This window comes from Anopheles funestus, chromosome 2RL, assembly GCF_943734845.2.
Source record: "Anopheles funestus chromosome 2RL, idAnoFuneDA-416_04, whole genome shotgun sequence".
Taxonomy (NCBI): Eukaryota; Metazoa; Arthropoda; class Insecta; order Diptera; family Culicidae; genus Anopheles; species Anopheles funestus.
The window spans coordinates 18,961,361-19,193,224 of record NC_064598.1 but is presented as its reverse complement, the minus strand read 5'-3'; the positions used below and the strand labels follow the sequence as shown (position 1 = coordinate 19,193,224).

At 42.8% G+C, this 231,864-nt stretch overlaps 3 protein-coding genes and 1 long non-coding RNA gene across 7 annotated transcripts; 2 read left to right on the top strand and 2 right to left on the bottom strand.

Annotated features, from left to right (window-relative positions):
• Positions 1 to 3,454: 3,454 nt before the first annotated feature.
• On the bottom strand, positions 3,455 to 5,744 carry LOC125763060 (hexamerin-1.1-like). The gene has a single exon (XM_049425838.1). The coding sequence runs from the start codon at positions 5,663 to 5,665 to the stop codon at positions 3,530 to 3,532; it is 2,136 nt and encodes a 711-aa protein (XP_049281795.1). The 5' UTR covers positions 5,666 to 5,744; the 3' UTR covers positions 3,455 to 3,529.
• Positions 5,745 to 6,801: 1,057 nt separating this feature from the next.
• LOC125763100 (uncharacterized) lies at positions 6,802 to 205,411 on the bottom strand. 4 transcript variants are annotated; one of them, XM_049425928.1, is made up of 10 exons: positions 204,858 to 205,411; positions 203,064 to 203,650; positions 124,819 to 125,023; positions 81,541 to 81,577; positions 38,272 to 38,338; positions 25,930 to 26,030; positions 20,190 to 20,281; positions 19,773 to 19,883; positions 9,596 to 9,865; positions 6,802 to 9,191 (listed from the first exon to the last, which is right to left on the bottom strand). In XM_049425928.1, exons 5-10 carry the CDS (start codon positions 38,295 to 38,297, stop codon positions 8,766 to 8,768), a joined length of 1,026 nt encoding a protein of 341 aa, XP_049281885.1. In that variant the 5' UTR covers positions 38,298 to 38,338; positions 81,541 to 81,577; positions 124,819 to 125,023; positions 203,064 to 203,650; positions 204,858 to 205,411; the 3' UTR covers positions 6,802 to 8,765. The 4 variants fall into 4 exon arrangements, with proteins under 4 accessions (XP_049281885.1, XP_049281883.1, XP_049281882.1 ...); XM_049425926.1 differs by lacking the exon at positions 124,819 to 125,023 and having other exon boundaries at positions 203,023 to 203,650; XM_049425925.1 differs by lacking the exon at positions 124,819 to 125,023.
• Positions 22,333 to 24,593, top strand: LOC125763059 (hexamerin-1.1-like). The gene has a single exon (XM_049425837.1). The coding sequence runs from the start codon at positions 22,363 to 22,365 to the stop codon at positions 24,499 to 24,501; it is 2,139 nt and encodes a 712-aa protein (XP_049281794.1). The 5' UTR covers positions 22,333 to 22,362; the 3' UTR covers positions 24,502 to 24,593.
• LOC125763153 (uncharacterized) lies at positions 41,783 to 167,195 on the top strand. Its single transcript, XR_007418308.1, has 3 exons — positions 41,783 to 41,847; positions 81,427 to 81,478; positions 165,070 to 167,195. It is a non-coding gene; the product is annotated as an uncharacterized LOC125763153 (long non-coding RNA).
• Positions 205,412 to 231,864: the final 26,453 nt, after the last annotated feature.

Here is a 231,864-nt window from a genome sequence, read left to right as displayed (position 1 = left end):
AAGAACAAGAACAAGAACAAGAACAAGAACAAGAACAAGAACAAGAACAAGAACAATCAGATTGATACAGCGATATGCCGCGTTTTTCGACAAGCATATTAGAAGAAATACTATTTAACTCATTTCGTTTGTCGATAACCTATTGCACTTGAACAAATAAAACAAAGTAAAGCACCTTAAAAGGGTTAGCAGAACGAAGCATTAAATTTTGAATTTTCTCTGAATAGACAAGGAATTCGATGGCTTTGCTGCATAGTTGTGCAACTATTTTTGATTGTTGTGTGTTGGTTGTGCCAAATATAATTTTCAATAAAATTGTATAATAATTATAAGAAGGAAGTCACTTTCCACCAATCATCTGCTAGGAAGGTATCATGTCTGGTCAAGATGTATTTATTTTTTTAATTTTCACCGATGAAGGCGCCCGGTACTTATTAGATAGGATCAACATATTCTTGAACAGTTTAGAAGAAATACAATCAAGCACACCCATACACCCACAAACGAAGTTTAATGGGTATTCAAACCTATTGTACGGAAAGCATTAGAAGAAAATCCTTATTAATCCATTCTTGAAAATAATTATAAACCATTGTTCATGTACATTTCATCAGTGTTCATATGCTTCATTGTTAGAGTAGTTGTTGAAAACACAAATTGTATGGTGCTTTGGCCAGCTGGTTTGTGTGATTAAAACCACAGTCAGCTCATACCCAACTGTACTTCGGACATACCTCAGCCAGCTGACCTACTAACCACCTACAGCCACCTCTCACCCACCTGGGACCTGACCGCAATGATTCGTCATTTAATCGGATAAAATGTCAATGCAAATATCAACCTATTCATAGTTAAATCCTACTTAAATTATTGATTCCAATTGATTCCCATACCAAACGAGGGGGGGCGGGATCCAAAAACACAGCTTAACCTCGTACGGGGCACGCACACACCTACGATCGCTTGATCGCTCTTGCTCCCCGGTGGCCCACGCTGTCACCGTTTTGCATACGCACACGCAGCATACGTGTGAAGTGAAGCGAAATGATTATTATCGGTCACCGGATCGAATGGATGCACAAACAATCGAACCACGGAGTCAACGGTTGCAATATTGAGCAGTGTGTCGATCCTTCCAAAATGTACTCTGGCTAATGCTAACCACAGCCCGGTGGCCAGTGTGGTGCAAACCACTCTCGCCGCCTGCCGAGGCCAATCGATGCGTCTAACGCAACTCTCAGACACCAAATCCCAGTGTCAAACGTCAAGCCACTCGTTGAGAATCGTTTTTTTTTGTTCGCTACTCACTGCCTAAAACCATCACCTCCCAACCCCCTTATTACCGATCCCCCTTAGCGTGTGTCTGTGTGTGACCGGATTGTTCATCTAATTATGATTAGATTTCTATCATTCCATCGAACACACACCGGTCACCGGTAGCACGGCCGACAGCCGATTGCAAGCGAAATTCGATAACATTTCTAGCTGGCCGTGTGTGCCACGGCTTCAGCCAGCTTCGGCCCCGTGGACCGGAGATGGGAAAAGTGGTGCCACGGCTTCAGCATGAATTATGCAAATCATGAATTAAATCCACCGCACACACACGGAAACCCCAGCTCGATTGCTTTGGATTTGTGGGAATCGTACGAGCGAAACGCTTAAAATGCTCATTCAACATTAAAGTGCGTATGCTAAAGAGTAACCACCGGCCAGCATATATACCGCCAGCAGGGCCATACCTACTGACCCACCGGGGAGATTCCTAACGCGAGATTGGCTAACGTGCAACTAGAAGCGACTTTTGGTTGACAGGCGAACCGAGGAACGGAGTGGGAGTTGTTTTGTTTTTTTTCACCTCAATCCCCATCGATGGCGTGACCTAGTAGAGTACCGGCAAATCATCGAGAGGTTAAAATAACCGACATAAATTGATAAAACTGTTCCTACCCTAGGGCAGGATGGGGTTGATATCGTGCTGCAACAATTACTATCCGAATCAATTACTAAACACCACCGTGGTTGGGACGGAAGGGACCCTGCTGTCAACGTCCGGTGAGGTTTCCCACCAACCGGCCAGCCAGCCAGCTGGAACACACGGGAGTTTGATAAATCGTTTCATATGGACATTGAATGCAACCAAACGCTAGTCAAACGAATGAAAAAAAGCGTTTTTGCAACAACAAAAAAAAAAACATTGATGCACCCGTACCCGATAGAGTGATCGTACATCGGGATAAGTTGTCGAGTGGTTGCAAGTGAATGCAATGATTAATGGAGATTGAACGTGTGGGCATTGTTCGGTGTGAGTGCATCATGTGTAAATCAATTTGTTCAACTATGCATATGATCAACAGCACTATTAAAACCGATGGGATGTTGTACTATCGGTGATGAAATGGATTTGTATTCTGGCAGGAGAAATGGGCCGGGGATTGAAGATGGGAGCTCGGGGTTGGTTGACATCCTCTTGCATCTGTATAAAAAGCACTTTTTTACGAAACGAATTAAATATAGACTAGCTGATTTAATTGCAAATAATTGTATACTTTCAAAACAATGCTACTTTATGGAGCTGTTGCCTAGGACCTGATGATTCTTCCAGTAATCAAAACACTTGTCTTGTATTTCGATTAAGTACAAGAAACTCTTGGACGCATTTCATGTGTAACTATTACTTTGTTCCTGTTCTCATTAATTAAGGCATCGATTAGACGAGCAGACAACAATCATTCATACATGTCTTTAGTAGATATGATGGACCTAACATGAATATCTCCTTGGTTATGGAACCATTTTCACAAGGAATATATATTTGAATTGATGAATTTACAATAACATTTTAGGTCTGAAGGCTGCTACAAATGCTATGGTACTGGCAATCAAGTCGTTAAAAAATTGAGGCAACTTTTCTACTTAAATAAGTTTTCACAATAATTTAGCTTTGCGAGAAGATTTGGGAGAATTTGTACTGAATGAGTTAAACAATGATCTTCGGTATGTCAGTACAGTATCAAGAGACGGTTCATAGCATATATGTATGTAACTTTTAAGAAGAACTAAAACGAAAAGGAAATTGAATCCCAAGCTGGAAAAAATATTGTTCAGATAGTGAACTCACGACGACACATAATGAGTTTTTCCAAGTGACGATACGTCGCTTGGTTCAGCTAAGCGTACGGTTGGGAGAGAGAATTCTTCCGGGCTATTCCCGCTTTCATGCTCGGGCGCATAGAAAAATGAGTTTTGCGAATGGTAAATTGCAATTAGTTTTTAAATCTTTTCTCTTACAACGTACTATTCCGTCCGCTTGCTAATGGTCGCGTTTTTTGTAAGTGCACATGAGCACACATTGCATTCTAGTGTGTACTTATTAAAAGATTGTTCATACCTCTCAACTTACCTGAAGGTATTGCCCACCCATACAACCGCACAAAAGGAACAAGTTTTAAAAAGATTAATATTTCATTCACTGTATTTCAAAAACCTTCAGTTCGGAATTTGTAAACTTCCAACATCCCAGCCATGCACCCTAGACAACAACCGAGTTCACTTCCGTTTCACTCTTGTGGTAGATCATCGCATCGTAGTACACCATGTTCGGGGTGAACCAGGTTGCTTCGTTGATCTTGCGGTTGAACGGATAGCCGAACGGAAGCGAATCGATGTAGCGCGCACCGGAACCGACACCGCACGACACCGTGTAATCGTAGCCGGTGAAACGTTCCACCTCTGGCGCATGGTAAGGGACGACCATGAAGAAGAACTGGAACGGCATACCACCCTTCTTGCCCTTGGGCAACATCAACCGCGCGGGGAATCCACAGTGTGCCTCGGACATGTCGAGCGGGAACTTGTAGTCACCGTTGTACGCCTGCATCACCTGCTTGTACAGATCGAAGTACGTGGTACGATCCTTCACGAACCAGCTAAAGTCCTGCGAGTTGCGCGTGATAGCGTTCTCGCCCGCCACCAGATCAACCAGGAAGTGATCGAGCTGGAAGAAGTTCTCGCGGTTTGCGTTCACACTGTACACATTGCCGTACTGGTCGTATTTCGGACCAATGAAAACTAGCACGACCGCCTTCTGGGGCTTTTCCGACACAACGTTCAGCTTGAAGGAGAACGGCAAATGGTTCAGACGGGGCATACGTGCATACAGGACAAAGTCTTCACCCTGATAGTGTGCCATCTTGCCGAACTTCTTCATCTCGCCCGCCTTCATGGTGGTGTCGTCGAACACCTCCACATCGACCGCATTCGTAATGTCCGCATCGAAGTTATCGAAGTACGTCACCAGCTTGTCCATCTCGACCGTTTCCACCTTCACGCCGGGGAAGTTGATCTCGTCGTACTTGTAGCCGGGCAGGGTGTCAAGATAGCGATAGTAGAACCCAATCACACGCTTGAAGAACTGATAGAACACCGGATCACGCATGGCCGTCTCGTACTTCTCCAGCACGCTCGGTACCGCACGGAACTCGTTGAACATCTCGAACGAACCGCCAAGGAAGAATTTGGCCACCTTCTCCAGATAGCCGTAGAAACGCGTGTTAACACTGTCTCCGTTCGATTGGATCAAGTTGCCGAGATACTCCACACCGGTCGGGGTGGTGATGTTGACGTACGTTCCATCGGGAAGAATGATGAAACCATAATCGATCGCTTCCATAATGCGACGCTCGTAATCGGTGATCTCCTCAATCACATCGTGCTTCTCCGTGTAGCCGTTGTGATAGTTCTCACGGGCCGGGAACGGAACACCGTTGTAGTAGCGCAGATACGGATAGTATCCCGTAACGATTGGTTCATACCACGAGAAGGTCGGAATCGTACCCAGATCGTTCGACAAACGTTCCAGATAGTAGCGGGCAAGGAACTGCTGGTGCTGATATAGATAGAACTCACCTCGGCGATCCTTGTACAGTCCGTACTCCTTACCTCCCATCCAGGTCGGATAGTCAGCGTGGAAGTAGTAATAGTACGAGTTCAGCCCAATGTCCTCCATGTAGTAGCTGACGCGCTGCTCCGGATTGCTGTGCACGTAGTATCCAGTGTAATTGCTCGGGATGTACGCACTGTACACACCGTCAGCCTTCTTCATACGATAGAAGCCCTGCATCTTATACCGCTGTGCCTTGCTGATGACGACATCGTTGAAGAAGTAGTACGGATAGATTTCGTACGGTGCCGGCAGCACAATACCCTGCATATCCTCACGATGCAACACGGCAACGGTGACGGCATACACGAACATGCCTTCGTTCACGTGGAACCGGGCCCATACCATCGTCTTGTAGAACGTATCCCAATCCTTGGCGTAGTAGAACAGATGGAACAGTGCGACAGCCTGCTCACGGTGATACTCATTGTACAGCGCGAAGATTTCCTCCATCGGCAACATGCCGTACTTGTAGAAGCGTAGGAACTCCTCCACGACCTGTGGCTTGGTAAAGTGCTCCTTGTACGTCGCCAGATCGAAGGATTTCTGTTCCTCCCACAGGTGTGTGTGCAGCTCGGGCTGATGCACATGCTGGAAGATCTCCAGCATAGCCTTCTGCTTAGCCAGGAATGGCTTATCAGCGTACTTCACCTCCTTCGTCATGTAGTAGCCGCTGGCGGTACAAGCCAGCAGGCACAGCACGGTGATCGCTACGAACGATCGCATCGTGTTCGTGTCGTTGCTCAGATGCCCTACTGCCAGAAGTTCGTGCAGCTGCTTTCGAACTGACTGCCGATCTGGGGCCTGCATGGTTCCTTATATAGGTAAACCCATCTCAATCACAATCGCAGTCAGTTGAGTCAGTTGGCAACGATCAGCAGTGGCCTGCTGACCTTATGCTGCCGAATGCGGTAAGTCGTTATCAGTATCGGCAGATTTCGGGGATGGTTTGCATTTGTTCAGTGACCTTCAGGTGCACGCCATGAAGATTGATGCAATTAAAGCGATTGCGCTGGCTTGGTGCAAGAATGCGATAAGCGCGTGAAGGTCATACTTCAGGACGCTCGGCAGACATTGAGGCTCTGGTCTTGATAGTGACTATATTTATTACTTTGTTGTAATTTAAGAAGAAAACACCATACTACTTACCTCACACAAATGTTTTCGGATAGCATTACACAGAACTAACAGAATAGAAGGGACATATTTTATTAATAATAATATTTATTCTCTTAACTTTTGCATTTTTTTGTTGTTCGTACGATCATACGATCTGCAGAACTTCGTCCAGATCGCGTACACAATTATCTCTGCTTGGCATTTATTGTGGCATGTAAGGGATGAAACAAAACAAGTTCTTTTGTCTCCCCTTTTTCTTCCGAACAGATCGGAGCACTGAACTGATTTCGTTTGCTTGTCACCGGTGTTCTTCTGCTAATGTGTGCGCTCCTCATGTACAACTGTTACGTTCACAACTCTACATACGGTTCTCAGATATTGTTGACTGTTTCATTGTTACGTGTTACTTTTGTAATGCAACATTTCTTACGAACTTACTTCAAATGCCCTGAATTTTACGTTTACCTTCATGTCTTACTTTTATTTCCATTCTTCTAAAGGGGGTTTTGTGTGTTTGTGTAAGTGTTAATTATTCTTTTTATTTTGTTTCTTTTTTCGTACTTCCGGTCTTTTTTTCTGAGTTATCGGTCGATTTCTGACCGCACTATTGTTACACAGTGTGTGAAGCGATTGATGTCCAATGTCCTATAACTAGCGTTTTTTTTGTTCTTTTGCTTTTAAGTTTACGTTTGACACCGAAGAGAGTGTGCCGAGATGTTTTTTTTTCTTCCTTTCATTCTTCCTTTCATTCTTCTGTTCATTTGCGATACACTTTGTGCTGGCAATACTATCCTGCCTCTCGTCGACAGATGATCCTTACATAGGAAGGATTGTGATGCGATCAAGCTTGCACATGCATCGTACAAATTGACGTGAAGTGTCAATCGCTTTAGTGAAGGGAAAGATGGGAAGATATAAAATGGGTTGATAATGAAAACTCATAGTTAAAGACATTTAAAAGAAGAAGAAGAATAAGAAGAAGAAGAATAAGAGTAACAAAAAGATGGGAAAGAAAAGAAAACAATCATACAATATAATAGTCTAATAGAACGTACAATGTCTTTGTATTGCGAGTCATCCGTTAGGTTTTCTGTTTTCGTTTGTTGTTCATTTTATATTTTCCTCTCGCCCGGTTGTTTGTTTTTTTTTTGTTTGGTGTACAGCGGAGGCTTATTTAGTATGCTGTTAGATTTTGGGTTTTGGTTTTGTATCGATTAGTTCCAGTACATTCATGTTAGTAACAGATAATAATACTTACATTTGTCTACGCGCCTCAGCTAACAAGTTTCACTTACTTACAAGAAAGAGAGATTTTCCATCTTAGTTCGGAGGTATCTCTCTACCGCATCATCTCCTTACCAGTATAAGGATGCATCCTTATATTACCTAGAACTCATTCACTACAAACTAACGCTCCGGTCGTCACTAGCGCTCCCTGTTTCATGCTGAACTTCTTTTTTTTTGCTGCTGCAATTGAACCAAAAGTTAACCTGCAGCACTACTAGCCGGACAAAAGCAAGCCTTAGTACTTTCTCCATGTTTCTTTTATCTTCTTTTTTTCTTCCTCTCTTTTTTTGTATTGAGCATTGCTATCATAACACACATTCCTTTACTTGAGTGATGGAAGGTGTAATGTGAGTGTTTCTTTTTGTGTTTGCGATCTTTTTTTTTACATGTACAATCAGCGTTACAAAACTACCCCATATACAAGTTTTCGAAATTTTTCGGAACAGGGAAAGGACTAATATGTTTTGTTTGTTTTTTGTTTTGTTTTAAAGTCAAACGATTAATAGCTGTCCGCTGGGAGAAAGCAAGCGGACCAACATACTGCACACACCTTTGCTTTTCAACGGAAGATCTTGTTGTAACATTTTGCTGCATTTTGTTACCTTTTTTGAGTTCCTTTTTTCGGTTTCTTCTTCGAGCGGTTTTGAGTTTGTTTCTGTCTCTATATGTGAAGATATTCCTATTTTGGAAAGTAGGAAAACATCATCACATCACCTATAGAGTTTGAAAGCGATTTTCCTATGGTTTGGGATGTAAAAAAGAAATTTAGCTCCTCTCGTCAGCTTCGGAACGGTTTCAATCTTTGACCATTTGGTGTAGATGTTGCGGTAAATACGGAACCCTTGCCCATGCCAATTGCTCACCCTCAATGTACACCCCCAGTATGGCGCTCATGCTGCTCGGAGTCGTCAGTTTTGTTTTCTCTTCGCGACAAGTAGTTTGTGGAGTGAAAAAAGCTCAATTACATATACAATTTACACATACAGCTTACGCTCAGTTTAAAGTTCGCCAACCCAATATTAGCAGCCATTTTAAGCCCAATGTGAGTGGGTTATTGTTCTCTCCATTCTCTCCATTCTTCCATGTGAGTGGGTGTTTCTTTTTGTGTGTGTCGTGAAGCGAAAGAACAAGGGAAATATCAAACAAACAATAACTAAAACGCAATCACCTACGACGCACTTCTGGCGGCCAGGAGGAGCAGAAGGATATTCGCTCACATACACGCACACACACACTGAGTATCAAGATCATTCCTATTATTTGTATTATTATTATTACGTTGGCTTTTGTGTTATGTAATATTTTTTTTCCATCACACCCTTATGCCTCCCTCTCCCACTCTCTCCTTTTCTCTTGTCTTTATCTTCCTGTTTTTGGTGATGGGCGCTTTTCATATTTACAGCTTCTGCGCAGTCACCAATCACAACCCGGATGAACGATCCGTCAGCTGTCCGTTCCAGTGTAGCATGGTACTGACCGCCCGCAGACCGACCAGTAGCGCTAGCAGCACCGTTGAAGGACCGACCAGTCCTACAGCACCCCCAGTGAGGGGTGAATTGTCTGGGTCACCGTTGTTTTTTCGCCGATTGTTTGAACCATCCAGACCGAGCAGGTTCGGCGAGATGGTCGTCACGAGATCGCTGACCAGGATACGCTGCTGTGCGCTTTTGGTGTAGATGTGCAGGATCGAGATCTCGCACATGACCGTGAGGCTGGTGTGGAACGGTGGCATCGATTGGTAGATGTCTTGCAGTACCTGACTGTGCGGGAACATCTCGAGCGAGGAGAAGGTGGGCGTCCCTTCGTACGAACGGTACGTGATGCGTTGATACGGTGATCGATGAATCTAATCGAACCGGAAGAAAGACATGGGGATAAGAATCGATAGTTAGATGGATGATGGAGAAAACAAAAATTACAAATGCCAAAAACACACTGTGCTTGGAGAAAAAAAGAAAGACCATAATATACTCCGTAGCAAACTCGTTTCAACTGTTGAACATTGGACAAAAAAGGAACAAATGGTAGCTGTCCTTGTGCTTTGTGAATCACTGTGAGACTATCGCTTACGATACGCTGATTGCTAACATCCAAATAAACATACGCACACGATGGTGTCCGCTTGCTTCCGTTGCGAACATCCGAGTGGATCAAACTTCAATTTATGGTCAGCAAATAATGCTTCGATCCGTATCGAGAAACGGCACAGGATATCGATTGAACCACGCTCGTCCTCTCCCATTCACTTACCCGCTTCGTGTTGATGTACCAGGTAATGTTGGCAGCCGGAAAGGACGTCCCCACGGTACAGACGGCCCGGAAATTGTCCAGCGTGGTGATGTGCGTTTTGTCCACCTGCATCAGTGGGTCCTCCTTGGGCAGTTCGACCACCTGCATGCGTGCCTGCCGTATATCGGTATGGAAGAGCGGTGCATCCTCGGATACCTCGCACTGGAACTGACCGGTTAGATCACGGGTAACGCCCCGCAGCGTTACCGACGTTGCATCCGATTGTGTGCCCTATTGCATTTATGCGCGTGTGCGCAACAGATGGATAAATGGAAGCAAGGAAAAATGAATTTAAGAGTTGATTTGTATTCTTTTCGAGGATTGAAATGGAAGTATGATAGTGAAGCGTTATTGCTTTGTGTTTGATATCAGATATTATGGGAAGTTATAGACGAGAATTTGCATCACATCTTACGCTAAATTTGATTCCGGATAGCAATAGAATGATTATATGCTTCGATCCTAAAAAGGATTTTTTGGTTTTGTTTCTGGAATTTATACCAATTCTCCTTGGTTTTATTTACCCAAAACTGAATATTTCATCCTGATTTAAAGGTCATCTTGACATAAAAAGCTCCAGTAACTGGAAGTAAAGATATTCTTTGAATTGCAAAAAACTCCACCGAATACAGAAGGTTTGGATAGAAGTATTTTTTGATCATCCAAAATGCCTTAGGATATCATGATGTACTCAGCCAGAGAAGACTGGATAACAACGATAAGAACTATCTACAGCAATTATGAGCTTAAGCTACTCTGCTATAATAGTTCTGTATTTCATTCTTTTGTTTTTCCACATGTTACTTTAAATTGTTTTGTTTAGCATACATCTAGAAAAGTTTTTCAACTTTTTCCACAATTATTTTTAATCTTGTTTCCTGTTGTTAAACAAATTGATCCCTATTAAAGTTCCCATGTCCACACGCATAGAAAAAAACTACAACGAAAAACTACAATCTGACACACACTCACACACAAAAAAACCTCGAAGTGAAAGCAATGGAAAACATGAACTTTTACCAAACACTACATTATCTTCCATCCGTGCAAAAACCACTGTTCCGCACACACCACAGCGTTGCTTTTCGCGAGCAAATTTGGCCACACTTTACCGAAAAATTACCTCTCTCCTTAGAACAGCCCTTCTTTCCTTTTTGGGGGGGTAAACACATCCGGCAGCAAGTGTACATCAACTTTCATCAAACTACTACCACCACTAGGACAAGTTCGTACAACATAACTAAGGGAAAAAAACCCCACACAGAAAAAAAGAAAAACCCACGGAAAATCCCTGTGTGCACAAAAAGGATGCCAAAAGTTATTCGTTTTACTCAGCCGGGAGAAAATTAGCTGCGCTCCATACCGACGCTGGTCCGAAAAGTGGTGAACGGTTCGTACAATAGCGGAACTAAACTACACTTCTAGCACTTCTCTGCACAAACCTCCCCCCAGCCACCGTGGGGTCAGCCTGTTTTCCCACCGAACATTCAACCGCGGGCCAAGCTTCTAAGGAAGCAATTCAACTTTTTTACACTCATTTCCGCCGTTTTTATCTTTAATTATCATGGTGCTTTATGGGAGGGTTTATCACTAGCTTCCTGGTGGTCGGAGCGTGTGCTTCCCGGCCCCCCGGGGTCGACTAATTATCGTGTCGAGCTGGTTGAGGATGAAAAAACTCGGTGGAAAAGGAAGAAGTAAACCTCATCCACCGAAGTCCAACGAATGGCAAAACGCGGGTGCGAAATGCAACACCAATCGTTAGCTGATCACAAAAGCAGAAAGTACGCAGCAAAAAAAAAGCAGAAGCTTTTACAGCAAAGAACGATTCGAGTTGGAAGAAAAAAGTGTGCAATTGTGAGTGGAATTCTTCCCCAGCAGGTGGTGGCCAGTGGGTTCGTGAAATCGTTTTATAACATCATCCGTTAACCGATGACTAGTGGAGTTCCGGCTGGTAGGACCGGATGAGTCCCGGACTCAACCATCGCTAGTTGTCTGCCTGCGGCCGGTCGACAATTGTGGCTGCTCGCGCAAAATTAGGCTCTCCATTATCACGCAAGCTGTTTTATGACCGGAACAAGATCTACTACAATGGATTGCTTCAACGCGGGCTAACAGTGACTCCAAGTGTGGCAAAAGGATTTTAATAATCCTTTCCCTCTTGTTCGCTAGTCTCCGGACACTCGAACCCTGTTTGTGTAAAATCCACTTCTTTCATCTGTCGGTTCATCAGCAAATGAAAGATCAAACCCATCTGGGCTGGGTCTGATCACTTTAGCCCACCGGGTGAAGGGGGAGTGTAGTAACCCTCCAGTAGTACCGGTGTGCAGCACCGGAAGCAAAGGAACCGCAGAGGGAAACGACAGATAACGAAAAGATGGAAATAATTTCTCTCATTATGTTTATGAATTCTACAGCAGTTAGACGTAATTACTTCCATCCTGGCCCGATAAGGAGTGCCTCGACCATATTTGCTAGCCGTGTTTGCCGGAAGCAATCGTAAAGATGAGAGGAGCATAGTGTTCATTCTTTCTAGTTTTTTTTTTCTTTGTTTGTCATTCACCCATCTCCCTTCTGGCATCGCGAACGGATCATCTGTTGATGCCGGTGTAGAGAGCAACACTAGCAGCTGCCCCGGCTGTGGTGGGTGGTTATACGCCAAGGGGTATACATTTGGGTTCACAAGTAACGAAGGTCTTGTTATGAGACAATGATGATATTTTGTAGGAAATCGTGACCGAAACCAATTGCCAACCACTCGATGGGAGTTATTTTTGCTACCACCCATTGTTATTGCGGTAGAAGCGGGTAAAGAAAGTTTTATAATGAGCTCACTTTACTCAGCACGATAGTGTAAAATTGTCTGCTTTCGTGCTTTCGAGTTATGTAGTGTCACTCAGAGAGAGGAAAAAAATGAAATGATTTTGAAAGTTTCATTGTTGATATCGCACAATTTTTGAGTGGAATTACTGGTTAGGGATCATTTAACTATAACGCAACACTTATAGCAAGGGCAACTTTTTGTTGTTTCACAAAATATAATTACATATTATTATATGTTGTCACGTAACATTTATGAGAAATATTTAAAATTGTATGAAATGAATGTGAATCGTTCGCAGTTGATCTCTCTATGTCACACACACACGCCGGCCATTTCTGGCTTACTAGTTTTTTTAGAAAGTAAAATAAATAGAACAAATAAATACTTATACTGAAATACTAAATAATTACCAATGGAGACGCCTAGTACTTTTGAATACATGTTTTTTTATTGGTGGGTTAGAACGGCCAGGCCGTATTAAGACTTATTTTATCCACGTAGCCGGATAGTCAGCACTAGCAGCGGGAGGGGGGTGCGGGGGGGGGAGGGGGGTGATACAGTTCAGATGGGATTTGCCGCCCCTATTAATCTCTTTTTTATTTATTTATAGGTTATTTCTTCAATTTTTTTGAATTCAAAATGAATAATATTTTTTTTTTTGCTCGGTTAGAACGGCCTGGCCGTATCAAGACTTATTTACCATGTAGCAGGATAGTCAGTCCATGCTACGGGGGGAACGGATCGGATGGTATTTGAAACCGATCCTGCCTTGTGGACGGGCGCCGTTTTTCACAGGCACCACCGGCCCGCCCCAAAATGAATATTGTGTTGAAGTAAAATTAAGCTCAGCATTTGTTTTTTAAAATAAAAATTAAATTATTACATATAAAAAGACATATTTCGTAATTATCTGCACGAACCACACGCCGAGCTGAAGCGCATTGAAACGAATCTGAATTATATCATAATTGTATATCAAGCCTGAAAATGGGTGTCAAAAGCCACACATCCATATCATCCACACCCATCACTCTGGAAACCATTTCTAGTACATCCGGTGCGAAACATAATGGCCTTCGTTTCTTTTTCCACCCGCTTTTCCTCTCCCCCTTCCCGCACTGGCGCGACGTTTGCACCAACCGATCCGCTCTGGCCGTGGTTTTCATCGAGCAATTTGAATGAATGTCCATTATCTATTCCAATAAAGCCGTAAGAGAGAAGCTAAGCTAACAACAATAAAACAAAATAAAAAGGCTGTATAAAAAAAAGAACTATCTTTAACGTGGCTTTTGGTAAAGCTAGTGCGCAGATACCCGGGGAAGCGTTTTCCTGGCTCCCCCTTTTACCTGGCTGCACAGCGCAAATGTATGAACTGTAAAATGGAGCCTTTTCACCCTGAACCACACATATGATGGGGGTGGGTCTGGGGGAGGGTTGTTCACATGACGGATGTTAATTAAAAAGCACTTTGTGTTATTCTACCATGGCCCACATTCGTAGCGTTCCTTCTCGCGGGGATTAGTCCCTGGCAGCACGGTTGGAATGTTGAACGTCCTACCTTCCGTCCATCACCTTTCCCGCTTCCCTTCATTCACAGCCCATGTGTTTATCTCATGGCGCTTTCACCCGAACGAACAGCGAGTCCATTTTTCTTCCATAACAGACAAATGGCACTCAATGAGTACAATACAGTGTCGAAGCGCTTTTTATCCGGCCACCTATCAGGACGATTTTATTCCACTCCCCTCCCTCTCTCTCTTCCTTTTCTGGGTGTATCACACCCATCTTGGCACTGTTTCACCGGTGCTCATAAGCGGGATGAGGGTTGGGTTATATCGCGCGCACACATTGACTGCACCAAGCACGACACAAAAGAATCACTCTTGAAAGCATTCCCCTTGGCCTTAAACCTCGGATGTGCTCACCTCATCGCAATTTACCTACCGACCTGGTCCTGGCAGAGAGGACGTTTCGGCCCGTGAATAGATAAACCCTCCGGACAGCATCACTCATGCCAAGATCTCTTCCCCGAAGCGGACGCGTCCTCTAGTGAGTGGGTCTGTGTGTGTGTGTGTTTGAGGCCGTGGGGCAAAAGAGAGTAGTAAAGTATGTAATAATTCCCGGCCTTCACGCGAGACCCCCTTTCTCACCTCCCCTCCCCCTAACAATCCCAACCCCGTAAGGGTCGTGAACAACGGCAATAGAGCCCTCGCACCTCGCACCAACCTAACACAGCCTAGTGAAGACGGACCGAAGGATTAGCTCACTCGGCTCACCGGTGAAGCACATGTACTGAAACAATAGGCCCTCGGGTTCGCCATGGTCCCCAAAAAGGTGTGCAGAAGAAAATGAAGCAATAGACGAAGTAGAAGAGGGAGATGGTGGAGGGGGAGGAGGAGCTGGGGTGAAGGTCCGAGTTCCGGCCGGTACTATAGTGATTCTTTTTTTTTTTTTCGTTTGGTGTGTTGGAGCTTTTCTTTTTACATCATCCACTCTGCCATTTTACGATAGTGAAAAGCAATTACTTCTTGCTTGGGACCGGAGCATTGTTGGCCGGGTAGGCCGCAAGGTTTCGGAAGTGGTTTAGCGAATGAATGGGAAAATTCTCTCCCCCCTTCCAATCCCTTTGTCCCCTCTTTTCTAGCCGTGTGGTGGCCACCTCTTTCCACGAGTGACACGAGTTCCGCCCGCAGGATATGGTCGCCCCAGTCGCCCATTGGAGGACCTTTCATTTTCATCGCCCTTTGTCTTTCATTATGATTGGGTGCTGCTGCTGCTGCTGGGATGGTGCGTTCTGAGTCGGTATAGTGAGCGATTGCCATTTCGTGCAGTGAGGTCAATTTTTACTAAAGCAATTTGGAACAAATTTATATCCTCTTTTGATGGTGTAAGTTTCAGTGTTTTTCTTTTCGCTGTGGGCAAAACTTGGCTAACATCTTTATCGTAAATAAATGTTGTCATATAACTAAATTCGATACGACATTGGAGGTAAACTCAGCTCAACTACTACTTGTAAATGAATGATTTTAATCTCAAACCCATCCTTGCGCACAAGACCATTTTAATAAAGCCGAAAATTAATAACATTGAACACAACCCGTCCTGGTAAACATGTTCAGTTTTCCCGGTATGCAAGGACACAGGTAAAGGTCGAAATTAATGGTTTCTTAACAATGTATCCTAATTTAAGCAGTGTACAGCTGTGTTGAAACCGAGATGCGTTCGCTTTAGATAAGCAAACTCCAATTAGTTTGCTTACATCATTCCACCTTTGCAAAGGACAACCGGTCTCGACCGTCACTCGTTTCCATTTCGGAAACAGAGTAAACCGGGCACTTTCGGGCACACAACGGTGGTGAGATATTGTCGACAATTTTTGGCATCTTCATTCACGCTTCAGCGTGCTTTTGAGCGGTGTTTCAGGTGCTTCATAATTTAGTCTGACATGCTCTCGGGACGGATAGGACCAACGCACACATGGCCACCGTAACTAACCGAAGCTGTTGTAAAATTAATACACCAACGCACCAACTGTCACTGTCAGCGAAAGTGTCTCCCAAATTAGGGTCACGGCTGAAGGATGACGTTCGCGGCAAACGGTTTTTAATAAGCGCCAGGGTTTTGTCGCCCTCTTCCACGGTGTACCGGTGAGGTTTCGCGCACACGTAACGATGTTTTGATTGGCTTGCAAGCTCATGTTAATTTGAACACATGGTAAGCCGAAAAAAATGCCCAAAGTGTGGTTTGTTTTAATAACCACAAAAGGCACAAAACGAACGACACTGTGTAACACTGTCGAGGCATTTGTTACGGAAGGATCTTCCTTTTTTTTATTTTACCCCTCTAAGGGTTTCAGCAACTTCAACAACTGCTCACCAACACATGGCAGACAATTTGTGGGGAACGGTACGGAAAAACATGCTCTCCGGTCCATCGTCTGTTTACACTGATTTGTACCACCTTGGGTGCCTTTAAGGGTGTGGCGAATGTAAATCTTAAAGCCAACATACCGCATTAGCCCCACCATACGGATCGTGTAAGGAGGGCGGAAAAGGAAAGGGACGGTGTAAAACAATAAAGTTGCGGCTGCTTTTAGTATTGCCGTTGATTACTTTCCACCCATAAAGTGTGAGACAAAAGATATGGTGGTAAATACGGCAGCATGCGAACTAGTGATAGGCATTCGGAATCGGAACTACATGGTTCCGATTCCGTGATCGCAATCGGTTCTGATTCCGACTCCGATTTCGGAATCGTTTCAGGTTGCGGAATCGATTCCGGATCCGATTCCGACTCCAAATCCGACTCCGATTCTGAATCCGATTCCGACTCCAAATCCGATTCCAATTCTGAATCCGAATCCGATTCCGGTTCCGATTCCGAATCCGACTCCGGTTCCGGTTCCGAATCCGAATCCAAATCCGAAACCGAAACCGAATCCGAATCCGAATCCGAATCCGATTCCGATTTCGAAGCCGATACTGATTCCGATTCCGAATCCGATTTCGAATCCGATTCCGAATCTGATTCCGAATCCCAATCCGATTCCGAATCCTATTCCGATTCCGAATCCGATTCCGATTCCGAATCCGATTCCGGTTCCGATTCCGATTCCGAAACCGATTCCGATTCCGAATCCAATTCCGGTTCTGAATCCGATTCCGGTTCCTACAACGGATCCGATTCCGGCGTTCAATTCCCAACCTACTATCCGGAATCGATTCCGGAAAATTTGCAGCGCTCCGGAATCGATTCCGACCAAAGCAGCATTTTGCCCATCACTAATGCGAACCCATTCCCAACCAGCGCACGGGTTTCGATGCTGTTGTCTTTGCTCTGGCAACGGTAAGAGCAACAACTCTCCGGACCATCAAATCGAACCCTGGTGGTGATGTAGATTTTTGGGGAGGAACACAAAGGAAGGTATGACAGTAAGAAATTTCTATATCCCTTGGAAGGGGTTTTGTGCCCGGATCTGAATCCTTTGACGTACGTGCTGGCAAAACACTCATCATTGCATTCAAGTACCATTGTTTCAGAGGAGGGAGCGTTTGATAATTGTACAATGACACTACACGCTGACACCGATCTATGTTACTTCCCTCCCCATTACCGATGACAATGTGGTGAGGTGTGAACGGTGCACTTTAACCTTTTCGAATGTTGAAACTGCATCTAGTCAAATGGAGCAATTCTGTAGGGTTTTTGGATTTCCGAAAGGAGTAATAAAGTGTTTAATATTAAAGAAAGATCGTTCGCTTTAGTACGCTTCTTGAGAACAGTACAAACTCCAAGTTGTTGGGCGCTTGTACCGTCACCGCCATGCAATTCGAATCACTTCGTCTGTGCTTGACATAAAGCAATTTAATAGCGCTTAATGCATCGAAAAATTTAGTCCAAAAATTTCCAGCTCTCTCAAGGTATGAAGTTGCAAGCAATCGTACCTGAACATACGAAACTGTAAACCAACAATCTTGAAACCTTTGGCACCAATCGGCTATAATAACACGTATGATCTGAGGGCGGGGACCAATCACGGTGCAAAGAATTTCCGGTGCAAATGTGTCACGACAACTTTCCCGTCACAGCATTGTAGCAAACGGAAGGGTTTGCCACCGGGTTTGGCATATGTTTCCATTTCCGTGACACTTGCAAGGTATTGCCCCGTGACTCCCACATCGAACGCATTCGCACTGAGGGATATGGTAGTGTAACTCGTTTTGTGGTAAGATTTTTAACACGAAGAAAGTTATTGCCGGGCTTGGGAGAAACATTCTTTCACTCCCTTCTGGGGGGGGGGGGGGGAACTGAAAACCTGAAATCGACTGTGGAGGTATTGAATGTTACCACCACAGTTGCCACAAAACCACAGAAACCTCGCACACGATCGCACAGATGTTTTATCGAATGTGGAAAACCATTCTGTTGAATTCTTCCCACCCAAACTCAAGCATCCAAACAGACTTTGACGACCGCGGAAACGATTTCTCTCAAATCTGGTTTTGCAAGCATAAAACCCCATAATAACCTTCCACTTCTCGAACTCGTGTTTCGGCAAACATTTTGGGGGGGGACGCACGTTTGTCGCTGACGGTTGCACGGGATGGTTTTTGGGGAAGGAAATCAAAGAAAATTATGTGCCCCAGGTGAAGCGGGCCATTCGAGTTCCGTTTGTCGGAGGATGGCAAAGTGGGAGAAAATTTCCCAAAATCGACAGAATTATATAGCCGCAGGCTCGGAGAATTATTTGCAACAGTCGTAAATGTTTCACGCCATTCAACTCTTCCCATATGTTGAACCAATGTGTTTGTGTGTGTGTGTGTTGATTTATTTTTTATCTTATTTCCGGCTAAACTATTCACCAACCACATCTTCTGTGTGACTGGAACCGAATGGATGTGAAGCGAATCAACAGGATTTTCGGGTTTGGTGAGCTTTCATTCGCCATCAACGGAACGCTTTTACGGAAAGTGTGCGTTCGATGTCGGCCAAGCAGAACTTATGCTTTTACGCCCCCCTTCTGGCCCTTGGCCGCCCACCTCCCCGAATCGACCGGAGACATTGACTGTACAACGCTGTAATCCGGCTACGAATGTGAAGCGGAAACCATACAAGTGACAATAATCCTTCGGGCTATTGGAAACTGGTTTTTGGCGTACAAAACACACACACTCACACGCACGCACTTACACCCCAGAACAAAGCATGGTACACCTTGCAAGGCAAGATTTTGCTGCCGGCAGGAACATGTACGAAGCTGTTGTGATGGGCTTACATTAATTTTGTTTCCTTCCATGATGGGAAGCTGTATTGCTTCCCCCTCATAATGCTCCTTCCCCAAAGCCTCCCCACACACACACACACACACACGTGAAAAAAGGTGCGTTCATTAGAGTAAAACGAATGCCATACATCTTCATCGGTACTTGTTCTACTTTTCTTGCAAAGTTCAGTAGTTATTGATGGTGAGATTTTATTTTAATTAAGCGCAACACTCCCCGTCCGTAGCACGGCACCATGTAACGAATTGTAAGCCTTTTTCGGAACGTAACGACCACCCATCTACTAATGGTGCCTTTGGTTTCTATGTTTTCGAACACTTCTAAAGCCAGCTTAGTCTGTGCGATGTTAGTAAAAACGGCGCGAGTGTGACGAGTGTTCTTTTTGCAGCATTAATTTTGCTGTGGAGCTAACTTTTCTAAGCAAACACAAAAACACACGAACACGAATGCGGATTATGTTCAGTTTTGTTGGTCGTTGTACGGATTCGTCTTACATTAATTGCTTGGTAAGACAAAACATCATTCCACTACTTACATCCACCGTAATGCCTGACACCGGGAAGGTACGGGCCGGGGGTGATTCCTTCGGGACGAAACGATAGAACTCTTCGCCTTCAAAGTACCATCGAACGGAGTAAAGTGTTGCCTGTAAGTGATGAGATGAGATTGAAATAATCATAATTATTACCAGTGAATCCGATTGCGATCAAAGAAAGGAACGAAATGGCTTTTTTTGGTTTTGGGATATTCCTTTGATTTTGACAAAGAATCAGTATTTAAGGCAAACATGGCAGTTGGAAAGGAAATGTTGACAGATTATATCACAAATTTACTAATTTTTTTATTTTTCAGCTGAAATCTTCTGTTTTCTATTTCATCTGCATTTGTTTGCTTTAAATATTGATTCACTGGCCACTTTTATTAGTTTTGCACCGTAAGACCATTGACTCACCTTTTCCAATTCGAATTGACAAGATAAGGTCGCCGCATTGCCCATTATGACCGCCTCCGGGACGAATATTTTTAGATCTTTCAGGCTACAAACTGTAACGAGAGAAACAAGAACGGAAAAATTGCACATTCACTAATCAGTTTGCGAAATTTTTGTTTTGCTGCTAAAACGAAGTCGTTGAACTTGAGTTTTGGGGCCAAAACCGTTCCACGCGACGGGAGTGTTATAACTGATAAGCCGTACTGTGCGTTGGCCACTTGGTACGTATGTACGATGCTAATATTCGTTATCACATTCCCCTGACGCGATGATTCGCTTAGACGCAAACACTGCAACTGCAGCTGGGTACGATGAACTATTAAACCAACAAAAAAAAAAAACGAGATGCCGGACAGTGTGCGACAGAGAGCGAAATGGAGTTGGTAATGGAGAACTTTCCAGAAAGTATGACCATGCCGAGTGGACTTTGCCGAAGAAGTGTAAGTTTTCCCGGGGACACTACGCTGCAAGACGCAATCGGTCGGATGCAAATGGCCAGAATCACCCCCAGCTGACCTTCTCGTAAGACAGTCTCAAGTAGTCTCAAGCCATACGTATCCGTTCCGTCGGAAATTACTCGAAACCTTGCGAAAGTCGAAAGTGTGATCCCATAACTTCCTGTTTCAGTTCTCTATCTCTCTACTGAACGGGTGGCAACTCTTTACGGAGTGTGTGTGTGTGTTTAGGTCGATTAGCATTTACCCAGGCAAAAGCAAACGATTGCTCGTTCCCGTGTCCTTTCATCGTAGCGCTTCTATTTATCCTTCCAAGGCATGCAAATACATGCTGCTGCTGCTGCTGCCCATGATATGGCCATATGGCATTCATCGTCTTGGAACCCATAATTCATCTCCCACCCGGGGGTTTGACGACGACGGTACCATTCGGCTGGACCGGCATCAAAACCGGTAAATGGTGACCGAAACACCGGTGTGTTACTGGGGAGACCACTTCCGGGAACGGCATTAGCCAGACTTAAGACTTTAAGGAACTCTCGCCGGGCGAACGAGTGATGGTACGAAATTGTTTCAGCTTATTGTTTCTTGGGAGTGATGAAACTTTTGAACTGTACGCTCTGTGAGTCTCGGACGTGCAAGAGTCGTCCCACACCCGAGGAACACCGTGACTTGGGTTTGGAAACGTTCAATTGAATGTGGGATAGTGTTTCACAAATCAAAAACTTTCACACTATCCGGCCAACCTCAAAAAGACAATCTCGAATTGATTGTTTCTGCAATTATTGTATGCTGCTTTGATCCTCGGGGATGGGACGAGTGAATGCAACCGCATGCAGTATGTTTCATTGTGCCAATGAAAGTGTTGCATTTAATTTATGCGTTGCCAAGCGAAGTAGTGGCATCGAAGGTGTGCAATCGCTGCAGGGAATTTATGTTCATTTTTGCACTCACTGTGCAAAAAGGTTCGGGATTGAAGAATGTGGAAGAAGCGGAAACTAAGATCACTGGTCTATCTTTCCTAGAGCTTTGGTACGTTATGGGTTTCGGTAGAAAATCGATAATAGTTCCAGAAGATGTACACCAAAGTGTGTGAGTGTTGAAGTGCTTGGTGGTGAGGTGTTCCCTCTACTAATCGCATGAAAGGATCGGAACCATTATAAGGCAAGCAGAGTGTGGATGGATATTTGCTTAAAAGACACGATGGTACCATCAATGGAATGGAATTGAATAATGATGGTTTTCCATCCTGACATAAAGTCAGTCCGAAGCCTCTTAAGATCCATTAATGCACGATAAAACATGCAATGAATAAGTGCAGATTCAATCGTTAGAATCGACAAAAAGGGATAACGTCATATATCACCGATAAATGGGTGAACACATATGAAACATAAAGCTACACTTTGCCTATTGTGCTCTATCTACCTTTAAATTTCGCAAAGTTTAAATAACAAAAATGTGCCATTATCAGCCACGTACCGGATACGGGGAATGTGCCTATGTGGTAGTTAACATTAGCACCTGTTTTCGTTCTCGAAACACCGACAGCGGGCACCTTCACGATTATCAGGGCCAGCCTCACCAGGGCAGGACCACCACTGATATGAAATGTTGCATCGGATGGGTATAAAAAGCGACGTATCGCTTCACTCCACTGCATCACTCGCTCAGCCGACATGAAGGGGATCAGCGTGGTAGCATTGGTCAGCCTGGCGGCATTAGCCGCAGGGTACGTCGTAGTACCGGAGGATAAAGTAACCTACGCCGACAAGGATTTTCTGCTGAAGCAGAAACAAATGCTGGAAGTGTTCCAGCATGTGCACCAGCATGAAGTTCACACCGAGCTGTGGGAAGTGTCGAAAGCGTACGACATCGCGAAGCACTACGACCAGTACAGCAACGTGGAAGCGGTGAAGGAGTTCGTAACGCTCTACAAGCATGGTTTGCTACCGTTCGACGAGATCTTCAGCGTGTTTGACGATCACCATCGGGAGCAGGCGATCGCACTGTTCCATGTGTTCTACTACGCGAAGGATTGGGAAACGTTCTACAAGTCGGTCGTTTGGGCCCGGTTCCACGTAAACGAAGGTATGTTCGTGTACGCCGTCACCGTTGCCGTGTTGCACCGTAAGGATTTGGCGGGCTTGGAGTTGCCGGCACCGTACGAAATCTATCCGTACTACTTCTTCAACACCGAGGTTGTCCAGAAGGCGGCTCAGTACAAGATGCAGGGCTTTAGCGGTGTGAAGAAGGTGGACGATGTGTACACCGTTGTCATCCCGACGAACTACACGGGCTGGTATGTGCACACGAACGTTGACCAGAAGGTGTCGTACTTCACTGAGGATATTGGGCTGAACACGTACTATTACTACTTCCACGCGGACTATCCATTCTGGATGGGAGGCAAGGAGTTCGGACTGTACAAGGATCGTCGCGGTGAGTTCTACCTGTACAAGCATCAGCAGCTGCTCGCTCGTTACTATCTCGAACGTCTGTCCAACGATCTTGGTACGATCCCGGAGTTCTCGTGGTACAAACCGATCGTTACCGGATACTATCCGAACATGCACTACTACAATGGCGTTAGCTTCCCGTCTCGGGATAACTACTACGAGGTGTACACACCGGAACACTATCAGGATATTGAGGAGGTCGTTGAGTATGAGCATCGCATCCGTGAGGCGATCGATCTCGGCTACATTGTGTTGCCTGACGGACGTCACGTTGATCTCACCAAGCCTGAGTCGGTGGAGTACCTCGGCAATCTGGTACAGGCCAACCCGGACAGTGTGAATAGCCGGTTCTACAAGTACGTCGGATGGTTCGCTCGCATTCTGCTCGGAGGATCGGTTGAGCATTTTGAAAACCACAAAGTGCTGCCGGGAGTTCTGGAGCACTACGAGACGTCACTGCGTGACCCAATGTTCTACCAGCTGTACAAGCGTCTCATCCAGTGGTACTGGGAGTTCAAGGATCATCTGAAGCCGTACACGAAGGAGGAGTTGACTTTCCCGGAGCTACAATTTGAAGTAGTGGCGGTGGACAAACTGGTGACGTACTTTGATCGTTCCGATGCTGACATTACGAACGCCGTTGATGTGGAGGTGTTTGACGACACCACCATGAAGGCGGGTGAGCTGAAGAAGTTCGGCAAGATCGCACACTATCAAGGTGAGGATTTCGTCATTAAGGCACGTCAGTGGCGCTTGAACCACATGCCATTCAGCGTGGAGTACCACGTTACCGCCGACAAGGATGTGAAGGGTGTGGTGCGTATGTACATCGGTCCCAAGTACGACCAGTACGGCCATGTGTACGGAGTGAACGAGAACCGTGAAAACTTTGTCCTGCTGGATACGTTCGAGTTTGAGTTCAAGTCGGGATTGAATATATTTGTGCGCGAGTCGACACAGTTCCCGATGTACGTGCAGGATCGCACGCCGTACTTCGAGCTGTACAAGTGGGTGATGGATGCGTACAATGGTGAGCGTCAGTTCCCGCTCGATATGACCGAGGCCCACTGTGGTTTCCCGTCGCGCCTGATGCTGCCGAAGGGCAAGAAGGGCGGTATGCCGTTCCAGCTGTACTTCATCGTTTCGCCATACCATGCACCGACTGTTCCGCACCACGAAGGATACGACTACACGCTAAACTGTGGTGTCGGTTCTGGGGCGCGCTTCATCGATTCGCTGCCGTTCGGCTATCCGTTCGATCGTCCAATCGATGAGAAGGTTTGGTTCACGCCCAACATGTACTACCTGGACACGACGATCTACCACAAGAAGGAGGCAGAGATCAATGCCGTCCATTAGGGTGGAGCGATGCTATCCGAAACACGATCTACTGCATGTTTTCATACAGCGTCAGAGTAAAAGATAAATAAAATGAATTAAAATTTACCAAATACTCGTTGAAATTATGTTCCCGAGCACATAACATTTAAAGTGAAATTTAAAATCTTTTCAACGTGCTCGAGAATGTTTTATTTAACTTCATTAATCCACCAGGCAGGCGTTTCCGTGTCTATGCAAAGAGTGTGATACAATGTTTGCCTAACCATATCGCACCAAAGTTACACACAAACGTCGGCAAACTGGAAATGGCTGTGCCGTGGGAAAACAAAACACATCACCCAACAGGCAGCAGCAGCAGCACGTTGATGGTAACTGAGCATTTTTGTAACGTTTCTTGGCAAATTTTTGCAACGGCTCAGCAAACTTAATCCGTGCTACGAGGAAGAGCAGCAAACCACACGCACTCAACCGGCACAGTCTGGGTCGACAATTTCAATTAAAAGTAATGAATCTGAGCTTGTTTCGCACGCGATGTAGTGAGCGTCCCCATCGCATACGGCACATTAGAGTTTACTCTTTACTGTCTGTTGAGATAGAAGGAAAAATATGTTAAAAATTTAACATCTTTGTGAAGCGTACACGTTGAGCAAACTTGCCACTTCCTCGTGCCTCCTACGTGGGTTGAGTTGGAACACTAGTATGTCGGTTTTTATTAACATCCTTTTTATAAGCGACAAGGCTTAAAAAAGCTTACTTTTCTTATTTTTTTCACATCTTTTCTCTCGTTGAATTTAGCGAACTTTGGAGAAAATCTAAATGATGGTTACGACGTTTAGTCTTCAACCGAAAAACCCCGTCGTTTCGTATTCCATCCGGACATGAATCTTGTAGCAGCAAGAACTGTCAATAAAACAATTTCACCCTTGTAAACCAAGGTGACCTAGTAGATCGTCCAGAAAAAGATGTTCATAATCTATCAAACTCTAAAAACAAAATTGTTTTCAGCCTCATTTTCTGATCTTATACCCAACATACCCACCCTTCCCTAACCCATCGGGTCATCAGGTCAAGTGTCGTGCCCGTGCACTAATCGTACCACCGGTTAGCAACAAATTATCCATCATTATCGTATCATAATCATTTACACTACACGCCATTATGCTTCACGCTAGGCGAACACTTCACAAAGTCTCGCCGTGTCACTCGCCATAATTGGTGACGTTATTTACTCCACGTGATTGTCCATGCTTCATATATTGTCTTCTTTATGTGTGTGTTTTTTCTGTATTCATTTTCCAAGCACAGCTTGTTGATTGAAATCTCTCTAATGCAGGGAAGGAAAATTCATGTCTGACAGGTAGTGAACTAGGTCGAACAGCGGACATTATTACATGCTACCACCATCTGCATAGTTTGAAAAAAAAAAAACAGAATAATCTTACTTACCATTTGAAATCATTTCTGTTAATGCGATAAAACAGAGCAAAAGCGAACTAAACCATCCGTAGCCAAGTTTCCTGCGCTTCGACATTGTGTATTGAAGATTCCTGCAAAAGAAGAAAATAAAGTGATTAAATCATTGAAGAAATTGTTAAGTAATTATAAAATTGTTTGAAAATTTTATATATTTTTCTAATGGAAAATATTTGAAGACACTTTAAAAATGGTGCTCGTGACTGTCTCAGACCCTGTTCGTTGGATGTAAACGCCTGTTGGTATGCAATCAGTATACAATGAAGCAACCAAGCTTATACTTAACTGAATGTACTTAATTTTTTTTATTGGTTTAAATTAATAATTACCAAAAATAAAATTTTCTTAATATATTCACATTCAACTAACTGACTGACGCGTCCCAGACAAGACAATCAACCTTACAAAGTTTTTTGACCAGTTTTTTTCCGCCAACCTCATCAATCGGTGCTAATTTTACGTCCACATAAAACATTTTGATACCAAAAAAGAAGAAAACTAAACCATTACAAGACAAGGATGAAAAATTCTAAATAAAATCTACCGTCCAAACACCGACGACAAACGCAACCACTTCCGAAACGACAACTGGACAGACTTGCTGTTGGCACATCAAGTAAAAACTATACCTTCCACAACAAATCATCTCGGCTTTTGTTCCACACTGCTTTTCTTAAACACAAGGATAAATTGTGCAAAAAAAAAAAATAAACACACACACAGATACAACTCATCCGAAGAGGAAGAACCATCACTGGAAACCAACCGTAGCAAAAGGAAGGTGAAAAGTTTCGAACGGAATAATTTGATGATAACCTTCCGGTTGGAAAAAAGTGAAATTATGCAAATTTATTCCTGTACAACTGCGGTAGTACTAGAAGCTATCCTCCAAACCCCCGCTAAACCCATCATCGGGCACACTTCCTCAAGCACCGCAACACAGCAAGAGTTTTTCCGGCTGGCTGTTCCGAAGGTACCAGAGTGGCCAGAACCGAGCAGAAGTAACATCCATCCGTTTGTTCTCAGGCAAGTTTTTTTTGCCCTCCTCCCCATCCCTCTATTTTAAACCAACGTCAGAGCGTCATCAGCGTCATTGCTCCTTGAGCATGGGACGATGTAAATGCGTAAGGTGCAGCAGCCGAACCGAAAGTGAGGCAAAGAGTTGCTTCCTTCGTTCGTTCGTTCGTACGGAGCACGACGGTGAGATGTGAGGCAAGATGCGGCAAAAGGGGATTTTTAGTGAGATAAAGTTTTTCTCTTGTACAACAAGTCATGATTTTACCACCACAACACTCGTCCCTCTGTAGCGGGGGTTTTCCGTTCGGTTGGTCTTGGGCAAGTACATCTCATTCGTCTTCCATTGCTAACCACCGAAAAGCACTCGTTTTGGCCAACGTCAACGGGTGTATGTGTGTGTGTATCTGTTGCCATGTTGAACGTCATCTCGTCATTGCAGAAAAGCTGTTTAATCAGCGTTTTAAGCACAAAAGTTGTGTAAATGAGATTCTCAAAAAGCTGGAAATGATTGATGTTTGTTTTCGGTTCAACTTTTCCAACGTGTTCCAGTGGTACCTACGTGTTTTGTTTCATTTTGTGTGGCTGTGTGTGTGTCTTTCCTTTTTGCAGTTCAAAATTTGTGATGGCGCTTTATCTAGGCATTGGTTGGTTTCTCTCTGCCCGGGGGCATTTTAAACGGGTTCACTTACCCGTGGGTAAGTGCTTCAGTGAAATCAGTCCCATGAAACATGACGTACCCGATTGATGGCGTGAAAAAAGATGTTCTACCTTACTGGCTTTACGTCTAGCAGATAGTAAATGTGCCGGAAAGAAAGGTGAAGAACATTTGCTCTACGATAAAAGTTACTAACAATATGGTGAGGAAAAATAAATTTTTTTCGCACACGTTGGCTGCTCTTTTCCGGACTATAAAATCGATGCAATTTGTAGACTTTTTATTCGTAAAACAAATTAAAATGAGTTCCAAATCTACTTTCTACAAAATCACCGTACAACATTTAATAATCTCACATTTCGATCATTTCACGCCGATTCAAAGCTGATGGTTCACTTTTTTTAAGCAAAAATTTCACATTCAGCTTTGAAGGTACATTTCCATTAACATTAATGGTCGAGTGCCACTTGCTGGACACAATGCGCGCTATTTAATCGAAATTGTAGATGTAGCTGGTAGTAGAAAAGAGGAGAACAACAACAGCCAATAATAAAAAAAACGAAACGATCCAACAACGCACAATAATAGCCCTGAACGGGCACCGCAACACAGAGTGGCAGAGTGTGAATACCAAAACATTCGACTGATCTTATGCTACGTTGAAATACCATCCGTTCCATCCATTCCATCGAAAATTCGGTGCTTCGTAAAATGGTGAGATGGCCCCCTTCGCCCCTCTCTAGCACGACAATTCCAACTTCCCCATCTCATGGTGCGCAAGTATGGCGTGTGGCCGGTTTCGATGGCTAGAAGAACATTTTAAATTGTTTACATTACCATTAAATCTAAATTACGTACAATTTATTGTTTTCAAGTGTTTCGCCTGATAGCGCCTGGTTTGGGTCCTGTGGTGGTTGGGACGGGGTTTGTACAGTATGGTTTTATGAAACTGTCCAACCTTAACGAAACTGGTTTTTGCATTCTAGCCGTGACAATGCGGGAAGTGGATTTGGGGGTTGGGAAGGAACGACAGAAATGGCTAGCGAGCGAATGCGAAACGGGAATGATTTAATGCGACTGTCAAAATTTACATACGACAGGTGATCGCTTCGAAGGAAATTGAAATGCCACCGGTGCGTTTTGCATCGGTTGTTTAGGTTTCAATTTTCAATATGAGATAGTTTTTGTTTCCAGCTTTCCAGCTGCAATAGGTTGTAATCATTTTTTGCCAGTTGTTTGTTAAAGATATGAAATTAATGCGAAAGCTCTGTTTACATTAGGCCAAGGTTTTCTTCAAGTGAACTTTTTTTAAACGCATTAATTCTGATATTGGATGGCATTTAACTTACATGAATTTCAAGTGTCAAATGTCTTGGAAAATGACATTTTCCCAATCTTTTCCTTGACACATTTCCTTAAAAGATCTTATGAAATTTTATTTATATTGTTAGAAACTGTTGGAAGAGTTTGTGAGTGTTAATGTTATTAATTCTCTCTCTCTCTCTCTCAATCTCTCTTTCTCTTTCTCTCTCTCTCTTTCTCTTTGCTTTTAAGGTCACGCCGGCCATTTCTGACTTACTAGACTTAAAAAAAGCAAATTAAATAGAGCAAACAATAACTTATACCGAAATACTAAATAATTACCCATGGAGACGCCTAGTACTTTTGAAAAATGTTGTTTTTTGTTTGGTTAGTACCCGCGTCACAGTATCTCATAACAAGGCATAACATAGTTTTAATTACAACGATTTTCAATAAGAAACTTCAACGTTTTGTTTATCTTTAAGGAACTTTACTTATACAATTATTTATACTGTAATACTAAATAATTACCGATGGAGACGCCTAGTCCGTTTGAAAAATTGCTTGGTTTAGAACGGCTAGGCAGTATTAAGATTTATTTTTACCACATAGCCAGATAGTAGCCAGATAAGGAACTTTAAATTTCTTCTCTTTGGTACGTCCCAGTTTAACACACGTCTTTACGTTCTAGAGGAACTGAGCTTTAAATTCACTTACATTCGTGCTACATCTAAGGGTTGTTTCAAGCCTGAATCAAAGTCTTCAAAATCGATTGAAGTATTCACTTCACCAAGTTTAACTAACTCATCTCCTATCGCCGACAATCTTCAATCTATTTTGATCACTAAGTATAGATAATTTCGTCCGTTTTTACAAGGATGCTTCACGTAGAATTTAGACACTATTTTCTAATCCATCACTGATGGATATCCTACCAGCAACGGGCTGTACCGCTTCCAGTGGCAAAACAAAAATAGCCCATCTCATCTCCACTTTGTAGTTAGTCAGTCCTTCCGGATAGTTGACAGATTTGGCAACACTGCATCATTCGCATCGGTTGAAGAGATCCACCAAAACGAAAGGAAGCATCACCAGCACCACCAGTGAAGGCTGAACTGGCTCCATGCACGATGTAGACAAAAGCTTACGCCTAAGCTAAATAGACACGTTGAGTGCCACTACTTGGCACGGTTGAAAGCACTCGCCGTGAAAACCTGTCCAGCCCACTTAATTGCCAGCGGGAAAACAAAGAACCCGATGTTTCCGGACCGAAGCGTCAAGCAGAGGGGCAGACGAAAAATTGCAACGGAACTAAGCGATGGCCGTTGTGTCGCCCTTTTTGTTGTTGTGTATTGTTGAGCACCACCAGGACACCTTTCCACCGTTCGGGTTCTCTCTCCACTGCCTTCCACTGGATGGGAATGGATGGAATTTTTCGGCAGTACCGTGCACCATAAATGCAATCGGTACAAGAAAAGGAAGATTTAATGTTTCGATAGGATTAACTACGTTTTTGCACTTTCTACCCCTCCCTCAGTCCGGTGTGCGGTTCGCTTCACTGTCCACGCGAAAGAAACACTAGACGAGTTGATCCTTTCATAGAGCGATTTACTCTGTTTTCCGACTTTTTATGTTCCTCTTATTTTTTTCTTTCCTTCCCCTTTCTGTGAGCGAATATTCCATTTATTCATCGTTTCATCCTTCGTGCGGCAACTTACGCCAAAGCTTCCGAACTCATGGGTGCATCAGTTGAAACAAAGCAAAGAAGAAAAAAAGCTAGTCCTCTCCACCATCCACCATTGCCAGCCAGCAAGCTGGTGCAGGAAACGGACCCCATTCATTTATTGTTATCCTTTCGCTATGCGCTTGCTGGCTGCTGTTTTGTGTTTTTATTTTATTGTGTAAGTTTCGCTACCACGTACTGATCATGTCGCTTTCGACAGTGAAAAATTGTTTTTCGGCATATCGAAGCCCAAACCCCAGCGGGCAACAGTGGGCGAAACAGCTGCTTCGTGGTGGTTAAAAAAATATCACCACGTATTGGAAGTTGATATCAAATCATTGTAAATTGTGTATTTTGTTGGCATGATTGACTCAAAGTGGGTGTTTATTTTTTGTTTTTTTATTTTTGTGTAAAGAAGTCCAAACGATTCCGATTGATCTTCAACATTAAATGGAATGTGTATGTGTTAGAATGGACAAAAGTATAAAGTTAGATGTGGCCACCATCAATTGCCCTTTCCTTAATGCTATTGTTGTATATCCGTTTTGCTGTGCACCACGACAACAAGCGATTATTGCACTTTTCATCTCACTGCTCGAATTTTCGAACAAGGGAACTAAGCGAGAGATGCTTTCGAGTGTACAAACACATTTTTCTTCTCTCCCGTTTTTTTTTTGCCTGACCACTGCTGCTGATGCACCGTTTTTGGGGGGAAGCAATTTTTTCTCCAAACGACCGCCCGTGTTACCATGCTTGTGTGTTGGTGTAATATTTTCACCAAGTAAAGGCAAGTTTTGTTATATTACACTTTGCATCAGCTCACTCTTTGGCCAGTGAGCTCTTTTGTCTGGTGGCGAAAACTGGTGCGATGTACGGCGAGCAGCGAGATGAAGGCACCCGTTTGCTATTATTTACGTTTTTATTTATTTTACGCCATATTTTTATCCCACCTCGAACGTGGGAGGGTGAAGGCTATATATGGCTGACTGGGTAGAGATCCAGTCGATGGTCTTTGCATCGAGTGCACCGGCAGGCAATCGGGAGATATATTTTCCAACACCAAAGTACCAACAAAAACAGGGTGCCATAACCTACCGAACTGTACTGGTTCATTGGCTTCTGCTTTGCGAGTAAAGGGAAGGTGTAGGTTGGTACCGTCATTCATTTGCTGACCAAAAACCATTCCTCCGATTTTGGGTTGCGATCTTCACAAACCGTACGTGGCGTATATACGCTGAAGTGGTGAGATGGACACAATACATGGACTCTTGTTTATCTTCCGAGTGCTTTTGTTTTCGCGCACCGCAAGCACTGAAGTTGTGTGGCAACAAATCTGTCAATCAAACACTGTTTCTATAGGGTTATTTGTTAAGAAAGAATTGTTAATATGTATCGTCAGGTTCATTCGTAACATTTTTTTATCGATAACGAATGATTTATTTGTTAAGGTATCGTTTACAGTTTTGTTTATTTTATCCTTTGTAATACACTTTTTTCCTTTCTCTCTCTCCCTCTCTCTCTTTCTCTTATTGGCTTTTAACGATCTCTGTCTAATAAGCCAGAAACACGCCGGCCATTTCTGGCTTAATAGATTTTTTATTAAAAAAAGGCTAATTAAATATAGCAAATAATTACTTAAACTAAAATACTAAATAATTACCGATGGAGACGCCCAGTACTTTTGAAAAATGTTTTATTTTTTTGCTTGATTAGAACGGCCAGGCCGTATTAAGATATATTTTTACCACTTAGCCCCACTTTATTCCTTAAACTGTTAAATTAATTCTGTATGAACTGCACTAGTTAATTAAAAAAAGAATACCGCTTTAAAGAGCCCGGAAAAGATTATTTAGCATACCTGCACACTATTCGATTTCCCGTTTATCGAATTTCAATAAAAATAATTAAAATTGTTGAGAAATACCCTTCAGCTGGCAAATCCATTGACTGACACAGCCACAAGCTTATCCGATTTCAAACCGAACTTTCATGCGAATGGAAATACGCGTCATACAGCCATTTTCATTTATTTCCTTGTTTTAACATTTTTCAAAATTCTGCGTGCGTGTATGGGTGAGAGAGATTTTTGTCGTTTTTTGGATGAAAAAGGGAGAATTGGTTTTGTGTGGATGTGTGCCATCAATGTCAGGCCATACTGATTGATTTCGTTCACGAAAGCTCTCACAGGCTAATGATGAGATGTCATTTGGGATTACGGTAATCTGGGTGGGATTATTAAAAATCAATTCCACGCTTCTCTTGAGACACACCAAAACACAAACAGAAGCGTTGAATGTGTGGGAATGTGTGTGCTTGTGATGACGCTTTATAGGGAATTTTCTTTATTCTTCAATTATTTATTTTTCCCCCATTGCTACCGCATAATCTGATGATGGATGGCAAGCATTTACTAGCTTGACGGCTGAAGAGATCAAAGAGTGTGCAAAGTTATTGAGCTTATTTGTTTCAATATCTTTTTTTTACTATTGCAAAAAATACACTTAAATAAGTACATGGTACAATAAGTTTGGTACACTTTGAAAAAGCTCTCCAGTGTTCCAGTTGCACACCATAATTGAGTTTTCTCGGGGCGGATATTCGAACTTAAAACTGCACTTCCGGTGCTTTCGAAACCGTTCGTAACCGTTTGTTTGGTTTTTAGCTAACGGGTCACACAACGACGGACGTCCAGCTGCCACCCACCGCCCCCTGAAAACGGACGTACGTGCGCCGGAAGTACGCTCACGACGTCAGAAAACCAAACTGCCTTCGTAAGCTCCTAATAACGCCATAATTAGCTCAAGCTTTTCCCCCACCATTCCCAGCCCCATTGACCGATCACGAACGACGGATGATTGCGGGTATTTTTCTGCCTCCGTAGCTTTATTTTATTTTCAAACCGGCGATTTATTATCATTCCTATCAGCCACATGGCCTCGTTTCACCCGCTCGATCGCATGGATACGCTAGCTGATGCCGTGACTGTCGTCGTTCCCATTTGTACTATGATGCCCAAGCAGTGCAGTACTGAAACGATGAACCGAGAGGATGAACATTTTGCACAGTCCATCGCACACCGACTTTCCACAATGTTTCCGATCAGTGCGGAACACCATAATGGCGCGTTATGCGCGTGACGGCCAATAACACGTCCAGCGGTGAATGGCCAACTATTTAATGGTGTCGTATAAAATGGAGAAGGATCAAAAAGATGAATGATTTGTCGTTCATTGCTAGTGAAGCATACATTTATGTAGGTTGAAATATGTTTACCCAAAAATTTTCAATATTTTATGGAAGTTTTTAGTAAACAATTTTCACTAATCGAAGTTTACCTCCATTTTGTTTTAATACTTCTTAAACCCGTCCTTTAACCGTTTCATAATCTTATTTCCGGGAAAACAACAACCCGGATAGGGCCTAATGGCGATAAATTACATTGACCCACCCGAAACTCGAATACGTCAAAAACTCACAAAAGCGACCCAGTTTGCAATTTTTTGACCCATTTCTGCTTAACAATACCATTCGAAATGTGAGAAACATTTCGCACAGCCACCAAGTGTACGATACAAAAGACTACAGATCGTCACATATAAAGCGTTCCGCTGTGTGAGGGGATTAGGATTCCATTGCTTAGAACACATCATTTGCCTGGGCGATTTAAACGCAGCAGCATTCGTGAGGGGGCACTCATCCGGAACAGAACGGAAGTGAAACTTTCGACTGCCGTCTGCCCGAAGAGTCGCGTGGACGAGAAGACCACAATCGGGTACAGGACGATTTATTCGTCCAAACCCCCCTTTGCACGAACCTTAATGGTTAGCAGGAAACGGGATGAAAGCACTTGGCCAGCACAATCGGTTGGTGAGGTTCCGCTTTTTGAACGGTTTTATAAAGCAACAGCACACTTCCGGCTGTTACAGGTGGGAAGAATCAACAAATGAAACCTGCCAGTGTGTGTGTGTGTGTGTGTGTGGTGGAATGATTGTTTTGCTAAAGTTGCATGATATCGCAAAAGGAGTACATAATGGAACGCTTGCAAATGGGAAATAAATTATTTGTTTTTGAAAAATCTTGACAATGATTTAACATTTTATACACATTTTAAAACCTTATATGAGAATAAAACAATATCAAAATTAGCAAAAATTTTAACTATTCCAGACGAAGATACTTTAAAATCAGTGCTTCTTAAGCAGAAATTTAGAATTGCCAAGTAATGATAAAATGGCGGACTTTAAGAGAAGATTAAGCGATTTTTGGCTGTAGTTCTGCCAGTACTTTGACTAGAAAGCAAGCAGAAGTTAAAAAAAAAATTGAAAGCTCTTGTCAAGTGTAACTGTAAAATTTCAAAAAGATGACTTTAGTATAATGTCAAAAAAAATCTACACAACAAGCAATAGTTAAATAATGCTTCAATTTTGAATTTGAGTTGAAAGCAATTATCTTACTTGTGTAATTTCATCTTGTACGAATAATTCAAACACAAGATTTATTCATTACCGGGCCATATTTAAAGTAGAAACGCCTGCCGTTAAACGGAAGACGAATGGGCATAATTTCGTAAAGGAAGTCATTCAGAGCACTATTGAAAATTTATTTCTAAACATACGCACACCTCATCCTTTTGCCTCCGCCCAGGAGCTGAAATATGCTCCCGTAAGCGTTATTACGATCTTTCGAATAGATTTAAATTACCCACTGCAAACTCATCACATTTGCCTTCCATTCTCCTTGTGCTTCTTGCCCCATCCTTTATGCAATCTAACCAACGTAACCATATTCTTCACCAAACAAATCTGCCTGATTTTCCATACAATTTGCTCCTTACCAGCAGCAAAACTTTCCACGGAACGGTAGGAAAAGAAAATGTGAGCTTGAGAGAGAGAAAAAGCAAGCGAGAGAAAGTGATACGACTGGGATGAAAAGAAAAAAAGCCGCCCATTCAGCAGTGGGACAAATAAAATTTCACCATAAATTAGGATGAGCTGTACGACAAAATAAATATCTGGCCCATCGGGGCCCCCAGAAACTCGCCACCGTATCACCGTTTCGTCTGGCGCGTGGAAAATGAATGGGCACAACGAGTTGCATGCCGAAGCGTCGAGGGAAATGACAATGTGGGCATTTTTCATGTCTTCACCCAAGTGCCACACCCTTTGCCCATCATCCTCTGTCAGACCATTTTACGGTAGGCTTACCTTCAATCATGGCCCGAAACGCATGGTGGTACGGTACGAAGCGGCAGGTTTTTCCATCGTATCGAAATCAGGAGCGAATGATACCGGGTGGGGTTTCACACTGAAGCGCCCTTCAAATAGAAAAATCTGAGCTAGCAATTTTACATCTTCTTTTGTGTGTGACCTCTTTTTCTTTCCTTCCTCCGCCCCGTGCCTTCCAGGGTTCGTTCTTTTCCCTTTTTTTTTTGGTGTTCCATTTCTTCTACTGTACCATTCACCCATGGCTGAATAAATTTGCAATCTTTCAAAATGAGATAACGCTTGTTACGCGTGCCCGTGGTCGAAGTGTATATAAATAAATGATTACTTAATATTCAAGAGTCATTCTCGTCGCCTTCCGTCCTTGGTGGGGTGTTTTTCTTTTTCGTACTTTTTTTTTATTAGCATGGGACAATATGGCCACTTTTAGGTAGATTGTACGAACGCACCGCCCATCCATCAGCTGTTGTGACTTTGCTGACACTCACTTTACTCTTTCCCATGACTGTAAAATTGAGTTTGTTCAATGGGCTGAGGCGAGCATATTCATGAAGGTGGGTAAGGGTTTTTCCTTCTTTTTTTTTTGGTCTCTCGCTCTCCATATTTTGGTGTTGAATTATTGGGAGTAATTTTGATATTTGCCTTTTTCGAGTGGATAAACGTATCCTGTCCTTGCTTTTTTTAATTCTAACTGTTGCTTAACACTAGAATTATCAAGCGTTTTAAGCGTTTTTCGTCCCTATTTAATTTTTAAACAATTTCGAAGAGTTGGAATTTATTTTATTGTTTATTGGAGATCTTTCTAAAGCATATATATTTGTAAAATTCTATGGTTTGTAAATCCTATGGTTCTACTACCATTGGATTGTTTAACGCCAAAAAATACATAATGTGATGAAAATGAAGCGCTAGTGTTAAAGGTGCATTGTACTAACTATTGTGTGGATATATTTGGATATAAAATTGATTCCACCCTTTTCTTGATATTAAAAAATATATTAAAAATCGTAACTGTTTCGTTTGAGTTAAATAAAAACTTTAAAAAAAATTCATTCGAGGAATTCGTAATAGTAATATTTGTGTAAAAACGACGCTTCAGAGCAATTTTCTGTTTGTGTTTTAAAAATGATAGGTATGACAATCAAATTTAAGTTATTAACATATTTTTCTACAATTTTTTTCTACGGAAAATTGGTTCCGGAATATTTATTAACCATAAAGAAAAAACAAAAAATAGCAGCAAATTTTCACCTATTTTGAAATCAATCAATAGTACAGTTTGAAAAAAAAATTTTTTTTTTTGACTCTACAATCCACTCGGATGAGTTTCATCCTTTCATCAAAGAAAACACAAACAGCTTACCGTGCTTTGCCGAGCAGTTTTGCAGAAAGTTTCATTACAAAACCCCTTTTGTCTTTTGTCGAAATCCGTACCATTGCGCAACCACTATCGGATCGATGGGTGAAGTAACAGAACAAGTAAGCAAAAAACAAAAACTGGAAGTAAAACATACTTCAAAGCGCCGATTCGTTTTTGCATATAATGCACCTTGAATCGTTTCAGCTACTTACCAACCTGGTCGGGAAAACGGAAGTAGAGCACACACACACACACACACATAGAAAAAAGAGGAAAAGACATTCAGCAAATAGATTCATGGCAAACAAACCACTGAAACGGAGAAAGTGGTGTTGGGACGCCAATCGCTCGATTCATTTACACTCGCTTCGATATTTCTGCTTTCCTCCTATCAGCCGGAAGCTCATTTCGAAGGCGCGTAAACAGCATCGGAAGTGCTCGCAATGGCACTCCTGCTCAATGGCGCTTCGAACTTGTTTTATTTTTCCCCACTGTTCCGGGGTGGGCTATATTTTTTTCGTTCGTTGTTTTGCCAAACCAAACTTTCCAATCGTTCGTACTTTCCCGAATCAAAGTTTTTCAAAAAGTAATCAACTCACTCTCGTTCATGCGTCGTTTCCCCCCAGCTATTTCGGGTGAATGAAGTTCGTCCCAAAAAAAAAGAAAAGTTTTTTTTTGTTGTATTCGTTTCCAATGCCGTAGCGGAGTTTTCCCGGATTTGTTCCACCTTTCAATTCCACGCACCCACCGTTCAAATCGTTTCATCGAGTCACCTGCTGAGAGGCTGGTGGAGGCCAGTGCCGATCGGAAATGGTTTCGATTCGCGAATCAAAGTTTCACGCTTTTCCACTGGTCGGACGATTTCCCATCAAGCAGTGGCAAAAGCAAACGGCAGTGTGAGGGTGATACGCTTTACTAAATGCACTTCCCACACTAGCAGCCAACGGGAAAAACTGCTTCAATATGCAGATTTAAACGAATAAAATGTGATAGATTAAAATGAGGATGAATTCTAATAAGCTTTGGACGGTCTTACATTTTTCCTTCCATAGCCTTCGGCATTCCTTCTCCTATCGGGCGTGTTGTGGATGGGAAAGCATTATCTGCAAAGAAATGGTAAGGGAGAAAAAAAGAAAAGCACAAAAGTGAAAACCGAATTCGACTTACTTTGGATGAGGTGAGTTTACAAAACGATTAGAACATCGAACCTGCCGTGTGCGGGGAAGAGGAAAAAGAAAAACTCCTCCTTCCGGTGTGTGCAACGATAAGGAAACTGTCGCTGTGACAAAAGCTAACTTTTTACTTAACCTTTGATGAATCGATACGTGGTGAGAAATGTGTATGACGCAAAAGAAAAACGCGTTGGTGATGAATTTGAAATTTAGATAAGCCGCACGTGGCATCGATATGCTAAATACTTTCGACAAAAAAAATACGCATTTGTTTCGGGAAGTTGAATAAGTTGAAAATAAGGAAACGAATCGAAGTTGTTCAATGAAAATAAAATACAGAAGAGAAACTTTTTCAATAATGTTTTATTTTTTGTTAGAAAACAAATAAAACCGAAATCAAAAATTTCTTTGTAAGAACAAGCGATGATATTGTAAAATTTAATAAATAAAATAAAATGTTTCGTACAACCTAACAAAGCCAATGGTATGGTTCAAGCTGTTCCCTACTTTTGGCGGCTTGTTCTACGTCGAACTGTACGCTTCATTTAAATTTGCGCTGGTGTACCAGATCAACCGTAACCTATATCCGGCAGCAATATGTCTACCATGGCTAGCGTAAATGCAGCCAATTTTCCATCGAGTTGAGTGAAATCTAATCTCGCTAATGAGGAAATATGACAGGCTTATGACGCACACCTCCCCCTATGGTCCCATTGATCCCCCTCGGTCAGCCGATTCCCATTCATGAAACCCATAATGCTCACCCCGATAAGTACGTAGTGGAATACGTCCGAAAAGTGGCCCTTCAGTAGCATTTACCCGGTCCGAGTTTGCCGAGGCTTATCGGATTGAAAATCAAGTTCAGATCAAGCCCAGATCAAGGCAGTCCGGTATCAGCGCCCACATCACCATGCCCCAAAAGTATCATTATTTTTATTTATCAAACCCACCAACGTCTCTATTGTTCGTTTGGGTGGAATTTGGACGTTGCCCTTTGCAGCTTACTGGTCAGCAAGAAAGGGGGAGGAGGGGAGGTGGGAGCAAGGGAATGTGTTTTGTGATGGAGGACGATATTGGACCGGATTATCGCGCAACTTGCGGGTGGCATCGGTTGTACGCAATCCGCGCAGACCCGTATCGATCGGTCGCCAGTGAACGTTTTCGTTAAATATCTCCATTTGCCTGCACCAAACCCCACCCGGCACAAAAGGACCAACCACACTTTCGCACGACTGTCAATCGATAGTAAGCGAACCGTATCTAATGAAGCTTTCAGCAGCAGCGCCAACAGCTCATATGTCGGCAGACAGTGCCCATCGCATGTACGGCAAACTGGATCCACACACAGAGCCACACAGAGCAAAACTTGGTTAGCAGATTTGAGATAGCACCGAACGTCGTGATACGTCGCAGTGTGTACGCTGTGTACGTTTATTCATTCATTTAGTGAATTGAAAAACATTTATTTGCTTGCAAAAAAAAACCTCTCGCGAAACAAAAAAACAAAACACACGCAAATAGAATCGGGAAGGAGAAATACCTGAATTGGCTTGGGCAGAAAATAAGCGTTTTTAGTCTGCCATCGATGCAGCAGAAAACCTAAACACAAATAAAACCGAAGGTCAGAACACTGCCGAGGGTCTGTCGGGTTCAAGGATCGACACCAGTGCTGTTTCGGTTTCTCATTCCGTGGTGTGCTGTTGATCGGGAAAACCTCGGGGCCCCAAAAAATGGAAAGCCGGAAAAAAAACGTAGTCCAAAGAGCAAAATGAAATAAATTAATCGAATGTGTTTCCCCCGGGCCCGGTACGCACCGTGGTACACCCAAACAGCACAACTCCCGCTCGATGACAGATCGAATCGGAATCGGCTCGGTTCATTTGATGGACCAGTCCGCAACAGTCCAATGCTCTGTTCGGACGCTCGCGCGTGAGGGTGGGATTCCGACGACATTAGTCTTCCTGAGAGCCAAATGGGATGGATAAAGGGAATAAAAAATTACCCACAGAACTGTACGACCGTACCACGGTCAAGCTATCGTTCGAAAAGCGCCGGTGGAACGTTCCGATTGGCCTCGTACCGTTGTACGCACCGTTCGATTTTGAGGGCAACCAATGCAATGGTGGCGGTTCGTGCAGGGGGGAAACGTATCCGTTGCGGTCGTCCATAGCTGGAGCCAGTTTTCGTAATAGTTATAACTTATCGACAGATTGATAAATGTTCACCCTGACGGGTACAACCTCGACGGTTCGACACTTAAAGGGAGGAGCATTGGACGGTAAGCCTGGCCAAAAGTTAACGTAGTAGTGAAAGCTTCGTTAGTGTTGGTTTTTTTTCCTTCTTTCATTCTTTCGTTGATGTTGTTGTGTGTTAGCAAACGTACAATCAACTACTTTACTACGTTTTTCATTTTATTTTTTTTGTTACTTCCTTACTCCTGTTGACGATGGTGATCATGCCGATGATGATGATGATGATGATGATGTTTGATGATGACGATACACGTTCTCCGGGGGGTTTGGGGTGTTGAAAGACGAAATGCTTATTCATCATTTTTGCCACAAATAAACTTACGCACCGGCCGGATACTGGATGGTGTGGCGAGCAAAGCACAACACCGCAAAACACGCACGCAACGATCGGGAAAAAGCTCACGTAATGAAATGACTTTCCATCCACTCGATACCTTTTTGGGTACTCACAACGATGGTGAGAAAGGACGGGAGAAAGGTGACGGTTTTTTTGTTGGGTTGTCGTTGATTAAAAGAACTTTACCCGTGTGCAGGAAAGAGAGAGGATGGGAGGGAGAGGTGAAAAAACTAGGCAATTGTCGATGCCTCAAACGTAACACATACACACATCGGTGATTTATGGCGAGAGTAGATCGATCGTACCGAACATTGTTCCTTGTGGTGATAGAGTGCGGATTGGATGCGTTTGACAAATTTGCTGATTGAAGGGCACCTGGAAGCGACATGTTTCGTTGTATATCACCACCCAAAAAAGGGATGAACTGTAAAACAGTATCATAAAGTTGTTGAGTAACTATACTTTATTATCATATATGCTATAGACAAATGGACTGATGAATGAATGAAGCAAATTTTTTTCCATTGAATCTTACGTTTAATTAGCCTTTTATCAAAATTCGTTTAAGCCCTATCAAAAAAGCAAATCACTTAAAAGGTTTTCTCTTAAAAATTCTCTTCAAGGCATCTGAGTGCCTTTGGGAGAATTGGATATTTTCGGTAGAACGTTATCCTTGATCAATTAAAGACACATTTTTACTAAAACCTTCAGCTGCCCTTTCTGACAATCGCCTACAGTTCATTGAACTCTACTAACAATTTCTCATATAATATTATATCTTTTCCAGGTCCTTACTGCTTGGCTCGAACAATGCTGGATGCATCTCTAGATGGGAACTCGTTTAAAAAAAGGTAAGTCCTAAGATTTTTTAATAATACGTTGTGCGCTTTGTGGAATAATTTGTCTCTTTTGGTACGCAATAGCTAATCAATCACATTTTGCAAAGGAAAAATAGTACCTAAAATTTATTCAGTTTTGAATTCCAAAGACATTATTTCAAAAAATTTATTGTTAAATAAGACAATTTAAAGTATTATGAATCCAATGTTATCCAAACATTTACCAAGCAAAAAAAGAATCTAGAAACAAATTTCAACGATATCAAAAGATATTTTTACTCCTCTTCGAAGCACAAAATTTGGTTAAAAGATTGAAGATGTTCTAAACTTTGTCCATAAAGTTTGAGATTTTTTTTTCAAATTCAAAAGATCGTGCTTCAAACCTTCTTATACTTCACCTCACTTGGAGAAAACTTTCAAGTAATAGCTCCACACTTCTTCCCTGTGAAAGACATTCTTGACAAATCAAGCCACTCAAAGAAAACACCTTGTCCGGAAAAAAACCAAACAAAGAAGCCCTTAAGTGGATGTTCAACTGTCCCTGCACTCATAATTGATCAAAGAAAGATTCTTGTTCCAAGAAAACCTTTTCCCCCCGTTCGAAGCACGGGCCAGACACTGGGAGACGTCCCAACCGCTACGGGGACACTCAAACAGTGAGGGATAATAAAACTGGACACAGCATATGCACATTTACTGCTACACACTCCGTACACGAGGCCTGTGCTGTGTTACGACTTACGATTGCCTTGGGAATGGCTTTCCCTGCGGCCAACCACAAGCGGGCGGTTCACATTGTGTGGTCTAGAAAGAGCGGTTGCTACATTTGCTGGAACACCAGCCAGTGTGCTCTGCTATAGCCGAAACGATGTGACTGACCTTAAGCAAACACTCGCATACAGACACACACACACACGCGCACTCACTGTGTTTCATCTGTAACACAAGCAAAAGGGATGAAGATTCGCAGAGTAATTATTGCACCAACTGAAACCAAGGGTTGATGTTGGCTGCTTCTGCTTCGGGTGCTGCTGCTGCTACTATCTTGAATGCTATGCTGAACGTATGCAATAAAACCCATGCTCAAACGGACCCACGGCCTGCCGTCCGTGCCGGTGTCACAATTGTGTACCAACACTAGCGTACGCGAGGATGGGTGGGGAGTTTGCTCTTTTTACGATGGTCTCAAATAAACAAGTTATTAAACAATTTTCGTGTTATTAATAGTAGTGGCTGGAGCTTGCGCACCGCAGCAAAACCCCAAACATCTTTATGAGGCCACATAAAAGTGCCATAAAATTAGGATACCCTACCGTTTTCTTCCCAGCTGTGTGTGTGCGTACATGTTCGTAAATATTAACAACATTAAGGGAACGTTTTTGTCCCATGGTTTTTTTTTCCTTTTTTTTCCTTTTGTTTCGGAATTTTCGTGTAACGTTTTGTTTTTCTTCCTCTTGATTTCGGGGGCTTCCTGCGGAATGACAAAACGATAAAACTCCATTAAACGCAATCACTAATGTGGCGCAACATTTGATTGCGGTAGCGTAATTAACATGGCGCTTCTGGATGCTAATTTGTTTCTTCCAACTGCATCGTACCGTGGTTTGGGTTTCGTTTAATCAAAACACAAATTTAGCTTCATTTTATAGCAAGCGTTTATCACGTGTGCATGCACGTGTATCTGTGTGTTTGAGAAATAAATCAAAATTGCTTTCTACCGTTGGTGAATCTCAAGCCGATGCCCGCCAGGGATTTTGTCAACCATTGCTTACCCAAAAAAAACACACACAAACAAAAAGTTTGTACAAACACAAGAAAACACCATCAACCAGGGTGCCAGGGCAAGAATTGACGAACGTTACCATGACGAAAGAAAAACATACACACCCAAAAACACACGTTATTGCTGCTGTCATCTTCCCGCCTCACTGTGTTTTCCCAGTTTTGGCGGTGTGCTTTTTTTGTCGGTCCCTTTCTCTCTCGCTCTCTCTCCTTCACGGTGTTCAGTGTTTTGTTTTGTTTCGGCGCTTTTTTCCTCCCATTCCGTGGCATGGCGGCAACACAACATCCGATCCATAAACAGAGTCTAAAATCATTTTTATGTTCACGCATAATGGCACCTACCCTAAACCAATATCTCCAGGAAGTAAAGGACCGCCAGAAGCGTTGTGCGAAGGGAAAACATGCGATGCACACACAAAAAAAGGAAGGGAAAGTCAACCGAAAGGAGGCAGCAAAAAAAGAGAGCAGTCAATCCTTGGAGCTCTCAAGCAAAGGCTCCTCGCTGGCGCCAGAAATAAAGTGGTGATGAAATATATATGTATGTGTACGACGATGAGGGCAGGCAGAAGGCCGGCCAGTGTAATAACGGATGGTGGAATACGGCGAAACAAATCTGGCGGCAGATAAGTGAGTGTAGAATTTGGGTGATTTTTTTTTGTTTTTCGTTTTCAGTTCCATCTTGTGTTTTTTTGTTGCTTTCTATCTCACTTTTTCTCCTTTACATCATTTTTTTCTGTATATCATTCCACATCAAAACCGCACAAGAAATCGGACCAAAAATCAACAATATTGAACGTCATGTGTTATATTTTCATAAGTGAGGATGGAATACGGTACGGTTGTCTTTTTGTCACACTGCTGATAATGTTTGATATTTTTTTCCGTTTCCGAGCCACACGATTACGCGGTCGATTCGATGAGCTTTTTTCGCGTGGTGTCGCCGTGGAAAATTGTATTGATTCATGCAATGGAGACGCCTGGTGTTTGACGACAAATTCACGTGTTACGTATAAAAATAGTTTATCCAATGGTTTTTGGGAGCATATTTTACCTTTCGAAATTGGAAGAATCGTTTTTGCTGTTGTTCTAAGAAGTTTAAGAAGCGTTGTTCATCGTTCAAAAATACAATACGAAGTAACCGGATGACCTTTCGGTTCAGTAGAATAAGCACGACATTGTTGAATTTTCCCTTGGTTTGTCAAAAATTGGTAAGAAAAACCATAAAAATAACAATCAGACTTTCCTTTCCTGGTAAAGTGAAGCAATGAAGGTGAATCTATCAAGTTTATTCTTTCCCACCCTCAAAGGAAAGAAGCTTAAACGTGGGGAAAACACTTAAAAGCTTTTCACACGGTGTATTGATCCGTGGAAGAGCCGTTTCTAGCTGAATCGCTAGTCTGGCCGCCCAAGATGACGGTTCAGGCTGGGTGTTGATTGTATGTAACCGAGCGTACTGACCTACGGGCGTATTTTCTTTACACGGAATTTTCACACTTGATTTGATTTCCAAGAATCGAACATTCGGATTTTGCTGTATATTCTGAAGAATTGGATCGATGATAAAACAATGCTATTTAAACATTGTGTACATGAAGTCATGTTTGTTATTCAGAAAAATGAGATTATTAAATATTAACTTAAAAATTACAATAAACAATGACAGTATAAGAAGAAATTAAATAGTATGAAAGCGAAAAAAGGTCAATGGAGTACTGATTTAAGCAGTAATTTCCTTTGTACCGTACAAAACTAAATTTAAATTCCACGTTAATTACATCATAGCCATGCAAAGAAACAAACAAAACGCTCATTTAATTTCTAACCTTTCCCGCTAATGCACGAATCTTGGGCTGATAAACCTTCAACAACAACACCCTTTAACATTTCACATCACGGCCTCAAAGCGTAACTCGAATTCCATTGTCTTTTGGTACGCACAACCGACATACATCACCAACATTGTAATCAAATCAGGGCCTCCAATCATGGCACCGCCCCGGAACCATCCCATTTGTACCGGTTACGTAGACGGATAAGTTTGCCGGCAGTGTCTCCGGTGTGGCTCATATATCTAATGATCTAACATGTGTACCAATCGACAATGAACAACAAGTTCATCCATCAGCAAACAATGGGTTTTCGGCGTAGTCAACACAGTAGTCAGACCACGTGTACGGCTTTTCCTGCCTCATGCCGTAGAATTGTCATCGTGATGTCAGCCAAAATGTGTACCACACGCACACACACACCCTGTCAGCATTTGTTTGGGGCGTGTAGAGTGGCTGCACGGGACAAATGGAATGGAGTTTCCCTCGTTACGATTGCCTATCCGTGCCAAGTACTGCTCACGCAGTAAGCCTTCGGATGAAATTGTTATTACTACATTTTGGAAGTAGACACATTGTCTGCGTATCAGAATCGTTTTCTATCGCCGAACCCAAATCAACCGTAAGCGTAACGCGCGTGTGTACGTACGAAAAAGCCAACAATCAAATTTTGGGTTGGGTTTTTGGGGTACAAAATGTTGAAACACCCCCAGAAAGTAACTGCATGATGAATAAGCTAAATGATTCTTATAAGGTTTTAACGAAATGAATAATTATTTCTGCAAATAAATAAGTAATACTAAATAATATTAAATACGGCACCAGTCCAAACCACAGTAACGGGTTTCAAATCCCCCCGTAACAAGGACTGACAATCCGGCTAAATGGGTAAAATAAGTTTTCATACGGCCTGGCCATTCTAACCAAGCAATAAAAAAACATTTTCTAAAAGTACTAGGCGTCTCCATCGGTAATTATTTAGTATTTCAGTATAAGTAATTATATAAGTAAAGTGTGCTCCTTAAAGATAAACAGAAGGTTGAAGTTTCTTATTGAAAATCGTTGTAATTAAAACTATGTTAGGCCTTGTTATGAGATACTGTCACGCGGCAACTAAATGAGCAAAAAACAAGATTTAAGATAACAAGAACAAGAGCCGTCTCCATCGGTAATTATTTAGTATTTCAGTAGAAGTAATTGTTTGCTCTATTTACTTTGCTTTTTTTTAAGTCTAGTAAGCCAGAAATGGCCAGCATGTCCTCAGAGGTCATTACGCCAAGAAGAAGAAGAAGGAGAAGAATAAATAACAAATAATTTAAATATGCAATATGTTAAATCGACTTCATTGAAAACTTGTTTAGTGAGGTTCTTTAGGGAAAAAGAGATTTATTTAATTAAATAGGTTTCAATCACCCTTCGACCATTAGAAAATTCTTGCTAAGATAAGCTTTTATGTATAACTTGTAATTCATTTACATTCGATCAATATTAAACTATGATCAGTTGCATCATGTAAAGGAACAATCTTTTTGAAAATAGTAGTAAATAGAGTGATATTTTCCAACTGTTATCCTTTGTTAACACTATCAATACACATTTCGATGCATTTCATTTGCACTAAATCCACTCTAAAGCCTTCCGAAGGAATCCAAGAACAGTCGACCTCCATCACACACCAGCACACGGTCCAATCACTGTCAGTTGATGGGTTTTCTATTACACTTCCGGACGTTATGTGGGTTACACCGTGACTACTACCCCGAGAAGTCATTTTTTTTTTTTTTTTTTTTTGGAAGCCACACTTCCAAAACCGAAACACCCAATCATTCAACTTCATTGTTTTACGCTAAAATCTTCACTCCATCTTACCGTGAGTTACTACCGTGGGGAGAATAGACCACACCACACACCCCATACAAGCTTTTAAAGAGCCACAAAATAAAATCAAATCGGCCACCGGGGAACACTAGAACCGAAAACATCTTCGGGCATGTACCAGCCGAAGGACTTTACTGTGATGCAAGGACTGACTGAGGCGCTTTTCGACATGGTTTCCCATTGGCACGGCGTGAGTTGGGGGACTAAGATTTATACACCATCACGTGAGAAGCCACCCCCCAAGCGGATCAAGCCACCGAATACTGGCAGGGCCGCGTGCAATCTGTGCACACCGAATAGACAGCGGAGCAGAGACCGTGTAGGCCTTCACTACGAAAGGTCTCGAAGGAGCCATACTTTCTTTTTAAGGATGTTGGCATTTTTAGCAAAACCAAAAACATTGGCTGGCCTTGTGTGCCAGCTTTTTGTTTTTTGGATGATCCGAGAGAAGGCAGGAGGAATGGATGAATTCCGCATCTTCGTAGGCTTGATGGTTTTCCCGGCCAGCATGATGATGATGATGAGAGTGATGAGAATGATGATGCGGGTGATTGTGATGGTTCCATCAGTTAAAGCAGGGTCGTGGCTCGAAACCTCGGTGAGAAGGGTAATAAATTTTACAATCCTTTTGGGATTTTAGTGTAATTTGTTTTTACACTTGTGGTGGTACCGGGCGCTCCCGTTTCAGTAGATTTCTATAAACTAGGAAGTGTCCTTGAAGGAATGTTTTAAGAGATGGAAAAGAATTGTCTTTTGTTTTGCAAAATAATAACAAAAATCTAGTTTAGTCTGTTTGCAGTTTTTATATTGTCGTTTAAATTAATTGTTTATTTTAAATTAAAAATTCTAATATCGAAACAAATAAAATGGCCGCTAACCATATCCAAAGCGACAAGAATTATATTTGTGTTCTTTCCATACGAACGCGTTTGTCGCTGTTCAAAATAAACACTGTAAAAACAATATTAAAACAAAAAATTTACACCACAGATAAATGAATTTAGTAACAATTTACAGGTGTGCTTGTCTACCGGAAGAACATAACACCTGTACAAAAACGCAATGCAAATAACAAATTTATTATGGGTTAGTAAGTTTTGGTGATGGGTAGAGGAAGAAAAACAACGAAACCATCCATTGAATACCAATGTATTGAATTTGAAACTATTTATTAAATATTCTTCTCTCTTGTTTTGGTATAACCGGTAACCCACCCCCGGGATTTAAACGGACCAATATTCATATGTATTCGTTGTGCAAATTTTCACCACCCGCCCGTGTTAGATCGATTTGAATGTAAATCCATGGCTATGATTTATTCCTGCATCATCTATTTGCTTTTATTCTCTCTCTCCGGCTCCGTATCTTTTTGTTTCATTTACTGTGATGCTACCAGCCACCTTGCTCCGTCACCTCTTCGGAGTTTAGAGGGACGACGGTTTCATCAACTCTTCTGATGGATATTTGCAGCACAGTGCACCACAGACTCTGCAGGCGGAAATAAAGTGAAATCAACAACAGCGAAACAAACAAGCAAAACGCAAAAACAAAACGCACACACACAAAAAAAACGTAATACCAATTCCATCCATCGTTCCAGACGCAATGGCAAATGCTTCATCAGATTGGCATCGACACTGCTGCAAATAACTGTATTTCGTAGCATAGTTTACCGATCGGCCATTGTCCCAGGCACCCGGGTCCTTTTGTGCCGTGGACCCATGTATGGCCCGTAGGCGGCTGAAGTACTGCCGTGCGACAAAAGGGAAGCAGGGCTCGGGGAGAAAAATCAATTTGTCATCAAACAAATTCAATTCCCGCTCTGAACTGGGACAGAATTCAAATAAATGCATCACTTCGTGCGGACATGCCGGGCCATTCGCACACTCTCGAGTGGTGCCTCACACTCTCGGGTAGGGGTTGGTGGGGGGTTGTTTGATTTTTATGACGCTTCATGGTGAAAGTATTTAAAATCGATTTATCGCAAACGAATGTCACGAATGTGTTCTACAAAATCTTAATTACCGAACTGTCCAAAGCGGCACTTGTGTGTGTTTGGAGTGTGTTTTTGCTTTTTTCACTTGATTTCTTTTTTTAATTTGTTTTTAGTTTTCTCAACTTCACACAAATTATTCAACTGTTTGAAAATGAAAATTTGAACCGCTATGTGTAATATTTGTTTGCCTATTTTGAATTTTATATTACTTTTTAATTGTCATTTTCTAATATGTTATCTAACTGGCATTTTGTCTACCCGGTCCATCGTTAAAGAATGCTCTTTTTGAATATTCAATAACTAACATTATGACTATTGAAACTATTGAACATTTAAGGAGCTTTGGTATATTCATTATTATTATCCTGATGAATCTACGATCGATCGTTGAGGGATCGATTGAATTCTTTTCGATCTAAGTTTAGTACATGGCGTTTAAGTTACTGAGTTGAATTCCTGAGTTGACTTGAATTGAATGAACCAACGAAGAATATATAGTTCTAAAGCACATTAAGTCACTCATATTCTGTCTTTCGTATTCTGATAATCAATCATATCAATCGATTGAGTATTCATCTTCGTCCACAGATCAAAAATAGTTTTAAGTTAAGCTGTTAGGGAAGTCAATTTCCAAGGTCTCAACAAATATTTGATTTCTCCAAAAATTTCTGTCAAAGAATCGGTATTAATTATGTATATTAAAAAAAATATCAACATTTTACTCACAAAAAAATCCTTACATATGTGATTAAAATCAGATTAAACATTGGCTACTGAATAAATCGTTTCGATTGCCACAAAAAATGGAAGTGATTCTATTAATCAACTGATAACGACATTTTCCCTGAGTGAGTGAATTTATAAGCACTACATAACACACTCATCAATTGCTTCATCCATTTCGCTTTCGATTATGGCAAGCAAACTTACCCAACTGAACTTTTGCTTTCCAGGAAGTAAAGCTTCGTTTAAACAAAAAACACCCCTAACCCGAAAGCGCTCTCAATCCGATGGGAAAAGTTCCATCCTGTGCACCGTCAACTACGAAATTATCCAATATCTTTGCTCGTTAATTTATCAACTGATTGCACCTCATCCAACTACGAACTTACCGAGCGAGTGGTGAGATGGTTTTGACGACGGTAGTTTTGCTTTTGATTTCTGTTTCGTCCTTAGCACAAACCAATCCGCTTCAAATGCACCGAGTTGATACAGATGCCTCGAGGTGGAGGTTATCAGTTCTAGGAGCTTGGAGTTTTTCCACCCTTTCCCCATCATATCGTTCGTGTATGAAATATAAGTACAAAGTACGATGCGCATATTTTCCCAACCCACCAAACCCTTACCCTAGACGCTTTCCCACCGGGGATCTGTCCGGGGCGAATCGTGACCAGCGTGGTAAAACAGGGAATCGTTCGAGGACGCGGGTGTAAACATGGCTCCCTATCCGCGTAAACCATCGACTCAAATAACGATGATGAACGGATTTCTTGACGGTACGCGACAACGATGGCCACCCCTAGTGCGGACGGATAAATTTGTCGAAATTCACAGGGACAACGATTTTCCGGCTGTGGCGTACACTAAAGAATCAAGGAAGTGGAAAAGTTGCAACGTTGTTTCGCGTTGGCTATATTTTCCTTCGTTTGCTTCGAAAGTATTTTTTGTTTTGTTTTTTGTTTTTTGTTCTGCATGTTTTGCTTTTTCTATCCCTCTTTCACTCATGTTGTGTACTCTAATAGTTGTGCACTCGAATAGCCGGTAACGTAAACTATTGCCATGGTTGACGCTAAAGCACGAATCCCCGTGACGGTACCACACGTCGCCCTCCTCCAACTCAAGCCAACTTGAAATCGGTTTTGAAGATGAAGAAAAATGAAGCCCAACGAAACTCTCCGGGGAGCAACAATAACAATTCGTGACGAACGACCTCTCCGGAGAAAAGTGGACGTACGTGTGTACGCAAACTCCTGACGGTGACTTACTGCTGGAGCGCAGGGCGAAAAACAACACCCGTGACCGCGGGAGGGGGATAGGAAAATGGGGCAAAGGAAATGGTGAGAAAAATAAACTCCCAACTTCCCCCGTCCAGTGCACAGAATGTGTATTTATGATTTCTCGGCTAGTTTATGCTGCCACGAAATGGAAGTGCCCTTCGTTACCCTAGACGAGCGCGCTAATTCCCCGATCTTATCTCGTAAAATATGATGGGCACAATATGTTGGGCTTGTATGCTTTTATATTTGGCGTTGTTTGTTGTGTGTGCTGTTCGAATTTTTGCTCGTGCTTGACTTGTTAGTGGCTTTTAGTACGATGCTTGTTAGTTCCCCGGTACACAAACAGCATACCTCAGTGGGTGGCAAGTGGTATGTAGGAAAACAAGGGTACAACGTGACGATAACTTATGGATGAATGCAAGAAAAGAGAAACTGTCCCTTACCGATAGTAGCTCGATTTACAAACCTACTAACTTCTATTTTATTTGAAGTTATTTATATTAGACTTAGTTTATTGCCCGTCAACCATCAGATAGGGTATGTATGGACACCCTCATACAGCAGCATGCTTCACATAAATTTGAGGAATATCTTTCGTAAAGGTATGGAGCTTTTGCTATTATCTGCACAATATTCTTAAAGCTTTAAAATAAATCTAAATTAGATTAAATCTTTTATTATAAACTAATTGTGAGTAAGGAAATGAAAGTAAATCAATATGATTCATCATCTGAACAAAGAGATAACAAAATTATTTACAATAGAACACAAACAATATATATACTTTATAACTAGTCATAAACTATTAATATGGAGCTTTAGTTGCGTTAAATAATAATGGTAGTTCGCGATTTTTTTAAATGTTTTATATTACTATTTTGTTTAAAATATTTGTTTTATTCTATTTTAAAATAACCATCATGTGACAAAAAGATTGTGACTTAAGATTAATATTGTTCGATCATTTTCAATTCTAGTTAGAATTCATTTGAAAGTAATATTCAAAAAGAACATATTCAAAAGTTGTGCTGCACGTAAAAAATTGGGTTTGAAATTGAATCGATTTAAGAAAAAAACAAAAAAAAACAACAAAGTTTGCTAGTTCATCTCGCTGTTCTAGTAAGTTAAAAGAAAAACTTCCTATCAAAAAGAGAGAGAGAGAGCAAAACGAAAAATCTAACAATACCCTAAGGATGGCCGAATTTCCCTCATCACACGTACCTAACACCGAAGCAGCATCTTCGCCACCAAACCATTTCCAGAAGCGACAGATGAACGACCACTGATAAGCGAATACCATCCATTCCGTCCCCATGGGGGGAGTGGTGCCTTTCTATGAGGCCTACTTAGAACGAAGATCCGCCAAAAACGCAAAAATATGTTCCACCGAAACGGACAAAGACGAACTAGCAATCGTACGCCTGACACCAACCGTCTCTCAATTCCCCGAGCAATAGTACCGGGGCCATCCCATCCCAGACCATTGGCAACGATCCCCATCGTCGAAGTACACAAACTACTTCACTTCCGAGTCGCACAAGGCACAAAAGTTTATTAGATATTAGAAAAGTTTGCCACCCCTTAACGTCGACAACCGGGACGACCCGTGTTGGTCGGTTGCTGCTACAGTTCGACAAACGATCCGATGGTCCGATGTGTCGACGAGTGACGAACACGAGATTTACTTCACCCGCGGTACAACCGTTGTCCATGCCTTCACCAGTCCTCCCCCTCCGCCCCCTCCTTAAGCGATATTACAAAAGCTAAAGCGAGATACAAAAAAGGCAGGGAAAGCCCCTTTTGTTACGAGGGAAAGTTTTTCACCTACCCGAGGTAGAAGTGGTAGCACAAAACCCCCAAACGGGGGAAAGGAAAATGTGCGAAAGAAGTGAGCATAGAAAACAGGGCGCGATATCGTTATCACTGGCAATAATTATGCTAAGCGCGGATGAAAGTTCTTTACTCGAAGCAGCTTTTTCCCTTCTTTTATTTGCTTTTCTTTTCGAGACTTTTTTTTCTAGTGTCTTTTGTCTTTTTTGTTGTTGTTAGATAGTTAGTTTGTTTGTTCGCGTATGTTGACTTGCAGAGGGTTTGCGCTTATATTCCCCCCTCAACCGTACCGGGAGATAGCCATTAATTAGCTTCGCCCGGGTGTGCCGGGAAAACAAATGATTATTCTCTTTGAAGATGGTTATTTCTTTGGCGAATTGGCACAGCTACGTTCGTGTGCTTTCCAGCTGGTACTGTTTGCTGCACATTTCCTGTGAGTGTTGTTAAAATGAAGCATTTTATTCAACTTTGTTTTATGTACTTTATTTCTTTTTAACAATTGCTAGCTTTTACTGAAGCTAGTACATTTCTTGTAATTTTGATAATGAACTATCCGTAAAAGAAGCGAAAAACAGTCTCAAATTCCATAAAAAGCTTTAAAACTAATTTTTAAAACCCCAATAGAATAACTATAGTAAGAAACCGTTAAAGTCCAGATCAATTTTTATGCATTCGACACACAAAAAAAAATACCCACAAAATGACAAAGTTGAGAAAACAACTGAATCTTAGCTGAAAATCACGAACAGACACCTAAGCAAACATGCATCTACGTGAGCAAAGTACGCAAAGGAACGAATTGCATGATGTACTTTTGCAGCATTATCGTCACGATTCATTTTTACCTTACCACCCAACCACAGTTCCCAAGCGATCGGGTCCCATTTTGTTGGCAACCTTTCAGGCTGCGAATGGAAATTGAACGAATTCGGCACCGAAAATGCAAATGAATGGCGAAAAAACCGTTGGCAGTGTGTACTCGAAGGAGATGGGGAGGGAAAACAAATATTTTCATTAATTTCGGATCGTTATTCTGCAGCGTTCGCGTGAGCACTTTCCGTTAATTTCAAATGGGATTTGGTCATCGAAGCGACACCAAGCCAACGAAACCATTGGACCGGTTTGGAGGTGGTGTGTGTTTCCTGTTTTTCCCCTCCCCCAGGGGCCTTTGTGTACCGTCTTCGATTCATTTCCTCTCGGTCAGTGGTATGGAATTGTCTGTCCGTACTCCATTAGCCGAATGAGTGAGAGAAATATAAAAGGGCAAAAGCGGAGTAGCGGAAGATGAACAGCAAAAAAAATCCCCTCAGTGTGCGCTTATTTTTCTTTGGTTTTAATTTTCCACCATTGCGGGACGGTGCAGCGGGCCGTAAATTTTGTCAGCAAACGAGCTTTGTCTGTTTTTTTATAAAGGAATTTCGTCTTCTTGTGATGCCATCGTGTGCTGAAAGCTTACCGCTGCTAGATGTGATCTAAGTACGTGAGAAGAATGCATATTACCGTGTAGTTTCAGGAGAATCCTGAAGAAATTCTACTAGTGCGGAAACATCAGTTAAAGTTAAATTCAATCTATAAGGTAACATAATTTAAAGAATAAAATTGTATTCAAAAAAAAAATAATAACAAAAAAATAGTTCCTCACAACGAGCTTTAGTTCCCATAGTGCACAAAACCCCTGGTCTGTCCCCCTTTCCAAACCAAATGTCCCCCAAAAAGACGACACAGTGCTACATTGTGCCAAAATCGCATTCGGGACGATGCAAACTTATGGGAATCATAATTTTGTCCATTTGGAAAGCTGGGAGACAATTATAGGAGATAAATTTTCATTTCACCCCACGTATACGCCGCCAGTTATCCGCCAAGGATAAGGAAGAAGCAATAAAAATCGGTCAGTACCCCTCCCGCCAGTTTGGCGATGAGAAGAAATTATTGAAGACTATTTAGCTTTGTTCATGGCTATTGTAAGGGAAGGAGAGAGGGAGAGAGAGAGAAAAAGAGAAAAAAGGACAGAAAAACACAATGTGCTTTTCGAAGCGGTTTTACTGTCCCTATTTTTTGGAAAACGGCTCAACGGTTTAAGGTAAGTTGTGTCGCTGCTTCTTTACAGCCGAATTAGAATTAATGATGCCTAGGGTACAAATGGTACGAGTGTGGGCCGATCGGTCTCACTTGAGCTAGGATTCGTCGGCTACGGTTACAGTGGTTGATACGGGTGGATTTGCTGTGAAGTGAAGATTGATTGTGGCACAAGTGCGTTGTGGTAAAGTGGAAGCTTTAGCTGAAGTAAGATCCATTTGCTACTAGCAAAGTTAATAATGCACAATTTACATTACCAGAAGCGTTATATTTTAAAGTATCTTATACTAAGTAATTTTGATTTTTTCATGTTGAAAAACTTTCGAAACAATTCCTCCTTCATCTAGTTTGTTTTGGAGCTGATGGAGAAGGCTTCTGCAAAAGTACTTTGCATTTCTCATGGTACGATTGATTCAACTGCAAGACGGGCTTGATTTCAATTATCTTGTGAAGAGAATTTAAACTATGCTGATTTTCATTCTACCGCAAGTGTCACAGATTTGCACAATGTATGCAGAGCCACAAAAAAAGCTTTACAAACTACGAAGGAAAAAGTGGCAAAAAAAACTACGCACATACATACACACCCACAAATTGTTGAAGAAGAATAAACAAAAAAAAGCGAACCATTTTCCTGAAAAGCCTGTCACAAGCTTTCGCTCGGACGAGGTATATAATCCACCCGAAGTTTTCTCATTCAATTTTGCCCGCTGATCCTTTTCATAGTGTAAAGTTTTCTTTCTTGGAATATATTTTCCTCCCGGTTTCCCCCTAGTGCTTTCCACCACCACCACCCGGGTTTTCCGCAACGTCATCGTCTGGAACGAGATTTAATCCTCACCCTCATTGGAATGGCTCATGAAGTTAATCTCATTCAACTGTTCCTGCTTCACTGTCGTACCGGAGCTCAGATTTCTGCACCATCACGCGTCAGCGTTGCAATGTTACTCACTATATTTTCTCTTCCCGGCCTTCTTTGCCTGCCATTCGCCCGTATGCACCAGGATGTGCCACGAGACACGATCGTCATGTTTGTTTTTGGTTTTGGTCTTGGTAACGACCGGCCACCCTGTGCCCCCATCGACCGTTGTCCAGTGAAATGCACTCTTCATGGTGATTGCAACTAGCTCCACAGTGTCCGGGAATGAAAAGTGCCCGGTAAAGGACCCCCCACCCCGTTGGGCAAGTTTCATTCCGCTGGCGAAATAAAAAAAAACGGACGAAACTATGCAGCTATAACTCACATCCTCCCGCATCATAAAAATAATAATCACAATAATCCTCTTTCAGAGGATGTCACAGGGAAAAAGGGAATGAAAGAACGAAGGAGAGAGAGAGAGAGAGAGAGAAAACCCAACATACTGGGGACCCCAACTGGCACCCCCATGGTAGTACCAGACCCGGCTTTAATACAAACTAAACGAGGAAAATAAAAGAAGGGCAGCAAGCATAAAAATAACACATTCCTTTCAGGCCAAATTGCGGAGGATGTACCCGGCTTGCTTGGCAATTGTAGAATCTCAGCCAAAGGCCACTTTGACCCCGGGACAACACCCTCCGCCCGATCACTCACACTTTTCCCTGCCATACCCCCGTGTAGTTCGACAAGAGCGAAGGGAAAACCAGTGCAAATGGGGGGAAGAACGGGATTTATCGTGTAGAACGAAAACGTGCGCCTGCCACACAAAGACGGAAGCGAGTGCAATGGCTTTGAAGCCGAAAGCAGTTTTCCTTTGCTGTGCAAGTGTGCTTTCAGCATCCATTTTTTTGTTGTCCTTCGTTTCTTAGTTTGAAGATGGTCTATAAAAAACTTTTCTCATGATTCGAGGCCACACCAAGAATGCTGTTTTCTTTTTCTCTCCCCCGACATTTCCTCCCCAAAAAAAACACCTCCTCTCAAGGTTTCAGCCCTTGCTGGGAAAGATGTTAGCATTATTTTCTTTGCCTTTTTTTCTCTCTCTCTCTCACACTATTTTGGTTGCTTTGGCATACCCCCGGCAAGGTGTAGTGTCGGTGCTTGAAAATGCGGACGGAGTGCATAATTGAAGGTGCAGGTTTGTAACCAAGCCCACAGCACTGTCAGAAAGCAAGAAAGCGGAAAATGCAACAAAAAAAGAAATAATAATATCAACGTTTGCTAAACCGCGACACCTCGATCGGTGCCACTTGGGTAGTTGGTGAGTGGTTTGTAGCAACAGTGCACCTTTTGCTCGGAAAGTGCTTTGATTCACACGGAAAGAAGTGTACTGTTTCATGCTCCAAGAAAATAGACACGGCCAAACACCTAAGACAGCATCGGCTGTGGTTCAAACGGGCGAGAAGAGCAAATAGTTCTTAATGCTATCTTTTTTTTCTGATTTTGCATTTTTCTGTGCTTTCAGTTTGTTGGGTCATTTTATGAAATGAAAGCATTGAGATTGAGTTCTGGTTGTCTAAGATGGACATCAAGGGTTTTTAACGTCTTTCTTTTTAATAAAATTAGTACTAGGAATTGAGTTAAATTTCCATTAAATTCTAAGAGACCTTCTGAAAGGTCAGAATAACTGTTCGGTTATTGGAAAATAATATTAGTTAGTCTAGAAGGTAAATGAGTCCATATAATCAAGGTTTCCTCATATGAGAATACCTGGAGCACTCATTACCTAGTCAGGCTATCTATATGTGAATCTGTGAGTCTTCGGTGCGGATTGGAACAGGTTTGGGTGCTCAACGTCATCTGAAGAGTCGTCTCATTAACAGTTACTCGAGCTTTATGCGAACCAGGGACTTCACTAGGGCCCTGTCAGTAGCTAGTGATGATTTGAAAATAAGACATCTGACTACCTTAACTAAGCGAGGTGCAGATATATTTTATTTCAGATGCATATAAGCGCCATTACAAAGAAATAATATTGTTGATGTCTCTCTCTATTTCTCTTGTTGACTTTAAGGTCCCGTCGGCCATTTCTGGCTTACTATATATTTTTAAAATGGCAAAGTAAATAGAGCAAACAATTACTTTTAATAAAATACTAAATAATTACCGATGGAGGCGCCCAGTACTTTTGAAAAATATTGTTTTCTGCTTGGTTAGTTGCCGCGTGACAGTATCTCATAGCAAGGCATAATACAGTTTTAATTACAACGATTTACAATAAGAATCTTCAACCTTTTGTTTATCTTTAAGGAACTATACTTATACAATTACTTACACTAAATACTTAATAATTCCCGATGGAGACGCCTAGTAATTTTGAAAAAAAAAATATTTTTTGCTTGGTTAGAACGGCCAGGCCGTATTAAGACTTATTTTTACCGCGTAGCCGGATAGTCTGTCCTTGCTATTGGGGGACGCTACGGATGAGATTTGATCCCCCGTCCTGGCATGTGGACCGGCGCCATTTATCACGTACACCACCATGGGCCGCCCCACTTCTCAAGAAAATATCAAGAAATATAAGGCAAACAAGATACACTTTTCGACAATTGTGGGGAAATTTTCAAATGAATGTTGTTTCTGAAAAAAAAAACTCCAGCTACAAAATGTTGATCCGTTCCAAGGTAATGTGAGGACGTAAGTAAAATAGTGTTTTAACTCTTGATTTACCAAGAGTACAAAAACAGAAGGTAATACTCTTAACATTTACGATGTTGTCAAAAGTAAATACCGTGTGTGGACATTACCTTCAGTTTTTTAAGAAATAGAACAGTTTTCGGGAAACAATTTTAATCGCTATGATTAACTGCGGCAGTCCCAACAGAACTTGCTATGAGATTCTTGCAAATTGCAAGCATTTGCAAAAAACCTGGAAAGCGCAGTGTATGTAGTTATAGCGACACCGTGAGTGTTTTCATTAGTTACCGTAGCTGCAAAAGCAAATAATTTGGCAACGAACTCACGCTTGCAAATGTAATTTTGTGATTTGAGTGCTTTGCAAAATTTTGCGCTTGCAAAATACACCGTTGCCAGGTGCCTTTAGAGTTTACTCAGCTATCGCTGCAGTTTTTATCAACAGACAAGTCGAACCTAGTGCAGTTGATCTTCAGTACGTGTAACCGTGTAACCCTCTTTCATCGATTTTAGTGCAAGATGAAAATATCCGCTGCTAAGACTACCATCCTTTCAGCAACGGGAAATAAACGAATGCATGATGCAACTGCAACTAAAAACACCCGCGCGAAACGACCTACACGGTGGGTCAATTCCAAACAACCGTTGCATCTATTTGCCGGACACAAACACCCCTACTCGGTAAGGTATTTTCCCTGAGCACCGCCGTAGATAGATTTTGAACGCAACGGAACAAAACCAGTTGCCTAAACAGCGTGAGATCGTTGTGCAGAAAATTCCACGGATTTCATCCGGAACGCTCACCTGTTACGATGCGCTGAATGACACGGTAAGGTGGGTTGTATTTTACTATTTTAGTAAGTGAAAATGTTGCCGACCGAGGGAGGTAGTGCACACCAGGTGAACGTGAACGCTGCTGTGACTGTTATTGTTGACGAAGAGTTGGCGATCCGGCGATGGCCGTTCCATCGCTCCGGCTCACACCAGTTGCTTGGTAATGATGTTGTTTCAGCAGTACCGGAGTTTTTGCCACTGTTGTGTTTTTCTTCAATTTTCAAGCCCTTTCGCTGGGGGTTGCCGGTTGTGGCCGGTTCCTAGATTTACATTGTGACTTTCCTACCGTCTACTATAGCTGCATGAGGTAGAAAACGAAACGACGGACGTTACCGTCTTTGTTATGCCGCTCGCAGTGTACGTTTTGAAACTGTAAAATAGGATTACATTTTAATCCCCTGCACTATGCGGGTTTGCGATAATCTGCTGTTTTGCGATGGCCCACGCAGACACACACACAAAACAGTAGGGCTTTACTAGCAGCACTAGCACAACAGCGCCCAGCACTTTGTTGACGCTCGGAAGAAGGATGGCGTATTTTGCCAAACGAGACAAGAACGCGAGACAAGAAAACAGAGAAATAACGAACCCACCCGAAATGAAAGTCTCGAATTCTCGAACGATTGGGACGTTCTCAACAGCGTCGATCCACAACGCAAGCTTAGCTAGACGGGCAGAGATCCTTTTCTTAGCCCGTTTGCCCAGTTACAACCTGCCGCTGGAGGTTTTTTTTTGCTTTTTTAATGAAACCGGACTTTAATTACGCTGAAAGGAAAGCCGTCTGTTAGTTAAGTCTCTCTCTCTGTCTCTCGTCCCTTTTTTACTACATCCACCTCACGAGGGAGAGAAAGGCACCCTGCGCTCATGGTTGGCGTTCGAAAGACGAAGTAAATCTATGGCTTCCGGTGGATGAATCTTCATTTTCGCATGTTAATGAACGCCTTTCGATCGGTTTGATGAAATGTAGCCTCGCCACTCACTCGCTACACGGATACCAACGAGGAAAGTCTTCTGTGAATGGAGAAATTAAAAACATCCCCCCCCCCCCACGGACCGGGTGGTCCCGTACCACCCAGGCACCATTCTTTGTCCGGTTCATCACCATCCCGCTGTGTCTCGGCTGGCGGCCCCGTGGCATTGGACGAGTCTCGTTTCGCTCGTGGCACAGACTTTGTTGAAAGGTGTATTTTTGTTGAATTGCAAATCCACACCGGTAAATTATGGCGTCCGTTAAGTAATTTAATGCCACCGGTTTTTTTTTCTGTGCTGGGAAGCACACACACACACACACCCACACAGGTGGATGGGAAATTTATTGTACACCGTCAACATAAAGACCGCCTGCTGTCTTCGGTTAGAGCGCACGGAATGTGATCCGCACTTTAATCAGATGTTTACGTTAGTGGTTTAATAGAATTTTCACACCTTTTAACTAACTATTCAATTGATCAATCGTTTAAAAAGTTGTTTTAGAGGTTTGAAATTATGCTACCCTCTTTCTGAAAAATTTTTCGTTTATTCAATTCTTCTCAAAATGATTAATTTCCACTAAAGTTTCAAGTATTTTCAAGTTTAGTTTCAACGTACCATAATTCATTATTACCGATTTATCATCATCAATTGTTAAATGGAACACTATTCTATTCACTTTCCCCAAAAAAAATATTTATTACATCTAATTTGCCTATCGCCACCTTTTTGCAACAAAACTTTTGCCCGAACTCCGCAGTATAGGAAAATTATATAAAATGCTCCATAAATTCATGTCTTCTGTACCATATTCGTTTTTTTTTTTGGTGGCTGCACTTTCAAACAATGCAAAAACTTGTCCGAGTCGTACACACGAGCCCGACTTCCATGCAGTTAAGTCATGTATGTGCGAGTCGACAATACGTGCCCGGCCCTCGGTGGTACCAGTTAAAAGCCCCACTTCAACAGGCTCATCATCCGAAAATGGTACTCGTGAAAACTATCGTCCGTTTTCATTACTGTGCCCGAGGTCAGTGGCAGTGGTGAACACCTTCCAAGGCACGGGAAACTTCTCGCTCTCAGCGCAGGAGAACTTACTTTCTTCATCGTGCAAAAGTTGCTAGAACTTTTGCTCCTAAGTCGACTACTTTTCTCTCCCACCCTTCCCCCCGCGCCATCAGCAAAGCTTTTGTTCTAACAAAACTCGGGAACTGGACCCGAGTGTGCAAACGAGTGGACCGTACCCACTTACCGTACGGCAAGTACAGCAGAAGCGGCCTCATGTACGGTACGCTTCTTTACCATCAGCACTGAAAAAACGGACACGCTGATGAACGAGGTTGTGATATATGTACGCGGCATCCGTACACAGGATGCGCCGTTTTGCTGGTACCTCGTTGCACAATAGGCCTGTAAATTTCACTTAATTACGTTGTTATATACAAATTAATTAAGTTATTCATCTTGCACTTTTTAGCCACGGGTTTTTGTTGCTACTTGCCTCACACGGTAGCGCGAAATGCTGCATCTTCAAAAACGGTTCTTCTATCGTCCAGAGGTTCGCCACTTGCCAGTGTTGACTCTATGGTAGCTGTTGGTGGTTTGGTACTTTACTAGAAGTTGCACTAGAAAGGACCATCGTTCTGAATGGAAAGAACAGCTGCCTTTTCAGAGTTACCTCGGTAATAGGATCTCTATTGCCCCAGTTGGAGTATACTCTTCCATGTGCTTCGAGTGAAGTTGAATGCAATTACACGAACATATCTAGATTTAAATCTTTGCTGCCTCGATGATTTAAAAGAGTTTTTTATCTGATTTGTTTAGCAGCTTTTCACATCAATTTTCACCACGTCCAAAAGCTTACAGCACCTTCCGCCTTTGCACACTAATCAATCACTTATCTTTTCAGAGTGAAAATCGTTTTGTTTAAACCCGCGCAACACAATCAAAACCATTCCATAGTTCTTGCCCGGCATTGGTGCTCCTGACAAATTAATTCGCTTCCGGCAAATGTACTGCAAAGGCACACGCAAGTGGGTCACATCCGGTGTGCGCGAAACACACAAAAGAACACCACTTATTTTCCTTATGCTGTCGGCCCCCTCCCGGTGGTTCCCCGGTTGTTCCGTTGCACCGTGCTCATTAATGTGTGCCATGCATGTTTGTGTTGGGGTCCCGTCCAATGCAACAATTCCGTACGCCCGCCGGTGGAACAAAATCAAGTCGCAATATCCCACCCAAGTGGGGTATTGGAAGGCATCCGCAACGCAAATGCAACATTCCACATCTTGCCTGGTGGGTGCAAGTTCTTTGCACGTTTCGCTACACCCTTATGTACTGGGGTGGAAGGTTTCGACGACGATGATGATGGCCTCCACATTGTCGTCAAACGGTTCCCAGGCCCCTTTCGCCTTTCCATCGACTTTTTTTTTCGTTGAAGTGCCTTTGTTTGCCCGTCGGCACCGTGCAACAGTTTTTGCCCTTCCGACGGCTGCCGCGAAGAAAGATGAGAATGCTTCTGATTCATTATTAAAAGTGCATTATGCAGGCCGGCAAGTGTACTTCTTTGCTTGTGCGCTTTGTGTCTGTGTGTATACATATGTGGGTTCGGCGCGTGTACAAACTTCAGGACAAAGCTTGTCAACTCCCTTACCATGCTGTTGCAGGCATGCCGCAATATCATCCCGTGTTCTATTGCGTTGCGAATGAAATCCCTTGCACGACGCACGGCCCAACACCACCCAGGACGGTCGGTGCATCCCGATGGGGTTCCTCCACCGTTCATCAGCGCGCCAACTGGCTGATGCTGGCGACAACTTGACGCACACTCGAGGCCACCCAAGATAGTCACACCGGGTAAAGGAGCCGACCTCTTCGCTGTCGGGGGGATTGTGCTCTTTTAGCATTCTTTCACATAAGGGGAAACCGGAGTTGGCGCCCGTGGTGAAACGTTACTAACACTCCAGCATCAGCAGCAGCAGCTCACCTCATTCTTAGTAGCAGGCGTTTAAAGCTCACTTGGAGTGAGCTGCTTTATGCTGGTGAGGACGACATGTGTGTAGAAGCGGATTGTAAAACGAACCTGCACGAACTGAAGTAGCTGATGAGACTGAACCGTCTGAAACCATGTCGGTAGACGGTGAAACCCGTAAGGGGCCAATCAGATCTAACCCCTTCGACGGTCCCCGTGACGGGGTTTGGGTTTTGGCGTGGTTTTAGCCGCTTACGGTTGAAAGGTCACCGTACTTAAGTGATCAAAGACAAGACAAGGATGGGTTTAAACTCATTTGCCCCATTTGTGTTGGTAGCAGCTGGTGTAACTTGCCAAACGAACACGGGACGCAATGGATTCAATTTGTCGCTTATGCTCTTTTGATGAGGTACATACCTAGTTGACAAATTTTGAGCAACACGACACCCTGCAGCAACGACGACGCACAGCAATTGCGCGCGATAAGGAATCGGTGGCGGGTTGTAAATCTTTCACTAGTTTTTGGATGTACCAAATTGCTGATTCATTCAAACAGAAAGTTTTACGAGTGTCTTTCGCAATATGGGTTTCTTGTTACTGGTGCGAGCTGTTCAAATATTAAACAACGTTACGACACGAGACAGATGCTCTTTCCAAGATTTCTAATTGTCCTAGGACACACTTCATGCCTTTGTGAATTAAATTTGAAAGGAAATAAATACCTTTCACTGCTTCAAAAAGCTTCAAAAAATGATTGATAATTTATTGTTTGAAAACTACAACAAAAAGAATGATGTTGTAAACAATCTCAATCAGTTTTTTAGAATTCAATATTACGCTGCACGATATTGCAACGGAAACACGCTATTAATGTACTCAGTTTTAAAGTCGCATAAAAATGCAAACGACCGAAACGGCCCTATAGGACACACTCGCGAGATGACTCACTGTTCATGGGGTTGAACTGCTGCGTGTTTTTTTTTCTCTCCTTCTCCTTCGTTCATTTGGCTTCTTGCATTAGGGAGGATGTAACTTATTTCCAGTGACAGCAATAAATAACGAAACAGCGCGCAGGAACTGCCAAACTGCTGCAGCCCGTTCGCGCATTTGCATAGCACAACCGGAGCGAATGTTGTATCATCACTGGACAAGAGTTGTGGTAAAACCAGACAACAAACCAAAAAAAAAACCAAGGAAAATAATTGCACCCGATTGGATACTGAAGCACCGAGTCGAGGCCATTGGGCTGTCGAATTGCTGAAGAAACTGGGAACAAGGCAAACAAATGGCAGTCCCAGGGCAGTCGAATGCCTCAATTTCGAATTATGATGCGGATTTTATGCACTCGTTACTGCATGTTAGAAAAAGATATTTAATAAATGCAGCCTTTGCAGTGTTTCGTACGGACAGTTTGGCTGAAAAAAATAAATCTCTTCTCATGCGACTGCGAGGCGCAAATAAGACACGTGTTCATGAATCGCAAAGGAAGAGGATATGAGATATAAGTTGTATTTCGAACTGCAAAAAAAAGCTTTGCAGAGGCAAACGCCGTAGTGAGAGTCCCCGGGGTGAATGCAGTCAGTTGTGTACATGCAAAAAAAACCCCCACCCGTTGGGGGTTGTCCTTACGATGAGTTGATTTCATTCTATTCATATACAACGTTTGTGTTTTAACTTTTTATTTTCCCCCCCCCCCCCCCCGTACCGTCCTTCCATGGTTCTGTGTGAGCTCGCGAGATTTTTCCATCTCAGCGGTAGGTTTGTCCACTCGTGGTACAGCATTCTGACATTTGCTGAGGGTCGCCACCACCAAAGACATCACAGCGGGGCACTACTGTGTGCCTGCAACCGGGGACGACACTCGTGTGTGTGTGTTTGTTATGTTTTATGACTTCATTTTTGCATATCACTATCTGATGTCTATGATACGATTGCCACGTCCATTGTGTAGCACTTGTAACGGAAAACATGACTGCATCGTTTTGTGCTACAAAAAACAAAAACGATATCAGGATATTAAAATGGATATAAAGAATTTTAACTATCGTTGTCCAGCACAAACAATCCGATGATGTAATGGTTATGATTAACTTTCTTTGGCCTGTTTTTTTTTGTGCCACTAACAATGAACAAAGGACTACACTTACGAAAGGGACCGTAACTTCATAAAAAAGTAACAACTCCACAAAATCTCGCTATCCAATGTTGATCTCAATTATTTGGTCCTGACCATGCAGGATTTATAAACGAAACGACACAACCAAAACAACTTCTAATCTTGGCATTACTTTGACAAACAGAAGAAAAAAAAACTTTCACCAATCCCTTTTGTCCACTCCACTTCAGCTCATCCACGTAGCGCAGAGGTGGACAGTACTGCCATTAATGTTCCAAGCCTAATTCCATTTGACATATTGAAGGGAAAGGTTTTGCTTGCTAGAGGTATCAGACCACATCTAATATTCCGATCACATCCGAGATCGATCCGTTTTTTTTGAGGGCAAATAAACCAAACGCAAACTTCAAACTAGGCCTCTGCAAAGTAAAACGGACTTTGCACTTTTGTGGACATTTGTTCGGGTTGCGGCAATGGGTGGTTACGGGTTACATTGCGAAAACTTTTCCTCCCCTCACACCCCGCCCCTCGTTTTGGGGTCTCCTTTCCCTTTTACCATCACCTTTGCTCACGTACGTAAGAAACATTGTTAGTGATTCTTGAGATCCTACGAGATCCTCGGGTACGTCCGCCGGCCTAAATTGCCCCATTGTGGCAGGTTGATTTTCCAGCTCAACTGACCACCATACCGTGTGCACGGAATGAACTGACTTTCTCTCCTGCTCTCTATGACCCCATTCCCCGTAAGTCAGCATTCTCGCCAACCAAAAATGAATCCGTTGTAATTGTCTCCTAGTTCGAGCGTTCGATGGGAATTCCTTCATCTACTACGTCGTAAGACTTGGGTTGCAGCTTCTTATACGCCCCGGCACAGCGGCATATTGCTACCCAGTACCGAAAACACCGAATTTGTATACCAAACACGTACGGGCGTGATGGTAGAATGAGTACAACAATGATCTCTTCGAACAAATTCTACCGGACAAAAGGCAACTTTATCAGTTCGGCTGAGGCATCTCCTTCTGCACAAGTGCTTTCGAGCATGTGATCTTGTGGGGGGGAAGAGGGGGTAAGGGAAGCCGAAGGAAAAAGAATGGAATTAGTTTAGTCCTATTGTTTGCATTTCTTGTATACAGTGAATTTGAATTCCACCACCCATTGAGTGTACCGACTCAATAGAATTCTGATTTTATTAGTTTGCTTGTGAAATCATAATACATGTACACGCTGACGATCAATCAGTGCCTTTTATCCTTTTTTTGTCTCGAAGAAAAGATGTGTGTGTGTGTGGAAAGGATGCTTTTATGGCGCAAAGATTGATTTTAAAAGGAAAAAAATTAATAAGTTTTTTAAAATTGTTAGATATGACGGGTTTAACATGTGAATTGCATAACTCTAGGCGTTTTTCGTAAACGGGAGAAAAGGTTGAAGAAAAAACAACTTTTTAAAATAATTTGATTAGCTATAAAAATGTGGAAATTTGAGAATCTCGTTCTACCTACTGGAAGTTAAATCTTGAATAAGCTAGTTCTGACTTCATTCGGCACCGGATTGAATCCCTTCAGCAACTGCTTTGCAATTGCATCCAGTGCTTCGTACGAGAGACATCACCGTAGCATCATCACAAATGCCTCCCGGGTCATATCATCTTCAATCTCGAATCGAAATCGTGACAATCCACATGGGTACTGTTCGAGCGAAACACCTTTTCTATCTACGGTTGCCGCACATCCCGCGGTATAGCGCAAATACATGTGTAAAACGGCATCCACTTAATCAGTTGGCAATCGCGCTATTCACACTTTCTGCAAGGATCTTCAGCCATCTTCATTCGGTGGGCCAGATTTAATCAGACGATAACTAGTTTTACTGCTGTTCCCGGCGATGTCATTTCTCACTCATCACTACTATAGGTGGTGATCATGTGCAGAAACGTGTGCAGCACACGAGTGAACAACAGCCGGTGCCAGAGCGGTTTTTTGGGCGAGGGAAGGGGTGGTAGCAATAAAAATTCCGTTTCCGCCTCGGTAAGAGCTGTAGAAAATGTAATAAAGCCATTATCGATTCCTGGTATCTATTTTTTTTTTTGTGAATGTGTGTGTGTGCGCGGGCGCGCGTCTGTTTTCGCTGTTATGTTGCCATCGAGCGCGCCATCTTGCCTAACGCGCGCGGGTACCGGCGTTCCGATCCCGAATGATACCAGATGATAATGGTTTTGGCAACACTTTCGAACATCCGGACGCAAACGTTCACTCCGATCGTGCCGGGCCGTGCACTACATAATATGTTGAAGGGAACGGGTTTTTTTTCCTTTTTCTTTCTTTTTGGCTCTTCATTTTCTCCTACTCAAACGCTACGCCACGGTACACGATAGGGGTGGCTAGTCGTGTCGTTTTCACCAGCAGCAAACGATACAGCACCACTCACGTAGTCACTTATCAGAAGAGAGACATTTATTTGATCTTTATAGGATTTCGATACTGGTGCACGATACGGTGAATGTCCCGAAGCCGTGTAGCTTTCTTACATTTAGTCGTGAATGGGACACACGCCATACCGCGCTTTGGGTTTTTTTGGTGGGATGGAACAAATCTATCGAAACATGAAGAAGAATGTGTTAAAAATGGTACGTTACGGATGATTGGTACAAGGATTTTATATCGATGGAATGATAAAGTTTACTGTACGGCAAAAAGAGTTGCGCCGCATTGTTCAGCATAATATGCTAATGAACGTAACGAAATGGTATTGCTATGAAAATGAGTCCATGAAGCACAACATCATAACTGGAATAAAAAATTAGTTGAAACTAGAAAAAAGTGCAACTTTTATTCCGTGTAAAATCAACAGATTAAAAACAGGAATTTGAAAAGAACTATGTAAAAATAATTAAAACATTGACAGCTGCTGGAAGCACTTTGACAGTAGTTTTCCGAATATGTCTAAGTGGAAATATAAATTCTATGAAAATAGAAAAAAAGGTAATCGTCATATTTCAACAGAAAACTAATTTTCATATCACTTTCAACTTTACTACAACTTTCAATCAATCTCGTAGACAGTTCTGGGAACATTGCCGTAGTTCCGTAGGTTTTCATATTTCGCTCCTTTACGACTCGTTTTCGGAAAATACTTTGAATCGATTCCTAGTATAAGATGATTCACTAGCATTCAATTTTTGAAGGAAATTGTATGATGAACTTTTCACAGAAGTACCATTTTTATACTCAAAATTCTTTTCTGATTTTCACTAGCATCATCTAAATAATATCAACTTGATTAGGAATTTCGACTTTTTTTTTTTCTTGCACTATCTAAACGGTGTAATGAAATTTCAACATTTTTAAAACAATTTTCATCACTTTCCCGACACTATGCTTTCCGATGTATATCTACTACCGAAATGCAAAAGATAAACGCATCTAATCTATTAAACGCAAAACTCAGTGGAACTCAAATAAAACATCCCATCAAACGTATCCTAAAGGACCGTAAAGCAGTAGTTTTATGCACTTCTTTATGGGGGTTGGTTTTTTTTTTGTTAGCTCCACGCGCTGCAACTGCACAAACGGGGAATGGGTGACGACATGCTTTTCGCCCTGCAGCGAAAGCGCCCTTCCAACCAGCATGGTTTGCGCACGGTATATCTTTAGCTGACCCATATTTATTGGCATTAGGTACATCCGGCGAGAATTGCAAACGATCAATTTGGGATTTTCCTTCCTTCTTTCCCTTCTCCCCCGCGCCAATTTTCCACCACCAGGAATATGTCACTTATTTTCCGGGGGGACGTTTCGTGCCGTGTAATATGTGAACTCTTTTGCTGAATCGCCCCAAAAGTTCGAGTAGATGGCGCTGTGGTGCATCTTTTCGCCATCTTCCCCATTCCATCTCCTTATTTTGCCATTATTATCCTTGGTGAAAACGATTCTTTTCCATTATTGTTCACACAAAAATGCTTCACACAAAATGTACCGAACGATTGCAAAACTAGTGAAACGGCAAGGAGAAAAACCTGCAGCCGAGTTTATCCATCCCGTGATGGTTGGTGAGATCTGCTTCGGTTCGGTTTGCGTTTTCGTACTGGAATGAAGATAAATCTTTAAAATTTATACCACACACGACAAATTGTTTTCCAACCCCTCGGTACCCGTACATCCTTCGTCTGTTTGTTGTGTTTTGTCGGTGTCTCTGTGTGTGGGTTGGATGGACCTTTCGTGAAGCCTTGTACTGGCCACCAAAGCTGGCTTCTGCAGTGGTCCAAATCTTTGCACTACTTTCCTTGCCATCGTACCATTTTCTTGTACCACACAAACACCCACTCGCGCCTCACCCTCACCGTACATTAGTCGCGGGTAACCGGTCTACTGAACCGAAAAATCCGCCACAACAATGCCACAGGCAGCGAAGCGTAACGGTTCCTCGCTTATGTTTCACTGTTGCTTTTCCACTTATATTTTTTCTCCCCCAATCTTTAGCTGACTTTCGACATTTACTTTTTTTGTTGCAGTTGTTGTTGTTGTTGCTTATGCGTCCCCTCGTTTTGGCCTTTACTGGCTTCCCTTTTGCTGGTTCGTTTCACTCGCACCTCGTCGCACCTTCCTCGCTGAGGCATTCGAGAGCTCCACGTTACTCAGTGGCATTCGCTTGATAGTGGGAGCACTGGTGGCCCACTTCATTCACTACTGGTTGCTGTCCATTTTGCTTCCCATCCCTTTCCATTTTCGGCAAGGAAACATTTGCAGGATCATCAACATTAACGTGCCTCGTCGAGGACCCGTCGTACCCGTCTGAACTTTCCACGACCTCACGGTGGACCTCTGTTACGTGGAAAAAGCTACTTTTTTGCGGTAGCTTTTTCCAGAAATGGAATAAGGGAAAACACACACACAGACCAACAGCAACAATAACAACAAAATGGGAATAAGAAAATGTCGCACGCTGAGTGAAGTGGAAAATGTTTTTCCTACCCTATTCCATTAAAGTTTCGCTATGGGTGGAATATGGCTGTTCCGGGCGAAAGGACATCATCCCTCGCGGTCGCGGTGGAAAGGTTGCTGCCATTTCGTTTCTGGATGGTTGATTTGATAGGAAAGAAGTATGTCTCCCCTTAGTGGTATTCCCCATCCCCAACAAAAAAAAAAAGACCTTGAAAGACGTATTGGTGGTGACGATGTAGCTACTTGCACGCTGTTGCGCTGTTACCTGCCAAATGGAACTAAGGGAAAAGGGCACCGTTAAAGTGAAGCTTCGTAAATCCGCTGGTAAGATGTCCATTCGTATTCTTCAAGCTGTCAAGGCCCGCACACAACACAACGCGTGCCCATTACTTGCTTTCCCTCTGTTCCTTTCCCTTTCTCTCTATCAGCTTTTCTAAGTCGAACCGGAATTGGGAGGGGAAAAAGAAAACAAAACACCCCGTAAGATGTGGTGCTACCTCGGTGTGACGGAAGTTATGAGATTTGGCAGAACACTCCCATTTTGAGGGAAAGAAAAGCCATCCAAAAATGCACTTGTAAATTGCACATTTCATAATGTGCTTTTTTTTCCTCTTCGCTCGGAGTTTGTTAGTTGCTTCCATTCCATCTTGTGCAACCGTCCGTATCCGACGGTACAGGGTGCAATTATTGTTGTTCCTTTACCGAATGGCACAAAACTAAATTCCACATCATATTGCCTTGCCGTAACAACAAAACATATCCAGGACACTCGTGAGTAGAAGCAATTGCTACCAGGCATCTTTGCGCAAAGGGGGACAGAGAAAGCCCTTTTTCCAGACCACGAGAAGAAAGCGATTGCCATTTGCTTCACTCGCCCCGGCGTTCATCGACGTAAGTATCGTAACATTAATTTCTGACACTGACAGTTAATATGTTGGCTGGCTGACGCGGAGGGAGTTTTCGTTCTGATTTCGATTAAATTTCCTCAATAATTTCCCTTCCAGTCAGGGCAAGCGTTGGACACCGTTGGACAACGTTGGTTTTTTTTGTGGCATTGCTTGGCAACAGGCAAAATAACAACATAATCGTGGCTAGTCGTTTGATTGATGTGGTTCCAGGATTTGGGAAATTACATTCACCCCATAACCAGATGGAGTATGGAATGAGTTATTGAAAGCTTCAAGTGAGTTATGTAGTGAGTGACGTGGGTGCCTATTTTATGTTTTATCGCTTATGGTAGCAAATAAAATTATTGATAAAACAATTTAAATGATAAAAGAAAACCTAATAACTCATTCTAAATAGTGTTGAGCTTATTTAATATAATAAAAAAAATTAATAGCTTATCTTCTGTGAAGTACTCAACAGTTGAATGATGAAAGAAATCATGAGTTGAGTCCCAAAAGATTCAAATGAATTCTAAAAAAATTATCTCTACGGAGTTATGATTTTACTCAATTTTTATGTGTTTGGCTTCGGAAGAATTACTATTCTGATGCAGACAAAATATCCTCACATTTATCTCGAATTTCAAGTAATAGGTAAATAAGCTCAGACAAGTCCTAAAATACCAAACCAAGATCTCTTGATGTTCCTCAGCAGATGGAATAATCATTCAAGTACTGCCACTTCAAACATTATTGTGAACTCTTCCACAAATTCGTCCATTTCAGTTATTACATATTGCGCCATATAAGAAGGCACTTTTCGCATATCTGCCTCGCAACAAACAAAAGAAAACATCGATTTTCTTTTCATGAAACCAAATTTATATATTTTTCCTTCCATCACACAAGTTAAGGCGGCACTGTAAAGCGGCCCACTGTTAAGACCAGACAAGTACACCATAGATAAATGGCATCATTTCCTTTGCCGTCCAAAAACCGTTTACCAATCATTCGTCTTCGGGTTTTGCACCCGTCGGATCTTTAGATAGGCGAATGCTTTTACTGACCATTTCAAGCGAAAATGCAAGTAAAACGAGTAAAACGAGAGCTTTTCAATTCATTTCTTCAAATTGTTCTACAAATTCCCATACTCCACCATGCCCATAGCCCAAAAGTGAAAATAAGCAGCCAGAATATGGTTCCCTCTGCTCTAAAAGTGTGTGTATGTGTTTGCGGAGTGGTTTTGACCGTTGTAAACAATTTCCTGGCCTTTTGTTCTGGTTCGTGTGTAGTGTAGCGCCCGATTACTCACCACTTTTCCAAAAACCACCCTCCGATACTCTATTGTGCACCATTAGCCATTTGCAAAGAGCTTGCAACAGAACGGACAACTCACCCTGGGTTGGTTGATGCACAGCATAGTTGAGTATTTTTTCTTTATTTCTCTCTGTCCCTCTCTCCTTTCACTTGTACAATCACCGATTCCGATAAATACTATCCCCGTTACAAGGATAGGGTGTCCGACATCATGGCGTCTTCGGGCGTCCGGGGTCCAGGAACGGTTCGCTAGAGCCGGACGAGGTAAGCATTTCAGCAAATGAATTCCAATACCATATTGAATGAAAATATTTAAATTAATCCGTTAGCAACATACATCCCAGAGAGCTACTCGCACTCGGATACTGCACTGCAGTTCTAATGGTGCTGGCATCCAGGCACAATAGCAAATTGTGGATGGGATAAAAGTGGCGGTGAACAGTGGCACACCAGCAGCATGGATCACATGTTGCGATGTGATCCACTTTTGCACTACGGCACCGGATTGGCCGTCGTTTGTGAGAAATCCTGCAGGCCAACTACTACACTGGTTGGCAAACGAGAGCGTGTGTGTGTGGCTGTAAATTGCAGCTCGTATCCATTGCACAAAAGGTCAAATCCCGTGGCCCAACCCCAATGAGCGACGGGAATGTTGGTTTGGCTGGTCATGTTTTGCTTTTTGCACACGCAAGAGACTCCGTAATTGATATGAATTGTTTGCATAGATGCAACGGGTTACACGTTTGCTAATTTGAAGAATTTAAATTGATTACTTAACAGTGGCGAATCAGACGGAATGGAACGAATGGGATGGAAATGTTTAAATAATAGACACTAGAGGATAAAAATAAAAGAGCGGAGAAAAAGGTCACTTTATGCTATGTCGAAGTAAGTTGCATCTAACAAATGTATTGCTTACACATGAAGAAAAAAATTATCTTTATTAAGTAATTTTTAACGCTCGATTTGAATTATTAAAAAATCCTTTTATTCACAATTAATTAATGTACTAATTTATCTAATAAATACACTGAATTTATTTTCCTTTTTTGTTGAGTTTCATTACACAATTCAATCATGTACTTTTGCTTTAAAGTGCCTAAAAGCTCGTACTGTTTTTCCCGCCCTATACCAACACGTAGCTTTAATGTGGCTAAATAACATCGCTGTCCCGAAAAACTCCGAACAAAATGAAGAAACAGCTCGTGGCAGTTGTAACCTGAAACTTATTCGATTTCCGCACAGCTCCGCCCCTTCCTCGCCTAAGGTACGAAACTTCTCGATTACAATCCCTCACTGGAATCCACCGTCCTAGATCACCCGTTGGGCTTTTATTCGAAATGGAAACGAAGCTCGTAAATTCCGTGGCGCCTCGACGAAAACCTCGACCACGGGTTTGTATGCACCGAAGATTGGCAAGGTGGCACGAGGGAGAAGAAAGACTATAAGAGGCAGAGGCGTAAAACATATCCGAAAATATCCAACATTGGTGGAAATTTTTGCCGAGACGCCGCTGTTAAGGACGCTTACTGGGGGAAGCTTACGGAACCAACCCCCCAAAAACGGAAGTGTAATGCAAGAACAAATCGCGAAAGGCAGCATCCTGAAATCGTTACCATTGCCGGTGGCGAATGATAATGATACACCCTGTGCCGGACCGGCGAAAGGAAGGTTCCGTACAACGGGGGTTTTTGCTGCTTCCGGTTCTAGGAGGATGAGGATCAAATTTCCGCGTAATCACGCCACAGACCATTCGACACACTGTCCACCAAGTAGTAGTGCGTCGTACCGGGCGGGTGAAGTGAATGATTTTTAATCCACCAACCGCGAACGCGATGCAAAGTAGCACAATTTGGACAGGTGAGCAGGGATTTTTTTCTTTTCTTGGGGTGTTGAAAAATTATACACCGTCCTCCCTGTCCACGGGGTGGCAAGGAATAAATATGCTTCGTTGGGGTATTAAAAGTTTGAATCGAAACAAATTTTTAGACATTAGCATTAATTGTGACACTTTTCCCAATAAAGCAGCAAACATCCGTTATGGCTTCGTTCCAAGATTAAAATAATTTTTAAATATTTCTTTAAAAACTTATTTATTTTATCATTGAGTATAACTAAATGTTTAACTAAATAATTTTATGTTTTATTTATTTTTTGATGAATGACGTAAATATTCACCACATAACATATTTCTAGCAGGTAAAATGAAGTTATACATTTTATGAAGTTTATGAACTCCATAAGGCCAAAAGTGGCTGCGGAACTAAACAGAGAAATCACATAAACTTTCAAGTTTGGTTTTTGCATCTACTATACTTAAACTTACTAATGAAAAAAAAAAGAAAATTAGATGGAAAACAGATGCACTTCTTCCACCATATCTTTACCCTCTTTGCCAAACGAGAGTAAAAACTAAAAGGGAAAAAAAGAGAAAATATTGCTACGTTCAACACATTCAGCACCTTAACGATTTGGGAATGGATTGTTGAAGAAAAGATTTAAATTTAGATTCCACTGACTACCGTGAATGACGGTCGCTAGTTTTCAAAAAACTCCCTCGCTACCCCCCGGGTAAGATGGAATGTATAATTTATCATGGAAATCATTTGCGCACCGGGCGAATGGCTCTTCTCAAGGAATTCGGTTGGGCAGGAAATAAAACAGGGGAAGCGATGAACGAAACAGAAAAGAACGGCATTTTGTTGTGGTATGTAAAACTGCTTTAGTCACGGGTACGGGAAATAAAGTATGGAAAACTTTCAGGTAACAGCAATGGAAGGTGTTAAGTTACAGAAATGTTCCCGTGAAGCTTCAACCTTTCCTCTTTCGGTCAGAAACAAAGTAAAGAATTGACAGGGGGGAAATAGTTTTCGTGGAAAACAGGAAGAAAAAGACCGTTTTCGTTTATATAAAGGATAAAATATAAACACTCTTTTCTAAGAAAGGCTAATTCTTCGAACTGAGCGCTGGAAGTGATGTTTTGAGGTCTTTGGAAAACGTGTCAAATAAACAAAAGGCTGATGGCACTCAAAATAAATTAAGTGTAGGCTAAGGGTGTTGGTGAAAAAATTGAGCATTCGTTGAAGTTTTAGTTATTGAAAGTTATTGAACAACACTTAGACTTGGAAAATTCATTCAAAATGAAATATTTATTCATTTTATTAAAAAGAATTTTTTGTTGATATTCAAATGAATAACTTATTTTTGTAGAGTAGACCTTGTAAAAACCATGCGAGCCAAAATATTAGCTAAAACACCAACATGACATGATTTCGAACAATGTGCGCACATCTTCATGCATCAAAAATAGTTATCCAACAAATATGGTGAAACATATCCCAAAAGCCTCACAGCGTTATCGCAATTATACGCGTACGGTGATAAGCTTTTAGATAAAACACGCTACATACTACATGAATGTGAATCGTGCACGTGTTTGTCTATTTGCTGATCACTTATCCGAATGTCACCGTATCTTCGAATGCGCGGCTAAGAGTTAGACTAACGAACAAAACGACCAGCGCCGAAGCTAAGAAAGATAACAAACAAATAAAAGAATGAAATCAGTCTTCGCGTGTAACGGAGCGGTTCATTTACCACGCAAATTGGGCCACCCCGGGTGGGTTTGGTTGGTGGAAACGAGGGAGGAAAAAAAAAGGGAAAACAACCCTCACCCATCGCATCGAATGGAATGAAATCACAAACAGTAAAGACGCTGATGCCCAATGAAATAAAAGATATGACAACGACAGACCATTCGAAGCAAATGATACCCTTGGTGCCACCGCCCGTACCGCCCCACCGCTGGGATTCACGAGACTGCAGGCTGAAACCGAACCGTGCCCGTTACAAGCGACCAGGCGCCTCCATCGAAAAGAAAAAAACGTCGGACCGAACTGCAGGGTGAATAGTACAGCCGCACCCAGTGTGATGTGCTCCGTTGCATCCTTTCTGGGAATACGTGGAGAGGGAAGAATAAAAAAATAGTCTCTCTCTCGTTCTCTCGTTCCCTCGTTTCCTCACCACCAGAAACACTCCCTTGACGATGGTTGCGATGGCAGTTTCGGAAACCATGGATACCACGGATATTCTGTACTTCTCCTATGAATGTGTAAGCGATACATAAAGAGAGAGAAAGAGAGAGATAAAGACAGGAATGGTTCGGTTGTAGGATTGTGAGGTAAACTATTTTTCCTATACCATTGTAGGGATTCTGTTTACTCAGGATAAAATTCGCCTGCTCACAGTCACTAGTCAGGCTGTCAGCAATTGGAGCCAACCCACCCGGCGGGCAAACGAACATAAACTCTACCACCGACCGATACGGGGTTTGGACAGCAGCAGGGATGTAAGGTGAAGGGAAGGGAAAACCGAGGGAAAGGAACGTTGGCTCCATTCAACCGCAGGCGAATTGCCAATTAGTGGTTGCTTTCCGGTCCCGTATTTTTATTTATGTTCAAACGTTCGTTTACTCTTGTTTCAGATGTTTTTCGTTTTATTATTCATATTTTTGTGTTGTTGGCCTTTGTGATCGGGGATGGGTTTTTTTTCGTTTTGTTTTATTTTTCCTTTTCCCAACCCATCTCAAGGCGTTTCCGACAGTTGGGTCCAACCCCCAAAAAAAAACCTCGCTAGCCGCAACACGTTCCGCAGGGTTTGGGAAAATTTGTTTTTCGCTCGAAAGGACCCACCAATTTCTTTCGCAAATCATTCGTGTGGTCATTTGCGACGAAAACGGTAGGATTGGGATCATGCCGAAGCATCCGTCTCTATACGTCACTCTGGTGCCACATGCAGTACACCTCCTGCGCTGGTTGGCAGTGTGTAGGACGAAAACAATATTGAATTACTCACGTACTCCGTTCCATTTCGTCGCTTTGTCTTCCCGCTCCCCCGTGGACATGAAACAAGAGCGGAAACATTCCGGAAATAAGTGGAAGGATTCCTCTGTTCGTTCGTACACTTTGTCTTTGAAGCGCGCGTTTGTCACCAAGGCCGAGAATATGAGTCCAAATGTCCGAACACACGATGTGCGTCAAGAAATCCCGAGGGAATATGTTCACCCGGCACAAACCGGGAATCACGGACGCTTCCCTATGCCCCGCCCCCCAAAAACCGAAGCGTCTTCGCCAACGGTGGCGCACTACATTAGTCACGGACAAACGGTGAATCGTATAAATAAACAATGTTATAAATGATGGTACTATAATGACAGGAAGCGTTTCCAGCGGGCACCATTTGCAGTCGTTGCCGGCCAAGAATGGTGGGCGCACAGTGCAAAATGGGGGATTGTTGGGGTTAGGATTTCGGAGTGACGCTCCGAGGCATCGTCACTGTGGTTTGGCATCCGGAGACGGGTTTTGCACGAGAACTTGAGCTAAGCAAATATAGCATCATCTTGCTGTCAGTTACACCGATCCATCTACGGTCGCTCCTGTTCGGTGCACTGATCCTCCGTCGACGAGAGAGGATGCTCGTTACACAAAAGAAGCTTCCGTTTCGGTTCCGTTTTTATGGAAATTTTTCTTGACAGAATTCTGATCCGATAAATCTTGCCTGCAATGTTGCTATAGTAACGATTTGATGCGGTTTTGTGAGTGAGAAATAAGTTGTTTCGTGCATTAATGTATTTTCTGGCTTTAAACAATTAATTTTTAAGTTTCATATCGTAAATTTTAGAGTTTTTTGTTTTAAAAGTGATATCCTTTAAGATTAAATAAGAAGACATTTTCAACCAGATTTTAACTTGCATTTTGTGCTATAAAATTACTTAACTGTTAAAATTTTATCCCATCCAGAATGACTCCCCGTAGCAAGGACTGATTCTCCGGCTACGTGGTAAAATTAATTCTTAATATGGCCGTTCTAATCAAGTAGAATTTTTGTTTTCAAAAGTACTAGGCGCCTCCACCGGTAATTATTTAGAATTTCCGTATAAGTAATTATTTGCTCTATTTACTTTGCCTTAATAGTCTAGTTTTGCCTTAATAGTCTAGTCTTAAAAAATGTCTAGTAAGCCAGAAATGGTCGGCGTTTCCTTAGAGGTCGTTGAAGCCAATAAGAGAGAAAGAGAGGCATCGATGTAAAAAATAAACTAATATAAAAATAACGTCTATTTAATTCCCTTTAGTTCACCCTCAACTTTATTGTAAATTGAAGGAAAATATAAAAAAATGTTTAAAAGAAATTTTTTATCCTACGGTCATATTCTTAAAAAAATATTAACCATAACGAAAACCCATTAAATGTTAATCGCACACAATTATAAAGAACACACAAATCAACATGCAAATCAAACCATCGGTCATAGGCCTGTCAAACGACCAATCAAACGTATGAACGTCTACAGGAATGGAACGCTTTAACCGTCAACCGATTTTGATGGATCGCGCATCAGTGTTCCGGTTTGTGTTTTAGTTGGATTATCATGTCATATTTTTCAAAATGCCACCAACATCTCTTGCCAACCGGCATGCGAAATGGCCACTTTCAAGCTGGTCCAAAAACCCGAATGAATATGGATAGCAATAAAAGCTTCACGGCTATTCAACGTTCAACGGTTTGAGTTTTTGCTGTTCTTTACTTTTGACTCTATCGCCCGAAAAACTAAAGCCGACCTTCAAGTGTCACGGAAAATGGGGAAGCTGTTTATTGTTGTTGTTGTTGTTGTCGTCATCCTTCCAACAGAGCCACGCGCTCGTCAAATGCACGCATTTATGAATGATTCATCTGTTTGGTTATATTTTAGTATTCATATCCTGACGAGTTTTCGGGGTGTATATTTACTTTTTTTCTTTCCCTTCTCTTGTGCTGTCGCCTTCTCGAATACTGATGAACTCATCTTTACGAAGTTTTATGCTCGTCCTAGCCGCGAAAAACCACACGCACTAACTGAGATTCATTTGATCGATTCCGAGCCGTTCGTTGAGTGACCGGGCGCGAGCAGAATATATAACTACACATTACACCGCTCACTAGTTCCTGCATTACGAGGCGAGAAAAACAAACTATAAGCTTGGTTTACCATTTAGAGATAAAAACTTCACCATATACACGCACGAAGCGTACGAGATTTTCCTTCTTCAAAATGGTTCACTAATCGTACTGAGCACAGCGTGGGGTCCAGCTGTGAGTATGTGACTTTTCCCGCCAGACAGCTGTCAGAACCCCATTCGACAGGCCATTTTCAAACCGTTCCTTTTTCCCTTTTTCCGCTTCCCATTCTCTTCACCTGATGATTTCTGCTGCCCCATTAAGGTGTCAACAAACGCACAGAAAACACCTCCTAACGAGGGATTATGGATCAGTTTTCCTCCCTACTAGCGTTCCCTGTCTCTAGCACCAAAACTTCAACCAGCATGCTGCTGCTAGGGATGGGTCAAGCAAAAATGCGCAACTGCAAGGCCCTGCAAGGTGAAATAAATGCTTCCCTAGAAGACACCCTTCACCGGATAGATGAGCAAACGAACGATAGAAAAAAAAGACCAAACAAATAAAAACCATATGACGAATCTTATCCCCATAAACAGCAACCGATTTTCTTCGTTTACCGAACCCCATGGCTCGACCTTTTTGGAGATGAAATTGTAAACACACACACACACAAGCGCAGGTTCAGTTCGTAAAACCATTTCCTTTTAAGTCGACTTATGTCGTTTACATTAACGACAATCCGTTGGTCGACAGGGATACGGAGACACTGGCATCGACAGCCAGCGAATGTCCATGGTAACTGTGGGGAGGGGGGGGGGCGAGGTTTGAGTTTTGTAGCGTATTCTCCAATCCCTCCCATAAGCATACATTATTTCCAGACCTTCAGCGGGTGGGTAATCATTCTTCCTGCCCTTTCTCCGCTGCTGTCTGGTGTTGGCAGTTGTAAGAAGAATTGTTTACCATTTTCGTTTCACCAATGTTTCCATGTCTGTGTGTGTTTGTGTGCGGTAAGCGAATTCAGTCGAAACCTGCGTCTTAAGTGGATGAAGCCAAATAATTCTAACCCCCGTAAGCATTTTACTGCAAAACTCAACACCCCAAAAACCGAACTGAACAGATACTTCTTTTTTCTTATATGTAATGAGCATTTTTGTTTCTTCGTTTTATGTCTATTTCGGTGGCACTACCACACACTACGGACTGTTACGGAGCCGGAAACGAGAAATGCGTTCCGCCTCGTATGGTTTCTACCGAATTGTGGCCCCCTCTCGGACTTTTTTTAAGGGCACTGATGTGAGCTAATGTCTGACACTGGCATCGGCAAGAGGATAATGAAGAGGCGTAATTATCTCATAATCCAATTAGCAGCCGTTAAGATTTCGGTTCCGTAACCGTACGTGCAGCCGATGGTCGATCCTTGGCCGAGATGTGGCTGAGATGATAAATCGTTACTCATATGGACGTTAAGTCGCTACACGATGGAATCTGTGTAGGTTTTCTGGGCCATCAGTTTGTGTTCTTGTTATATTTTTTGTTTTTGTTTCTTTTGTCTTTGCTGTGCCTTGTTGTAGACATCCTCTCTACATCTTTGTTTAGTTTAGGTGAATGAATTATGACACACACAAAAACATGAGTTACAAATTGAATCTTGAATCATGCTGTTTTTTTTTCTCTTTCCCTTTCCAGGAAGGACTAATGATGCAGTTTGTGATGTGATGAAATGTCTCATGTCTTTAAGGTAAGTTACTTTTTCTTTACATAAGGTTAAAAATCGCATTACCGGTCTTTGCACTTACTTACCCTAGCAAAGATCGTCGTTCATCACACGATGCAAAATCTGTAATTAAGAAGGAAAAAAAGAGAAAAAACGATTTGTTAGAAATTAATTTTAAACACATCTTTACGAACTCGTTTTTTGATAAATGCTACTACATTCGCACCATACATACAGATCCCGGGGAACGATCTTGCTATGTAGAAAGCCTCCATAATTCATTGCCCAAAATGTTCCATCTCTGTGCTCCCGCACAGGATAAATATGAAGAAAAAAAGATGGAAAATGATGCATCACAGCGATCGGAATCACCACGCCACGGTTGATTTGTGGGAAGAGTTTTAATGCTTCACAAGCGATTAGCTCGATAAAAGTTTCCTTGTCGATAAAGCGGGCCAAGTTTATGGGTAAACGCATCCACCATCCGGAACAGGAACTTTCACCTCCCCCAACGATCACTGTACGCCATTGACCGCTTCCTCCGTTGGGTTGTCTGTGTGTTTGGGCACACCTCAGCGCATACCGCTTATCAATCTGCGACGATCGTTCATACCGACGTTACGTACAAACGTTTGAGTAAGAAGAAGCGAGCAAAAAAAAAACTCAGCCCCTGCTGCGGGAAAGTTTAAGCGCTAAATTCCAGCCCGTTCCGTTTCATACCAATGGCCGGTAGCATAAAATTCTCCCCCTCCGTCCCTTCACCGTTCCACACTCCACTCCAAAGGGTTTTTGGACGAGTTTTTGGCAACTTTTCTCTTGTTGATCATGGTTGTGTTTTCGTCTCGGCCCCACATGAACCACCGCATTCCTTGGTGGAAGCTTAAACAACACGACCATTTTACTCGATTTAAGGTCCAAAAATTTGGAATTCGTTTTGCACGACTGTCGGTTTTCCCTTTTTTCCATCCTCGCACTACACTTTACCTTCAACGAGCATTTGCGCTCTCTTCAAGCTGTGGTGATGTACGCCGGACATCTCACAGTATCACGAAGAGTTTTCCTCGTTCTGCTATTTTTTTTCTTCTTTGGGTGACACAGAATCCAAAAGTGTGGCCACCTAAATGAACGAAAAAACAACGCAAAAAGCAAACGACACCCCATTCGAGTGGCGTGGTTTGAGTTCTCGTCGCTCTCGGTGGATTAAATCCGATGGCCGGGTATGCAAGCGGGAAACGTTCTGGCAAAAGGGGTGATTTAAGCGCAGTGGAAAATTTTCGCATTAATTTTCAAATTAAATTAATTAAATTTAATCTCTTATCTTGTCAGTAATGCATTTTGCACGAGTTGTGAGTTCTTTGGCTTTTTTTTTTGTTGTTTGCTGGTGTTGGAGGAAAACTGCTTTTGCTTGTAACATTTTTCTTACCGTTCCTGTTCATCCCTTGCAGGCCTTCCCCAGTTTTGCCCCGTAGTTTACCGTTCCATTTCCCACCGATTGACCACTAAAGTTTTCGCTCCTTTGCTGTAATGGTTCTGGCCCCCCCGGGGGGAAAAAACGGGAAGCTGAAGGTGGTGTGAAGTGTGAAACTTTTTGCCCAAAATCAAGTTAGGATCACATTCCTCCACTTGCTAAGTGTTGTCCATGGTGAGTTTCCTTGTACGCCATAGCTTTTTAGAAACGGAATATAAACAACATAAATAGATAGGCACAAACTTTGGCTGAACTTGAAGCAGAAACGAATAGTTTGTTTCCCGGGGCACGTTCTCGCACTTTAAGACGTTCCAACCAGCTCTTCCTCCACAAAAAGGAACACTTTATTATTGACATGAAAGTACACACTATGCTTCATTGCTAATCGTTCAAAAAAGGATGGTTTTTCTTGTCTTTTCCACCACCCCCAGAAAAAATGAAGCAAACGAAGGCACGCTCAACACTGACAGCTTAATCTTGTTGGTCATCGCTGTCGGTTGCTGTAAACATCTTCGAGCCATGGGGAGACAATTTTCGGCCACTCGGCCAAGTCCATTAAGCTTGCTCTTGTAGTGGCAAAAGTTCTGGAGTGCAGTTGGCGAAAAACGCAATGCACAAACAAACCTCCAAACATCCTCCTCCCCACAGAGAGAACCGGGTTTTTGGGGCGAGTCCCTTGCAGAAACAGGGAATAATCTTAAATTAATTTTTGCACAACACAACCAACCGAAAACTTCCATGTTGAACTTTGTCTCAAAACACTTCTTCCACAGCACTGTTGGAGGCCTTGGAAGTTGGAGAAGATGTTGTCCAGAATGTGGGCAAACTGGATGAAACACCGCAGAGTGTTAGGTTGTAAATTTGATGCGATATAAATTTAGAGGAAATGAGAACTCTCCAAATCTTGGGCGAAGAATTGCAACAAGACCCGAAAGTACGACACCGGAGAAACATGCTGCTTGTTATAGATAACATTGAGTCTGATGCTCCATATTCGTCAGCTGTGTGCCAAACGGTACAAAGGCGTTGGTGTGTAGAAAAGGGAGCAAAACACTGTTAGTGTGTATCACTTTGAGCTTCAACTTTTAATTCCAAACCCTAGTGAAAAGTCCATTAATTTTGTTTTTCACTCCCTCAAGCTGGATGAGCTAGAACTCCAAGGAGAAGACGAGGGAGTTATGAAAGCAGAGACTCTTGGTGCTGTCACAGAAAGGTTCAAGTTTTCTTCAAGCGATATGTTTTTAAAAGAAGTGTCCACACACACACATGACTCCGGCAATGCACTCAAGTGTGCTCAAGTGGGTGCAGTTTTCTAACAGTGAAAAGTGTGAGTGTAGACATATGTACACGGAAGAATGGCACGTGTTCCGTTTCCTGTTTTGATACGTTATTAAAAGGGAACGTATGGGAATTGTGAAACCGGTATTTAGTGAGAGGAAATATTATGTCTAGTTAAGATTTTGTGCTCTTTGAAATCCTTGGAGAATGGATTCTACTTCTAATTTTCAACAAATCTTTCGATAATTTTTAGATAAACACAAACTTCACAATTTCTGCAATCAGTGACTTCGAAAGTCGAAATCACTTCACCCGGCACTTGGGTTCCACTCTTTGTGACTTCTTCCGCGCCTGACCAATTAATGGTGAAATCAGTGATTTATATCACCCCAGACACCGATGAGCTGAGCGAGCGGGAAAACTTTGTACCGCATTTAGATAATTGTTTGATTTATCTTGTAATGTTCACGATCCTCGATTCACCAAACAAAGAAGAAAAAAAAACGGACTGTCTTCAAAACTTTTGCCATCGTTAGCAAAACTCAAGGCACACCAGAAATTACCATTCACCAAAGATTCAAGGCCAGTTTCGACTTCTGCTTCAATCTACGCACACAATTTATAGTCGTGTGCGTGTATGTGGCTTATGTGGGATCTTTAGTTAAAATAAAGCGTAACTCGCGCGTTACGAGCAACCATTACACATAAAAGCAACGTCTATTACCACATTGTGAAGATGTTCCATGTCCATTCCAACCATTCCCGGTAACCGGTCACACGGTGCGTTGTCTGCGCCGGGCTGTACACATTTCCGTTTTTTCCCATTACTCGAGGGTTCTTCATAAACTTGTCAGCGTGTGGCCCCAACCATTGTAAGGCGGGGGGACCATACACGTACACGGAACAGTCTCTCTACTCTCCCATTCAATAACCCATCATTTTGTTTTCCCTGCGTATATATATATATTTCCTTTCGCCCTTTACGACCCTTCCTTAATGCTCCCATTTGGGCTATTTGTGCCGAAAACAACAATGTCAACCACCATCGGCCGGTTTTTGCTTTAGCACTCTAGGTCGCTTGGGTAATGAGGCAAGTTTTACGAAGCTGCACACCAATAATGGTTTCCCATTTGATGTGGAGCACCCACCCACAGTTTCGTTTGTTGCGCCACCAACATTGGTACATGGGTTTTACTGGTGCTTTGTGCGATTGTTCGAATATTCCATTCTTCCTTCCATGCTTGCAGCTGTAAAGCACACAGTTTTGACAGGAAACAAATCCCTTTGGGAAGTACTGAAGGACGGTAAAAATCTTGCAGCTTAGTCGCTGTATGATTCACCTTTTCACCGGCCCCTGGTAAGATTATGTAGATCGTATGTGAAATCTTTATTTTAACGGAAGAAATTGCATAATCCAAAGTATGAATCTTCACATCTCAACATTCAGAAGGTAAGACTTGGGATGGTTTTATCGGAAATTGAATTACGTTTTCTCGTAGGCTTGACTCTAAAAACTCGACTGGAGCTACAATTTGTTCCACTAACTCCAATATATTATGTGATCGTGTAGAAAACATTGCTCGTATTGAAAAGCTCTTGGAAGGAAACGGATTTGTTTATTTGCTGTAAATGTAAATAGGTACAATAATAAAATTTGTACATAACCTAGAATAATTACATTACATTTTTTGTGCTTCCATTACCATCACGATTTTAAACTGTTTACTGTCTTCGAACATACGCGTAATTTTAACATAACAATTTCTATTCCACACAAGCGCACGTGGATAATGCGATTGTTCCTTGCGCTCCCTTCGACCACCTTCTTCCACTAAATTCAACTCAAAAAACCAAAAACCGAAAAGAAAAACATACGTTCCCATAATGCGCAACCATAACATATGATAGCAGGCAACGGTGTATGGAGAAATTCGGAAAACGACCGTCGTCGTCGTTGTCGTCTTAGCGGTTGTGGAAATGTGCGTTTTTTTTTCTTCCAGCGCATGAAATCCCACCGAAAAATACAAACATTTATGATCGTAAAATTAGCTTACTTAACAGATAATATTCTCTTACTGCGGATTTACTCATGCGTTCCCGGGAGCAATTGGAGCATGGAAGTCCACAGGTCCGTAATCTTCATGGGAAGTAAAGTGGAAGGGAGAGGTAGGTGCCTAAGCCACTGTTCAGTGTACCAACACAACACCGTGACCATCTAAACATCGCAAAAGATCCCATCGTGTGGTTGGTGGGTCCCGCGTAACGGAAATGGCCATTGAAGCGATTTCTTCCTACCAAGTACGCTTCACACACATACAATGCCTAGACATTTGATAGTATTTGGTGCATAAAAATTTCATACCTTTTTGCATCCCCTCATCCCCACCCCACCCCACATGGAACAGACATTCAGCCGGAATATGGGTGCGAATTTGGGAACTGTGTTACCTTGTTCTAATAAACCTCCTGTTGGGGATTTGGTAGTCGTTTCTTTACTGTTTTTGGGGAGTTTTTTCTTTCTTCTTCTTGGTCTTTGTGCTTCCCTCCTAACCATTCGCCATCGTTCGGAAAAAAGGAACACCATGCAATAGTGTCAATGATAGTGAACCAACCTATTTTCATCCAACCCACCAACAAAAACCCATTCATTTCCATCTACACACACACACACACCCACGATTGTGTGCGAACGCCGGTTGCACAGAAAGCAGAACAGGTGCTCGACATTGTCTTCAACATGAACATTTTGTGCCGTTTGCTGTTCATATTTTGCAACACCGCAAACGATAGGCATCGTAAATAAACAATAACATCAACGGTGAAACGGTCTCTGGTCTCGTTCCCTTTATGGGTGGCTTTTTCGGGGGAGGGGGAGGAGGAGGGGGGGGTGAGTTTTGGGGAAAAGCACACTCACACCCACACATACAGGGAGAGGTATATTACCGGTACCCGGGGGTGGCATAGGCTCGTTCAACTAAACGATAAAGAGAGCAGTACTGCAGAACAATCCATGCGCTACAAACAATAGGGGCAACATGTGAGCCTCTGTGTAAGCGGTGTACAGTGATATGGTGCTGTATGATGGGTTTTTTTGTAAAATGAACAGTGAAATGGATCCTTTTCTGGCAGGCGTAAGTTTTATGAATTGTCTATAGAATGATAATTTGTACATAATGTTCTAGGAAAACTTTCAAACAGAGCAACTTGCTTATTTAAACCGATTTCATAGATACACAAACACAAATGGTTTTCATATTTTGCTGCTACCAACAATGTGTATCGTACTGTATTTCCAGGCACCACATCCAGTAAACCATCCACATACCTGAGGGCAAAACATTGCAATCAGGGCGACAAGAAACGATGGAACACAAACCGTCCGCCCACCGTTCGGCGATGTTGAGATGATAATATAGTGGCACTACGTGTGCTCGTGAGGCTGTTGGCTGCTAAGCTTCATTTTTATTATTATCCTTTCCGATACACATATACCGAACGCAAAGACACTCATTCACGGCGAAAGATCTTACGATGTACGATAGCGTAAACCTGGCGCTTCTGTTGCTGTTTGCTGCTCCAAGAGGCATGAATGATACAGTACCATCCAGTGGTTCCCAGTGCGAAAATGTTCCCACCACCAACCCTCCTCCCCCTTCAATGCACGCTTTTGCACCACGTTATATGGTTACGGAAAATGTCGCACGGAGACTAGTTTATGCTGTTGCGATAATGCCTGCATCAGCTTTTCGGTCAGTGAAAATGACCGAATCGTACGTGCGTTCGGTGCCACTTTTACGCATCCGGACTACTACTGCTGGATGCTCCGTTTAGACCCGAAGTACCCGATATCCGTGGGTGTTTCGGTACCATGTTTGGAGAGGTCCGTTTTTCCACACCCCGGGTCCGATAAGTACGGGGAGCGATACCAATTTTATCACCTTCGTATGAATGTGTTACGGTGATCTGTTTCATTACTGTGATACAAACAAAACCATTTGCCCGTTACCAGAAACCATCGTAAGCGATAGGCCATCCCCCTCCTTTATGCGGACACATGACGTACATGCTCGTTAATTTGATTAAATAATCGATAAGCTTCGATCAGTACTGCATACCGTAGAGAACATGGTCCTTCTGGGAGCTGTAAAACGAATTTGCCCTCGTTTTTTTGGGGGAAAATCAGAAAGATTTTCCGATTTTATTTTGTGATAATTTTACTGTTTCTTATAAGATTGTACCTAGAAATATGTACCTGGAAACAATATTTAAATAATATAACTCTTAAGGTAGGAAAGTGTCTCTTAAACACAGCTAAATTGATTACTGTTTAATAGTATCGATATTTCTTCTTTGCAAACACACAAAGATCATGAATCATGCCATGAAGAATCCATTCGTACACCTTCCTTCCTTCGTTGGTACAGCAAATAATTAACCGCTTTAATTTACTTCACCTCAAAGCGTACATTCGGCTGTCCAGGGCTGGGCATCATTTGCAGTAATCCGAGCGCATTAACTAATTTCGCTAATCGAATCAATAGCTTCGTCCGATGGTAATTAAAAGCCACACATAGCCATTCCTTTGGAGGACACAGCCACACAGCCACCTTCACCAGTGTGTTGAAACAGGTCCACTAGCATATATATGCACAACGACTTGGTCCCAGTGTGTTCTTGTATCTTGAGTCCAACGTTAGTCCACCTTCCGTAAACATACACCCCACTGTCCTGTTCGTTTGTGTTCCGCTGCCTAGCGTTTTCTATAATCTTATTAATTATGCGCTCTGCCTTCATCCCTTAGGCGTGGGGTGGACACGTCGATCAGTGGTGTTCCGAAATTGGCAATGCAGCAAAACACACGGTCAAACTTACAGAGCTTCTTCGATCGGTTGCGGGTCGGTTTTGTATGGGGGGTTTGAGGGGTTTGCTTTAAGAACAAGCTCAACTTCCTTCCAACCGACTTCAAGCTGCTAAGCCATGGGTTCACAAACACACGGATCCCCAACGGCTAATCTGCAATTCTAATTACCACTTTCCCTAACCAGATGGCATGATGGGAAGTGTTTAGAATTTTAGCTTACTGTATACACGTTCGATAAACTCTAATGGCTATCGTATTACAATGCAAATGTAAACATGATCTTTCCTTTCGTATTGGAAAGGATACGGGGACTATCTGAATAGCTGTGAAGTTATAGCTCTTTTATTATAAATTATCATTTAATTAACTATCAAACCACAACTTACTATATGAGATGGAAATAAGTGAAAATTTGGAAAGCAGATTTTTTTTCGTTAAAAACCCAATTATGTAACTTTTAGCAAGGTATTGCCGGTGTCATAACGGAAGGCATGATTATCGTCTCAATTGTTTTTAAACTAAATTGACAAACTTATACGATTTAATACACTTTTATGAAGGTATACAGTATCCTTGAGCATGGACTCAGTAAGACTTTATTCTTATGGTTTTGCTAATAGTGAGCATAATTATCGATACATTAATATCCAATTTAGTGCTAAACTTCATGCGGAGCAAATGGTTCTTCTAATTGCTCAGATTCTTCAAGTGTGTAGCTTCCATTATCAAAATTACTCAAGCTTAAATTGAATTAAAAGTGAAGAAAGATAATTCCATCTTCGTTTAACCAAGCATATAAAAGGATTACGAAGGAGAAAAAAAAATCATGCCTCGATACAGTTTTGAAACAGCTGATCACTTACTATATCGTTAATCCCTATCCCGTCCGTAACGTTCCGAATTAAGCTTTCCTAATTGATTGTTAAAGTAGTTTATAAACCACTTTTTCTAGTCTAACCACTTCCACTCACATACGAACTCACACTCACATAAATGTTTGTGATTGAATGGTAGACTTGAAGCAGACCAAACCACAATCCCAAACAAAATAAATGCTTCTCATCATTCGCCAGCTCTAAACACTGCCGAATGTTACCCACTTTAAACGAACTTCTCTGCAGTAAAAAAAAAAAGATCTACCAAAATCCAAGTCAAACAAAAACATGGCAGCAAAATCACCACAGCATCATACTGTTTTGGATGGAACAAAACATATCAACTCTTTGCTTCTGGGTATGAACGCTCTTTTGCCCGTCCTGACGCTTTGTACCAGAGCCGTAAGAACGCCTTGGTAAATGTACCGATGCTTTGGTGGAGGAGGAAAAAAATCGTCTTCCATTTGCTTGGGAATTTCTCACCATATATGAGTGTGTTTGTGGGTACACGACTGTGTGCACAAGGTGTGCAAATAAAACATACCACCAAAAAGAACACCGGAATGTTGATTTTGCACCGACCGAGATCCTTCATCCCACTGCAATCGTGGCCATTGGATTGACTCCCAGACGCTCCCGTGATAGTGGTAGTCCTGCGGCAAACAATGAAGAATCAACCACTAGACGTGCTACCTATAGTGTCTAACCAAGCAAGAACTTGACGCCTGTGGGGGGGAAGCTGGTAGATGATGCTACGAAAACAAAAAGAACACCGTTCCATCACACCCAAACACACAGTCGAGAATGAACCAGCAATACACGCACTTTCCCAAACCGTATCCAGAAATACTCACTTGCTTGATGTGCTTTTTTTGCTTTTTGGTCCATGTCTATCAGCCGTGTTGTGTTCTATCAACCCTAGCTCCTTACCCGACCAATAGAAACAAGCCGTATAGCACGGGCGTCTCATTCAGGAACGACAATCTCCTGAAGACGATCGTACGCCCGACCACTCAAACAGGAATTTCCGCAAAGGTGAAGAAATGGCCACCGGGAAACGTGTACGTCCTTCAAACGGTACTTGAGGAATGTTTTCTTCTCGAGTCGAATGTTCTGCCTAGGCCAGTGATCAAAACACGACGGCTGAAGAATGACCGACGACAAATCGCTTTTGGTTGCAGCACGTACCACGTCATAGTTCAACTATTTCTTTCTTTTTCTTTGCGTCACATCATTGCGCTCGGTACTGTCACAATGAAGTGTGGAAAAGGTTTTGCACACCGACGCTACACAACATTGCAGTGTTCTCGTTCATGTTCGACAAGCGTAACGGAAGTATTGATGGAAACATCAAAAAGCTCATTGAACTCTGCTTGAAATGAAGTTCTTTTACACATCAGACATTTTACACATCATTTTGTCAAAGTTCAGCAATACTAATGAAAAGAGATATACATTTCAAATCCAAAAAAATGAAGATATAATACTGAAGTTAGAAATGGATATTTGAATGACTATTTTAATTCCTGATGGACGACCTAAAAGGACTTTGAAAACTTGGTCGTTCGGTGTCATTCGAATGACATGACCAACTCATTGGAGCTTGGCGAATCTAATTCGCTCCACAGCGACATGACAGCGGGCTCATCGTATAACCCTTAGAGCTTGTCTATATAGCAGCTCCAGGATTGTCCTTCCACACAAAAGGAGTCAAAAATCTTTCAGAGTATCGTTCTCATAAACGCGGCTAAGAGAGTTTAGTCAGTTTTGAAGAAAGTCCATTTTTTAGAGGTGTTTTTGAGGACTGGTACTATAGAAATTCTTAACAATCCTGAAATACCGGTTGAAAACCAACACCCTGGCGTGCATCTTGTTGTTCTCGGTGCTGATTTTTAACCCAAGATACTTTAAACCTGTGTAACTCAACATTTGTTAGCTGGGCCGATCTGCTGATAGTGGATTCTTTAATAATAATCCGCTAATTTATAAAAAAAAACAACTTTTGATAAAAAAAACCTACAAAATTATATAAAGACCTAACGCATCTTTAAAAAAACCCTTGTTAAATATAAAAAATCCTAAGGTTAAGCTTTTTATTTACCATGTTTGGCCCTTTTTCCACCCAGTCCCATCTCTCGCGCGTACCTCTGCAGCAAACAAAGCTTAACCTTTTCGGCACTAAAATGGATTTATTTCGTTTCGTCCTAATGGTGTCATGAACTGTGATTTGTCCCCGCGTCTGTAACAGTGAAAAAAATAAAAATACACCACCAGTTCGGTTCGCTTACTTAGGCTGTAGATTCAAAACCTAATTTTCTTAACAATCCGCTGCCAACATGATAGGTAACCCCATTAATGTTTGGGGTCTTCGTGGCCTGCCGTCCACCGTTCAACGTACCCCAAACTTCAGTAATTCATTTGAGGTCTTCCTCCCAACCCGTCTCTTCCCCTCTTCCCGTTTCCAGCCCCGTTTTTGTTCGTTTGTCATCCGACTGGAACGAGCGCATGGCTACAACGGATGGCACGTACCTTCTGCTCCTTAGTGGACAATTTTTATGTTTCGTTTGATGTCATTATTCAAACTGTGCTCTCTTTACAAGGAATGCTGCCGGGGGGAATAGAGAGATAGAGAAGTAAAAAAAAACAACCCAAAAAGTGGCACCGATCATACTGCCCAAAATCATAGAACCACTCGAGGTGGAAAGATAAGAACATCCGATATGCAACCCGCCCAGCAGCATCAACCTTCATCCGCATCGGGGTCAGATAAATAAGGCTTGGTTCACTTTCTACCCGCGGAAAGCCGAACGAAGCCGGAGGAGAGCGAAAAAAAAAGACGAAACAAAACAAACGGAAGTCCTTTTTCCGAAAGGGACTAATGTTGAAATAGGTTCATTTAAATACGACTCAACAACGAATCTGGGCGGAAGGTAAGAAAACAGAAGCAACAACAACAAACGACACAAAAAAGAACTCACTGAACCTTACTGAACTAGCAAGATCATCAGGCATCGGTTGCCTTCTTTCTTAGCCACTTCTTCTAGCTTATTTTATCATTCTTCAGTTGATTACCTACTAATTTCCGTCCTTAGTAGATGCTTTCGTCAGGCATCCGACTAAAGAGCCCCTCCACTGACCATCTGGTTCACGTTTCGCGCAAGGCCGTGAAGAGAAGCGTCGTCACATTTACTGTCAGCGCTTCCCACGCACTCTCAGCGCTTCCCCAGTGCTCACCGCCGGTCGGTGACGAATTACCATTTGACATTGTCAGGCAATGCGGGGCCAAGATTTTCATTTTCATTGCACCCCGGGATAACGGTAAACCCCGGCCACGAAAGGTTTTGTTGGCGTGTCCGCGAGTCTGTTTACCCAGCGACACAATAATGAGGATGTCCTTTCTTCGGGCGTTGATCTACCATTACGGAACCATTACCGGGTAGTGTGGAGCCATGTGGATAGCGGATTGAATTCAGCGGAAAACCCCGTTTCGTTTACCCAAAAATCAAAAAACAAAAGTCCGGGTCTCGAATAAACAAAAACCCAGATTGGTCACGCATACCCGACGGCGTACACACACCCTTGAGAGTAAAAAACCCCATACTTCAGCCAAAAAAAAAAAGGATGGACAGAATTTTCCTTTGTCCGGCGCCAAACAACAGTCAAGGTGAGGGTGTGGAATCGAAACACCCACTCTGGCACAACCCTTCGGCAAACGCTTTTTGGGGGGGTGAAATATTGAAAAAAGGAGGGTACACTTCCTTTTGTTTGGATTGCCTTCTTGATCCTTTCTCATTATTTATTTAAATGCGAAGGAAACGAATCGGCCCGGTGGATTCATCGGGCCTCTCGATTCTCACGCTCGTGCCGGAAGTGTGATGGGGGTATGATGGGGGTGGAGGTTCAAACACCCCATACAACAGCCCACCAAGAGATGCCGCTAAGCTAAACAAATCCTCTCCGGAACAAAGAGCGAAGGATTGAGATGGGTTTTTTTTCCTCTTCAGTTACCACCAACTACCATCGATAGACTACCGTTTGGAAAGGGATTTTCAATCGGCGGAATTGTTTCTGAAACCATTTTTTTGTCCCTCTTCTCACCGTTAACCTTTACGGTTAACACACGATCCCGTGCTGCGGCATGATAAAACGATTATAAAATTCTTTTTTTTCTCCCTTCTTTGGTAAACCGGCTCTGAACGTGGAAAAACCAAAATTAAACAAAAATAAAGCATCAACAACATTGCGTTGGTTATTGTGTAATATCAGTCGTATCATAGTGCTCGATTGGACACGTTAAAGCAAACAGCGAGTAACAAAAAAAAAAATGCTTGTATTGTACAACATACCTTCATTTCCCCTTTCCAGCCTCCGGCCTGGGAGAAAAAACGATCATTGGAACCATATAATCAGCTAGCATCATTACACAATCACCTCTATTATCTGCATTCCGTAGGCGCGTGTGTCCTGCCCTGAATTACTACTGTACTCCAACAATAATTATACGATTTCTCCTCCCCCCCCCCCCCCCCACATCATCTCCGGTACCCGGTACATCGAATCAAGCGGAAATAAAATTGAGCAACAACAAAAAACTCCCCCACCCAGATATCAACGTGTCCTCGATAAGCATCGGGTGTATTGAAACAGCACCCACGTGCGAGATTGGCCAGGGTTGGAAGGGAAAGGGTGCCAAACCATTCTCCACGTTCTGACATGTGACACAATTGCCTGGTATAACTGTTGCAGAACAGAAAATTACATCGAAACGGGTGCTATCGTGCGACTGATTGCCTTTTTATTCAATTTACATCGGCATGTGTCTCGATTGCTATTTTTTTCGTTTTTGCTTCCAAGTCGACATTTTTTATTTACATTTTCCAATAAGTTAAGTAGAAAGAATTTAAAGTGGAAAACCCATTTTAAGCGACACACTCCGATAGGCGTGTGCGGGTACTATTTACCACCTTATTTATGTGATAATGAAAGTGTGCTCGAAAGCGATGGAAAATCTTTTGAATCGAAATAAATATTACTTTGAATAATGGTGAACTCTCCGTCTGGGAAAGGAAACGATTGCCACCGCTCGCCCGTACATTTGAAGCGGACTGATTTTTGTTCCGCGGTTTACTCGTGGATCAGCGAAAAACGGGAAGCTTATGGCAACACTTTTACGCTGCCTCCAAAAATGCCCACTACAGCTCAGCCAAGCTCAAGTTTATGGCCTACTGGCCAACGTATCTACGTAGCCGCCAGATACCGGTGGCGGAGAGCCATAAAGTTGAACAATAAATATGAATTATGCCACAACCTGGGTGGACGTGAAATTTAATTTGAATAAATGACTTCCACGGACACTGGACATGGTTCTTTTTTTCTCATTTTTGGCTCGGTTAGGATGCATGTGCCCAAGGCACATTTTCGGGGCGACAACAATCTGCCCAAATCTGCACATGCTTTCATGGCCCGAGCATGAAGTAGCGAAACCTCCGCAAAATGTGGAGAACAACTTTTGTTCGCTTGTAGTGCGAAGCAACCAATTCGAACGCGTTCGAGTACACGAGTGGATCACTTTAGCTACCCGTGGTGGTTGCAAAACTTTCACTTCGTCCTCCAACCACCCAGCCCGGGGAAAGCACAGACGAATCCGTACGGCACATGTCAATCATGGATCGCGTTTTGCCACTCTGTACGTCGCCACCATGTCTGTCGGTCGGCTGGAAAAGCTGTCGAGAGCAACGCGCTTTATTGCAAGTAAATTATGCCCTTTTATTCCTTTATGGCCGCAAGGGACCGTAAAACATATTCTATTAAGTTTGCCCATAAAGCCACGCTGTTAAAGCGATTTCGTACGAGCCAAAAAACCCCCGCCTCTCCCCGAGAATGTGGTTCGTCCGTGGTACGGTTGAAGCGATGCGCGGATTTTGTTCACACAGAGTGGGGAGAGAGAAAAAAAGATGTTTTTTCCCCCTCGCGAATCGTGGCTCTAAACTCACACAGGATAAATTGAAACAAAGAAATACAAACGAGAAAAACAAAGAAACAACATTGCAAAGCTAAATAGATAATTGTAGCGGTGAACATTTATGCTTTCTGAAATGAATGATGAAATGTTTTCAATTATGTTAAAACAATTCCATGCGAGCGTGCTTAAAAGCTGGCTTACGATTTGGGCTTATGCAGCGATAAAAGCGAGCTTGGCTACGCGTCAACTGTCAACCACCGTTAAGCCAGCGGCTCATCCGCCGGATGATCCGGATGATCAAACGAGCAGCGGCTTACCCACAGGGAGGGGAGAGGGCATAAAAGGGCACACAGATTTATTATAACAGCTCAGAACAGCTCGAAACTCAACACGCCAAAAGGACCTTCAAAAGGTGACGAGCTTTTCTTCTTGTCCACCATTCACCACCCACCCACCCATCATTGAGCATTGTTCCTTTTAGGGGTGAGAATTTCCCCTAACCAGCTAACGATCACCTAGCCAACAGCTGGGTGTTTGCTTTGCTTTTGGGCAGGTATTTGTCACCCCTTTTAAGACGCCCTGGTGGACGCCACCCCCCGTAAAAACCATTGACAGCGGCTGTCGCCTTCGGTCATAATTATCGCTGCAAATTGATCTGACTTTCCATCGGCTTTTTCAATCAAAATGTATCAAATTCTGTGAAGGCGTCGTTAAGCTTTCTTACCTTAGACCACTCATAGCACATCACAGGAAAAGCGGACGAACAATCTTATACCGTTGTACCGTTCCGAACGAAGCCACTTTGAACTTTAGCTCTGTTGTTCTTTTTTGGTTTTTAATAAATTTAAACCAAAGTTCCGGTGTCCCATGCTGTCGTTGCTCATTTCAATCCATTCGCCTTACGAGCGGTGAAGGTTAGGGTTTTTCCAGAACGGACGAAACCCTTCGCCAAGAGCATCAATCTTTCGGTTTCAATAACCCGACGAGACGAAAAGGCGTGGGAGGGCGTGTGTCACAAGCAGAAGCATTTTCCCTATTTGCGACGATGGTTCCGAACTATGTACGACCCGTCGTCCATGGAGTCCAAGGGGTTAAGAAAAGGTTACGCGGAAAGAAGGAAGCAAACGCTGCTGATGGTCTCCGGTCTCGTAAAACATATGTATGAAAGGCTTTTAAGGGATTTGTCTTTACGAGAGCCCAGTCAACTTCATCAGTTCCCCTGGTGAGACGATGCCCAAAAGTTGATTGCCACCAAGAAGAGAGAAAAAAAGAAACGCGTTGGTTCTAGTGCGTTCAGACAACCTTTTTCTGCTTTGCCCTTTGGTACCTTCGATGTTCTTTTCAGACTTTCCTTCTTCTGGAGCATGCTCCCCGGTCCGGACGGCAAGTAGCTGTCAGATTGAAGGTAGTTTCAATTGAATCCGACGGTTTGGGCTTAAACAAACACACACCCACACACATGCGTACCCACGTGTTGGGGGAAAAAATTGGAACTGACTTACCGAGAAACCCCACATCCATCCAGCTCACCAAATTTGAGCACATTTTGCAAGGCGAAAACGTTACGACACTAATAACATGATGCCTTATGATCCCGTCAGCCGTCCCGGTCTGTGTCCTTTTTAAGCCACTCAACACAACAGGATAAACGGGACCGACCGAGAGCGAAAATGTGAAGAAATAAAAACATTCTCATTTCCCGGAACTACGCCGGTATTTAAGGTGACAGCGCCTTTGTGCCGCACCCGTAACCCCGGGATTGAAGGTGTAATGTGATTAAAGCTTTTCAAATAAAACATGCCCCCCACCATCCTTCCTTCCTCCACCCACCATCACCAATGTTCCGGTGTCTTACAGGCTAAGAAAAGAACGTCCTCCATTCTCAAGGAGCTCTCCCAGAACAGCTTTGACTTAAATGTTGCCCTGTGGCACCTGAAGCGCACCGCTCGAGTGAAAATGATTGGCATTTTCCATCACGTCGTTCCTCCAGGTCCCTCTCTTTCACTCTCCCTCTACCTCTCTCTCTTCAACGCATCCTGTTCTGTTTGTTTCCATTTCTAGCTTCAGCGCGCCAAACGCGTTTTGAACAAATTTCCGGAACGTACAAAAAAAACCGGCCCAAGCGGTGGCACGGAATTATGTTGTTTCGTTCGCATTTCGGTGTTTTGTTTGCCGTGTTCGGCTTTTTGGTGTGGAAATCATAAAGCATTCCTCGCAAGCACATTCTAATTCTTCCGCCGGAATGCTTCTCATAAAATGCTGCCGTGCATGGCATGGAAGCAATGGAAGCTAATATGGTACCGTAAACTGATCGCGTGATGGGTTTTTCTTGTGCTTTCTTGTTTTTTTTTGCTTTTGTTTCCATTTTGGGTGTAAGCTTTCGCAGCACAAATCTGCGCTGCTTGTTGTGGCAGGTTTCATTTACATGGAACACCTCGGGAGACGCTCATTAGGCGCGTGGGGACTTGGGTTTGGCTTTAAGATTAGACAATATTTTCTGAAGCGTACAATTTTTAGAATCTTGCAGGGCAAACTGTTCGGTTGGGAAAAAATCGGTACATTTTTATTTATTTGAACTTTAATTCGTCTTTAACTAGCTGTTTAGTATAAAAATTTAAGACCAATGATTGTATATTAAAGTTCGGTAAATCTATCTCTGCCATACCAATATTTTGACAATCTACTTCTAGACCTACTGGTATCCAAATTTAAAAAGCTTGTTCTACCTACTAGTTAGCTCGAATCCTATCTCAATACCAGATCATACAGAGTTCCTGTGTGATCTCGTCTTTCCAATTCCTTTGAAGACTCCTGTGGGATTTCTCAAAGGAGAGTTCTTGGTCCGCTTTTATGTTTGTTATTTGTTACCGATCGTCATCTTCTTCATTCAAATTCCCTCAAAATCTCTCTTTCCATGTCCATGTAGATCATGTATATAAAAAACCCCCAATTCTTTTGGTCTGATAGTCCAATTTCCAAAATCTCTTCTGCCTTAAGGATTTATACCGTTGATGGGGGCGCTTTTTCTTGGACTATGTTGTCTTTCTCTAGATCATGCAATATTGCAAATCTTCATCCTTCTAAAAGAAACTCAATATTATATTGAATACATATCATTAAAGCAGTTCAAATATCTTCAAACTTTAAATGATCAAGATAACACTTAGTGAACCCTCGACCTTCAAATAAAATTCTAATATATCGTAACATGCCATCGTAAATGGTATTTATAAGACACTAAGAACAATTTCCCTCGAACAAACATTTATTGCCGTTTTTTTAAGTTAATGATCATCCTCTCCGCTTAAGCCTTTTATCTCATCAAAACACACCCACACGAACAGAGAGAACAAAAATTAATATACAATCTTTTAGCGTGTCTTGCGAAAAGCTTTCACCAAATGGTACGAACATTTTCGTTCACCCATTTTCACCCGGTGGTCCCGTATCGACCCTCGAACTTTTCGCAAAAAAACCTTCGCAAGCACAAAAGTGAACGATGTTTCTCAGATGTACAGTGGGATTTAGCGTTTTATCCGCCAATCTCCCAACACCAGCACGCGAGCTTTGCTTCCTTCACAGCCACACCTTCAACCTTTCATCTCTCATTGTTTATGCATCGTGCTAGTTCGTTTACAAGAAAATACTTTCGAGCATGAAGCTGCCACCATCCACGCTGGCCATATTACTGCAACACAACCGGAGCTATTCCGGTGCACTATCTCTCAAATCGTTGGAAACTCTATCCCTACGGTTTGATCTCTTCTACATGAAGCCACCGGGTTTCCTACGGTACCACATTTTCCACCGACCTTCGACCAACTGTCAACATGATCGGGTGCAATGGAAACGAGGTTGCATTGCATTGCACCCCTTCTCCCCACAGCTACCCTCCTACTCCCACTGAAAACACTCACCCATTTGTGCACCTGAAGTGAACGTTTTTTTTGTGTCCTCTGAATTTTCCCCCTCGTAGTTCGCAACCGAAAACAATCCGGGCTGCATCACGAACTCACCTGAAGTGTTGTGCTGTTGTGCTTTTGCTATATTATCCCACCGGTCGGAAACTAAATCAGATCCGTTTGGCTTTGCCGTTTTCTTTACACAGAGTCAGGCAAAGAAACTTTACCAAAAACACCTTCTTTTTTTTTGCTTTCCCCACCCCGGTACAGCGCATTTCCCATTTCGCCTGGAATTCCTCTTTTGTTGAGCGTCATTTAATATTCCTACCTTAGTGTGTTTGCTGGTGGGCTGGTGAAGTTGTAGCTTTGGCGCTTTCTACACACACACGCGCGCTACGTATGTGCGCGTGAACCAATTTCCAGATAAAGAAGAAGGATCCGCATCGGTACGGTAAGAGTATAGAGCTGATACGATGATACTATTAACCGTGAGAAGGTCGAGACAAGGGGCGTCTCTTTCATCGTTGCAGAAGGTGAAGGTGAGATTATGTACATAAGAATATTCTTTCTTACGGTTTCCGTCTTAAGCCCAAGTGACTCCTTCGCTTCCGGTGTAGCTTACACAGGAAACGGCCAAAACAAAACCAACCTGGAAGGCGTACCAACTCACCATTTCCAAGTGAAACAGTTTTGCAAACGGGGTAAAAGAACCAGAAGAAACTTGCATTGTTTGACGGAAGTTCGCTTCTTCTAGTAAGCATTACGGGGCGGCCCGGTGGTGCATGTGATAAACGGCGCCAGTCCACACGGCCGGACCGGGTTCAAATCCCATCCGGACCGTCCCCCCGTAGCAAGGACTGACTATCCGGCTACGTGGTAAAATAAGTCTAGTAAGCCAGAAATGGCCGGCGTGACCTGTAAGGTCGTTAAGCCAAGAAGAAGAAGAAGAAGTAAGCATTCCACAGCAATGGCACACAACGTCGTCCTGGCCTGGTGCCGTGGAGTAAGATTTTCGGTACGGTTCTTCACATTCACGCGGGTGTCACGTACCGCCCACAATGGCCGCGGAAATGCGGAAGCTTTCCGGCAAAAAGCGCAACTCGGGCAGAATAATTTTACAACCTGTGCAGTCGCTACTTCCTGTTGCAGACGCTGAAGTGCTCACACTCATTATGAGGTCATATCCAGTGCTCAGTTGCTCAGTGCAAACGAAGGGATTGTGGCTGACATGTTCCGTCGCTGTTGTTGCGCTACAACAATGCAATTCCAAAAGGTGTTCCTTCACACTATATTGCAGCTAGCTTTTTTTGTTGTTGGTGGTGTAGAATCAAAAACAAAAAACACTCCAATTCCAACGAGAGAAAATGCTAATAAAGTTGCTTTGTTATACTAATACAATTCAACTGTCTCGTCGCCGTGGATTGATGTAACTTTGGTGCATTAATTTTCCCACAAACAGAGGGAGAGAGAGAGAGAGGGAGAGGGAGAGCGAGGAAGAGTTCATCCTGTCCGTCAACTTATCACGACGGTAGAGTTTTCCGTCTGTAAATCGCATCGGTTCTTCTGCTAGCGGGAGAAAATTGCTTTTTCGCTTATCACCGAAAACCAACATGAAATGTATACAACAAAAAAGAGAAGAAGAAAAACACACCAAACATTTGCCGAATGTTTCATTAGATAAAAGCATCAGCAGCAGCGCGTGATTCGTTCCGTGATCCGTACTCCACCGTGCAGAAACTTTTCCATTTTCTTCCCCAGAAAAGCGTACCTGATCGCGAACGGACGTTGGACAGCAAACTGACGAGTGCACTGTCGTCGTCCGCCTGGTTCTACGAACTCCACGCAAAACACTCCACTAAAACCTAATCGCTCATGAAACGCATCCATATCGTGGTAGCTGTCGTCACATTACTTCTCCTACAATTAACGGCTCACCGAGAAGCTTAATCCTTCAACCCGGCCATCTATGGGTGGTGAGCAGACAACAGCTTAACAACGGTCATCCATTCGGCGGACAGAACCATCTCCCAACAGCAACAGAAAAAAACCCACCCTCATCCACTCACCCCAAAATGGTGGCGAACGTTTCTCTCAGCTCCGTTGGTATTTCGTGAAGCAATTTCCGAACGAGACCCCGATAGCCGATCGGGGTCATTATTTTCACAACCGAAACTAATACCTCTCATTTTCGCTAAATAAGTTCCCATAAACAAAAGGCGATGTAATCTCATAATGCCAATTAATGTCTTCTCTATTTATCTTCCAACGTCGGCGGGAACGTTTGGCGCTGGTGATGGGAAGGAAGGAAAAACTTCCTACCCGATGGTTGTTGCACTGGTTTGGCTGCGGTCACCAGAGGCCTTCCCGTGACACACAGTCAATGGTTTTTGGGGAGGAAAGAGCAGAATACGGCACGATACATTTGCTGATGAACAGACCGCCGTCGTACCGCCAGAACACAAAATCCCCAGGTTTGTACGAGTTTGGAGCGAAAGCGAACCGAAACTAACCAGCACGTCAATCCTTCGCGGACGTTTCAAGGAGACCCACGAAACATTTGTTAAGGAGTGGTTTTCGGCTTTCACTTCTATTTTCCCTCTTCCCACGCCAATTTCCCGACACAAAACTAATCTAGTGAATCGTCTTGCGGGCACGAAAAGCGAATTCTCTCACAAGAACTTCTTCTTACCGCAGGTCCCCTGTTGCTCTGTTCTGCCTGCCCTGCCTTTGTCAGCCCTTTTTCCCAACCACCCATGCATGTTGTGTTGGGTAAGAAAAAGGGGTTTTTGGAGCAAAAGTTGGACAACGGTTTAATCCGACCGCCCACCTCATCACGTGCTTTCGTTCGTTTGCTTCGGCATACCATCAAACAGGAAAGTTTATCATGTTTCCCCCCGATTTCTGTTCGTCTATGTCGAGGTCAATCGTCCATGCCCGATACCAATCGGATCGGTAGCAATTGTGTCGTCCTTTTTTTTTCTTCATCTTTTCGATACTCTTTTATTGGAACCTACTGCTCGGGGGGACCCAGAGTTTAGGCGGCCAGGAATTGAAGCAAACAAATCGTTGACAGAGAACACTTCATGGTACTGCTCCCAAAGGGGTTTTGATAGCAAACGCATTCGCTATCCAAATGTTACTATTGCCAAAGCAAAACAACACGAAATAACCACTTTAGCCGGTGTTTTGGGGAGAGGGGTGGGGGGGGGGGGGTTGTAAGAATATCCGAAAACCGATTTCGGGTTTTCCACTAGAACAGGGATTTTTTACTTCTACAATATCTAAAATCATCAAATAATTTCTTTATAGCAACGTTTTCAATAAAATCTTATCTTTATGCGCTCATCTTAATACGGTTTAACTTCGGTACACTGGATGAAGTTCGGTTAGCAAATACGCGTCAAGCGCGATATCCATCCGACCGGAAAACCGTCCATCCCGGGCATCCAGCGAACACCGGGAGATGCATTTTGCTTTTGGGGTTGCAACCCGGGTCTTCTACGACCGTGTACACTCGAAAGCTGCTTCTGGGCTGGGTTATTGACAGACAGCGTGACTGTTTCTTCTATCGCTACGGGTGGCAAACGATGTAACGGACATCACCACACATAAAAATGCTTATCCTAGTGGGTAAAGTGTAATCTCGATTGCAAAAATGGATGGTGAATGAAAGGGCCCACCTCCATGGACCGGATGGGACTAACCACCGTGCTGTAACGGAGGGAGGCAGAAGTGTGTGTGTACGGTTTTATCATGTTTGCTACGAATCGACGTGAACATGAAGGGTTGAACAAATTCGCTACAAATAAAGACAAGTCATAAAGAAGCAAAAAACGACCACCACCATCCTAACCTATCCACTAGGAAGGTCCTGGGAAGAAGCTCGAGAATGAAGGTGCCGGTCGGGAGAACCGTTTTGTATCTTCTGTCAAGGGTGCACAAAACGTATCCATTCACTGACCGTCGGATGGACCATTGCTACGACAAGCACTCTGTGTTTGGTGCTGCTACTTCTGCTCCTGATCGCTATTATCAATAGTGCCGCTGGGCAATCAGGAAGCCGTCTCTCTTTCTTTTGCGCGTCCGAATAAAGCGAGGAAAATAGAAAGGAGGATAAGAAAAAAAAAACACAGCAGCAGCAAAACACTTGCATCAATCGGGAAAATGCCAACCACACTCTGGCCGGTTTCTGGTTGGCAGGAAAAGGAAGGGGCGCACCTTTGAGTGAGCGAGCGCCAACGACGACAACTACTGCGATAGCGCGCCCTTTTTAAAAAGCTAAACCTTCGGTAGCGTTTTCTAACAACCGTTTTCAAACGTTTTCAAACCCGTCTCATCGTTTCATCAACCGTTGCCAAGGTGATTGACGTTGAAGGTAAGGAGGGAAAATGGAATGGACACCCCGTTGCCCTCTTTCTATCCATTTCACCATACTCAGACGTTTCACTTCGTTCACGCCTGAGTTTCAGCCTGAGTTTTGCAACAACTGTTTTAGTTTGACTTGTTTTGTCTTCCTTTTTTTTGTTTTTGGTTTGCCATTTTTACAAAAACCCGGTTTCGCTAGCCTTTAACCACCATGTGCTTTTTTGTGTTGTTGTTTTGTTTTAGTTTTTTTTTAGCAACTCTATCTGTGTTTTCATACTGTTTCCTTTTTTGTTTTTTGTTGTTCTTTTTCTTCTATTCTCGTTTCGTCGACTAAACGCTCCCAATCGTCCACTCAGGACGATATTGCTGTCATTTTCAAAAATTCAACCATTAGCTACCCGATTTTCCGTTTTTCCCGACGCTAACCCCCTAGGGAGGGAACCCTTTCTTTCCTCCCGTTCCCATTTACCCCACGTTCCGGTGCTTGACAGGACGGCAAAAAGTTCGAAACGAGAAGGAAACACATCAGTTTCCGGGGAAGAATGTCGAACGTGTCTAGTAGTTGATTGGCCACACCGGGCCTTCCTTTTTTTTGGACCGGTGTGTGGTGTGGTTGGGTGGAATTGAACACGCTGATGAAACAAAACCGACAGACAAACGGTTTAAAGTGCTAGTTAAGGTGTTATTGGTGCGAGCTTGGTGGCAATTTTTAAAACAATTCTGGATTTTCCAAAATTATTTCTTATTTTCAGTTGAAGATGATGTTGGAAATCTATATAGTCTAATGCAAATTTCTTAAATTACAAACAGATAGAATAAAGAACAAATTAATCGAAGGTAACGGCGCCAATAAAGCACTGCTCTAGGAGGATAGGATATAATTCACCTTTCCCACGACATGGTACCGATCGTTTGCAAATTCATCCATATTCTCAATATCATCGATTGCATGTACATGGTGGTGCCATCTGCTGCCAGCAAAACTTGTGGCAAAGTGGTCAAAAGCTTCCTCATAGAAACGTGACATTCTGTCGTATCGACTGTAGACACAACAACAAAACAAAAAAACCAACCCAGTTCCGGAGCATGGCACAAAAGGTACAAGAGAGGTACAAGAAGTAGATACAAGATTATCGGAAAATCAGAGACAATCGTAGTACCTTCGTGGGGTCAAACCATTTGTACGGCCACGATTGGATTGACAGGCCCAGGCAGACGAACAGAACGACAGACAGGCCGAGACAGACACACCGAACCAGTGCCAGCAGATGCAGCACTGACCGTGTTGGACAGAAGGCTGGCATGTTTTTTTGGGAATGGAATGAAAATGATCTAATCGAAGCGAATGTTTGAATGGTTTGTGGATGTAGCATTTCATCGACGATACGTTGGCGTACTTAAGAATTTACGGACGGTAGATTTGAAACAATAAATGAGGAATAATTATTATTGCATTTCTAGAACAATGAGCAGGAATGTTCATTTGGTTTACATTTCATCGACCGAAGATAAACTTTCAACCAAATATGTTTTAATGGAGGTGCATATTTCTGGAGATGCAGGTATTCCAATGAAAATTAATATTAATATATGTATGTACTTGAGAAATCTTATAGCAATAGTTCGAAGATTGATTTGAGATTGAGGAGATTGAAGATATTTCATTAAAATTGTAGTGCCGATTGATTGATTGATTTTGTATAGGAAACGTTAAAGGAAAATAATCAGTTGAAAATAAATAAATTAAATTAAAATAGATTTTATTGGTTATAACGAACCATTGCCAACTTCATAGACACATGGTTCCTGCAGAGTTTTCCAGTTAAAATAGCAATTTAGAAGCAGTTTTTGAACTGTTTAGGAATGTATTTAAGTAGATGTTAAATCCTTCCAACTTTCTCAAACTTTTGCATTGATTTTTCTGCTTAAATCTTTCCTAAAGTATCTTCCTGATTACATGTTTCCTGATGCAATCTTTCCTGAATTAGTGGAGAAAATATTTTCAACAAAATCGTTTCTAACAAGCAAAACTTTCACAACTCGCAGAATTCTAGATCTACCTCAAAACATTATCAAATTACCATCATGAAAAGCTCTAGAGGGGTAATGTTGTGAAGAAAACTACTCAAAGATTTTGTTGGTCTCCTATAAGGAAAGATGCCACAAATTAGTCTTTATTTCCCAGTCGTATTTACACGAGAGAGGTCTGAAAGCGTACCTTTCGCCTTTATTCCGCCTCCTGTCACAGTGTTCCGTCTTAGGCTCAAGTACGACGATCGCTTATCCCTGATTTTCTGTAAAATTTGATACTTCATCTATTATTACAGATATTTACAACAGCTTCTTGATATTCTTACAATCTTCTTGATATTCTACTTCCAATCAAAATTAATTTAGAAACGTTTGTAAAACATTGTACTTGAATTTATTGTCGGAAAAAACCCTGTAGAAACCATCAATTTCTAGTTCTACATGTTCCACTTCAACTTGAAATAAATCCAGAAATGCCTGTACAACATAATAATTGAATTTTCGTACCTTGTAATGGTGAATAATGTGTAGCTCGGTACAAACCTTTTTTCTACCCAGCTACTTTTAAGTGCTCGAGTATACGGAAAAGCAACTTATCGAAGGGAAGGAAAACCCAATGTACAAATAAAATCATACACTCAAAGGCTTCAAAAACTCAACTGAAACTCCAAAAACACAAAATTCCCACATCTTGAAACTATGTCTAACCACCTTCAAAATTTTAACTAACCCGTAAACCAAACACTCACCTTTCATTGGGTCAATTTTTGAACTCCGGAAACCACACTGATGCACAATTCGATGCACACTCTTTAATCAAACCGCAACAGTTCCGACCGGCAAAAAGCATTACTCCCTCCGCCACCCTTCCTAACGTTTCAGAAATTCCAACATGGAAATTGCCTTTTTTCCTCTTCCCCAAACCACAATCACAAGCGTGGACTGTTTGATGCCGCTCAACAGGAATGTAACTAGATTCATTATATCAATCCCATTTTAGTGCAAAAACCATAAGTCATGCTATTTTAATCATGAAAGTAATTAAGACATACCACACACTCTCTGCACACTGGGAGTAAACATTTCCCTTCCTGACGTTCGGCAGAGCACATGGCATATCCGTCTGCATTAAAAAAAAGAAGCATTTTCCTATCCATTTTCTCTTCCGTTGCCAGTTCGAAACCAAGCCGCCCAGGTATTGGCAGTGAATGGCGCTTGCCATAATCTCCACCCCAGCTCCTACCCAAGCATGATGGGGTGAAAACATAAAAGAACTTCGTCTCACTGCGCCTACCGTTTACTCTCGTGTACGGTGACACTTCAACGGCACTTTTCATCATGATCATCAGTGTGTGGCGCTTTGGCCACAAGAAAGACACAAATCCAGCAATGAAAGGAGAATATTTCTCGTCTGCCTTTTTCACTCTTTTGAATCCAGCACATAAGTCAGTATTTATCCCCCTTTCCCACCCACCCTTCGTATAGGATGCATTCGTATGCACTTGCTAGAATCAATTGCAACAGAAACGGTCGTAAGGCCGTGTGGTACGGGTTTCAGGCAAGTTTGTGTTGAATAATTTGTACGGAAAATGTACGCTAACGGGATCGGCGTATGAAAACACTTCCCGACTTCATTCCGGTATTCGCCCCATTCCGATGCCTCCTTCGTTAAGGTGCACCCGTACATTCTACGGCCTCCCAACGACGGGTGAAGAATCAAGCAGAAACAGGAAACTCCGAATGGAACAGTTGACTTCCGTTCTACTACTAATTGCTTGCCGAGTATGGTGAGCCGTACCGGGCCGTGGTTGTGACGACCGTCTTCGGCAACCTGCTGGTACTGCTGTGATCCAATCCTGGCCTACACTACACCATTTATGCACCACAGTCAACACCGTATCTGCTGGTGAATGGGAAGCGTTTGAGAAGAAAAAAAACGAAAAACCCCGAGAAAAATGCAACCGCCGCTTTTTGTTTGTTGCGTAAGCTTTAATACTTTTCCCATCCTCCACACTCTCCTTATTGAGCATATTTTCTATTCAAAAATTCTTCCTCTATTCGATTCATTTCGTTCGCAAATAAAGGAAAGAATACACCCAGGTCTAGCAGCGTGCGAAAAAAAGCAAAATCCCCCCCGTACATCATAATAAAATGGAACGAACGATCCAGCTTTGCCAGTTTAATTCACTCGGGCGACGTCAATTATGGAGATTATAATTGCTAGTCAACCATCAAAGTCCGGGAGAAGTGCCAATCCCGTTTTAATTGCTACCAATCACCAATCCAACCAACCATCGATGGCCGACCCACGACCTAGGACACAAAAAAAAGGGAAACCAACAATCGTTCAGGAATGCACCGGATCACACACACACACAGGCACACCTTTCAACCCCTCTCGAGCGGAAATGGGCAAAAGAAAACTGCCATAAAATGGGAGCACAAAAAGATTCACCTCCAAACATCAACAGGCCAGTACGTCTTGCCGTGTGAATTCCCATCCCGAGTTTATCGTCCTGTGCCATTCGTTGTTGAACTCTTTCATTGGTTCTCCCCTTTTTTATCTGTGTGTGTGTGTCTTTGTGTGTGTGTCATACCTCGCTCATCCACAAGAAGGTGACACAACGATGCCGTTAATGTTAGTCCCTCCAGTCGAATCCTCGCAACAACATCAACAAAAAAAACACCCTTTTTTGCCGATAGAAATGGCGTGAAGGCGTCGATTCATCCGATTCATGACTTATCGGTAGGGCGATGTGTAATGCAGGATGCAGAAAGATTGGCAATAAAAAAAATCAATGAATAAATTTTCATAAATATTTTCCATTATCGAGGATAATAAAAGTTTGCGCGCGCGGTTTCGCACACGCTGCCGGCTTTGCTGCGCGCTTCCGTACGGTTCCGATGCTCGTCTTTGGTGGTTCCGGATGAGGTGTTTTTTTTGTTTTGCTTCTTTGACTTCTTCCATTTGCGTTACACATTTTTGCTTATGCAGTAGAAGAAGAAAAAAAAACCCTTTTTTTTAGTTATTTTCCTATCCATTCCGCCATAGAGATGTTATGCTACGATCATTATGCATAGTGAAGTCTCGCTTCTTTGCATCACCATGTACAACCCCAGCTGTATGGCATCGGTGGTTTTCCCGGTGCCGGTAACATTAGTCTTTTTTTATCCTTCCGCATAGATCCATACGGGGGCCGGTGGAATCCAATCACAATATCTACCTAGTACCGGACCGGGTACTGTCCAACAGTACAGCAAGTCCGGATAGCGTTTGGCTTTGATTTTGTTTTTGCTACGGTTCTCTACATTCCCTCCGGTAGATTTATATCCGAGGCCATTTAGATCGAAAATTGCTAACATGCCTTTCCGCCGTGCCAAGCGAACCAAACCACCGGCCTTAGACACCGGGAATATGATGGGCCACAGGCCGAGCTTTACCCGTACCGGAGTACGATCACCTTCAATCTAAGGAATTGGCCTCCGGAGTGGCTCCGATTTGGCTCCGGTACTATGGCCGCCGCCCGCTGGTAAGAAAAACTTTCAGAATTTATGTAGATTTCGTTTCGGGAAAGAAACTTGCCGCTACTGCCACTTTTCTTTTCAATCTCTCGCTCTGTGTGAGTGGGGGCGTGTGAGTGAAAATCTGAGAAACGCATGGACCATTTCCAACCGAAAGGCCAGTATCGAATGGACGCAATTCCATCGTGCTGGATGGATATATAAGTATACACAGAAACAGACGTGTGTTTTTTTATCACAAAATTGTTATCTCTTCGTTGGGGGGGTTGCTTATGCTCATGAATTTTCTAAAGTGCCTTTTTAACGACTGCCCAAGGGCTTGGTTGGTTTCATACTATACCCTGTAAGAGATGGTCGTAAGATATAATATATCTGATTACTTAACCGGAAATATAACAACAACGAGATAGAAGAGAGCAACAGCAACAAAAAAAAACACGCACCGAGAACATGGGACCGGACATTAGGCGGAACAAAATGCCGTTAAAAGCACTCCCCCATGGCGGAAATTGGAACGAATAAAGTTTTAATTTAAAGCTTAAGCAAAACTGTGACCTTGTCATACAGAATTTGTGGAAAAAGTTGCTGGTGGAATGGAAATAAGCGTGAAGATGGAGGTAGCACGACAACAAACGGCAATATGGAGCATGATTGTTTTGTTGCGGTGCTCCAATCCAGTTATTAATTGACCCTACCCCACAGTGCGATATGAGGTGCCTCCTATTTGCAATCGGGTTTTAATCATCAGTTCATCTCGCATTCAAACGAATCAGAATCGCCTTAAGCAATTCTCCAATAATGTGTACATCCATTAGACAGCAAGCGTTTCGAGCAAAAAGCCTCGACCGTGCACAAGGATGTAACACTTCAGCAGAAAGCGTTCAACACCGCAAATTTCTGCTGAAGCTACGCCACCGGCCGATCTGACGTTCGTCGATTCACACATTTTCACATCTCGTACGAGAAAACTCAATCTACTCAAGCATTTCCCCCCGCCCTAGTGCTGTGGCCATTTTCCTCTGCACACAACGAACGTATCCAATTGCGTCCAGAAGTCTCCCTCCCGGACGCCGAGCGTAACATTGGATACACTTGTCCGGAGTTTGCTTTTCATTCAGCCTCCGTATCCGTAGCTGCTGGAATGCTGATTCTTTCCTATGTCTCGCATATCCCCCCTTGAAAAACCCGGCCTTATTCCCCCCCACCCTGGAGGGCTTATGTCAAATGCCCCAACCGGGAGGACATCTTCATCACCATCGTTCGGAAAGTATGCGGCCAACCAGTAAAGTGGTGCACCCAGTATCAAGTCAGCAACTCAGCCTCAGTATGTAAGTGTGTACAAATATTTAACTTAGATCAGCATTTCCAATAGTTTATGCGGGCCATTTATTTCGACAGTAATGGTTCTAGTTTTTGAAATATTCCGGTTCTCCGTTGCTACCATGCCCGGCCGGACAGATTGAACAAGGCTTTCATTCCCGTTATCGGTCGCTTCCAATCAGTGGCATCAGTCTAACGAGAAAATGGGCGCAAGCAGTTCGCCCTCTCTGCCCCTTCGGGGGTGTACCACTGCTGCTGACATCCATTTTGGCCAGGGCAACGGCGGCTCGATGCAGCCGTACTTGTCTGGCTTCGCTTAAGTACTCGCCTACGTCCGATGCTATTTTCTCGCGTCCCTCCTCCCTTCAGAAAGATGCGATTGCCGTTAAACGTACGCATCCACACACCATCTGCCAAAAGCGTAATGCCGACGTGAGTCTCCGTTTGTACCATAAGCTGTGGCGTGGGCAATAAACAGAACTTCTCGGCTACCCTACAAACCGTTCCGTTCCGGTCCCGGTGTGAAGGCGTCCGAGATGCTCCACTTTCGCAAGTGCTCCAGTTTTCTCAAACATATTGATTGCTGACTGTTGGGAGATAAATTGCGCAAGATATTCATTGGCAATGCAAACATTCCGATTCCGTCGTCTACTGAACGGCACGAAGTACAGCTTCCGATGCTTCTCTGATGTTGCGGCCACCGATTGGAATGAATGTGTGTATGTGTGCGTACGTGCGTACCAACGATTATACGAACCATTTGCGTTGCCTTGCATCGATGGTTTCCATGCTTCATGGAACGAACGAACGATGGCCACTGGTTAATGTTAAGGGTAAGCTAGAAAGTTGGTAATTTAGCGATTAAAATATATTGGTACATCATGTACGTTTTTGGTGGAGGGGTGAAATATCGCGTTTATGCTATTCTTGCGTAAAATTTGAACTTCGTTTCAAGGAAATAGGTTCAGTTGATAGTTTTGCTGGGAAATTGTGCATAACGTAAAAATTACATCAATGATTTATTGTCCTTTTACGTGATCAGACTCTTAAACATGGTCTGGAATAAAATACAATTAAAAAAAACTATTTTATTTTGATTGTATTGATTAAAATACAATCAATTTTATGTGAAGTATTTAAGTGTAAAGCAAAACTTTATTAAAAGAGCTTTTATTTGGTTTCGAATAATTTTTTTTTTCCGATATACCTCTAGAAGCATCAGAAGAGATTTAAAGAACATTTAAACGTTTCAATAAATAAAAATCGCAACATTTCTCATACGAATTTCCCGTCTCTAAATCTCAAACATATTAGCGCAAATCACTTCCGTATCGAACGTTTCGACTGTTTATGTCTCGACTGCGTTCGGGGGGAAAAAATTTACTACAACCGAGTGGTATGACCGAACATTGGTACTACTCCAAAAGGCCGACGGAAAGCACTTGAACCACAAGCCGGATATCGGACACGATAAACAATCGTTCGGTCCCCGACACAGCGAGACGACCAAACCGGGCACGACAGTTTGAATTTTTCATCCAATTTTATTAAAGTACTTTCCTGTATAATTTAGCGTCTGCAGACATGGAAGAAGATGCCAGCACCACGACCACCGTCGGTTTGTTGTCGTCTGGTTGTCTATTGGCAGTGGATCAAGACATTGCTTTTCGCCTTTTTCGAGTATCGAGAAAGAACTGCCGAAAGGCACTTGTACCACTGTGCACCACAACACAAAATCCCCCCCCAAAATGTTTTGCTGCCAATGTGCAACACAGCGACGCAACGATGCACTAACCAAAATTTCCAAAGCAATGGTCACGAACGAGCAGTGAACGTTCGTATAATTTACAAAGTGTGTTATTTATGTATGACCAGAAATTAGGTGACGAAATTCAATCCCAGCGTACATCGCACTAGGAAGATTTAGCAAACGTGAGAATTGGTTTTTGGCAGCACTGCCAGACATTTGTTTTTGTAGCGTTATGGATTAACCAAAGGGTGTCGTTAATATTGCACCAGAGAATGTAATATTTTCTCACTAAAGTGAGGAATCGCAGGGAAATACATTTTTGCTAGCTGATGAATGTTTCAGTTTCAGAGATTGGAAGCAAACCAAAATTAGAAATTCCTTATATACAATGAAAGTAAGACAGCCCATTACATACATTTGCAACAAACCAAACAAACCCTGGGAGCCAAAGTTCAATTGCAAACGACACACTTCAAATCTCAGAATAACCTCAACCTACTAGGTAATAAAATTAAAATCCCCACTATCTGCACTTTCTAAGACACAACGCCAAAAAGGAAACGAACGAACGTAAACGAATATAAAACTGACTTGCTTGCCTCACAGCAACCAGCCAACCTGATCTTTGAACTTTCACCGGAAGCAATCAACAAAACCTCGAAAGCCCGGTAAGCCTTACAGATGCTGTGTGTACGGTGTACGTTCCCCGACCATTATCGACTATCGGCTAAAATGGTAAAATGGGAACGATCGAACGAAATCGCACAATAACCGACGACGACCGGCACCCGGGGAATGAATGCGAAACGCTCGCAAACGCAAACCAAGTCAGCCGAACCTTGCAAGACCCGGAAAAACGGAATAATGAAAAGGAAAAGCATTTGTTTTGTGTGTAATTAACAGCGCTTTTAATGCTTCATTTACTTTAATGATTTCATTCTCCCTCCGCCTTCAGCGAGCTCTCCCCATCGTTCGGGGTTTTTCTGTACTGATTGTCGAGTCGATCACGAGCCAGCAGGTGACTGTATGGGTGGGTAAAAACGGAAAAATGGGGTATGAAAGACCAAGGATCTGGTATCTATCGACCGAACAGCAGGTTCGATGAGTGCACTTCCCTAATTCTCAGAACTTTCAAGAACGCTTCCGATTTTATCGTTGTCGATTACTCTTGGGTACAAGGGGGGAAAAATAGGGAAAAAGATTTTCTTTCACAAACTAAACCCTTTCGGTTGGGATCTTTCTTAAAGCAAGATGCTTAGGGCGTACACTTCTAAGCCCTCCAGACATGATGAGGCGAAATTTTAATTAATAATAATAAGTGTGCTTTATGCTGCCCTGTACGTAGACACAAAACCGCCTAAAGGTATGCAATCAGAACGCATTCGAAGTGTAACAACTTTTCAGTTCGCTTTATAGCCATTTAAAATTAATTCTTATTACAAATCTCGCACGTTTGTTCTACGTTAGTAACAATGTTGCTCGATTTCAATGTGCTGTTCTTGTACCATTCTTTACCAATCATCAATCACCATCAACTGAAAGCAAATCGATACCAACGGGCAAAGATGCAAAGCGCATCCACCGTTGACCTCAATCAGTAACGAGTCGTCTCGGCAATCGGGCCAGCCAAAGCGGTTTTGCTCTTTTCACCGTACATGACAGGTTGACAAATCGCTTATGATTGATACCACCGGAACGGTGGCCCACAAGAAGCCTTATCGCTGCTGATTGATCTAAATCATTCACCCAAATCCGGACATCGGCCCTGGATGACGGAACGTCGCCTGACAAAGCGGTAAATGGACAGTGTCGTGGCGGAGTGTAGCCCACGTAATCGTTGCAATTCGATGACAAAGAACCAAAGAATAGGATACCTTCACTGTCCGAAGGGGATTTGTGCAGTTGTGAGCGGAATGGATAAAGAGACACCTCCCAAATCCTCTACGTGTCTTGGAATTTATACCAAGCTTTTTTTTTTCGACCCGTCTTCCTTTGGATGGAATTTGGTTCGCACATCTGTTCCCTTGGCTGGGTCGATTAGTTTCGGTGTGCGGTTGAGTGCCAAGTAAGACGGATCCAGTTCCGTCCGTTTATTTCCATCCCATGGGTCCAATTTCCAGTGTCTTGTATTTCCGGGGAACCAAAGCAGACAACTAAAAACCGCTTTCTTCGAGCTTTTATTTGTCAAGCGTCGGTTTGAAAGATGGAATTAGTCTATTGGTAGCGTTGCTGGTGAAGATATGCTTACTTCCAGCAACAACAACAACATTTTCGACTAGATTTTCATCAACGGCGGGAAAAAAGAGAAGAAGAAAAAACTCTTCTTGGTGAAAATGTTTTTTTCCCTCGTTTTAAGGCGAGTCCGCGTGAATGAAGAAACCGACTACCCACCGTAAACTGTTCACGCACAAACGATCTGCTAACGATCCTATCTTTACAACTGACATCCCGGGTTTGACCCCCACGACACTACCTTACTACACCGGCAGCTGCGAAATGAATCCGGAATCGTTTTCCGTAAAATGCCGCATCCTGCATCCGTATCGTCATAAATATTTGTCAAAATTAAGCTGACTGTCAAATTGAATTGTTTCGTAAGCGACATCTCGACTGAAATCCCAAAATGTGACGGCAGTGCGGTGAGGTAGCAGGCAACATCTCGCGCCCAATGATCATTGCTCGTTTCGATGTTCGGTGTACACGCGTTGCTAAGCGTACACACAAACACACCCAAAGAAGGACATTTCCCCCCAAGGAAACCCAGCGAAAGACAACTGGCATTAGCGGTGAATGGTTGTTCCATAGCAAGATCACATTTTTGCCCCTCGCTCTCCTCTCCTCCGTCGGCAGCTTGACAACCGTTTCCTACCAACCCCCAACCTCCACCAAATCAGACGGAAATGGACAGGCCGAAACTTACCGGCTACCAGACTGTTGGAAACGCGAACAGTGAACGAATATTTTTAGCGAATGAAATGACTAACAGCCCCCGTCCCCGGAATGGGAAAATTTAATTTAACAAATTAATGAATCAGAATTGGAACTCTTAAAAAGTTCCTCCTTCCTTGCCGGAGCTACACGGGATGAAAGTGGAAAGCGAGGAAAGAGTGGAAAGCTGGTGAGAGATAGATTTTCGTTCGTTTTTTCTTTCGTATTTCCTTTTGCTGACTTCCCAAACGCGAACATTCAGCGCGAATGTTTTGAAAAGTATCTCATCGCTCCCTAGAGTTCCCAGCCATTATCAGCACAAAACCAGGCTGGCAGGGCATGGGGGATTCCCGTTTTAGGTTAGTTAGAAAATGGAAAATGGAGAGTTTCATAATATTTTGAATGTTGATTAGTCACTTCAGTTCCCGGGAACGTCGTCTAAGTGGTGCCCAGATTGATTGATATTTAAACGAGTTTCGAGAAACGGCAAAATGAATATCACGTTTCATGACCGGGTATCGAGTATTTCTGGCCAGTCTGAATAGGGGGGTGGGGAGAAAGGGGGGGGATGAAAACGTGACAGTATTGGGGAAAGGAGCGAGAACAAGTAGAATTTATTGTGAAAATTATTTGTCCGGAGTTTATTTCATTTTCAACATTACTGGATTTACGGAGAGCTGACAAATGTTTTCGAGTGAATTTTTGTTCAGTTCACATACAAGTTTGACACATCAAACACGTGTATGAAAATTGTCTCCTTTTTATTCCTCAAATTTGTTCAAATAATTGATACATCATGCTGGGAATTGCGAAAGTGTTATTGTACGAGTCAACCGCATAATCAAAATATGACCTTATACTTTTATTGGGAATTTATATAGTCCGAATCTTCCTACGATCACTAGCGATCAGCTCGGTACGTGGCATTATATGACTTTTTTCTGGGTTTCTTTTTACTTAGAATTTGTCTCGAAGTATAACAATTTTAATGGACTCTCCATTCTTCCTATTTATTGGCATGAAGCTTTACACCAAAAAACACTTAAATCAATAAAACATATCACCGAAACATAACATTTTTTATTGGTAAAAAAACATCCCAATTGAAGTTTATTTTCCAACAAACCTAGTTCAAATTCTATTTATTTGAATACATTCTCTCGCGGGCATTGCATACAACATGACATCACTTACGAATGACACATTTTTGTCTCCCATATTCTTTCGACTCTCCACTATCAGCGAATTACAGCGAACAGCCCATCAAAATGCCTTCTCGAAATTGTGTTCCATTTGAGGGGTTTCTGTTTTTGGGCGTGTGTCGTAGGGTCATGAAATCACTCACACGTACCAACCAACACCATCACACCACCTTTTGCCGGTTGATTAATGTATCGATATCTAAACGTTCCACAAACCCCGGTCACCATTTTACCATTACACCCTCAGGCTCAGAACCATCGGATGCCGACTGCAGGTCCGCCACATTTCAGGCTTGAGGTTTGAACTTTTTCCCCAATCTGAACCTTTTGCGCTACTAGGAACGTCCCAGCGCCGGTACCGAAAAGTTGACGGCCGGGACCGCCGCTGCTGTTAGGAAAGTTTTTCGCCCAGCTTCAAGTGAGTCTGTTGATGCGTTTGGCCGGTACTGGGTGCTTTTTCTATCGGGCGCGAATCGCTGATTTGACGCTGCCAACTCTTGCCGAGTCGATGTAGCATTGATGCGAAGGGTTGTTGGAGACCTAATTGGACAAAGTTTTTGCCCCCCGTACCCTAGTTAAATGTTGATGTCGCCGGTTTGAAGGGATGGTTTTTTGTTGCCGTTACTTCGTTCGCTACGAAACTGTTACATGCCATTGACTGTAGGATGCAGGCAAGTTTGAAGGATTATTCCGTAACGCCATTTAATGTCAAAAGTTCAGGTAGGCGGTGATGAAGATGTTTGGTATCGATTAGTTTCAAATAAAACTGTGAGGCCTTCAGAGAATTTCATACATAACTTTAAATTACATAACTTTCATTACTTTAGCTAAAGCATTACAAGTTAACTGGCTTTTGGTTCCCACGTGTTTATGTGTGACAGTTGACATGTTGTTTATTTTTGGAATGATTATTAATATTTTCCTTGAACTAATTTGCAGAAACATCAACTTTCTGCTTTTAAAGGATTATCTCTCTCTCTCTCTCTCTCTCTCTCTCTCTTTTTCTCACTCTTTCTATCTCTCTCTTTCTCTCTCTCTCTCTCTCTCTTGTTGGCTTTAACGACTTCTAAGGTCACGCCAGCCATTTCTGGCTTACTAGACAGATTTTTTTAAAAGGCAAAGTAAATAGAACAAACAATCACTTATACTAAAATACTAAATAATTACCGATGGAGACGCCTAGTACTTTTGAAAAAAAATAATTTGTTTTTCCCAGGTTAGACGGCCTGGTACGGCCAGGTTAGAACGGCCTGGCCGTATTAAGACTTAGTTTTACCGCATAGCCAGATAGTTGCAAACAATTCATTTCCCACGTTCGATTTTGAAAGAACTGCACCATGTACACGAAAAAGTGTTTTGTGAAAAGCGCCTCTCTGTGTCATTTATATTTTAAACTCTGAACACTAGCATTAGGCACCTTCCAGATTCTACAGATGTTACAGGCGTATTTAAATATTACACGCATCACAACAAGCGCTATGCATGAGAACAACGACATGTGCCATTGCGAGAGGCCACAACAGTTAATCAATTAACCATACTTGGTAACAGTGCATTTCCTCAACCAAATCACGCGATAGTTTTCCATGCTCCAGAAAGGAAGTTTTCGGGAATAATCTATGAGCATTACATCTGTCTAGTTCTGCAGCGCTTCGAACAGTTTTCCTACGATTCCGCGAGTTTTTGTAGCGACAAGACTCGAAATGTCAGCTATAACATTTTCTCCCTAACTAGACGAGTTGCAGTCTAGTTGTAGAAGTAAGTCTCCACAGTAGAATAATTTAAACGTAGTTAATTTTAAATATTATTAACTCTAATATTAATTTGAGTGAAAGAAGAATACGTTCGGTGGGCAAAGATAACAAGGAAGAAGGAAGCAAGCTTGAACGTTTCAACTTCAACTGTCAGACAGTTTATTTCGCGTTGTTTAATGCTAATTCTACATTTAAACAAATATTTGTAAAGCTGTCTTTTTATAGCATTTGTTTGTGCAGCTTCAACAAAAACCTTATCAGAAACAGGTTGAAAAATATACACGTATGAAAGAAAAAAAAACAAAACCGACCACACGATGTACCATACATTACATTTCATGACACGCTTCAGCAAACACGACTTACAGCAACCCATTCGACTCGGTTTTGATAGCCTGCTCGCAACCGTTCCTTTCTATTTTCAAGAACGTCCTGCTGCGCGTCTGCCAACACCAAACAATGACACACACACACACACATACACACATGCCATCACACCACACGTCAGTAAACGAAAAACGAAATCACAGTCGTAACTTTCCCCCATTGCGTAATGAAACCAATGTGTGGAAAAGCTCTTTATGATCGAAATGTATGACGCTGTCAAAAATTCAATCCTGACGCTGACAATCATCGGTATCATGGGTCCGTTTTTCCGGTCTTCCCATCGTGTGTTGCGTTCCGTACGATCGTTCATAGCCTCGTTCAGCGTGGCGCTACATGGATGGTTCACATTTTAATCGAAACTTATGAGAACCGGTCAATGGATTCGAGAGCTTTTTTTTTGTGCTGTTGTTTTTGTTTTTCCTCCCCTCGATGGGTTCATCCCTGTACGCACGTACATCTCATACGTCGGAAAGGCAGAAAGAAAAAACCGAAAATTCAATCCGATCGCTTTTGCGAGAGCTATTTTTCGCCCGGTTTTGAAAGAAAAACGCGACACGGTAAGTAAGCGACAGCGTTTCAAGCGACCTTAAAAATAAACCTTCCCTATACGCGTGACGATGTTTGTTGGGCGTCAGATATGGTGCCTCTCTTAGCGACAGTGATTGCAGATTTGTTTTTTTTTGTTCTGACATTCTACTATCTTCAGCCAGGAACGCCTTCCGGGGCCTGAAATCTGGCACCAATTTCACACCGCACAATATGTGACGGAGTGACGGCAAATGAAATTGAATTTCATGCTTTCACAATCTTACCCGCTCGTGAAAGGTCGACAAGCGGTGCAGGCTGATCAGACAACCTGTCCCAACCACGGAGAGGATGGTTGCGTGTTTTTGCTTGCCGGGGGATTTTTTTTTGTTCTTACGCAAATGATGCGCACGATAACGGGGTTTTGGTGGTTTGATTAGATTGAATAAATCGCGACACCTTATCGCAGTGACAAACACCGTTCAAATGTTTTACGCGTCGAAAACAATACAGATACATAATGGTTAAGAATGGTTCCGATTATGGTAGGAAGCTGGAGGCTGCAGGAGCGATATTAAAAGAGGTAACGAGTTTATTATCACACCATTTTGGAAAGATGTTACATTATTTTATGAATTTCTACTAATAAAAATGAAGTTTTATTGATGAAAGCGATAATTCGAAAGGAACTTATTTTCCCCTGTTTTTTTCTACAAGGAGTCTTTAATTATTTTCCATCAAGAAAGATTATTTAGACACTTCTCTTCTTCTTGGCTTAACGACCTTACAGGTCACGCCGGCCATTTCTGGCTTACTAGACTTATTTTACCACGTAGCCGGATAGTCAGTCCTTGCTACGGGGGAACGGTCCGGATGGGATTTGAACCCGGTCCGGCCGTGTGGACTGGCGCCGTTTATCACATGCACCACCGGACCGACCGCGTTTAGACACTAAATACAAGAAATACCAGATGTTTTAAGCTTATTTTATTGAAGGCTACTGCAGAAATAACTGCTCCCATACGTACAAGGGCATGTTGGAAATCAATCACTGTTCAGATCTTCACCATACAACAAATTTAAGAGAAGACAATTACCAACGTCACATGTCAGTTGATGGTGGTTGGAAAAGTCTCAGGGCCCTTTGCTTCCACCGAAGATCTGCATTAAGAACATAGTTTAGCATGTCTACTCTTCAATTTAGCACCATGGAGGGTCATCCTCGACTCGGAGATGGAAACTTCAAGCATCCTGGCATGCACTGAAGACATAGACATTAATGATTTTCGGATCTCTTTTCGGAGCAGATGACTCAAAAACCCCGACATACGCAGGGGTAAAAGACAGGTGACCGCACTTTTGAAGTCGTCCAAAATTATATCTATCTTGGGTCAAAGCACTGACAACAATTGATGTGGAGATAAACGCTAGGATACGGACTACCAACTTTCTCCAGCCTGAGTAAACTTCTCCACTCAAAACATCTGTCATGAAGATGGAAGCTGCGATGACATAGAACCGGAATAGCTCCAGTACTTGAAGACGTCTCTGAGACACGGACGCTGTCCAAAACTGGAGAATTAATCTTAGTCTCGCTTGAGAACAAGATGACCGGAAGGCTGTTTGACCACGTATGTGTGGAAGGACAATGGAAGAGTCCCTAATGTCCCTAAAACGATCTCTATGAGTTGTTCAATGAGGCCACAACCATACAGCGATCAAGACTCTCCAGACTCCGGTAGGCTGATCATGTCATTAAAATGACACTGAACGATCCAATCGCTAACGTCCTTTTAGGTCGTCCACATAAATGGAAGACGTGTTGCGTGCCCAGTTTCAGCTGACAAATTAAAGGAAACCATACCAGTAAAAAAGAGCGATTTTTCGCATAAACAGCGAAAGAAAATTTTTCGCATAAACAGCGAAAGAAGATTTTTCGCATAAACACTGAGTATTCGCACATAAAACGGCATGTAGAACTGAGTTCACAGTAATACGTTGGCGCTTGTAGAATCGTCCAGATAATTTTACAAGGCAATTAGTTAGTTGGTTATCAATTCTGCTGCTCTTTCGTCATTAGCATGAGGAAAAATAGGAACATCTACCATTAGGTAGGAATTTAACTCAGTCGTCAAAAAGCGCTTGGTACTGCATTTCACACAACACGCCTACGTCATACCAATGAAAATACCAAACTGCCAAAAACTAAAGCCCGATACAAACCGTTGCATGCATAGTTCACTGCAAGATCGTCTGGTGCCACTTACCTTAGTACCTTCCTTCACGTCATACTTAGCCCTTCCCCCCTCACCAACCCTAGGGGTTCCTATCATAAAAGTAAACCGAAGGAAAAATAATGATAACCGCTTACTTGCCGGTATGGATGTTTTTCGTTTTGATGTGTCAAAGCAGCACCGTGCTCGAACGGTCCCAAAGCTGTTAGTAATAGGGAAGCTCAACTTTACACCATCGTACCCTATCTATGTTCCGAAGTGTTATAGTAACGACAACAAAACGGGACAACAAAAGGTTACTTCCTTGATGCACGGTAAGCGCAATGTAACGGCAATTGTAGGGATGGTTGGGCAATGTGTTTGAGCGCCTCGATACAGTACATATCGTACCCTTCGCAGATCGTTTGCTACAAGGGTGACCCTTACACTGGAACCCCTCTTTGCACATCCCGACACTGGACGAAAAAGCGTTTTGTTAGTAATAGGAAATGATTTCTAGCATTCTCCCTAGTTCCCCATTTTGCACCAGCCCCGTACTGTGGCTGCTAGCTCGTTTCACTTCCGTCAATGTGCTGACGTTCGAAACGAAGTATCATCGGAAACTGACATTACTATTAGGTCGGTCTTTTCCCGCTACTGCATGTGGGGAGGGGGGAAAGCCATGCAATGGCAAGCTTTAAAGTACAACTAAACGATCACTTTGCGCTGCTGGGGCATTTGGCCCCTTTGTCAATTTCCAGACGAGTACGTCCGTCCGGTGGCTACGAACCCCGTGTACGGAAAGGTTCAAAATAAGAGAACTGAAGTAACGGTTGAGGCACAAGACAGCACAACGACATGTCTACGACACCCATTGATGAGCCATATAAAAGTTCCTAACCCCTTTTTGGGGCACACAAACGGCTAACGGTTGACGTTGTTGTGCGCGAATGTTGTTCAGCCTCTTGGGCGTGGGATTAGAGCTTAGTCGGTTCTAGCTCTAAATCGATCCATGTACTTGTATCCGCTCGTTTTGCTGCTGACGGAACGTGCTTTTACAACTTCGTCCCAAGCGCCAAACCGAACCCGGCGGCTAAAAAAATAAGTTGCAGCACTGTGTAAGCGGAAGCGATTTCAAGTCGTACCAGAACATAACAGTTTATCCGGTGTCTTTGTCAAGCTGGTACTTTCCCGCTAGTGTGTCCCGTCGACCAAAAACCTTCCGAAGCGTGCAACAATGTCCATGTCCCTGCTTCAATGTACCGGGCTTGGATGGATATTGATTCCGGGTTTTTGGTACGCAACCATCCCTTAAAAGTGGTCATTTGGGTTTCTGTGTACATGGGCACCCTTTCGCGTACTCTACCGGATACGAGCACAAATACGAGATCCGTGCCATGCCGCCGGGGGTTGAGTGTTTGATGTTTCGCACAATCTTTGCGTAGGCATTCGTTTGCCTTCAGTTTTGCAAATTTGAAGATTCGATGATGATTCTTGGGGAATTGTCAACAACGCATTTACAAGTTTTTGCACGCCTGTTACACAAACGAACCGTACGAAAGTCCGTACCGTCTTGTTGGTGTGTTTCACTTTGTCTAGTGGCAACTAGACTCCCTAAATCCGTTTCAAGTACTGCGTGCTCATTCAGAACAAATATGACATCCGGACTTTTTTTTTGGTTTTTGGAAGAAGTCTCAATGTGACTCGTTTATGGACAATGTTAACATTTCGGAAGCGTTATCTGTTTAGTACTTTTCTGAACTAATGAAACAATGTCGTTTATTTGAAGTACATCGTGCGATTGAGTGTTTTTCAAATAGACAAATCTTATCCAAATCTGTGTATTGACTGATGGTGCTCAATCAAAAAAGTACAAGACATAAAATGGTTTTTGCAATCCCCAAAAGATCCCCAAAAGACACTTCAACAACGCATAGAACAGTGGAAAATCAAGACAAGGAAAAATATCACCCAACGCCCTAACGGTCGCGAGGAACAACAAATAGTATTATTTATACAACTCACTAACACTTCATTAGTCTTCCCTGTTTTTGGCGGTACTTTTATTTTTCATTTGCACGAAAACCCCAGCAAAGACACCGAACGACACGGGAAGATTTACATCCTTCCCCGGTGTATAAGGACATTCATGGCACGAACCATGGCAGTGTCGAAGGGCAGTTCGAATCGGGCACTCCGTCTTTACCGTCTGCTTTGTTCACCGAGTGTTGCCCACTGCTCCTGTACGAATGGTGGGATCTTTATTTTTTTCAATTTTCTGCAAATTTATTTCCTCCCTAGCGGTACAAAGGCCACGGTGCTATACTTTACACCGGGGGCCCAGCATCACCATTTGCCAAACGATCGGCGAAAGGCTCTTTCCCACTTTTTGGGGTAATGCGGGTGTTGCACGGAACCACGAAAAAGACACGCGACAAAGCGTGCGCGCGTTTGTTGGGTGGTGAATAAATTTTACCTCTCGACCGTTCCCGGAGTCCGGGAAAATCGTACTCAGCCACCTCCCCGTCCCGGGGGTGGGACATCTGGGCTGGAATGGGCTCACAAATTGAAATCCTTCGAGAACAATTTTTACTCACTCACCTACCGTCGTAAGAAAAACGCCACAGAAACTGGCTGCCAACATTCCAACAACGGCTGAGGCACCGATTCTGGCTGGCAACCGTGCGAATACATTGCTCTTCCAGCCGAACGCGTCGCCCAAAGGCGAATGAACCATTCCTTTTTTTTTGTAAGCCCATGAGGTCATATTTCTCGTCTAGGCAGCACCACCGGCAGCAGTTTTCTTCAATTTCTTGCAAACCCAACTACTCCCTTCCTACCACCTGGCCGGTTTTGTAGCCACCCGTTCAGAAGAATTGTTCTCGAACGTTAGAACGAGCGCTCGTGATGCAGAAGAAGCAACCATTTGCGAACCATAAAGGTGCAAATATTCGGCACGTGATCAAGCAGAAGGATTTCAAATAGCATTCCGATTCGAATTTGATTCCGACGTGCACAAACCTTGTTACCGACCGAGGGCTTCTTCCAGTGCCAGCTAGGATCAAGCTGGTGTCCTGTTACCAGAAAACGCCCAGTGCTTTCCCGTGGGTGGAAAATGGTGACTATTTTTGCAGCTGCTGTCCTTGGTGCACAATAGTGATGAAAATTTCTCGTGGCAAAGTGTTTGGCTAATGCCGTTGACGAGTATCCCATCTGTTCTGCTTACCTGGAAAGAGAGATACAAATAGGTTAAATAAGGGAATGTTGAGTAAATGTAAGGTATTGCAGCTTATTGAGCAAATTACACTTCATTGAAATTATAAAATAACTTTTGAATTGACCTTTAAACATGAAACTCGCTTATTTGTAACAAAACACCAGGCGCCTCCATCACTCTATGCGATGGAGACGCCTAGCCCGTTTTAAATTTGTTGCTATATGTAATTATTTTCTACTTCATTAATTTAAAATGGATCATCATAACAATGCAAAATGCAAAATTTAAAATTTTATTTTATTTTATTAAGCAATAAAAACAGTTGAAAGACAAACACTACACCCATTCAAGATTGACCGCTTCGCGTCATAGATCATGACACTTTGAGGGAATAACATTATCCTTCTTTTCAACATAACCATATCCCGTCTCGTAGCAATATCGAACCTTCAAACGGTAAAAGGCATCCACTTTGAAAGTGCAAGTACCACTAACTCACTCCACTCTCCAAAGTCCGTCTGGTTTATATAGCTCCGTTCCGCTTCGGCTATGGTGTAACGGATTGTAAGTCAAGTGCAGAAGAAAGTCAAACTGAGTGGAAAGTGGTAAAACCACTCGGAAGAAATTGTAATTTCATTTCGAGATTTATTCATTCCTGCCCGTAGAAAGCTACGGGTTGACCCTGGCCGGTATGCTTGAAAAATGCGTAGCACTAGCCAATGGGGACGTTACCGACGAACCGCCTCCTTTGGCACTGTAAAAGTGCACCAAGACGACGATGATAATAGATTAATGGCAAAGTGCAAGATACTGCAGTAATTCATGGTTTTCCACTTTTCTCGCACCATTTGCAAAGACGGCACTGATTCGTGCTCGTAAGAAAATGCCCAATGCAATTTTTCCACCCCACAGCGTAACAAGACTTTTACGGTGCATTTCCATTTCCATTCCAACCTTTGGTACCCCCATCACAGCTGCAGCACACATGTGCTTCGGAATACAAAATGTCTACGTTGCTGAAGGGGCGTAAAGTAGCAAACTGGCACTGCCAACATTCCACTTGCTTTGAACCGACCACTCTTTCTTCTTCAAAACTACGAAATAACGATGGCGATCTACAACAGCTTCTGTCAGAGCCGAAAGCAATGGCTCCGGTCCTCCAGAACGTGTGAAATAATGGGATCAAACCCAACAGACTACACCCTTAGCCTGGTATTAGTGTATATGTGTGTGTAGGTGAGCAACAGCGAGAGAAAGAGAGAGAGGGAATCCTTTTTTTTCCTTTCCCGTCCTATTTCATGATTACAACCAAGCAGACAGCAGACATTCAACATACATGCTTGATGACTTTTTCGGTTCCTTGAAGTATTCGCACTTCACCATAACCCCTTTTCATCCGGTTTTATCACCACATCCACAGCTTTAAAACACACACACACACAACCGTGCGAAAACGGGGTGAGAGATGGAACAAGATTTTCAAACCGTTTCGCTTCGTTTGGTGTGAAATGCGGACTGACATAATCCCCGACAAATTGGAAGACGCTACAGATGCTTTTGCTCCGCACTCCGGCTCTCTCCAGTCCCCGTTCCACGTTGGTAAACCACGTTGGTCCGCTACAACTCCAACAAACCCCCATTTTCCCCCATCGTTTTCCACATTTGCTCGACACCGCTTCTTACACGGCCAGCGAAAAGCTGACGGCACATACCCGTCACTCGGTTTCCAACGCAATCCTAACCGACGGTCTGAAAGTTTGATAACTTCTTCCCACTTTGATGCGCACAGCTGAGCGAGTAAAGCTTATCGGCTACGGGGCACGTCACAGGAAATGGATGATGTTTTAGAGGAGTTTTTTTTTTGTTTGTTTCGTAACCAGCAGCTGTTTGAAAACTGTGAAGATTTACATCATAATACATTTAAAGTAACGACACGAATGCACAGATTAAGCAACAAATAAGGGTATTTAGTTGCTTTGTACATTACTTGTTCTGTTTGTGTGGATGGACTAATGATTAAACCTATTTCATATGTTTCTTCCTCATTGTTAAAAACGAAATACTTTAAATCTTCCCTGTTTAATGATCATTTATAAAGTTTTTTTTTTCTTTTTTTTTAATTGAACAACGTTTTTATTGATGGAATTGTTTATTTATTCAAAGTATAAGTCCTTTGTCTCACTTGAGTTTATTCTTATATTCTGGACGTTTTTTCAATCAAACATTGCTTCAAACAATTTAACTGGGTTCCACACCAGTCCCTCGAAATAGTTTGACCATTCGGAAGCAGCTCATAATATACGACATCCTACAGTTCCCACCACATACAAAGTTTCTGCTAGTAAGTATTGTTGAAAACCAAAAGACAATTCTTAACCACATTTTTCTTCAGATTGAAAATAGAAATAACGCATTACTTTTTTGGCTAAAACTGTTTCACAAGTTTCCTAAAAAATTCCCTAATATCTTAATGGAAATGGATACATCTTAGCAAAATGCTACAAATTTACTTCCAGACCTAATACTAGACGAGTAAATCCCGAAACATAAAAACACAACCAACAACAAACATCCGCAAGACATGTGTACAAGGAAAAGCATTTTTCTCTATGCTTTAAATAAACGCCTGGCTTCTTTCATCCATCCACAAAACCGTGTTACAAACGCAAATAGTTATGTTTCGAGCTGGTAGTTCCATCATGCATTTTTCAGTCCAAAAAAGAAAAACCCCGAAAATGGTTTGAGTAACATCAGCAACAAAAATGTCCATCAAACCCGTTGGCTACACCAAGTGTCCTCATGTGTGTGCGTGTGTGTGTTTGTTGTATGATGGGGTGGAGGGATGAAAATACCAACGTTCACCGTTCGCTGGTACGATACCACAAGCGCCCACCGTAGAAAAGGCAAATTCACCACACACACACAGCGCTACAAAATGAGGAAGATATTTTTTGGCGGGGGATACACAAATATTTCGAAAATGACAAAAGCATGAATTTGTCATCACGAGCAAAATAACGAGCGTGTGCGAAAGGAGAAAAGTCGAATGTGATGCTAGCTGCTCAGGTACTATATACCGAGATACAGCAATAACGGAAACCACCGGCATCATGCGACTTGGCGAAAATGGGGGGGGGGGGGGGGGGGTTCCTCACTTTCCTCCTTTTCCGGCACCAACTCCGGTTGTCTCCGGTTGGCGCTTCTTATCACTCTTATCCACCTGTCCAATCGAGAACGTTTCCTACTCGCAACCCTCATTCGTTGGAGCGAAATATGTGCTTTCTACCGTCCCAACAGGCAGCGGTCCCATTGTTGTTGACCTTTTTTTACTTCTTTCGTACACACACACACGCGGCTTCTCGTACGCCCTCAAGCCCTGTTACCCATGTGCATTCCTTAGTGGGATGGGCCACCTGAACGCCCGCGGTGCCTTACGATCCTTACCATGCTGCTACGACCACATTGCTTCAAAAAGCTCGATCCACGATGCACGCCAGCATACCATCGAACATCTCTATCGCTGTTCGCATTCTCCGTGTGCGCGAACCTTACGTGGCAGAAAAATGACACACCTTTTGCTCGGTTGCTTTTGGCATACATCTCACAGCGAACGGTTAGATCCTTCCCAGATCGATCCACTACACTGACGAAGGGTGGATAGGCGAACCGTAGGCCACCAGAACCTGGAAGGCAAACCCAGCCCGAAAGCATATGTTGACAACTCGCGCCCGTGTGTCCGTGCATCTCGTGGGTACATTTTTATCGACAGAATATGAATATGCTGCTCAAGTGATATTTCCTTTCCACAGGCGCTAGAAAAAGGCGATCACATAACCCGGTCCCCAATATGGCAGCACGTACTGTTGCGTGGAAATACCTCCGCATCGTACAAGCGTTAAAGCGAAACGATATCCTACTCTAGCCCTTTGGGGTAATTCGTTCCAGTTACAGCAAATGTCTTAAAATCGTTATCACACGTGATCACGAACCATCCCGCACCACAAGATGTCTTTAAAATGATATTTCCCTCACAACTCTTTCGTCTCTGATCAGTTGACAGTTTTGTAATAAATTCCGTTTCAGCAAAAAATTCCACTTCAAAATTCCTTCCTGCGAAACAAAAATCCCAAATCAGCCACTATAGTTACACCTCGGGAACGGGAGTAACAAAGTCATAGCAACATCATTATTATTATCACTATATTCCTGCATGTCATACAGCTTCCACAACAGAGGGAAAAGCAATTTTGTATGGCATACACACATTTAAAATCTCATTTTTCACCTACTCATCGATCGCTTATTTGTGTCACTCACTTGCAAGAAAGTCACCCACACACACACACCCACCCACCCCGAGAGTTCTTGTCAAGCTGTGAAAAATGATTAAACTCTTCTAAACAGTGTACTGCAAGATGTGCCGAGGTGGTCATCTTCAGTAGAGGATAAATATTTAAACAGGTTAAAAAGAGAGGTGGAGTTTTTCCTTCCTTTATCATCAGTTTTTCTTAATGTTAATATTAAAAAATAAATATTTCAATATATTTTTAAATGAAATGCACGAGTTTACTTGTTTTTTAGCACTTCAAAATATTGTAGAACAACTTAAAAACAAAATCACTGAAATTTTTCAAAAGCTTTAAAATTGTAATCAAACCATTCGATACAAACCACCAACGTGCAAGGCTTCAGATTGATCAATATTCACTACAACCACTTTCGCCCAGTATTGTTTGCAGAAAGGACACCGAACACCATCGCCAATAAGTGTTATCCTTTCCTCTTTTTTTCCTCTCCTAAGGGAGTAAAAATATTGCATACTTCACGGCGTACCACTCCGCCACCAATAACCACTATTTGAACGAAGAGGATTTTTTTAAAAGCATTTTCAACTCTTAAAAAATGGTAAAAAAAAACGCCCAAAACGAACGATTTCGGCGGGCTATAGCCGAAGCGAAATTCAATTAATCATCGCCATGACTTTTATGAAACAAAACCAAACAAAAAAAAACTCCCTCATCCCCCAATACATCCATCCTCGACACAAATGGTGTATAATTATGCGGGATGTTTGCCATCCCGAATTGAGTGCTTTTCACGGGCCGACCGTTCGATAATGCTCGATCGGATCGGAATGGAAATCGTTTGGCTTTTGCCCGTTGGACACATGTTTGAAGTGGCGCACAAACGCTCACACACTCTCACACCGAATGATTTCCTCGATGCCCAATTTATCGTGAAATGAAGATGTACTTTACCGAAAGGGGGGATTCTGTTTTTACTTATTTATTTGCACATTTACTTAAAAGTATCCGTGGAAAGTTACAGTGATTTATGTTCGGTCAATACTGTCCACTCGCGCTGTGGGACAATACATCATGGAACTGGGACGCGTACAGCAAAAAAAACCCCACGGAACGAATATGAACGATTTTATTACCCTTAACTTCAAACAAATGTTAAATCAAAGTGAACCATTCTGTGGGATTCAATAAATTTTTATTTGCTACAATCTTAATTACATATTTTTGTAATTTATATTTCATGCTTTTGTCAGTTCGTTTCACTAGAAATACAGAGAAAAATAAGCAAACGTTGTCATTTCTATCAGTTACGGGCTACATTGACGCAGTGACTATCTCAGCGGAAAATCACTCACACAACACATACTTAACGAAAACTGACCACTTGACAGAAAAATACACCTAACCGTTTTGACCTCCGGATTGGCGTGGGAAAAGCGGCAAACTGAACGCCGGAAAAGTGACACCACCCGGAGAGCGAGAGAGCATAATGGATTAGATAAAATTGAAAACGAGTGGTCATTAGGGTGTACCGCTAGCAGTGGCATAAAAAAACCTTCCCCACCATCCCCCCACCAGGCATCTTCCACCACAGAATGATGGAGCAGTTAGTTCCCTTTGCTTTATCTCCCGGCCCTCTTCCTTGTTGGATATGGAAGCTTTGTGTATTTTTCACCCCTAGGCCACCCCTAGTGCCGTTTATTGAGAATGTCCCCCGAAAAGTATCTCTCCCACTCTACCTCTCGCATAAAAAAAACGAAAAAATGGCCCACAAATGACGGTTGCCTCGAATGATAGGACAACGGGAAAAATAGGGGAAATGGGGATGGTTTAATAAAAAATAATATTACAAAAAACACACACACAGAAAATCTCTTGTGAAGAGCGCTGATGCGTATAGTGCCACCACCTCGGATAGCAAGCGGTGCGAAAAACCGGAGGTCATTTCGCTGATGAAATGAAAGTGTGAAAAATCTCCATCACCGGTCACTGGTACAGGCCGTACAGTCGCCGGGTGGGAAAGCTCGTCCCACGTTTTGAGGCGGTCCAAAAGTGCTACCATCATGTGACCAATGGGTAAGGTGGGGAGAGTGTAGGCCACTCGTCTACCATCACTTTGGTATGGCATTTGAAGGAAAAAAATATATCCCAACATACGGCTGTACCGGTGGTACGGAACGGACAGAGCCCTGGGTGACGTAGGACGTTTTTGGACCGTGGGAAAAAGCAAGCGCTACGTTGAAACGACAAACGCTAACGTCGGGACCGGCCGCTTTTCGTGGTTATGCAAGCCTTACAATGTTCCTTGGAAATGGATGTGCAAACACATGGCGCGCAACACCCGAGACTTCTGACGAGATGAGAAACCGAATGTGCACCAAAAAAAAAAAACACCCCCAAATGTGTTCCCGCACGCCGCGCTGATGAAAGTTGACATAATGACTTTCATTCCCTGTTCAGCGGAATAGAAAACAAAAAAAAGCCCCCCGCCCCACCGAGGGATGACGAGAAAGTCGACTTAAAGGACTCAAATGAATACACCCTGGTGACCTGGTGATTCTGTATGGATGGATGGCCGAACAGAAGGAAGCAGAAACATGGCAACGTAGATTATTCGTACGTTTGTTGTTTGTTGAGGGTTTTTTTTTTTTGTTGAAAGGAGACAAGGCATGCCGTTCAAATAATTTGACCAGGTCATTCTCTATGCCTATGTGTGAGTGATTTTTTCTCTCTCTGCTTCTTGTGCCTTCTGTTAAGTACCTTCAGCTTTGAAGGATTTTACTCGGAAGGCCGACAAGGAGGCGTTGAAATTTTTTAACGTTTTGCAAATCGCCAAACCGAGAGCCCCAACGGCGCCTGGTTTGTACCGTTTTCGAGTGTTGGATTTTTAGCAACGTCACCGTTCTTCACTATCTTTTGCAATGGGGGGTGGTGTGATGGCACACGCAACCACACCCTGCGTGCGCGCGTTAGCTTCAGCACGCAACAATACCACCAAGCAGGACGGGAGGGGAGGTGGGCCGGTTGATGACTTCGGTGCCTTTCGGGAGTAGGCGAGCAAAGTGGCCCCCTGGCGTCTGGAAATGAAGGGTAATTAAGAGCTCAACGACACAGTGCTGCTGTCCGTACGTGTGCCTTGACGTGGAGTAGATTCATCAAACTCGATGTGGCCTGAACGTTGGGTGGCTTGTGTTGCGTTTTTTTTTAATGTTTGATCCTGCCGCTGTACCCAGTGAATGGCTCGGTGAAAGTTGCTGCTTATGACAGGAAGGGGTTTTTGGTTTTTTGGTTGCTTCGCTTCGGTGCGAATTTGGGGACAAGTTTGTTCAAACTTTTATTAGGCCGGGCTTTAGAACACGAGTGCAAACAGCAAAGGTTGGCAACTTTTTCTTGTCACATCAACTGTTGTCGGTGGGTGATGTTTTGGTAGAATTAACGAAAATTGATCGTTATCAAGCTGCTAGGTCTTATAAGGATTCAAACAAATAGAACGAATTGAGATGAGATTTTTTAGGTTAGATAATAATAAAATTATTATAAGGATTTTTGAATAATAAGTTATTGTATTGTACAGAAGATGGCGTTGAAATGATCAACAAAACTATTGAGCGTTGATCGAATTGTGTTCCTGGCAACACAACAACTTGCAACCGTTACTCAAGAGTTATTGTTCAACTTTTTAGGGGTTGACATGTACACAACTCAATAACGTGATAGGCATTCGAAATCGGAACTATCTGATTCCGGTTCCATGTTCGGAATCGTTTTTGGTTCGGTACCAGATCAGATTCCGGATTCGATTCCGAATACGATTCCAAATCCGATTTCGAATCCGATTCCGAATCCAATTCCGATTCCGATTCCGAATCCGATTCCGGTCCTGGTTCCGGATCCGATTCTGGGTTCCAATACCGAACCTACTATCCGGAATTGATTCCGGACAATTTGAAGTGCTCCGGAATCGATTCCGACCAAAACAGCATTTTGCCCATCACTAATAGGGACATATGACCTTTAGTTGTCGGTCCACATACTTATAGGTTCTTGTGTACACAAATTCACGGAGTAGCGCGGGATAGCCAAGGAAGCTGGACTTTTGTGCCGTATCGTGAAACACCTCAACAATGGAAGAAGAATAACTTGATAAAAAAGTCAAGTTTATGCGTGAACATAACAACATCTCGATGAAGGTGTCAAATTTGCCGTCGAATCCTGGTTTTAGGAAATTTTAAAACTCCTCAGCCATCTAATCAAGCCGCATCTGACTCCCTACCCTTCGTAGTAAGCGTTTATCGGAAAAAATTGAGTTAACTATTGTATGGCCATAACTGTTTTGCTTAATTTGTTTTATTGTATTTGAGCCGCTAATGAAACCACTCCCTTGTTATGCAAAACACATCAACTACAAGTGCACTAAAAGCACCATATGTGCCTTACAAGGGATCAACGATTGCTAAAGCCACACGTCACGCCAAAACCCCTTACTCACTGACACGCCGTTGGATCACCGTACCTAATCAATTATGCCCACAGGATTTCGGTGACGTGAAATCTGACAGCTCAAAACCGACCCTCCGCCAAAGTGGAACGAATGAATCCCGTCCATTCCACCCTTTTCTGCCATTTAAAAATGTTTAACGTAAAAGCTCGCGCGAGGGATGAAAAAAAGGGTCGCTTCGGAAAACGGAAGCAATTCATCAGCACCATACCCGGGGACCGGGATCATCAAAATGTGACGCATATATTTATCCTACCCTTCATCACGTGGCCCGACATCCCGACAACACGTTTGCTGTGGCTGATAACCTTCCCCCAACCCAACACAAGCCCTTTTATTCTTCCCTACGTTGGGAAGATGTCGTACGGGGGAACATGTTTATCCATCACGCCGTACCCAAAAGCGTCAAATTGAGTGTACACTGAAGCCGGCCACGGGTAAAGGCTTACACCCAGGAGAGTGCGCGATGTAAACCCGATGCCGTTTGCACAGGTACACGGTGCCAGACACACACACCCTTGAGAAGGATGGTGGTCCTTCGCGTTGACGGTTAGTGAGCACTAAAGCTAGCTTTTAGCGGACGGATTCACTGCTCACTTGAACTGAATGGGCTCAGTTGAGTAAATGCTACAGGGAGCAAGCACAAAAAAATCAAGCTGAACGTTTAGTGTGCTTGCTTTGGACAGATTGGTGTCGAATAACCGGTGGGAACATACATCCGCGTGTGGCGCACAAATCAACATATACGTCTGTTTCCATTCGACCATGTACAAATGGCAGCGGTCGCCTGAAGCGCCTGGCTTCCCGCTTACGATGCAAATGTTGGCAGCGGCAACGATGAATATCATCATTACTTCTATATCGCTCAAAACTTTCGCCCGGAAGCGTCAGCTGGCCGATTCGGATGACATAAGTCCTCGGATTTGGCCGACTCGTGCGGTTCAGCAAAAGGGGTGAAAAGTTAGGGACTTTCTGGCGGATTATGTATGCGTGCTAAGGCTAAGAGCTGGGAAAGTTGGAATGGAAATTATTTCACCCGAGAAGATGTAATGTACAATGACAAAGCGTTGAGTAAGTAACCTCACAGAATTCTGGACAGGAATTGTTATTTTTACGGTTTATAATTGAAGATATGGAAGGTAAAGGAATTGAGTAAACTTGAAGCTATCATGAGAGAGATTTTAACATTTATATTTACGGTCTTGTAGTAAGTTTGTTACAAAGCTAAATGTCCTAGCTATTTTTTCCCAAAACTATTTATTGTTGGAAAAATCAAAACTCTCTTTTCCCCATGAATAACATATTTCACGAAAGGAACAAAACATTTTCAAACAAAACCGAGGCTGACAGATTTGTTTTTATTTCCGAACAATCTATCTGTCACTTTCTAGAAAAGAAAACCCCGTTCTTGTGCTTCGAAACCCCTGTTTATCGTACTTTTGTCATTCCACAACGAGAAGGATTATCCCTGCAAAGCGATCACTAAGTACCTGGGTACGTATTCTCAGCACGACTAAGCTGAAACCAATGCATCCAACAAAGAGCTGCTGCCATGTTGTGCAATCCACGTACCAAAAATTGAGAAAAAAAATAAGAAAAATATTTCTCCATTCCACGATGGTACTTGTGCTCTAATCATTAGCAAAATATGATTCAACCGCCCGGGCGCTCGCCGTCAAGAACAGAGCCGACAACCGAAACAAGACTACAAAGACATTAGGACGCGCTAGGTGCAGAATCGTACAAGAATAGCACAAAAAATGAGCGGGCGTAGATCATTGTATCGAGCATATCACCAGAATCGCTATGACAAACCGCCAGCGGAAAAAAAATCATCCAACTACGGGTTGGATCGCTTCCGTTTTCCGTTTCGCCCTTACCCTTCTTCCTGCCTCAATTTGGACTTCCCTCCCCTCAAAAAAAGCACACTGCAATAATAATCCATTGAAAGAAATCAGTCAGCTGTAATGATCCCCAGGAATGAATGTGAAGTTTCTTTATCTGAACAATGCATCGTATCTCTTTGCTATTCCTCACTCTTCACTATGGTCGGTTTTACTTTCATTTTTTTTCTTCGTTTTTTATTTTGCGGCATCCTTTTCCGTGCTCGACAAAAAAGATCGGTTTCATACCTCCATCCTTTAATCTTTTATGTTTCTTTCGGGTTTTGTTTCGACCCCCACTGCTCGTGTTCTCACTTCCAGCCGCATCCTTTTAAAACAGCTACCAGTACCACATGCTAGAATACAATTTTTTTGTTTAATCTTTTCCCACCCATTTTTCGTCCCATCACTTGTCTGCCGTTGTTCTAACCGGCTTCGGAATCGATTTGCTTTCAGCGCATATATTTCTAAGTAAGCGTATTATTAAGAATATTCGCTTTCCGTGAGGAATGTCAGCAGCAACGCAATTTCTTAATCTTCTCCGTCTTTATGCTGATCCTTTATATCCTTCCTTTGTAGAGACGAGCTGATCTTATCGAAATGGGGTGGGTGCGTTTTGCACAGTGATGTACCGCGTTTGATAACGCTCACAATAAACCATTTTGTTCGCTTTGTACGGGAATATTGTTAACTACATTTAACGTTTAAGATATGTATTATAGAGGGGCAGTCCGGTGGTGTATGTGACAAACGGCGCCGCTCCACACGACAGGACCGGGGATCAAATCGCATCAGAATCGCTTCCTCGTAGCAAGGACTGACTATCCTTATATGCGGTAAAAATAAGTCTTAATACCGTCTTAGGCCGTTCTAACCAAGCAGCAACAAAAATTTTAAAAAGTACTGGGCGTCTCCATCGGGAATTATTAAGTATTTTAGTATAAGTTATTGTTACCTATATTTATTTAAGCTTTTAAAAAAAATCTAGTAAGCCAGAAATGGCAGGCGTGACCTTAGAGGACGTTAAGCCAACTAGAGAGAGAGGGAGATATTATAGAGGGAAAAAAGCTTCACAAAGCTTGCTAATAACATTAACTAAACTTCATAAAGAGAACATTATTCTCATTCCAGTTTAACCGCAATTGGTTAAATAACATTCAAAACACGAATGTTTCATAAAATCAACCTTCTCACAAGCGTTCATACCGTTGCAGCTTCATCCCCTGATGTGACCTGTTGTGTGCTTTATCAATCCTTTTAAATACCATTCGCTCACGAAATCAGCCCCATTACTACGGGTATGGCTGGATTTATTACTCGCGCTAAGATCGCTCACAAAACGCACACAAAGGTACGCATTATGAAGCATAAAACTTGGAAACGAATTTAACAAATCACACAAAACCGACAAGATCACGTACCGGCTCGATTGCCTTTTTCGCTGTTACTTAACCCACCCCCTGCCACCCTAGTCGCGCTTGTCGCAATTTATGGTCGCTTTAAAACACATACACGCACACACGAAAATATAAAACATACACCGTACATGACCATCAAAATTAGTAGCCCAATGGGGAATTCAAATGGTGCCGCTATTAACTTACCGTTTGGTGCAGACGGAACGATAAACCCGGGCTGCGTTTCTTTCCGCTTTCTGGCCACCGAAGATAGATTCCTACAGCACCGCACAGCATTTCAACGGTACGCGCGTGAGCCGGCATGAACATGTGGTGCGGAATTCGAAAACCTCTAAATTTATCACTTCCTTCGAGGGGCGACAATTGAGCGTAATAAATCTACCAATGCTACATTCGCCGGCAGTACGCGGGAAAAGCTCGTCCCGCGAGAAAAGCTTCTGCCGTTCTGCCTTTCTCCTGCCGCCCGAAAACGGTCCACGGCAAAAAGGTGGCTTAGGGGATTGTCAATAAATCAACGCTATCGATTCTTTTTCCACCCCTGGAGTACACCCGGGACACGGTTCTCGTCCAATAAGTTTGGTGAATTTCCCACTGTTCGATAGCTTTCTCACCGGTACCATACGACAACTTTCCACACCAGATTAACCGACACACTAGAAAAAAAAGGGAAAGCACTTCCCCAATCCTCATTTGTCACCACCCTCGTGGTCTTCACTTCCTTGCAAAGTGTGTGAAGGAAGAAAGTCATACCCACATCGTACTACCGTCTTAACCACACTATCGGAAAAGAACCGTCTTTGCTAAAGGACTAGAACTTGCAACTCCTTCACTGCGCACAGCGACACGCTCGGGAAACCATGACGGTGGCAAATCTTCAAATATGATTAAGCTCACTTATGTGCGACATTTAACGCTTCATTAATTTTACATAATTCCTTCATTCGTTTCTGTTTGTCATCGCCCTACTGGCATGTGTGGTGTTTGGGATCGAACCAGTCTAGAGATTGAGCATTATTTTTTGTGCACTTTAAAGCTTCATAGGGAAAACGGAAATAATGTATGAGAAGGTTAAATCACTAGAAAGTCGAAAGAGCGACAAAAGAAAGCATTTATCGCTAGGCTACAATGAAGAATTATAAGGTGACTTTTAAACTCTTCAACAAAATTTAAAGAAAATGTTAACGTCATAACATCTTACCAACACTGATTGCTTTTAATGAGAATTGGCAGCTATTTAATTTATGACTTGAAAAAGTGCAGTTTTCTTGTTATATGATGCAATTAAAATTACCATTACTAATTAAATTTTCACCATTTTAATCAAGTGTTGGAAACGCTTCCCAGCAGCTTTTAAATAAAAATAGAAAAAACGCAATCTGAATAGAAATTCTACGCAATGTTTCCCGACAAGTTATTAAATACACCAAAAACACACATTCATTAACAAATTGCATTATTTTTCTTCCTCAATTTTCAAACTTTATTATTATTAATCCCTTCAAACCGGCAACGGTAATACGTAGCAAATGTGACGTGTCTTAAGCATTTGATGCTTTCCCACCGATGCATTTTACTCGATTTTAATGCTCCGACTTCATTAGCTACACACACACATGCACAAACGCCGATTCCGTACCCGCATGGCACGTACTACCAACACATACCCAGCGGCAAAATGGCAGATAAAGGCACAGTGCAATCACAAGCCACCCCCCGGAAAAAAGCGACCCGCTTAGCGGTGAAACACACCATCGAAGTCACGATCTCAAACACGAGTACAAATAAACCACGTTGTGGCCCCATTCCACCAAAACAGAATCTGGTAAAATTTGATTATCTTATAGACCGAAACGTAGCTACCTAAAATTTTGTGCTAGCATCGAACCTGGTACGGAACCCGGGTCAACCGAGAGGAGGAGTTCCCCGTATGCCGAGTGTGCTCTGAATTAAATCGGATTTATAGATAAATTTACAAACATAGCAGAAAGGATAACTTTATTCTTTGCCAAGCGATTTAGACACGAAATGGGCAAATTGTGCCCCTTTTTCGTTGGTAGATGCACATTGTCTATTGTGTTGTCGGTATTGAAATTTAATCTCGTTTCCGATTCATTCTTTTACATAACAATTATCGATCAATTTATGGATTGGTTTGTAAAAATGAATGTTAGCTTAATTATACTGCTGTAAAAGTAATCTCAAAAACGTTAAAACGTTTAGCGAAACAATTGATATGGGAAAATTCCAAAATTAATTGTCAAGTAAGTACATAAATTCATCAGTCTTTTTAGAGTGTTTTTGATACTTTTCGGTATCTACTACTCGTACAATTATAATTCATACTGTAGTAGAACAATACAATGCTTGCATATATTGCCAACCATTCAAAATACGCTTCCAAGTTGTAGCAGAAACAGATTAAATTAATTATTTATCAATAAATCCACATCCGCACGCATTCGAGCTTTCGATTGTTATCTACAAATTCCAATAAGTCCACCGACGTACCGCAGCACAGCGAACCTGGACGGAAGATTGCATCGTCACTGGCCCAAATGGAACGAAGTGCACTTCGCGAAGGCGTAAATTTATGGACCGATTTGCTATACTTCCCGGATTCAACGGATCGGAACCGAACGTGCCGAAGTACTCACCTACACTCACATACACAACGAAGCCCAATGAATGGCACCGGTTCCCAGCAAAAACGGGGGGCCATTTCACGTAAACTCACTAAATTATCTTCCACCACAATACGACGAACGCAACGAGTGGTGACCAACATCGTTCGAATTGCTCGCTTGATTTATGTAAACCGTTGATCACTGCAAGCATTATTACTGTTGCTAATGTTGTGTTGACCGGGCGATGTCCTTCTGGGAACATCCTGGAATGAAGAGGATAAGCGGGATGTTCCAGTGTCCGTAGGAAAACCCGTAGGTAATCACTTCACCATGACACCGGGGTCACCGTTTGGGGTCTGATGCGATCGATCCCGGAACGCCGGCACCTGATGGACACAGTCCCGTAACAAAGCACGATAAATGATGGCTGGCCCGGGGATTCATTTCACTACATGACGCAATGGAATTTCACGAAAAAAGATGCTAGCGGGCACGCACTGAATTGATGATTGGAGCCGTTATCAAAATGTTCTGATTAATATGAAAATTGTAAAATGAATTATTGCTCTCGGTTATGGCGCCGGAGACTGTGTTTGGACGAAGTGCAAGCTACACCTCACCTCGACATGATCTCCCAATCGATGTAAATGTTTCGGAACAGCAGCCGCTACAAATTAAGCAATACGCGCAAACATATTTAATTAAATCTTGGTTATATGCCACAGTTGCAGCATCGAGTACATTTGATGATTTTTATTCAAATTTATGATAAAATGAAAATGATTGATTTGAAAAAATGGAACCATGTTTTCAATTAAATAAAAAAAATAATAATCAAAAGATAATTCTCGTATAATATGCTTTTTACTTTGTAAATATGTACATTTCAATAAAATTAAAAATTGCTGTTATTCCATGATTAAGAAACAAAAATGATTAAAAGTATATATTGAATAACAAAAAAATATAAAAAATGAATAAAATACATAATAAAACCTAATGAAAAAACATTTAATAAAAAATTAAATAATAATAGCAATAAATTAAAATAGATACATAAATTACCCAATCAAAAAAAAAAAATTTTTTAAAAACTTGTAATTGGAACACAACAAGCATTAAAAAATTTAAAACTAAAGTCAATAATCGAAGTTATCGTAAAATTCGAACTGTAAATCATATGAACAAATTCTCAAAATAATATAAAAGCTGTGGAAACTATTGATAGTTGACCATTTAGCTAGCTTCAAACATCACTTCACCTCAACATAAAGTGCATTATATTATCCACAATACTCCTTCCACTTATATCTTCTTATTCCAGTCCCGCTATGCACCCATTCTTCCTGCAACAAAGTCATGCCACAACTCTTCCCAATGTCGGAATATTGCCTTAGCTCGTTAAAAACCGTGCAGTCGACACAATAGATAATAAAATTAATTGACGTTCCATTAAAAATTCATTAAACTGTTTCAGTGCACAGTCGATAGAGCTTTTATCGTGGCTCTGCTTAGCGATCGTTCTCAGCGCATTGTCGTTTGCCCGGGTATGCAGTATACGCTTCTTTACCGATCCGTTTAGCAAAAACCTGAACGCCGAACGAACGCCCGAGACTTACGAGCGGGAAATGAATTGTGATTTTTACCCTATAACCAGTGTCCACGAAGGTTCGGGTTTTTTTTTCTCTGTCCCCACACCACAACGTACCGATGGAGCAGTGATTTTTGCTTTTTTTCCCCCAGTGCGAAGAAACTTTCTTTTTTTCTCTCCCAACCAACCCGTTGAGTCTGGCCCGAACGTAGTAAAAGTTTAATGGCGATAAAGTCTCAGCTCATTAAGGAATGCTGAAGAAAGCAATCAGCTTATGTTAAAGCACTAAGCCGATATACTTCAAGCGTTGTAGTGTTTTTTTTTTCGTGTCTGCAGCTTGCAGGCGACAACAAGGCTAATGCTTATTGCGATGGAAATGTGAAGATGTTTTTGTATTATGTTCTCAATCATCACACTTTTTTATTAAATAAGATTTGTGTAGTTTATTATATTTGATCTATTCTAAAAACATTCATTTTGAAGATCAACTTACAATTATTTAATATTAGATGATTTTTTGTATTTAAACCTATCTAAAAAATGGTTTCAAAACCAATTGGAGATACAAGGAAAAATGTCTCATTATTCTGTTAGCCACTCGACAAAGCACAACTTCATCCCTACCGCGCAACCCAACTTCGAAAGCAGCTAATCGAATGAAAGGCCGCTTGCCCTTGTTGACCAATTTTATCATGGTACTCCGGTTCAAGTACCAATTATCTCACTCCTGCTAGCCATTTGCCAAATTGTTTTTGGTAACAAATTCTCTATGCCCACAGCGTCGCACTCCCAGTGGTTTTCCAGACGCTTGTATTGTGGCTCTTTATCGATTGACTTCATTTAAACGCAACTATCTCTACTACTTTTGGTACTAATAACGCAATTATTATTAGCGTTATGATTAAAAAAACAACAAAAAAGGACCTTTTTGCTGTGCTGTACCCTCCTGCTTCCACGATCACTTAAAGTAATTAATTTATGAGTTCACCGGAATTTGTTCATTTTTGAGCGTTGTTGATAGAACGTTGCCAAGTAGTATATAAACGTCATCTATGTACAATATCGAGTGTATCCAGTTCGCTATACACCCCACAAGCTACTAAGTACCACAAAATGACAGTGCTTCTAGTGGCCCTTGAACATGAAAGTATCCAGCATGATCGATGATGTTAGCCGAATGAACTCATTTCAATTTTTTGTTTCTGCGTACCATCGAGCATGAAGCATTTCGCTCAAGTACGGATAAAAACATACCAATAAGCATTATTAATGACAGCAATAGTAAATCAAAAAAGTTTCAAAAACCAAAAAACATCTGATCGTTCTGTCACAGTGTAATATTCAATTACTTCTTGAATAAACAAACATCCTTCAACAATGACACCGAGCAGCAGAAAGAAAAAAAAAACAGCACGTCTTTCATTATCTTCACCATTACAGCAGGAGGCAAAAGTTGTCAAAGTAAATCAAAAGCTCTTCAGAAAATGTTCAATAACAGCAAAACAACAACATCCCACACTTTTTTGTATGCAATCACCAAAACAACGTGATTTTCTTGCTTCTCTACGTTTCGTGTTTTTTTTTTCCTTGGCCCATGAATAGGACATTTAATTTCGGTGCCATTCTTCTTTCGTTCCCAACTAAACTAACTTTATCTTCGTGACTAATGAAACCATCACCAAGAGCTATTGATTAGAACGGGAAAATAATAATAACAAAAAAAAACACGAAACCAAACGCAGCGAGTCAGCTTCCATCACGTACAAACTGACCCATACCCATCAGCCCAAAACACCGGTGATGGCCGAAACCATACGACGTCGGTCAAAAATGTCCACCGTTCGGCAAAGAACGGGAGTAAAAGACGATATCCAGAACAACTCCACCATTGATTGGTGAGTTCGAGTGCCTGGTGGATTTCCTTCTTTTTTTTGCAGAAAAGCCAACCAAAATCGCAAACTCGGAAAAGCATTCGGGTGATTTCCCGCTTTTCCCGTTTGACAGCATAAACTTTATAACTCACTTAATTAGGACACTTTTCTGATACTTTTACCATAAGTCGAACTTGCGTTTTGTCCACTTTTGGACGACAGTAAAATAACCTCACCCCCGGCAACCACTCAATAGCCGAGTGATCTTCCACCTTCCCGGTGCTTCTTGGACGGGATGGGACGCGCGAGTGCTTTATTAACCTCAGCAAAAGTACCTCATTTCCTCGTGGTGCTTCAAGTTGCGCACCCGGATGGCAAATCAAAACCAGAATATTCGCTACACACCAGCACAAAAGTATTTATTGAGTTTCGAGCGTCAAAGCTGATGAACATTGTTCACCAGCAAACCAAAAAAAAACGTCCCCCCCGACGAACTCGGTCAATCGAACCCCGGGAAAAAACTTCGCATCGGAAGATGGCGCATCCTTCGTACCGCAAAACTCTCCACAAATCCATTGGCGTTAGGGTAATGCCGTAGCAACAAACTTTCCCACGAAACTGAAACTACCCTTCGGAGGCCCGTTTCAAATCACGCGTCCGTCCGTTGGACCAGTACTGGGGTTGCGTTGTGGTCCATTCCCCTCACGTGCCGCCAGTGATTTGATTTGGGAATTGTGTTGTAGCCCAAGTTGACGGAACGAACCTCTCTCTCTCCCTCATCCTCTGCCCTTCATCTCTCTTTGTTGAAGGGAGGAATCAAACATCACCAAGTGCAAGTGTCCCCGTTGATTGTTACCCTGCCGTGCGAGAGGGGAGGCGGACGGATCGGTTCCAAAATGAATTGGAACAGATTGATTGTGCGGTTGTGGCCGGCTGCTATCGTTCTATTCACCGGATATTCCTCAGTTTGGACCGGTTTCGTAAGTTTGCTGCGAAGTCGCGTACCAAAACCAAACACGGAGGTACAAGATGGCGGTGTAGAAAATGGCCGTGGGGAAGGGAAGTTTAATATTCCGTGTGTTCTTCAACGCTTCCAGTGGTGAACATAAACCCCACCCATGGAAAAGGGTGTAAGGGGTTACGGGTATGAAGATATGAATAAAACCACTGATTGTGTGTTCGAAGCACTCGCTGCATGTCCTCTCGCTCGTGTCCTCTAAACTAAACTGCTCAAGTTTTCACAATCTTCTTGCTGTTCATCCCGGTTTGGGTATCATCTCGACAAAATTTCCAAGCACGATATCCGACGAATTTGGCATCCTTTAGATCTAACCTCCCACGAGATCAGTTCCGACCAGGCAAACAGGACGTGAACCAACAGCAACAACAACAACAAAAAATGTTTGTAATACACCCAACAAACGCCGCGCGCTTTCCATCGGGTGAACCCAGAAACCGCGTACACTTTCGGCGCAAAATGTCTTTCTCCAGAACGCGGGATCGAAACAGCGGTTCCGTTCTGTTGATAGCAGATGTTGCTTTCACCCTACCACAGCGAGGCTCATGCTTCTTCCATAACGATCCTCTTTAATTTAAATCATCCACCAATCACTCCATCAACAGCCTCATTCTAACAATTCTGCCCTTCCCGGTCCGGGTGTTCTGCTGCCGAAGACTTGGAAGCCCATGCTGTACCACGACTTCCTGCCGAGCCGTCATCCTGCCGGGGATCGGTAATACCAGACGCGGTGGCTTTTCCCGTGATCAAATTAATTTTCCAAAGTTTACACAACTCTTCAACCGAAAGCCGAACACAAAATCATCACCCAATATACATGCACGGCATGTGAAGTACTCCGCCTAGCCGTGCCATCGCCATCGATCGGGGGCTGTACCCCACGCACACACATGGACAGGAGCGACGAATCCCTATCGGGGACTATTTGCCACTCACTGCGAATGATCTTGAAGTTCGTGTGGCGGCTGTTAATCACGGTCCCATGTTCACAATCATCACATTCCCATCCCGAATTTCGAACGGTTAACGCGGCACGGTTCGGGTTGTTGCTGTGTTGCTCCTGCTTAATTTATCACCCATTCCAACTTACATACGCACATCACGCCGGTTTCCCACCCAATGCTAATGAGATGTGATTTCGTTTCATTTGTAATTTTCGGAAACCACTTAATTTTTGCCAGATTTTTGTCAAACGTCTTCTGGGTGCTGCTATTGTTTATTTACATTTGCACAGTCCCGGGGTCGGGTGGCAGGAACAGAAATGTGAAGGTTTGATTGTACGGATGAAAAATTAACTGCGAGCAAAAGTATCATGAGGCGACACACAAACATGTGGAAGGAAAATTATGCAAAACAAGCTGAAGTATATCACGCACACGTGATGAATCAGTCTTTACATCACCACATGCTGACTTCCCGGGACCGATTGAGCTGTGACGATAATTAAATCGGTTTCTTCACTAGGGATGTGAAAGAAGTAGTTAACAAAAAATTAATTCAAATTCGAGGAAAAAACTGTTCAAATCAATTGACAGTTAATTAATGTAATTGTAAGCAGAAGCCTGATTATTTGCTTCGTTCCAATTATTGCCAAAGATACGAAGAAAAGCTTCAGGAAGGCACATTTGGCTTCTTCGAAAAATATATTACCTTACCAATCTTATCGAACACGGTTTCTGACGGTTGTTTCGCTTAACAGGTTTCAACCCATTAGCATTTAACCACACTAACGATGGTTCGTGATGGTTCCCACTTCACTGTCTAAAGCGATCATTTAACATTACTTCTCGTACGATTGAAATTACCTCCAGCAAAAAAAACCCTCCCCCGGGTACGGAATGCTTATACTACCACTCATGAAAATTTCCCTTATCTGGCTTCCCAGATGAGGGCGTCTTCTTCACGCAGTTCCAATAATTCGGCACAATTTTCGTATCCTCGTATCGACTGAACCACTTTGTGGCGCGCAAAAGGAAAATTGAGCGTACACGAAACTAGCCAAACCCTTCTCGGTACCCGTTCTTACCGATCCGTGTGCTGAAAGGTGTTCGGAAATGATTTCAAAAGCTTCTCGAAATTTAATGAACCTTACCGTCAACCCGGGTGGGAAAGGGGATGAGCGAAAAAAAGGAGAGGTTTTGCTAGCTGCTTTCCGATCGTACTGACGAGCTTCACTAAACCGGAATCGCATACAGGGACGTGCAACCAGATCCTATGGCGATTGGTTGTCTCCGGCTTGCGGTGTTATTTTTACTTCATTTCGAACTTATTTTTGTAACCTTCTTTCTTCAAAACTGGCCGATCCCAGCTTACGACTCGAGTTTAGCAGCATCCACTTAGATCGGTATTATCAAACACCTCCTCCGACCGTACCCAACCTTGCACAGGCTGGGTACGGATGGGTTTTTGGGATGGCAAAAGCAATGCAAAACCCCACTGGCAAAACCGCAGCGGGTTGCTGTACATGTTTGATTTTCTCGAAACACAGATAACACGTACCCACTTCAATTTTCCATTTCGTGCAGGGGTTTTCTCTGAAACCACCGTAATTTCCCGCCCCACCAATTTACCGCCAGGTCGTTCCCGGGTTTTCCATCCTTCCTGCCGGAAGAGTTGTCACTCAAAGGCACCTAACCCTGGAGTTTTCGTGGGTGGTTTCGCCCTTTGGTTGAAGTCTCGGGTCCCGAAACACCCTTTTTGCCGAACCGTTTCTTCTGTTTCATTTCGTTAAAATCAACCAACCACACTCCGGGCACGTACCCGGATACCTTCACCCGGTTTTCCTTCCGCGTTTTTGGCATGGGTCCGGACGATTGCTGTTGCTTTTCGGTCGCGTCCTAGCCCCCGGGATGCCGGATGTTTGCTGATTTGACTGAATTGCACCACCGACCAGGGTGGAGAAGGGATGTAAGGAGAACCTCAAAAGGCGCCACCTCAGCTCGTACCGTAGCCACCATGAACAATCTCGTTTTTTTTTTCTTCTTATTCTGACTTCATAAGCATCACATTTCCACAAGCCAACTTGCTTGCGCCCTTATGAAACCAATGAAAATCACACCAAACCCCCCAAAAAAAAACGTATGAGTCGAAAGCTGGTGTAATGGGGGAAGCCGTGGTGGGAAGGAAACGAATCACCATTTGTCTCGCTTGCGCCACACAGTTTCAAGGTAATGCAACCATAAAAGCGATGCCCAGGCATCGGGGAAACGTCCGGATCGTGTAGCTTAAAACATATTAAATTCAATTTCCCGTGTTTTTTTTCCAACGGGGAAAAACCCAAAAAAAAACAACCACTCCGATCCTCACCGTCAGAATCTCGGAAACCAGCTAAACACAGCCCATTTTCTGGCTTTTCATTTTCCGGTGGAAGTTTAGTTTTTTTCGCACGGTAAAGCATCAGGTACGGGCCACGATTTGCGTGATGTTTTGGTCGTCTCTCTCTCTCTCTCTCTTTATCTCGTAGTTTACTTCATTTTGGTTGGAACTACCGGGGAGGCATCGATCGACGTCGACCAATGCAGTTATGGTGATAAGAGAAATGATTCGATCTGCCAAATGGGTCCTTATTGAGTTTGGTATACAGATTTCGTATGAAATGGTTGATTCCATACAGTGTTCAGTTCGCTGTTTTTTTACAATCTGATTGAATTTGTATTTGCTTTCCTGGAAAATTATAATACCTCCATGTGGTGAAGTTCTACTTTCAGTTTCATTTTCAGTTCAGCAAAATTCAGTGAATTTGAAGCAGGAAAAGATTAGGAATTCTAGCCGGTTCCACCACCCAATAAATATAAATATTTCCAACATTTTTTTTATGACTAAATATCATGTTATCACTTGAATATTCTAATTAAGAAATAAAAAAATTCAAAGTAAAATAATGGTGCAAGTACCTTCTACTTAAATTGATCAATATTTTCTCATTTTTATTTTTAAAGTCGTTCTTTCATTAACATCAATTAAGCTTAAAAATACTCGGCACGTAGCTTTACCCCTAGTAGCTAAGATAAAAAATAATAGAAAAAAACCGTCACGACATCCTTTCATTGACGTCAATTTCTCGCGAGAGAAAAAAATGTTAATCAAAGATGCAAAATTTCACTCCATGACATGCAACCACCTAACTGTATCCTTGTGATAAGCACTTGAACGCGTCTCGCGCTGAAATAGAGCTTGCTCTCCCAAAACTCGCATGGCATGTTGACACGATGACACGAGATAGCAACGAGAACATAAAACCACCATTTAAATACGAAGCTCATCGAACGGAAAACGACATCTGGAAGGATGGAGCCTGAGTGCCTTCAACAAATCTGCACACGAACAAAAGAAACTTCGAGCTTCGAAGGAGTTTTCGGAAGCAGAAAAGAAAGAAGAAAAAAAAACCTTCACAAATAAAAAGCACCATAAAGGAGAAGAAACTGAATCAAAACTGGAAAGCTTCTGCTACACACCGCTGACACCTTTTTCGCAATCGCTGCTAATGATGATGGTAAATGAGAACCGCAGCACCGGTACGACAAATAACGAACAGACAAACCCCCGCCGGGTGGGCCACAGTAAAGCTTGTACCTTTTTCGGGTGGAATGCCAAAATTGAACAAATTACCGAAACGAATTGAATTTTATCTTCCAATGATTGCAAATCCCGCCAACGTACTCTGCTCGTTCGAGTCACACCAGATTGAGTGCAAGATATCACACCTTAGACCCTCCTCCGCGTGCCCTTCTCCTTCACTTACCCTTAGTCTACACACTAAGCTCACGCGAGCGTTGGGCTATAATTTCGGCGAAAATCGGCTTCACTCTAATCGTGCTCTTTCAGTGTGCGTTACGCTGAAGCCATTATGCTTCATCTTGGGGAGATGCGTCACCACCGTCGTCGCAGTATCGATTGAAGGATTTTACGCCAATTTACGCCATCCACGCATTGATCGGGCCCGATGTATCAACATACAGCACCGGTAGGAATGCGTTTCGTGTCGATTAACCAATGCCAGTGCCGTATGTATCAGCAATACTGTTTGATGTGGTTTTGAAGTGTACGGCAGCTCGATACGATACGAGAGCACGTGGACACCACAACGCACCATACCGAAATCAATCATTAAGTTTCTTCAAAGGGCAACCAAACAGCCCCGGGAATGCAATTACAAATGTGGCAGTTTGGAGGTGGTTTAACAGTTAGCACACTCGTTCCACTGTGGTTATATTAGTTAGGTTATGTTTGTACAAGAAAATGAAACCAGATCTTGCGTTGCTAATAATAGGATTTGGCAAAAGCACCGATAGCTCAATGTTCTTTTATATTATGAGAGTTCTCGCCTGAAGGTATGCAATTTAACAAACAAAAGAAAACATCATACTGACTGATAGGCTCCTAATGGCTCATTATTAAAGCTATTGCATACTTTAAGGCGTTTTAAAGTCTTCTATTCCAAACAATAGTAAATGATTTCACACCGAAATGGCTAACCATCTTCCCTTTAAACACCAATCATCCGTAACAGCACGCTCTATTAAGCTGTTGTTCCTTGATGTCCAAACAAAACACCCGGGCAGCCCTTTTAACATCCCTGCCCCGAAAAATTTCCCAAAGGGATCGTTTCGAGGTTCAACGTTAAACTGTTAACATACTGAATAAAAGTTTTACTAACCTTTGCTTCTTTCTTTTTTTTTCCCTGTTATTTTGGCCTTTTCACAAGATCCAACACGAACGTCGTTGCAACGCTCCAAATATTTAATTTGAAGTTCACGCTTTATCTTTACCGTACAACACCAACCATGCCGACGTGCAAAAAAAACACGAAGGATGCATTCGCGTGCTGTAAAGTATGGTGCGCGGTACTTGGGAAATGGATGAAGTCTCGCTGGGGAGTAGGTTTATGCAATAAGTTTCTTCCAACCCGGGCAACAGTAGGGCCATTTTTCCAACCCATGATAAGGATGTACGAAAAAGGAGAGAGAAAAGCCAACCAAAAAAAAAAGAAAAGCAACAACCACACCGGCGTGAACCATTCTCTATTGGCCGGATAATTGAAAAGGAGTGAATAGGGTAGGCAGAAAAAAAGCAGTGAAAAAGTGCGCCCAACTCTATCGTTTTATATTAATTTCCCAACTGCTCCCTAATCGACTGTCGGGTGCATGGGGTGTTTTTTTTGTGGGAGAACGGGAGTGAAATTAAGCTCTACCAAGCCATCGTAACGTGGGATGGTAGAAAAAATGGTAGCAGACGAACAGTGAAAAAACTGCGCACTTTCCGACAGGTCCCGGACAGGTGAGGCATATAATCCAAGCGCTAGCACAAGACGTAACACTATTAGGATTTTTTTAGAACTGAGAAAAAGCTCATACCTTCACATCTTCCTAAAGGCAAAACCCACAACCCCATACTCCATCAAGGCCAAGAAGCTGGCAAGTCAAGAAAATATTGGTGACGGAAAATAAATTCGATAAGAAAGATAATTTATCACTCTCAAAAGAAAACCACCCCGGCGGCGCGAGAGAGAGAGAGAGGAAAAAAAAAGAAAACTCCCAAACCCCGGGAAGTCCGGATTGGGTCACGGTAGCACACGGCTGTATATCGGCGGTGCCTATATACACCCTTTCATTATCGCCGTATCGCTATATCCGTCATCCTACCGGCGGTGTGTTTCACACAAACACAAGGGTTATTCAAAATGATGCTTTCACCTTTCAAGCATTGCCCCTCGAAAACACCTTGACATTCACCGTCCGTTACCACATAATGATCGTCGGCACCGGAAAGAAGTCGATGGGCATAACAACGAAAAGAAAAGAAAAAATCGCTCCCACACCTACCAAAAACCATCCACGGCCATGGTTGCCAACTCAAGAAGATGAAATCCCTCGCTCGTCTACCCGTTCACAGGAAGTGAATGGAGTTCGTTCGCTGTCTCTTCACCCTACCTTGGGTGGTGACTTTTTTGTTCATCAACTGCTGGCGCGCATAGGATCTGTGCAAGCGATCCTTTGTCAACACAACTGACAGCATCGGTGGCAGGATGTATGCATGTGTTTTTCTCTTCGCATTACGGTAATACGCTCCGGCACGTCCGCTAGATGAGCAGAACCAGACCGTACCAAACGGCCGTGTTGTGCTAACCTTCCTCGAACTTCCCACTCGAGTGAACGGGGAACCCCCAACCCCCGGAAAACCACCTTGCAACCGAGTGCGCTAGCTATCTAATGAGATGATAAATTGTTTTATGTTTTTTTTTTCTTCAACCCTCGCGAGGTTTGCTTCATTCATCTCATCAGCAAACGGCGGTTTGCTTGCGATGAGTTGGCTTTTGGAGGCAACAACAAAAAATGGCGTCACTTTCAACACCTCCATCATGACCCAAAATCGTTGCGCCATTCCGTCCGCACTCGGTGAAGGTGTAAAATAGGTTAATTGACTATCTGTTCAAGTGATTTGTTGGGTGTGGTCTTAAGGACCATTCTTCTTTCATCTCGATTCTGCTTACCGATCACCGGTCGGTTAGCTAATGGTAAGCTGATAAGTTGTTAAAAACGGGGACAGGAAGTGCTTGAAAATGAAGCTCCCTTTTGATTTTAGGTAAAGGCCCCCGGGGGCGGAGGGGGTTGGATAAAAAGGGCACGGCAAATAAACAGTCGGACACAGCAACAAACATAACGAAGTACGCAGACGATGAAACGTACTTCAAGCAAGAGAAGGAGCAAGGTAAAGAGAATGAGGGGAAAAAATGAACTCTCGATAATAAAGGAATCATCGCCAGTTGATCTTCAACCTGCGTGTTTTTTTTCTTTCTTTTACCATCACCAACCTGCCAACCGCAATACTCGATACGAGGCAGAAACTTTCATCCAACCCGACAGAACAGGGTCTTTCACAACGCCAAACACAGGATGCGGACACGTGTGTGTGTGCTTGGGACGGGGGAAAGAAGAGAAAAATGAAGGCTGATATTGGGATGGAGAGAAGATGCTACCGGAAAGAAGTGAAGCGGTTCCTTCATTGGGTCAGTATCCGGTCGTTACGGTCGGTTGTGTGATGAAAGAAGCAAACGATTCGCAAAAATATTCCAGACACAATCTTTCGTTCCACCTCACACAGTCTTCATCTACCTTTTCTACAATGGTTAAAGTTCCGATTCTCTTCACAAATGGAATCGAGATCGTGAAGAAGAAGACAAAAAAAAATTATGGTTATAATATTGAACACACGCGCACGTGGATAAGCGGCTGGGGTTGGGTATACACGGGAAGTAAGGAAAAATCAATGAATATGAATAAAATTGTTCACTCACACCGGGTCCACAGTGTGCGACCGTACCGCGCGGCCAGTTTCGAAAAACGAGTCGGGTGGAAAATGTCGACTCTCTCCCTCCCTCCCTCACACTAGAAAATGAGGGAGGGATGAACGGATCGAAGAGTCATCCCAAGCACGATGCAAACGCCGGAAATGAGCTCGAACGAACGGCCAAAGATGGGCCTCTACGGAGAGAAACAATTTTCTTGGACGTGCTCGTTTGAGCGTGAAATAGTGGAGGGTGTACGTGTTCGTGTGTGTGTGTGTGTGGCTAATGGGGAAAAGGGAGTTGAAAAATTGTTCGGGTAGGCTGACACGGACAAACACGGAGCGACAACCACTATCGCCCAAACCGGAAACCCTTGGAACTGGAACAGAGGGGTCCTTGCATACAGGACAAACGACCCGATGCACAAGTTGGGGATGGGGGGAGGGTCTAGGTCTGGTCAGCGGAAAAGCCATTTGCATTTGTGTTTTCCCTTCCGGTAAAGAACAGGTAGAGTGTAAGCAAACCACCCCGTTTTGCTATTCTTTGTCCCATCGTTTATACCAATGCCAATGTTATCTAGCCTGATCCGCTCCCAAGCGGTGAGTACATGCAGATATTGGGAAGATGTTTGTTCGAGCCACACAAGGACATCGGCATTGACCGTACCGGTCTGGAAAAGATTTTCAACTTTATTGGTTAATAAACCAAGATTGAATACATCAACTAGAAGAAACCCTCCTCTACAGTCACCTCAACTTCCTGGACCCTGGGTACATGGGGGGGAGTAAAGAGAAGGACGTCGGGAAGAAAAACCAATCACTAAGCAGAAAATCCAAACCTCCTCCAGCCGGTAACCGCAATCTCGCCCCCCAAACTCACTATCCGGTGGGGCAATTTGTGAGCGGTTATTTTTGAGTTTTTCCCACCCACTCCACACCACACAGTGCCGAACGATGTAGTTTATGGATTTTGTCCGCTTCCCGGTTCCAAACAACCGATTGAAAGCTCCGTACGGCGGACGTGCCACGTGGAAATTGTGCGGACCATCGGTAAACGTTTATTACCCTTGGCATTTCTTGCATTTTTGCAGACGTTCCTTTTTTCTTTTGCTTCAATTTTTTTTCTTCTAAAGGTAGCAACAAACGCACACTCACGCTGCGTTGGGGTGTTTTTTTTTGTTGGAGTAAATTACTTCTCCTCACTATAGATTTACGACCGCAGACAGACGAAACCGGGTGTCCCTTCCGGGTGGTTATGGACCCTTTTTTCCTCCCCAAAACTCTCTTGCGACCTTAATTCGGGTCCCTTGCCATTGGGTTGGAAATGGGGACGATATCTTTTATGGATTAACCATGCTGTCCATAACTCATCTCGTATCAGCCATACACGAAAGGTATGGTTATTAAAACCAAAAATTGATCAATCTGAAGATGGCTGTGGGGCATTTCAATACAGACACGACACTAAAGGATCGCCACTCTTTTTTTGTTCTGTATTACATTCAAAATACATTCTGCTATCATAATTCAAGCAAAACTCGAAAAGGAGAAACACAAAACCTCCCCTCGGATAAAGGTAGGACATAACTCTTCTTCACACTCCCAGTAGATTATTGTACGCCACTAAAGGAAGCAGCTAACAAAAAAAACGAAGTACATTGCACAGGGATAATCCACTTCAAATGTGGATCGATCGGTGATTGGTGACAAGCGTCCTGCAGCACACTAAATAAGGTGCTCGTGATGGCAAGGACAAGCTTAAAACCCTCAACCCCAATACAATGGGAATTGCTGTTTTTTTTTTCGTTAACAGGACTAAAAAACATGAGCAAAAAAACCTCCACTCCCTCTCGGAATAATGCCGCAAGGAGCACAAAGGGAAGGAAAGCTTGCTGCTGCTGGTGCTGGGACCATATTTTTGCTTTTAACCGATTTTAAACTCTTAATCCAAATTTATGGCTGACCTAAATCTGGGCTACGAGCCACTGCATAACTTTGGTGCTTCCCATTTTCGGCATTTTTGCTTTCCCGCTTCCCAAACCCCCAGCTTCGAACGCTTGCAAAAATGGATGGTCAACGGTGTGTACACTTCACTGTATTATCCATTGAATCCACTCATGGTAGCTGGGCAACAAAAAAAAGAGCGAATTGAGTAGCGCCATTGAGTGACGGGGGACTTTAAGGCGCTGCAGTTTGCTGTCGTTCGACATATATATTGTTCGATTGTGTTTTATTTCGCTGCCTTACGCCGGTACTTATACTGTCTTACGGGAGAACAGAAAAAGCTAAATAGTTTCTTCACAATCATTTTACACCCAAAATGATGCTGTTAGTGTATTGGATTTTTTTTTAAGTTTACGCTTTCTACGAATTATTTTTTTATCATAATTTGTGTCCTCCAAGGACGTGGGGTAAATTTTTATGTCTGAATTTATCTAAGCTGTTTGGAGTATATACATACATATCACGGTGTGATATGTAAATTTGAAGATATTTTTTGGATCTTTCGAAGGTATTTTTAGTTCGCAATATCTTCCTGTTTCGTTGATTCTTACTCTGCGCTGTGGGTGAGGACGTGTCTTTCATGTTTTGTTGTTCGCGTCTTATTGGTCATTTTAAATTTTTTTTTTTTCGGTTAGAACGGCCTGGCCGTATCAAGACTTATTTTACCACGTAGCCGGATAGTCAGTCCTTGCTACGGGGGGACGGTCGGGATGGGATCATTTTAAAATAATTGTTTAAAACATTCTGAGTAGGATATTGATGGTTTTGCAAAACAAAATAGAACATTAAATTAATTTAATTTATTATATTTCTAAACGCCCTTTATTGTTATGAAAGTATTCTAGCAAACAAAAATAATTTTCAACATCATTCTTATTCATGATGGATCGACACTTCTGACTACACTATAATTGAATCCACTATTTGCTACCTTTCATAAAACGCAATTTCCAATTTACGCTTCATATAACAGTATTATCAATAGTGCCTCTGCAAAAGGTTTTAATTCTATACAAAGCAAAACCTCATGACTGCTACATCAGCAAAACTTTGCCTACTAATTGTTGCATCCTACTGCCAACACAATGATTTACCTACCGAGTTTTGATAAATGATTTTCCACCTCAATAAACTCATATCTAAATCACTTTATTGAACGTCCATCAATCGCCGTCAGCATTAGAATGAACTGACGACTGCCATAAAATAAACTCGCACCGACAACAAACAGCAAACTCGCATCCGATACAGTTTTAATAACTCCCCCGGTATAGTCATATACACACCCACCCCATATACAATGTTGCAAACACACATATGGAGGGATCTACATGGGAACTAGACAAAAAGTGGCTACATTTCACTTATCAAATCAGTGCTACCTAACAACCATTCCACAAGGTATACGCAGTTTGATAACACATCGGATGCAACCACGGCAACCGATCTGTTCATTAACGAACCATCCCAACCAGACTGCTCTGTCCCGGACAGTGGTCTGTTGTTTTATTGCTGACGCTGACGTACAGTATCAATCAACCGCGAAACAATCATATAAACGATCATCAAACATACCGGTTGCTCCTGTAACAAGGGCGCAATCGAATGGAAAACATTAGCCATACTAAACAGTTTACACTTCTGTTCACATACAGGGGAATTATTGATCCGATGTACTGGGAAAAGTGTTTTAAGAGAAGCAATATACACTTTCATCAGGCACGCCGATTATTCTTGCTCATCGGGATTCCAGACCGGATAAGCGGGTAACACGGATAATAGGCAAAAAGTGTTTTTTAATTAATATTAGTATACATTTTATGATAGATGGATATTACTGTATCTTGAGTATATTGTATTTTCCAATATTTCACAGTTACGGACACTCCGAATAGTTGGTTTTCCACGATTATTATAACACCCATTTTTAAGATCCTCAAAGTAAAAGTATAAAATTTATTGAAACAGTTCGAACAACATAACGAGACGAAGTTTTCCAATTTCCGCTTCCAATTGCATCAACTTAAAGATCCTCTCCATTTGCTATATGTCATGAAAGGGGGAGAAAAAACAACCAACTCCCAATGCATCAGCTTCAAACAACGAAATTAAATCAAATTATACCCCCAATTCCTGGCCTGGCTTGCAAATGTCCATTACGCACCACGGCGAAACCTTTACGTCTGAAATCTGGCTCGTTCTCTAAAGCTGTCCGAAATTCGACCCATATGTGTATGCCTTCCCATTTGTACGGACTGGTCGGGGAACATTGCTTCAAACCTCTGTCTATCTATCTTTGCCCGTATGTGCCATAAATCGGTATTGCTTGCAATCATGATTTGAAATGAGAGTATCTGAATGTTGAACAGCCGCAGAAATGGATGGAAGAATTGGAAAACGGAAAATCTCGATCCCAGTCCGGGGGGAGCATATGTACCGGGGACGGGTTTTGTTCATTGCTGTCGCTGCATTCATTGCATGCCAGCTGCATCGAGGTCAAAGTATGGCTGATTGCGATCGAAAAAGGGATCCACTATTAGAGTGTGGTAGGAACGAATAATAACGAACAAAAAAAACCCCTCAAACACACAGTGAAAGGGGTGGTAGATATTAAAAAAAGCGTAACACAAAAAAAAACCATCACGTTCAACATCAAATCCAGCCGGTACGGGTTCAATCTAAACCAGCCAGGTGTGCCCACCCGGTACTGAGCGATTCGCAAATGAAAACTCGTCAACAACAAAAGGCACCTTGGAGACAGGTGGCGGGGGGGGCGGGGGGGATGGTGAACAAACACACAAAAAAACTATCTCTTTTTTCACTCTGCCTCCCACTGTGTAACACAGTTCCACAGACAGAGACATCCCGAATGCATCCCGAATATGCCGCGCCACCCTCGAGGAGGCACTGCCCCAATTCCAAACATGGGAAAAAGCATTCGAAAAGGAAGATACACACAAGCGCACTCATTCGTTGTTTGCTGCGGTTTCATGTGCCGTACGTATGCAACGCTTGTGCCCAACCAAAAGTGCACTCAGGCCAGTCGTTTCGATGCACCGCCAGCAAACCGAGCCCAAAAAGAAGCAGAATTGAAAGTGCAGGCAGCGCAAGGTAAAATCGACCATTTTCGAGAATACGCAAACTTCCGAGAAAGGGTGGCTAAATTGCAAAATAAAAATGTATTTCTTCATCACCCGGAGTGTTCCACCCCAAGTCCCTGCTTTGCCATTTTTCGGGTCATTCGATTGGTTTGGTTAATTTGCACCATAAAGAATCGAATGCAGCCGTGGTTCAGTTGTTCACCGTGAAGGAAAACACACAATCGAAAGGTGCACCGAGTTTCGTTTATTAAACGAACACATACACACTCGGCAATGTACGAATGAACGTGCTCAAAAGCAATATATGGCGAGGAAAAATAACAAAAATCAATTGTTCAATAGGAAAGTAAGGAAGGCGAAAATGCATTAGCCACGAACACTGCAGAGGAAGATTATGAACTGCAAGCTGTTGCAAGCATTTATTTTGTTTTTTTTTTTGTTAAATATAATAAACAATTATGATTTTTCTGTTTTTTCGTTTGACATTTTTATATTAATTTGTTAATTTATTGTATTTTTTTTAACATTTCCTTTTTTACCTCTTAAATTACAATTTTTTTTATAAATAACCTTTGTGCCCTTCAATTTTTATCAGTTTTAAAATAAATTTAAGGGAAACATATCATAAAACTTATTTGCTCATAGCAAAAAAACAACTTTTATCTCTTGTTTTATTTATTTATTTTTCATGGATCGCAATTAGACAATTTGAAAACTAAACCTCTATGTGTTCCTCTAGTTTTCTTCCTCTCAAAAATAACACAACGACGCGTTTGAGCTTTTTATCTGTTTCTGCGTTCTTCCCTTTTTTATACTTCACATACCGTACGCGGCTTATTATGATCCGTCGCGCAAAGCTGGCGTGACACAAACGTGCGTTTATCATTTAATTCCAAACAAACAACATGGTGCTTAGATCAAATAGCGCAAGATAGGCAAGTTTTACGAACCTATGAAAATCCAACCATTCACATTGCCCTCAAGCACACCAGCACAAACTCACACACGCGCACACATACCGAAACCAGCCGTCATGCATAATCAGAACTTTTTACAACTTTTCTCCACGTCGCACTCGAAGCTTCAACGCAAGCCCGCGCACAAACACGGAAAAGCCATCAGAAACGTAAAGGAAGAGCGAAATAATGCCTTTGCATGCCGCCGGGCCGTGGCGAGGTGACGCTCGCTGTCTATTTCTTATGTTGATTTGCTTGTGCTGCGCTTATCATCGTCGTTCCGAACCCGTATAAACAACATCGAACAACATGAGACAGAGAAAAAAAAACGAGGAAAACGGGGGTTTTGAGCATTCGTCTTACTTCCTTTCTATGTGTCGTTTTTTGCTTTTTTGTTATTTGCTGCACATGTTAGCCGGAGTGTGCTGTACCGATTCGTTCAAATGAACCTCTATGGTATGGGAGCAGAGGAAGAAAAGTTTCACTTCAACAAGATAAAACGACTTTCCAGATTGTCTTACGTCGAATCGTAAGACAGCGCAGCGCGAAAAGCAGCAACAAACAAAGAAAAAAAACGCAAGAAAATATACCAAAATCATATCAGAATGTATGCATGCATGCAAACATAAATTAGAATTTGAATGCTTCCGGTTGAACTTTTGCATCTTTCGCATCAAACACAATAACGTACAAAAAATATTAAAAAACACACACACTCATCCAAGGTATAGAAAATAAAATGGCAGAAAAAAGAAACGTGAAGTACAAGCAAGTTGCCAGCTGTCGAGCAGGCAACACTGTGCCGATTGGCAGAATGGTAGCAAAAAAAACTTTTTCCCCAAAAGAAAAAGCGATACGTAAAATTAGGAAAATTGCGAAACACCATTCATCTACAATGAGTGGTAGTCTTTTTTTTCACCCTTTGCTAGAACGTTTTTTTCACTTTTGTTGGTTGTTTATGTCTAAATTTGTTTTGCATCGATATGAAATTGTTCGATTGCTAGAATGAGCGATTACATGCTTGTAGAGAGATCAATATAATGATCCAACTTTCTTTTTTTAGTTATATAATTTATTTATACGCAAACCAATGAATTCTTGCCGCGCTAAGAAGAAATTTCTGGCTGACTAGATTTTTTTCAAAAAAACAGTCTAAGTAAATATAGCAGACAATTACGTATACATACTAAAATACTTAATAATTACCGATGGAGACGCCTAGTACTTTTGAAAAATGGTTTTTAATTGCTTGGTTCGGCCAGGCCGTATTAAGACTTATTTTACCACCTAGCTGGATAGTAAGTCGTTGCTACAGGAGGACGGTCTGGATGAGATTTTTTCCCCTGTCCTGTCGTGTGGACCGGCGCAGTTTATCACATACACCACCTTAAGACTGACTATTTACAATGCCGCTTTTGGATGAATCGCGTAACAGATATGCTTTCCACACTACAAACGCAATTGGTTAGCAAAGCAAAATTGTTTGCAGGCATTCATCCGATATATGTGGATACAATTCAATCGAACTGATCCAATATTAAGGACATCAATAATCAATATTAAGGACTAATAGAGAGCTTTGGAGTCCGTCCTTAAATGTTTGAAATACCAGAAACGAGACTGAGCAAGGTTGCCTAGAATTCATCTTTTCTGTTCTGAGTATATTGTGAGGTTTAGAATATCTTGACGTATCTCGCTTGAGGTCTCAATGAATCATTTAAAATCTCAATCCATCAACGTAAAGTAGTCTAGGCATGTAGAGTTCATGCGTGATTAGGATGTAAAATTATCGTTTTAGCTCATTAAAGTTAGCCATAACTCTACACAGCCATTTTTTTAAATTGGCTTTAATCCTATTGACTGTCATTTGCATCTTATAAACCCATAATAAACCTTTGTTAATGATGAATATAGACTTCAGCTCTCCGTTTGCAACGTTTCAAGGATAAATTGTTGCTCTCTTATACTGGAGATAGTTGTTAGCATAGGTTGATTATAGTGTTTACGTCGCATTTTAAGCAAAAGCTAAATAATAAATCAATTTGAAAATTGATAAATAATTAAATTAATACGAAAAATCAAATCATTAAATAAATAAAACAAAATAATTTTAAAAAACATAAGACTGAAAGCAAATTATGAAGGAATAAATAAATGAACAAAACAAATATAAATTAAGGAATGAATCAATAAATCAATCAAATCAATCATTTAACCAAATAAATAAAATAATGGAAGAGGTAAATTAAACGGAAAACAGTCTAACAAATTCATATGAAATCAAATCAAAACGCATAAACATTCGTTTGATCAGCTGTATTAAACGGTAACATAGCTCAAACGCACGAATACATCTCAAATAGTCTTCTACGGAATTTTACATTCCACCAACCAACAAAAAAAACCCTTGAAAAATCACCCATGAACAAATCAAAACCCAAAAACTCAATCAAAAGTAAACGCACCGATGAATGGACAAAATATCGATCATCCGATTCCTTTCACCCGTCTTGAGTAAAACTCAACACCAAGGCGAAACAACGCCAGGAGCATTTGCACCTTAAAAACCAAAGCAGCTACACGCTCCACCTCGATGGAACAACTTCGTCGACCGGATTTCTGGCTTTTTGTTTCACTAAATATCAATCACAAGTGCAGTGAAGCACAAAATTCTATCCAACCCTCCTCTCCTCCTCCTTCTCCTCCTCCTTCTCCTCCTCCTCTTCCCCCTACACCTTAGTAGCACACACACACATAAAATCTGTACCGTGATTGGCAGGAAAAACTCTTCACGCGAAATCTCTTCGTTCAGTGTACGGGCGTAAGAAATGAAAACTTTCTCAACTGGCTCAACAGCACAGTACAGCTGTACCTTTACCTGTCTTCCACCTGTCTTCCACCTCCCTTTTCCCTCCGCTCTCCGGTGAACATAACACAATTCCGTGTGCAGCACGAAATAGGAAAACTTTCTTCGGGAAGAATTTTAATGCGAAACTAATTTAAATTAAAAACTTTTACCTTTTGCTTTTTAACCGAACAGGGCAGCAAACGTGACCTGCCACAATCACACCCCTAAAATTCCCGTGCACTACGGGGCACAAACACACCCACACACACACAAAAAACATTCACACCCTATTGGAGGACCAGTCGAAGAAGCCGTTTTGGAAAATTGGACAAAATCACAACACTCCAATAAGGGATAAAAGGGAAAAATGCACTTTCATGGTGCCATTGAAATTTTTGGTACGGATGTGTTTAGTGGCATACTGACGAATTTTGTGTCAAACAAAAAAAAACAAAAAGTTTCAACAAGAAAAAACTGTTCACAGATGAAGGTAAAATTGACCGTGTGCCACGACAAACGGATGGTGCTGGAAAGAAAACGCTTTTGTTCCCGGCTAAGGAACGTAATGAATGAATGGCAGATTTCGCTTTTTGTTCACGTTCAAGCACCATCCCACCAGTTTGGCAGTAAATGAAATGAGAAAACTCAACATCCCCCACTCCGGTCCTGTGGTGCCTCTTTGTGACAGTTTCCCCTTGGGGGGGAAACATCCGTGCTAAAGCCTGATGGGTGTCAGGAGAAAATATGATAACATTTAAAATCGTATTTAAATCAATGTTTCGAAATTTTCCCAAAAATTGATTTTTACCACACTTTCAGTACTTTTTGGGTGGTTTGGATTGACCATCGATAGGAAGGACCCGTACGCAGGATTGTACTTCGGATGGGACAGGCAGCAAAAAAAAAAGAACATTCTCTCCCAGAACAGACCGTACTCATGAAAAGCTCATGAAAAATTCATCAAAGTGTTGTGCCTTCGGGAGCTCGGTGGGTGTTTTTATTATTATTTATCCTTCATTCATCTCTCTCTCTCTCTCCCCACATACATGGGTATGTAGCCAATTTCCCCCCAAACCCAAACCCCAGTTTTGTCAACATGCGTTTCGATAATCATACAGTTCGTCCCTTTTGGGTTCCTTTTGCAATGCGTGTCTTCATGTGCGACGCTTTTTCCATTTTTAATTCCATCAATGAGCGAACCGCGCACTGTCTGGTCAGTGGACAAGGGACTATTCCGCTGCATACTTGCCTCCCCCCCTTCCCCCACCCCCTTTCGTATGACCACAACACTTTTGGGTGTCTTTTTCCGCATTATTTCTTGCTGTTTTCCACAGCAAACCATCAATCGGTGTGTTCTTTTTTTGCGTTGTGAAAAGGTTTTCATTTTCAATAAAAATATATTGTACGAGCGTTACCAATAATTTTCCAAACCACGGTTGCCATAAATTACGACTTTGGGTTTGACGCGATCGACCAGCGTTCAAGCGAACAGTCGATTTTTTTTTCGGTTCGGTTGATTTTTTTGTTGTGCAGCTTCCAAATTCGTCTGCAGGCTTCAGCGCAAAATGAGCGTAAACATCCTTTGCCTTCATTTTTCATAATGTTATTATTTTACGGTCACCTGGACAAATTAGTTTCGAATTCGAAAAGAGGCGGTGACACGGAATCATTTTTGCCGGGATTTCGTTTTTGTGTGTGTGTTTTTTTTTTCTTCATTTTTTTAATTCCTCACTCTCCTTCACAAACAGCACCCTCCTATTGGGTACCAATCAGTTGGAAAATGGTTCGGCCTGTGAACTCAAAGGTAAAAATGAAACTGTGCCGTAAATTAAAAACACAGAAGCTGCTGAACACAAAAAAACACACACTCAGGTACGCACAGAGAAAAATGTTGCTCGTAGTTGGTGGCAAAATTAAAGCGTTTTTTTCGCACAGTTATTATTAATTTATATCGGTATGATTGATTAATCGCACACCTCGATTACGTGCGATGCTATTAAACGGAATTTCGATTCAGCGAATTTTATCTGTCTCACTCGAACGTAGGCCATACGCAGTGCTATAAAGTTATTATGCTTATGGCAGTTTAATGTTGTTTTGAAAAGCTGTTTAATTGAAGTTTTATAATTAAGTTTAGTAAGGATAAAATGATAAAGAATCAGTGAAAAGTATTTGATAACTCAACTAGTCAATTCCTTCTTTATATACCGCTATCTAAGAAACCGCATGTATCTCTTGGACTTTCTATCGTTTTAACACTAGAACTACCGGAACAATCATTTTCGCTGGAACGCTTCATTTTCATCGCATTATTTTTTTGGGGTTAAACAATCCTAAGGTAGTTGGTACATGAGTTTTACATAAATATTCTGTAGTACGATCTCAAATTAACAATAAAATATACTCCAACTTTTCGCAATTATTTAAAAATTAACCACGAACTAAAAACGCTTAAAACGCAAAGTAGTTCTAGTGTTAATCAAGAATGTCGCCAATTTTTAACTAGCTAAATTATTTATATTTCTTCACTACTTTTATTAACTCGGGACAATTCATATTACGATCATAGTGAAGTTTATTTCTAAAAACAACACCCTACCTCGCATATCAGTATTCTCCTCCTCATTTCAATCTTTTCCAGAGCGAACAGATGAAACAAAATCAGTAAAACAGTAGAAGAACTCCAAAAAAAAACCTTCATCCTTTTTCGCAGTTCGTGCACTCCCCAGCGTGTGATGGAAGTTTTCTCCCACGGGACGAAAGTCCCCTTTTTGATGACTCGATTCCTTTGCACACTCATGTTGATTTGTTTAGAGACGAGTGTTTAAATAGATTTGCGACACATCGTCTTCCTGGATGGTGTCCGACGTCTTTTACAACAGCACAAAGCATGTTACAGTGTCCCACTATCAGTTATCTAAGGCATCCATTGTATGAGTAACAGACGTAACGTATATACACACATTCATCTCCCGAAAATGTCCTTTATTGTCGAATCCTCCTCCTTTTTTTTGCTAGTGCGATCCCACTTTACATGCCATTATTTCATGCAGCCAAAAACCCTTTCCGACATGTAATGGGATGACTATGATTATTTGCACAATGGAAATTGGCCAGCCAAGTTGTAAACGGGAACGGCCAAGAATGATTTGGTGCTTCTGTTCGGGGTTCGTTTTTCGGTTCGGAAATTCGGAAAAAGGTTTGGCAAAAAGAAATTACTTCCACCAGTTCACCAAACCCGACGCTCTGCTAGTGTATTATTATATTGCCGTTCGACTCCAAGTCTCTGTCCCTTTCCTATCCCGCGCCTGCAGGACGGGAACGTCGAAATTGAATGAAAAACTTTGAAGATAAATACACTAGATCAAGTGTGAGCGTCTGTCCCTTAATGTTTCAGCGATTTTACGCTCGGTTGCGTATTTGGGTTTTCGGCCAGCGGTAACACAATCGGTCAGCGCAAAAACGGACATTCGGAGGTTTGGCGATAGGGTGCTCGAATTCATGACACGCTTGACCGCAATCAGTATTATCCTTCTATTATGTGAGTTGAGTTGATGAGTTTTAATATTACTATAGGTTTTTTCTTCTCTTTTTTTTCCTCTATTTCTCTCTCTCTTTCTCTCTTTTTTAATGGATACCGGTGAATCATGGAGCAGTTTACAAAACGGGGCAAGTATCGCTTTCGACCCTTAACCAACCGTTCACGCATCATTAAAAGGCTTTCTCTGTGTGAAGGGCCTATTCGTGAAGCCGTAAGCCTTTGGTAAGTACTACCGCTGCATGAAAACGTTGAAAGAGGTAGACGGAATTATAATTATTGCTATAATGTTAGCTTTAATTGCTTTAATTGGTAGCGTACTGCTTTAGGATGCAATCAACGTATTTTAATTAAATAAGCAATTAAAATTACATTCCACGTTGTTTTGAAAAAGGATACTATAAAGTTCCGTGTAAAAATATCCTCCCATTGAAATAATACAAGTTCATCAGTAAGACCTTCTCACAATACCTACATTTTACTGCCATATTAGAAAATGAACCCTCCGTCACAGACGGTACTCATCTCAATCCACTTGTCACCAAAAACAAAAAATAGAAAACCTTCTCGACCTTACGCTGTAAACCAATGCCAGCTTTGCACTGGTACAGCTCTTTGCAGAAACGAGAAAGAAAAGTTAATTTCACTAAGAACAATCCTCCATCCATTGCCCTTTGCTGTTATTTCAATTTACGCTTAAAAAATAGAATAAAACAAGGTGCAATTTAGACGACCTACGCTAGCTAAAACATTCTAACCTGCAGTCACTGTCTACAAGTTTTTCGTTGCTTTACAAACAATGATTCGCTAAAGATAGTTGAAAGCAGAAGGAACGTACATGCTGGGAAGCTTTTTGCCATACTCTTGCCATATCCCCTAGAGAAGCTTATAATAAACAATTCACTTCATGTCCGAATATTTGCTTTTTTGAAAAGGTACTAAGCTGCCTGGTAGCTACCTAACCTACCTAGCCTAGGCCGAAAATAGAAAACCACATTTAGCGCTTTATTTTATCAATTTATTTTTAGCGTGCTGGTAAATATTTTACTAGCTTTAACATCATCATGTAGCCGTTTATTTCTTGGCCCATTTTATTAACAGATTGTTTTTCCTTTGCTGACTGAACGATTTTATTTTAGAAAAACATTTCATGAAAATTGTTATGCAGAAAAACAATTTTTTCGTTTTTGTATTTCCCAAAAACTCTTGCGTTCCATTGAAACACCTTACGTTAGCTACAAGAAGACATTAAAAGGTTAAATGCACGACCAAACATATGCCACCGACACTGATACTTTAAACAATCAACATTCCATTCTGACTGTCCCCCCGGTTGTCCCCGTCGGAATATGCAAAACAAATGCGCCTTCACACTGCCGAGTTTTGTTTATTGACTTACGGGGGAAAAATAGTCCGTATTGCCGTGTTTTTGGTTTTGCGAAAGCGCACCGTAGAAAAAGGCTTTGTTTCGAAGTGTCTCACCCACACTCGGTGAGAAACTTGCTTTCCCTTACTCTGTCTCGCGTTGCTTCGACGGAAAACGGGGAATGGAAATATACCAGAACGCACACCGCTACACCGACACAGACGGTAAACAAACCGTTGGACCGTATTTTGCTGGCAAAAGCAAACAGAAAAGACAAAACCATTTCCCAAGACCACAACCACCATCGAAACAATCGTAACCGACCGTTTTTTCCCACCCAACCAACAGCAAAAAAAAAATACATAACCGGTCGGCCACGGCAATGATTCCGATGGATTTAATGGGAGCAAAAAAGCATACTCCTGCTCACAAAACATCCGGGAAAAGGAAAATGTTTCCCTACAGCATCATCATCGGTGGCCACCAACGGCAATGTTTGCAAACCGTGCGAGGAACTAAGGGAATGTGGCAATGGGATGGGATAGGGTGAAGGGAACTACCAACAGAAAAACCTTACGCCACACGACCACGCGACATGACCGTTCCAGAACCGTTTGGTTCGTCTCATTTTTGTATTTCAATTAAATTCACTTTTAATCTGCATAACAAAAACACTCCATTCCTTGTTTCCGCAGTGTGGTGGAAACAGGAAGAAATGGAAAAGCAACACACAAGCAAAAAAAAAATGCTACCACAGCTACGACACAATCCCCATTTTCCCAAGAAACTGCACAACTCTGTGTGTGTGTGAGTGTGTTTTTTCACCATTTTTCCCCCCATTCAGTTGCCAGTTACCCCATCGTCTTTGGTTCGGAAAACGTGGCGAAAGGAAAGCACCAATTTACGCCCCACTTTCCCCATTTATCCCCCCCCCCCGGTTCCCTTTCCACTTGGTTGGTGGAAAAGTGGGAGGATTAATTTTGGAAAATATTCTGGGGTTGTTGTAGAACAACCATTGCAGATAAATAAGGTAACGATGACGGTGATGGTGATGGTTTGCGATGATGGTAATGATCAGGCAAACCGTGGACGGCAATGAACGGGACGAGATTATGAAGCGTTTTTCAAACAACTTTTAAAAAACCCCCTCCCAAAACCAGTGGTGCAGATCTTGACATTAGTGATAAGGGCTGTGTGGCTGTGTGTGTGCGTGTGTTGTGTGAAATGAATTCTACTTCACAGCGACCTTTTTTTTTTCTTCTTAAGTGTCAGATACTGATACACTTTTAAAGCATTTAAGAAGGTCAAAGAAATGAAACGAACCTGTTTAATGTTGCCATAAAAAGTACATTTTTTTGCATGCTCTTCATACTTTACTGACGTTTTCGTAAAGACATCGTACCTGAAATGAGTAAATGGGAAAAGATCATTAACCTCAGTTACATTACATACATTTAGAAAACATGAAAAATAGTAAAACTCATGCTTAAAATAGACAAATGAATGAATGTAATATTCCTCAGATACTTCATTTATTAAGCTTTCCAAAAAATGCATTAATGCACTGCAGCGCACATTTCCACCATCGGAAAGGAGCCTTAAGAAAAATCGTAGAAAGCATCAATCCTTTCTGGCATTTATGCCACCTTTTTTAAAAGGTTGGTGAACTTCAGTATTCTATAATTATCCTATTGAATATTCTATAATTCCATAATCTATAATTATACACTTCGAGGATCCGATCACTTCCCAGATTCGGTCTACCTTGACTGACACTTTCATCTCAAAATGTCTAGGTATTTCTTCATTATTTAATGATGCTTCGACCTTCAAATCTGGAGATAGCTGGAGATGATGAGATTTATTGATCCTCGTTCGTCACCTTTAAATTATAGAGCAATCGCTGGTAACGTCTAATACGGAATAACCGAAAATAACCACTGATTCTTGACTGGTTCTTCTTCTCCTTGACACTACACTACACTACATCTTCAGGAAAAACCTTGGTCTGCCATTTCTGGCTTTTGCTACAACAGAGGATACACATGTGATTTGAGACTAGGAACTCAGGTTAAAAACTCATTAAAATAAGTTCTCTTTTTCAAAAACAATACTTTATACAATATCAGTTTATTACAATTGATTTATTTCGGAATGTTTCATAAGTTAAAGTATTCTCTCTCCTGCCGGCTTTAACGACTTCTATGATCTTAGAAGTCGGCCTTTTCTTGTTTCTTCTTCTTCTTGGCTTTAACGACCTTACAGGTCACGCCGGCCATATCTGGCTTACAAGACTTATTTTTTTTAAAGCAAAGTAAGTAGAACAAACAATTACTTATACTAAAATACTAAATAATTACCGATGGAGACGCCTAGTACTTTTGAAAAATGTTTTTCTGCTTGGTTAGAACGACCAGGCCGTATTAAGACTTAATTTTAATTTTACCACGTAGCCGGATAGTCAGTCCTTGCTACGAAGAAACGCTCCAGATATGAGGTGATCCCCGGTACACCATCGGGCCGCCCCGGTTACTTAAAGCATTCCTTAGTGTTGAATTCTATCTATCTACTAGATAGATCCTTTTTAGAGTCTACTATCCTTTTTTAAATCTGGTAGCAAACAAACAAACAAATAACATTAAAAGCTGCATTGTACCAACTTTTACAAATTATATGTACATTAAGCTTACCGTACACCAATCACATTACCAAACCCCAAAACAAAGATAACAGAAACAAACACATATGGAGGATACAACTTCCAAACGCCGAATGGAAAACTTTTGCTAATGTAAACTGCCTTTGTAGAGCATTATCATTCTGAACTTGCTGTAACGCAACTAGTGTATACGATTGGTTCTCGCCCTGTACTGATTCAACCCCGGTAAGCAGTCATATCTGGCAATGATAAAGGAAATGTGCACCATACATTACCGTTTTGCTAGCGTAAAAGGTAAAAGCTATCCTTACACGGAAGATAAGACATTTCACACAACCGGCAACCATCATCATCACCACACACCTTCACCACCATCACCACCACCACCATCCAGCCTTCGTCATCCGGTGAGATAATCCTTTCCCTACAGCCCACCACCGACTAAGTGTTTTTCGTTTCCTTCCGAACAATTCTACCGGGCGACAAGTTGTGGCAGTTGAACCACTCGTTTTCACCGTCTTCCAATTTTCCCTTTTTATTTCTTCCTCTCCCCACCATCACCCAACAAGCTTTCCATTAACCGACAGCTTTCAACAAATTCGATCCCGCTCAATTGCTCGCCGATGCCTTCCGGCCGTAAACTGGTTGATCGAAAAAGGGATGAAAAGTGAAAGTAGATGCCGTCCCGCGTCATCACCTTCACCACCACCACCACCACCGCCACCGTTTTGGGATCGTGCGACACACATCGGAAGCCGAAGCCGGTGGAAGTTTTCGGCAAACTTTTGCGGTAATCCATATTAATAGCTAAGGGGATTACTATATTATTAAGTTTATCCGTTCGATATTTTGCATCAGCATGTTTTGTTTGACTTGCACGGTATGGGGTTTTTCGGGTTTCCACAAACTTTTGGCCCCTTCTTTTTCGGTGTGTTACCACACAGCTTTGTCATACCTTCGTAATTGGTTGCAGAAACCGTCCTTAACCGTTCCTACCCCGGAGGTTATTATGGCTTCACCGCAAAATCGGGGAGGGGAGGGAGGACAAGGCAGAGAAGCATAATTTTGTAAGACTTTTCAAAACATGCTGTTGAACATTGGCGTACCCCACAATGGCGTACCCCACATCATTTTATCAAGTCAATGTGGATCGAAAAATTCTTATCGAATCATCCAGAGCGTTCCCTTCAATGGAGAAGAAAGCGATGCAAATTGCTTTCGCGTATACGATATGACAAAAAATCCTCCCTCGAAATGAGGGCTTTCGGTGCCCCTAATGCACTGAGCAAAGATTTCCGTAAGAATGGAGAAGAAAGGGGGAATTTCTTTCACGACACATCAGTGACACCCCAAAAACCCACTGACAGCAGTAGGAAGAAAAATCGAAACGAAACATCCTGTACCATACGGTAGCTAATGTTTGCCTCTGATCCATTCCACCATCAGCATCAATCGTCCCCGTGTTCTAGCAGAATTGGGGGTGGGGAAGGAAAACTTTTCGCTCCAAATCAATCCCACACATCTCGCTTTACCCAAGGGTGCTTAAAAATCTGCTGTGAATCTGTTTTTCCTCTTTTGTTTTTCTTCTTCCGTCCTGTGTGTGTGTGTTGATAACAATGCTTCGGAAACAAGCCCTAATCTACACGCGTCCCCGCATTCTTCGTATTATCATTTATCACCTGCCTGCTTCTCGACAAGAAGAAACAGAGAGGAAAGCTCCATTTGCACCATTCGAAGTTCCAAAAAACACGGTGCAAAAGTTTTCGATTTTGTCTTCTCAAGCTGCTTACCACATACACCGGTCTATCGGTAAAATCTCCGTACCATCGAGACACATCACCATGCAAGTTACACATTTTTCTACCGCTTAAAGATGTATTTTAATAAAAGGAATCTTCTTCCTTCTCTCGGGAGGTTTTAAAAGCCCCCTTTTTGGAGGGTGAAGGAATTTCGTTCCGATTGAAGGTATCCCGATGAGCACAACAATACCAAGAGCCATTCGAAAACTCTCTCCATATTCTCTCGCTCTTCATATAAACACACTATAGGCATGCACAACACCCACTCGCACATTCGATGCCAAACCACAGCTGGGTTTAACCGGGAGGGTTACACACACACACACACACGGGACAACCGACTCCAAAGACTTCCAAACTCCCTGGGAGGCGGTGTTTATTGAAATTTATTGAAAATTGAGTTTCCTTTACCCGGCAACCATTGTTGCACACAGACACACCACACAAACGGAACGCAAAAACCAATGTTTTCTCCAAAACAAAAAAAAAAGGAAATGTTGCCAACGAGTCTGCAAACGAGAAGCGTAGGCTCGATACGAATCCGTACGCGTATGCGTGAAATACTCCCGCCAAGGCGAAAAGAAAAAAAAACGGGGTCGTGAAAAAATATTCCCAAACAAAAGGAAGAACACCAAATACGCATCAACCTGCCTCAAAAACCGTGGGCGTTGGGAAGCAAATTTGGCAACACATACAGAAAAAAATAGAAAAAACCCCAACGGGATATGGAAAATGTAGGTTTTCTTTTTTTTTCGTTACTATTACTGCTTGTACATGCAGGAATACACCGTAACGAATACCTTCCCTTTCTGGTAGGATACTTCACAAACTAGGCTCACAAATTCCTTCGAGCTCCTTTGGGTGCTAGTGTCTTGTCTGCATCAAAACCACGATCCACTTTAAGGGTTCTGTAGAAACAAAACCGATTTTCCTAGAGGTTTATTCCGGTAGGGCAGGGCAATGGTAAAACGCACGGCACATCGTCATGTACACGCTAAACCCTTTTGCTGTTGATTTTGGTTGTAATATCCTGTTTTGGCAAAGCGATAAGTTTAACGCCGGTGTGCAAGAATGTGCCCTTCGAAGTGGAGTTGAAATAAACGGTAGCGAAGTTCCAATGCTCCAGAGACATTCCCGGAAAAATGTGGGAGGAGGAGTCTGTTACATCTGGTAACAAAAGACGTGACCTTTGTGATGATCATTCCACTGTACAGAATACTAAAAACGCTTATGTTTACAAAACGACGGTACCGATGGTAAAAATGACCACAACTTAAAAGTTACCACGGAGTTAACGAAATAGACCGTGAGAACACTTATTTGCCTCGTCCTATTTTCATCCCAAATCCCAACCCCTTATTCTATCGACCGCGTGCCGATTGGTTCGGTAATTTTCAATTAGCCAAATTGTACTGAAATCAGCTTGCAGAGAAGAAAAATAATTTACCAAATTGATGGTTCATGCTTTCATGCTAGCACTAGCATGCTGGATACTGTTGCTGAACCACCCGTTACATCCAATTTACAAGATTTTCAATTCAACCTTCAGACCCTCCCCCCCGCTAGACCCGCCTTAAAACGTCAACGTGTTGCGTCCCTGTTTTGTGCACATTTTTCGCCGGGCAGCTTAATCCGTTCGCTTGAACGCAGCGGATTATATCTATTAGAAGTTGATTGAAACGAAAATTTCCTCCACCCGACCTGAACGAAAGCAAGCGGTACGCTTGTTGTTTCTTCACGGTTAAAGAAAGCTTTTAAAGTAAGTAGCCCTTCCCCCCCTTTGCACCGTTACCGATTACGCCATGCCATGCCGTGCCGGCTTCCATCCATTACTCTTTGTTTGCAAATCGCGGATGCTCACACAAACTTTACTTATTAAACTTCTCGGATTGGTTATCAAAATTATTACTCCCCGAAACTTTGTCTTGCACGTCTCGGAGCGTCTCGAAGTTGGGGATGCCTTTTCCCGGTGACCCTTCGATGTGTGGTGGAGAAGGTCGGGTGTACCGGACCCGCTTGTGCTAAAACCTCCGACAGCTAAGCTGGATAACTGGCCACCCGTTGCATGGTGTAGGTTGTGCAACTGCTCACACTCGGAATGGGTATGCTTTAGAGCGGGTGTCTGACAGTATGGATATGAATCTAGACGCAAGCGGTCCGTACGCCCTTTCCGCCGGCTGTGCTGGGGCAGTCCAGAAATGAAGTTTATATAGACTCCTCGGTGGCCGTGTGGAACCCCCGAAAGTTGCAACATTTTACTCCAAATTAAATTATTTACGTATTGCCGACCATATTAAACCAACTAAATTGTGAAACCATAAATAGCTAGCGAAACGAAAGATGACAGCAATTTTTGTTCGGTTTGGGACGCAATGGCTATTGAAAGTTTTGAGCAATTGTCATATTTACGGGGATTTTGTTAGATGAAGTTTAGTTCTCGTTCATCTGTTGCTTCACATTATGTTGGCCCTAAATTATTGTCTTGAGGATGGGTAGTCGGGTGGTTCATGTTGTAAGGGAGCCTAGTCTTATCATATACGATAGAAACCTGGACCTTCTCCTGTACGCACATAACAGACTATCCTTGCTACGGGTAAATAAAGTCAAGGAAAGCCTGTAATGGCAGCCCAAGATCTCTCGTGATTGTAATGCCACCAAACGGAAGAAGAAGAAATTTTTTTTTCTGGCCAATTATGTAGAAGCCATTGTCGGTGTAAGAGGTGAGACTCGTCTCCATTATCATCAACAACCGATAAATGTCCTAACCATGTGCCAAGGTTTCTAAAAATATGGTATTTGTTTTGTGGTAGTATGCGGCATAAAAGAAAATTTTGGAATAATCAGATTTGTCACGATTAGTGATGGTTCATTCAAGCGGAATCGATTCTGACCTATATTCTGGGTGTAGCAGGTTCGGACCGACTCATAAATATAAGTAGATTAATTAGTTCCGATTCGAACTCGTTACACCCACGAGTCGGAGTCGCTCATGGTAGTTTGCACCTCCCAGAATCGTTGCACCTACTGAACCTACTTGTATCTACCAGTTAAGGTCGCTTAGGGTCGAAGACATCCACCCGGTAGGTTTCGAGTCTACGCGCCCATCACTAGATCCTTGAATTTGTCTTCCAAAGCTAAATCAAGAGGTGATCTCATTAAAGCGCTTACAGAACACCGGCAATTGGCAAAACGTCAAAATCCTCATTAAGTACCAAAACAAGAGAGCTCTGCACTTTAAAAAGTAGCAACTTCCTATTAAGTACTCATTGGTGACAAGTGTTTTACTACTTAACGCCAAACCAGTGTAACCCCGAAAGCTCTTGATCGAGCAAAAAGTTCCATAGAAGTAAGCACTAAGAACAGAGCACACAAAAGACCACTCGTCAGAAAAGTACCTCGTCAATGACGATCAACAAATAGAAATTAAAAATTTCCACTTCAACCACCAATTCACCAAGTCACTGGCAGATGTTTGTTTTGCCCAATCCGTTTTCGTACAATCGACAAACGCATGTATCTTCACATCCCAACAGGCAGACAACAGTCAGAGCCTTTGAGGATTGTGTACGATGTTACGAATCTTCTCGCGCCTTTAGCTTTTACCTTTTTCAAATAGCACCCTCTCTAGGTCCTTCCAATAACAGACCGTTATCGGAATACGATTCACTTCCGAAGCTAAAGTGATAAGCTAACGATATCCTGCGTGTTACAACAAATGCACCACCCCGTTGTGTATCCGGCGTATAAGACCAGAAAATGAAACGCCACATCATAAAGGTGGCCGTAACTTGTTAGACAAAACGCTTACGGGTACAGCCAAAGCGGAACGCCATAATTCATACAAATCGAACCATAAACCATTTGCTTGTTGTCGAAGGATTTATCATATCGCTTGCTCGGAGTTCCCCGGGTTTGACTTCGGCCCCAACGGGGAAACGATCTCACACAAGAAGCGTGGATGCAAGCGTGGATGAAATTATAATTTATCGATTTTTAAACATCATAACGGTCATAATGGCCATATGGAATTGATGGTACGTAAACAAGGGCAACACAAACCGGTTCTTTTTTTTCTGCTTTAGAAAATTCACCTTCTCGTCCCATTCGTCACTGTGGGGGGGGGCTTTTCGTTGTAAAGAGGGTTGTGGAAAACCACTCGAAATAAACGAGCTTCATCTATTCCATTCAATTTGTTTTTTCCCAACCCCCGCTCCGGTTAAGCTTCCCGGGACTTGGGAAAAGGGAATAATAATGGTGCAGATTGTTTTCCCAACTTAACCATAACGTGCACACGTTGCCCGGGGTAGACAAGCCGAATGTAAATTATTGGTAAAGTCAAGAGTTTGTTAGTGTGCAGGGTGCAGGACTAGGGCAGGACAAAACAGTGCGAAGCGGCAAATTATGGACGGCAATTACTGCTGAACGTGTTGCTGTTGTTATTGCCAAGACCAAGGAAGGAGTTTTTGTGTTTGGAGAAATTCATTTTCTTCCAGCTAGTTCTCTCTCTAACTGACACCCGAACCGGCCGGGCGTCTGGCGGATGTGATGCGATACTCTAACACAGGACACCGTCGTTCCTATGGCACGAAATATTCACACCGACACCCCGTTCGCTTTGTCGGTCATGTCGTTGATGGTACCGTTGGGACTATAGCTAGACCACGTGCCCCGAACTATTTCTACCATCCCCGAAACGGATGCCACGGGCATGAGCTGCGGCATCGTTAACGAAAGTCCGTAAAGGCACACTCCCTATCACTCATCACTCACACCGATCCGCTCATCATCACCTCAACCCACAAACACCGGACGACGATCCTGACGACGCCTCAAATGCTCATCCCGTTGCACATTGTGGTGATGCAATTATCATTCTCGTTATGTTACATAATGAATACCAGACGCATACACACACAGAGCTCGTTCCGTGTGGATGCTTAAGATGAAAGATTGGACTCTTAAGACCGTACCCCGGGTCTAGTCTAGCTAACTCTGGTGAACTTGTGCTACGAAACCAACCTGTGCTCGTTGCTTGGTTTCTGGATGCTTCTTGTGCATCCCTTATTCCGTTACCAATTCCTCCACTAGCCCTTGTTCCTAACTTTCCTAACCCGAAGACGGAACTTCCATCAGATAGTCCGTGTGTGTGGGTGTGTATTTAGCAAAGCATGTGAAAATTGTTTCAACGTACCTTCATATCTATATGCTTCTATCGCTACCGAGACTGCCGAGCCTTAGTCCCTAACGGACTTTTGCGAGGTAAAAACGAAAAGGGGATTAAAGCAGCTTTCTGCCAACAAAATGGACAACACGATACGTGTATGCATAATGCAACAATACAACATGCTTTAAAGATTTAAGGATGCGTAGCAGGTGTGAGAAATTGAACAATTTGCCGTTTTAAAGAACCATCAATTTATATGTGTTGCATGTAGTTCCTTTTTCTTTGTTATCATGTCCATTCCCCCACGCGAATGCTAATTTGTGTCCTAAAGGAATGCACGCGCTTGTGTGTTGTTGACCGAATGCCTATTAATTCAAAAATAAAAAACACAATCCTAAGCACACGCAGTAATGCATTCCATCGACTGGTTTTTGTTCGTCCCTCTCTTACCACGCGCTCATTATCCGAAATGTTGCACAATTATGCACAACCACGAAATGCGAATCCATTTATTGATTTGCGCGAAAACCGATTAGCATTCCCCGGGTGACATTTCTGGTAGCGAAAGGAACCTAGTTTGGAATTCCCTTTACACCCGTATGATGGGGCCAGCGCCGAACCACGCTATTCAGTGTCGTGCACTTTAATGTGTGCGATTTCAATCATTACGAAATATTTCGGTTAGAATATGTGGTAACAATCTGCTAAGAAGCAAACGGTTCTAATGATCACGACGCCAATCGGATAATCTCACGATGTTTATACGTCAGCAACCAGGCGCCTCCATCAATGCGTAGTGAAGCAAGCGACCAGGCGTCTCCATCAAGGCGGAGTGAATCAAAGGACCAGGCGTCTCCATCGGGGGCTCCAAATACGGCAATCGAAGTCGTCCAATATCCGGGAAAAACCCCCTGTCGGTGCTCACCCTACCAACGATCTATTCTTGAAGACGGCTGTCACCGTGTACGCCACGCTGGGAAAAAGAATATATCGATCGAACCGTCACGCCAAGACGCCCGCAGTGAAAGGTGCATCGAAGGCGATTGCCTAATGAATGTTTCCACTTGACGATGATGAAGGCGTGTTTCTCGTGGCAACAGGAGAGATGTTGTTAATGACACAGACGATGGTGCCGCTGATGGCGCTGATGATTGTGCCACTAGCGAAACGTCAAGGTCCTAGCTTAAAGCACTGTCGAATAATAATGAATAATTTATGCTCATGCTGACTGCAGCCGTGTTCCCATCGTGTCCCCTCCGATACCGTAGCTTGCTGCGGCATTAGAAAGCACCGTGCGCCTCAATGACAATCCCAGTTCAGCCAGGGCTGAACCTCTACGAAAACCGTACTCGCTCGGACGAACGTCGAACAGGGAGCTAACCGACCCACATTCGCTGAATGCACACTTTGCCAGTTTTCCATCGAACGGAGTGATGATTGAACGCTTCCGAACCCGCTCGTGCCGTGCTGGTATAGAAGAAGCACAAACATACTTGAGACTCACTTAACCTACGACCGCTACGACCCTTCGGTTTTCTTCTTACAGCCGTGACGTGATGGTGCATCGAGCTGCAGCTGTCTATACTGCACACGCGGCACGGTACGGTACGGTTCGCACCGGCAAAAGTTGTACGTGTGCCATCCGGGATCCGGGCTGCCGTAAACCCGCCCGGGAGTAAATAGGGACGATAAATCGAACTTCTAATGTCTGCACGAGTGGGTTGCCCTTTTCCTTTCCACCCCGCTGCCCAGGCGCACCAATTGACGGCACCTCCTCACCAGCGTGGATAAAAGATTCATCGTTAGATGTGTTTCCACGCCGTGCCACGCCGTTCTTATCAAGACGAAGGCAACCGGTCTTTATACGCCATCGTCTTTTCAAACGAACCGCACCACCCAGCATTGAGGGGAAAACATTAAATCTACATTTCTTAGGGTAGCCTTTATCTACCCGACGTCTTAGTTGGTACCGCAGGCTAAGCAGGAAGCGTTCGCCTTATAACGCAGCACCAGTGCGCAATAGGTATAGGCTGGGTAAAAGGTAACACATTCATACGTGTATGCATACAAACGCGGTTAGCCCTCCGGGGGGTTCTTTCCTGCTTGTATGGCAAGATTTGTGCCAGGATCGATTTGTAATCAACGGGCAAATGAAGCGGAAGTCATTGGTGGTGGTGACGGTTGCACAACGAGTGGCAGGTAAGTTCTGGAAATGAACGTATGTCATTTCATCGCGCAGCATATTCAGGGAGAAGCTGAAAGAAAATTCCTCCCTTCCCAACACCACTCAGCCCTGTTGTCCCATCACCCAAAGCCATTATGAAATATCATTATGCACATTTTTCAAACTCATTCGCGGTATTCCAGCAAACCTTCCTTGAGGCCTGATCGTTTCTATCACCTCGAAAGCTTTTGTGTTTTGCCACAGTTTCCAAACTTTCAACAAACTAGTTTAATTTAAGCGTGGTAGAGATATGCAATGGAGATCCACCCAGTTTGATGCATTGTTAATTAGGTCAAATACCGCATAGGCCCTTTGTGCACCCTTTTGTGCATGAATAAACAAAATGGCCCGGGGGTTAGAGTTTGTAACAGTAAAAAAGAGTGTAAAGCAGGAAAAGAGATTGTTCAATGCAAATCGATTCACTGATTGCTTTTCAATTGCATACAGTGCAACAATTTGTGCAGGGTCGTTGGAATACACTGCGGCTCGTGACACCATTTTCACGTATCGGAACACTTTGAACTGTGGGCGCCGTCAGTGTACAGGATCGATTGAAAGCTCATCGTCAAGGTTAGTGTAAGAGAAGCCCGACAGCGGGTGTACGAGAGGAGTGGTCCTGAACTGAACCATTTTTCAAATAACTACCCCTTGCCCCTTTCCCTCCTACATCGCACTTCGGAAGATACGAAGCATCAATTGAAAGCATTAATAATTCATCATAACTTCCGAGTGTTATGGCACCACAGCTCCATTATAATCTCAGGCACGTGTCAATGCGGTTGTTGCTCAATCCTGTTTTGGTGCGGGAACGCGCCGTAGAAGCAAGGTTCCGTGTGTGTGTGTGTGTGGTAATAGCACGGCAGTATCACTTTTCTGAACACTTCCAATAACACACACTACCGAAACTACCTTCGGCGTTTTTTTTTTTTTGGCTCTTTCATTCAGTTTCAGTCCATGAGAGTGGCATGAAAAATACATACCCACCGATTGATTGACAGCTCAAACCGCTACCGATGACAGATCGGTGTCATGTAGTGGCAACAGTCACCCACTACGGATACACTCACAAACCCGTGCCGTTTGACAGTGACTACGATATGTGTTGCTTACCGGAAATAGGGACCCCAACACACATACTCAAAAAAAAAGTTTCCATAAAATCATCTTCCACATGGCGGACCAGTTGGAGAGAAGTTGGAAAAAAAAATTGCACCAAAAAAAAAACATTAATTTAGTTTCCAGTTTATCGACTCACGATCACGCGACATGCTTACATTATTCATTGAAGAGTGCAACAACAACAGAAAAAAACCCCTTTTTCCTCTCGGGAAAAAACTTTCAATCATCCACACACAAAGTAAGTTTCGATGCCATTGCTGCAGTGGCAAAATGGTGAGCAAAATTCGAACTGCCACAGTGGTGTGTGACAAAGTTTCTTCACTCCCACCTCCCACCACCCATAACCCAGCGTAGGTGCAACAAAGTTGTCCAGCTCGATAAGAACCGAAAGGTGGTGAAGTTTTTTATTTTACTTTCGTGAATGTCCCCGCTAAACTGCAGCTAAGTAAGCATCAAAATTTGATTACGCTCGTATGAGCGTTTCGGTGTGGCATGGTAAGGTGCGCTACGAATGCCTTCATGCTTCTGGACCAACAGTTGCACTTGTCTCGTACAGCTTCTCGGTTTTCTATTTGCCTACGTGACGCTGTGACTCTCTCGCAAAACCACGCGAATTTCACAGCCGAACAAGGCTACCGATCTGCTCGCTGATCGATGAGAGCACAAACTTTGACGGTGTGATAAGCTGGCAGAAAAGTTTTCTGACCAACTGGCAAAAGTTGGTTCGACAATGTTAAGGATTAGATTCAGCTGCCAGCTAGCTTATGTGGAAGAAAATTCGTGCTCGATTGACACACGACATTTGCGTACTCCATAGAGCAAGTTACCAGTAAAGTGGTAAGAAAACTATCTTTTCAAAGCAAGACTTCCTTTACACTCTCAGTTAAATTCTATTAAATTCATCACATTGCCACAGTACGGTCATCCCGTCCCGTATCGTTCCGTTCCATCGTCAAACTATAATTTGAGAATACTTGCACGCTATCGGACGACACGGCTCGAAACAACAGTTTCCCGAATTAAATTATCGTTTTGCTTGCCATACCGACCAAAACCCGGGGAACGTGCTCAGCAACTCTTATCGCCAAAATCCTTCATCGTTTCGTCGTAACGGGGCTGGCCCCGAACTTTCCGCCAGTATATGATCACGTGAGCTTTCAGCCAGTTTTGCCAATTTGATGCTAAATAATATCATTCACTCCGTACTTATTTATTCATTAGCTTCTGTAGATTTTTCCCTCAGTTTATTATTCATAGGATCTCATGTGGTAAATGCGTTTGCCGCTCGCTTTTTTTTTTTGGCCGGATTTTGATGCCTCCATCCCGTATGCCGGTCGCAGCCGGATTGAGCCGTGCGACACGCTATCGAGCCCGGCATTTGGAACGAGCTTACGCTTCTCTAATTCATTTGTTGGAGAAGGATTTGAGACTCATTTTGCCATTGTTTTGTCGTTTTCTTCAAATCTTTTTTTTTTGCCGTAGTGCGTGTGCGTCGGGCGTGTGCTTCGAAACGTAGCCAGCCTTCATTATGGTGAATGTTTGAAATCCCGTCGTGATTGAGTGAAGCGCCATCCTCCTGTCAGCCCATATCCATCACCCCAACGAGGCTGGGGTAAGGTTTTTGTTTCTATTCTGTTCGCAGGCCAGTCAAAGGGGGTAGGTAGAAAATAAAAACCACCCTACTTTAAGCTGTCTGACAATCCGAAGGCGGACACGGCTTTACTAAGCCATCCGAAGCCGAAGCGAGCCCGACCGGTAAGACAGGTTAGCTTCAAGCGAATGAAGTTGTTGCTGATGAAAGTCCTTCCGCTCTCCGGAGCGAACGTTCGTGCGGACGACGCTGGACTCGAATTGGTTTGCTGCATAAGCTTCGTCCCGTAGAAATTATAGTGTTTGCCAGTGTTTGCCTCGTACCTCGTGCCGCGCGGAAGAAAACCTCCGTGCTAAAAAGCTCCCTTAATCTCTTGGGAATGTGGGCCTACGGTAAGAGCAGCCACAGTGTTCCAACGAGCTAAAGGCTTTTTTCCTGTTGTTTCTTGTTCCTTTTTTGCTATATTTTTATGTTTCAACCTTTCCGAACATAGCAGCTGTTTTTTTTTTGTTTTCTTCCGGAACGAGATGAGAAAAGTTCGCTTAACGCTTTAAGCAACAACTAGACCAATCCTTGATGAGTTTTTTTTGTTTCACTCTCTCTTTCTCTTTCTTTTGTTTATTCTCTTTCGTTTCGTAATTTTCAGCTCAAAAATAAGATTAAATTAGTCTTAACCGATTACGGGCTGAACATAACAGGGCCCATATAATGATTAAGCTTTAAGCTTGTAGTGAGAGCTAGCATTAGCTGTCTTTTCTGTACCATAACCCCTTAAATTGCCCCCTCCGGAATCCAGAACGATTGGAATTTACATTCAAAATTCTCTTAAAAAATATTGTTTAAATGATGTCACGGCACTTGGGCATAATTTGTAATTTCGGATTTGTTTACAGGGAATGTTAATTGGGGCTTTGATATGTGGGACAAATCATTACTTACTTAATGATAGCCCTATTTGAGCACTGATATATCCCTTAAAAATAAATCCATTCATATTCGGCACAATTTTCATTAAAAAAAACTTTTTCCAAAAAAAATAATTAAAAAATTAAAAATCTCGAATAGAAGAGACAACGCATCCTCGTTCCCATTTATCTTTATCATACTGCTATCCTATCGCAATAGCAACGATTATCTTCCGTTGTCCCTTTATCAACATAGCTCAATGAGGGATGTTTCCAAATCAAACAAATACCATTTTAATTAAGCACACCGGTCGAAACCACCAAACGTACGCGCCCGTTCACCATCCAACCAAACAACAGCGAAATCAGATCACCGGATCAGGTTCCTGTTCCAATTTCCCGACTCCCACCTCTCCCCTCCCGCCCCGTACCAAATTTCATCCACGCTGGTTGCAAACAATCCTGACCCCATGATATTAACCCACTCGAGTTTGCCTCGTGGCACAAGTGGCGGCAAGCACCCACAGCGAACCGTATTTCAAATGTAATTATCAAGATGAAGGCTTTAATTGCACCCGGTGTGCATACGAGATGCACACGTAGCGCCGATCCACCAGTCGCAGCCGTAACAAACCCCTCCCGAAAAACACGCGCAGCACAAAACAGGTAAGGTCAGCATTACAACGGTTCCGATTGGTTAAATCTCACCATCGGGGAACGGCACAATCGAACAAGCATGTAGTGCTGAGTGAAAATCGCAATTTCCTCCTCCCGCCCTCCGTCCAATGGCTCCAATCTTCTCAGCAACCAGTGCACAATTTTCACGCAAACCCGGGCCGCTTTTCGGTGCGGGAATTCTAACATCCGAAAAATCGAACCAATCGACCGAACAACCGGCTAACCAACCGTACAAACACGCTCTGCCGCTCTCGCTTGGGAACCGGGCGCTGCACTCAAGCACGATTCCGTATTCCGGCGGTCAAGTTGTTGCATTCGGGCTGCATACTAATGGCAAAGCGAGCGCATCAAACCCGCCTCTCTCTACCTTCTCCCATGTACTTCCTTGGCTTGGCGTGGAATGGAGCGGAGGTGGGTTAGCATATTTCGGTACAATTTGGAAGCAAATAAAGCTCACACAGACACAACCCAAAAAAAAAAGAAAACCGAGGGAAACTAACCTCTCACATACTGTTATCGTATTTTAAACACACTACAAATGCACAGTTGGTGGATTTCGAATCGATTTTATAATTTTGTATGTACGCGATTTGAACTAACGGTTGATTAGGGGTTAGTACAGCGGGCCAGGAACTGTGGGGCATTACAGATTTACGCACACTTGATCACTTTGTGCACAAACCGGATGGTAGCCCCCGGTTTATGCACTTGCACTTGATAATGAAAACGATCAATGCAATGTATTGATTTAGAAACAATATTATCATATTGCTTTTACGTGCGCAACAGTACAAATGAAATTCAATTGCATTTGCAGTGTGTATGCAGCTTTGTTCATTAAGGTTTTACGATCATGCTGATACGAAGTATTCATTTAAATTCTTTTTGGGGCAGGAAAACATTTCATTCTGAAAACTATTTTGATACTATTACAGTCAATCATAGTTGGATGTAAGAGAGGATTTTGACAACTCAAGCGGGAAGCACACGTGTGTATGCGATCAGTGAAAAAACCCAAAAAATTACGTGTAGAATTCGAGAATAGTGCCAGAGTAGTGTTTGAGAGCGCTCAGGGAGCGCTGCGCTGTAAAATTTCCTGCAAAGGACGGTGATTTGTAACGCATTTGCTGCCGAAAAGTGCGTGCAAAGGAAAAATCATTTCACGGCGTGGCGTCGGGTGTATTGTGTTTTGACAGCCGTCATGACACTTTGGTTAAGGCGCCGCTACACGTAAAGGAAACATTTTGCGAACAAGTGACGACTTTGTGGGAACTGAAACCGCAAGACGCTTCTGAGGAGGCGTATACCGCACAGACCAGCAATGGCGACCAAGTCGATGGCAGTGGTGCCAAAGCTGGCACTACGCAGCTCATCGAGAATCACGGAAAGCCGTCCGGGAAGGCTGTCGTCGGCTTCGACGACGCCAGCTGCGAACGTAGTTAACTCAATGAGTCCTGTGAAGGAGCTCGAGCAGGCGCTTGTAGATCGAGATGAGCAGCTAGAGCAGCTGCTCAAGGAGCTTTCGGCGCTGCAGGGCCAGCTCCTTCTTGTACACCAAGAGCAGAAGGAGGCGCGGTTGGAGGCAGCGCGAAAGGAGGAACGCTTCATGAGAATGTTGGATGAAGCGGCCAAACGTGAAGAGCGAAGCCAGAGGCTCATCGAAGAGCTCTCCTCGACAGTGAAGGCGATGCAGGCGGGTGCTGTAACGCAACAACAGCCGATCATGCAACAGGAGCAGCGACCGCTGCGACAACACTGGCAAGAGTTGCAAGTGCTACCACCGCCGTCGCGAACCACTGAGGGTACGTGGACGGAGGTGGTGAAGCGAGGGCCGCATCAACATCAGCACAACTCAAAGCTCCAGCCGCAGCAGCAACGTCAGTCACACCAGAGTCAGCAGCAGCAGCATCAGCCGCAACAGCAGTTATGGAATCAACGCAAGCAGCAACAGAGCCAGTCGCAGCAGCGAAGTGTTAAGAGTCGGTCGGCTAGGAAGCGACCTGACGCAATAGTGGTGGTCCCGGCGGAGGGTGTCAGCTACCGGGATATGTATGTGACGGTGCGTACCAGCCCGAACCTCGCGGATGACCAGGCTAAGATCGGTGTCGGCAAGAGGACACCGAAGGATCAACTGCGTCAGCCACTCAGTCGCGATGTGAACAGTGCGGAGCTGCGTGATAAAATCCAGCAAGCACTGGGAGACAAGGGGGTGGCATCAATCTTAACGGAAATGAGAGAGATCTTGATCACTAACATCGACCACCTGGCAGACGAGCAGCAGCTGCGTGCAGCAATGCTTGCTGAACTGGGGAAAACATCATCGGTGGCTAGCATCAGCATGTGGGAACGTCGAGACTGCACGAAGCGGGCTCGGGTTAGATTGCCACGTAGCGAGGCGGAACATCTCATCGGGAAGAGGCTCATCTTGGGGTACACCGCCTGCACGGTGCGGGAGGCACCCAAGACAGCAGTTGAGTCGCAGCGCTGTTTCCGATGCCTTGAGCGGGGTCACAGGTCAGTTGACTGTCGGGGTACCGACCGCTCGTCGATGTGCGTCCGATGTGGAGTCAGCGGCCACAAGGCGGTAACGTGCACTTCGGAGGTAAAGTGCATTCTGTGTGGTGGCCCGCATCGTATTGCCGCTGCCTCCTGTGTAAAAACACCACGGCCCTCTTGATGGAGTTGCTACAAATCAACACCAACAAGAGCAGGAGTGCGCAAGATCTAGCGCTCAATGCGATGCGGGAGGAGAAAGTGGATGTCTTGCTGCTGACGGAGTTGTACTGCGTTCCCCGCAACAACGGGAACTGGGTGGCAGACCAAAGCCTGAAGGTGGCTATAGTTACCAGCGGGCAGCGGTTTCCGGTACAAAGAGTGTGGAGCGTCCAACATCCTGGGATCGTGGCGGCGGAGGTGGCAGGTATCGTGCTGGTGTGCTGCTACATTTCGCCGACGGTTGGCATGCCGGAGTTTGAGGAAGTAATGGAGCGCATTGAGGTCATCGCCAGAGGGCATCCACGCATCGTGCTGGCCGGGGATTTCAACGCCTGGCACACCGCCTGGGGCAGCGAGCGTAGCAACCCGAGGGGTGAGGCGCTTCTACAGACAGCGTCGAACCTGGGACTGGATGTCCTCAACACCGGCACCGATCCAACGTTCCTTGGCAAAGGAGTTGCACGGCCCAGCAGAGTGGACGTGGCGTTTGCCAGTCCATCTATTAGCCGTTCTGACCTGGCGATGGATCCGGTACGAGGATGGCGTGTCTTGAGTCGTTACTCATATAGCGACCATGCGTACATCAGGTTTGCTGTAGGAGAGCGGCCAATGGTGCCAAGACGTTCCGGAGGATGGAGACGGCAACAGGAGCTGTCGACAATGCCAGAGGCTGGGAGGCGATGGCGAACACGTCAGTTTTGCCGTCGGCTTTTTGAGCTCGCATTGGAAGTGACCCCGTTCGCCGAGCGAGTCACCAGTGCCGGGAGTCTCGAGCGGGCACTGACGGAAGCATGTGATGGCGTGATGTCGCGTGTGTTCCCATCACAGGGCCACGCTAGTCGGCCGGCCTATTGGTGGACGCCGAGCATCGGTAGACTCTGTGAGGAGTGCAGGTTGGTGCGGCAAAGGATGGATGCTGAGAGCGAAGAACCTGAGAGACTTGAAGCAGCCGAGCAGTACCGACAGGCGCGGTCCGCCCTCAAGGCAGCCATCCGACAAAGCAAACAGCGGAACTTTGATGAGATGCTGCAGGCCCTTGCAGATGACGAAACGGGACAGTGGTTCCGGATTGTTCTGCGGCGCCTGCAGGGTAGCTGGACAGCGCGCGAGCGGGATCCGATAGTGCTGCAGGGCATTGTAGCGGAGCTGTTTCCAGAGCACCCGACGGTGGAATGGCCGGAGCTAGGCCCTCATGCGGAAGATGAACTGGTCCGACCGATCTCGAGGGGAGAGCTGAAGGCAATAGCCAGCAATCTGAACCCGCACAAGGCTCCTGGGCTGGATGGCCTGCCCAACGCCGTTCTAAAGGCAGCCATCCAGAAGTACCCAGGGACCTTCCAAGTGCTGTACCAACAGTGTCTGGACAATGCCTGCTTCCCGCAGGAGTGGAAGAGGCAGAAACTGGTGCTGTTGCCTAAGCCGGGGAAACCACTGGGCGACCCGTCGTCTTTTCGCCCGGTGTGTCTGCTCAACACCTCCGGCAAGGTCCTTGAGAGACTGCTGTTGGACCGGTTGAACGAGATCCTTGAGGATCCAGAATCGCCGCAGCTGGCTCCGAACCAATATGGGTTTCGTAAGGGCCGGTCAACCATCCAGGCGATCCAGCTGGTGGTGAACGCAGGACGACAGGCCATGTCGTTCGGACGTACCAACTGCCGAGACAAGCGCTGTCTCATGGTTGTTGCGCTGGACGTCCGCAACGCGTTCAACACCGCCAGCTGGCAAGCGATTGCGGAGGCGCTCCGGGACAGGGGCGTACCGGTGAAACTCCAGAGAGTCCTGCGGGATTACTTCACCAACAGGGAGCTTGTCTACGACACCAGCGACGGACCGAAGATACGTCGCGTGAGTGCTGGCGTTCCACAGGGGTCCATTCTGGGCCCCACGTTGTGGAACGTCATGAATGATGGTGTACTTCGTGTTCAGCTTCCTGAAGGGGCTAGTATTGTGGGATTCGCGGATGACATCGCGGTGCTTGCGGAAGGATGCACTCCAGAGGAAGCGGCTTCAGTGGCTGAGCGTGCAGTGCAGGCGGTCGAGGAGTGGTTGAGCACGCACCATCTTCAGCTCGCCGCTCACAAGACCGAGGCGGTAATGATTTCGAGTCTGCGCCGCGGACGGCTGGAGGTCCCGTTGCACGTCGGAGGCACTGTGTGTAGGACAAAGCAGGCGATTCGCTATCTGGGAGTGCAGATCCACGACCATCTTTCGTGGAAGCCACATGTGGAGGCGGCAACGTCGAAGGCCCTCCGTGTGGTGGCTGTTGTCACCACAGTAATGCGGAACCACAGCGGCCCCCAGGTGGCTAAACGTCGACTGCTCGCTGGAGTGGCTGAGTCAGTGATCCGCTATGCTGCACCCATTTGGGCTGAAGCAACGAAACTTCAGTGGTGCAGACGGAAACTGGCGCAGGTGCAGAAACCACTTGCGAAGGGCGTTGCGAGCTGCTTCCGTTCGGTAGCATACGATACGATGGTGGTAGTGGCGAAGCTGCTGCCGCTTTATTTAGTCATCGAGGAAGATGCCCGTTGTCATCAGAGGCTCCTGGCTGCCCCGGGGGCGAGTAGGAAGGAGATCCGGCGGTCTGAACGGGTTGCAACGATTCAGCGTTGGCAACAGACGTGGGATCGAGCGGCTTGGAGTCCCCGAGCCAGCCGTTACGTACAGTGGGTACACAGAATGATTCCTGACCTGCACCAGTGGACTGGACGGAAGCATGGGGAGGTGGATTTCCACCTATCCCAAATACTCACGGGACACGGATTCTTCCGTGAGTATTTGCACGTGTGCGGCTTCACTACGTCCCCGGAATGTCCACGGTGCCCCGGTGTGGTTGAGTCAGTGGCTCACGTACTGTTCGTGTGTCCCGAGTTCGGCGCGATTCGACAGGAGTTTCTGGGTTATGGTACCAGCGAGCCCGTACACCCAGATAATCTTGGCGCGAAGCTGTTGGAGAGCCCAGAGTGGTGGCGTTCCATCCAGGAAGCGGCGAAGCGAATAACGGCGGTGCTCCAGCGCATATGGCGAGAGGACGAAGCTGCGTTGAACGCCAGGGCCAATTCTGCGTCAGTTGGGGCAGCTGACGAGGCCGCTGCAGAGGCAGCACGCTTAGAGGAGTTGAGCCGCGAAAATCGGGTCCGTGCTCGCAGGAACCGGCAGCTGCGTCTACGAGCACAAGACAGGGCCAACATAAGGTTGGCTGCAGCAGTGGCAGCGGCAGAAAGAGCCCGAGAGGATGAAATATTGCGGGCTGCAGTGGCGGCCGAGCAGGCTGGGACAGTGAGGCTTCCCGTGCCTCAACGCGTCAGGGGACGGACGACACCCCCCTTAGTGCTGCGGCTGCGGCATGTACGGCGACTGTTCATGCTGCGGTTGTGGAGAGAGGCAGAACTGATCCGACGGCGACGTCGTCGAAGGGAGAGGGAGCGCGTAAGACGAGCCGCAGCAGCCGATGCAGGTCGCATTCAGCGACGACAGCAAGGAGGGTTGTCGCCAGCGGAGGTAGCTGCGGCAACAGAGGCCGCAACGTCCGGTCGCTGAGGTGCGGTATGGGGACGAGAGAAAATAGCACCGCGATATGGTGCGGCGAAAAGGCGACATGGTTTATTTTGGCAAAAAGGGAGAAAAAAAAATACACGGTGCGCGTTCCGCATAGGCGGTACACTAAACTGCATAGGGTTAATCCCTCGCGGGGAAAACCCTATGCACAGGTGGGCGGGTAAGAATTAAAAATAAAACCTGCAAATGTTAAAAAAAAAAAAAAAAAAAAAAATAGTTGGATGTAAGGTAATCCTAAGAACAGTTTTTCTATTTACTTTAGGACGAATAGGTCGTACCATCATTATGATTTCAGGAATAAACGTTCGACGATATCCAATCTTTATATTTAAATACCTTGTTATTGGTAGACAAGTTCAGTTGAATTAAGAAGCTTCGATTTGAAGAACAGCTGTTAAGGTCCTTTTTGTCTAAACGTCATTACTGAGTCCAAGTTGATAGCTCTCTGTCCAGTAAATTTATTGGATTGTCTAAACTACCACAAGGAAGTGGTCTCAGCTCCTTTCTTATACCTACCCATGTTTTGACAAACAACGGAGACTTGCTTTATGCAGACGATGTCTAACGGTTTCTTCCCATATTTTTGACAATTAATAATTGTACACTTCAATAGCAATGTTGACACAATAGTGTATCAATAGCTTTTGAGCGCCCAAATGTATGCAAACCTGTAACAAACTATTCTAAATTCAACTCTCGTGTTGAAAGAGTGTTTCTAGTCAAGAACCTTGGTGTATGGGTGGAAGAATCATTCTCCTTCAAGGAGTATATAGACATTCTGGAATTATATAGAAGTTCTGGGTCTTTCATGTCGTATGTCTAGTGATAGTCGTGATCCTTTCTGTCTGAAGACTCTTTACTGCTCTTGGGTTAGGTAAACTCTTAAGTATATTGGTGAGATATGAGTTCCAGTTGAGGTGACCGCCATTGAAATAATAGTGAACATCAGTGAAAGAATTGTCACAAAGCAATAATTTCCGATTTCATCATCACTTCTGTACCTTGTAAAATCGAAGATGTATTTATACAATTAACATTAATTTTTGACACAAGAACTTTCCTTCCTATCGCAACCGTAGCCTTCAACACTCATCATCAGACGCTTTCGCTTCCTTAAAAACACATTTCTACACCGTATCGATTATTCACGCCAATGAATTATACAATCAAACACTTTCCATTTCCATTCTCCAGATACTCAGCATAACGGTTTCAGCAAAACCCAGGAAGTGCTCCATTAACAGTGCTTATTCCACTCAATTACACACCTTGAGCAAATGGAACGAAACGGAAACCAAGCCCGTACCAGCCTGTATCTATCGATTATCCTTTTCGATACAAGTAACGCAACATTGGCAAAGCTTACGCCCTCCGTTCAGTTTCGTTGCTTTTGCCGTCGATAAATCTTACCCCCAGCCCACGTTCAATTTCCCACCCCCAAAAACGGTGAACTTCGGGTTAAATCGAAACAGAAGCCACATTTTCAATTAAAAACGCAAACTTCCACTGCATAATTACACCTCTAATAGCACAACACAGCGTGGAATGTTGTTAAGATGTTATTACATCCTTTTCTCTCACTCCGTCCCTCATTTGCGTGCTTCTCCACACTCTTTTGTGCCTGAAACGAGTGTAAATTAATGTATCAATTTCTCCCTCGGGGCGGGGTACGGATTGGGTGCAGATTCCTCACCCGGCATACTAGCATACCACCACAATGAGTGCTACCGAGTGACCGGATGCACTTCAAGTGGAAAATGTAATGTAACAATAGCTTCCCAATTATCTATTCGGCAAACTCAACATGGAGTTCTTGTTTTTCCTGTACCTTTGTTTCTTTTTTGTTTTTTCATCAGCGTTCCCGGTACAGTTGCCGGTTGTAGCTTCAGTCTTCGGGTCTGAACAATCCACCAAAAACACGCTTCCCTTACTTCAACGACTGACCACGCACACGAAAAGTGTTGCTTTCCGGAAGTGCACACACCATATAGGAACTATAAATGTTTGTGTGTGCGAGCAAGAGAGAGAGAGAGAGTTGCACTCGGTTGAACTTTGAAGTGTGCTTGAACGTTTTGCGGTTACTCGGTAACCAGAAGCGAGTTTCGACACTCCCGAACGGTATTAGGAAATTCTACCCCGAATGGCATCGTATGGTGATCGAGAAGTTCAGGAACACACACTGCTGTTATAATGCTCTGCCTGCTGGACCAGACACGGGGGGAACTAAGGTACAGAGAAATTGAGAAAGTATGGCACTGCATTTTTTGGCCACTCTCCTCCTTCCTCCCCTAAACCCCCATCCGCTTTTCTCCTTGCCATCCAACCATCTTGTCCAGTGAGACGATTACACAGCCGCTTTCAGGGTCGTAGAAAAACGCATGGAACAGTGGAGCTAAAGTTTCGACTGGTGGTAAGGATGCAACATAAAATTATGCCACACATGGTGGCCCAAAGTACGGGCGTCCATTTTCCCGTCCATGTGTGCACGTGTGTGTGTGTGACTGCACGCGTGTCTCAGCTTTTGGAATGTAGTGCAAACATACAGGAGAAAGTTATTTTAGTTGCAAATATATTCAACACATAGTCCACATTCGTTCGGGCGCGTTTAGCTGAAGCCCAAATTGCATAAAAAGGAAACCCCCCATGCACGTACTGGCAACCGTACGGTGCCTAGTGCCACGAAGCACGGGGGCACCCCAACCACGGTGACGGTAGGATTTCCGCTTGGGAAAATTCGAATTTGCGTTTCAGCAAAATTTTGCAACACTGTTTTGTGAGTGTGTTGCCGAACTTGTGTCGAGCACTAAATTATGAGCTCAAAATCATTCCTTCCCCTGGGCGATGGAATGGGTTTGGAAAGTAAGGGGAGAGTGTTGGAGGTGTGAAAAAATAAACGCAACATGCAGGGAGGAAAAAAGGCACTACCATCGGGATTCGGGTATGGGGTGGGGGTTTTTTTTTTGTTAACCACCGGTGTGAAAGTGGGACACGATTTTATGAAAAACGAGCTCGTTACCTCTGTATTATCAGCGACTGGAAAGCGGTTGACCTGATGGCGAGAGTTTGTGGCGCTTGTGGATAGTTCCAAGCTCAAACGGCTCAAATGGATAAACGACCAGCACGGTGAAGCTGCAGTACGTACGTGGCACCTTCGACAGTATGTTTTTCGAAGCTGCCAGTTTTGTAGAAAACTTAATTGCGATACTCCAAGGAAAGCATAAGTGTAGCTGAAACAAATTAGAACCGCTTCATAACCGCTTTGTAGACAGATTTCTGCTCAACGACAGCATAAAGTTCATGGTACTGCCAGCTGGCACACATCTAGCACACTTGCCAATGGGAAATAAAAACAGACACCTCGGGCCCGATCGTACGATCACATCAGGTGAAACCATTAAGGTGTGTACAAATATCAAACGATTTAGCATAGTAACTGCAGAGCGCACATACCTGCTCACCAGGCATGCCAAATCCATCAATCAATCCATCAATCAGTCAACCGATCAATCAATGCTTTCGCACAAATGTTACCGCGATATTAATGCAAGACCGCGCTCACCTACTACCTACCTCTGCAACGTGTGGAGTATGATTACGATTGCGTATTTTCTTACACCACCACCTGTCAACTGGGTCTCGCCTCCATAACCCTCCTTCCTCACCCCCTTTCAATCAGGGACGTCGGTGCTTAATCATCAGCAACACTTTAGCAGTAATGAGTTGCGATCGTGTGAAGAGCGTATTGTGCGATTAACTGCAAAAGTTTACTGCAAAATTACAACCAACTTTCTGTTTCTCAATTTAATCGTTTGTTTCATTAATTTATTTATCAAGAGGAAAGGACACTAGAAATATTAGATTTAATATCATTTCTAATTTGAAAATACTAAAACAAGCTTACAATCTCATTTAAATTTGAGTCAAAGTGTGTATTTCCATGCTTAAAGCAAGAGAACGCGAGTAAAACTTAAAAGGTACTGGGCGCCTCCATCGTTCTAACGAAGGAAAATATAAATGAATATTTCATGTATTCCCTAATGAAAGGCAAACGACGGAAGAATGAAAAAAATTAAACTCATTTTTTTATATTCATTTCGTTTGCCGTAAAAAAAACGCCTCTTTAAGATTGTGTAATATACGTGTACGTATTTCCATGCTCTATAGAAATCTTTACTTCACTGTCAAGCAAATTTGAATTTTTGTGACCAATGTACCAGAAGAAGAAAAAACATGATTATCTTTAGCGTACATTATCTTTCCCCTCTAACATACAACTCTTTCATGCTTAATGATTTGTCGTTTGCTCATTGTCAACGAGCCTATCGTTCGAAATTCCACGAACTTCGCTACCAAAATTGAACATACCAGGCGAAACCGGTAGCAAAACATTGACGATTGTCCATTATAAAATATTCCTTTCCACTTTACGTACTTCCAATCTCCGTTACGTTTAACCTAGCGCAAGCAAATACTTCTTCCCATCATTGCATTTTACCACAAAAGCTCACTGATATTTACGCCAACCAGCAATGCCGCAAATGCTTTCTTCCCTACCGTAAGACGCGAATCGGTACGAAATCACTTATTCAAATATTTTCTCCCATTACACCACTCCCTTTCTCCCATTCCTTCCTCCACCTCATTCGATTTGCTACGCAACAGCACGGTAGCGCACACAAAAAAAGCAAAATAATTTGAATAACAATCTCACCCGTACCGGTGTGCACCAAAGTGCCGGATCCGTTTCAAACCATTTTTCGCAACACCAAACCACTCATTTGTTGCCCATTATTCGTCCGAATGGCGACAAGTAGGTCGAGTATCGGCTGCGGCCTTATTCAAACGGGCATCATTATCATCATCTTATGATTGGAATCATCAGCATCGTCAGTCGACGACGTCAACGTAGGAGTAAACTCAAAACGGAAGCGTAAGAAGAGAGAATGGCACGGGAAGGGGGAACAGCAATGAATCAAAATCCTGCAAAATCAACTCCGATTTCCGGTGGCTGCCTGTGTCCCTTGGCAGCAGTTAACACAATTTCGATCGATTTGGGGTGGGGTGGATGGATGGCAAAATTCGATAAATCCGGTCAATCAACGGTTCAGGACTTTGGTTGGGGTAAATTGCACGGGGAATGAAACTGAGAGGAAGCATGTTTTTACTATCGAAGGCTTCAGTTCAGTTAACAAATTTTGAGTCGTATTGGTTTTCATTCAATTCTTAAGAATTGTGGCATCATTGGAGAGTAATATTAAATTTATTCTTTTCCTTGGATTTTTTTCTTTTACGTGTGAAATATTTCATGAACTCTAGATAAAACAATAATAACAAATATAAATAGAAAAACCATTTAAAAATACCTTACTACTAACTTATTAAAGAACCTTTATCATTTTTCCTTCACGCCATTAATTACAGGATCAATAATTTACCACTGGAAAAATGTTCCAATTTTCTTCTACCAAGCAAAAACACAAGTTTCGAATTAACAGCAGATAACACCTACCAGAGAATTATAACCTATATTTAAGTTGACACTCACAGATCGTTATCAATAGACCCGACCGGATCGGCCCTTCCAAGGGTCAATTAAATTTAATTACACCTGTTCCGTGAAAATTTTCGTTCCATCCCCACATTCCTGTATTTTCCTTGGTGGCGTCATATTTCTGAACGCAAGATAAATGTATTCGCACAAACCACTGGACCTCTAGACATTACACCCGAAACACCTGCCAAAGCAAACCGTGTCCGTTCCTCTTTCCTTGACCACTGATTGATTGAGTTTGCCTTTGATGAGCTGCAAATTAGTTAGGAGAAATTACACCGGCAAACATCGGTTATCGATTTCCGGCAACAATTTCTGACCAGTAAACCCGGAACCCGGTTCTTGTTTGTGTAAGATTGCATCGTACGGGGTTTTGGTTGAATGTTTACGGATTTCGTTTCACCTCGAAACATGATACCAAGCGGTAGAAATTTCAAAACGATTGATGATCGGTTGATATTGAGAGTGCCTTTATATACGATATAACCTCAAATTTGTGTGCTTTTTTTCAGTGAATCGCTTTGAGGTAAATGAAAAGAGAAATGTCTTATGGATGCAGTTACATATTATGTTGATGGGAAAATTATCCCAACATCTGAGTCTCAATAAAGCTTACCACCAATGAGCGTACAGTTTGCGAACAGATTTGACAGACTTCAACAGACAGGTGCTACGCTCTGATAAAACATTTCACCGAAAACCACCTTACCAGTCAGTTAGAGTGCGACTAGTGAACCTTAAATGAGACGAAATGAAATAAGATGATACGTTAACCGAAGCTGCACGTTCTACGAACTCGTCTCAGAATTCCTGCTCCCGGCTGTGTTTGTGTACGCAAAGCCAATCGAGCCAAACCCCTGGTAAGAATCCCGAATCCCGAGACACGTTCGGTGACTTCATTTCATTGCTAACAGCTCCATTCGCTTTCAACTACCGTGCTCGGCTCGGTCTCGAACCATGTGGTGAAGGAACGACGAAACAACTCATAAAAAAATAAAGTTATGCTCTTCTGCTGCTACTGAATATTGATCATGCCCCTTTTTGCACGAGTGTCTTGTACTTGGAGCATCTCGCCCGTGTGTTGCAAGTCACACCTTGGTGGTTTAGCACTTAGTCATCAAAAACGATGAATGGCGGCTACTGCTCGACGTCCAAACCAACAAAAAAAACACACAAAGCAGAACCTCCACGTGCAAAACCAAAGTGGAAGCTAATGCGCTTTACTTCACTCGTTTGCCAAGCTCGTCACGAAAGCTCATCAATTGATGAGGAATCAAAATCCCACACCACAGGCGAAGGATGTGCAGACATAAAACCCCCAGCACGGCGCCATACTACAGTGTGGGGTTTTACATTTTTTTTCTTCTTTTTTAGTAACCAAACTGTTAAAGGAACATTTACACCAAGCTAAAGTGAAAAGTTACGTGCACATTTGGCGCAGTCAAGTGGTGCAACTACCACAGCAACACGCCACACGTTTTGGAGTTGGGTTTTATTGAAGTCTTAGGACATTGGTGCTTGAAGATTGGTCCTTGGGAAACCCCGAAACAAAACACTATTTCGGTAAGTTCAATGATGTGTGTGTGTGTGTGTTGAATAAAGCGCATTCTTGCGGAAACCTCGAAAAATAAAATTCCTGCTCGGAGTCACTATGGCACCACTCTGCTCGGACGATCGATTTCACGTGCTATCGGGTTTTTCCAATCAACCGAAGCTATCCGGCGTGAATAGCAATTGAGATGAGCGCGTTCGGCGAGCGTTTATTAGCTTCCATTTATTGACTGGGGTTGCCCACAGTGTGGCGGTGTCTGCTTAAGGGGGTCTGTTTTGGAACATTGTTTTCATTTTGTATAAGGTTTATAGATATTGTAAAACTCTTGATGAAATCGTGTAACAATCTCACAGACCAATGACTGCCCTATTCATCGGTGTGCTAAAAACAAGATACTTAAAACTGAGGAATAATCAAACTGATAGAATAGGTTTACGACAACCATAGAAGATTGTTTTCACTCCTCATTCTTCCTTAATGTGCTCTAACTACCACTGTCGATCTAGATAACTTGGATGTGTTCAGCCTATCAGACGTCGTATTTCTATTTCTAGCCGAATGATGGACAAGCGCCTTAGTGTCTCTACTATTTCCTCAGCCCAAATTTCTCTCTCTGTCTGTCTCTTTCTCTATCTCTTTCTCTCTTATTGGCTTTAATTACCTCTAAGGTTACGCCGGCAAAGACAGAGTAAATAGAGAAAACAATTACTTATACTAAAATACTAAATAATTGTCGATGGAGACGCCTAGTACTTTTGAAAAATGTATTTTTTTTTGTTTGGTTAGAACGGCCGTATTAAGATTTGTTTTTAACACGTAACCGAAAAGTTAATCGGGGGAACAGTTCAGATGGGATTTGATACGCGGTCCTACCGTGTAAACCATCGTCGTTTATCACATATACCACCGGGCCGTCTCGTCAGCCCAAATGAAGCTTGCTATTTAGCAAATAAGTTCCAATGGATAAAAGAATAGGTTTTCTAACCAATCTGAAGCATTTTAGCACATCAACAATATTAATAAGCTAATTCTATCTTTTTAAGAGACAGCTTGCTGAAATATCATTTTCAACACTCTACAATTTCCCCGTTTTCAAACCACAAAATAGATTTACATTCATATGTCTTTCGCAAAGTACCTTTTCCATTTTGCCCAAAAAACAAATCGCCACTTTCTTACAATCCTTCCCCCCACAAACAAAAAACAAACCAGACACACAATTCATTCAGTTACTTACACGGCGACCCATAATGCATCCGCGACATCCGTCGGGAGTTCTTTCTTGAGAGCATAACATACATTTTTTAACTCGAAACCGTACCCCACAGCACGGCGTCCGTCCGTGGGATGATAAAAGTAAACCTCCAAAACAAAACCAGCAGACAACATCGTTTGGAACCCGTTTCCTACCCATCATCAACACACACACGTCCGATACGAAACCATGGGACTGCTTACGCCACAAGCCGATTGTGTCACCGGTACACCCAACGGGGGTCTACCGTTGGGGGTACACCAATCCCTTAATGTCGTGGCAAAACCGAAACGGTCTGATTCGCACACAGATTTTACGCGCCGCTCTTGGGTACAAAAGTGGTACACAAACGGACAGAAGAGTAATATAAACTGACAAACGACAATGGAGCAAGAGAGAAAAGTGAGAAAGGGGCAAGAACAACATAAACATACACCACTCAAAACAAGCAGTAGACAAGCGGCACTGTGGATGTCTCTTGAGGATCAGATCGACTTCCAGGGTGGAGAGTTGCATGAAAAATTCACGCTGTGTCTTTTCTTTTTCTTGTACGTCCACAACCAGCACATGGGTCAGGCCTAAATATCGAATGGGCACCGTAAGAGACAATTGTTTTCCACACTTTGCCCATTATGATTTTCCTTTTTTTCCCTTCTATCTCTCTTTCGTGTTCCATTCACTGAACTGCTGGAACAGAAGAAAAACTTTCGCACCATTTTGCAAACGGCGGAATGGGAATGCCAAGTCAAGCTGCGTTCACATCGGGTCCATTTCGCATGGTGTGTCCACCGTACGTGGCATGTACCAATGGGTAGCTTGCTTTAGCTTTAACAGCATCCAAACAAAGTCCACAAAACACATAGAAGGTAAGTTTTATAAGTTTTTTTTGTCTACCATTTCTTTAGTCGATTCGCTCACAATATCAGTTCTGCGAAAAAAAATCCCATCTGCGTATTTTTTTCCAATTTCAACAAAAGCCACTTTGAAGCAGCTATACAATTTGGCAAAACAAAATGTTGTACCATTTTGAATGTGAAATTTAGAAAATTTTAAAGCAACACTACCCACATGTCGTCTCGATAAAAGAAGTGCAAAGTAGCAAAACTATATGACCTGTGACGATCGAGAACAACTGCCAAACAGGCGCATACCAGATGTGCAAAACTCACGCCCCGTGCAAAAGCTTATTTTGTTTCCCCCCCCCCCCCCCCAAAACCTTTCGGTTCGGCATTTTGCCATCGCCCAGTTGTGTCTATGTGTGGGGATGTTTCTTGCAAACAGACTATAGACGGTATCCATCGGGAAAACCTGATTCCGACAACTCCAATCGTACAACCGATCAGGGTGGGTGGGGGCGAACGAACGAGCGACAAAACCTTCCACCCGATGGGAAGATATTTACCGTCCCTGATCAACCGAGGAAACACAGATCGGTTTGGGCGGGGAGGAGGCGAAAAAAAGGTCACCAGCGAGAATTTGTCGCAGCCAGAAACAATCATAGCGACAAAATGGCCACCCCCGGCCCAGTCCGTTCTGCGACTTAAAGGCTCGTTTTGAATCGAATCCGGAACCACTCACGTACGGATAAACATTTATCCATAAGCAATCGTTTGACTACACTTTCTCTCTCTCTCTCTCTCTTTCTCTCTCTCTCTTTCTCTCCGTCGATACTTGATCCGTATCCATTTGTACCCGTTTGTACAGTGTCAAGAAGCGCTGTTATCAGAAATCCTTTATAAGCGCTTCCGGAACACTTCCGCACGGTTTGAGTTTAGACCGTTGCTTGCGTCTCGTTTCCATTCCAATGATACACGATAAAGAATCTAATTGAAATAAATAAACACGGTATCGTCTTGATGATGCTTGGCCTGCACACTTTCATTATTTATGTGGTACCACCGTTTGCCATAAAAGTGTCATCTCTCCGATTGTTGCGATTCCACACCCCCGACACGGTAGTGTAGATTTGTTTTTTTCTTTATTAATGTTATTGTTTTTTTCTTACTCTTCGGCTGGTAAACCCTGTCTCAACCGTTCGTCCGAAAAAAACCCACCAGCAGTCCATACCCGTGGCGACAGTAGATCTGAAATTCAATTTAAAACAAACATATCAATTTCCAACTCCAACTTCACAAGGCGCACCACCGACCGGATATTGTCGGGGTCGGATTCGGTGTGGAAGTTTTATGCGGTTCCTTCATTTTGAGCTTTTTTTTTTATTCACTCTCAAACGCTTTTTGAATCGCGAGTTCGTTCTCTAACCCGGTACGTTCCCCACACGACTGGTGACGACGGGTTTATGTTTTTTTCTTTCTTTCTCTGCAAACCGTAAACAGCCTCCATTTCCTTTTTGGCCGATCGAAATGTGAAACGAAGCAAAAGGATACCATCGCGATGGTATACCCCAAAACACAAGAAGGTAAGGTAAATGGCGTTCGTTTTTTTCCCTCTCCATTTTATTCTCTTTACTTCTGTGTTTTGCTGTCTTTCTTTTTTTCTTCTTCAATATACCACAACACTCTTCCAGTCAGGTCGGAATCGGAGCGTGTCCTTTACAGTTTCCCGCACCACGTCTCATATGTCTACTCGACGACGTTACGGCGCAGTGCTTTGCTTTTCCACACCGTAAAGTGTACGGTTAACATTCGCTTCTTGAGGATAATCCGACCAACAACATTTCGAACCCGTCCCGTTATTTTTTGAATTGCTTCGGGTTGTTGGAAGGTATGGAGGGGTGGAAGGAGGCGGGGGAAATGACCCTCCAGAGTAGTCTGGGTAGGCAATAAATCAAGCTTTTCACGCTTTAAGCTCTCTCGCACTCTCTACTATCCCCTTTCACTTTCCCATTTGCTTTGTCGTTGCGTTCGGGGTCTGTGTGTCTGGCCGTTGTGTGTCTGTGTGTGTGTCTGTGTGTGTGAAGTTTAGCAGTGGAAGCGAATTAAATTTAATTGTGTAATTAATGATGAGTTAATAAAATTTTACTTTAAAGCTAGTATTGCAAACGATAAAAAATTATCGTTTTCACTCCATGCTTCCGACTCTTATGCTAAACGGTTATGTTGAAACACATTATTGCTTTTAAGCCACTCATCGCGCATTTTCGCCTCTCACTTTCTAGTTGCATAAATTCTACACACTTTAAACTTAAACCATTCAAAGTTAAAGTGCCGGGAAAATAATATGCCCCCAAGTCTAACCTAAACATCGATTAATAGTTACACACACACACATTCACACACAACTCCTTGACCCGAATCATCTAAGCCGTGGACGATTTCCGACCCACGCACCAAAAGTTTCGCTTCAAACGCATGTTTAAAGCTTATTTTCAAAAGCTCCTAATAGGTCGAAACTGTTGGTTTGTGAATTGTACGAAACACGCACGACGGGTTTTTGGGGAAGCGGAGGAGAATTGGGTAAAAGCGGATAGAACTTTTTCAAGAGCCATGGATAACTTTACCGAGTTCTATGTTTTTTTTTGGTTTTGGTTTTGTTTTATTTTTTCCTAGTACCGCACAAATCTCGCCGTTACAAACATTCCGGTACATAAATCCGGCACCCGGCCTCGAAAAGGTGATGCTCAGTTTGTTTAGGGCACAGAAGAAATGTGTGTGAGTGTGGATCAGTTTCTGTGTGTTTGTGCTTATGTTTATGTGCCTGTGTATATATTTTTTTTATTACTTTCATCGAAAACTCCCCATTCTGAAGTCTGGCAAGATGTGGGTCAACCTTAGCAAAACAGCGGTAAGCGAAAGGTGTCAGTGAAGAAACGTGGATTATTTTTCCTATGTTTTGTTCGGTTGGTACGAAATTTGTAAACGCTCCCGTAGAATAAATTAGGTTTGCAAAAGCATGCCGGGAGCGATTTCGCACAATACGCACAACAGAGGAAGAAGAAAAAAAAGTACAGCCAAAAACAATTATTCATCCACTTTCAGGCTGGATTTCAGGTGAAGGTTATTATTTAAATTTTAAACATTTCCATGATACCAGAATGGTAAAGAACTTGTCTAACCCCCCTTTCCTTGCCTCACCCACCCAAACCCAACCAAAAGCTTGGGCCCAGAGATTGGGCGAGCAGGTGGCTCATTAGTTTTAATGCATTCCATTTACACAAACGTTTGCGAAAGATTTTGTATTATGTGCTAAGAAGTCGACTTTGAGAACCTTTACCGTAAGATACCTTTACGGTACTGGTTTATTCATTGTTTGGGTCACAATTTTTGTTTCTCGATATCATTGTTATTCATTTCTACAGTGATGTAATTTGATACAATACAAACGTATTCGAACGATGTTTAAAATTTATTTAAATTATTATAAAATATATTAAAAATAGTAATACAATTTCGAAAAGATCTTTGAAGATAACAGCGACTACCTTCACAGGTTTAGGGAGGAAAAATCCTCTAACAAAACAACAGAACTTTCCATCAACCATCATCATAACAGTTTAAATTCTCAGAAGTAACCGTGCTACCAAAAAAAAACTTTTGAATACAACATCAAACTGACCAGACTCTTAGGGAAATTCTCCGAATTACAACTTCATCATTTTTACCGTCACTTTTGCTGTGGCATTGTCTTGTTTGTGCTAACTTTGCTAAAGTTCCACCGAAAGCGCTTTCATTACGCACGACCGCTGAAGGAAAAAGGTGAAACCACAAACACAGGCAAATTGCTGTTTAATCCACCATCATCAGGCGCGCTAATGGAACGGATCAGCCACGGTCTTACAATACCAGCCAGCGAACCGCAAAGTCATTTGCTACTTATCAATCGACAGCCACCGTCCATCGATGACATCCGCCGCTCACTGGCCGCCTGTAGAACCACGGCTTTTGGATGCCGGTGAAAACGCCCATCTCTAATTACACTCCATCATCTAATCCCTCCGTCCATTGTTGGCGCTTGGAAGAAACTGCCTTCTGCCCTCGCAAACGCTTTTCCGATAGGATGTAACCGGTCGTTCGCTGTTGCTCTTGACGGTCGGGTCAGCATTTAATTAGGTAAGCAAAACTGGCAAAACCGACACATTTAAAACCTCCCCGGGGGTGCCACGGAAGGGTAGTCACTAGAGCGCAGTCTTCCGCTAACGGGCAAACAGGTGGAACGAACGGGAAGATTCGCTTTGGTCTAAGGGTGGTTCCACCGTGCCACCCAAGAAAGCCACACAACACTACCAAAACGGACACTACCGTTCCGGGAAGCGTTGATGCTGAGCTAGCTCCGGTAAAACAAAGGAGTGATTATGACTTTACCAGCTACTACCGTACACTTGCGTCTGCTGGTGCGCTCGAAACAAAAGGGACGCACACTGCTCCCGAAGGGATCACCGGGACACTTCCCCGGGATAGGGGGGTTGCTTAATGAGCAGTGAAATGGTATACAGTGTCCGCTGTGTTCTGTAGCTGCCTGCGAACAACCGTTCACACAGCAACAGCTGCCCCGGTGCGCTGGTGAAGCATGCCTCTGTTTGGAGTTTCTCACAGGACTTCAGCATCACAAAGAGCGAAAGGTCATACAATCCTAAAAGTTCCGTACCCATCTTATGCGCCCACTTGGCTGAGTCTAAGCTCGCTACACTGCAAGGGGCATACAAAAATGGTCCACAGTGGATTTCAAACAACGTTCCCAAACTCCGACAGTCACCGCTTAAGTTGGATGATGCAAATCTTGGGAACGGGCTTTTTGAATAGCAAAACTATTATAAGAACCTGCATCAGAACTGGGTCGGAAATCGCTTTCCAAGCCATGCCCGAGATTTCTTCCCCCGTGGGCATTAATCCTGCCGGAGATGTCACAACCGGTTTTTAATCGCTAACATGTTCACCCACTTGATGGCAGTAGTACAAACCCTTACCCCCCCCCCCATACATTATGGTTTATTGGAGAGATGGAGAGAAACTCCCGAAAAATATGTATACATATATACCTTGCGCCGGTTTTACAAGAATGTTGATAAAAATAGCTGACCTAGTTTGCAGGCTGATGCGAAAAGCGAAACTCCTTTACTGAGCGTATTTCTGCACTTTAATGTAGTCGCGATGTCCTGAAGCGGGACTCTGCAGAAAACGCCTCTTGCCTGCCTGGGAGTTGTGTTTTTCTTTACACATTCACTTCACCTTTCCTTTTTATGGGATGATATTGCTGCTTGAAAATTGCACTCACACATACGCATACACATACACATTTACCACATTACACACACACACACACACGATGCGGCTTTTATGGTATAGAATACTTGAGAACAGCTCTTCACAAGAATGCGCTATCCTTACGAGCCGGTCATCACTAGATTGACATTCCTCTGATTTAAAGCAACACAACACACACGCGTATCTGTCAACGTTTGTACCACGCTGATGACACCTCACTTTACTCTGCTGCTGGTTTCGATAAACAGACGCACACTAATCCAACCCCGTGAAACATTCCGCGAACCGTCACAAAACTGTCAACACTCACTAGTTTCTAGTGGCGAGGTTTTCCAACTCGGGAAAAACGTCCACAGCGCTAGAGCGTTTATCTTTCAGTACTCACACCCAACAAACGATAACCTGAAATTAAGTAAATGATTTCAAAACAACGAAACAAAACACTTACAGCTTAAAGCTAAACCAATGTTGTATTTTAACATTCGCCAAAGACGGTTCATTCGCCCAGTATTTGGAAACCTTCGATCGCGATCTTCGATCTTAAGTGATTCTTCTATTTTATCTAGAGCATTCCATGCCATCCGAACATCCTTGCAAAGAGGGGGCACATGAACATTCTTTTGAACTGCCATACTACAAAAAAGAATCGCACTTTACATAAAAGAAAAGTCATTCCCATTCAAACCAACCATTCCCTTTCCCTGTCTTTGCGTTCCTTTTCCCCATTGCCTGATCAGTTCGCATCGCAGCAAAAGCACACAACAATTTCGTTATGCTTTTCCGAGATTCTTTCCAGCTGCCTGTGCGTTAACGACCGTACCATCCTACCCTTCCTGCTTACACCCATCCCCATCACCAGCCGGGCCCTTATGCCACGGAACCATCCGAATGCTGCCTGCAGGTTGGTGTGATTATTTTAATTTTATCTTCTGAGCAGGCTTCAGGCTTTCCATTCGCGTTCGATTACTACGTACCAGTGCCGGTCGGAAGACGGTTGTACCATTACGGTTTCCGGGCATTTATGGTTTATTATTTTTAGCGGAGAAAGTTCTCACCATCCGCTTACGATAACGGTGGGGGAGCGAAGGCTCCGTTACGAGTCTGCGAAATGCGTAACCGTAATGCAAACGAACGGTGGTAATGATAACAACGCAACGCCCCGATTGTGGGGTATCGATTTCAAATTTTAACAGCTCACCGGCCAAGCTGATTGAATTATCCTGAGCAGGTTTTAGTGTGGCCGTGGCAGTACCAGCGGTTGTGTTTGTATTACGCAACGACAGTCGCTACGGAGTTCCACCGTAGCCAGACACTGTTTCGGCTGTGGTTGATTATGCTTTTTTTTGGATTGCTTTTTCACTACGCACTCCTTCTTGTGGAGTTGATTTATTCATTACGAGGTTCCGAACTTCACACCCAATCACTCAAGCTTACATCTACTGTCACCAAAAACCGGATGCGATCAATCGGGATTTTTAGGTATCTTCCTCATATACTGTGCATTCACTTTGTGCTATAAAAACACATCCCTTTACTAGTCATGATAGATTCAGCGCTATTCCCATTTAGGGAAAGTGGTAGTTTTTTTTTGGCCATTTCCAAAACTAACCTCCACAATCGTTGCTTTCTATTCCATTTCACTGGCCCAACACTGTAGCAGATGGTAAAGTTGCGATTGTGCGAACCATCGCGGGGTGGAACAATATAACGTACCCGAACGATAGGCCACGGGTCACGTCAACCGATAACGACCGATAACGACACTCCTACCAGTGGGGCTGTTACACCGACGCGGGATGTTGCCAAACTGGCGAACGTTTCAGCATCCGTGCCGAATATGCGTTCATCCGAGGGTGTTTTTTTGTGTGTCACTCTTCTGCTCCCTTGTTAGGGATAGGGAATATTTCCCGAAAAATTTCCACTCGGATCGTAATGTTGCCGACTTCGGAACCGAGTACGTATCCATTTGTGGGAGAGCATTACGTGAACAAACGATGAGATGCTGTGAGAGATTTTGCAAGATGTGCTCTCGGGGAAATGGGATGGTTAGCATAAGCTACAATGGTGAGAAGCTGGTGCTATTGATGGATGCAGGATATTTACGTTAGTTTGTAATGACAATCACTAGGAAATACTTTCGGATTTTTTTCGGCTTTGTTGTGGTTTTTAATTTTTTCCAACAGTTTTAATCTATCCTCGATGGTAGCATAAGCGCCCGAAAGTATGCAATTAGTATTAAAATTGTTCTTATAAAGTACTATTCAATTTTTTGTACAAATATTTGCGTACCTGAAAAAAAAACCCTAAGAAAGAGGGGATTAGGGACTTTAAGGAAAAACTAAAACATTAAAAAAATATATTGGATTGAGCCTACAGGTTCACAAACTTATGTTCGATCACAACAGTGTTATCGTATAAACATGACTAATTATTTGACTATTTTTCATATTTCTATACCCATTTAATCAGCCTCAAAGCCTCATTATTCTATACTTCTAATGATGGAAAAATGTTTAAAATTACATTATACGTCTAATGATTTCTTCCCTACACTACATGTAATAGGAGTCTCAAATTAATTGCCCTCTAATCGCTCAGCCACCATACACATCTAATGCACAAATGAAGACATAAACAAACCAACAACAAAAAAAAAATTTACTCTCCAAATATTGTTATTTTTCAATTCTTCCTATACAAAAAAGGAAGTGAAAGAGGCGTGTATACAGGATACTACTTCTAGTCAGTGAGATGAGAAAATACAGCCAAACAGTAAGAATCACTTCGTGTCCATTCGTCACAACTCAAACTTTTCTGTGACAAGTTTAGCTCTTTTTTTTGCCTGCAACATCCCTAAACCCAAAAAGAGGAACCGAACCGCGTGTTCATCTATCCAGCCCGGAATAGGAAAGAAGAGAGAGAAAAAAATACACAATTGCACAGCCACCTTCCCGAGTGAATCGAAGAAAGGATGATAAACAAATGCCGACCCACCGACCGTTGACCATGCGCACAGCCATCGGTCCGGGAAAAACAACAATCTCGAACGACAACATTTGCCGAATCGAACGATGGACAAGTTCGGTTGTTTTGTCTATCGGTGTGTATTTTTTTTATACTATGCGTTCGTTTTAAACCCCATCACCCTGAGAACAATGCGGCAGGAATTGAACATATGTGTAAGTTTGTAAGTAAGTTAACACTCGCACAAAAAACTCTAAAACAATCCAATTGTGGAAATGCATCTGTTTATGGTTTCTTCTTTACTTAATTTAGTCGCAAAAAACATGTTACTGCTCGCTGTATATTATCGTAACCTTTTGACACAAGGGCTGTTACTACCTATACAGCATCGGATGAACTTAACTTACTGGAGAGCGACGCCGAACCGCCAGTGAGCCATGAATTATCTTCTCACCGAAAGGTGGCGAGAGTAGTTGAATCTTACAGAGCACGACTGAGAGTGCTGTCGGGATGAAAGCTGCCACAACATAACAACTCAATAGAGGCAGGTCATGAAACGAGGACAAGTAATTGTTGTTGCCGAGATCAGTAACACAAGATACCTGAACCTACTGCACATGGGAAGGATTCATAGGTACGATTCTGAGAAGGTAAACTCAGCAAAGCAATTGCCGTTTTTACTATCTTTGGTGTGTACAAAATATGACAATCAATCAGCATACTAACAATTTTCTTGGAAAATACTTACATGTTACGTTTTTGAGGAACTATCGAAATTTCGGTTCTATTTTGCTTCTATTTTTACATGAAGTTACCATACTCACTCAGCATCATTTACTATTAACTTGTAAATGATCACTTACTTTTAAGGTCACAACAAACGATGAAATTATAATTCGTAGTTTTAACCTGACATTAACGCTAATCGTCACCGCTATCCTATATGTAGCTTCTATTTATTTAGTGACCTGGTATCTCCCCCTTAATAATAGCTGAAGAAGAAGCAACAAAAAGCGCTGAAAACAACAAACTCAAGTGTATAAAAACTAAGTCCTCTCGCCATCCCTATTTTTCCGCCCCCTTTCCGGCTAACCGCATTTGACCCATTCGATCGTCCGATAGGAAGTAACCAATTATGACATGAAGAAAAAGTCCGTTAGTCAGCTACCAAAGGACAAAAGAGCGTTCCACGCGAAAACACCGATCGCGGTGGAGTGGAGTGCTCCGGAGTGTCTGAAACTTTCCAAAAGAAGCAACACAAAACACAGTGGAAGAAGAAAAAAAATACGTTCGACAAAAAAAAAAGGACACATAAAAAGAGTTTGCGTTAAGTGGTGAGTTAATGGGTTTTCCGCAGAGTGGTTTTTCAAACGAACGTAAAACGAATTGCGTGACGGCGGGTTTCCGGTGGGCTTAGAAAAGGGGGAACAAAGGGGGGGGGGGGGGGTGGAGGAGGGGGAGGTAAAAAGAGACACCGGGGGCCGTGTTGTGTGTGTGTGTGGGACAACCGTGCCGGAATTGAATGAGTCAACGAGTCCGAAAGCGGAGCTGTCCAAAGGGTTTCCGATTCTGGGAAAGTGGGAACAGCGGCTAGCGAATGGGCATGAAGGCTTAGCGAAGGCTCGTGTTTTCCACCCCATCACGCTACGTGGGAAATATTGAAGGATGTGCCAATTGCTGTGAGGTAGTACTTGTTTTATCCTTTCTTTTTTTCATTTTACATGCACCCGCAACAAAACCGAGGTGGGCGAAGAAAAACTTTTTTTTTGTTGCATTATTTTGCCTTCTTCACCGAAAGAGGTGGACGATGGAAAAAAATTAAAAATGATGAAATTATGTCGGACTAACGCCACTGTCTCGACAGCGTTGTCAATGGCACAGGTTGCCGTTGCATTGAAAATTGTGGAGGGTGAATTATTGAATCATCGGTAAGGGACGTGACAAAAAATTTCTCCCGAGCTGAAGGGACTTATTAGGCACTCATTGTGACTCGTTTATAGGGGTAAAACGACTTTACGGCAAGTTTTGTACGTTGCGTAGTCGAAACGAAAGTGATACATTTGATGTGAAAAATGAGACGCGGAACTGTGTCGTTTTTTTTAGTCAGGTAGAACGGCCTGGTCGTATTAATTACCTGTGGCGTTAATGTTATTTGAATAATATAACTTACATTTTAAGAAGGATTTATGTAAAATGGGAATTAGAGAAATTGAGAGTCTTTTTCTCTTATAGGCTTCAACGACCTCTAAAGTCACGCTGGCCATTTCTGCCTTACTAGATTTTTTTAAAGGCAAAATAAATAGAGCAAATAATTACTTATACTGAAAAACTAAATAATTTCCGATGGAGACGCCTAGTACTTTTGAAAAAAAAAGTTTTTTTTGCTTGATTAGAACGCCCAGGCTGTATCAAGACTGATTTTTACCACGTAGCCGGATAGTCAGTCCATGCTACGGCGAGACGGTCCGGATGGGATTTGATTCCCAGTCCTGCCGTGTGGACCGGCGCCGCTTATCACATACCCCACCGCGTCTAATCCTGAGAGTATCCTATTTATTATTACTCCAGGATTTCTCGAACATATGGTTCACTAATTTCCTGAACTGCATTGAGACCAGCTGCGCAAGATGTAGCAAACAAAAGACGCAAATGTAGTTATTATGCGTCCGATACATTAGATAAATAATGGTTTCATTTAATAAATTTCCTCTAGCTATTTGAACCAAGTAAAGTGAAATTTTAAAGGGCTAAATATATGAACTCGTTTACATTTTTTTTTTTATCTAAGTTCATCTATCTGTGCATTTTAAAATACAATATTCCACCCAAAAACATATGAAATGTTACACATTATTCTATGTCCTTCAAACGAATCCTCCTCCGGTGTAGATTCTTCTAAATTTGTTTTGTATCCTTCAGTGTTTATTATTAAGTTTATTCCACTTGAAAGGACATCGAAACACGCATCACAAGTGAATTCTTATGTTTTGCTTCCTATTCCCATTATCCCACATAACGCTGAAAAGAAAGATAAATGAATTAAAACATAGGATTTTTTCTAAATAAAGACTATCATCTAAAGCACAACTAAAAACAATTATTTGCACAAACAAATTAAACGACTAGAAGACTGAAAATTTTATCCACCTCTATCTACCTAAGCCTTAGCTAAATGCATTCTTAAAATTGCATAAGTTAATTGAAAATACAAAATGCATCTTGCCTGCAAAATATGCAACCAACAATGCTATTCCTGTCCTAGCTACACCCCACTTGTTCCTGATGGGTGTTCATATGCAAATTGAAAAAAGTATCCAAAATAATTTCATTTCCCACGAGTGGTTTCCCCCCTTTGTCCAAACACAAGATGCATATGCTGCTGGTACTATTTTTCTTTCTTGTTTCCACCATTCAAACCGATACAAGTCTACCAGGGGGACCCGGGGGGGGGGCCTTAGGCTTGGTTCTTCTGTCAGGGTTTTTAGCAATCCCTTCACAAATAACAGAAAACCTAGGCAACCTGCAACACAATACCCCTTGGCTCAACCGTACACGTATCATTATATCCTAAGCTTACTGCTTAAACCAAACGGCCGTATAATTCATCCACGTCCTGCACTCGAGCTCGTGTGTAGAACAGCCACACGAGGGACAAAAAACCACAGACAGAATACGGTGGCCCCCGGTGCGGTGCGGAACCTTTCCAGGGCAGGTAGGATCGAGTAGACAACAACAGCAAAAAAAAAATCACTTTAAATCCTAAATTCCCTCACTGTGAGGACTGCTAATGCTAATCCCACTTATCCGCTTTGCTTTTGGAAAAGTCAGAAATTTGAGCCCCCCGCTTGTATGTAGAACCGTAGCTCGTCTCGAACACCAAACGGAGACTACTACTACTGCTGTGTCCAGTTTGGATCGTTCCGACAGCATTCCAAAACCCGAGTTCACGTCTAGTGTGCAGGAATTAAAACAACAAATTTCTAAGCAATTGAAAGGCTTCACCGGTGAAACGCTATGGTGTAGCAAACGGCTAAATGACCGGTGCGTATAGTAAAACTCTTACCAATTGGACTACTTCAACTTCGGACTTTCGGACTTCCGGGCTACGTATGCATCGACCAAAAAACCCGAGGGCACCCCGTGTCGAACGAATGCAAAACCCGTCCGATATTTTCTGCTCCGTATTGCATTTCTCGGTTTGCAAAAGATGAATTTTAGGCCTTTTGGGGTAAGTGTCCAGGAGTTCTAGTAGGCAGACGGTTATGCTCTCAAAGGAAGACAAATTAAGGATCTGTATGTCTGTAGAGTGTTAATATTTTCCATTTCCGCAACTGTTCACCTAATTTTTTTGCATGCCTTATCCGCTCGAGAGGCCCGCATACGGGGGGGGAATGAAAAAAAAGCAACATAATATCTAGTACTGGTACCATGTTCCTTGCCTGAAGCATTAAAACCGCCCCCTTGGTGTCTGCTTGGTGGCTTGCAAGGAGTCGTACGGTCAATCGCCCTCGAGAAATGTGGCATGCGGTGTGACGGTGTGGTGTGACAGCATCCAACATGCATCCCTCAGTTGTCGGTGCTTGGCATCGGGACACACACACACACACAAACTCGTAAGCAAGCAAAGCCAGCAAAGTGAAACTAATTTCTATACCCTCTTCTCATACCTTACCACGGTGGTTACCGGCACTCCATCATACCGTACCCAGTTGCGGTAGCCAGTTGGGCATTCCTTACCATCAACCCGTTCCCATAACGCAACTGGTTCTACGGCAACCCGATGGAGCACAAAACCCCGGGTACCGAGCAAAGCTTATCCCTATGAAGGACTTCTTTAATTATTGAAGTCATTAGAATACGTAAAAGTGCATATGTTTTTAGGTTGGATTACAACTTCGAAAAGCAGACACGGAACGGAAAAGGCGTACCATTTTGACCTTACCGTGCGTTTCTACTGCCCGAATGTCTGCCTGCCCTTGTCGTTGTGGTGCTTTGAAAACTGAAGCTACCCAAAAGCTCTCCATCTCACTGTGTGCCATCAGTGTGGCCAGTATCACACACCGGGGGGTACCTCAGCTGAACTCCGATCTCGAGCTTGCCATTCCCTTCTAACCAACCGTAAGTGACATTTAGCACCGGAACGACTGTAAACCGAACCGAGTGCACTAGTATGGGGATGCTTTGCTAACTTTGATTTAAATACCGCAGCACACACTCTCCCGCACCAGCTCGGTAGGCAGCAACGATCCACATGCCAGCCAAGATTGGTCAGAATCGGGGGTCACCAGCATTTAGGCATGATTAAATGTGTGTGGTTGAGGTATTTCCGGATTTTTTTTCTTGTAGCTGTTGTTGTTGATCGTATACTCGTTTTGGGTAAGGTAAATCAGGGGGAAAATGGAAATTTTGCTAAGCACCCCGACCGGTGTAACGTTTAACTTGTTCAAGAGATTTGCTTTATCAAGAAGGATAACACTTAAAGCAGATCAAATCAATCTCTAAGAATGGAATTATTCGCATCACATCATGCAACACCTCAACACATACGCAATCTTTCCAATTGATATGGATTTAATATCCAGATCTTAACAGTCTTCATTTTAATATCATTCAGGGATCTTTCAATTATAAGGTAACGCAAAAATTGAGATGTAACGCATCTCTCCTATATTAATTACCTTCTAATTTGGACAACTTTTCACTGCTTCATCTTATAATGATTTTTTGTTTCAAATAAAAGTTACGATAAATATCAGATAAAAGAGATAATCTGAGATTTAGAATCATTTTAACAGACAAAAAACGAATTAAATGGATACATCTGCCATCTTACTCTTTCTTCAACCCTTATCAGATAGCATACAGCTTCCGGTATAAGAGTTCTTCCGGGCCAACTTTCAAAAACCACCCCCACCCCAACATCCACAACCGGAAGCGACAATTGAAAGTAATTGTTGATTTCAAAGCAATTAATTTCCAACAACAGCACCAGTTGTTAATTATTCATTAGGAAAAGTCATTTTTCAAATTTAATGTTACCCTTTGCTCCACGCTACACCAACCGTCCTGGCTATCCTTTTTCCTTTTTTTTTTGCTCCTCAAATCCACCTGATGCAGCTGTTCACGGGTATTTGGTGAAATTTGAGAAATAGAAATGGGTGTTCCCGGTGTTGTTTGGTACTGGTTTGCCCCCATTGCGCACGCTGCTGTCACCGTTCACGCAACAATCTGGTACGAAATTTCCATTCCGTAAGCAACAGCAAAGCAACGTATCGAACGCCCTGGTACGAAATCACCAGCAATGATCCCTTTCTCTCTCTCCCACACACTCATTTACCTCCCCAGGTCGGAATGGTGTGCACGTGCACTTACTTATTGTCTCGTTAATTTCCTGTTTGGCAAAGTGGTAGACGAAGGAGCGTCCGCCAAAAAAGTTGCTCCCCGAAGCGGAACGACCGAAGCCGCCCCGGGTGCCGGGTTATGATTAATGCTGGCTCATAATGGAAATCGGGCTAACTTTTTCAAACGATGTCTAGGGTATCAGAAGCATTATTTCGGTGGTCCTGATGTCACCCGCTAGCCCATAACAACCGAACACTACGGCGACGGTTCAGGCGGACCGCTCGGTCTTTTGATTAATCAACTCAATATCAGACCAATCGCTGGCAAAACTGGCCGGTGATACGGGCGAACAGATACGGTGGCGCAAGTTATGCGCGCCGCCGTCAATTAAGCTCACCTAATCATTACCGTTTAGTGACAATTAAATGCAGCATTTCTTGTTCAAATTATTTGCAAAAACTTTCCACCGCGATTGGCGATAATGGTGTTTCATTTTTATTTCTTCCAACAATTTCACCCCTTCTAGGTCTATTTCTCTTTCTCCCTCTCTCTATCTTTTCCCTCGTTCTACTGTGAATCAATTTAATATCTTTTACTATCCTTTTTATTTTATTTTATTGGAGAACAAATTAATTAGAGTAACTACAAAATGCTATAACTGAACAATATGCTGCTGCACTCTGTCCGATCAACAGGTACGCAAACTTAATTCCTTCCAGCAAGCTGGATTTTCTGCGAATTTTTAATAACGTTCTCATTCGATATAAACCATGCACTAGCTGTAGTATATTGAATTTTTATTCACGATGAACAGAAGCAACTTATGGGATGCCCATGTTTTCCGTGAAATGGTAAAAGGAGAGAAAAATGCATACACATTTACACGTTCGCACATCACTCGATGGAATCATCGTGCATTTTGGAGGCGGGTAGGGTCGAGTGGGAATGGGGAAGGGGTAGAAGTTTAATTGGCTAGTGAAGCAAATAATTAAACACATTTATTATTAAACATAATCTGGAAAAAAATATTTAATTATTAAAAAAAATTACCAACACCATTTGGGTCATTATTTGCAAATTTCGAATCATAAAATTTGAATCAAAAATAATTATTTTCTTATAAAAAAATTCTAAATAAAAATGAAAATTATTACACAATTTCCAAAACATCTTTATTTTAATCTGTAGGGATTTCAGTATTCGCTTTAATGAAACAAAAACCCACTTTGCCCTCGATAAATGCATACCCGAACGTGTGCAACTTTCCACCTGAGTGTTTATGCTATTGAAATTTCCACAATAACGATATTCCCCTAATTCGTCCTAAGACTGATCAAACGTTTGTGGTGTATCGCTTTGTGTACTTCAACCAGCGCCACAGTCTATCGACATACTATCGGCAATACGCGTGGCAGTATTCCATACACACACATACACACCAACCGCCGCATCTGAGTGGTTTCGAGCGATGTTCATCTCCGCACCCGCAGCGGCATCACAATTAGGTCAGTTTGCAACCGTAGCGCCCCTGAACCGATGATCAAACTGTGCCACCGATAAGAGCCGCTGCTCAACTGTCAAAAGAGAAGAAAAGGGCCAAATAGCGAGTGGGGTGGAAAACACCGTACCAAGCGTGGCGGAAATTTCGATTAATCGAGAACAGACCGGGTTGGAGGGCCTTTTGCGAGTGAACGAGCGTGAAAGCACAAATGTGCAACGGACGGCGTACGGTGTGTCACTGCAAGCTGCGATTGATTTGTCTTCTCAATTCCAGCGAGTAGCACGCAACATGGCCCGGGCCACCACCGGTACCGCCGTAGCGCGAATGTTCACGTGCAGCCCAATTGCGATGAAAGGCTACGTGGATATTAAATAGACGCGATATAAACTGACAGGCAACTGTCACCAAATAAATATACCAGGCTCTTGTCCGCCTTCGTGTCTGTGCGGGTGTTACGAACCACGGTATGTTCCTAGCTCCTTACCCAAAAGGTGATAGTCATACCGGAAAGCTTGGTAGCAAAACGATTTCCACGAAGCGAAACGTATTTTCACACCAACGTACGGAACACACCAGTCAGACTGCTGCGCACTGACTGGTGGCAGGCGTGTATATCACGCAGAAGACAACCATCCATCGCCCGGCAAGATCAATCGATTACATCCGGAACAGTAACTGCCAGGTGCTCGGTCTGTTTTCTCCCCGGCTTTCAGGCGTCTCCAGGCCCACCCTGGAGTGTCGGAGGAATGGACGATTTACTTACCGCGCGTCCGCGAATCTGATTATCTGTTGCGATATGTTTCGCACGGAATGTCTCCCGTGCGTCTCAATTATGCAAGACATACCGAAAAGGGAGATGATGTATTATGCGTTTGATTGGACGAGCATCGTCGGTTTCTTCGGTTAGTGGATAGGGACACTGCAAAGCCGTACATAACAAATTACCATTCGCGAATGATGATAAAGGGGACTTTAATGGAATGTGTAATATTGTATCAGAATATTACAGCCAAACGCTTTCGACAAGACAACAAACCAACGCATTGATGAAATAGTGCTGTAATTATTTCCATATGATGTTATGTATATTGTAATGGTCATGAAATACATTTCAAGGATTTCCACTAAATAATGTGTTGCTGAGTGGAACTGAATGGAGGCGCCCAGTGATTTGTACATACAGGAACCTGTCTTCACACAACAAAATCAAAAGTAACAGTTTGACAAGACAACAATTCAATGCATCGGTGAATGTGTACTGTAATTATTTCCATATGATTTCATGTATATTTTAATGATCATGAAATATACTTCAAGGTTTTCCACTGTGTGGACACTTAGTGGAACTGAATGGAGGCGCCCAGTGGTTTATTAAAAACCGTAGCCTGTCTTCACACAACAAAATCAAAAGTAACAGTTTGACAAGACAACAATCCAATGTATCGATGAAAGTGTATTGTAATTATTTCCATGTCATGTATATTTTAATGATCATGAAATATACCTCAAGGTTTTCCACTGTGTGGACACTTAGTGGAACTGAATGGAGGCGCCCAGTGGTTTATTAAAAATCGTAGCCTGTCTTCACACAACAAAATCAAAAGTAACAGTTTGACAAGACAACAATCCAATGTATCGATGAAAGTGTATTGTAATTATTTCCATGTCATGTATATTTTAATGATCATGAAATATACTTCAAGGTTTTCCACTGTGTGGACACTTAGTGGAACTGAATGGAGGCGCCCAGTGGTTTATTAAAAACCGTAGCCTGTCTTCACACAACAAAATCAGAAGTAACAGTTCGACAAGACAACAATCCAACGCATTGATGAATATGTGGTATAATTACAGGGTGTAATTCCAGGTTTTCCACTAAATAATGTGTTACTGAATGGAACATAATGGAGGTAAATTCAGAGAATGTTACTTAACTGCTAATGCTGAAAATAAATGTGTAAATGTAAAATAATTTTGTTAGAAAAAAATTAAATTGTTCAACGAATCATGTCTATTTTCTCAATGCGTACATACTCGATCGACTCCAATCAAAATATACAATCAAAATTTTAATTACATGTACATCTCAAAACTGATCACCATACGCGCCCTATCGGAAATAGGAATTATAATGCAAGCGTCTAATAGCATATTTTCCTCCCTTTGTGCAACATTTTTGTACCAAACCACCCGCAACAGCAAAATGAGCACGTGTTCGCAAAATGGGGTTTTGCGTCTGTCGTAGCGAAACGACCAGTTGCAATGTCAACCAATGATGCGCTGTGACGTAGAACCTACCCATATAATGATGGGACGGTGGGTGATGGAAAATCATTCCACTTCCACCAACGAACGGCCCAGTACGGCCGCCTTATTTTACGCTTCATAACGAATAGCGCAAACCGTACAAATACGAACGATACTCCATGAGTGGCGCAAGACACGCACGATGCCCGTGGAGCGTATCAAACATTATCAACACGTGCGTGCGCCAATTCGAGCAAACGACAAACGGCAGGAGGCTGTTTCGCTTTCGAAAAGATCCAGCTGCCGTGCTTTTAGTCGACGACGCGTCCCACGTCGGCGGTGGGTTTTGCAACGTGCCGGACATGGAACCGAATAGCGTTGACACGAATTATTGTGTGAAGTCGATCGAAGCAGCTGGCAGCACTGTGTGCATCACAACCGGACGGACAATGTTATTGGCTTTTTGAGACTTTTCGATGAAAAATCGGGACCCCCCTCCAGAGGGCTCCACTTCTTCGCTCGCCGGTTCTGCTGCGGAAATGAGCAAAATATATGCCCTTCATCTGTGTGCGTTGAAGGTTTGATTTGCAAATTTATTCATTTGTACGTTGTAGTCGCTTCACGCGAATGCATTTTTCCATTGCGACATTGCGATCGATTTATGAGCGCACGGTGCGCCGTACAAAATGATGCACCGATGAGCCGTTGAGTTGATTGCCGCGTGTGCCCCAACCGTTAGAAGCGACACGATGACGATTGACAGTGCGCGAAACGGTGAGGGCGGACAGTGGCACGAGTGGCAACGAAGGGAGATAAAAATACATATTAAAAGGACAACATTGTACACATCACAATCCCGGTTTGCTGGCGATGGTGCACCGGTGACTGCACCTTGCAGCAACGAACCGATCATCCGGCGCTGCATAAATTGTTATCCGGATCAGAAGTGTCACAGGAAAAATTATGGTTTCGAAAATTCTGCCCCACCTGGTGCAATGCTTGCGTCTCCACATTTTAGAATGATTGAACAGACGAACGGAGTGTACGTACACTCCTGCAATACGTACGACTCTATCGATGGGAGCGATTTGCTGAAGAAGCATCCAAGTGTACCACTTGCGTATGTATTGCTGGAGTTTCTTCAAGTTGATACAGGGACTATCGGTATCCGGGCCATGCGCACGTTTTGCGTGCACTCGCTCGACGGCATTCCCTTGCTGTATGCTTGCCCAGGAATGCTATATAATCTTCATCCGGTACTTCACTCGTTGCGCCAAACCCATGCATTTGCCGGCAGCATCACAACCGATTATTGTTACACACCACCGAGTGGTTCTACCGGGTGCACCCGTACACCGGAGTGCTCTGATTCAATTACAATCACTTATCGATGTTTCCAAGTAATCGACTTTTTAAGAATGCTTATATTTTTAAGTGTTCTTAGCCATGGTGCAGTACGGCTGCTGACTCAGCTTTGCTCTGCTCGTGCTTCTTAATCCAGCCCGGAAGACACACTAGATTTGCCGAGCAAACAGTACTACCTTTCGTTTAAGAAATGATGAAACTAATCAAACTGGGGGGCCACTCCGTATTCCGAGAGGTATGCCATACTTTTTGCTTGCTCAAGTGCAATCGGATTTGGTAGCGTTGCAGTTGCAGTGTATATAACCTACCTGGCCCCGGCCGTTTCGAGCATGTTCGTGAATGTGGCCTGATAAATCTAAGCATTTTACAGCTGGGGGGGTAAATCGTAGCTCCTTAACGATTGTCACTTGGTAGGTGTAGTAGCGATGCTTGAACTTGTGACAAATGGCGGTAAATCAGAAAGGTGTCTTGGAATAAATTGTTTAATTGCTAGCAATTACTCACTAGGATCTACTTTCAAGGAGTGCAAAATAATGGCTTATGAATGTTGTTTGATGGGAATAAGCACTATTCAAGCAAAAGAAAGCTTCCAAAATATAGTAGTTTTTTTTGTTTTTTATAAATAAATAAAAATATAAATAAATAAAAATATAAAACAATAAAATTATGTCACTGCTAGAACTCATGAGTGATTGCAACTAATGTATAATTTATTAGGCAGTTGCAAATGTTATAATAGAGCGAAAAAATTAATACAGAGTTTTACAATGCCGGAAACGAACGCTTCCATCTACATCACAACTTATTATTTTAAGTTCTAAATTACTTCAGGCTGCACCTTAAAATGTCCTCTTCCCATTGGATAGAAGATTTTTTCCAGTCATATAATCCTTTTCTATCAAAGATCTGGTGTTGCTCTTTGATTCATCTCCAGGTTTTCAAAACGAGAAATTTGTTAAAATTGATGATTAGTAAAATAATCTAACAGGTATCTATCGACTCCTCGACTTAATGGATCTGGCCTATAATCCTGGATATTTTATTCTCCGCTGGTTTGTAGAATCATTGATTAAATCTACTAATGAAGACTTTGTGATGTGTTGTGTACAGTTCCACATAAAAGAAATACTATTTGTCACATGGCTATCCGTCAGACATTTGGTGGCACTTTACGGCAACTGTGGGACTAGGAGTAGTAGAACGGTGGAACTTGTCCGATCATAATAAAATTGCGTATAAATATCGCCTGGACGTGTTCCTTTGCTCCTTTGCCTATCTGTGGAAAGAAGTTCAGACGCACAATAACTTTTCCGTCTTTTCTATGCTCTTAAGATGAATTCATCTTCTTCGAATGTATTAAATGCTAATTAAAAGGCAATGAATATGTAACATAAAACTATAAAATATTGATAAAAGCAGATGAAGTAAAATTGATATCAAGATTAATAAAACATTTACGAAAACCTTTCCCTTTGTAATTGAAACAAATTGAATGAAATAACATCAACAAATCAGAAGCCTCCCTATCCTACAGTACAAAACTGAACGACCATTTCCATTAGTTTGTTTCAATCGACCACCAGTATCGCAGTACAAAACTGCACCCACTTGCGACCATTCCATTGGGACCATTTTTGCCACTACATTTTGCCTGGGCAATTTTTTTTCACCCTATCCTCACAGCAAACATAACGCCTATCGGTGCATGCATGAGTTCACACATGCCGGGTACTCGTACATGCTTATTTGTTTTCCATTCGATTTGCCCATCCCGACATGCCGGCGGAACACCTACATTCCCGCTGAAGGCAAAAAAAAACACCAAAACACTAACGACAAACGTGACCGTAAACTGGTGAAGCAAAACACCGCACGATACCGCGAGTGCATCAAAACTTAACGAAGGAAATAGATAAGAATAAAGTGAAAGAGAGAGAAAAAATGACAACAACAACAACGCGAAACACCAATGTTCCTACAACTCACGCAAGAAAGCACGAACGTAACAAACAATCGGGAAGCAATGGATAAACTGAAACACAAATGGAACCGTTGCGAACCATTGAAAATCATCAATGCGGAAGAAGTGAAAATAACGACACAAAATTGCAATACGGCTTCCGCTGTACTGCCGCCCGATTTTATGCTCTCCACAAACGCGGATGAAGGAATACGAAAAAAATGGCATTTCTTTTACTTCTTGTATGTTTTTTTGTTTGTTTGTATAGATCTAACATTAAGTAGCCAAAGAAACGAATAACAAATAACAACTCCAATTACATCGGAATCATTAAAACTTAACGAAACAGCAGGAAGTCCTGGGAAAATTATTCAATTACGATCTTATCGTGGTCTTTCATTTGGCTTGCTTTGTTTACATGATTGCACTACCGTGCGCTTTTCAATGGGATTTTCGAACACAACTGAATCCGTACAACAAAATATTAAACACCTTGCCATAGCAAAACAAAACAATCCAAACCATTTGTATTTATTCAATTTTGACACCAGATTGGTAGATGTTTTGTTGAATATTACGTACTTTTGAGGATTTTCTGTTCTTTAGTATTAATGTTTTCTTTTTTTCTGTGTTGTGTTAACAGTTAACGATTGTCGAAATTCCAAACACAACTTGTAAAGTCAGGGGTCTTAAATATCTTGTTAAGGGCTTTTTCAATACAGTTCTTTTACTTTCAGAGAATTGGATATTGATACATTTATAATGTGTAATTAAATTAAATTAAAATGTTTTATTAAATTTAAATTTGCAAATTCTTTAAAAAAAGTAATAATTTATAAGTTTAAAAATAGCTGCAACGTAAAAAGGACGTTGAATTGACATGACTAAACTCTCAATCTAACTAAACTAACCTTTACATCATATTACAAAACTATTCTTATTTTATTTTTAACATTTGCTAACCACTGCTTTATGCAATAAAGTATACAACCGTCCCATAAGAAATGCAATAAATACTAACCCAACCAAACGGTTAATGTACAACCATGCATACCACCTGAGGTGAATGGAAAGAAACATACCACGAACTTCAACTCACACTCGTACTCCGTTTTGTAAAAAAAAACGCGCGCCAAACTCGCAAACTCCGTACCGAATGGGTTACCGAGGTGCGAAGGATTATTAAGGCAAGGTACAATCACCGCGCACCCAACGTGCATTGGTGCATTGCTTTTATGCACTTTCGGCATCGCTGCCGTACGTTTTTGCTCCACTCACAAAAGGCCATACAGTGGAACGTAAAAAAAAAAGTGTCATCACCATACATGCCACCTTTGCTAGTGGGAACTATGGAAGAGAGGAGTATAGGGTGGGGTGCTTACGCCCCAAAAACCTTACACCAATAAATTTTCACTCATTCCAATTTTGTTTTCCCTTTTTGGTTCGGGGGAAACTGAAATAATTCCATTCTCCGTTGGGAGAAGCTACAGACGTCTCATTGCTGTTTCCGGACGACTATTGCTTCCTTTGAGGCGCTACAAATAAACCCATAACGACACATCCGCCAGCCGAGCTGTGGAGCAAGTATCGGTGCGAACCATTCTTAATTTTAAATCCAGACGCCTCCGATTCCCGCTCTCCCTTAGGCTACCGCAGTCGGGAGAGATAGAGTGGAATTCGTACACAGGAACAGTGCACCGCCAACAGTTCTTTCTCTTCACAGCTTTGACAATAAGCCATCCAAAACGTTACCAACCATAAACAAATACTGTGGCTCGCACATCGCCTTCTCTCTCGCCCCCGACATCCGCTACAGTCGATCTGCACCTAGTAGCGGACGGACTCCACGCGTCAGCACGATGAATCTGACTAAAGTGGAGAATAAACGTGTCATTTTATGTATGCATATCGGAGCATAAACATGATGCATGGCGTCAGCCCGTTCTCTTTCTCTCTCTTTCTTCACCCATCCCGGCCCCATTTTACTGCCTTCCTCTGGTTGACTGGAAGGAACAGGAAAATACAACCATAATGGTTCCACGATTTTCCTTTCTGCAAAAGCAATGCTACCAAAAATCGTATTCCTATTTGCAAAACACACTTTTTTGTGTTTTACTTTTGGGGAGCAACTTACCCCATTCTCTGCATGTACAAGTTTGCAAACGTACACTCGGGACTCTATTCGCACGTATTCGCCGGGGTGCATGGGACCCTGACGCTGCCTAAATACTAACAACGAACAGTAACAGGACCTTTGCAACACAACAAACACACAACAGTACGCAAACCACTTTCCACCTTCCTAATGCCTACAACTAGGAAGAAAAATGGAAGAGAAGAAAGGAGAAAAAAAATCTCTTGCACCAACACTAGTAGCTACATTGGTATATGAAAATACAACACAACCGTACAGCATTTCGGGGCTGTATGCTGGCTGTATCGTTTCGTTTCGTTCATAATGAAAAAAGAAATCCCCCCTCTTTAGGTACGAACAAATGTGCCCAACCGGTGGCAACGGTCATGGCAAACGAGCAGCAGAGATGCATCCGAAACAACGCACCCGCGCTAGTGCACGAGGCACGATGCACAAAACCCCCGAAAAATGTACACCCAACCCAACCGGTGCGAATTGACGACGAAGCCCCGGGAAAAAAATCAGGAAAGAAAGCATACTCCGAACTCGATACGCGGATAGAGGCCGTACAAGAGGGTACCTACCACCCGTGGATTGGAGGATTTTTATATTTATTTTCCATGCATAAAATAAATATATTTCTAAAACTTAGTTTTCATCATTTTCCTCTTTTGCACCTTTTGTGGAGCGTGTTTATGGTGGGAGAGGTGGAATGTGGGTTGTTTTCCACCCTCTCATCTTCCACCTTCCCCATCATTCCTTAGAGTTATTTCGTGATTTTTGCATGTTCCTTATTTATACACACCACTGCGAGCGCAACGATGCAGTCGAACGATGAGCTTCGAACACTGGACTGGAGGACGGCAAAACTGTGCACGTGCACGGTGAGAATAAACATGCAGCTTACTAGGGGACAACACTCGATCCGTTTAAGGCACGAAAAAACCTGGGGGCCGACTCCATACACCCATGTCGAATGTAAGTCGGCCACTTGTTTATGGTTTTCTCGTCCCTCCCCTCCCTTGTAAACGGTAGATCATTTCTGCACTAGCGAAATTATTTCTTCTGTCAAGCTGTGTGCACTGGGGAAAAGGGATCGAGACTCGAAAGCATCAATGTGCCAACGACGTCTCAATTGCCACCAATTGAGTCACGGATGGTTAGTGCTGCTAACCATGGTTAGTTTGGACTGGGCTAACGTTAGGGAAGTGAATAGGAAATTGATTGCCAAACCCCCTGCCCGGATGGGAAATGGGCGAGTTTTTGGTTTTCCTCCGTTTTCTCAGGATGTTTTCTTTTTTTCTATTTTTTTTTTGTGGACCACAAAGAAACGGTACGGAAACAGCAAGTGAAAAATGTCTGGCAAAGCGTTCATACAAACAGTATCCGTACCGGGTTCCGTTGGTGGTGCAAAGGATCGCCAACTAACGCCAACCCCAAAGCGGACATAAGAAATACCGTACCCGCCCAGGTGTCAGTAGCAGTAGCAGCATTTGTATCCGCCTTCGATTTCTGTCCGCAAAATGCATAACCACAACGTCGTGCTTTATTGAATTTTCAATCGCACAATGTATCGCCTTAGCTTGTGTGTGGTACGAAAATAAAAATCAAGCATATAAATAAGAAAAAAGCGATCAATTGTTGTTGGGTGAATAAGCTTAATGATTTATGGTAAACAATTCGCAAAATAAACATTTAAAATATTGTGTTGCAAGTAATAGTGCTTCTTGATGTGTGCTGAATCAATCTCTTCAGAAGAGCTGTTAATATGAATCTTCAGTTAATTTTGTTTCATTTTGTTTCAACTGGTAAAAAGCAGCAATACGGCCAGGCCGGTCTTTATGAACAAAAAAACTGGTAAAAAGTTTTCTAAACATTGCCAAAGAAGCTCCTAAGTTTATAATGTTTATATATTTGAGGTTATTAACTTCTACGTAATGAGGCGGCCCTGTGGTGTATCTCTAAATCTTAATACGGCCTGGCCCTTCTAACCTAGCAATAAAAAAACTCAAAAGTACCAGGCGTCTCCATCGGTAATTACATATTTAGTATTTCAGTATAAGTAATTATTTGCTCTATTTATTTTGCCTTTTTAAAAAAAAAAGTCTAGTAAGCCAGAAATGGCCGGCATGACTTCAGAGGTCGTTAAAGCCAACAAGAAAGAGAGAACTTCTACTTAAAGACATTGAATAGCTGTACAATTTGGAAGTTCATCAAAGAATAATTCTTAAACAAAAATAAATACATGTGTGTTTTCATATGAAATATATATTATATACGAAAATTCAACTAAAATTTTCTTCTTCAATGAATCTTGAGAGATTTATAGCTCTTTAGTGAGCGCCAAAAATCCTTGGTGATATATGATTCATAAGGGTTCTTCAGTGTTTTATATGTTTTTGGTGACTTTTCATGAAGCTCTGAATAATAGAAATTCGAAGTATTTCATGAACTCTACTTCTCGTGCCACAAACACCAAGAACAACCGCAAACCAATTAATTTAGAATATTACTATGCATTGGCTGTAAATAATTGTGCTAGACCGCAAAACATGCTTGCTGATGAATAAAGATATTTATGTACAAACAATAAGCAAACCTTTCCCATTCCTAAGAAAAACACGAAACAGTTTAAAACTCTATACACTCCGTAGAAATATGCATGGTACCGAAACAAATTTTACCACCTGAACCGTTCTCGATAAACATTGTGTTTTTTTTTTTTTGTTGTAAACTTTCAATTATTTTTCCCTCTGTTCTACTCCAGTTCACCTTGATGTAATTGTTTAAATTTCACTATAACATGCTGCAACGTTGCTGCATCATTCCATGCTACGGTAAATTCCCAGTTTATGATTGCAGGCCAACCGGCCAACAGCAACACACTGCACATCCGGTCCGTTTTTCTTGCAGAACAGCTAGAAGTAGACCAAAAAAAAAGACAGCAAAACGATCACATACACACACCAGCTAATGCAAAATAAATGTGAATTCATTTGAGATCAACTCGCATCAAAGCGCGAAACTTTCTCGACGATCCTTTTCCTACTGGAAATGAGACATTGGACATTCAACCGACGTTGGACATACCGGTGGTATGGTTCGGTTTGCAACGGACAACAAAAAAAAAGCTTAAAGGGCCCGGGGATTTCTTTGCCCCTCCCTCCCATTTCCATTTCGTTACACCTGTGTTCCGTATTTGTGTGTGATGCAACGCTTTTTCACACATTTAATAGTAAACCAAACTCGACCCAACGAACATGTCCGCATCAATTATCCTTCCGCATCAACTTTACTTTGCTTCGGGTGTGTGCAGCAAATGGGAAAGGACGATCAGCAGCAGTAGCAAATGTTACGACACTGCTCCCGAGCGAATTTCGTCGAATTTCGCACAACTGTTTGCAAGCTCGGCCAAAAACTAGAGCTTCAAAAGCTCTCAGGCTTCACGGACAGGACCTCGTCCGGTTGGAGGGATGGGGAACAAGGATATGTTTGTTGAGATCAACGGACAACTTCTTCCGTTGCGCTTATGGAAAAACGTTGCGCTTACAGCAGGGTACGTACGAAATGCAAATAAACAGAGGGTTTATCAAAAAAAAACCCGAAACCCCTTTACACCCCAATCAAGAGAGAGGGTTAATAGTGTTGGTATTTGTTACGAAAATTTTGTGCTTCATATTCACCTTTTTAGAACGCACGCTCTACAATTTTCCTGAACGCCATATCCACCCCAAAGACGGGACCGAAACTGTTGCAGGAAGGAAAAAGGAAAAGGGATAAACCTCCCATGTGACATGCTGACCATATCATACCTTCCACCTGTTCCCCTTAGACATTGTTAATTAAATACAAATAGTTCTCTGCCAGTTCTATTTAATTCACCGTCCTTCGAGGTTCCTTCGACATGGTGCGCGGACTTCTCATCCGCACTTCCTGTCCAACCGGTGAGTGACAGGAGAGTTTTGCACTTTTTGCAGCGTTCACCTGTACGCCGATGTGGCCGATTTGAGTTTTTGGAGGATGTGTTTGCAGTTGCATGCATGCACGTGCACACAACCGTGGAATCAAACTGCTGCAAACTTCCGGCCAGAAAACATGATTCCGGAGCGTATCAGCTGCTTGAAGGGATGATGGTTTATACCTTCCAGCTAACGCAGCTGGTCATTTCTAATGTGAATTGCTGTTCAAGTGGTATGCACATGTGTTGAGTACCAACAACTTGATGTGAACATCCATCAGCATGCTTTTAGCGAACGGCAAGATAACTGGCTCGAATCTTTTCCTGCGCATTCCTTTCCTGGTTAAGTGTAAATATGTGCCACTTTCCGTTCTTTCGGGTGTAAGCTAGCTGGAGTCGCACTGGGGCTAAGATGATGAAACAAAAGTTACTAGCAATTGTTTGTTTATTAGTGTGGATTTCACTCGAACTTGTCCTGTCTCTTGAACGATCAAACAGCATAAAGGGAAGGGTATTAATTTGCTCGAAACTGTGCCGACGAGGAATTAAAACCGGTGATACAACTATGTTGCGATATGTTTTAGAAGTCGGAAATCAGATGCACAGGTTCGTAGGAAATCCCCAAACAGAATTATTTTAATTCTGCAATATAAGCTGAAACAACGAAAAATTAAAAAAAAATAGATTGTTGCGTACAAAGCTAGCCGCGGAAACGTTTAGGTAGAAACCCTTAAAGAACACGATCCCATGGTTTAGTAGAGGAACTAGAGAAGAGAAGCGGTCGGTATAAACAAAGTGCGTAGGCCACGTGAAAAGATATGTGAGGACCAGTAGTAAATGGGGAAAAAGCTTTCTTTCCAAACGACGAAGCCAACGCGGAAGGTAGCTAAAAGGAGATACAAATCTTGGATTTGTAAAATACATAAAAATCCAAACGGTATGTTTTGAAACTGCGTTGTTATTTGTGGTAGTCGCCACATAGAACAAGCAATAAAGAGCTAGAGACCAAAAGAAGAAAATTCTTTCCCATTGGTTTTTACAATCATTTAATGAAACTAAGAGTAGACATCCATATCGCGTAATTATTTGTTGTTGCGTTATATGCGTTACATGCGTTACAGAATTACATATTAGATGGATAGTAGAAACATAAGACTTACCTGTTTAAAATCCCCTGCCTGAGTCTAGTTATAGGACGAACGCACGGAAGCTTCCATTTGTTGCTGCATTACAAATTTAAAGCCGTCTTTGCCATAACCAACATTGCTGACTTCACCATTCACTCACCGTAACACTGCTTTCGTCACAATCGACTAACCACGTTAAAGCTTTATCATCGTCCGTCAGGATGCAACTATTAGCGACGGTCAATTACTTCCGTCGTCATTTATTATTCTGATCTAATCACAGCGAAAAGCTTCCCGCTCACATGCAGGGAGGGAAAGTTACAGCACTACCCAAGCAAATGGCAACGTGCTCGTTACGGTAGACAAATCAAATCCGCCAAACCATGTAAATCAGCAAAATGGTTTGCCCCTTTAAACTGATCAAAGTGCATCGAAAACCTCAAAATGACGATAGTACTACCATGCCAAACATTAGAGTACATTTAACACGTGCTCCCATCATCGGAGCTTTCCTCCCCTTTTCTCCTCCCGTTACGTTTCTCCTACGAACACGTACAGCCCGCAGCGTTGAAAAATTTCAAATTCATGAATGCACCAACAGATTGTGCACCGCCAAACAAATCGATACGGCGCATTTCGATGGCTCGGAACAACATTTATTGAATACATTCATTGCCGCTAGCGAATGGAAATACTCAATTTGCATGAAATCGGGTACCACCCGGGATCGGTGCATATCGGGCTACGCACGAAAAAAAAAAAGCTACATCCACATCTAATCCGGCCAACCCTTTTCCACCAGTACGCCAGAACCAAACTCTATGGTTTTTGGTTAGACATACGTACGGCCAGTAGGCATCGGTGGGCTTATGTTTTAAAATAAATGTTGAAACCGTTTTTCCATTCCACTAAACGCACCCATGCCAATGTCGACCAAACGATCAAGAGAAATTCGACACAAAGAAAGGTAGACAACAAGAAGAAAAAAATGCTCTCGTATAGCAATTTCCATTTTACAGCAGATTGTTTTTTCCCCCCTAATTTCTATCTCCGGTTAAATGTGTTTTTCCAACAGATTTTCTACCTTCAACCATATACGGTTATTTCACAGTCGAATCAATTCGGATTGGGAAAGGAAAAATAATTAATGCAGCAGCCAAAGCTAGCTTTGAAGGCTAGCGAAAAAAATTGAGAAAAAGACACTTTTTCTTTTTTTTACAGGAAGTGTGATAATAGTTTTTGGAAATATTTTATTCAACAGTACAAAAATCGATACACATATTGTACAATTGCGGATAATATTCTACTTAGTTTTAGATATTATACGCCTAAAGGTATGCAATACAAAACCATTTTAGAACTATTTACGATTCGACAAGCCAACAAGTGATTGTCTACTTTCAGGCGCTTTCAGGCTGCACTATAAAATGAGCCAGATCAGTTTGAAAGATCTGCACAAAATAATGTCTGCTAGACAAAATGATGCATTTAATGCATCGTTTTTACCATTTACCTCTCTCTCTCTCACACACACACACACACACACATCCCTTACCTTATGTGTGGTTACCATTGTCTTGCTCCGAAAACCGAGAAAAACCATATCCAGATAATTGAATCTCCGATTGACCGAAACGCACCGCAATCCAAAACCCCCAATCGGTATGCCGTATGTTTTGCATGAGCTGGCCCACATCCGTTGGCGTTTAGTGGGCATAACGTTCACATTCCATTTGACAGGACATTTTTGGTAATGGTTTGTTTGGTTTTTTTTTTGTTTGTTTTCATCCAGTGAGAATGAGCTGATACCAAAGCTTGGGAAGGGAGGTATAGAACGGGAGGTCATAAATGGCTAACCTTCATCGCCAAAAATAGCTTCCCATTGTGGCCGAGTGGCATGGTGTCAGGGTGTCATTTGTCCAGTTTTCAAAATCGATTTTCATCTCTCCCCCATTCCGGGACGTGAGCGTTCCCATTACGTTTGCCGTATCGTTGCGAGTTCCAGGTTACTGCCGTGTACCATGTTGGATTATCAATTCCAACACCAGAGGAAGTGGTTGATCCTGTGCCGTATAAGAGAAAGAGGAGAAGAAGCATTTTTGGGGGTGAGGGGTGAGTTTTGAAAACATAAATTTTATTTCTCTAATGGTATGATTGCGGTTAACGTGTTGTGGCACTTTTGTCCATTGGAAATGGTCCCCGGCTGACGGGTGCGATTTTTCATTGGTTTTGTTGTTTTAGTGTGTTTTTTTTTTGTTGTTGGTGGTTTTGTTTTTATCACTGCATAAAAAAACCCTCCCCCATCATCATCATGATCGTGTTTTTCACCGCCTGTTGAACAAATATGTGTATTCGCACAGCTACACGGTACGATAAACGGGGGGAATAACGGAAACGGAGGAACCTCCAACATAGAAGAGTGAGCACGTGGTCGCTTGACGGTTTACCGCCAAATGAGTTTATACGTTAGCACCCAGTTCTACCGTTGCTTTTGTTTACTTTTACCGTTCGAAAGCCTGTTTTCGTTTTTTTTTTTTCATTTCGTGTTTATTTTTTGTATTTTTGTTTTACTGCGTAATTTTTAGTTTATTATTTCGTTCGAAACCATTGTTTGCTCTTCTGTGCCGTGCGTTTTTCGGTTTGGTTGATGTTTGCTTTACACCCCAAACCTCTGGTTAGAGTTTAGGGCGATCGTGTTGCCCTAGCACAGTTTTAGCTGGGACTTGTTCTCGTCGTTTTTTTGCGTCAATCCAATCACTGCTCTCCAGTTACTGCTTTAACACCGCCACATCGTGCCGTCGTTTACGATCCACAGCCCATATTCATTGTTTTATCAACGGTCGTCCGGTGATGGATCACTTGTTTGAAGGATTACCCACACAGCGAACGTTGGCCTGCATTCTGGCAACCAATCTCTCCCCCCCCACCACCCCTCCCCCTTGTCCCCTTCTCCAAAGGGTGCAAAAAGGGTTTATGTTTCGTGTTGCCAATATTATGCTACTGTTGCTGAGGATGAGCCTTCCGGCCATCCACCACCACTAGATTGTACATCCAGATTTGTTTGTTTTTTTTCTTTTCGTCACTCACATTCCCAACACTCCCACACGTGTGTAGCAATCGAGCGAGCATCGGGTCATAAACAGGATGGCGCAACAGGACAACAAATAACACCTCGCACGCAAACCCTGCTGGGTGACGTTCGGTGAAGCTTATTTGTAGCCGATGTAATGTTGATTGCTGATAAAGCTTGCGGTGTGACATGTGGTTTCCCACGTGGGAGGGAGAACAAAAAATAATTCCCGCGGAATGGTGAAAGTAAGCAGCGACAAAAGAACAACGACCCAGCGGAAGGTGTCACCGTACGAAATAACACCCCCCCAAAACGGTTGTTGCGCAGGGGGAGGCACAATGGGCGGTGGGATGCCCCTAATCGATGGGTTTGGTGGCGTGAGCTGGTGAGACAGTTTGTGGTTTAATTAGAATTTTCCGGTTCCGGTTCAGGGGGGGTTCGGATTTTGTGCATCGGATCACAATGTTGGCCCCGTTAGTGGTGCAAATCTAGCTGGATGGCATAATTTTTGATTGGTTTATCTTAAGCACCATCCGATCCTTATTGAGCCACAGGAGTAAATGAGTGGAGTAAGATAGAGCGTAACGCATTGTGCCGCATAAATGAGCTTTGTTTCGTTTTATGTGTAAACTTACAAGTGATTGATATTGATTCTACATAACATTATTTTATAAATTACAGCTTGATGTTGTCTAGAGCCAGAGCTAGACTTATTTTCTGTTAAGCAGTGATGTATTAAATTTATTTAAAAAAACCCCTAATTAAAAAAAGGCTTAATTAAAATAATATTTTAATAACAATTACATTCAATTTTATTATTGAAAAAAAAGCAATATCTGATGTTATTTTTGAAATTACAAAAGTATCTTCTAGCATTTTGAGTAATTTATGACACAAAGAACACACAACTTTCGCACATTAATGGTTGATCTATTACTTCCTTTATTTTGTCATCTGCTGCACGATTAATCGATCGGAAACGTGTGCCATAATTAGATGGTTTTTACACATACCCATATCCCCACCTACACAAACTCACCCACCCACACCCACACAGGTGCCTTTCTATCGCAAAAAACCGCTTCAAGCACCAGCTGGGCGATTAACTTCCCTATCTCAACCGTTAACGGTCCCATCTTGCGTGACATTGTGCTTTTTCAGTACATTTAACGTTCGACGTACCTTTCACTCATCGCTGCGGAACCGCATCGTACCGATGGTGGAGGTGATGTGCTATATTTTCGAGCAGCATTTATATCACTTCGCCACCAGAAGTATCCTCGTGAAGCTAATTACTCATCCACTCACCTTGGCGCGTGCACACACACACACATACACGGAAGCCAGCAGCACTCGGAACGGTACGTGACGGTATTGCTTTAATTTATGATTGCTCCTTAATATTACACACCTATCTTATTTTACAAAATTTATTGCAAAACATGGCGCTAAGAAGCGCCATTTTCCACCCTCGTCGCTTATTCTTAGCGAAGCGGACTGTGTAGCAGAATCCATTCGACGCCGTACCATGCCTTCCCACCGTACGGACGGGATGTTTATCCCATGGCAATTCAATCTTGCTCCATCCCGTTTGTCGACGGATGCCGTGCCGCACACTGTACGATTATGTTACGCTAACCTGGCAAGTGTAAATTGAGCCATAGAACCGGCATCTTGCGAAGGTGTGTGCGCCCACCAATCCTTCTCCCGACCGGGAGATATATATATTAAATACATCCTAAACACTTTTATTTTCACTTACATCTTCCGGCCCAACAGTTTATTGTTACTCGGCCCCCGATAAGAGCCACTAGGAAGATATGATATCACCTTTCTTGGAGAGGGGAAAACCCTTTGCGCGCATGCCGTACTCGGTCGACTGGTGGCTTCCTCTCTGATTTATGTATTTTTGCTGGCGCTGTTGCTGATGGAAGGTATATATTTATGG

Excerpts from the sequence above, each read along its gene's own strand:
- LOC125763060 (XM_049425838.1), bottom strand. The coding sequence starts at position 5,665 with ATGCGATCGTTCGTAGCGATCACCGTGCTGTGCCTGCTGGCTTGTACC.
- LOC125763100 (XM_049425926.1), bottom strand. The coding sequence starts at position 38,297 with ATGCCGAAGGCTATGGAAGGAAAAAT. Across the intron at positions 9,866-19,772 it reads TGTCAGGCATTACGGTGGAT|GGCACACAATCGGATGCAAC; the intron begins GTAAGTAGTGGA and ends TAAATGCAATAG. Across the intron at positions 9,192-9,595 it reads GGTACATCAACACGAAGCGG|ATTCATCGATCACCGTATCA; the intron begins GTAAGTGAATGG and ends CGGTTCGATTAG.
- LOC125763059 (XM_049425837.1), top strand. The coding sequence starts at position 22,363 with ATGAAGGGGATCAGCGTGGTAGCATTGGTCAGCCTGGCGGCATTAGCC.